The sequence below is a fragment of the Lissotriton helveticus genome, chromosome 4_2 (assembly GCF_964261635.1).
Source record: "Lissotriton helveticus chromosome 4_2, aLisHel1.1, whole genome shotgun sequence".
NCBI classification, from domain to species: Eukaryota; Metazoa; Chordata; class Amphibia; order Caudata; family Salamandridae; genus Lissotriton; species Lissotriton helveticus.
Genome location: NC_136064.1, coordinates 39,218,644 through 39,507,001, shown reverse-complemented (window position 1 = coordinate 39,507,001; position 288,358 = coordinate 39,218,644).

The window sequence follows — 288,358 nt, the reverse complement described above, 5'->3', positions numbered from 1 at the left end:
CCAGAAAGGAGACAAGCTTCCGGGGACCGGTTTCTGGCATTTCAGCCATCGTCGGCCCGGCTTGCTTGAATCCTGATGGAGCAGTGAGCAAGGGACTCATGTCTGAGTATACCCTGCCACACCTATAGTGGCCAAAAACGATTCAGAAAAGGGGGTGTTGATGAACAGAGTGTCTGAATTAAGCAGACCACTCTTACCCAGTCCAAAGATCAGGGCTTGATCCATCACCGTTATTTAGCTCACTGCCCCATCCCAGCTCAGAACCTGGCTATATGCAAATTAGTCTGTCCCTGGCCCAGTGCATCATGGGAACAGGGCAGACCAAACTACCAAGCCAATTCTTCACCAGAAAGGAGACAAGCTTCCGGGGACCGGTTTCTGGCATTTCAGCCGTCGTCGGCCCGGCTTGCTTGAATCCTGATGGAGCAGTGAGCAAGGGACTCATGTCTGAGTATACCCTGCCACACCTATAGTGGCCAAAAACGATTCAGAAAAGGGGGTGGTGATGAACAGAGTGTCTGAATTAAGCAGACCACTCTTACCCAGTCCAAAGATCAGGGCTTGATCCATCACCGTTATTTAGCTCACTGCCCCATCCCAGCTCAGAACCTGGCTATATGCAAATTAGTCTGTCCCTGGCCCAGTGCATCATTGGAACAGGGCAGACCAAACTACCAAGCCAATTCTTCACCAGAAAGGAGACAAGCTTCCGGGGACCGGTTTCTGGCATTTCAGCCGTCGTCGGCCCGGCTTGCTTGAATCCTGATGGAGCAGTGAGCAAGGGACTCATGTCTGAGTATACCCTGCCACACCTATAGTGGCCAGAAACGATTCAGAAAAGGTTGCAAGCATAACACAACTCCAGCAATGCTCTCGGGGCCCTATGCTCACAATGCTGTATCAATCCTTACAACTGCTTCAAGCATGTGCAAGGTTTTGACGCAGCATAAGCTTAAAAGTGACTGAATGAAATGTCATACATTTCACTCAGTCACTTTTAGGAGGCGTTGCTGTAGCCCCTCCTGCACAGGAAAGCCTCCTTCTGGCTCAGGGCTTTACAATGTAATGCACCCTCCAGATGCATCACATCCTTAATAGCATACACCATGGCACATCTTTTGCACCACCGCGGTGTCACAAAAGTGACGCAAAGGCTGTGTAAAAGAGGCACAAGGGGATTGTAAATCCGGCCCTAACACATACAAATTCACCTAGGCAGTTTCACCAGCAGCGCAAATTGAAGCATAGCCTTGTAACATATTTATGTACATATGTTACATTCAAGTGCTTCGGACATACTACAGTATACTATAGGTAAACACCTTATAGATTTATGCTGTAGCTCTTCCTTATAGTTCTGCACTTTCACATTCTCTATACACTAGTAATATATTCATTCATTCATTTATGAACTACACATTCATTCTGACAAACTTTTACACACTAACATAGTAATATAGTTCTTTCTTTGACCACTGAAGGTAGTTCTAAAAAGAAATGTTTTTTTCTGTTTTTACTTTTCAATTTTTTGTGTGTTTTGTCAACAAGTTTTTTTTAAACCCAAAAAATGGAAATGTAACCCATAAAGTATCAAACAGGAACAAAAGAATGAAAAAAAAAAACTAATTTTGAGGACTGCGATGCTCCTGCATCCTGCGTTATATCAGATCAATAGACTGTTCCCTATAACACAAAAGTTTATCGCTATTAATGCATACAATTTTAACGTCAGCAAAATCAGGATCAGTTTGTGGATGTGGACTGCTTGCTGAAAATTCTGCTGCAGTAGTTGGATGTGCTTGGTGCAGAAGCAGGTGGGTTCTATCGCAACCTCCGTGTTGCAGATCGAGCAAAGTTATTGGGGTGCAAGTTCTTCACATGTCTCACCATATTTGCTGTGCCAAAGGAGTATTTTTTAGATGGATCACCCCTTGAAAGAGTTGTTTGGCAAATTTTACAGGTTACTTTTGGAGCATTAACCTTTTTTTGCCCTTCTGGAAAAGTAAACAAATTCCAAATTAGAGCTTCTTTCCTCTTCTTTGGAAGTTCTTCAGGAATGAAACCTCCCTCTGTAGAACTTCTGGAAGATGAGTCCATTGCTCTTATTATGATGATCTTCCTTCTATTTGAGAAAATTCTCAGAAGAAATGCTTCTTCTTAGAAAGTCAAAGTCGAATGATTATAATGGGACGGAACTTTCAACAGTTGCAATAGGAAAAGTTATGAACCAATCAAATCTCTCCTTTTAAAGTCACATGACTTTGCGTACGCTTATGATGCACTTACGCAGCTGTTTTGATACCAGTACGCATGATGTTCTACTGCGATTTGTGTAATTGTTTTTAAAAGTAATATTTGATTGTTAAAACTGTTAAAAAAAAATTCATAGTTATCCAAAATAATATCTTCCCTTAGTATGTACATTAAATACATAAATATATGTTTTTAACCATGTAGAAACATTGGCGCCTTTCGCGTACAGGGCGCCGTACATGACGTCACACGGAAGCATTGATGTGACGCGTAACGTCAAACCATATTCGTACTGTATGCGCGGGTACACGCTGAGTATGATTAGCAGTACAAAGTATATTGCGATCACCGTCTCAGTGACAAATCAGAGCTCAGGGTGTGCTAAGGAGAATGATTAGAAGTGATCACTCATTGGAGATCCGATTCTGGGCCTGCCTCTGCGCACATGATAACACCGCCCCATCTCTCTCTGTTGTTAATTGTTGGTGCACACACTCACACTTGCACATGCGTGGTGCATGCCCGCCCACACTCCCCACATGCCACCACCTAGCATGCTTGCTATCACTAAGCCTGGAAACAAATACATTAGCCAATGGGATGTCCCCCAAGGCAAGCATTCTTATAGACCGCGAAAACGCTCCCAATGATGGCCCTGGGCTTGGTTTGCTCAGCCCCCGCGGTTCCCATATAATCCGAGCACTGACGTGAGCACGCTCTCTTTTGCCTGCCTGTGCTGCGGTGACAGACAGAGTGTCGTCATCGATTTTACTACAAACTCATAGCTCTAGCAGAGGAGGACTCCTGACACTCGACGTGGTGTGACTACTGCTGCCGCCCAGCCACAATACCATAGGCGCGGATGCAGCGGCACCCGCACCCAAAACATCCCAGACCCAGCGAAACCGCAGCCTTTGAAGACACGACAAAAGACGACAGATGCAAAGGTAAGAGAAGCCGTCACAACATCAGCCTCCGCTGTAAATTGTATATGCATGATGCTATTTTTTTTCTCCATCATATGGCTCTCCTACCCCTCAATGGTTTTAAATTGTATGCACATAGTATAAAAGTTTCTTTCTGCATCACGAGATCCAATACACCTCTAATATTATAAATTATGCGTGCATACATTTCTGGATCATATTTCTGTAGTATGCCACGTGCTTAGGCCTCTATCGTTATTAATTGTGCGTCAATGATGATATTTTTTTTTCTGCGTCACGAGGCGTCCCAGTAAGGCCTGGACTGGCCGTTGCAGGCACTGGGCAATCCCCCGGTGTGCCGCAATGGTGGGGGCCGGTTTTGGGCCCCTGGGGGCCGATTTTGTTACAGGGCCGTTTTTGCATCCTAGCTGCAAAATCGGCCCTGTAACAAAATCGGACAAAAACCGGCTCCGGCTAAGAGCTCGGTCGCACCCCCAACCCTCTTCGTCCCGGGGGAGTGGGTTGGTGGGGCAGCCGAGCACTTTGCCAGGGCCGGTTTTGGTTCCCAGTCCGGCCCTGGTCCCAGGCCTCCATTCTTATTGATCTTCCTTCGTTGATCCTAATATTTTCTTCTGTCATACGGAGCACTCCCACGCCTTTGTTTATAAATTGAGCTTCCATGAAATTCTGTTTCGTATTTTTTTAAGTGTGTCATGTGCTTTACAATGTGTTCTTTTTATTGTATGTTCATGATGGTATTCTTTTCTGCATCACGTGCCCCTCCTACCCCTCAATGCTTTTAAATTGTATGTACATAGTAAAAATGTTTCTTTCTATGTCACAAAGTCCTCCAGACCAGTTTTTTTTACAAATTCTGCGTTCATAAATTTCGGTTTCGTATTTTTTAACTGTCACGTGCTTTAGCCTGTATTCTTATACATTGTGCGTTCATAATACTAATATTTTTTTAATTCATCACGTGGCTCTGTTTTGCTTTATTTTTCTGCAATATATGCTTTCTGGTTCATCGTATTTCCTCCTTCCTAATTCTCCCATTAGTTTTAATATTTATTACTGCGTCACGTGACACTCCCAAGCCTGTATTCGTTTTCGAATACTTGTAAGTCTAAACGAATGTAATTGGCAGCCACGGCTCGTGCAGGGCGTTACGCTGGGCGGTGGAGTCAGCAGCCACGGCTCGTGCGGGACGTTATGCCGGGCGGTGACGTCAGGTAGAGGAGGGGCAGGGTGGGGGGATTGTAAAATGCGGGATATAGACGATGTCAGGTACGTACCGGCGTAACGCCCATGCACAAGCCGTGGCTGCTTAAATGCAATTGCAATTTAAGGAATCTCAATTTAGAGATTCCTTAATTGCGATTTTGACGTGGATTTTGACGTGGTATAGACGATGTCAGGTAAGTGCCGGAAAAAAAAAATCATTTCCCGCGCTGCATCACATTTGGCGATGCAGCGCGGGTAACAAAATGTGTTTTTTTTTTTTCGGTGCTTACCTGACATCGTCCATATGCCGCATTTTACAACCCTTTTATAATCAAAGAGATTCTATCAAAAAAAGTGAAAAAGGTGATGATATTTATATTCATTTTGATTTTTCTAACGAACGTGCTAGGCTCTCTCTTAAAGGTGGAAAGACCAGAGCGCAATGTGCTTTTTAAAATACCCCTCACACACTAAAAAAATCCAATAGTGTCATGCTTCATCATAGGGGTCTTCCCGCCCCTATAACGGGACGGGCGTGCTACAACCAAGCGAATACGCGGGAGCACTTATATTGTGACAATGGCTATGTGTGAGTGCACAGGTGTCAGTGAAAGTGTAGGGACCTCAAAAAAGTGGTTTATAAAAAGTTTAAAAATTCCCTGGCATAGTAGAAAAAATGTTTTATTCACTTCTCTAGCTGGGAACATTAAGAAGGGGTTGTGAGGTAGAGCAATAGCTAACTACCTAGTCGACATGTTTCGTAAGCAGTCCCCTACTGCTTACTCATCAGGACCAAAAAACGATCCCTACTAGAATATACTCAGTTCTACAGAGATATGCCTACTGTCCTACAAACAGCACAGCAAAAATAAGCTGACTGTTTGCGCTTCGGGGCATGAGTTGGCCCAGTGAAGCAAAAATAATACAAATAGTACCAAAAAAGGACCTATTATGGTCTCTGTGGAGAAAAAGGAAAAAGAGAGAAAAGCAACACATATGCGTAAGTTTACATCGCAATCCAATGATAAGTACAGACAATTAGTTGTGTACCAGCATGCCTTATATGTCAAAAGGCAATGATGCCCCTAAATGCATTGAAATGGGGAAGAATATTGCATTAGTTGAAACCAGCATTCTGTAGCTGGTTATGAACAGGGACCTCAAACTGCTCGGTTCCACTGTCATCTCATGATACACACACACAATCACGACTCAATGCATTACCAATAAACAAGCAATTTAAAGGAAGGAAGGGACCTCCTTCACCTTTGGTTTCTTAGAGAATGAATACAAGAAAACGCTAGCCGTTTTTTGAAACTTTGTTAATACTACGATACGTACACTTTTCAGTTAATTTCAATGCCCCATGAGCTTGCAGGCGAGGGGTGTTCTCCGCGGTTACTGTAAAAACAAAACCGCACCTTGGTTTACTAACTGGGCAAAATCCAAAAATTGTCGTTCGCCCCCGTGACCCGTTTATTAAAGACTCGAGGTCAGAGTCTATTACTCACAAGTCCGGCGACGAAAAGAAACATTATTCCCACCCCCGTGCTGCTCCGAGGAATGCCGGGCTTGTGTGTCTCGTGTTGCTTAAGACGCATTCATTTCCGCATTGTCACTCAGCAAACTTCTGTTGACTAGAGCGCAAACCTCCCAAAATGGCCGCCACCTTTTGGGACGATGTGAGGAGAGGGACGGAAGTCTTTCTACCCTTTCCTTTCTTTTAATCGGGGGGGCGCGCAGTAATTCGGAATCTACTCGCACACAATGTGTAATAGTATATTTGGTGCCTGGCAAATTCCTTATTAATAAGTATGGTCGTGATTTGACATTTTTTGGTTATTTGTACAGAGACTATGCTCATTTCATGTCTCATTACATTCGTTATGTCTATGTTAGAGGAACACGAATGAAAATGAAACCAAGGATTCACGGGGCTGGTGTTTTGGTCCATGCTCTATGTAGTAACTGTAGTGACACAGTCAGAGGGGTGCACATCTTTAATTACCACTTGCGTTGTCAAACATGGCATTTCATTAGATGAAATAGGGAAAGTTTACTGGGATAGTGAGTAGGTCTGCTCCCAAGGGGGTACATTATAGTTGAGCCCATGGGATATCATCGTTAAGCCCAATCTTATGTGACTGAATACGAAACACCCATCTTTGTTCCTTCTCTAAGAGGGTTTTCTCGTTGCTGACTGTTTCAATCACTGTCCATTGAATTTCTTCTGGTTTATGGCTCATTTCAAGGAAATGGTTGGTGAGTTTTGTACTAGATTTCCTGCATTTTATTGTACTTTTGTGTTCGCCTATCCTGATCTTTACTGCCCTGCTCGTCATCCCCACATATTCAAGTTTGCATGGACAGGTGATTAGGTATACGACGTTCACACTGTTGCAGTTACTGAAACTCCTTTGTTCCCAGTTAGTTCCATTATTGAATGTTATCTTTTTGCTCTTCTGGGTAAGGCTACAAACCTTGCACCCTCCACAGGGATAGTGACCTTGGACAAAGTTCGGGTTCCTTTGTGCGTTGTTATTGTTCGATTTTGGTCTTGTGTGGACCAAGACGTCTCTTAAACTCTGAGCTTTCTTGTGGGCAAACATAGGTTTGGGTATCTGCAAGCCTCCACTGTTCAGGATCTTCCAATTTTTATTGATGATTTTAGTCACCAGATTGGAGCTGGTATTGTATGTGGTTACACAAATGGGTCGTTTCTCTTCAACCTTTGGTATCTTTGGCTCCAGTAGGTTTTCACGGCAGTTGTTCTTTGCTCTTATGTATGCCTGGTTGATGATGCGGTCTGGGTACATTCGTGCTTTTAATTTCTTTTTCAGGTCCTCCGATTGTTTTTTGAAATTGTCAATCTCTGTGCAGTTCCTGCGTAGACGCAGGAACTGACCGTACGGGAGGTTGTCCCGCAGGTGTCTGGGATGAAAGCTATTATACATTCGAAGACAATTCTTTGAGGTGCCTTTAAAGTGGGTTGTGGTCATCAATCTCCCATTCTTCGGAAAGATGTTTAGGTCAAGGAAAACTAAGTTGCTCCTAGAGGTTGTGCTGGTGAATCTCAGGAAGTCGTCCTGTAAGTTCAACCATGTCAGAAACTGTTCAGAGTTCTTTTCATCTCCATCCCAGATGATGAGGATATCATCGATGTATCCTCATCATCTGGGATGGAGATTAAAAGAACTCTGAACAGTTTCTGACATGGTTGAACTTACAGGACGACTTCCTGAGATTCACCAGCACAACCTCTAGGAGCAACTTAGTTTTCCTTGACCTAAACATCTTTCCGAAGAATGGGAGATTGATGACCACAACCCACTTTAAAGGCACCTCAAAGAATTGTCTTCTCATGTATAATAGCTTTCATCCCAGACACCTGCGGGACAACCTCCCGTACGGTCAGTTCCTGCGTCTACGCAGGAACTGCACAGAGATTGACAATTTCAAAAAACAATCGGAGGACCTGAAAAAGAAATTAAAAGCACGAATGTACCCAGACCGCATCATCAACCAGGCATACACAAGAGCAAAGAACAACTGCCGTGAAAACCTACTGGAGCCAAAGATACCAAAGGTTGAAGAGAAACGACCCATTTGTGTAACCACATACAATACCAGCTCCAATCTGGTGACTAAAATCATCAATAAAAATTGGAAGATCCTGAACAGTGGAGGCTTGCAGATACCCAAATCTATGTTTGCCCACAAGAAAGCTCAGAGTTTAAGAGACGTCTTGGTCCACACAAGACCAAAATCGAACAATAACAACGCACAAAGGAACCCGAACTTTGTCCAAGGTCACTATCCCTGTGGAGGGTGCAAGGTTTGTACCCTTACCCAGAAGAGCAAAAAGATTACATTCAATAATGGAACTAACTGGGAACAAAGGAGTTTCAGTAACTGCAACAGTGTGAACGTCGTATACCTAATCACCTGTCCATGCAAACTTGAATATGTGGGGATGACGAGCAGGGCAGTAAAGATCAGGATAGGCGAACACAAAAGTACAATAAAATGCAGGAAATCTAGTACAAAACTCACCAACCATTTCCTTGAAATGAGCCATAAACCAGAAGAAATTCAATGGACAGTGATTGAAACAGTCAGCAACGAGAAAACCCTCTTAGAGAAGGAACAAAGATGGGTGTTTCGTATTCAGTCACATAAGATTGGGCTTAACGATGATATCACATGGGCTCAACTATAATGTACCCCCTTGGGAGCAGACCTACTCACTATCCCAGTAAACTTTCCCTATTTCATCTAATGAAATGCCATGTTTGACAACGCAAGTGGTAATTAAAGATGTGCACCCCTCTGACTGTGTCACTACAGTTACTACATAGAGCATGGACCAAAACACCAGCCCCGTGAATCCTTGGTTTCATTTTCATTTGTGTTCCTCTAACATAGACATAACGAATGTAATGAGACATGGAATGAGCATAGTCTCTGTACAAATAACCAAAAAATGTCAAATCACGACCATACTTATTAATAAGGAATTTGCCAGGCACCAAATATACTATTACACATTGTGTGCGAGTAGATTCCGAATTACTGCGCGCCCCCCCGATTAAAAGAAAGGAAAGGGTAGAAAGACTTCCGTCCCTCTCCTCACATCGTCCCAAAAGGTGGCGGCCATTTTGGGAGGTTTGCGCTCTAGTCAACAGAAGTTTGCCGAGTGACAATGCGGAAATGAATGCGTCTTAAGCAACACGAGACACACAAGCCCGGCATTCCTCGGAGCAGCACGGGGGTGGGAATAATGTTTCTTTTCCTCGCCGGACATGTGAGTAATAGACTCTGACCTCGAGTCTTTAATAAACGGGTCACGGGGGCGAACGACAATTTTTGGATTTTGCCCAGTTAGTAAACCAAGGTGCGGTTTTGTTTTTACAGTAACCGCGGAGAACACCCCTCGCCTGCAAGCTCATGGGGCATTGAAATTAACTGAAAAGTGTACGTATCGTAGTATTAACAAAGTTTCAAAAAACGGCTAGCGTTTTCTTGTATTCATTCTCTAAGAAACCAAAGGTGAAGGAGGTCCCTTCCTTCCTTTAAATTGCTTGTTTATTGGTAATGCATTGAGTCGTGATTGTGTGTGTGTATGATGAGATGACAGTGGAACCGAGCAGTTTGAGGTCCCTGTTCATAACCAGCTACAGAATGCTGGTTTCAACTAATGCAATATTCTTCCCCATTTCAATGCATTTAGGGGCATCATTGCCTTTTGACATATAAGGCATGCTGGTACACAACTAATTGTCTGTACTTATCATTGGATTGCGATGTAAACTTACGCATATGTGTTGCTTTTCTCTCTTTTTCCTTTTTCTCCACAGAGACCATAATAGGTCCTTTTTTGGTACTATTTGTATTATTTTTGCTTCACTGGGCCAACTCATGCCCCGAAGCGCAAACAGTCAGCTTATTTTTGCTGTGCTGTTTGTAGGACAGTAATTAACAACAAGGGGTGGTGATGGACAGAGTCTCTGAATTAAGCAGCAAACTCTCACCCAGTCAAGAGATCAGGGCTAGATCCAACACCGTTTTTTAGCTCACTGCATCATCCCAGTTTCAGAACCTGGCTGTAATCAAATTAGTCTGTTCCTGTCCCAGTGCATGATGGGAACAGGGCAAACCAAACTACAAAGCCAATTCTTACACTGGAAAGGAAACAAGCTGCCGGGGACCGGTTTCTGGGATTTCAGCCTCTTCGGCCCGGCTTGCTTGAATCCTGATGGTGCAGTGAGCAAGGGACTCATGTCTGAGCATACCCTTCCACGCTTAGGGTGGACAAAATAATTAACAACAAGGGGTGGTGATGGACAGAGTCTCTGAATTAAGCAGCAAACTCTCACCCAGTCAAGAGATCAGGGCTAGATCCAACACCGTTTTTTAGCTCACTGCATCATCCCAGTTTCAGAACCTGGCTGTATGCAAATTAGTCTGTTCCTGTCCCAGTGCATGATGGGAACAGGGCAAACCAAACTACAAAGCCAATTCTTACACTGGAAAGGAAACAAGCTGCCGGGGACCGGTTTCTGGCATTTCAGCCTCTTCGGCCCGGCTTGCTTGAATCCTGATGGTGCAGTGAGCAAGGGACTCATGTCTGAGCATACCCTTCCACGCTTAGGGTGGACAAAATAATTAACAACAAGGGGTGGTGATGGACAGAGTCTGAATTAAGCAGCAAACTCTAGTCTGGTCTGCCCTGTTCCCATGATGCACTGGGCCAGGGACAGGCTAATTTGCATACAGCCAGGTTCTGAAACTGGGATGGTGCAATGAGCTAAAAAACGGTGTTGGATCTAGCCCTGATCTCTTGACTGGGTGAGAGTACTCTGCTTAATTCAGAGACTCTGTCCATCACCACCCCTTGTTGTAAATAATTTTGTCCACCCTAAGCGTGGAAGGGTATACTCAGATGTGAGTCCCTTGCTCATTGCACTATCAGGATTCAAGCAAGCCGGGCCGAAGACGCCTGAAATGGCAGAAACCGATCCCCAGAAGCTTGTTTCCTTCCCAGTGTAAGAATTGGCTGTTGTAGTCTGGTCTGCCCTGTTCCCATGATGCACTGGGCCAGGGACAGACTAATTTGCATACAGCCAGGTTCTGAAACTGGGATGGTGCAATGAGCTAAAAAACGGTGTTGGATCTAGCCCTGATCTCTTGACTGGGTGAGAGTACTCTGCTTAATTCAGAGACTCTGTCCATCACCACCCCTTGTTGTAAATAAGTTTGTAGGACAGTAGGCATATCTCTGTAGAACTGAGTATATTCTAGTAGGGATCGTTTTTTGGTCCTGATGAGTAAGCAGTAGGGGACTGCTTACGAAACATGTCGACTAGGTAGTTAGCTATTGCTCTACCTCACAACCCCTTCTTAATGTTCCCAGCTAGAGAAGTGAATAAAACATTTTTTTCTACTATGCCAGGGAATTTTTAAACTTTTTATAAACCACTTTTTTGAGGTCCCTACACTTTCACTGACACCTGTGCACTCACACATAGCCATTGTCACAATATAAGTGCTCCCGCGTATTCGCTTGGTTGTAGCACGCCCCGTCCCGTTATAGGGGCGGGAAGACCCCTATGATGAAGCATGACACTATTGGATTTTTTTAGTGTGTGAGGGGTATTTTAAAAAGCACATTGCGCTCTGGTCTTTCCACCTTTAAGAGAGAGCCTAGCACGTTCGTTAGAAAAATCAAAATTAATATAAATATCATCACCTTTTTCACTTTTTTTGATAGAATCTCTTTGATTATAAAAGTTCCGCCAGGAGGGTGACTCTATCAGTACCTCTATACTCCTCTTTTGTTTTGGCATTTTACAACCCCCCACCCTGCCCCTCTTATGCCTGACGTCACCGCCCGGCGTAACGCCCTGCACAAGCCGTGGCTGCTTAAATGCAATTGCAATTTAAGGAATCTCAATTTAGAGATTCCTTAATTGCGATTTTGACGTGGATTTTGACGTGGTATAGACGATGTCAGGTAAGTGCCGGAAAAAAAAAATCATTTCCTGCGCTGCATCACATTTGGCGATGCAGCGCGGGTAACAAAATGTTTTTTTTCTTTTTTTTCGGTGCTTACCTGACATCTTCCATATGCCGCATTTTACAACCCCCCACCCTGCCCCTCTTATGCCTGACGTCACCGCCCGGCGTAACGCCCTGCACAAGCCGTGGCTGCTTAAATGCAATTGCAATTTAAGGAATCTCAATTTAGAGATTCCTTAATTGCGATTTTTGCATTTGGGGTGATGCATCCCAAATGCAAAAATACAGGTCACAAAGGGGCAGATTCTGAGAATCTGCCCGTTTGCAACCGTTTTTTTGCTTGATGCAACTTCTTTAAAATACTCGTAAACACCAAAGAGGGTTTTCAAGGATAACATTCATGAACGTCGAGCAAACGAATCTATAGTTCCCGTTGGAAGGATCTTGCTATTTGCATATCATTTTGTCTCACCACTACTATGGTTCTAACACAGTTGCTCTGAAACCTATGATTGGTTTTCAACCCAAATCCTAATACAAACAATTACTATTCTTTTGAATAGGTGTGACAGCCCCATTGCTTACATTTTAAAACAATTGCAACATGTACAATAATTTACAAACTAACTTTTCAAAGGTTAGCATTGCTATTATGATGGGCTAATATACATCTTTTTTTACATTTACAGTCCATTGAAAAGTATTTTGGTGTCTGCAACCAAAAAGCTTCCGCAACTTATACAGAAAACTTTATGGTAAGGATCTTTTCTGAGTTGCGTCCACTATGTTGGAAAGCTGACTATGCACCGTCAGGGATGTGGAATTCCTGTAGCCCGACGCACAGGACATATTGTTTGGGGTCAAGGGCAACAAGTTTTCATGTGTATTGTGTCCTTGGCACAAGTAGGCCCAACTCGCAGCAGCACAAACCCTATGGCTGCCAGTTAGCAGTGAACATAAAACCCTTGAAACCAAGGGTCAAGAGCCTGGCTCCGCTTCCCTGTCAATGCAGTGGATAGCTTGCGTGTCTGCAGCCTTTCTAATTTTTCACCTCTTTTATCTTCCACTCAATCAACACATCATCTACACGTAACACACACCAACTTGCTACCTTTTTTGGCTCCAGTTATCAAATATTTTTTAATTTCATCTTCTGATTCAAACTCGTGGCCCTTTATTGAACCTTTTTGTTGTAGATACTACCCCAGTCAAAGGCACTGGCAAATTTGGACACTTACTGCCTTTCTTGACTGGGATTATCAATTATGGTTCAATTTCATATTCTGAATCAAAGTCAAGGCCCTTTATCAAGACTTTTTCATATAGATGCTGCACTGGCAGAAGGCAGTGGGAAATGTGTACACTTGCTGCATTTCTTCGCAGGGGTTATGAACTATTGTTCAATTTCATATTCCTATTCAAACTGCAGTTCCTTTATCAAGCCATTTTTATTATTTCAACTACCCCGGCTGAAGGCAGTGGGAAATTTGAACACTTGCTGCCTTTCTTGGCTGGGGTTATCAATTATCCTTCTTGTAATACAAATTCAAAGTGCAAGCCCTTTATTGAGCCTTCTTGGTAACTATTACTCATGAAAGGCAGTGGGTAATTTGCGCACTTCCTGCCGTTCATGTATGAAAAAAAGCTTAACAAAAGTCTACCAATATTCAAAAAGAGCCAGTATAATCTTCTGTTTGTTATTGTAATTCAAAGTACAGGCCCTTTATTGAGCCTTCTTGGTAACTACTACCCGTGAATGGCAGTAGGTAATTTGCACACTTGCAGCCTTTCCTATTTTTTACATTATTCATCTAACACTTAATCAACACATCATTTACACGTACACACACCTACTTACTGCCTTTTTTGGCTCCAGTTATGAATTATTTTTCAATTTCATATTCTGATTGAAACTTGTGGCCCTTTATTGAGCCTTTTTGTTGTACCTATTACCCCTGTCGAAGGTAGTGGCATATTTGGACACTTACTGCCTTTCTAGACTGGGATTATCAATTATTGTTCAATTCCATATTCTGATTCAAAGTCAAGACCCGTTATCAAGCCTTTTTCATATAGATACTGCACTGGCAGAAGGCAGTGGGAAATTTGTACACTTGCTACCTTTCTTGGCTGGGGTTATCAATTGTTTGTGAATTCCATATTCTGATAAAAACTCGTGGCCCTTTATTTAGGTTTTTTGTTGTACCTACGACTCCGGCCGAAGGCAGTGAAAATGTGCACACTAACTGCCTTTCTTGGCTAGGGGTTATCAATTATTGTTCAATTTCATTTTCTTATTCAAAGTCAAGGACCTTTATCGAACCTTTTTATTGGACCTAATACCCCAGCCGAACGAAGTAGGATATTTTCACACTTGCTGCTTTTCTTCACTGGGATTGTCAATAATTTTAAAAGTACCTACAAGCGTAGCAACAATATTTTCTTTTGGAAACAAATTTCAAACTAATCGTCTCTGTAAAACTTCTTTGACAGGTTCAGTCATTTCTCCAATTCCTATTTCTTGTAGAATAGCTCAATATTCAGCATAATTTCCCTATTGCATATTTGTAATAACTTCCTTATATTAAATATATAACCAAATGTTAACATTACCAATGCTACATTATATCATTTACTTATACTACCTATGGAACATAACAACAAATTACAATACCACAAGATATCTGGAAAAGCTTGCTGTGAAGACTCTTGAAGAAAATGAAAATTCTCATTATTGATGACATAAGCATGGTATCAAACTTAATGCTTGCCTTTGTGCATTTAAGTATGCTGCAAACTCTTAAAACAGAGTACCACATATTAGTCTCAATTTATTTAGGGCACAGACAATTGTACTATGTCCTCAGATTCTGTTAACTGTACAAAATAACATTTATCAATGTTTGTGTCGAGTAGCACCTTCAATATACATTGCAGACATCAGGGTTCACAACTTCAATTTAGCTTTCCTTCTACATTAATGACAGCATTGAATCCAGCCTTGCTTTACTTAAGGCAGAGACAATTTTACTCTGTCATCACATTCTGTTAACTGTACAAAATAGCATTCATCAATGTTTGTGTCAATTAGTACCTTCGATCTACACTGTGGACAGCCGAGTTCACAACTTGAATTCAACTTTCCTTCTACATTAAGGACAGCATTGTATTCAGCCTTGCTTTCCTTAAGGCAGAGACAATTGTACTGTATCCTCACATTCTGTTAACTGTGACAAAATAGCATTCATCAATCTTTCTGTCAACAACTACCTTCAATCTACACTGCGGACAGCTGGGTTCATAACTTGCATTGACATATCTTTCTGTCAACAACTATCTTCAATCTACACTGTGGACAGCCGAGTTCACAACTTGAATTCAACTTTCCTTCTACATTAAGGACAGCATTGCATTTAGCCTTGCTTTCTTTAAGGCACACACAATTATACTGTATCCTGAGATTCTATTATCTGTGACTAAATGGCATTCATCGACCTTTGTGTAAACAACTGCCTTCAATCTACACTACGGACAGCTCAGTTCACAACTTCAATTTAGCTTTCCTTCTACATTAAGGACAGTATTGTTTCCAGCCTTGCTTTCCTTATGACAGAGACAATGATACTGTGTCCTCAGATACTGTTAACTATGACAAAATAGTATTTATCAATCTTTGTGTCAACAACTGCTTTCAATCTACACTGCGGACACCTGCATTCACAACTTCAATTCAGCTTTCCTTCTACATTGAGGACAGCATTGTATTTTTCCTTGCTTTCCTTAAGGCAGAGACAATTATACTATGTCCTCAGATTCTGTTATCTATGACTAAATAACATTCATCCATCTTTGTGTCAACAACTGCCTTCAATCTACACTGGGGACAGCTGTATTCACAACTTCAATTCAGCTTTCCTTCTACATTAAGGACAACATTGCAATCAGCCTTGCTTTCCTTAAGGCAGAGACAATTATACTGTGTCCTCAGATTCACTTAACTGTGACAAAATAGCATTCATCGATCTTTGTGTCAACAACTGCCTTCAATCTACACTGCGGACAGCTAGGATCACAACTTGCATTGACCAATCTTTCTGGCAGCAATTACCTTCAATATACACTGGGGACAGCTGGGTTCACGACTTCAATTCAGCTTTCCTTCTACATTAAGGACACCATTGTATTGAGCTTTACTTTCCTTAAGACATACACAATTATACTGCATCCTCAGATAGCGTTAACTTTCACAAAATAGCATTCATCAATCTTTGTGTCAACAACTGCCCTCAATCTACTTTGCAGACAGCTCACTTCACAACTACAAATCAGCTTTCCTTCTAGATTAAGAACAGCATTATATTCAGCCTTGCTTTCCTTAATGCAGAGACAAGTATACTGTGTCCTCAGACTCTGTTAACTAAGATAAAATAGCATTCATCGATCTTTGTGTCAACAACTGTGTTCAATCTACACTAGGGACAGCTGTATTCACAACTTAAATTCAGCTTTCCTTCTACATTAAGGACAGCATTTCAATCAGCCTTGCTTTCCTTAAGGCAGAGACAATTATACTGTGTCCTCCGATTCTCTCAATTGTGACAAAATAGCATTCATCAATCTTTGTGTCAACAACTGCCTTCAATCTACACTGCGGAAAGCTGGGTTCACAACTTGCATTGACCAATCTTTCTGTCAACAACTACCTTCAATCTATACTGCGGACAGCTAGGTTCACAACTTCAATTCAGCTTTCCTTCTACATTAAGGACAGCATTACATTAAACATTGTTTTCCTTAACGCACATACAATTCTACTCTGTCCTAAGATTCTGTCAACTGTACAAAATACAATTCATCAATCTTTCTATCGATTAGTACCTTCGATCTACATGACAGACAGCAGGGTTCACAACTTCAATTCAGTTTTCCATGTACATTTCTCTTCACTATGTGTGCTGAGAAGTGCCTTCAATCAATTCTGCGCTCAGTAGAGTTCACAACTAGATACCAAGAGCGCCAGCACTACAGAAAACATTCAATACAATCTTGATGTACTTAAAACACAGACAATTGCACAATATCCTCACATTTTCCTAAACTTTGAACACTAGGGGCCAGATGTAGGAGAATCGTATTTACCGATTCATAAATACCGAATTTTACCGATTCGGTATTTATGAATCGGTAAATATGAAGGAGGGAGATGTAGGAAGAATCGGTAATTGAATTACCGATTCTTTAAAATTCGGTATTTACCGATTCGGTAAATACCGAATCGGTATTTCCTATTGATTCCTATGGGCTGTGAAGCCCATAGGAATCAATGGGAAATACCGATTCGGTAATTACCGAATCGGTAAATACCGATTCCTGCAAGGGTGCACGGGGTGTCACTTTGACACCCTCTAGCACCCCAAAAATAGGCATGTGCGCCATGTAGCACACAGACATGCCCTTAGGGCATGTCTGTCTGTCACATGGGATAGGTGTGCATGCACAGATGTGCATGCACACCTGAATTCGGTATTTTACCACACAATAGAAGAGTACTCTGCTTAATTCAGAGACTCTGTCCATCACCACCCCTTGTTGTAAATAAGTTTGTAGGACAGTAGGCATATCTCTGTAGAACTGAGTATATTCTAGTAGGGATCGTTTTTTGGTCCTGATGAGTAAGCAGTAGGGGACTGCTTACGAAACATGTCGACTAGGTAGTTAGCTATTGCTCTACCTCACAACCCCTTCTTAATGTTCCCAGCTAGAGAAGTGAATCAAACATTTTTTTCTACTATGCCAGGGAATTTTTAAACTTTTTATAAACCACTTTTTTGAGGTCCCTACACTTTCACTGACACCTGTGCACTCACACATAGCCATTGTCACAATATAAGTGCTCCCGCGTATTCGCTTGGTTGTAGCACGCCCCGTCCCGTTATAGGGGCGGGAAGACCCCTATGATGAAGCATGACACTATTGGATTTTTTTAGTGTGTGAGGGGTATTTTAAAAAGCACATTGCGCTCTGGTCTTTCCACCTTTAAGAGAGAGCCTAGCACGTTCGTTAGAAAAATCAAAATTAATATAAATATCATCACCTTTTTCACTTTTTTTGATAGAATCTCTTTGATTATAAAAGTTCCGCCAGGAGGGTGACTCTATCAGTACCTCTATACTCCTCTTTTGTTTTGGCATTTTACAACCCCCCACCCTGCCCCTCTTATGCCTGACATCACCGCCCGGCGTAACGCCCTGCACAAGCCGTGGCTGCTTAAATGCAATTGCAATTTAAGGAATCTCAATTTAGAGATTCCTTAATTGCGATTTTGACGTGGATTTTGACGTGGTATAGACGATGTCAGGTAAGTGCCGGAAAAAAAAAAATCATTTCCTGCGCTGCATCACATTTGGCGATGCAGCGCGGGTAACAAAATGTTTTTTTTCTTTTTTTTCGGTGCTTACCTGACATCTTCCATATGCCGCATTTTACAACCCCCCACCCTGCCCCTCTTATGCCTGACGTCACCGCCCGGCGTAACGCCCTGCACAAGCCGTGGCTGCTTAAATGCAATTGCAATTTAAGGAATCTCAATTTAGAGATTCCTTAATTGCGATTTTTGCATTTGGGGTGATGCATCCCAAATGCAAAAATACCGGTCACAAAGGGGCAGATTCTGAGAATCTGCCCGTTTGCAACCGTTTTTTTGCTTGATGCAACTTCTTTAAAATACTCGTAAACACCAAAGAGGGTTTTCAAGGATAACATTCATGAACGTCGACCAAACGAATCTATAGTTCCCGTTGGAAGGATCTTGCTATTTGCATATCATTTTGTCTCACCACTACTATGGTTCTAACACAGTTGCTCTGAAACCTATGATTGGTTTTCAACCCAAATCCTAATACAAACAATTACTATTCTTTTGAATAGGTGTGACAGCCCCATTGCTTACATTTTAAAACAATTGCAACATGTACAATAATTTACAAACTAACTTTTCAAAGGTTAGCATTGCTATTATGATGGGGTAATATACATCTTTTTTTACATTTACAGTCCATTGAAAAGTATTTTGGTGTCTGCAACCAAAAAGCTTCCGCAACTTATACAGAAAACTTTATGGTAAGGATCTTTTCTGAGTTGCGTCCACTATGTTGGAAAGCTGACTATGCACCGTCAGGGATGTGGAATTCCTGTAGCCCGACGCACAGGACATATTGTTTGGGGTCAAGGGCAACAAGTTTTCATGTGTATTGTGTCCTTGGCACAAGTAGGCCCAACTCGCAGCAGCACAAACCCTATGGCTGCCAGTTAGCAGTGAACATAAAACCCTTGAAACCAAGGGTCAAGAGCCTGGCTCCGCTTCCCTGTCAATGCAGTGGATAGCTTGCGTGTCTGCAGCCTTTCTAATTTTTCACCTCTTTTATCTTCCACTCAATCAACACATCATCTACACGTAACACACACCAACTTGCTACCTTTTTTGGCTCCAGTTATCAAATATTTTTTAATTTCATCTTCTGATTCAAACTCGTGGCCCTTTATTGAACCTTTTTGTTGTAGATACTACCCCAGTCAAAGGCACTGGCAAATTTGGACACTTACTGCCTTTCTTGACTGGGATTATCAATTATGGTTCAATTTCATATTCTGAATCAAAGTCAAGGCCCTTTATCAAGACTTTTTCATATAGATGCTGCACTGGCAGAAGGCAGTGGGAAATGTGTACACTTGCTGCATTTCTTCGCAGGGGTTATGAACTATTGTTCAATTTCATATTCCTATTCAAACTGCAGTTCCTTTATCAAGCCATTTTTATTATTTCAACTACCCCGGCTGAAGGCAGTGGGAAATTTGAACACTTGCTGCCTTTCTTGGCTGGGGTTATCAATTATCCTTCTTGTAATACAAATTCAAAGTGCAAGCCCTTTATTGAGCCTTCTTGGTAACTATTACTCATGAAAGGCAGTGGGTAATTTGCGCACTTCCTGCCGTTCATGTATGAAAAAAAGCTTAACAAAAGTCTACCAATATTCAAAAAGAGCCAGTATAATCTTCTGTTTGTTATTGTAATTCAAAGTACAGGCCCTTTATTGAGCCTTCTTGGTAACTACTACCCGTGAATGGCAGTAGGTAATTTGCACACTTGCAACCTTTCCTATTTTTTACATTATTCATCTAACACTTAATCAACACATCATTTACACGTACACACACCTACTTACTGCCTTTTTTGGCTCCAGTTATGAATTATTTTTCAATTTCATATTCTGATTGAAACTTGTGGCCCTTTATTGAGCCTTTTTGTTGTACCTATTACCCCTGTCGAAGGTAGTGGCATATTTGGACACTTACTGCCTTTCTAGACTGGGATTATCAATTATTGTTCAATTCCATATTCTGATTCAAAGTCAAGACCCGTTATCAAGCCTTTTTCATATTGATACTGCACTGGCAGAAGGCAGTGGGAAATTTGTACACTTGCTACCTTTCTTGGCTGGGGTTATCAATTGTTTGTGAATTCCATATTCTGATAAAAACTCGTGGCCCTTTATTTAGGTTTTTTGTTGTACCTACGACTCCGGCCAAAGGCAGTGAAAATGTGCACACTAACTGCCTTTCTTGGCTAGGGGTTATCAATTATTGTTCAATTTCATTTTCTTATTCAAAGTCAAGGACCTTTATCGAACCTTTTTATTGGACCTAATACCCCAGCCGAACGAAGTAGGATATTTTCACACTTGCTGCTTTTCTTCACTGGGATTGTCAATAATTTTAAAAGTACCTACAAGCGTAGCAACAATATTTTCTTTTGGAAACAAATTTCAAACTAATCGTCTCTGTAAAACTTCTTTGACAGGTTCAGTCATTTCTCCAATTCCTATTTCTTGTAGAATAGCTCAATATTCAGCATAATTTCCCTATTGCATATTTGTAATAACTTCCTTATATTAAATATATAACCAAATGTTAACATTACCAATGCTACATTATATCATTTACTTATACTACCTATGGAACATAACAACAAATTACAATACCACAAGATATCTGGAAAAGCTTGCTGTGAAGACTCTTGAAGAAAATGAAAATTCTCATTATTGATGACATAAGCATGGTATCAAACTTAATGCTTGCCTTTGTGCATTTAAGTATGCTGCAAACTCTTAAAACAGAGTACCACATATTAGTCTCAATTTATTTAGGGCACAGACAATTGTACTATGTCCTCAGATTCTGTTAACTGTACAAAATAACATTTATCAATGTTTGTGTCGAGTAGCACCTTCAATATACATTGCAGACATCAGGGTTCACAACTTCAATTTAGCTTTCCTTCTACATTAATGACAGCATTGAATCCAGCCTTGCTTTACTTAAGGCAGAGACAATTTTACTCTGTCATCACATTCTGTTAACTGTACAAAATAGCATTCATCAATGTTTGTGTCAATTAGTACCTTCGATCTACACTGTGGACAGCCGAGTTCACAACTTGAATTCAACTTTCCTTCTACATTAAGGACAGCATTGTTTCCAGCCTTGCTTTCCTTATGACAGAGACAATGATACTGTGTCCTCAGATACTGTTAACTATGACAAAATAGTATTTATCAATCTTTGTGTCAACAACTGCTTTCAATCTACACTGCGGACACCTGCATTCACAACTTCAATTCAGCTTTCCTTCTACATTGAGGACAGCATTGTATTTTTCCTTGCTTTCCTTAAGGCAGAGACAATTATACTATGTCCTCAGATTCTGTTATCTATGACTAAATAACATTCATCCATCTTTGTGTCAACAACTGCCTTCAATCTACACTGGGGACAGCTGTATTCACAACTTCAATTCAGCTTTCCTTCTACATTAAGGACAACATTGCAATCAGCCTTGCTTTCCTTAAGGCAGAGACAATTATACTGTGTCCTCAGATTCACTTAACTGTGACAAAATAGCATTCATCGATCTTTGTGTCAACAACTGCCTTCAATCTACACTGCGGACAGCTAGGATCACAACTTGCATTGACCAATCTTTCTGGCAGCAATTACCTTCAATATACACTGGGGACAGCTGGGTTCACAACTTCAATTCAGCTTTCCTTCTACATTAAGGACACCATTGTATTGAGCTTTACTTTCCTTAAGACATACACAATTATACTGCATCCTCAGATAGTGTTAACTTTCACAAAATAGCATTCATCAATCTTTGTGTCAACAACTGCCCTCAATCTACTTTGCAGACAGCTCACTTCACAACTACAAATCAGCTTTCCTTCTAGATTAAGAACAGCATTATATTCAGCCTTGCTTTCCTTAATGCAGAGACAAGTATACTGTGTCCTCAGACTCTGTTAACTAAGATAAAATAGCATTCATCGATCTTTGTGTCAACAACTGTGTTCAATCTACACTAGGGACAGCTGTATTCACAACTTAAATTCAGCTTTCCTTCTACATTAAGGACAGCATTTCAATCAGCCTTGCTTTCCTTAAGGCAGAGACAATTATACTGTGTCCTCCGATTCTCTCAATTGTGACAAAATAGCATTCATCAATCTTTGTGTCAACAACTGCCTTCAATCTACACTGCGGAAAGCTGGGTTCACAACTTGCATTGACCAATCTTTCTGTCAACAACTACCTTCAATCTATACTGCGGACAGCTAGGTTCACAACTTCAATTCAGCTTTCCTTCTACATTAAGGACAGCATTACATTAAACATTGTTTTCCTTAACGCACATACAATTCTACTCTGTCCTAAGATTCTGTCAACTGTACAAAATACAATTCATCAATCTTTCTATCGATTAGTACCTTCGATCTACATGACAGACAGCAGGGTTCACAACTTCAATTCAGTTTTCCATGTACATTTCTCTTCACTATGTGTGCTGAGAAGTGCCTTCAATCAATTCTGCGCTCAGTAGAGTTCACAACTAGATACCAAGAGCGCCAGCACTACAGAAAACATTCAATACAATCTTGATGTACTTAAAACACAGACAATTGCACAATATCCTCACATTTTCCTAAACTTTGAACACTAGGGGCCAGATGTAGGAGAATCGTATTTACCGATTCATAAATACCGAATTTTACCGATTCGGTATTTATGAATCGGTAAATATGAAGGAGGGAGATGTAGGAAGAATCGGTAATTGAATTACCGATTCTTTAAAATTCGGTATTTACCGATTCGGTAAATACCGAATCGGTATTTCCTATTGATTCCTATGGGCTATGAAGCCCATAGGAATCAATGGGAAATACCGATTCGGTAATTACCGAATCGGTAAATACCGATTCCTGCAAGGGTGCACGGGGTGTCACTTTGACACCCTCTAGCACCCCAAAAATAGGCATGTGCGCCATGTAGCACACAGACATGCCCTTAGGGCATGTCTGTCTGTCACATGGGATAGGTGTGCATGCACAGATGTGCATGCACACCTGAATTCGGTATTTTACCACACAATAGGATTGTGTGGTAAAATACCGAATTCTGAAGGCCTGTAGCACTGTACACAGTGCTACCTACATCATGTTTTCCCGAATCGGTAAAATTACCGATTCGGTATTTTACAGATTCGGTAAATTTACAGATTCGGTAAATTTACCGAATCTGTAAAATGATGCCCCTACATCACAAATACCCATTTACCGGTCGGTAACGGCCGAAATCGGCCGTTACCGGTCGGTAAATGGCCTCCTACATCTGGCCCTTGGAAATTCAGCCTTCATTTATTTAATGCAGACAAAATTCTACTATTTGTTTCACATTTTGATTAAAGAGGTGATAAAAACCATTTGTCTATGTCTGTTAACAACTACCTTCAATCTACACTGCACAGGGAACATACAAGCTCACCGCCAAAGATACTACTTACTCAGCGCACCATAAATAATCACAAACAAGAGTAAACACTTTTATGTCACAGTGAGACATACTGTCCCTTTTAAATGGAATTGATGCAGAATTCAATCAACAAAAGACATTACTTCAATTACTGTACCTCCCCCCGACCACACATCATCACAGGATACGTTCAAGCTCAGCGCCAAAGGTATTACTCACTCAGTGCACCACAAATCATCACCATGCGACCGTATTCAATGAGATGACTTATTTAGAAAAAAATACATTATACTTTTTTAAGATGTACTTCAACTTACTTCTGTGAATGGACAACCAATATATATTAGAAAACATGATTTTAAAGATTTTGCTACCAATGCGTCCTGCTTGGACCACACATCATCACACACTCCACAGAACTTTGTTGCTTTAGATGCACACTTGCTGCCTTTCTTGACTTATCAATTATTCTTCTTGTAATACAAATTCAAAGTACAGGCCCTTTATTCAACCTTCTTGATAACTACTTCCCGTGAATAGCAATGGGTAATTTCCACACTTGCATCCTTTCTTCCAACGCACAGTCTGTGTAATGAGCTGGGAATCCAATGATCTGCTTCCCTGATAAGACAGTGGTTACTTTGCACGTTTGCACCCTTTCGTACTTTTTACCTTATTCATATTCCATTCAATAAACACATCATCCACACATACACACACTTACTTGCTGCCTTTCGTGGCTGAAGTTATCAATTACTCTTCAATTTCATATTCTGATTCAAAGTCAAGACCCTTTAACAAGCCTTTTTCATGTACATACTACCCCGGCAGAAGACAGTTGAAAATGTTGCACTTGCTGCCTTTTTTCCCAGGGGTTATCAATTGTTCTTTAATTTCATATTCTGATTCAAAGTCAACGCCCTTTACCAAGCCTTTTTGTTGTACCTACTACCTCGCCTAAAGGCAGTAGGTAATTTCCACACTTGGAGCCTTTCTTAATTTTTACATTATTCATCTTCCAACCAATCAACACATCATCTAAACATACACACACCTACTTGCTGCCTTTCTTGGCTGTGGGTATTAACTATTGTTCTATATCATATCCGTATTCAAAGTGCAAGCCCTTTATCAAGCCTTTTTGTTGTAACAACTAGCACTAGTCAACAGCACAGAGAAATTTACAGACTTGCTACCTTTCTTAGCTGGGATTATCAATTCTTCTTTAATTTCATATTCTGATTCAAAGTCAAGGCCCTTTATCAAGCCTTTTTGTTGTATCTACACCCCCGGCCGAAAGCAGTACAAAATTTGCACAATGGCTGCCTTTCTTGGCTGCGATTATCAATTCTTCTTGTAATACAAATTCAAAGTGCAGACCCTTTATTGAGCCTTCTTGGTAACTACTACCGATGAATGACAGTGCATAATTTGTACACTTACGTCCTTTATTGTGCCCTTTCTACCGCACAGTGTATGTAATTTAAACAGTTGCTTCCCTCCTTAGATGTACTGACAGTTTCTCAGGGTCCCACTATGGAATTCGACTCATAGTCTATAATGGCCTGAAAAACAAAACACCCACTTCTTTTACAAGGCAGTGCATAGTTTCAACGTCTGCTGCCTTTCTCAATTTTCACCTTTTTCATCTTCCACTCAATCAACACATCATCCACAAATATACACACCTACTTGCTGCCTTTTTTGAATGGAGTTATTAATTATTCCTGAATTTCATATTTTGATTCAAAGTCAATGCCCTTTATAAAGCCTTATTATTATAGCTACTACCTCAGCCAAACACAACACAACTGTGATAGTTTCTCAAATCAAAACACTATCCACTTTATAATGTTCTCTGATTTTTATACTGAAATTAGGAAGAAGACTTTAATTCCGTTTTTGAGGGGCAAGGGCTTTCTTCAGGTTAGACCAGCACTAATGTACCTTCAATTGTTACACAATACCTGGAACATTTTTAACATTGCTCGTTTTCTTATTGCTGCTGTTCGCCTTAGGAAACAAAGATTCCCACTGATGATTGAACTGTGTATTCCTCCTAAATTTTTAAATACCATGAATTTCTTTTAATTGATATATCTTTCTAGTTTTAAATCATGTATATATATCTGTGTACTAATCATCTACAGTTTTATATCGCCTATATGTATTGAATTGTCTTGTGTTTTGTATTTGTACTATTATGATTTTTAATAATCAAATAAAGTGGTTTGAAGACTGAAGAATATAACCTCTCATAACTGAATAGAGCTTCTAAAATAATTTCATCATGTATTTCATATTTCTCATTATCAATTTCAAAACTCATATCATCATACTCAATGTCATCTAATGCGTCCGCAAAATCAGCTGATATCTACTGCATTTATATCTTCCTCTTCATTCTCCCTACTTATAAAAATTATGTTTAGCTCTTCTATGACACTGTTACTAATTTCAAAACCGCCTTCCAAATTGTTTTATTGATTTTCCATACTGAATTTCTTATGTTGTAGGTCCTTGTACAAAAACATAAACCCTTAATTTTATCTTCACTGTAATATCAGCATATGTGGTGATTCATATGAACTATCTTAAATTATTTATTTATTTATACTACCTACTATTTTGCAAACTTAAAACAATGACAACAGCACTGCCTTAGTTTGACTCACCCCATTACGTTCTCAATTAGGGTTGAGGAGGCAAAGGAAAGGAGTAAACTACATGTCTACATATGTACTCCTATATTTAGAACACTGGATGAAGCACTCAATAAATAAAGTTAGATACAAAAAAACATACACAAAAAAGGCTGCATAAAAGATACACAAAGGAAAGCAACACAAATAGGTCACCGAATCTTCAACACAAACTGGTAAGTCACCAAAAGAACAAAAAGGCTAAGAACACTGCAACGGACTCTACGCTGTGGAACACATTGTAAAGAAAGGTAGAAACATACTGCAAATAAAGCGGAATTCAAATAAAGAATAAGTAAAAAGATACATGGATGACAAAGTCACTGGAGTAATACTCTGTTCCTCAACACAAAAAAAGATTTTGCAGAAGTTATATGTATGAATGTTTAAGGAGCTGCAAAGGGACCCAATCCCCCGGGACTCAAAAAATAACATTGGGGACCGTGGGGAGATCGCCAATGCCCCCACGATCCCAGCCGGCTCCCCGCATCCTTCGAGAGCCGGCATTGTTTTCTCAGAGAGAGCAGCTTACTTGCTGCTCTCTCTAATGAAAAGCAATCTGCTTTTCTACTTGAAAGAGACAGCAGATTAACTTGCTCTCTCTTTCAAATAGTAAACTGGTTTGCTGTGCTAAAGTGGGAGCCGTGGCGCTCCCGCCCTACCATAGCAAACAGCAGTGTCCCGGGAATAAGCACCCAGAGACACTGCAAGAGCCGGCCCAGAGAAATGATGGTCCCCAGGGCCATCAAGGGTTCCAGTAAGAAAGCTGCGCGACCCCCTCCGAACATTAAAAAGTCCCGAGAAGTGGAAGTCCCGGAGCTGGGAAATCCGTGCCATCACGGACCCCCCTATTTTAAATATTACTGTCCCACGAAGGTGGCGGTCCCCGAAGAATGTAGGAGAGCCGTGAGCCCTCCGCATACTTCAAAATAAATTATGGCTGCCAACACTTCCTGGTTTGGAGTGCTGACAGACAGTTGACAGCCAATCAGCACGCAGCTCGTGCTCCTAATTGTTCAGATTTCCGTACGCACACGCCGCGATTTTTCTAAAAAAAATAATATATATATATATTACCTACTGGCGGTCGCCAGTAGGTATATATAGTTAGGATTTTTTCTCTATGGGTTTTTTGAAAATTCTATGTCTAATAACTTTGGCGTTTGTGGACGGAATCGGCTGAAATTTTCAGGAAAATGGCACATTTTGTTTCTGAGCAGCCCTTGAAAATTTGGGGGGGGTTCGTCCAGTGGGGGCCGAGAAAAAAGGGGGGTCCCAAAACGTGTTTTTAACATTGAGTTTTCCATAGGGCGGTTGGCCTCACTTTTAGCCCGAACGGCTGAATGGATTTGCACGAAACTTGGCAAAATTGTAGGGACTGGTAGCCCGATGTGCCTTTTGTAGGTCTCAATATATGTGCTCCAGTGGATTTTGAGAAATTAACGTTTAAAAAAAGATATATATCTGTAACAGCGGACCGGTTAGCGCTCTGGTTCGCGGACTTTTCGCGCAACGGAGCTTTGTGAAGCGAAGCTGATTGGTTCTCCGGCGTCTGTCAACATTCCAAACAGTCCGTAGCGGCCGCCATCTTGTCTCTCGGTAGGATCGAGAGACAAGAGGAGGTCAAAACAAAGGGGGAAATAACTATAAGGGGGCATAGTAGATCCTCGCTGACCCCCTAGGTTTGATGTGGAGGTTTTAAAAGGGCCCCGCGGGGCAAAAAAAAATAATAAAAATAATAATCGAACGGCTGAATGGATTTGCACGAAACTTGGCAAAATATTAGGGACTGGTAGCCCGATGTGCCTTTGCTAGGTCTCAATATATGTGCTCCAGTGGATTTTGAGAAATTAACGTTCAAAAAAAGATATATATCTGTAACAGCGCTCCGCTTCGCGTAACGGAGGTTTGCGAAGCTGATTGGTCATTCTGTCACTGGGCTATAGTTGGGCTACATCTGGCTGATATTTGGGCTACATTTGTTTTTTTGTGTGTCTGGCGGCCATCTTTGGGCTACATTGGGCTACATTGGGCTTCATTGGGCTACATTCGGCTAATTAGCAAATAGCTCATCGCAAACTAGGAATGGTAAAGAATCGCTATTTATTCCTTAAAGTTCGCTATTTAGGAAATGCAAATAACTTTGATGATACATATGGCGGTTCATCTCTAACAAGATAAGAAGCATAGGGATAGATTTATGATGACTGGCGCATCACCAGGGATGTGTTAGTCATTCTGTGCCGCTGTTCCGTCACCTATGGTGTGCTGCATTTACAATGCGGCGCATCACGGGGCAAAAACAGCACAGATGCGTGATGTATCTGTGCCGTAAAGGTGGCGCATTGCTGGAGTTGTATCGCAAGTGTGATGAAGCTCCAGCAAGGGTCGGGGGTGCCCCTGTCGCAGGGTTTCTGTTCTCACACAGAACTGTGGACAGAGGATTGGAACCTCGGCGAATTAGGGTGTCCCAAAACTCACGTTAGTAATCAAAAACTATTTAGCAAGCTAGGTACAGTGTCACATTGGATATAACAAACTCTCAATGTTTAGACAATCCAGAATATGAACTTATAGTACCTCAGGATACGTGGAACTCATGAACAGTCGGTCGTTATATATTTCTTAGAAACCAGAACATGGAGTTAAGAAGAACACATGTGTATTTGAAATGTTTATTTACTAATGCCGTCTTCTCAGGCGTAGTACCTTAGATAATAAAAGTACACATATTATCAGTAGCAAAATTACCAGCATAGTTACTAGTACATAAAAAGTGAATGGTGATAGTATGTTAACATGCTGTAAATGAATAAGAGTTAGCAACACTTATAAGCAGCCGCGGGCCGTGGAGGGAGTTACGGTGAGGCAGGGAGGCGGGGAGGGGGAGAAGCAGGGTGGAGAATACAAGTACACATATTATCAGTAGCAAAATTACCAGCATAGTTACTAGTACATAAAAAGCGAATGGTGACAGTATGTTAACATGCTGTAAATGAATAAGAGTTAGCAACACTTATAAGCAGCCGCGGGCCGTGGAGGGAGTTACGGTGGGGCAGGGAGGCGGGGAGGGGGAGGGGCAAGGTAGAGAGGGCTCCACCCTGCTTCTCCCCCTCCCCGCCTCCCTGCCTCACCGTAACTCCCTCCACGGCCCGCGGCTGCTTATATCTCACCCTCCCTAATACACATATTATATTATTTGCTAAGAAGGTCTCTTTGTGTTGGTTTAGGGCGTGCCCATACTTTAGTGTCTTAGATTTGAAGGAATCACATCAGCATACACCAGCTCTCTCTTCATGTGAACCGCATCAACTGTTGTGTATGTGTGTTCGGCAAAGCAATATAAAACCCGCCTCATGCCCAGAATTGGCAGAAGTTGCACTTATGTTATGAGTATGAAGTCGTGGAGATCAGACCTCATAACAATTCTGTATCGTGTTGTTCTTGAAACTTTAGCACTCGCTGTACAGATATAGTTTAACAAGTAAAGCAGATAGTAGACCAATAACATATTATTCTCATGTAAACCACGATGAACTACTAGGTGGAAAGCTAAAGCAACAACTAAATGTCGTGTGCAGAAGTTGCAAAAAAGGAAAAATGGCGTTTAAACCGGTAATGAGCCCATGCTAACTTAACACGGTGTAAAGATATCCAGGACCTAGATGACACCTCCCCATGATCCGGAAACGAACTGAATAAGATAATAGAAGTGCCATCTCATGAGAGCAGATTGCAAGTTTATATGTGGACGGTCCGCAAGGTAAAGCATTAAAAACTAGGAAAATTCAATGCTAAAGAAAAATAAAACAGCCAAGTACTTTATCGAGTCTTAAGCCAATAGGCAAGGTAAATAATAAAAACTTGACAATTAAGTCAATGAATTGTCAATGAAATGCTAGTACTCAGCATATGAAACATGAAAAAGGTCTATGACATAAGTGTGTATGCAAAATAAGCTGCAACAGCCTCCAACAGGAAGTCACCGTCTTCATCCGAAAACAGTTCAGCCATCCAATTTAAAAGCGGAAAAGAACATACGTGCTCTCCCAGCACCGGATCCTCTATCACCATCAGAGGACAGCTCGGTGGGTTTTCAAGAAAGCTGTGTTCCAAGAAAGACTGTGCTGCCGCCAGTAAATTCCAGGGACCAAGTAGTCCATGCATCAATGCCACAGCCATAATCCTTTCGCCAGGACAAACCAACTCGTGAGTAATGATAGGAGTCATCAGCTGATTAAAGTCGACGTCAGGAGAAACCGGTCCGCAGAGACACAAATCAATGGCCCAATCGAAATCACAGGTCAGGCAGTGAAATACAGGCTGGACACAGGTGAAGTAGGAGAACCGAAAAGATAATCCATATGCCGTGCTTAATATCGCCAACGGCATTGTGCCATAATATTCTAGCATGCGATTGCGGAACAGTGTCAGCAGCTGCAGGGTCGGAGGTTGCATAGGAGGGACATCCATATTTAAAAATGTAAAAAAGCACAAGAGCGTCCGCTGGTAATGCAAGTAAAAATGCAATCCACGAACCAGAGTGGAGAAAATGGAATGAAAGGGAGCAGGGATGACTCCAAAGATTTTCTCAAATGAAGTCACGAGACCACTGGTAACAACTTTAAAAAAGTGTGCCAGGGATTTTGTGGAGGATGCGTTAAAGATAGTCGGAAACATGTTGCTGAAATTGAAAGGCAAAGCTGTGTACGGGTGTTCGCTATGTGAAGTACGAAAGTTTCACGGGCCGAACTCAAGGCCACCTCTCTCTGAGACAAAAGAGCTCTTATTCTTGTCATGCCGTTGAAACGTGTCCCAAGGTTGGTATTTGTGGCCAGATTGAAAACTCCCTATGTTCATGTGTGGGAGGAAATAGAACATTTCTGCAGCAAATAACCCGTTCACTTACTGTTACGATAAAAGGAATACTTTTAATTAACTCAGAACAATCTTCATTATTGAGCATCAAATAACTACCATTTTCCAACAACTTGAACGTGGGGATGATAGCAGGAACTGGCGTGCCTTGCAACACGCAAGCCATATTTGGTCGGTGTTTGTTGCATGAATCGTGTAACTGTATGTGCCTACACATTAGTGAATGATCTGGCGTCTCAGTGCATTCCTCTCCATTCAGATAAACTTCTTGATCATCTTTGAAACATCTGTATGTGTATGGAAGCGACCAGACCTCATGAACAAAAGCACTACCTAAAGGTTCATAAAGACCTATTGGTATATATTTCATACAATTTGAAAACTTATATAAAGCAAAAGGCAGCGTTATTAAACCGTGGATAAGGCATGTTGCCAAAAAACCCGCAATCCTCTGCTGATGATGTCACTGAGCATGTCATGAATGATGTAATATGTGACATCATCAGTAGTGGATTATGGGTAATAGTATCTCTAGTTTACTCCCCTATAGCTGTCTTTCTTTTAACATAAGTGTGTGTTTCCTTCCCTTATACTTACTGTTTTTGGTTCGCTTCCAGTTCGCGTACCAGCGAGCGAACTAGGAAGCGAACTAAGAGAAATAGAGGTTGGCACAGTTCCAAATATTGTACCAATTTTTTAATAACGGGGAGGTAGTTCTGAAAAGAACTTTTTTTTTTATTTTTCTGAACATTTTTTTAATGTTTTTGAATTTTTCGGAACAGTTTTATATTTTTTTGGGTTTTTCTTGGAGGGGGCAATGAAAACGATTCATTGTAAAGGGCTCAACAGGAGCAACAAAACAAAAAAAAGAAGTATTTATTATTTTGGGCGTTTCGGACAAACTTGCATATGATAGTCAATAGCTCTGTTGATCAGAGTGATGCTTCTTTCTCCGTAGGAAATGAATCCATCGCAAAATACGCAGGTGTGTTTTACTTCACCAAATCTCATTTGTATATTTGGCACCATCTCCCTGCCCTCTGGTCCCGTTACTTCCGGTACAACAGATCTTCTGGCCATAATAGGGAGATTATCTAGGTCGTTCCGAAACTGTGCAGCACTGTAGTTGTTAGGATGCCACCTAGTCATATGGCGATGCATTGTGTAGTTTCCGAAACTGTATTTTTTGTCGGTCCCTCTGGACAGTCTATCTTGACATATAAGGCAAGTTACGTATCTTGCATTTACTTTTTTCTGACCTTTGGGAATTTTAAAAAATTGCCAAATGAAGTTTTCTTTCCGGTGAGACGTCTTGGGCTGCTCAGGCAAAAACTGCCTCTCTTCGTGCTCGTCCTCCTGTTCCTCTTCTTCTTCTTCTTGTTGAATTACAACTTGAGCAGGTGGTCCTCTCTTCCTTGGAGGTGGTGGAGGTGGTGGGGAAGCACCAGCTGAAGCTACTAAAGAAGCCATTGCTCAGTGATCACAAAGGGTCTTTCTCTCACAATGATGAAAGTCAGAGTGAGGAAAGAAGGAGGGATTTTCATCATTTGGGAAAAACAAGAGTTCTCAACCAATCAAAAGTGTTCATTTTAGATTATATGACCTAGTCTTACATCATTAGGAAACCAAAAGTGAAATGAACCAATGAAAAGTGTTATTACCAAGTCACATGACTTGCTGTGTTTACGTTAAGCGCTTTGCAGGGCCTCCCGGTTTGCTTCCAGAAACCTGCGCTTTGGCACTCGCTTCGCGTACCAGTTCGCTAACGTAGCACGTCATATGACGTATCACGCGACAACGTGGAACGTCATGCGGACGGGAGGCGTCACGATGTTGTTTTCTAACGCGGCACTTGCGGTAAAGAAACGTTTACCGGCTCGCGGTCTATTTCGCGGCATCAAGGTCAGCTAACGGGAAGCTTCCCGATTCGCGAAGCGGGAACGAAGAAAAAAAAATATTTAAAAAAAAAATTATTCATAAACATATAAAATATATTTTTGGATTTAAAGAAGAATACATTTTACAGCTACAGATATTAGCTGTTAAAAAACCAATGAAATTCACAGAAAAAACCATAGGTTATAGACCATATATAGTTAGGAATTAGCATTTACAAAACCTTGAAAATTCACTGAAAAAACCATAGGTTATAGACCATATATAGTTAGGAATTAGCATTTAGAAAACCTTATTTTACTCACACAAAACCATTGAAATTCCATATATAGTTAGTTGCACTAACTATATATCGCGCACCCGCAATCCACTGCTGATGATGTCACATATTACATCATTCATGACATGGTCAGTGACATCACTGATGACATCACTGATGACATCTCAAATGACATCACTGATGACAACATCCAGTGACTGTATGTTTCTGTAAAGTTAAAATATGTCTTAGATATTGAAGAATGAGTGGATGTATAAGTGTCTGGATGAAGGATTTAGTAGGTGCGTGACTGACTGTATGAGTGAGTGATTAAATGTGTCTCACTGAATGCATGGGTTAGTGACTAAACTGTCTTAATTTGTGCATCATTATGTCTGTTGTGATGTAAACTGCTGCATGTGTTGATCATTAGCTATACGAGAGGCTATATGTGTTATTAATTGGTTGCCCAAGTATTTCTATGGGAGATTGAGTTTGTGTGGGGGTGGCTGGGAGGTGTGTGACTCTGTGCATAGATGTGTGAGCAGTTGATTCACTAGGTGTATGAGTTCAAGAGTGCATGTGGAAAAAGCTACATGGGCGGTTGACTGTGTGCATGAGTGTATTGATGAGTGAATGGATATCTCAATGCTACATGTCATAGTAAGTACATATGTAAAACACAGTACATGTGAGAGTTGGCATATATAAATAACTGTGCATGAGAGCCACTGAATGTGTGAGTGGCTGTATGGATCATTGTGAACTTGTATCAGGGATTGTATAAGAGAGTAAATATGTGTTAGTATATGTTTGAATAAGTAAGGTGTGTATAACTGTATAGTTGAGGAAATGGAGGTGAGATTGTTTCTTTGCATGACTGACTAGGTGTGTGAGTAACTCCATGGATGAGTGACAGTGTGTGAGTGTCTGTATACACTGAGTGTATCTAAGGTTATATTAGAGTCTGAAGAGGTTTATCGTATTAGCACAAGAATGATGTCAAATGAGATGTCATCAGTGATGTCATCAGTGATGTCATTTGAGATGTCATCAGTGATGTCATCAGTGATGTCACTGACCATGTCATGAATGATGTAATATGTGACATCATCAGCAGTGGATTGCGGGTGCGCGATATATAGTTAGTGCAACTAACTATATATGGAATTTCAATGGTTTTGTGTGAGTAAAATAAGGTTTTCTAAATGCTAATTCCTAACTATATATGGTCTATAACCTATGGTTTTTTCAGTGAATTTTCAAGGTTTTGTAAATGCTAATTCCTAACTATATATGGTCTATAACCTATGGTTTTTTCTGTGAATATATATATATATATATATATATATCGCTCAAAATCTCCTCCCCAGCCGGGAAAGAAAAAGCAGCACTCACGGGGTGTTTGTCAGTCTTCCAAAATATTTAATAGTCCTTACAGACGCGTTTCGGGTCCAGCCCTTTCTCAATTACACATTGAGAAAGGGCTGGACCCGAAACGCGTCTGTAAGGACTATTAAATATTTTGGAAGACTGACAAACACCCCGTGAGTGCTGCTTTTTCTTTCCCGGCTGGGGAGGAGATTTTGAGCGATACATGTTACACGGTGTACCACCGTGTTAGCGGCACCCACCACGAGTGCCCCGCTGTTTGTGGTACAAACTTGAGCGTGATATATATATATATATACACATATATATATATATAGCCTAAACATCCATGTACGACCCCCTGAGCAAGCCTATAGAGTCAGAATGTTTGTACCCAGCCCCCTTTCCTTATTTCTCAACTTTGTTTTACTGTTTTCTTGTGACTCGGTTCTAGCAACAAACAAGATGGCTGCCAATACTTCCTGGTTTGGAGTGCTGACAGACAGTTGACAGCCAATCAGCATGCAGCTCGTGCTCGTAATTGTACAGATTTCCGTACACATACGCCGCAATTTTACTTTAAAAAAAAAAGAGCCTAAACATCCATGTACGACCCCCTGAGCAAGCCTAGAAGGTCAGAATGTTTCTAGCCTGCCCCTTCCCTTATTTCTCAACTTTGACCGTAACACCCTGCATACTTCAAAATAAAACCAGACGAGTGGCGTTCCCCAGTGCTCAGGGCACCTTACAAGCCCCCATCATGGAAAGAAAATGCCCCCGTAATTTCCCCCCGGGACCTAATGAATAAAACGGACTTCTAGTTTTTTTTCACCTTTTCCCCCGCATACTAGTACTGCTCGAGTACCCCGCAATTTTTGATTTAAAAAAAAAATTAAAATTGAGCCTAAAGATCCATTTACCACCCCCTGAGCAGAATGTTTCTAACCTGCTTCATTTCCTAATTTCTCAACTTTGTTTTACTGTTTTCTTGTGACTTGGTTCTCGCGATAAACAAGATGGCTGCCAACACTTCCTGGTTTGGAGTTTTGACAGCCAATCAGCATGCAGCTCGTGCTCATAATTGTACGGATTTCCGTACGCGTACGCCGCGATTTTTCTTTAAAAAAAAAAAAAGCAAGCCTAGAGAGTCAGAATGTTTCTAGCCTGCCCCTTCCCTTATTTCTCAACTTTGTTTACCTGTTTTCTTGTGACTCGGGTCTACCGAGGCACAACAAGGCCGCCCACACTTTCTGTTTTCGAGTGTTGACAGACACTTGACAGCCAATCAGGATGCCGCTCGCGCTCGTATTTGAACGGATCTCAGTCCGCGTGTAGAACTCTGTCTCTAGATATCGCTATGATTTTACTTGTAATTTTCTCAGAAACTACTGAACTGATTTACACCATTTAACAGAAAGCACAATCTGTGAACCGAACTCTACCTCTCTGCCAAATTTGGTGTAATTCCGTTCAGCCGTTCGGGCTGTAGCCCTGGCTAAAGGTCCCTATGGAAAATTGCATGGGGAAAACATGTTTTGGGACCCCCCTGTTTTCTCCGCCCCCACTTGCCGAATCACCCCCAAATTTTCAGGGAAGGACCGGAACCAATCAGGCCATTTTCTAGGAGAAATTCACAAAGATTTGTCCACCGGCGCCAAAGTTATTTCAAATAGAATGTTGTGGATGTCCTATGGAAAGTAGGTCCTAACTGTAACTACCTACTGGTGACCAGGGACGACGTATAGGAATGGGAAGCTGCAGGCCTTTTGAATAAAAAAAGTGGAATCTTTCCTGTCATGGTGTGCGGTCCTAAGACTGGGAAACCTTGAGAGAAAACATATAAGCGGGCGTTTTCAGGCCGCGTGGAACGACCCACCGCCGGAGGAAAAAACCGCCGAACCCGCAAGAGCAAAACCTTGCTTCCTGCACAGGCATGAAAGGATCATTATTGCAGGCATGCAAAGTCTCATTCTAAAGCCTAATGGAGGGCGATGCATTGGTCCCAAAATCACATGCAGCATCCACACCCACTGGAGGGTTGCAATATAGACAAGCCGTTTGTGAATTAAAACACGCTTTGCAAACTCGAAGTGGCCCGGATTTCTTTCTTTTACACGTAAGAGAGTGTTTGGCTGTAACATTTGGGATTCGCTACCCCGTCCGAGGCCCGCCACTGGAAGCGGCAGGGATCCGAAGCGAACTTGTTTTGGTTGTATATATATATATATATGTATATATATTTCCAAAAACACTCCTTTTGACAACATTAATGACGCTGTTATTCAATCCGCTTTTCACTCCATATTTATTTCTAGCAAAACCAGCACCCCAACGCGTTTCAAGGGGAAAACGAACAAACACCATTAGCGGCCATACCATTATGTATCCACCCTCAATGACATAATTTCCTTTAGATCTGCCGCTAAGCATTCTGGTCATGGTAGTGTTAAAACAATTTTATATAAAACAAACTTATTTCATTTATAATAATCCTAATCAAATCATCACATTTCACATGGTGCATTTCATTCTTGTCACTGTGAATTCATCACAATTATAAATATCGGCTTTTATGTCAATATATTCAATCAACGGTTACCGGTTGATATATATTTCATATTTTTTCCTAACAGGATAACAGATCTAGCCCTCCAGAGGACCCAAAATAGAGCATCTTGTCAATCTTTGTACTGATACAGAAACTCATAATATCAATCTCATTTCATAACGCCCTCCGGTGGGCAATAGTTTCTTCAGGACTCAATTCTACTTGCCATTATTCTATTTTCTTCATAATTGTCTCAATATTTATACAATTATGCACCTTAAGTGATAAGATAATCACAAATCATAATATAATCATATAGAAAACTAAATTAAAAAAGAACTAGTCTTAATTTGGGAGAGCATTTTAGAACTCATTTCATTTTGTTTTAGGTTATATCTAACATTTCAGCTTAAAGTGATAATTACTTAGATTAATTTACACTTTTTTTTATCCAAGAGCAGTCTTTCTATAATAATATCTGGAATCTGAAACCAAAAAAAGAAGAAAAAAAAAGGAGATGATTTCATAAATGATAATGCAATTCTTCATCCTGATTCAATCCCATCGGGTCAGTGTTTTGAACTTCAAGATATGTTTTGATTCCTTCTGTCTTAATATTTTTTCTCGATCACCGCCCCTTATGTTCATTAGGACTTGTTCCACAGCATAAAATTTCAAACCCTGCCAACTGCTTGTATGATGCTTCTCCATGTGTTTTGCAATGGCGTTAATCCTGTCATTATTTGTTGTTGCTCTGACGTGTTCTAGAATGCGCTTTTTTAACTTGCAAATAGTACTGCCAACATATTTCAAGGCACATGGGCATTCCACAATATAAATTACATACTGACTTTTGCATGTAATTAATTGATGTATTTTCCATTTTTTGTTGTTTGCCATTTCAATTTCTTTCCTGTTTTTTGCGATTGCGCAGACTTTACATTTTGAACATTTTACAAATCCAACAGTTTTCAACCATGTTTTTGGAGGTGTATTAATAAAGTGACTGTGAACTAGTAGGTCCTTTAAATTCAATGCTCCTCTGTATATTATTTTAGGGGGAGTTCCCACAATTTCAGCCACTGTTGAGTCCAATTGTAATATGTTCCAATGTTTATTAAAAAAAATGTTGATCTGTTTATTTTCTGTAGAGAAGGTTGTTATCGAACAGATTTCCTTATCTTCAATGATTTTATTATTCTTTTGTTCCAATAGCTCAGTTCTTATGATTTTTTCCATTTTTTGGTGGCTTGTACATATCACTTTAGTATTATATTTCCGCTTTTTGAATCTAGCACACATAGCTTTGCTGTTCCTATTCCATTCTGTTTCTTCTGAGAAAATTCTTCTGACCCTAAGTAATTTCTTATATGGCATGCTTTTAATCATACTTAGCTGATGGAAACTATCCGCATGAAGAATTGCATTTGTAGCCGTAGTTTTACTGTGCAGCGTTGAGTGGACCTGATTTTCATGTATATAAATGTCCATGTCCAGGAATATTGTTCGATCCTCACTTATGGTATAAGTGAATCTCAAATTGCAATCTGTGTTATTTAGCACATTGAAAAACTCTGCGAATTCCTCCTGACTTCCATCCCAAATGATGAATAAATCATCAATGTAGCGGTCGCCAGTAGGTAGATATAGTTAGGACCTGTTTTCCATAGGAAATCCGCAACATTCTATTTGGAATAACTTTGGCGCCGGTTGACGAATCTTCTTGAAATTTTCAAAAAAACTAATGGCCAGGTCCGCTCTGCTCCTATCCTGAAAGTCTCGGGGTGATTCATGGAGCGGGGGCTGAGACAAAAGGGGGGGTCCCAAAACGTGTTTTCCCCATGCAATTTTTCATAGGGACCTTTAGCCGCAGCTACAGCCCGAACTGCTGAACGGAATTACACCAAATTTGGCAAAGAGGTAGTCCTCAGTTCAGACTCATGCCTTTTGCTTAAATGGTGTCAATTTGTTCAGTAGTTTTTTAGATATTAACGGAAAAAAGTATATATATATCTGGGCAGAGCCCAAACGAGAAATCTCATGTGAGATCTGATTGGCTGTCAGCACTTTGTCCAAGAAGTGTTGGCAGCCATCTTGGGACCTATTTTCATGATAGCACCTCATTAAAAAGCATTGCAGTTAATAGAAGGTTTTAAGATTCTAGTTACATTTGTAAATCATTTGTTGATACCATACTCATGTTAGGAATTGTGGTGTGTTCTAAGGAGATTTTACCATGTGAAAAAGCTGAAGGGATATCATGAATGATGTTTGACAGAAAAATATTTTCTCGTGCTTGTCTCATAGAGGTTTGGAAGGTGCTCCAGAAGCTAAAATGAGAGCATATTTTTTGTAAATTCACATTATCTTTCTCAGTCATGTGAGAATGAAGTCTGACATTCTCAGTAAAACATGTACATTTGTAGTGTAGTTCCTATATTCCCAATAGGCTCTGCGCATTGGAATAATATATTCAGTAGTGTAGACGTAGGACTGAGGTTATCTAGGTCTTTACTGACTATATTAGACTTAAGTTTTTGCCAGCTAGCTCAGAGTTCACTAGAAACTTTCTCGAATAACCGAGGAGGAGTTTAACCTCCCTGGATAGACAAGAAGGGATTTAGTTTCTGACAACCATAGAACATGACAACTTTGCTCTCCCTGATTAAGAGTATATCTCTAGAGTTGTGTGAAAACAAAAGACACCTATTTTACTCAGTCAAAAGTGCGTACTTAGTTTCACCAGATTTGCAGAGAAAAAGAGAGACGGGCGTTTTCAATAAAAGGTGTTATTTATTGAGCAGTCTCTTTCCTCATACAAGAGAAATGAATTGCTACAATTGCAATACTTATAGTTAAGTAAAGTGCATACAGTAAAAGCAGGATTATGAAATAATACTGTAAAAGCATTGATATGGTTTCTTAGCCATATGATACTTTAAAATGGATAAAATAGATACATACATATATACATTGACTAATCGTACTCAACTGGTGCTTCTAACTACGCCTACCCCGGTGTACCTGACCTAAACCTAATACATGGGAGGGAGTAAGTAAATAGCAGTTTAAGTTAAGTTTGGTTTGCCAAGAATCTGACTCAAGAATTCTCTGTAAGGGTTTAGTCAGTTCAGTACCTGGGTATTAGAAGTCAGGAGGGCTGGTATCTCTCTCTCAGGACTCGGTATCCCAGTCACCCGCAAGGGTGGTCTGGAAGCGCCGGAGGCTGGATTTCTCGGCAAGAGAAAAGGCAGCGTCTTTCTCAGCGCGTCGAAAGGGAGGGGCAGCGTCCGTGGGCTCTCGCATCAGCTGGGCTCTCGGGCAAGTAGTCGCTGCTCCAGATTCAACACCACCGTGTGTTTGCTTAAGGCGGCCTTGGTATATTTATACCTGAAAGGAGCCGGGTTTGACGTAAGGATGGACATAAGACGTCAATAAAGATGTCACTAAGGACTGGTCGTTCTTACAGTGCTTAACAGGAGTTCTCTGATGAAATCAAAACAATAGCAGCGGGGATTTCCCAGGTTGCTGGAGGCTTGGATTTGTTTAAGAACTCGTGTGCTTTCTAGGGGGCTGGAGGAATAGGCTTGCTTAATGTGACAGCATGCGCTATGACCGAATTATGAAAAGGGTTTCTGTTGCCGTTGCAGGGATATTATTGATTTATAACCGGACAAGGGCAAAGAATAGAATATTGATTCAGGTACCTAGATAAAACACACTACACATTCAAAAAGGGCAGAGACTGTCAGTTGATTCCTTTGTGTTCTACTCAGTGGTGCCAGACTTTTAGACCCATCCCAAGCCCAAATCCGCTCAAATATAAGCCCAAAATAAGCCCAATCAGACCAGTTTAAGCCCAATACCCACCGCATAAATTAGCAAATCTCAAATCATGCACAAACTGTCATCAGAAACAATTTTAAGGATTAATATACATTCTATTCAATATAGAGAAAGTGGGAGAGAGTTAACTGGGCACCTGCCTTAATGCTACTCATTTTTAAGACCAGTCCTCACTGTGACTTTGTCATGTGAACCGTAGACCCATCTTAGGTTCTACTAATTGGATTTTGTCATTTTATTAATTCAAATTCGCTCCATTTTGTAAATTGATTTGGAATTGGAATTGTGTTTCACTTTATTACTGCTGCATAATTATTTTACACATTGCTTTCAAGTTAAGCCTGGTGGCTTTTATGCCAATCTACCAGTGGGATAATCACAAATATATTTATTGCCTTTTGTGGCTCACCCTGACAAGGATTGTGTTTATTATTTGAGTGGGGCTTTCACTGCTCTCAACCAATAACGCCATTTCTTACACTTTACAATATTATTTATGAAGTTTATTTGCCCCTAGAGACAGTAGTGTATGTTTACCAAAACATAAAAATATGCATACTCTGGATATCTAAGAAGAAACTGATAATCGTTTAAAACATATTTTGACACTGTTCCAGAAAAATATGCATCTCTACCAAAATCTGGGGCTAACTGACATTGAACAATATCAAAGAGCTTAATGTGTTCAGTTTGTCCAACTGCTGGTGTGAGTGATTCAGACAGCAGATTCTATTAGTACTGTATTTTTAAGTTTCCATTTTGATCTTGTAATTACATTACAAAAACTGTATTCCTAAGAGCAAACAACAAATAGATTGTCCACCATCATATTGCCCCTTGCAAGTGGACAGAAACCGTGAAAACAAGAAAAATGAAAATACCACACCTTGGCATGCATTCTGTAAGCACAGCAGTGCCAGACATAGGCATACATAAACCTGCCACTTATGTGTATGGAACAATAAATCAGCAGTACATCACAAGACTTCCAATATTTGCTAAAAGGTGCGATGCTCACCCCAGGCTCACTTGAACAACTCAATACCTGGCTGAAGAGCCCTAACTAGGTCGAGACTCCTCCTAGGTTGCTTGGGTTCCGGTTCAGGGAGGAACTGGCCAGACAGTTTCAGCTGGACTGTTCCCATGAGGATCAGTGTGAAACATGGATTTGCATATGGCCGGGTCAAAACTGAGGTGGCACAGTGAGCAAAAAAACGAGTGACTGGATTATTTCAAGCATTTCATTCATCACTTTGTGGACCATTTCAAGCATGGATCAACACTAGAACTAACAAACAGTAGGGGACGTTGGAAGAGGAGGATGAATCTTGGCGAAGGGACTCTAGCAATTGACAGAGTGCGAGGAAGTGAGATGCTTAAGTAAGGGTCTCTTTGGCAGGGATCTGAGAGGCATCTGACAGGGTATCTATGGTAAGGGATTGTAATTGTATTTATCTAGCGCTTACTACCCCTGACGAGGCGTCAAATCGCTTTTTCGGCAGGTAGCACGCTAGTCTGGGACCCACAGAGGTTGAATTAGTTTAGTTAAACATGCAAGTACATTTTAAGTGGTGGATAGGTTAGTTAGTTATTTGGATTCGGAAGGATAGCAGAAGGACAGAGGAGGGGAAAAGGTTTGTAGTTATATAGCACTTGTTACCCCTGATGGGGTGTTGAAGCACGCTAATCCTGGAAGCCCAGAAAGGATTAGAGGTGAATTAATATGGTGAAAGTGAAAGTAATTTCAGTGGTGGATATTAGTCAGTTATTTGGAGTGAGAAGGATAGCGGCGGGAAAAAGGGGAAGAAAGGTTTGCATTCATATAGCATTTGTTACCCCTGATGGGTTTAACGCATTGGAGCCAGAACCATAACTGAACTTTTAACTGTGAGTTTTTAAGTCATCTTGCATAGATACTCTAATGCTTAAAAGAATTAGTAATGTGTTTGTCAATTTTTATATAGCAAAGCACCACAAGTTATATATGGAACAATTAAGTATACAGTGAACAATATCATCATCCTGGGATAGATTAATATGGTGACCAGTTTTTATCAATGAACTCAATGAAAAGGACAATTTCTGAATCTGAAAGAAATAATCAACTGGCAGGTATTCATTGGAGGTGAAGAGTAGAGCCCCAAGTATTAGAATTTGGCAGTGAACGGCTGATATCCTTAGACAAACATTAGATTTTGTGTGTTTTTGGAAGGATGCTGGAGTGGGTTTTACTCTCAGGTCTGCTGTTAGCAAGTTTCAAAACATTGAGGCAGCACCGGAGAAGTCTGTGTTGGAGTCCTGAGAACCAGTTGGGAAATCGTCCTGTGACAACTAGATGTGCAGCAAGGACGTACCAGTGGGAATCTGGAACTCACTTCCGCCTCAGCTCCGGACCACCACCTCCCCCCAGACCTTCAAAACTGACCTCAAAGTTCTCCTCCTTCAAAGACACTTCCAAATTTAATTCACACCCTCTCTATTATCTGAAGGAAGACCTTCCATTATGGAAAACTCTACTCTCCATGAATATGGAAGTGCCTTCCCAGTGTGTTCTTGTGGTTTGCGTGTCTGCCATTTATTGCAGTATTATCCTTCTACCTGTGTTTGGTAATCTTTTGTAACAATCACACGTCACTTTTCTCTTGTAACACAATGTTTGCTACCTTTTACATTTTGTTTGCTTTAGATACTTGCACAAGTGCCACCATTGCCTACGTAACGTTTGTTCTTGAGTTTGAGTGTCTGCCATTTATTGCAGTGTTATACCTCTACTTGTACTTTGTATGCTTTTGTAACCTGCACACATGTCACCTTTTTCTCCTGTAATGTATTGTTTGCTACATCTTCTATTTTGTTTGCTCACAATTGTCACTTTAGCCTCATGTAACTTAACGTTTGCTTTTGTAATTTGTTCACTTGTAATTTTCTCCTCATGTATAATTACTGTTCCTATTGTGATGCGCTCTGACACCTTCGGGTAAAGTCTGCGCTATATAAAAACGCATAAAATAAAAAAAGTAGAGCACCGCCCAGCGTTGTTATGATGAGCTCTTACCTGCGCTGTTCCAGACTGAAGCCTCGCTCCTCTGGTACACGCTCCACCTGAACATCCACGGAAAGAGATAGCGCGCCGCGCGCAGGGCTGTCAATCATTGGTATCGCTTTTGTGCGTGACAAGATTGACAGCCCTGGGGAGTGGGGACTCGCAATGATACTACAAAGCAAGGTGTGTTTTCTTGGCTGCAGCTTGCACTTCACAATTCACTCGAGTGTGGGTGGTCTTGGGTCCTCCGCCAATGAATAGCATTGTGCTGCTCTGATGTCAGCGCACGCTGCGTGCTCATTTGTCTACGGACCTTCTGCGCCACTGTGATAGGCGCATGCTACGGCCTCATCGTGGTCGGCACCTGCCCAAACTAGAAAAAAGCGCACACACGCTTAATACCAGCCCAAGAAGAAGCCCCCCGCCAGGCATGGGTTTTTCCCCGCACAATTAGAAAAAATGTCCCCCAATTGTTCGGGAAATAGCCCAATCTGGCAACACTGGTTCTATTGCAGCTTCCCAGAGTGTTCTAAAGAACAACTAGAGCGCTAACAGCCTTACTATTGACAAAATTATGGCACACCTGAAGCCATCTTGATTGGAATAAACTGGTAAAACTTAAAATATTTAATTTAAAAAGGAACAAAATAAGGGGGTTTATTTTGTCCTAGGAATTATGGTTAGTGCTGTAGGAAGAAAAATTAGTTTTAAGTGAGATCTCAAATATCTTACTGTTATATTTCAACAGGAGCAGCCTGTCAGTTGATTGCTTTGTGTTCTACTGCAGCTTCCCAGAGTGTTATAAAGAACAACTAGAGCGCTAACAGCCTTACTAATGACAAAAGAAGGGCACACCAGAAGCCATCTTGATTGGAATAAACTGGTAACACTTAAAACATTTAATTTAAAAAGGAATAAAGTGAGGGGGTTCATTTTGTCCTAGGAATTATGGTTAGTGCTGTAGGAAGAAAAAATAGAACATGTTTTAAGTGAGATCTCAAATATCTTACTGTTATATTTCAACAGAAGCAGCCTGGCAGTTGATTCCTTTGTGTTCTACTGCAGCTACCCAGAGTGTTCTAAAGAACAACTAGAGCGCTAACAGTCTTACTTATCACACAATTGTGGCACACCTGAAGCCATCTTGATTGAAATAAACTGGTAACACTTAAAACATTACATTTTAAAAGGAATAAAATGAGGGGGTTCATTTTGTCCTAGAAATTATGGTTAGTGCTGTAGGAAGGAAAATTAGGACATGTTTTAAGTGAGATCTCATATATCTTCCTGTTATATTTCAACAGGAGCAGGCTGTCAGTTGTTGCTTTGTGTTTTACTGCTGCTTTCCAGAGTGTTATAAAGAACAACTAGAACGCTAACAGCCTTACTAATGACAAAAGTATGGCACACCTGAAGCCATCTTGATTGGAATAAACTGGTAACCCTTAAAAATTTAATTTAAAAAGGAATAAAATGAGGAGGTTAATTTTGTCTTAGAAATTATGGTTAGTGCTGTAGAAAGAAAAATTAGGCCATGTGTTAAGTGCGATCTCAAATATCTTCCCTGTTATATTTCAAAGGGAGCAGCCTGGCAGTTGATTCCTTTGTGTTGTACTGCAGCTACCCAGAGTGTTCTAAAGAACAACTAGAGTGCTAATAGTCTTACTTATGACAACATTATGGCACACCTGAAGCCATTTTGCTTGGAATAAACTGGTAACACTTAAAACATTTCATTTAAAAAGGAATAAAATGAGGGGGTTCATTTTGTCATTGAAATCATGGTTAGTGTTGTAGAAAGAAAAATTAGGGCATGTTTTAAGAGAGATCTCAAATCCTCTTCTATTTAATTTGAAAATTCTGACATGCAGATTGAACAATCACTTTCAATACCAGCAGTAGACTTCCAGTTAACTCCCTGGTGAGCACTAGCCCCTACACTACTCAAACACCACTGCACTACCCTAACCCCTAAAACACTACCCCCAGCACGAGCCCCTACACTACATAAACACCACTGCACTACCCTAAACCCTAAAACACTACCCCCTACAGTATACAAACAGCACTGCACTTCCCTGAACCCTAAAACACTACCCCCAGCATGACCCCCTACACTACCCAAACACCACTGCATACCCTAAACCCTTGATCTACCCCCAGCATGACCCCCTACACTACCCAAACACCACTGCGCTACACTAAACCCTAAAACACTACCCCTACATTACACAAACACCACTGCACTACCCTTAATCCTAAAACACTACCCCAGCGCAAACCCCTACACTACACAAACACCACTGCACTACACTAAACCCTAAAACGCTACCCCCTAAACTACACAATTACCACTGCACTACCCTAAACCCTAAAACACTATTCCCAGCATGAACCCCTACACTACACAAACACCCCTGTACTACCCTAAACCCTAAAACACTACCCCCAGCACAAACCCACAAACACTACACAGACACCACTGCACTATCCTAAACCCTACATCTACCCCCATCATGACCCCTACACTATCCACACACCATTGCACTACCCTAAACTCTACCCTAAAACACTACCCCATCTCGACCCCCTACACTACACAAACACCACTGCACCACCCTAAACTCTAAATCTACCCTACACTACACAAACACCACTGCACTACCCTAAACCCTAACTGTACCCCCAGCATGACCCCCCTACACTACACAAACACCGCTGCACTACCCTAAACCCTAAAACACTACCCCCAGCACGACCCCTACATTACACAAACACCACTGCATGACCCTAAAACACTACCCCCAGAACGACCCCCTACACTACCCAAACACCACTGCGCTACCCTAAATCTACCCCCAGCACGAACCCCTACACTACCAAAACACCACTGCACTACCATAAACCCCAAACACTACCCCATACACTACACAAACATCACTGCACTACCCGAAACCCTAAAACACTACCACCAGCACGACCACCTACACTACACAAACGCCATTGCACTTCCCTAAACCCTAATTCTACTCCCAGCTCGACCCCCTACACTACCCATTCATGACTGCACTACCCTAAACCCTAAAAAACTACCCTCGTTCGACCCTCTACATGACCCAAACACCATTGCACTACCCTAAACCTTAAATCAACCCCAGCAAGACCCCCTACACTACCCAAACACCACTGCACTACCCAAAAACACTACCCCAGCACAACCCCTACACTACACAAACACCACTGCACTACCCTAAAGTCTAAATCTACCCCAGCATGACCCCCTACACTACATAAACACCACATGCACTACCCTAAAACCTGAATCTACGGCCAGCACGAGCCCCTACACTACACAAACACCATTGCACTACCCTAAACCCTAAAACACTACCCCCTGCACGACCCCTACACTACCAAAACAGCACTGTACAAACCTAAACCCTAAAACACCACCCTCTGCATGACCTCTACACTACCAAAACAGCACTGTACTAACCTAAACCCTAAAACACCACCCCCAGCACGACCCCCTACACTACACAAACAACACTGTACTACCCTAAACCCTAAAACACTACCCCAGCACGAACTCGCAAACACTACACAAACACCACTGCACTACCCTAAACCCTAAATTAACCCCCAGCACGACCCCCTACCTTACTCAAACACCACTGCACTACCCTAAACACTAAGTCAACCCCCAGCACGAACCCCTACACTACCCAAACACCACTGCACTACCCTAAACCCTAAAATACTACCCCAAGCATGACCCACTACACTACACAAACACCACTGCACTACCCTAAACCCTAAATCTACCCCCAGCATGACCCCCTACACTACCCATTCATCACTGCACTACCCTAAATCCTAAAACACTACCCCAGCATGACCCCTTACACTACCCAAACACCACTGTACTGCCCTAAAAGAATACCTCAGCATGACCCCCTACACTACACAAATACCACTGCACTACCCTAAACTCAAAATCTACCCCCAGTAGGACCCCCTACACTACACAAACACCAATGCACTACCCTAAACCCTAAAACACAACCCCCAGCACAACCCCTACATTACACAAACACCACTGCACTTCCCAAAACCCTACAACTCTACCCCCAGCACGACCCCCTACACTACCCAAACACCACTGCAATACCCTAAACCATAAAACACTACCCCCATCACCACCCCATACACTACACAACCACCACTGCACTATCCAAAACCCTAAATCTACCCCCAGCATGACCCCCTACACTACCCAAACACCACTGCACTACCTTAAACCCTACAACACTACCCCCTGCACGACCCCTACACTACCAAAACAGCACTGTACTAACCTAAACCCTAAAACACCACCCCCTGCATGACCTCTACACTACCAAAACAGCACTGTACTAACCTAAACCCTAAAACACCACCCCCAGCACGACCCCCTACACTACACAAACAACACTGTACTACCCTAAACCCTAAAACACTACCCCAGCACGAACTCGCAAACACTACACAAACACCACTGCACTACCCTAAACCCTAAATTAACCCCCAGCACGACCCCCTACCTTACTCAAACACCACTGCACTACCCTAAACCCTAAGTCAACCCCCAGCACGAACCCCTACACTACCCAAACACCACTGCACTACCCTAAACCCTAAAACACTACCCCAAGCATGACCCACTACACTACACAAACACCACTGCACTACCCTAAACCCTAAATCTACCCCCAGCACGACCCCCTACACTACCCATTCATCACTGCACTACCCTAAACCCTAAAACACTACCCCAGCATGACCCCTTACATTACCCAAACACCACTGTACTGCCCTAAAAGAATACCTCAGCATGACCCCCTACACTACACAAATACCACTGCACTACCCTAAACTCAAAATCTACCCCCAGCAGGACCCCCTACACTACACAAACACCATTGCACTACCCTAAACCCTAAAACACAACCCCCAGCACAACCCCTACATTACACAAACACCACTGCACTTCCCAAAACCCTACAACTCTACCCCCAGCACGACCCCCTACACTACCCAAACACCACTGCAATACCCTAAACCATAAAAGACTACCCCCATCACCACCCCGTACACTACACAACCACCACTGCACAATCCAAAACCCTAAATCTACCCCCAGCATGACCCCCTACACTACCCAAACACCACTGGCCTACCCTAAACCCTAAAACACTACCCCCGGCAAAACCCCCTAGATTACCCAAACACTACTGCTCTACTCTAAACCGTAAAACACTACCCCCGGCATGACACCCTACACTACTCAAACACCACTGCGTTAACCTAAACCCTAAAACACTACCCCGGCACAACCCCCTACACTACCAAAACACCACTGCCCTGTGGTGCGTTTTAAGTTCAGGAATTAATTCCTCTTCAATCTTGAGGGAGATGCGTTGCAGAGAGGTGTTCTGAGGCCACAGCCCTTTTTACACCTCTCTGCAACGCAGCTCTGTGGAGCTTACTGGAGGTAGCTGGTGGGCTAGTTGCACCTCAGGGACCCTCAATAATCAAGGGGAGTTCATCCCCCAACTTAAAACGCACCATAGGTCGCGTTTGCACAGTGGTAAAGGGAGGGGGCGGGGCCTGAGTTCACACCCTGTGGTGCGGTTTAAGTTGGGGAATTAATTCCTTGTCAATCCTGAGGGTACCTGGGGGCCAACTAACCCAACTAGCCCACCAGGTACCTCCAGTAAGCGCTACGGAGCTGCGTTGCTGAGTGTTGTAAAAAGGAGTGTGTCCTCTGAACACCTCTCCGCAACGTAGCCTCTTGGCACATACTGGAAGTACCTGGTGGGAATTCATTCTCTAACTTAAAATCTGCAACAGGGCGTGTTTGCAGACATACCACCGCAGGCCACGCCCCCTTCATTCACCACTGTGCAAATGCGCCCGGTGGCGCGTTTTAAGTTGGGGTGTTAGATCTGGGGTCTCTAGTTGGCAGAAGTGGGTACCAATGTCTGAATAGGGACCCTTGCTTCTAGTCAGGGTAAGGGGGATACACTCTTTAGATAACCCCTTCTCACCCCCTTGGTAGCTTGGCATGAGCAGACAGGCATATCAAAGGCGATGTGTAAAGTATTTGTACGAACACTCACAGTAACACAGTGAAAACACCACAAAAGGACTCCACACCAGTTTAGGAAAATTAACGTATTTACTCTAAACTAAACAAGACCAAAACGACAAAAATCCAACATACACAGTTCAAGATTATGGTTCCAAAAGAGTTCTTAAGGTTGCGTTCAAATAATCCACAGTTGCGTCACGTTTTAGCCAAAAGTACCTTTAGATGCGACAAAAGTTCCAAGTGGAAGCTGCAGCGTTGAAAAATAGGCAATGCGTCACTCCTGAGACCCTGGGGAAGCGATGCGACAGCCCCACTGGACACAGCGAGCGTGTTGCGATGAATCCGGTCTGTATGGGGAGGGAGGCGATACCTTGTATGGATTCCGGTGCGCAGGTTCCGTAGGAAGCGTCTCGCAAAGGTACAAAACGACGATCTTCGGGACGGCGACGATCTCAGCTGCGGCGGTGATGCACAGCGCAGCGTAGCGTCGATCTTCTCCTCTCGCGGCCCCTTGATGCGATGGCTCTGTGACGACTCTCACAGCGACGTGATGCGGTCCGCAAGCAAGCGGTGTGACGATCTCACCCAGCAACAACAGGCTCTGCCACTATACTCGCAGCGATGGTAATCTTCCCGCACCAGACTGGTGCGTTCCGCAAGCGAAGGAAGCGTCGGTTCTTGCAGGGGCAACAGGTGCTGCGACGATCTCGATCTTCGCGGCGGCGGGAATTTCCTCGCACTGTCGGGGATATGCTACGCAAGCGAGCAAAGCGTGACATTTTGCAGATAGTGTTTAGTATCTTCTTTTCCAGCTTCCCAACAACAGGTTCAACTTCCAGAGGCACCACAACTGGCCCAAGCACTCTAGGAAGGACAAAACTCTCTCAGTAGAGTTCAGGGAAGCTGGGGGGTGAAGTCCTTTTGTTCCTGGGACTTCTTAACAGGGAGAAGTGCTAGTACATAAGACAAAAAATGTGTCCTAGTTCTGAGACAAAAAGAATCCATGTAACATTACATCTAAACCCACGTAAGTACAGTGTTTATTTGATCTTATAGCACCTTAGGGGGAGACAACACATGTCTTAATACTACCCTCACACACTTTGCAGTGTCATGCTTCATCATTGGGCCTTGAGGTTAAATTGATAACAAGGGAACCAGAGAAGTCTTAGTCCCTTGTCGCTCCTGGTGTGTTTTTCATAGTTAGTACGGCCGCTGAGCCGCAGAGACTTGAATGGGAAGTACCCAATAACCTTCCACAGCAGAAGAAGTCTAGACATTGGACTCAAGGTGGAAGAGCAGGGTCTCTCCTATGAGGGTTGAGGCCGCAGCCAGAATTTTAGCATGTCCTTCACTTTTGGGTGACGCCACATTCACACAAGCACAGACACAAGTAGAGGGATGGGATTCCCTCACCGAATTGAAGAGGACTAATACAGCCCGAAGAGGACTCCTAGTGGTCAATGAACCCTTAATCTTTTTAGAAGATGCTACTTTTAGAAAAAATTGGTCTTTGATTGCTTGGAGATGCTCGAGAGATTGGCTCATTTTAATTAGAGACACTGCCAAAAAAATCTCTGATGAGTTGTTAATTCAAATCCAAACCAGTGAAGACCATTTGAAAACGCAGATAAAAATCTCGGTCTTCAAAAAGAAATTGGAGGAAACCAATAAAGTTGTAAATGAATATTTGGTGAACTCCAAAGTACAAAAACTACAAAAAGATTTGAAAATGTTTTCCAAGGAGAAGGCTTATCCTTACATTAATGATGAATTTATAAAGGCAAAAGAACACCAGCAACAGAACACACAGAAAAAATCTACACGCCAGAACACAGACACTTCTAGCTCAGGGAGTGAGAGTAGCAATAGGGACTATCGACCCAGGTATAGAGGAAGAGGATGGACAAGAGGCTTCATGTGCCCTTGCCAGCACACCCCCCATACTGGATATGGGTGACCCCCTATGTACCCTCCAATGGGCACGCCCCATTTTTACAGAAATGATTACCCGCCTTTTTTAGTGAGGTCAGGGGAGAGAGAGAGGCAGGCAGAGAACTCGGAGAATCCTGAGGGTGCAGTGGGAGGATATGAACCAGAGGATAACCCACAGTATGAAAAGGGGAGGGGAGGGGAGGCGAGTACCAGCAGGGAACACACCTAGTCATGAATCTAAGTAGCAAGAGACTCACACATGTACAAGAGAGGGTACTATCCAAAGGCCTAGGTTTTGTTCCTACCAATCAACTAGATCCCTTTAAACTGAAATGTGAATTGGCTGGCTTCTTTCGGAGTGTACGTCTTAAAATCTTCTTTGAAGGGAAAGACAAAAATGAGAGAGAAGATGACACCGGACTCAGTTTAAAGTCTACCTTCGTGCCATCATTGGGGCAACTTCCCCAGAAGTCCAAGTATTTGAACAGTCAGTTCTAAGGGAAATAGACCAGTTGTCAGCACAAAATAAGGATAAACCGTTCTTCAATCTATCTAAAGAGGAGACCAAAGCCCTTGAAGATCTGAGAGGAGATGAGTCGGTGGTTATCAAGCCCGCCGATCAAGGCGGAGCTATTGTGATACTTGATCAGAGCACATATAATGAAGAATGCTTGCGCCTACTGGGAGAAAGATGGAATTATGAAATGCTTAATTCAGATCCTACGGAGGAGCTAAGGATACAAATTGCATCACTGGTCAAAGAGGCTATCACGAACGACTGGATCAGTCAAAAAGAAGCCCTGTTTTTGTACAATTTAGACCCTGTAACTCATTATTTTTACACACTGCCAAAAGTGTACAAAGCTGCACGGCCGCCCCCAGGACGCCCAATCATTTCGGGGATCAATTCCATCTTGAAACCATTGTCCACGTTTTGTGACAGTTACCTACGTCCTATCGTACAAAGGAAGACTGCGTATGTGAAGGACACTGGTGAAGTATTAAATCTTATTAAAGATCTAGAATTTGATGTGAACAGTGACTATATGATCGGGCTCGACATAGAGTCACTGTACACAAACATACCACAAAGGGAGACCTTAAGGGTGATTGAGAACATTTTATTCTCGGAAGAATGGAATTTTCAGACCCCCGCACTTTTATTCTGTGACTGTTGAAATTGGCATTAACAAGGAATTTTTTCAAATTTGAAAACAAAGCCTATTTGCAAACCCATGGAACCTCCATTTTTTTTTTATATTTAAAGACCTTTATTGCACAAGATTTCAGTTACACAGCTTTTGTAGCCTACAACCCACGGGGGCCGGCAGCATAGGGTGGCAATTAGGTGAAATGCGATTAAGATAACACAGCCTTTCGGCCGGCAACCCTGGGGTCCGGCGGCGTAGTATAATATATGCATGCAGGCATCTCATGGTAAGCAGTATGTCTAGTAAACAGGCCTGTGTTTTTTTTTTTTTTTTTTAATTTGTGTGTGCTGCTGTAGATGTTTCGATGTGTCTCCGGTATCTGTGCTATATGAGTAGGAGTCCATGTCCATCACATGGGTCAGTTAAGAGTTATCTCTGTCAGTCACTGCGTGAACTGGTGCTAGGGGAACTGACAATCGTTCTTCCGGGATATCGTTATAGTCGTTACAGGCATTTGACGGTATAGCTCACTATGGCAAGAAAGTGATCATATGAGGTCGGCGGTGTCTAGGAGGGACTGCCGTTTCCAAGGTCGGTGTGTCTAGTGATCTGCCGTGTGTGGAGTCCCCCAGTAACAGCTATATAGGCGTGGGTATTGATGGTAAGAAGCATTGCCTCGGTTCAGGCATTGAAGTCCGAAAGGATGCCCATCCCAGTCATGTCCCGCAGCCCGTATGTGGTGGGGGTTGCGTTATGTCGCTACAGCGAGATTAGTAATGGTAGCTGGTATTTAGTGTCCAGCAGTTTAATGATAGCATGTGGACTGTTGTAGTCTATAGCAATAGAAGGCCTGGTCTGGGAACTCAGCCAGTGGGGTAACAAATATATGAACCATAACAGTGGGAGGGGACAGCAACAGGGAAAGAGAGGGAAAACAGTAAGCGTCAGTCAGTGGGTTAGGGGGGATGTCGCAGCTGTGGCGGAAGGGGTCAACGGGTCCTAGGTGGAGTGTGGCAGGACAGCGGCTTGAGTGTGTGGGGGTCTTAGCCGGTGCCTAGGGTCAGCTTCTCCAGGGCGCAGCCAGGTCGAGGACCGTAATCCGGCAGTGTGTCCCGCGCTCCGCGCTTGGAAAGTGTAACATGTCTGAGAGAGGGGGATCAATCTGCCCTTGGCAGCTAAGCATGTGGTGTGGGCTATAGGGCTAATAGCGTGAGTGCGGGGGCAAGGTGATTCCAGCATGTGTAGCTTCACGGGACGGTAGGAGCTCCAGTGGTGGCTTGGGTACAGTGTTGTCTAGCAGAAGGTGGGGGGGTGGAGGAAATAATTAGTATGGTGGTGTCTCGCAGTGCCCTGTGCCCATGAGGAGGTTTGGGGTGAGTCAGCTCAGGTTATCCCCTGCTCCAGACAGGCTTGTTGGAAGGATTTAAGGAAATTGTCCCAGAGTTGTACTATGGGGAATTTCCGGAGGCCCGCTGTTTCCTCTCGGAGAAGCACTGTGCTCTCTGCCCGCGCCCAATTAGTGAAGGACGTATACCCGTGTCGGATATGTGGGGGGGTGCTGGCTTTCCAGTGTTTAGTAAGTAAGCGCTTAGCTGTGATCAGGCCCATATCCCAGAACCGTGTTGGTACTTTATTCAGCTTCGTGCGTTTGTAGAGTCCCAGGATGCAGGCCTCCCATGTTTGCGGTACGTGTTCGTCAGTACTTTGTGTGAGTAGTGACGTGACCTCATCCCAGTATGATTGGACACTAGGACATTGTCAAAGCATGTTAAGGATATCTGCTCCTATCAGGGAACACCTCTGACAGGCAGTGTCAGCGATTGCGAAGTATCTGTTGATCTTGTCTGGTGTGAGATAGGCTCGGTGTAAGATGTAAAATTGGATGATTTTGAAACGGGGGTTCCATGGGATATTAGTTGGTCCGGCCAATACCATCGCCCACTCCTTGTCGGTCCAGTCCCATCCTCTATCGGCTGCCCATTTATCTCGTAGTTGCGAGGTGGAGGGTTGCGTATGGATCAGTAGGGCCTGCACCAGCCAATGTACTATGTGGGAGCCGTTGCCCATGACATGCAGATATTGCATGAAGTGGTGCATCGGCAACTCCTCAGTTATATCGCCCCATGTGGTGGACAGCGTGTGTATGAGGGATGCATGTAATAAGAATTGCCCGGCCGGTAGATTTGTGCCTGCGGTGAGATCTGCAAAAGAAAGCAGAGCCCCGTCCTCGTAGAGGTCTCCCAGTGTTTCCACTCCTGCGTGTGTCCAGCTGGCTAGCAGGGCCTCTGTCAGTACTCCTTTTCTCATGGGAGTGCCCAGTAGGGGGACTATTGGAGCTTATGGCTTCATTGCTGGGGTGAGTCGCAGACATCGAAGAAAGCACTTGCGCGCTACTGCTAGGTGCAGTTGAGAAGGGCAGGCGGAGTGGGACAGTGGAAGGAACAATGCGCAAACCTGTGTTTGTGTCCAAGTGGTGGTGTCCATGGCCGTGTCGCCTAGGTTTTTGCCGCAAAGCCATCCCGACACCCATTGCATCTGCGCCGCTAGGAAATACAATTCCATTTTAGGAACTGCCAGGCCGCCCGATTCAGTGGTCATGTATAGTTTGGCCAGTGCCAAGCAGGGCCGGCCCGAGTTCCAGACGAGACCACAAAGTAGGGCCTCCAGGTCCCGAAAGACTTTGTTGGGGGCATACACCGGAATGTTAGCGAAATAGTACAATAGCCTTGGCAGGACTATGATCTTGGCTAGTGCCACTCGGCTAGGGACATTCAGGGGTAGAGTCTTCCAGAAGCCGATCTGGGCACGAATAGAGGCGATTGCCCGCATCAGATTCCCCTCCAGGACATCTGTTGGGTTTCGATAGATGTGGATCCCCAAATAGCGGAATGTGGTGGAGTACCATTGCAGCCTCTCACCGTCAAGACGTATATCGCCTTCAGGCATTTCCGGATGGAAGGAGTAGGCTCCTGACTTGGACCAGTTGACTCGCAGTCCCGACATGCTCTCGAAGGTTCGGAAAATATCAGCTATAGATCCAGGGATGTTGGTCAAATCCTTGACATGTAGTAGCATGGGATGTATGACGTTACAACGCATACTTTTACCACGCCTACCATTACCACGCATTTTTTACAACGCAGGATCCATTACAACGCATACCATTACAACGCATGTATTTACAACGCAGGTACCTTTACAACGCATACCATTACAACGTAAGTATTGGTAAGTATATAATATTTTTTAAAATGTAATTTAATTAAAATTAATATAATGTAATTTAATTTATTTAATTAATTTAATTTAATTTAATTAATGTAATTTAATTTAATTTAATCAATTTAATTTAATGTAATTTAAATTTAATTATATTTACTTTTTAACCTGTACCCCTTTACCCAAAAACCCAAAACTGACCCTGAACCCTAAAAATACCCCTTTACTCAAAAACCCAAAACTGACCCTAAACCCTAAAAATACCCCTTTACCCAAAAACCCCAAACTGACCCTGAACCCTAAAAATACCCCTTTACCCAATAAACCCAAAACTGACCCTAAACCCTAAAAATACCCCTTTACCCAAAAACCCAAAACTGACCCTGAACCCTAAAAATACCCCTGTACCCCAAAAACCCAAAACTAACCCTGAACCCTAAAAATACCCCTTTACCCAAAAACTGAAAACTGACCCTGAACCCTAAATATACCCCTTTACCCAAAAACTGAAAACTGACCCTGAACCCTAAAAATACCCCTTTACCCAAAAACTGAAAACTGACCCTGAACCCTAAAAATACCCCTTTACCCAAAAACTAAAAACTGACCCTGAACCCTAAAAATACCCCTTTACCCAAAAACTGAAAACTGACCCTGAACCCTAAAAATACCCTTTTACCTAAAAACTGAAAACTGACCCTGAACCCTAAAAATACCCCTTTACCCAAAAACTGAAAACTGACCCTGAACCCTAAAAATACCCTTTTACCCAAAAACTGAAAACTGACCCTGAACCCTAAAAATACCCCTTTACCCAAACTGAAAACTGACCCTGAACCTTAAAAATACGCTTTTATCCAAAAACTGAAAACTGACCCTGAACCCTAAAAATACCCCTTTACCCAAAAAACTGAAAACTGACCCTGAACCTTAAAAAAACCCCTTTACCCAAAAACCCAAATAATATTTTTAATAAAATAATATACTTACCAATACTTACGTTGTAATGGTATGCGTTGTAAAAGTACCTGCGTTGTAAATACATGCGTGGTAATGGTATGCGTTGTAATGGATCCTGCGTTGTAAAAAATGCGTGGTAATGGTAGGTCGTGGTAAAAGTTGCGTTGTAAAGGTTGTATACCAGTAGCATGTCATCTGCGTACAGTGAGATCGTATGAATGCCATCGGCCATCGGGATTCCCCACTCGTCTCCTCGCGTCCAAAGAATTGTGGCCAGAGGCTCCATGGCCAAGGAGAACAGCAGGGGGAATAGGGGGCAGCCTTGTCTGGTGCTCCTCCGTACACGGATAGCGTCAGAATGCAGTTTGCCGGTGCGGACCCGTACCATAGGTCTTTGATAGAGTAGGTCCACCGTGCTCTCATAATCGCCTCCCAGTTCGAATTTGTCCATCACCGCTCTCAGGTACGGCCACTCCACAGAATCAAATGCTTTCTCGAGGTCCAACACTAAACACACCGCACGTGGCCAGCGTTGGACGGCATATTCCTGCAAACGGAACAGGCGACGGATGTTATAAGAGGTGTGCCGTGCTGGGACGAAGCCGTTCTGATCGTGATGTACTAGAAGTGGGACCAGAGGGGCCAGTCTCCGGGCCAGTGTGGATGCGAGTATTTTGTAGTCCGTGTTCAGGAGGGCCAGGGGGCGATAGGAGCCCACTCGCGTGCCATCCCTGCCAGGTATAGGAATGGATATTAAGTTGGCTTCATTAAGCGTGGGAGGGAGGGAGGAGTCTTCCTCAGCCGCAGCGTACATCTTCAGGAGCTCTGGAATAAGAATGTCCGAGCCAGCCTTATAAAATTCAGCCGGTAACCCGTCAGGGCCAGGGGCCTTGCCATTGGACAGCTGAAAGATGGCCTCGCGGAGCTCTTCCGGCATAAGCGGGGCTCCAAGCTCGACTTGTTGTGCAGCAGTCAGATGCGGCATCGGAAGGGGGGAAAGGTATCCCGCTATGTCAGGGAGTGGGTCGCGGAGTCGAGAGTAATATAGGACCTCATAGTGGGCCGTTAACGCTTCATGGATGTGGCGTTGCGAGTATTGTAGTCCCCTCTCGTCTACCTGTATCGCCGCCACTGGGGCTGCGCGGTCTTCTTGCGATATCAGCCAGGCCAATAATTTTCCTGGCCTATCGCTCAGGTGGTGTATGCATGCTGAGTGGGCGGCATAATTGATATTGCGCAGCCGTTCTAGGAGGCGCGTGTGTTCTGCCTGAGCTTCCGCAAGTGGGCTACCCGCACCATTAATCGCGTCCTGTTTCCGACTAAGTAGGCCGGCCTCTAGTCGTGTTAGGTCACCCTCTAATTGTTTCCGCATGTGTCCCTGCGTGCCCAGGCAATATCCGTGAATCACGGCCTTAAAGGCGTCCCATTCTATCTGGGGGGAGGATGCCGTATCAGAATTTTCCTCAAAGTATTGAGCTGTTTGTCTGAGAAGTGAGTCACGGAAAGCCGCGTCTAGCAACAGCGCTGGTTGGAGCCGCCAGGTGGGGTTGGGGGGTGAGGTCGTTCCCAAGCAATGGTCAGGAAATGTGGGTTATGATCCGAATGTGTGCGGCCCATGTATCGTGTGTCTGTGACAAGCGGGAGGAGTTCAGTGGTCACCATAAATCTGTCCAGCCACACATGCAGGTCATGCGCGCCTGAGTAATAGGAATATTCCTTTGTCGTGGGGTTGTGAGTCCGCCAAGCATCATGTAGATTCCACTGCGCAGCCCAGCTGAGTAATGCCTTCATGGTGCTGTGTGTCGATACGCCAACCTGGGGTGGAGAGCAGCGGTCTAATGTCGCATCTAGTATGTAATAATAATCACCCCCCAATATCCACGGGATTGCATGCCAGGTCGCCATTGTCGTGGAGAGGTGTGTGAGGAAACCACCCTGGTCAGTGTTTGGGGAATATATGGAAGCCAATACCACTTGTTGTCCATCTAGTCTACCCTGAGCCACCACATACCTGCCTTCTGGGTCTATTTGTGTGTCCGTGGCCGCCCAGGGGGTCCCAGGACGGACCACAGGAGAGCACCGCGCGCAAAGTAAGAGTATTCTGTGGCATATAGCTGCCCGCGCCATTTGCGATGTAATGCGCGCACCTCTGCCTTGTTCAGATGTGTTTCCTGGATTAGTGCTATATGTATCTTGTGACATTTCAGGTAGGAGTAAATCTGGTATCGTCTTGCCGGTGTATGCATGCCCCTGACATTCCAGGTACAGATCTGGATTTCAGCCATGTTTATTGTCTGTGTGCAACCCACTCTTGCCAGCCATGTCCAGTCCAGCAAGTGGAGTTCTCCCCTGGCATTCCGATCCCATCCCCGCCTCCCGACCATCTCCAGCTGCTAACATTATATACATTGACCTCTCTGGGTGTACTTGGGTAGGGAAAAAAGGGGGTACATAAAGCCTAAAAAGGGCAACACAGTAGGAAATACCAAAAGGTCGGTTGCGCAACATGCCTCCGTCCAAACACTCAAGTGAGCTAAAGTGAACTATACAGTTCTAGGGGGTTTTAATTGGTTGGTACTGCTAAATTCAGGTTGACAATATTGTTCATGAAGTGAGTGTCTCCTCACCCGGGCCAGTGAGGAGAAGCTGTGGCTGACAGGCGGGTGTAGGTGGCCGCCCGCCCAAAACATTGGAAAAAGGGTCTGTCCAATGCCAGATGTTGAGTAGATAGTCCGCAAGGGGACCCTGCTTGCAGCGGGACCAGTACTTCAGGGTTCAAGGGCATGGGGCCCCACCAGTGCAGATGTTAGGGTGGTGTATACATAGCAAAATGTTACTCACTGCGTCTCGCCATCGCTCGAGTCCTCGGGGCAGGGGGTACCTGCACAACAGTCAGGTCTGTAAATCGCTCACCTCACAGCGAGCCAGAGTCCTATCCCCATGGTCGCACTGATTCTGTGTCATGAGGATGAGAGCCCGGGGAACCTCTCAGCCAAGAAGGTCCACTGTTTGCGGTGTGACACTCGGGGGGTCCATAGACTGCTGGGAGTCCGGTATCCCATAATTTGCCTCGTCATCACTCGGGAATGCGGCCGGGCTGGCATTAGGGGCAAAGGATAGAGTCAGGGAGTTGCTGATTTCAGTAACTTTGCGTAGCGCGTCACGTTGCTCCTGTAGGATCTGGTCCGCCGGTGGAGATTGAGTCGGCGTCTCCTGCGTGCGAGAAGGTGTGGGTGTCCTGCTCCTACGGCGCCGCCTCGACCCCCTTGCGCGTGATGTTGTGGTGGATCCCTGTGCCCTTCCACGCGTCCTAGCCATTCCTCCATCTAGCTAGGACTCGACTTCCTCGGGGTTAGTGAAGAAGTGCGTCTTATCCTGCGCTACTACGCTTAGTTTGGCAGGGAAAAGTAGCGAGTACTTGAGGTCCGCCTGTCGTAGTCGCCTCTTCACCTCTAGGAAGGAGTGCCGTTGTCTTTGTACCTGTACTGTATAATCGGGGAAAAACATCACTGTGACATTGTCTATCTGGATGTCGCCAAGTTTCCTGGATTCCCGTAGAATCGTGTCGCGATCTCTGTAGTTGAGGACACGTAGGATTAGAGGTCTGGGGTTGGAGCCAGGAGGGAGGGGTCTCGTGGGCACTCGGGGTGCACGTTCCACTACGAAGTGAGGCGACAACGCGCTCTCCGGAAGCAGGTCTCGTAGCCAGTCTTCCACTCGTCGAATGGGGTCCGCCCCTTCCCATTTTTCCGGGATGCCTACCAGACGGATGTTGTTTCTTCATGCCCGTCCTTCCGCATCCTCAGCACGTTCCTCTAAAAACTCCACCCGGTTAAGCAGGTCTCAGATGTGTTTGTCTGCTTGGCTCACCGTGGGCTCCAGCGTTGCCACCGCTCCCTCCAAGGTCGCAGTGCGATCTTGTAGCTTCTTGTGATCGGCCTTGAGATGGGTCAAGTCAATTGCCACACTGTCGATCTTGGTTTCCAGGGAGGTGCGAGTCTGTTGAAGAGATTCTTCCAGTCGTTCCATGACGGCCAGTACATTGTCCAGTTTTGATGTCACCTGCTCCGCATCCATCCTGGTCGTATATTTGGGCAGTTTCCCCTTCGTCGACGCGCCTCCGGTTCCGGTCCGTGTTTTCACTCCCCCAGACATGGGCCAGTCGAGGCAGTTATACAGGTTCTGTGCATAGGAGGGGCAGCTTCAAACTCGGCACCAGGGTGCGGATGTGTGGTCTTCCGAAAGCTTTGTGTTCACGAGCACAGCTCTGGCCTTAAAGAAGTTGCAACATCCGTGACAGCACTCCACCTGTGTGGTTCTGTGGCCGCAGGGCCAGCCGGGCTATAGGCGCCTCAATACGCACACCTTCCGTCAGGCGCGCTGTGCTTATCTCTCAAGGGGGTTTGTCTCACCGTGCCAGTTCTCCCCGAGATCCTCGGCTACTGTCGGAGTGTAATGATTGCAATGGGGTATCAGCCACTGGGAGGGGGCTTTGCCAACCGTCAAGCATGCGGAGTTCCTCTCTCCAGGTCAGGATATGGTTCAGGACAGGGCGTATCCTGGTGCATCACAGGGGTCGTCGTCCCCCCAATAGTCAATCATCTAGGACCTCGATGCTGTTAGTGGTGAGGGGTCCGCTCCCGCATGTCGTCGCTTAGCAGAGTGTAACTCTAAACGCGCGGTGCCTCCGCTGCCAGGGGCCAGTGGTGAATCTGCACAACTCTGGAGCCAGCAGGTGCTGGAGCCACTGCTGGCCCCGCTGGTATGTTGGAAGTGGCGTAGCGGCACGCCCGGTCTGATGTGTAGCCCAGCCGTCGATGTAAGAGTCTAATGCAGCCCACCGTGCCCCTTGCTCCTGCAGTTCCCTCTGAGCGCGGCCTCTCATTGCCCCTGCCTGGCGGTCAGAGTCTTCTTGTCGCCACAGCGCTGCAGCAGCCCTTCACGATGTCAGGGCACGGCAGCTGCTCAGTGTCTTATGGTGTCCGACGCTATGGCACTGCTCCGGGGGGGAGGGGGAGTCACCCTGTCCGTCTCATCGGACGGCGCGGGCTCCGGCGGTGTATTATGCAGACCGCAGCTCGAGGCCTGGTATACAGGTGAAAGCCGCGGTCTCGCGCAGGCTGGTACTGCGGGGCAGCGGTGAGCAGAGCGGTTGCAGCCTCCAAGGTGGTGTGCCTTCCTCCTGTCACAAAGTTTGTCAAGCGGCAGCAGCGACGATCTGCACTCCGGCGCGTCTGGGCACTCTTACTGCGCAGCCGGCGGTGCAGCGCTTGAGCGCAGCTCATTTCCTCCCTCCGTGACCGTGGCCGCCACAGGGCCTGGCGCCATCCGTTGGTCGGGTCCGCCTCGTCTCGCCAGTCCCCCGGCAGGGCCTCACAGGGGTGCGGTTGAGCTGGGGTGCAGATGCATGGGGGGCAGTCTCAGTAATACAGTCTGTGGGCGGGGGGGAGCATCCCGATTTACCGCCTCAGCCGCTGTAGGTCTCAGTAGGGTGCCGTGCAGGTCGCCAGTTCAGGCCTAGTTATCCGGCTGAAGCTGCGGTCTCGCGTAGGCAGGCCTGCCGGGACAGCAGCGTCCGGGGCGGCCGCAATCTCCTCGGTAGTGCCGGTGCGGAGCTCAACAGTCGATCAGCCCCAAAATTGGATGTCGGGTGGGTGAGCTTCTCCTCCGGTTCCGCCTGCAGTTCCAGCCTAATTAGGATGTCTGGGTCAGAGAATCGGCCCGGGCAAGGGGAGCTCGGATCGGAGCTCTACCCTGTCACGGCTGCCTCCATTGCGCGCCAAACCTCGCCCCACTGCAAACCCATGGAACCTCCATGGGCAATTCCTGTGCCCCAAGCGTGGCCTGCCTTTACGTCTCACAATTTGAAGAAGACACAATTTTTACACCAGCCAACCCTTTCTGTAACCAGATTGGGGATTGGCTGCGGTATATAGATGATGTGTTTATAATTTGGAGAGGGAGTAGAGAATCTGTGGAAACCTTCCTGACTTGGCTCAATGAGAGGAATCTTTTTCTATTCTTTACAGGCACGGTGACGAATGACTCTCTGCCATTCTTGGACCTAAATATTAAAGCAGAGGGAGGAGCACTTGTTAGCAATGTCTATCATAAACCTACAGACAGAAATAATCTGCTATCATTCAAGAGTTTCCACCCCCGTTCCTTGCGAGAGAACCTGCCTATGGGCAATTTCTGCGCTTGCGCAGGAATTGCTCAACAGTAACAGAGTATAAGAAAGAAGCGGACTTTTGTGCAAAAAACTGAGTGAAAGACATTATCCGGACCAAGTCATCCATTGTAGTGTAGTTCCTATTCTCCCAATAGGCTCTGCGCATTGGAATAATACCTACAGCAGTAAAGGCCTAGGCCAGACGTTAACTAGGTCTACTACTGTCGATACTAGACTTAATTTTTGGGTTTGCCAGCTAAGCTCAGAGTTCGCTAGAAACTTTCTCGAATGTTCAGGAAAGAATTAACTCCCCTGATTAGACAAGAAGGGATTTAGTTTCTGACAACCATAGAACATGACAACTTTGCTCTCCCCTAATCAAGAGTCAATCTCGAGAGTCGTGTGAGCACAAGGCAATTATTTTACTCAGTCAGTACGTGCATTCTTAGTCTCATCAGAATGTAGAGAAAATGGAAAGAGACGGGCGTGTTCAATAAAAAGATGTTATTTATTGATCAGTCTCTTTTCTCGTACAAGAGAAATGGATCGATATTATTGCGATACTTATAGTTAAGTAAAGTGCATACATTAGAAGCAATAGTATAAAATAATACTGTAAAAACATTGATATGGTTTCTGAGCCATATGATGTTTAAAATGATTAAAATATATTTACATACACATGTACATTTGACTAAACGTACTCAACTGGTGTTTCTAAATACGCCTACCCCGTGTACCTGACCTAAGTCTAATGCGTGGGCGGGAATAGAAAGTTACAGTTTAAGTTAAGTTTTGTTTTTGCCAAGTGAATAACTAAAGAATTCTCTGTGAGGGGTTATTCAGTTCTGTACCTGGAAGTTAGGATGAATGAGGAATGGTATCTCTTTCTCTGCTCTCGATATTCCAGGCTGCCTGCGAGGGCTGCCCGAAAGCGCCGGTGCTGGGTCTCTCGGCAGGAGATAGCAGCGCGTCTCTCAGCGCGTCAGGAAGGCGGGGCTGCGCCAGCGGGGTCTGCTTCTGCTCTCGGCTTCGGCAAGTATGGCTGCTCCGTCTTGTCACCACGCGTGTGTTTGCATAGGGCAAGATCGGCAATATTTATACCTTAAAGGTGCCGAGATTGACGTAAGGATGGACATAGATACGTCAATAAAGATGTCATACGACTTGCTCGTTAGCACATTCTTTTACTGAAGTTCTCTGTGAAATCAAAACAATGGGCGCACGGATTTTCCAGGTTGTCATAGGTTTGATTTGTTATGAGAACGTCGTATGCCTTATCAGGGGCTGGAGGAATGTCGCTTGTCTAATTAGATCTCAAGCGTTATGAACTAATCAGATAACACGTTCCTGTGCCGTAGTGTGACTGCGTCAGATAACGGTATCTGCATCATGGGGGTTTTCTTGCCTCATGGGCTGACTGTTAGTTAACTTGATAGTTAGTTTAACCAGAATAGGGTCAGGAATAGGGGGATCGATTCAGAACCTATAGGAATACATGACACCCACTCCACGCTAACTATGGTCATATTTACTAATCTATGCATAGTATAACATAGTACAACATACTATAGAGTATAGTGTATACCTTACCACCCCAAAATACATAAATGCATTTTGAAATTTTCAAATATACTGAAAAATTGCAGTCACATATATTGTATGCACTTAAGCCATGAATTAAATGCAAAAGTAAACACGCATTTGTATGCATTATTGCTTATTTGGTATATTAGAAATACACATGAAATGGCTCTTAATATGGCTATACAGAAAGGAAGTTCGAGACCATCTCATCACATAATAAAATATTTGTGAACATCCCAGCGGGCAACTAAAGTCTATAAAGTATCTAAAAATAGAAATCTTAGTTCTCTAGGAATAGTTTCTTACTTTAAGCAGAAGATAAGTGTCCCGAAAATTTTGTAAGAAAAATTGGGGCTGCTAAAAAATTGTTGTCCGTGAACTGGTGGGAAAAATTGTTCATGTGACTTTATTTTTAAAGTTGAAGGCCGAATTCAGGGAACGCCGTGTGCGAGCTTGCTCAAAAGTCTCTATTTCAGTTCTGGAGAGAACATCATATCATTAAGGCTTTCGAAGAAACTGTCAACAGCTTCATGGGAAAGTTCCACTAAGTCGGAAATAGGTGCAACCATGCATTCGTGCTCATGATTGTCTCCATTGACATTCTGATTCGCATTGCTGACAGAAGGTCGTACCTGTTCAATGCTGCTTTCATCTTGAACTTCACTACTCTTCAATCGCAGTGGTGAAGATTCCAGGAATGCCGTCATCAGGATTGGCAGCCTTTGAGGGCAGCACAAAGCATGAACCTTGGTAGGAACCAACAGTGTATCTGCATCCACTGGCGCATCCGATTGTAGCGTCAGACAGGTGTCTAACACGCATTCTTCTCCGCATAGCAGACATCTCAATACAGGTAAAACACACCTTTGCCACATTGGTCGAAATGATAGAAACCAAGTCATGTTCAGGTCTCTAAGCCGGGATAGTCCCAGGATTTTTGATATCCGGTCCCGGTATCCAATGGCTAGGATCGTATCTTCCATTGTCGCGAGAGTTTGATCTGTGACATGGGTTGCCATAACGAAAAATAAGGACTAAGAATAGGATTCCTGCAATTAGTCCCAGTATCAGGGGAAGTCCGCCAAAAATCGAATGGACGAAATCTGGAAAAATACCCAGTATGGCTTTGAATGGTGTTAATGCCATCGAAAATACTGTCTTAAATACCCCTGAGATCCCATTGGTATCAGAAATATTTAAGATTTCACTTAGGATTTCCGCGAAATGTACGGGGGAATTAGTTGATAATAATGTATGTATCTCTGCAGTCGTCCTTGCGACTTGTAGATCATACGTTTCTTTTGATGACGTGAGCCTTGTAGGCGTCTGAAGAAGCACTGTTTTCATTCTGCTTAAAGTATCTATTCGAATAGAAGTAATTTTCAAACTGGGCCATGCCCTTGCCTCCCTGTCTGGAAAGGAGCTGGGGAACAAAGAGCGTCCACAGCACTTGACCTTCGCCGTCGTAGTGACTAGATAAGGAGTCCCGGGCATAAGACTACAACATTTGCGGTCTACAATAAGAATGTAACTCCCATTATAGAGTCTTTGAAAGAATGGTTCTATTTCAGTTGCAGGTGCGCCTTGCTGGTGACATGAAAGGTTGTATGAATTCCCTTCACAGGCTCCGTGCAAACTAATGCCGTTACACAGAAGCGTGCCGCTTAGTGACATAGCACAATTGTTGCCACTAAGAAACACTTTCTGTCCTTTATTACTGACACATGCATGTGAATAGGGCAGGTTCCAAGTTGTTTTAAGGTACCCCTTTCCCAATTTCTCGTACATGCCAGCCTGTATATATTTTTAGCAGTATTGAAACCTGAAGGTTGAGATTGGAATATTTATGATTCCGTGGATTATCCATTCACTGACAGGTCGTTCTGACATTGTCATTGGTAATCTTTCTAGTTTTTCAATGCTCAAGATTGTATAATCAGCACCCTTTTGCGCCATACCGATTTGTCTATCAGTAAGGTTAAAGATTTGGAATAGTGACGTTGTGTTGATTAAACGCCAACGCACATAGCCTGAACGCAGATTTTGTAACGTCCAGCCAAGCTGTACAATAGAACGCAATTGTGACTGACCATGTTGTAATAACAGTAAGTCTTGCGATAATATATCGATTGCTGAAGACACAATGCTGTCCAATGAAAAAATTCTGGAGGACAGAGTCATTAACCCATTGTCCACTACAGAAAGTGATTTTCCCAAATTAATACGGTCAATTTCCGATATTCTCTCTGCTGTTTCAATTTGAGTAACCTTCCAGGCCTCATTGTATGCTGCATATACAGAGGCTGCTATGAAACGCTTTTGACGCTGTTTGCGTGGTCCCATTATGAAATCACGCAAGTCAGCACCATCAGTAAGTAAAGTTAGGTGTTGTTTAATTTCAGGCAGTGTGGAAGTTTGTAGCCACTGAAGGCATAATTTGCCCACACTGTAGGTTGTTATTATCCCTGGGTGATGTCTTTGGGGATATCTAGGGTCTGGCCTGGTCATTTTGAAACCCTGTGTTTTATTCAGGAATCTATCTTGACAGTTATTTGTATCTGTGGGCCAGATCAACCATTGTTTCCAATCAGGATGTGTTCTGTTTTGGTTTAATATATGGTTTACGTCTATCTCTTCATCTGTATCAGAGTTATTGCTAAACATTATTGGCTTTGGAATAGACGGTTTATTTAAATCTTTGATTTTGGCTAAGCCAAGACAGGTGGTTTGTTGAACAGTGTCATTTAAAAATATCATTTGTTCTGGGATCATGCAGGCTCTAAACAAAGCTTCTAAACCCTGTACTTGCCATTCTTTTGTACCCCAAACACTTTTCAAATCAACATTTTTGTCCCAATAATCAAATCCAAAAGTATTCATTTCTTCGAAGAATGAATCTGAATATATCAACTTTGTGTTGGTTATCATGGTTTTCATCCCTGTCTTGTTTGACAATTTAAAATAGAATGTTTCAGCATTACTTGTGTTAAAACCTGAAAAATATGAATATTTGTCATATACGGTTCTTGAACTCCCTTTTGGAGGTGTAGCACAATGTTCCCATTGATTATAAGTTAAAACATTTCTAGGTTGTGCAGATTTATGTAAAAAATGGTTACCATAGTGGTTGTAGCAATACATACTATCATAATTTGTAGAACCTTGCAAATAATCATGTTTTGTAAATTTAGCAGACATTACTAAGTCAGACATCATGTTGTTAATGCTTTCGAAGTCCCAATCATCAGCAAATGAGTTTGGTTTTGCAAAGTCACTCAAGGAGATCTTGATTTGGTGTGGATATTTCAGGATCTCGACCGGACCATAAATTTCATAGTCAGTGTTGTCCCAGGCTACCCCACCAGGTATAGGATTGGCTGTGAAGTTGGCTGAAGAAAGTTCTGGAGAAAGTTCTCTTTTCTCGACTTATGAAGATGTGTGTGGTTTGAGGACCAAGTTGATGTTCTGGCTTGCTGTGTCCATTTTAGCATATTTTCCCTCAATGAAGCGTCCCAAAGTTAATACCATGATGAGCCAAAGTATGAGGATAAATGCACCAAAACCCACCCAAAATTCAATCCATGGAGAAATCAGATATGTTTCTTTCAGTTGGTTCAAAAGTTCCTTAGCTTTGTCTTTAAAGGATTTTGATGATGGCTGTGTCTTTGATTCACTGAAGCCGTCAGAGGAATCATCGAAGTTGATGAAGTAACCGGATGCAGTTCTGTCAATTGTTCCAATTGGTTCAGGATTTTTGTTTCTTGCATTGTCACTTGGTACTTCAGTATAGATTGGTGTGTCTCTGCTAAATGTCTTTATTTGGGTTTTCAGAGGTCTGAGTTCTATTGCATTGTTGCATAGTCCTTTTTGTTCTTCTTTAGGCGTTTCGAATGTGATGAGCCTCTTTGTTAGGACCTCTGTACTGGTAGCAAACCTTGGTGTTCTGCTACTTATTGGGAGTCCACTTGGCCTACTGTTTGTTATCGGCCACATGTTGTGGTTTTACCAGGTCGATGGATACAACTCGGTTCTCCTTTTTTCCAGCAAGTGGCGGTAGTACAACTGATCTTGTTCCGTTGACAGACAAGACAGGAACTGCTTTTCTGTAAGAAGGCCCAAATTCCTTCTTTACCGCGATCTTCTCCCTGACTAGATCCCCGACTTTTGGAATCCAGACAGGTCTTGCTGGGGCAGGTGGTGATTCTTCAGTGGTCGTTGGCTGTTGTTTCAACTGTATGTTGCTCAGGTCTTTTCTTGTTTTGTTTAAGTCCTGCAAAATAGCCAAACGGTCTTTGACATCAAAGCTTTTTTCTTTAACCACTGAAGTCTGACTATCAAGGTCAGAGATCAACATCCTAGTTCCGAATAATAATTCGTACGGACTGAATCCCTTCAGAGAATTTCTTGGCAAGTTATTTAGACTACGTTGGACACTTATTAGATGTTTGACCCACCCAGCTCCCGAACCTAATATCCTTTCTATTATAGATTGCTTTCTGCCTTGGTTTTTTCTTTACACCATCCCGTACCCTCAGGAAGGAAGTGAGAAGATTCCCGCTGGACTGTGCTCATTTGGCCATGTTTCCCCCCAGGCTGGTATGCCTGAATGAAAACAATGGTCAAACGTAACATGCTCTTAGCGTATATGCCATTTAGACTTGCAAATCTTGTATAATAGTCCGGACGTCAGCCGAGTGCTGGTGATCTACATTATAAGTGGAAACTAGCCTGTGTATGTTAATCGCAAGCCCTGCTTTTTATTGGTCATATTATCTGCCTTGATACGACGAGGTATTAAACTGTTTCTCTCCCCACTGCGATCTCTGTTGCAGTTTGGGCAGTTTTTTACAAACATGGTGTGATGCAGGCTCATGCCTGGCCACCAGTACCGTGATTGTAATTCTTCCAGAGAATCTTTCAGTTTAAGGTGTCTAAGACCCTCGCCCATATGTGCATCTGCGATTAACAAGCTTCTCCTGTCCATGTTTGGAATCACTCTATCCCCCACTCCAGGGATTCGAGCAAAAGGGACGGAGTTTGCATCGATTATGTATGTATAATTGAGTGGAAAGTTGATCGGTAACGCTGAGCAGTCGCCTTTTGATGACGTTTTCACTGCCAGCACTGTTTCACCGTCAATGTATTTTAATGTGTGCTTTTTTCGATCTACGGGAGCCGGTTTAGTGGCTGCCGCTGTGGCTGTCTCAGCCAATGAATTCCCTACAACGTGAACGCCATCACGCTGATGACTCAGTGAGTGTGTCACGTGAGTCTTTGGTAGTTCTTTTTTCAAAAGAGCTACTTGTTCCCAGAGCAGTCTCTGCTTTATTGGTGCATCTGTGTCATCTTTGTAACCGTTCTGAATCCATGTCTGCAAATCCTTGTTATATGCTTTGACGCAGTAATATGAATCTGACACTATAAGTGTTGGGAATTCGCAATCCGCATTATCTAGCGCCATTTTCAAAGCTATTATTTCAGTTTGTAGTTCTGAATTAGTTTCTACTGAGTGTGATTTTGTTAATAGAGCTCTTAGTTTACCTCCGCGCCACACTTCTTTTGTAATCTCACATGTGGGATTGTATGCATGTTCTCCCCAAACGGAGGGTTGAGCATGTCCGTCTGTATAGATTACACAGGCGTAATGTCGTAGAGGAAGAATGTCGATTGGCAGAGGATACGTTTTTTCATATTTTAGATTTTTTAATTCTTCAATTTCTTAGAAAATTGTCATCCATGCTATACTTGATAATTCATATCCTACGTACAGGACTTTCAGATGGGCAATTCTGGACTTTTTGAAGTTAAATTTGTAACCCTCTGCAGCGAACCCAAGTATTATGGTGTTCACTCTTTTCAAGTGAGTCTCCAAGTCATCATCTGTTAAGTAAATGTCATCGACATAAGATAATGCTTCATCATCATATAGTTGTAGTAATTCTGTTACTCTCGCTGAGAATACCCCCGGGCTATTCTTGTACCCCTGGGCTAACCGACAGAATTGCTTTTGAGTGCCATTTACTGAGAATGCAGTTAAATATCTGCTCTCTGGTGCTATGTTTTGACAAAAGAATCCATTGGAGATGTCCAAGGTTGTTTTGTATTTTTTGCGCACTATGTTATTCATTAGTGCAGCACTGTGTGAGTTTTGCAATGCAAAGGTTTTGCAACATGTGTTAAGGTGTCGGTAATCCAAAACTAAACGATATGAATTGTCTGGTTTGGAGACCGGAAACAAAGGATTGTTCATTTGTGAGGTGCAAGTTTCAATCACCCCCTGGTATTCTAGCTGATCTAGTATTTCATTTACCTGTTTTTTAGCTTCTTGCTTAATTGGGTACTGCCTTTGTGCAGTAGGTTGTGATTTTAACTGGATTTTGTGAGGAGGAGAATCCTCATCCCATCCTACATGATTTTTATATAAAGCAGGTGCTAAGGCCACTGCCCACTTTCTAGCAAGTGTGTATTTTTTATGAATCGGGATTTGATTCGAGAAGGCAGGCATAATTACTTCTTCGCCATGAGGGCACTCCCTGACAAACTCTGGTGGCCAGTCTTTTTCAGCTAGAAGGATGTCATAACCCTTGGAGAGGTTATCCCAAAATAGTCCCCTTATTTTCCTAGTCTTATCTCCCTCTATACGTAATGTTATCTCGTATATCTTGTGGGGCTTGCTAACTCTGGTGTCTGCAGTTTCCACCTGAAGGTATTCATTCGTGTCCACTGTCTCCAGATGATTCATAAGGACTTTGCGAGCTATGCTCACCTCTGCTGCGCTGTCTAGCATTGTCTGAGCCCACTCTCCGTTTTTCAGTTATGTCCTCAGTATTCTCGGCATTGTTAACTACCTTGATACTGGCTACCTTCTTTTTTGGAAATTGTAATTTCTTTTTTAGCTGAGCAGGTTCCTTGTCTTTTGACTTGGCGTGCTCTTCTGATCGTCCTCTTCTTTCCGATTTCTGCGAGGAAGTCTGAAAAGATTGAGAGGGACGTGTATCAATGTCTTGATATCTATCAGGTTTTTTAATATTATCCCTATTTCTATGGTAATATCTATTCCCAGTGGGGTCACTCTGCGGTGACCTTTGTCTTTGGTTTGGAGATTTCTCTCTTCGCCTAGGAGACCTTCCTCGGGACTGGAAATTCTTTTCTTTAGGATTGGATTGTTTGTTTCCATCCCAGTTCTTTTTTGGTGAATTATTATTAAAAAATATTTTTTTCTGGACTTGTAGTCAGTTGCGGTTTTACTGGTATTCCACCTAGACTATCTCTGCCTAGTTCTTCATAGGATTTTTCTATGATTCTGGCAATTTCAGCTGGTTGGTCTGCTATATCTGTCTCTTTTAACCTCTGGCGGATCGCCACGTTTGCTGCTTCACCTTTTATATTGGCTAATAATATAGCCGAGACCTGCTTGAAGTCTTTCAGTAATTTCATACCAAGAGTTAAAGCTGGTTCTGGACCGTATTCATCTTGAATTTGTTTTAGCACATCTGGTATTACCGAAATGGATGGAACACCGTGCGTTTTTGTATAGATTGAAGCAAAGACTGTACCCCAAGTGTCACAGTCCTCAATGTGTGGTGCGATTCCCATTGGGAGACATATAGTCAGAATCCTGTGTTTTTCTAGCGGGGTGGTGTCAGGAAACACCGCCTCTATTTGGGTAATTTTCTGTGCCAACCAGAATGGTATTTGTTCCCGTTTAGCTGGAACTTTACCTAGGCAGGATTGGATGTTCTGTGGTGTAATTTTATTTGTGTTCCCCTGGTGAGGGGTCAGCTGTGGAAGTTTAATCGCTGGCTGAATTGTTGAAGTCCGCATTACATACTGAACTAATTGTCTATGAATTTTTAGTAATTGTTTTAGCTGTATTAACAGCTCAGCTGCAGGCATCCTATCGATTTCTGGATGTGGTGTGTATCCGGCTAAGACCGGCCACGTTGCTCCTGGTCTACCTAAAGGACCGAGCCTGGTGATGTGATTATTATGTATTATGGCGCCATCAAATAAGAGCAAATGCTCTTGGAATTTGAGTGGTAATTCCACCTCCTCGAAAGGAGTGTACTCATTAGGAGGTTCCTCTATTTTGTAATAGTGGAAGTACTTTGTTACAGCATTTGCTGCTGGAAAATGTATCCATGAATAGTATACCTCTGTCTGCCGATATTCGTGTGCCTCAATTACGAATATGACTGTGCCACCTCTAGGTGTCAGTCCATTTTCTATAAGTTTTATGGTTATAGATTTTCTTTTGATGACCGGGATGAGTATTATATCCTGGTCTGCTGCTTGCATGGTAGCATCAGCATCTGCGAGTTCAGTTGCTAATCTAACTGCCTCTCTTTCTTCATCACTGTCTCCCATTTTACAGACAGGATGGTATTATGTTTGTTTGCAGATCAGGTTTCTTATGGAAACAGAGATTAGATGTACAATATTTTGGAACTGTTTATCCTTCAACGTTGACTGTACCAAGAACCATACATAGGAGTTCCCTCCTGTGAGGTCTTGGAGGATATTACCTTTCACCCACTCCAGACGTCTTTGGAGTATTTGGGAAAAGGGGTCTGAGTGAGAAAGCACGACTGAGTTACTCTAAAAGTCTTACGTTAGTTTTATCGCCCTTTCCAAACGCGTTGGGCGCCATGTAGTGTAGTTCCTATTCTCCCAATAGGCTCTGCGCATTGGAATAATACCTACAGCAGTAAAGGCCTAGGCCAGACGTTAACTAGGTCTACTACTGTCGATACTAGACTTAATTTTTGGTTTTGCCAGCTAAGCTCAGAGTTCGCTAGAAACTTTCTCGAATGTTCAGGAAAGAATTAACTCCCCTGATTAGACAAGAAGGGATTTAGTTTCTGACAACCATAGAACATGACAACTTTGCTCTCCCCTAATCAAGAGTCAATCTCGAGAGTCGTGTGAGCACAAGGCAATTATTTTACTCAGTCAGTACGTGCATTCTTAGTCTCATCAGAATGTAGAGAAAAGGGAAAGAGACGGGCGTGTTCAATAAAAAGATGTTATTTATTGATCAGTCTCTTTTCTCGTACAAGAGAAATGGATCGATATTATTGCGATACTTATAGTTAAGTAAAGTGCATACATTAGAAGCAATAGTATAAAATAATACTGTAAAAACATTGATATGGTTTCTGAGCCATATGATGTTTAAAATGATTAAAATATATTTACATACACATGTACATTTGACTAAACGTACTCAACTGGTGTTTCTAAATACGCCTACCCCGTGTACCTGACCTAAGTCTAATGCGTGGGCGGGAATAGAAAGTTACAGTTTAAGTTAAGTTTTGTTTTTGCCAAGTGAATAACTAAAGAATTCTCTGTGAGGGGTTATTCAGTTCTGTACCTGGAAGTTAGGATGAATGAGGAATGGTATCTCTTTCTCTGCTCTCGATATTCCAGGCTGCCTGCGAGGGCTGCCCGAAAGCGCCGGTGCTGGGTCTCTCGGCAGGAGATAGCAGCGCGTCTCTCAGCGCGTCAGGAAGGCGGGGCTGCGCCAGCGGGGTCTGCTTCTGCTCTCGGCTTCGGCAAGTATGGCTGCTCCGTCTTGTCACCACGCGTGTGTTTGCATAGGGCAAGATCGGCAATATTTATACCTTAAAGGTGCCGAGATTGACGTAAGGATGGACATAGATAAGTCAATAAAGATGTCATACGACTTGCTCGTTAGCACATTCTTTTACTGAAGTTCTCTGTGAAATCAAAACAATGGCCGCACGGATTTTCCAGGTTGTCATAGGTTTGATTTGTTATGAGAACGTCGTATGCCTTATCAGGGGCTGGAGGAATGTCGCTTGTCTAATTAGATCTCAAGCGTTATGAACTAATCAGATAACACGTTCCTGTGCCGTAGTGTGACTGCGTCAGATAACGGTATCTGCATCATGGGGGTTTTCTTGCCTCATGGGCTGACTGTTAGTTAACTTGATAGTTAGTTTAACCAGAATAGGGTCAGGAATAGGGGGATCGATTCAGAACCTATAGGAATACATGACACCATAAAGCTAACAAGAGAGAAAGAAACTGCAACAGGGAGACACTATTGGAAACACAGCAGAGAGAAATGGTAGACAGCAGTATCTGCGTAACAACATTCAACACAGCTTCTAATCAGATAAAAAAGATTGTACAAAAGAACTGGAAAATCTTAAATGCGAATGGACTAGAGCAATAGATGCCCCTGTTCTCTTTAAAAAAAAGCGCCAGTATTAAGGACATGATTTTTCACACACGCCCTAGGGCAGTGAGGAACAACTGTAATACTCTGGGTGGAAATTCCACTCTAATCCACTCTAATGCCGGTCATGGGCCACTATTCCTGTGGATCCTGTAGAGCGTATTCCTTATCATTGAATGGAAAATCTGTAGACGTTGGTCTCAGTACCCCGTGGGAACTGAGAAAACATACTACATGCAACACTGATAATGTAATTTATCTGTTGAAATGTCCGTGCAAGTTGCAGTACGTGGGCATGACGACCCGAAAAATGAAGACCCGCATCTTAGAACAAATGAGTACTATAAGGTGTGGTAAAAACAATACGAAGTTGACATCGCATTTCCAGGAACACAGACACAATGAATCAGACCTGAGATGGAGAGTGCTGGATAAACCATTTATTCCACTCAACATTGACAATGTGGCAGAGTTCCTCCTAATCAGTGAGCAACGCTGGGTAGAGAGGGTAAAGAGCAGCACCCTAGTTCTTAATGATTGCATCCCCTGGTTTCAGATAAATGGCATTATGAGAAGGGTAACTAGACAAAAAATCAAGTTAAAAATATCGACTTACATAAATATCGACTTCAAAATATAGAATGGACAGAATATCGAATAGACAGAATATAGTCAACAAAAAAATCGAATTTAAGGTAAGTAATTTAATATCGAATTTCATAAATATAGAAAGTCAAAATATCGAAGTATATAATATAGGTATTAAATATATTGAATTTTTAATAATATCGAATTTTTTAAAGTGTTTTGTATGTTAGTATATGTGTGAAAAGTGTATATTAATTTTATAATATATTTTAAGTAATGAATTTTATGTTATTTAATTTTTGCGTAATTTAATTCTGTAGCGGGTTGTGGGTTTATATGGGAATAGGGTGGCAAGTAATTTAATTAAAATTAATTAAATATTTAAATTTATTTATTGGTATTTATTTTTAGTTAATTGTTAATTCATTTTTATTTGGTAATTAATGAAATTTTAATTGGCAATTAATTTTACTTAATTGATTAATTGATAATTATGTTAATTTTACTAATTTATTTTCCGTAGCGGGTTGTGGGTTTATAGGGGAATAGTGTGGGAAGTAATTATAATTAATTAAATATTTAATTTATTTATTGGTATTTATCTTGAATTAATTGTTAATTATTTTTTAATTGGTAATTAATTACATTTTAATTGGTAATTTATTTTTATTAATTGATTAATTGATTCGGATTCGTCTTGTGGCATAGAGTCCGTGAGGGAAAGGACCCTTGAGACTAACCCTTACCGAGCGTCACCTTCAGCTCCCTGCTTCACTTTCCGCCGGACCCGCTTCGCGGGTCCCGCTTCATCTGTGTTGGACGGGGCGTGGCAAGTCTGACGGGGCTGCGAGCGCAGTGCAGGGACTCCAGTGACCAGGAGCCCCTGCGTGGTCAGATTGAGACCACCTGACCCGCTCTCCCCGGAAGCGCCGCCCGCACACACAGTGCTAGCACAAAAGGCCTTTCCCTTGAACGCGCTAGCGGGACGCGCGCGGGTCGAAGGCCGGTGCGAAGACCGGGCAAAGGGCGGGCCCTCTACGGCCCTCATCGGCCAGAAGAGGCTGGGCTGGGCCCGAGATTCTGGACCTTTGTCTGAGTAAGTAGTGATCCATCTACCACCATAGCCCCACCATTGTTACCTCTGCATGATGGCCACAGCTGCTATTAGCCCTGCTATTACTGGATTGGACAAAAATGGGGGCATGTTAAACCGAACCCTGGATGACTATTTTCTTAAAATTGCTTCTGAGGGCAATAAAGAAGTGCTGCTAGCTGAGCGGCGGGCAGATCGTCGCCGTTCAATTGAACGTATTAAAAACAGGACCCTGTCCGAACCCATCATGTTTGCTACCTTGGACGATGATTTGAACACCTTACTGACAGGCAATATATCACCAACTGCTAGTGTGCCCCAAATTACTTAAAGAATGTTTAGCCCCTGCTGTGTCACCCACGCAAACCCAACCAGACCCACTAACTGTGACACATGATCTCCCTAGTACACCTAAAACTTTTAACATTATGATCTCACCCACTATTAGGCCAGGCAAGGTAGTAAGAGGTAAAAACTTGAGGCCATTGCCACATAAAATACACGGGCCTCCACCTGCCAAAAGGAGACGGAAAAAAACTGATACAAACAAGCCTAAATTAGGTCATACCGAATTTGGTAAGAAGGTGAACCCTGTTACTACCATGATTATGGGAGAACCTGCTACTAAGCAAGCAATAGCGCCTGCTTCAACTACCCCATCACTCGTGATACCATCCTCCCAAGCAGCCATAGAGCCTGATATCATCCATATTCCAATGGAAGAAGGACCGCAACCAGCCTCCCCTAAGTCTCTCTTGGACAATATAGAACTGATTGTGCAAAGTTATATGCTTGCCTTAGCTGAAAGATTTAGGGGAATGGAATTAAGGTTGGGGAAAATAGAGGGGGATCTGACAACACTTGGGAATTCTGTTAGGTCATTAGGGCCCCTGAAAGTGTCACACCCTCAAAATACCTTAACACCACAGCCCACCCTCCCAAAAGATGCTGTGGTTGCAATACCCTCTACCTCCAATAGTGGTAATAATCAGACAGCAGCTATTCCAGCTGCTTCTAACCATTTGCTTACAGGTGTATTAACATCTGTTAGCAAATTTTCTAATAAACCCAAGTCAAAACAGCTAACTACATCTATGGGTAGATCAAATACAACTTCAATCAGTAATACTGATACCCCAGCCAATACACAGGTAAGGGAACCAAGTATCCCCTCAAACAGACTCCCAAGACCAGAAGTGAACGAGATTAGCCATGCAAGAGGGGGACAGGACAGGAGACCACCTATGGAACTCCCGCCGGATGCTCTACCATATGTGGTTGTACTTACCGGGGTCCCTGAACTGTCAAGCGGTAAACGGGAAGGTTATTCTCAATTAAAAAACAAAATAATTCACTGGCTATCATTATATAGACCCAAAACTAACCAGGTAAATGGCGAAATAGTCCATGTTCGTCGCTTGTCTTGGCTGGGTGGAAGAACAAAGGATATAGGGGGTGATATTGTAGTTGTAAATTTCAGGGATAGAAAAGCAGTTCAATACATTCTGAATTGGCCTTTTGGCAATGAAAATAATTGTATTGTACCCCGTCCCTTGACCTATTTCTACCCAAGATCCACAGTATTTCCCCCTCAACATTTAACCAATAACATCCACTTCACCAACCACTTTCTTAACATGGAGACTGCCAGGAACCCTGCATACATGCACCAACTAGCTCCAACCCCTGCGATGCACGGGTGGAACACTATACCGATAAGTCGTAATACAGGAGAAAATGGAAACATGACTCATTTGATGCCATTTACTCCCCTAGAGTTATCAAATAGGTTTGAGGCATTTAGTGGTTTGGAGGAATGTGATTGATGCTTAAAGAGCACAGAGGAGGTTGGGGGGGATTGAAAATGTCCTATGCTCCATGGGGTTTTACGAAGAAAAAGGAATTAGTCGTTTTAAGATAGGGCTATGTACAGTTGTAAGATGTGATGATGCGAATAGTAGTCTGCCTGTTGTTTCACCCGCAGTATCTCCTGGGATAAAAGAGGGATCCCCATTGCGTACACCAGCCATAAGGCTAGAAAGTAGAGATGTCGTCAGGGGAAATGAAAATGTTTCATGTATAGTGAGATATAATGAAGGAAAAGGGACTAGTGGTTCCATGATGGGCTCATGCGCTGTTGTTTCAGGCAATGATGAAGTCAATAGTAGGTTGTCTGTTGTCTCACCTGTAGCGTTTCCTGGTTCCAACGAGGGACCACCCTTGCTTACACTTGTTTCATGGAATATGGCAGGCGTGCGCGCGAAATTATGTGATCCCGATTGGAACGAATACATGAACACTTTTGATATCGGTGTGTTACAGGAAACATGGGCCACAGTACAGATGCATAGGGTTGGCTATAAAACTTATCAAATAGAGGCTGTGCCTTCAATAAGAGGTCGCGCATCTGGAGGTCTGCTAATATGGATTAGTGTTTCCATCAAAATAGGCATACAAATGCTTAACACTGATTCTCCAGACATTCTTGGTCTGGAAGTAACTACAGCGGACAATAGGGTGATTTACCTTTTTAATGTGTACAACAGCCCCCAGTCTTCCCACAAGGAATCATCATGCATAGGGAAGCTAGAGTCACTTATGGATTCATTAAAAATAGGCGCAAGCATTATCTTATGCGGGGATTTGAACTGTAATTTCGAACCAATCACAGACATAGTCCATCTGTTTGAAGACGAGGACACCGCCAATGGAATACCAGCCCTGAATGAAAATAGAACGGTGGCTGGTACTGCATTGGCTTTGTAAATCACAAGGTTGCTGACTTCTCATGGGTTGAGAGCATGTAACGGGCGTATGCCATCTGACAGCCCGAAAGCCCCTACTTTTAAGAGACGTGAGTATGAAAGCAAACTAGATTATGTTATAGTCTCTCTAGACCTATGGCCATTTACAGAAGACTTAAAAGTCAAAGAGAGATATGAAAGTGACCACTTCCCTCTGGAAACGAGCTTCCAACATAGCATGTTAAAGGGGTTGGGAGCCACGGAGGGAGGCCATAGCCAAGCATCCTCATTTATAAAAGATAACATTGTTCTTAGTAACAATCGCAGGGCGGGTAAATGGGCCTATGTATTGGACAAAGAGGATTTATTGGCCAATATATACTGTACCTTCGCAGACACCCTAAACTCATACTGTCCCTATAGCTGCGACCCCAAAGAATTTATTAAATTGCATAAATCCCTTTTCAGCAAACTATTAGAACTTCTCACAAAAATTCCAAAAAAAGGTGCAGGTATGACTAAGGCAAAAGCTACAGGTAAACCTTGGTATAACAGGGAATGCCGTCTTGCCAAAACTGCCCTGATTAATGCTGTTAAAAGGGAAGGTCCACTAGAAATTAGAGTTAAAAGAAAGGCTTATAACAAAATAATAGTAAGAGCGAAATCCTCCTGGGATGAGGAAATATGGCTCAGTATGCTAACAGCCGCTAAAAACAAGGACCAGAGACAATTTTGGGAATTAGCAGCTAAGGAAAACAATCGCGAGACAGGTACTAGGGAGGTCTATTTAGATGAGGATACTTGGGTCAAACATTTCACATTACTATATGCAGCCAAAATACCAATTGATGTTGCTGCAACAGACGTACTCACTGTCACAATACCAGCTAACGCCCACCCGGTAGTGTTTAATATACATGAAACAGAGACAGCGATTGCCACGGTAAAGAAAGGGAAGGCGCCTGGCCTAGATAAAATTCCGGGGGACCTCTATTTGTCTAACGTTGATGTTTGGGCACCCTACCTGAACCACCTATTTAACATAGTTGCGGCTACCGACCATATTCCGGACACATGGAATGGCGCAGAAATTATTACTATTTTTAAAAAAGGGGATCGTGGCGACCCAGCCAATTACCGCCCCATTAGTCTTTTGGACATAACACAGAAGATCTATGCTAGACACATTTTAAATCGGATAAATTCATGGCTGGAGGACGAGTCAGTTTTATCCAAATATCAGGCGGGGTTTAGGAATAAAACAGGTACTATAGACCAGGTATTTAGGCTATGCTGCTTGTATTGGAAATACGTTATTATCCGCAAAGGTCACTTGTATGTGACCTTCGTAGATCTGCGAGCAGCATTTGACCTAATTCCTCGCGATCTACTTTGGAAAACCCTGAATAGGCAAGGGCTGCCAGGCGAATTGTTAAAACTTGTGATGGGCTTGCACCAGGAGAATTATGCCAAGGTTAGGTGGGGCCCAAATGGGGAACTTACAGACCCAATCCCCATAAAACGGGGAGTACGACAGGGATGCGTACTGGCCCCCACACTTTTCTTCCTCTATGTAAACGATATTGCAGCCTATATGGAAAATTGTGATAATGATTCGCCCCGATTGGGAGGGGAACGTGTTGCGTCCCTCCTTTTCGCGGATGACAGAATTTTAATCTCGCAAACACCACGCGGCCTACAGACCCTTTTAGACAAGTTCCAACAGTACTGCACCTTAAAAGGACTAGAAATTAATATTAAAAAAACAAAATATATGGCATTAAACCCGCACAAAACTTTTAAAAGGAATCTAATGTTAAACGGACAAAAATTAGATTACGAACACAGTTTTACATATCTGGGAGTGCTGATAGATTCTTTAATGGGATGGGGCCCACAACTAGAGAAATTAAAACTGGTGTTCAAACAAAACTGTTTCCCAATATTGCAGAGACACAACAAAAGTGTGAATAAGGCGGTCACCCCAGCAGTAGAGCTTTTTATATACAAGGTTCAATCAGCCTCACTGTATGGGGCAGAAATTTGGGGGCCAGTGTGTAAGAGAACCTTTGAAGCACTCGAGAACAAATTTATTAGGGGCCTTTTAAAAGTTCCCATCAATACCCCACTGATACCCTTATATCTTGATCTAAATATCAAACACACAGACCATCATGCAATATTGAGACCAGTATTGTTGTGGGTTAGACTATGGACAACTATTGAACTATCTGACTACAAAAACGGCTTGAAGGAAGTCCTTGAGCTCGATAGCGACAGGAAATTTTTTTGGTTTAAGCATGTTAAAACCTGGTTAATGAAGCTCGGATTAACACACTTTTGGAACGAGCCTGGATCTTTAAACTCAGTTTCTAAGAAAATACTAAAACTGTCTTTTTGGTCATATGTGAGCCACGATTCCGTGTATACAAGAACACACGGTCCTCTTACAGAAAAATTCCTTATGGTAAAAAATGAGGCATCTTTCGAACAATTTCTTGATGAAATCGAGCCACCATTGGCCAAATCTCTGTATATAAAATTCAGATATGGAACGTTGAGGTCCAAGGCAACAGAGAAAAGATGGGGGAAAACAGATAATGACTATTGCAGTTTATGCACCAATAATCAAAGGGAGGATATTTATCATATATTGTTTTTCTGCCCTAGCTATGTTAAGGCAAGGAAAAGATGGATAGTCCCCTTGTGCTGTAATATTGGTTCTACCTCCCACAGGGAAGCTGGTAGGATCCTAAGTACGGACACCAGCCAAGTATTTGTGTTCGGAATCAGTAAATTTTTTATTGGCCGTTCATTATATTAGACGGAAACTAAACCTTTCATTTTAAATAAGGAAAAACTGCCATCCTGAAATCTTACAAATTGTGAAATGTGTCTAGTTATTTGTGTCTTCTCAAATTTCCGGTTGTTATAATTACTTTAACGTTTTTAATTTGATTTTCAAACATTTTAACATATTTATTCATTCTCTGTGCCAAACATAATCTCGTAATCTTGTGTGTCCAAATATGATGAAATGTAAATTTTATAATAGGGTACTCATCCAAAATGAATTGTAAGTTCTATATGTGGTGAATTTATCATGTCTTGTCATATTTTATTGTATCTTTTATGTTGCAAGTCAACGAAATAAAGATTAAACTTGAACTTGAACTTGAACTTGATTAATTGATAAATATGTTAATTTTATAAATATATTTCCCGTAGCGGGTTGTGGGTTTATAGGGCAATAGGGTGGGAAGTAATTTAATTGTCATTAATTAATTATTTTAATTTATTTATTGGTATTTATTTTGAATTAATTGTTAATTAATTTGTAATTGCTAATTAATTAATTGGTAATTAATTTGTATTAATAGGTAATACATTTTAATAATTAATTTGTATTTACATTTTTAATTGATTAATTATTATATTATATTAAATTGGTAATTACTTTTAATAAATTTTTTACTGGTATTAATATATATATCTTTTTTTATAATATATGAAGTATTTACTTTCCCTACTGTTGCACTCACTGGACTGGGAATAGTAATTTTTACCCCTACCCTATCCAACGCTTTCCCTACTTTGCACTCACTGGAGTGGGAATAGTAATTTCTACCCCTACGCTATCCAACGCTTCCCCTACTGTTGCACTCTCTGGAGTGGGAATAGTAATGTTTACCCCTACACTATCCAACGCTTTCCCTACTGTTGCACTCACTGGAGTGGGAATAGTAATTTTTACCCCTACGCTATCCAACGCTTTCCCTACTGTTGCACTCACTGGAGTGGGAATAGTAATTGTTACCCCTACGCTATCCTACGGTAAAAATATTGTATGTTTTTTATTAATATCATGTGAATATATTGATATTATTTCAGTGATCCATGAGAAGATAAAACATCTAAAGCGTTAGGAACCTAAGGACATCTTCTATTGCCTGCAAAGAGAAGCTGAAGGGAATAGAGTACTGGGGGGAACTGATGTAAACACTGACAGGCTCTCACAGTGACAACTGGGTGTATCAATAAAGTTCTCACCAAAAACGGTCAATCTGATGACGAGTGAATTCGAGTTCTGTGGAGATATACCATGGCGTGTAATTAATCTGATAGTCAGGAGAATTTTTTTTTAAAAGTGCGGTCAATATCCACATGTATTAACATTAAGGAAGAATAGCTGGAGACTGGAAGAATAGAATTAGTTTTTGAGTATGATTGAGGATCCACTAAGAGAATTTTTCTATTTTTCTATTGTAAAGTCATCACTAATTCATAATGAAAACAGATTAAATTGAGTCCCTGAGTGACCCCCGTTTTTACAGATTTATATAGTAACCAGACCTCGAAATACGGTTTCAAAATACTCCAATATGGCAGCGAATATGGAAAGAGCAGTAGTCCTGCCACTGTGTTTATGATCTCCAGAGAGACCTGAGATGGGAGATCATGTGACACGGAAGCAGGTCTTAGATAATGGCGTCCACGCACCGTTTAGTTCATCAGCAGAGGGCGACTGGTGGGGGCAGAACTCCTAGTACTGCTCATGACCACTAAGTACTGAGGGCGGAATAGGGGAATTATTGAATACCCTAGTGGAGTGCATGTAGATATGCCGCTTGATAGTAGCAAACACTACCGGAAAGTTACACTCTGCATGTTTTATAACAGCGTGTTGTCTTGGGGAGAATACTAAGCTATACGAGAGGCACAGGGGGCTATATTTTAATACCCTACGCACACGGACCCATAGGAAGAGAGGACAGTGACTATATGCGTGTGTCGGTTCTGTTTTACATAAAAAATATTTTGTCCAAGTTTACAAGTGATCAAAAAACACTGACGAGGAATAGTTCCCGTAATAAGAAAGGAACATTCACCATGGTGGTAGAATCTTAAGAAGAACCTAGAATATAGTATAAGAGAAAAATAACATATAGAAAATAGATGGTAACACTAAGGGGTCGATTAGGATGGCCGACGGACAAAGTCCGTCCACCATCCTGTCTGGGGCAGGGACCGTCCGCCACAAGGGCGGAGGTACCGTGCCCCCAATTAGGATGCACCCGCCACAGTGGCGGGTGCATCCCGCATTTATAACATTGCTGCTGATGGTGCTGAAAGCACCGTCCGCCGCAATGTCAAAAATGCATGTTGTGCGATTCACAGCAGAACATGACAGGCACCACGCGGTGCCTGCCATGTTGTACTGTGAAACGCAGGGGGGTACCATAGGTACCCCCCATGTGCACCCCCCAACCCCCCTTCACCCTGGGGTCCCACAACAGGCCCCCAAAGCAAGAACCGTAAGCCTTTTCGTGGTGGCATTGCCGCCACGGGAAGGCATTACCCTCAGCCCATCCTAATATGGCTGGCGGTGTCTGATAGATACCGCCACCATATTAGACCTTTTCCGCTGTGGTCACGGCGGAAAAGCGGCGGATGGTATTCCCATCCGCCACGGTCCCCCCCGCCATTGTATTGTAGCGGGGGGGGCAAGGATGGTGGATGGATCGCCAGGCGGTGGCGATCTGTCCGCCATCCTAATCGGCCCCTAGGTCTGGTGAGAAATAGCTAGCAACATTACAGACAATGAAATAGAATGAGTTAATTTATCTCCTCTACAGTGTGATGGTGAGAGCACGGCCCCACAGAGTCACTTGTTCAGAGAATTTTATATGAACTCGTGTAAGTACATATGGGAAATTTTGGACATTATGTGAGATTGGGTGCTAATTAGAATGTGAGAGTGTGGCGCTCTCTAGAAAACAGGACAAATGGCCACATGATAGTCTAAGTGTGGGCATCTTTTAACATGGCTGTTTTTAATCGCTTGTTTGAAATAGGGAGATGTTACATACATGTTTGAAACTGCTGCGAAAAGAAAAGATACACAGAGAGGGGGAACTGGTTTACTACTATGTTCCCTGCTTTTTATATGTGTTTTATTTACATACTTTCTCTTTCATAGGAAGTGGTTCCCTCACAGAAATCCTGGAGAGACCCCAGTGTAAGAATAATTACCTACAGACCAAAAGGTAACACAAACCCAATTAGGGTAAGGATTACAACGAAGGGACCAACACCCTGATGAAAGCCAGTGCCACCCATGTGGGGGTTTAGAGTTGGCAGAAACATGTTGGTATCTGCAGTGGGAATATAGGAACTGTTACTTTCCCTGTATACCCGTTTCCTTAGAGATTTTAATCCTTCCAGGGGCCCACAGCCAGAATAAAAATATATATGTTGACCCCTAGGTTGTTTTAAACTTAAGAAAACTGCACTATATTGGTCCCGCTACAGAGGGGATGCAAAAATCCAGCCCTCTGGCCTTGTTGCTTGTCTAGTATGTCACGTTATTATTTTTTCATGTTGTATGTGTTTCATCACACTTTCTTACTTCCTTTAATCTCATCACTATTCTTCATCTAAAAAAACTTGCGCTCCATCCAGTGTGTTGGTCTGGACCTGGGTGTATGATGCGGCCCAATGATGAAGCATGACACTGCAAAGTGTGTGAGGGCAGTATTAAGACATGTGTTGTCTCCCCCTAAGGTGCTATAAGATCAAATAAACACTGTACTTTTGTGGGTTTAGATGTAATGTTACATGGATTCTTTTTGTCTCAGAACTAGGACTAATTTTTTGTCTTATGTACTAGCACTTCTCTGTTGTGTGAGTTTAAATTGATAACAAGGGAACCAGAGAAGTCTTAGTCCCTTGTCTCTGCTGGTGTGTTTTTCACTTCTTAACAGGGAGCCAGCTCTATTCAGGCCCTTGGAGATCTTTTCAAGCAAGGGGACACAGCACAAAGCAAAGTCCTTCCCCTCTCCTTGGCAGCAAAGCAACTGCAGGTCAGTCCACAAACATACAGCAGGACAGTCCTTCCTCTTCAGTCCTCCAGCTTTCTCCTTGGCAGAGTTTCCTTCTTGATTCCAGGATGATTCCAGGATGATCTAATTTTCTGTGGTCTGGGGTCCTATACTTAAACCCCAAAAAGTCTTTGTTCCCTTTGTGCAGGAGGGCTCTGAGCCCGGTCTGAACCAGTTCTGGGTGTTCCTTGAGCACTTTGTTTTCCTGGCTTCTCTTTTCCTTTCAGAGAGAGGTGCAGTGTCGTCAGCCGCCCAGCTGGAAGTAGAGCCAGCATTTTGGTAGGCAGGCACAGTCCTATTCAGGCTCAGGTACTACCCCCTCCCACCACTCTAGATGCAGATTGAGCTATTCAGCCCAGGGATGGCCCACTAAGCCTCTGGGAGCCACCCAGCCCCTGCCACTCATAAACCAGACAGTCAATTCACAAACAGGCCAAGGCACACAGAAAGGTCAGACAATAGACCAGCCACTTTCTTAAAGTGCTGTTCTCAAACCCAGGATTTAAAAAACACCTTTCCTAAAAGATATGTTATTACATTCTGAGTTCTGGGATACCTGACGTTTATGTCCTATCTTGCTCCTATGGAAAGATATGCAGGTAACCATTGTAGCCAGCATTTCCCAGGATAGCATATGGGCAAGATAGCCTTACAATAGTGAAAAACGAAAATTGCTGTAATTCACTACCAGAGCATGTCACCTGCACTAGTACATGTCCTACCTTTCACATACACTGCACCCTGCCCAAGAGGGTACCTTGGGCCTTCCATAGGGGTGTCCAATGTTTACAGAAAGGGAAGGGTTAGGCCTGGTCAGTGGGTACACTGGCCAGGTTGACATGGAAGTTCACAGACTGCACACAGGCACTGCGGTGGCAGGACTGAGACACCATTTTAGGGATACTCATGTGGGTGGCACAATCAGTGCTGCAGTCCCACTAGTAGCATTTGAATCACCAGCCCTGGCAACTCAGTGCACTTTACTAGGGACTTCTTGGTAATACAAATATGGCAATCATGAATAACCAATTACAATAACAATTTACACAGAGAGCATATGCACTTTAGCACTGATCAGCAGTGGTAAAGTGCCCAGAGTCCTATTGCCAACAACCAGAGGTAAAAAAAAGAAAAACAAGGGAGGAAGAAGCAAAACGTTTGGGAATAACCCTGCAAAAAGGGCAATTTCCAACATGGGGAATTAATTATTTTTCAATACTGAGGGTCACTGAGGGCCAAATAGCCCAATAGGTATCTCGAGTATGCGCCAGGGAGCTGTGTTGCAGACAGGTGTTCGGAGGCCACGCCCCTTTTTACAACTCTCTGCAACACAGCTCTGTGGTACTTACTGGAGGTACCTAGTGGGCTAGTTTGACCCTAGGGACCCTTAGAATTGAAGGGGACTTAATCTCTCAACTTAGAACGGTGACAGGGTGTGTTTACACAATGGTGAAGGGAGGGGACGGGGCCTGACGTGATGTGTGCAAACACGCCCCGTGACGCGTTTTAAATTGGGGAAAAAATTCCACTTCAAACCTGAGGGACTGAGGGGTCCAAGTAGCCCACCAGGTGCTTCCAGGAAGCACCACTGCACTTCTTTGCAGAGAGGTGGTGCAGGCCGTGCCCCTTTTACATCTCTCTGCTACTCAGCTCTGTGGCGCTTACTGGATGTACTACGAATTCCAATTTACTTACCTGTTATCAGGAGAGAACCCAGTCCTGCATCTTTTAGCCCAGCACTGCACCTGAAAAGTAATTCTAACCATACTTACCAGTAACTTGTATTTCCTTCCATAGGAATCGATTTACTGGTTTTCACCAGAAAAGTTTCTAAGTGTTGATTTTCACAAAGTACAAATATTCCTTAAAAACCGCCTGTATGATTTAAACGCATTCTTTCAACTGTTTATAGGAGATGCATCAGTGCTGGATCCAGGATTAAATATACTCGTGCACCTACATTGACATTACACACCAGCACACATCATATTGACTTATGCAGTCATCCTATTCACTTATGCAAATAATTGATCATACTTACATTTACTCAGCTATACACTTATACAAACACCACTTTAATTATTCATATAGTAACTCATACTTAGGGGCCGATTCCGATTCGGGAAAAACCGCTCCGAATAGCCGTTCGGAGCGTTTTTCCCATACGAATCATACCCTGCAACGTCCCCCGTACGTACGACGAAGTACGATTCGTACCAGGAGCCGTACTCCGTACGAGTCATACAGAGACCGTACAACTCTAATCTCCGTATGATTCTCCCACGGAACCTGCTGTACGCGACATCTGTACGGTTCGCAGCTGGTTTTCATTACCCAGCAAGTACGATACGTGTCGGGTACGCACCGTACGACCCTTTTTCTACGGGAGCTGAAAACAGCCGTAAAAGCAGAGTGTGTGCCGAAACAGGTACGGAACGGCCCCCACTGGGTACGGTGCATAGCCTCCATGATCGCAGGGGTACACACCGTACCCCTGCCATCATGGGGTGTACGAGCCATACCCCATGTACGATGGGTGTACGAGCCGTACCCCGTACATGGGGTATGGCTCGTACACCCATCGTACATGGGGTACAGCTTGTACACCCCATGATCGCAGGGGTACGGTGCATACCCCTGCGATCATGGGGGGTACGGACCATACGGTGTGTATGTGTGTGCTTTTCCGCACGACTCTCCCTTACCTGACGTGGACTGTACGAATCGAATCCTCATACCCCGGTCCGGATCGTACTCGTCTGGTCGTACGGCATGTGTACGAGTCGTACGGCATGTGTACGAGTCATACGGTTCATGGTTTCAGCCTTGCAATATGAACGGATCGCGACGATTCGGACGGATTCAAGGGATACGGATCGTACTATGCGACTCGGATGGACGGGTACGATTCGTACGTAGAGGGCTCCGGATACAAATCATACGGACAGTTTTTTTCCCGTATCGGAATAGACCCCTTAGTGTGTTATAAGATCACTATTGCATGTATAAAGTTTTCGATACAGTCACTCATACAATCACTGAGTCTTATGTATACTTATTTATATACAACTGTCACATACACTCCCTTTTATATTTCTAGTTTGAGGACATGTATCATTGAGAAATATATCTACTCATCACCACACCCAAAAAGACATTCCTCATCCAAACAACTGTTTCCACATACAGTCTTAACCTCAATTTACCTACTAAATCAACTATTTACACATCTTTGGACAGTCACACACCTCCCACCCAACCACACACACATTTACTATCCCATACAAATACTCACTTAACTAATTAATAAGTAATATAGACTTTCAAATAGCTGGTAACCAACGTATGTAGTAGAGATAGAGTGATATAGATATTCACACTGTTTAATCACTATTCCATATATATAGAGAAACACTTTAAACTAGTCACTAAGACAGTCAATCACAGTGCTACTAAATTCTCCATCCAGACACTTTTACATCCACTCCTTCTTCAATGCACATTGCTATATATATAATACTTATTTAAATATCAAACCAAACCACATTCATTGGATGATGTCATCAGTGATGTCAATTGAGATGTCATCAATGACGTCACTGACCATGTCATGAATGATGTAATATGTGACATCATCAGCAGTGGATTGCGGGCGCGCGAGTTACAGTTAGTACAACTAACTATACCAGAGGAATTTCAATGGTTTTGTACGAGTGAAATGTCCAGCTAACTATAAAACACTCTCAAAAATGTTTTTTTCTGTGAATTTCAAAGGTTTCTGCTAATTCCTAACTATATATAAATATATGTAACCTCGATGTAACCTCGATTGTTTTCTTAGACTTGGAACTATTTGTTTCCGACAGCAAGATTCAAACGAGTACCCATCGAAAGTCGACTTCCGGCAACACTATCTTGCATGCCGGAAGCTTTCACCCTCCCAGCCTGATTACCAGCATCCCCTACGCAGAGTGCCTCAGAATGAAGCGCAACTGCAGCACACAAGATAGCTTTGAAACATATAAAGAACAGTTGTTCAAAAGATTGTGCTCCCGAGGCTACTCTGAGAAGATTCTTAAAACTGCAGAGACCAAGAGCATGACTAAGAGTAGAGAGAATCTTTTACTCAAAAATACTATATCTGGATCATCTAATAAAAAAATTGAGACACCACGAATCATTACAGGGTACAATGCCTATCTCACACATGTACGAAGAATTTTGTATAGGCATTGGCCCGTAGTACGCAACGATCCCACACTAGGAACATCATGTGCCAAGTGGCCGCAGATAACATACAGAAGGGCCAAGTCGATGAAGCAGGAACTGGTATCTAACATTCCGAGCCAAATGAGTAACATCAACTGGCTTCAAAGCAAAAAGGGATTTTTCAAGTGCACAAAGTGCTAAGCATGTCAACATGATATAAACACCAGCAAAGTACAGCTCCCACTTAGGAAGACACCATTGAAAGTAAGAGGGAACTTCAATTGTAAAACAGATTATGCTATTTATGTTTTACAATGTACATGTAAGAAGCGTTATGTTGGCAGTACATTGCATCCAGTACATGTAAGGATCTTACAGCATTTAAGAGCTGTAGTCAACGATGATCAAAGCTACCCTGTGGCACGCCACATTAATGCTTTTCATGGAGGGAGAGTAGAAGACCTGCAATACTTTGTCATTGACAGTATCTGTAAGAACATAAGAGGAGGTAACAGACTCCTAGCACTTAGAAGATTGGAGTCGAGATATATTATCTTGCTCGACACCAAGACTCCTAACGGCTTAAACTCTGACGAAGCTTTGAGCGTGCACTTATAACCCAATACACAAATATAAGTCCTGTATCTGCAATATTACTAATATTTTGCTCCATGTGATTCTGTAAATCCCACTCCTCTGAAGACTTCGTGGTAAGAGTGCTTTTATAATTACTATAGCACCACACAACTTGACTTAATTTAATTTTCACAATATGATATTTCACTATTTGGAGCACATTGAGTAATTTACATTTTCACAAAAATTTACATTTAGAAATCATAGTAGTCACAGTACTGAGAGATTCAATATCAGGCATAGAGAATTATTGGATGAAGATAATTTTTACCATATATGAATAAGAGCATAGTAATAGTCCACAGTCGGTTCAAAAGCCCACTTGGGCTGAACACACAATGTAATAATGGCAGCAAATGGTCTATTAAAATTGATAAATGGTTGTAATATGAAACCCACAATGCAATTCAGTACTGTGATAGGTCACGTTATTCTTAAATCTTATTTGTTAGTTTTTTACCATTTAAAAGTAATTCTTTCTTTGCACAAAATGAAATGGTTGCGTATAGGTTTATCATTGTTGCATTCCCATGATAAATGTAATGGTTGCGTATAGGTTTATCATTGTTGCATTCCCATGGTAAAACAATTACTTCACAGTAGTAATGCCCATGGCAGTTGGACAGTGGCTGACATGGATTTTATCCAAGAAATGGCGGAACTGGATAACGATGGAGTAAATGAGGGACATGTTTGGAACACTGATATGGCAGCACAACACGCCGGTATTAACATCCATGAGTCCTTCAAGACACCATTTAGACCTAAATCCACCTTTTGTCCATTAATGCCAAAAGTTAATTTAGACATTTTTTCGGACAAAGTGATCAAAGACCTGAAACAATTGTCTCTGGAGAGTAGCAATAACTTTGTGAAAACAAGAAGCAATGAGAGAGTCGAATATGACAAGGTAATGGAAAAAATTAAGAAGAGAAAGGACATCATGGTACGAATGTCAGACAAGGGAGGAAATGTAGTACTGTGGCCCCAGGAAATGTATAACAAAGAAGCCTTAATGCAGTTATCTGACAGGGACTGTTATGTCAGAATCAGTGCAACAAATGTAACAAACATACAGGAAATATACCATCAAAGTTTTACACATCTGGAGGTCCACAGGGTTGATCACTAAGTATGAATTTGAGTATTTAAAGAACAATTAACCAGTGACACCACATCTCTACCTCATCCCTAAAATTCACAGAAATGAACTCTGTCCCCCAGGAAGGCACATTATATCGGCAATTGGGGGACTCTTTGAAAATACCAGCAAGTTCAATGAATAATTTTTGCCACCCTACGTACAGAAATTGCCTTCTTACATCAAGGACATGTGGTTCCGTGGATTCTGGACCCATGTCATAAACATGTTCGTAGCATGACGAATTTGGTATCAGCAGACCGAAAATGACGAGTATACTATATACGCGTATTTCCAGCGTGTTCGAGTGACAAGATCACCCTGAAATCAGAGATTCCGTCCTGAACCCTCGGGTTCCTTTTTGTGCATGGCAGCCATTTTATGGTTGCCCTCACATAGGCCGATGACTAAGGCCAAAACGAGTCTTAGGGACACGTACACCTTTGCTGACTTTTGTGTGACCTGGGCAAGCTGACTCCACTGCCCGAAGCCAAACCTGTTCGACCAGTTCCTTTCCCAGTGGCCGATCGAGATTAGGGATCAAACCACAACATGCCATAAACCCTTCATTGCACACAACTATGTCTAATCTTACTCACACCTGTCTTTGTTCTTTCTTTATGACCTGCTTTACGATGAGGAGGTGCCCGTTTTTATTAGGGGTCCGTCCGATATCTGATGAAAAATGTTGGACCTTGCCGGGTAATTGATTGTGGGCTGTACAAACTGAACTATGGACTTGTCATCATGATTCTGCTTTTTTCTTTGTCATGAAAATATGTGAATGGTCAACTGTAAATAAGGAATGTTTGCCTGAAGCATAATATTCTGTATAAAAGGGATGACCAGCTTTGTAAAGTTGAGCAGTCTCCTGAGAATATAAACCGTGTTGTACTTCTAGGATACCTGTTACTGGCTGCAGCCAATAAATTCGATCTTTGACTTCACCAAGAAGACTCTGTGTTTCTGTAGTCTGAGACAGGAGAACTCGAAGTCTTTGGGTGTGTCCCCTGGCACCGCTGGGTTCTTAAAAACCCAGTACTTCATTTGGCGCCCAACGTGGGGCGATTTCAGCGGTACCGGTCCAAGCCTGAGGTTAGTGAGGAGCTTCGTGTGAAATTCTGGAGGAAGGTCAACCACTTCATCGACCCCTGTATGTCGTCGTGGTCTGAAAGTCTTTGCTGCGAGGTTCCCCGCTTTCCAACGGCTACGAAGGACTGCTGCCCTGACTATTGCCCTGTCTTGGACCCTTTGATGATTTGTAGAGCGAGACGATAGACGAGTCTTCTGGTGACGTCATCGATACCTCAGTTAAGTATGAGTGGAGCGTCTCCCAGTCCTTAGTTTTGGTTCTTAGTTTTTGGGTATCCCCTTGGGATCTTTGATTTGGAACTTGCAAGTACCAAAGCCGAGGGATTTGTGTATTCACGAGACTATTGTATTCGATAATCCTTTGAAGTTTGAAGCTAGACTAGAGAGCGAAGATGCCTGGTCTTAGCAGACTTGGAAATTTGTTTTGTCTTGGTTGTAATAGGGATTCCCGATTGGAGTACTCGTGCCCGGTTCCTCCGATTGGAACTCCAACCTATGAGCTTTATGTGGAGCATGGCATAGGTCCCATCACATATAATGATGTATGGATCCGATACACCAGGAAGGATGGTGTTCTAAAGTGGCCCCAATATGGTAGTTTTGACACGGAGATTTTAGATAATCTAGAGGTTAGACTCTTTAAGAAGAAAGCCCGGCCGGCGATGTTTGACTCTTTCCGCCTATGGCGAAAGGAAGCCAAACAGAAAGAAATTAAATTAGCAAAGAGGAATAAAAGAGAAAAGGGTATTTCGATAATGCAAGTTGCTATACAGTTTAAAGACAACGAAGAAAAACAAGCAAGTGAGCAGTTGCACAGGCAACGTAAAATGGCGATTGACAAATGTTATCCAGTTTTGCCGCCTCTCCAGCAAGATGTAGCAAAAGAACTTGAGAAAGACCCTTTAATGTCTCATTTACTGAGTTCGCCACCCCCCTATGCACAGAGTGCTACAGCACCTCCGCAACCTTTAGTTGTGCAACCTCCAGTTGTTTTGCCTCAGGTTCTTCCACAGCCGCCAGCTCCTCTTCAGTTGGCTCCTACTCTTCTGGCGCAGCCTCCTCAAGGGCCGCCGACTTTGCCATCTGCTTCGCCTTTACTTCCTACGACTTTGCCTACTATATCGACTACCATTCCCGGTGTTCCTTCTGATACTGCCTCTGCGTCTGCCTTGCCTCACTCTGCTTTTCCTCCTGTCCTTTCATCAACTTCTCCCTCTGTTCGCCAGGGAATGACTGATACTGTTACTAGTCTTCTATATCCTCTCTTCGGAGCAGCAAGTATGACCCCTGTTTCAACGCGCAAACAGTTGCGTAGTCAACTGCCTGACTCTAGGGAGCAGGAAACATTGGAATATTTGGCGCATAAATGGATTACTGACCCCACAAGGTATGAGCTAGAGTCTGTTATGGATGTCTTCCATCAATGGGAATCACTGAATCAGATATATGTTTTTGAGAAAATGTGTGGTTTTCTTTGTGAAGAATTGGAGGACAATGATTTGGAATCCAATCCGCCTGATTTGTGCCGTGTACGATTGGAATTTGAGAAAGGCACGATTGTGGGTTCCAATGTTGAGAAAGCAGTTGCGACATTGTTGTCATTTCGGAATGAGGGTATTTCTCGATCGTTGTTTGAGCCTGATCCATCTGTTAGGAGGAAAGCGAGACAATATCCAATGAGAGAAGTTCCTCCGGTGTGGAAGGAGGCAGTTCAAGCTGATGCTGGTCTTAATATTGTAGCTGTACCAGCTCATTTTCAGCGTGTTTGGGTACATGTTCCTTGGAAGCGAGCTGAAGTTTTGGCCCTTAAACAGACACTACCCGATCCCCGTAAAAACCCTGCAGGGTACTATAAGGAGTTATCTCAGACTTCAGACTCATGTGTTATGAATCTAGCTGATATAGACATGTTGTTTGGGAATGTTGTTCCGCAGCCTTTATGGGGTTTGATTCGCCATACAGATCATGCGCAACAGTTAGGCGACACATGGACTAATATTAGTGCTGCAGATGCGCTACAAGTTGGTGGTGCTAAACCTGAGCTTTTAGTAGCAGAACTCCCTGGTAAGATCGTTAATTATGTGAAAACTTTAATGCCTGCTATGCGAGTGAATTGGGATAAATTGTCTGCATGTAAGCAGAAGAAAGAGGAAACTGTATCTGATTTCTTCACTAGGTTTAAAGAGACGTTTATCGACCACAGTGGTCAAGATATGAGTACAGAAGGTGGTCAACGGTTGTTCGTTGACAAGTTTGTGCACAATTTGCTTCCTGAGCTGCGTAAGAAATTAAAAGATTCAGAGAGTTCTTGGGCCGTTTCCTCTTCAGCACAGATATTGGCTACGGCACAGTATTATGAAAATAGAGATAAGGATGAGAAGGATAGAGCAGACAAGAAAACTAAAGAATTGAAGACTAAGGTTCTTTTACAGCAGGCGTATCCGCCTCGTGGTAGCCAGCGTGACTATCAGCAACCTCAGCAATTTCAGAGAAGCTCGCAAAGGTTCGAGTTTTCTCAACCACGTTCTCCTGTAGGCCCTAATCAGTGTGCATATTGGAAAGAGGAGGGTCATTTTAAAAGTAGCTGTCCTGTCTTGTTACAACGTATGAATGGTGTTCCTAGCGCAAGAGGTCGAGGTGCTCCACAAGCTCCTAGAGGTAGAGGACGTGGAAATTTTCCCCAGAACGCGCGTCCCTTTCCGCCTCAAAATTCAATGAATAGTTTTGATCAGCAGAATAACGCGTCTGGTAGGACGACTCAGTACTATGCTGATGACTACTATGCATAAGTTGAGAACATGGAATGTGATGATTGCTAGGACAGCCATAGACAAAGAGAGGGAGTTGTTTCAGTTCCAGTAGATCAGAGTGGACCTTATGTTGAGGTAATTACATCAGGTGTGTCAGAGCCTTTTCTGTTGGATACTGGTGCTACGAAGAGTTCTATTATGCACTCTAAACTCCCTGGCGCACCTTTGTCTGGCGAGACGAATGTTTCAGTAGGTTTTTCTGGCGCCCCGGTTAGGAACCCGATTTCTAGTCCTATGTCCCTTTCAGTTGGACCTTGTGAATTCGAAACACCCCTTATTCTGACGACAGGTTGTGGTGAGAACTTGCAGCGCTGGGTTCTTAAAAACCCAATACTTCAGACAGTGGGGATTTTTTAACAAAAATGTATGATGTCAACTGGCAGTCAGATTTTTTCTTTGTCACCTTAGGTGTACAGAGTTTGTACACCAGTATTCGACACCGTGAAGGGTTGCATGCCATCAAATACTATCTTGGCACCAGGGACATTGAATTGCATCAGCACAATGCCATGCTACTACAAATGATAGAATGGTGTCTCAAGAATAACACGTTCATGTACAATAAACTTCTCTACAGGCAAATACAGGGGACTGCCATGGGTACCTGCTTCGCCCCCAGTTATGCTAATTTGCATATGGGCTGGTGGGAGGAGCAAGTACTCATGGCAGATTTCAGCACACAAATGACAACAAATGTGATGCAATACAGTCGTTATATAGATGACATTGTTTTACTATGGAAGGGCAGTGAGGAAAGTGTAAGGGAATTTGCTGACGAACTGAATGAGAACTCTTTGAATTTGAATTTAAAGTTTATATGTAATACCAACAAAACCTCGATTGTTTTCTTAGACTTGGAACTATTTGTTTCCGACAACAAGATTCAAACGAGGACCCATCGAAAGCCGACTTCCGGCAACACTATCTTGCATGCCGGAAGCTTTCACCCTCCCAGCCTGATTACCAGCATCCCCTACGCAGAGTGCCTCAGAATGAAGCGCAACTGCAGCACGCAAGATAGCTTTGAAACTTCTAAATAACAGCTGTTCAAAAGATTGCGCTCCAGAGGCTACTCTGAGAAGATTCTTAAAACTGCAGAGACCAAGAGCATGACTAAGAGTAGAGAGAATCTTTTACTCAAAAATACTATATCTGGAACATCTAATAAAAAAATTGAGACACCACGAATCATTACAGGGTACAATGCCTATCACACACATGTACGAAGAATTTTGTATAGGCACTGGCCCGTAGTACGCAACGATCCCACACTAGGAACATCATGTGCCAAGTTGCCGCAGATAACATACAGAAGGGCCAAGTCGATGAAGCAGGAACTGGTATCTAACATTCCAAGCCAAACGAGTAACATCAACTGGCTTCAAAGCAAAAAGGGATTTTTCAAGTGCACAAAGTGCAAAGCATGTCAACATGGTATAAACACCAGCAAAGTACAGCTCCCACTTAGGAAGACACCATTGGAAGTAAGAGGGAACGTCAATTGTAAAACAGATGATGCTATTTATGTTTTACAATGTACATGTAAGAAGCGTTACGTTGGCAGTACATTGCATCCAGTACATATAAGGATCTTACAGCATTTAAGAGCTGTAGCCAACAATGATCAAAGCTACCCTGTGGCACGCCACATTAATGCTTTTCATGGAGGGAGAGTAGAAGACCTGCAATACTTTGTCATTGACAGTATCTGTAAGAACATAAGAGGAGGTAACAGACTCCTAGCACTAAGAAGATTGGAGTCGAGATATATTATCTTGCTCGACACCAAGACTCCTAACGGCTTAAACTCTGACGAAACTTTGAGCGTGCACTTGTAACCCAATACACAAATATAAGTCCTGTATCTGCAATATTACTAATATTTTGCTCCATGTGATTCTGTAAATCCCACTCCTCTGAAGACTTTGTGGTAAGAGTGCTTCTATAAGTACTATAGCACCACACAACTTGACTTAATTTAATTTTCACAATATGATATTTCACTATTCGGAGCACATTGAGTAAATTACATTTTCACAAAAATTTACATTTAGAAATCATAGTAGTCACAGTACTGAAAGATTCAATATCAGGCATAGAGAATTATTGGATGAAGATAATTTTTACCATATATGAATAAGAGCATAGTAATAGTCCACAGTCGGTTGAAAAGCCCACTTGGGCTGAACACACAATGTAATAATGGCGGCAAATGGTCTATTAAAATTGATAAATGGTTGTAATATGAAACCCACAATGCAATTCAGTACTGCGATAGGTCACGTTATTCTTAAATCTTATTTGTTAGTTTTTTACCATTTAAAAATAATTCTTTCTTTGCACAAAATGTAATGATTGCGTATAGGTTTATCATTGTTGCATTCCCATGGTAAAACAAATACTTCACAGAAGATCAATTATTAACAGCTTTAATTGCAAAGTACGATTTCAAACAAGATCTGTATAAAATGTTATTTTAAAACAAATTGAAACAATCATGTGAACACGGTCCTACATGAATTGCCGTTGTTTGTAGTAGATTGAATTTGAAAGAAAGATTACATGCATTGTAACGAATTTCTTGCCTGAATGCAACATACCTCTTTCATGTTTATGATAATGACGAGGGGAACCATAGCAGCCGATGTACGTCACCAGCAAGCTCTGAAAGTGTTGTGTGTATATATTTCTGTAGCACTCACTGTGAAGCCGTTGTGAACAAGGCGGGTTTCCGCCGAAACGCGTAAAGCCATTTTCGTTGGGTGAATAAAGAATTCCTCTTTGTTAAGAATTCCACGGAGTCAGCGCCTTTTTTTGCATCAGGAAACGAAGGACTGGATGACATATATATATATATATATATATATTACCTTCTGGCGGTCGCCAGTAGGTAGTTATAGTTAGGACCTACTTTCCATAGGAAATGCACAACATTCTATTTGGAATAACTTTGGCGCTAGTGGACGAACCTTCGTGAATTTCTCCCAGAAAATGGCCTGCTTGATTCCGCTTCTTCTCTGAAAGTTTGGGGGTTATTCGTGAAGTGGGAGCCGAGAAAAAAGGGGGGTCCCAAAATGTGTTTTTCCCATGCAATTTTCCATAGGGACCTTTAGCCAGGGCTACAGCTCGAACAGCTGAACGGAATTACACCAGATTTGGCAGAGAAGTAGAGTTCGGTTCACAGATTGTGCTTTTTGTTAAATGATGTAAATCCGTTCAGTAGTTTCGGAGAAAATTACAAGTAAAATCATAGCGATATCTAGAGACAGAGTTCTACATGCTGACTGAGATCCGTTCAATAACGAGCGCGAGCTGCATGCTGATTGGCTGTCAAGTGTCAGTCAACACTCGAAACCAGGAAGTGTGGGTGGCCATCTTGTGCCTCGGTAGAACCGAGTCACAAGAAAACAGTTAAACAAAGTTGAGAAATAAGGGAAGGGGCAGGCTAGAAACATTCTGACTCTCTAGGCTTGCTTTTTTTTTTTTTTTAAAGAAAAATCGCGGCGTACGCGTACGGAAATCCGTACAATTATGAGCACGAGCTGCATGCTGATTGGCTGTCAAAACTCCAAACCAGGAAGTGTTGGCAGCCATCTTGTTTATCGCAAGAACCAAGTCACAAGAAAACAGTAAAACAAAGTTAAGAAATTAGGAAATGGGGCAGGTTAGAAACATTCTGCTCAGGGGGTGGTACATGGATCTTTAGGCTCAATTTTAATTTTTTTTTTAAATCAAAAATTGCGGGGTACTCGAGCAGTACTAGTATGCGGGGGAAAAGGTGAAAAATAACTAGAAGTCCGTTTTATTCATTAGGTCCCGGGGGGCAAATTACGGGGGCATTTTCTTTCCATAATGGGGGCTTGTAAGGTGCCCTGAGCACTGGGGAACGCCACTCGTCTGGTTTTATTTTGAAGTATGCGGGGTGTTACGTTCCTACTCCCCGCAGTCTCGGGGAGCGGCACCCCTCGGGGCTTTTTAAAAAAAATATGTTTTGAGCTCTCCCTCCCTCTCTCCCCGTACACGTGGCGGGGAACGCCACCTTTCTGGGGCAGTAATATGTAAAATGACCTTCCAGCTCCGGGTACCTGCACTGTCTGTTTTTTTTTTATTAATGTTGGGAGGGCATCACCCGGTCCCCTTACTGGAACCCTTGATTGTCCTGGGGAGCACCATTTCTCAGGGCCGGCTCTTGCAGTGTGTCGGAGTGCGTACTCCCGGGACACTGCTGTTGGTATGGTAGGGCGGTACCGTCACTGCTCCCACTTTACCACAGCAAACCGTTTTTCTATTTGAAAGAGGGAGCAAGTTAATCTGCTCTCTCTTTCAAGTAGGAAAGGAGATTGGTAGGACGTGGGGAGCCATCGGGGATCGTGGGGGCATTGGGGCTAAAAGAAAAAAAAAAGAGGGCTATAATATCAAGCAAGGGCGATACATTATCGCCACTTTTATGGGCAGGAAATTGCTGCTTTAACGGCGATAATGGGCTTGATAATATGGCCTTGTGAATTCCCATAGAAGCCCAGGTTAACACCATAACCTGGGCTTCTATGGGAATTCACAAGGGCATATTATCAACCCCATTATCGCCGCTTTATCAGCAGTTTCCTACCAATAAAAGCGGCGATAATGTATCGGCTTTGCTTGATAATATGGCTCATGGTTCTTTTTGAGAACTAGGGGGCATATCATCAAGGACCGGTGATAAAATTATCGCCGTTTTATCGACATGAAACTGCAGATAAAACGGCGATAATGGGCTTGATAATACGTCCTTGTTAATTCCCATAGAAGCTCGTGTTCTGGTGTTAACATGGGCTTCTATGGGAAATAACAAGGCCGTTTTATCAAGCTCATTATCGCCGTTTTTTCGGCAGTTTTCTGCCGATAAAATGGAGATAATTTTAACACCGGTCCTTGATAATATGCACCTACGTTTACTGGTCAAAAAAAGTGGTATATTTCTATGATAGTATGTAAAACTTTCCGGGTTTTTTTGTGCAGCAGTTGTACTCTCTACGCTTGGGCAGCCTCGTTTCGAAGCCCACGTTTTTTTCTTTTTCTTCAAGTTCAACAAGCAAACCTTTCTTTATTTCAGGTATTAAATTTGCTGCTTTCTTTTCCAAGTTCGTGTGTGTCATCCGCTGCTGTACTTTTGTAATATATTAATAATCATACCTTATCTATATTTATTTGAAACGTAGTGCCGAGGCACCAAACGTTGATTATGTACTCCGTCCACTGCCATTTTAGTAGTTTTTCAACGGTATCTTTGTTATATCTGTTTCCTATTTTCTCTGTGATCGATGAGATTTCCTGCCACAGACACTGCCACAGACACCACGGTGTTTGTCCTTGGCCTCTGATGTTATACTCCGTCCACCGCCATTTTCGTAGTTTTTCTCCATTTTTTTTATTATATCTGTTACTTTCATTTTACCGTCCTCCTATTTTCTCTGTGATCGATGAGATTTCCTGCCACAGACACCACGGTGTTTGTCCTTGGCCTCTGATGTTATCAGACTTGGTCACACGTATACCTAAAAACTAATCTGAAGGACGTAAGCCACAGCAATTACAACACGTGTTCGTCAACAGAAAGACATTATTAAGTTTATGGGGCCCATTAGGATGTCGGGCGGTGGCACCACCACGGCGGTGGTGGGGCAGAAAAACAGCTTTTTTCACCCGCGAACAGCGGAACTCACGTCCGCCACAGTAGGATAGCAAAACATAGGTCATTTCCCGTCCGCAGAGGAGCGCCGCACACCGCCATCAAAGTGCGCCCGCCACCGTGGCGGTGGAAGCCAATCGAGACTCTCTGCCGTGCGGAATGACGTCCGCCCGCTCTACAAATTAGGATGGCCCAAACAAGTCGACGCACCGCAGCGGAGACACCGCCCAGTTTAAGCAGGCGGAAACTCAACAGCGGAGCGAGATAGCCAAGACCTGGACCTGAACGCCATGAACCCAGCCCTCCAAATGCACCCGGTGATGTTCCTCCTACAACACTATCGTCAGATGGGCCGCCGCGGACGCCACCGCAGGTACGCAACTACACAAATGCAACACACAGCACACAGGTCGACACAGGGTCCAAACACCACACAGACACCCTGCTGGGGGTCACAACACATCCACAAGGGCACCTACACATCACCCACCTGACAACATGCCACCCCTCAGCATCCAGGACACACATCGTCCGCCAACCAGCAGCAACGTCCTGCTACCGGTCACGTCACCACCGCGGTCGACACATGAGTACTATGCAGAAGGCAGGGACACTCCAAGGCATGGGCAGGGCACAGACACCACAGGGCCACACCACCACAAACCACACTGCAACACACCCCATCAAGTCACAGGCCAGCTGCCCATCCTGTGCACTCCCATGCACACCAACAAGCACTGCAACAAGCAAGCACAACACACAACCAGGGAGACAGCCACTGCAGCAGTGGCTGGAAAGGAACACACAACACCAGTGCCACACACACTGAAGGCTCACAATCCGTGCCAGCACATACACAAACAAACAAACAAACACACACCCTGGGTGCAGCCACAAACACAAGACACACACAGGGATGCCTCAACAAATGCCTGCACAAGAACAACACACAAACACTACAGGAACACATACTGAACTCCAACAGAAACAGACATATCCGGTATTTCCAATTAGGGAAAAGCAAAGGGAGCACAGACACAACAGGAGTGCATGCTCAACAAGCAGTGAGTGCAGAACAAGCACAACAGCCACACATACACATGATCAACACAACCACATCACACACACCACAATTCAGCATTGCACAAATACTACAGCACACCCAGGAACTGAACCAATACCACATCCAACACCAACACATCTAACACAACAACTACACATGCACCACTCCGGGACACAAGAGCCAATTCATCCCCACCAGAGCACTGGGCAGCACACACCGCTGAAGTGCACATGACCACCACAGAATGACTAATAGCACCAGGACAGCACACATACACCATTGTGGCAATGTCCAGAGTGGAACAACACTTATGGCCCAAGAACTGCACCACAAAGCACAAGCTCACCAATGAAGAGATGGGGAGGCATGCACACATGGAAACCAGGGTGACAGCTGACATCAAAGTGAAATACCCTGCATGTCAGTAGCAGACATGTAATGGGTGTCCCACACACAAATAGAGGGAGGGAAGACACACAATGGCAATGCACAAGTGGCACACATAGAGGATGGCGTAACACCACACACACCATGCCATACAGGAGGAGAAAAACCACCATGTGCCTGTAATGCATCACAAACACAAACACAATGCCAGTGTGGAGCAGCAGGGCCACACAGTCTACACAAACACACCCAAGACACATTGAGAATCACTCAAACACAACACTGATGTGCAACTCACACACTTTGCACACTTCAAACTTACAAAAACAACTAGGAGGAGTCACACACAACTGCATCGACACACCAACACACAGCACAGTGCACTACAAACAGCTCACACAAGTGCATACAATCTTCTACACAGGGCAAGACAAAACAAACAACAGGCATACAACTCCTGGATGACACGTGTGTGTCTCTCACAATACAGGGGCACACATACATGTTATGTTATGTTATGTTATAAACTATTTTGTAACGCGCTCAATTACTACCGGAGTATCCTGGTGCGATATACCGCTGGGGAACCCGTCCTGGCTTTCCCTGTGGGATGATCCCTACTGGGAGTCCCCAAGGTGAAGCAAGGCATCCCCAGCGTTGATGGGGCCGTTGTGGGGATTAGGCAAACTAATGCCCAGAGTTGCCGAGTGGGACCCCTGGTTAGAGTAGGCACCAAGGCGAGAATTATCGAGTCCGCTGACCCTGGTCCACGACCCCGCCGCGTCGGGAATTGAACCCTGGTCCCGGGACGACTCCTGCTTACGGTTGTGCCGCCTCTAACCAGTGAGCCACACCACTCCACACTACATCCACTACAAACTTACACCCTTCACACTGCACACCACTGCTACACCCAAGACCACGCATCTCATGTAGGCCATGGTAAAAGGACTAAGGGCCAACACAAGATGACCATACACATACACAGCTGGGCACACAGAAAGGAATCCACACACATACATCATGACATATCCCAACCTGCTCCAAAACCTTAGCACAGCATCACACCCTGTGCTGGCAGTGTCCTACAACCTGGCATGTGAACAGTGTATCCAACAATAGCAAATCACTAAGAAGATCACTGCATGGCAGGTAAAATAGCCATCACAGATTACACAATTATCAGGGTCAGAATGGACTGAAGGCCCTGTCACCCCTGTCTAAAAATCTGATGTCTGCAAAGAGCCTTGCAATGTTGTAGTGATACATAGAGCATGGGGCACAGCCAATCAAATGCAAACACAAAAATAACTTTAATCAGCAAGGACACTGACAAAACACACAACACAAGTAACTGTATTTATTCACATATTGCACAGATGTAGCAGTAGAACAATCGTAGAAAACAGCAAGGCACAAAATGATGTACACAGTCAAGATAATATGCACAGGTGAAACACAAACAGGAAGGCCAGTGTCCATAGCACAGGTGAGAGGCCAACTCAGCAGAGCAACAGGGCCAGTGTCCATGGCAGGTGAGAGAACAACACAGCAGAGCAACAGGGCCAGTGTCCATGGCAGGTGAGAGGACCACACAGCAGAGCAACAGTGCCAGTGTCCATGACAGGGGAGAGGACAACACAGCAGAGCAACAGGGCCAGTGTCCATGGCAGGTGAGAGGACAACACAGCAGAGCAACCGGGCCAGTGTCCATGGCAGGGGAGAGGACAACACAGCAGAGCAACAGGGCCAGTGTCCGTGGCAGGTGAGAGTACAGCACAGCAGAGCAACAGGGCCAGTGTCAATGGCAGGTGAGAGGACAACACAGCAGAACAACAGGGCCAGTGTCCATGGCAGGGGAGAGGACAACACAGTAGAACAACAGGGCCAGTGTCCATGACAGGTGAGCCAAGAAGTACAGGAGAGGCTGCATGGAGGAGAGTACAGCACAGCAGAGCTACAGGGCCAGTGTCCATGGCAGGTGAGAGGACAACACAGCAGAGCAACAGGGCCAGTGTCCATGGCACAGGGGAGACAGCAAGTACATGAGAGGCTGCACGGGGGAGAGTACAGCACAGCAGAGCAACAGGGCCAGTGTCCATGGCAGGTGAGCCAGCAAGTACATGAGGGGCTGCACGGGGGAGAGTACAGCACAGCAGAGCAACAGGGCCAGTGTCCATGGCAGGTGAGAGGACAACACAGCAGAGCAACAGGGCCAGTGTCCACGGCACTGGTGAGACAGCAAGTAGATGAGAGGCTGCACGGGGGAGAGTACAGCACAGCAGAGCAATAGGGCCAGTGTCCATGGCAGGTGAGCCAGCAAGTACATGAGGGGCTGCACGGGGAGAGTACAGCACAGCAGAGCAACCGGGCCAGTGTCCATGGCAGGTGAGAGGACAACACAGCAGACCAACAGGGCCAGTGTCCATGGCAGGTGAGAGGACAACACAGCAGAGCAACAGGGCCAGTGTCCATGGCAGGGGAGAGGACAACACAGCAGAGCAACAGGGCCAGTGTAAATGGCAGGTGAGCCAGCAAGTATATGAGAGGCTGCATGGGGGAGAGTACAGCACAGCAGAGCAATAGGGCCAGTGTCCATGGCAGGTGAGTGGACAACACAGCAGAGCAACAGGGCCAGTGTCCATGGCACTGGTGAGACAGCAAGTAGATGAGAGGCTGCACGGGGGAGAGTACAGCACAGCAGAGCAACAGGGCCAGTGTCCATGGCAGGGGAGAGGACAGCACAGCAGAGCAACAGGGCCAGCAACACACCCATATACCAAACAATGTTGAGGACTAGCACACCTGTATGAGGCACAGGCGTATGAGGGAGATGTCAACTCACTCCTGGCTGTCATGCGGACTTGTACCTGGCTGTGTGTTGGGGATAGCAGGCCCACTTGACTGTGTTGACAGAGCCCCAGGTGATGTGGTGCTAACAGTGACTTTGCAAGCTGGAGGGCTGTGTGGACCAGGTGGCATAGTGGCATGTGGAGGTGGAGTCATGCAGACCTCTGACACAGTGTGGGTGGGAGAGGTGGGAGGGGTGCCCTTCCACTTTTGGGGAATATGAAATGGCTTCCCTGTCTTGGGGTTGATCGGAAGTGGTGATGACACAACTGGCACACACCCCAACTGTCCCACTGCAGGTGCTGATACTGTCACCACCTCTGGAGATGTGCTGGATCCTGCGGAACGCTTGGTCTGGCTACGCCTCTAGACCACCTTCACCTCTTTGCCAGGTGTACCCCCTACAGTGCCCACCTTCGACTTCTTGCCAAGGCTGGTCACTACAGTGCCCTCCTTTGCCTTCTTACTAGTTGTATCCCCTACAGTGCCCTCCTTCAACTTCTTGCCAGGGCTGGTCACTACAGTGCCCTCCATTGTGTTCTTGCTAGGTGTATCCCCTACAGTGCCCTCCTTTGCCTTCTTGCTAGGTGTATCCCCTACAGGGACCTTCTTTGATTTCTTGCCAGGGGTGGTCTCCACAGTGCCCTCTTCCACCTGCAGCAATGGTCGTGGAATTGGGGTAGATGTGGTGGATGGATGTGTCCCTGTGCTCTTCCTAGGTGTACCCCTGATATGCAAGACTTCCTCAGTGGGCACAGACGCTGCATGGGTAGGTTTGTGTGAAGTTTTAGTGACAGGAGAGTCTATTGCTGGTGCTGGCTCTGCGGCATGTGAGCCTGATGTCTGCCTGATTGCTCTTTTGGCCTTGCTCTTCCCTGACTGGCTCTTGTCTGTGCATTCTGGGGTGGACATGCTCTTCAGTGGGGATGGTGTCTGTGGGCGGGAGAGTTTGGCTTGTGTCTGTTGTGTGCTCCTTGTGCTGTACCTTTTCGTTGACGCAGGCGAACCGTGGTCACTGTCATCTGATGTGGCCACTGACTGGGGGGTGGACAAAGGCACCTGAGCTGCAATGGGAGCATGTGCCTGTTGAAGGGCTGACGTGACTGTGGATGACAACGCCTGGACTGTACGGTGTATTCCACCCACGTCAGAGTGTATGCCCTCCATTGAAAGCAATCACCTGGCCTAATTTCTTGTCATGGTCACTGAAGGCATTGAGCAGGGTGGTCTGGCCCACACAAAGCTAGCGCAGGAGCTCAACACACTCTGCACTGAATGCAGCAGGGGGGACATGTGCAGGGGCAGCGGTGCCAGGTGTGAATGTGACTCGTCCCCTCTTAGTGACACGGATACAGGCAGCCCCAGAGGAAGTGGATAGGAGGCTGGGCACTGGCCACTGGGTGGTAGAAGATGATGCAGACTCCCCATCCCCTGTGCCTGCCAACGTGGATGCATCCCCGCTGCCATCAGATGATGTGCTACTCTGTCTCTGCATACTTCTGTCCCCCTCAGATGCGCTGGTGGGCTCTGTGTCACTTGCCTCCACTGCAGCTGTAGTGCTACTCTCGCCACCACTGGTTTCTGGCTCATGTTCCTTCGTGGTCTCTTGTGAATCTGCATGAGAGAGAGATACAGGGTTGTGTAAGTGTCATCATCTGGTCATACGAATTCCAATCAATGCAGTACAGGAGAGGCCCAAATCTACATGGTAACCACCACACCCTGTAATCACTGTGCAGCAACACACAACATAGACCACAACAGTGCCTGTAATGTAGAATAACTGCCAGGAGTGAGGCATGTTGATGCCACACAGCACTACACCCTTGCCGTAGATGGAGTGCCATGCCCCAACTTGACCTGCCCTAGGGACATGATGTGGGTACAACACTATTTACCACTGACAGACCTTCAGGAACAAGATGGGACAACACACATACACCTATTATGACATTACATGCCACAATGCCAAGTAGAGTATAATGGGGGTTTTACCCAATTAGAGTCCCTGGGACCTGGGTTAACTAAGTGTTATGAGGAAGGGGTCCCATAAGGATAAGAAACACAAATTATAACAAAAATGCAAAAAGCAATCAAATAGACATTGAATCAAACCACCATGTTTTAATCACAATGGGGATGAATAACGAATAAAGACAATAGTCGCGTGTTAGAAATGGACAGGTGGAGCAATGCCCCGGGGAGGGGGGAAAAAGTGCGTGATGGAGTGAGGATACTGTGATAAGGAAGGGTTGAAGTGACAGATTAATCAAAACTTTAAACCACAATAGTTTTGATGGTTACATACAATGTACAAGAAAAAAACAACTTGGATTTCAAATCAAACTGTATCATACTCCACACAGTACAATATATGAACAGGTTGGGCCGTGGAGTTGACATTTAAAAGAGACAAAATGGTTGTCGACGTTTCGACCCTCTCAAAATTGCAGGACCTATTATATCCTTGCGGCGGGGTCTTCTTCAGGACAAGGGAGTTGGGGCAGACCACCTATATCGATATATAATGTCTAGTAGTATTATACGAATCGGACTAGAGCAAATGAATTACATTGACTTCGGTGAGAGAAAAGCACACGGTTCAACTTGAGACAGACGGGAACATCCACCAACGTGGACTCGCATTGTGACCCCCGGATTGTGGGATGCCAAAAATCGGGTGTGCGTATTACCGTGAATCGTGGTATATATTGCAAACATGAAAGCGTGAATTGCTAATTGTGCATCACGTGTCGTGACCCCCTGACTGACGGGTGTCATTAATTAGTTATTACACCGTGAATGGTAAAATTATGCGCGGGAAAATAGTGGTCCGCAACCAGGTGGAGTATAGCCAGCATGGCAGATCCGGACCCGTGTACAAAGGAATATCAGTCATTACCTTGCTAGGATCGATATGAATTCTGACGTCGACAACCATTTTGTCTCTTTTAAATGTCAACTCCACGGCCCAACCTGTTCATATATTGTACTGTGTGGAGTATGATACAGTTTGATTTGAAATCCAAGTTGTTTTTTTCTTGTACATTGTATGTAACCATCAAAACTATTGTGGTTTAAAGTTTTGATTAATCTGTCACTACAACCCTTCCTTATCACAGTATCCTCACTCCATCACGCACTTTTTCCCCCCTCCCCGGGGCATTGCTCCACCTGTCCATTTCTAACACGCGACTATTGTCTTTATTCGTTATTCATCCCCATTGTGATTAAAACATGGTGGTTTGATTCAATGTCTATTTGATTGCTTTTTGCATTTTTTTTATAATTTGTGTTTCTTATCCTTATGGGACCCCTTCCTCATAACACAATGCCAAGTAGGCCATAGCAAGCACCATGTGGTAATCTCGGTCACATTGTTGTCAGATGTGTGGGCCTCAACAATCATGGTGCATGCAGAGTAGACATACATGAAGTCACACTCATAAAGTTGACACTGCAGTTCACCACAATATAGATTCCCCACACTATCCCAAGGATGAATGACCATGTGGAGCCTAACACATATGGCAATGCAAAAGAACAGCAGGGTGGATCAGCTCAGTAAGGCCAGGTTGGGTGAATGCCTCATACAGGCACACATCACAGTAGCCACTCACATCACACAGCACAGCATAGCAACACATGCACATCACATGGGTCACCGCTGCCACAGACCCTGTACACATGCATCCACTCCCAGCTAAAGTCACCCTCCCCAGATACTCACCACCCCTGCCTTGCTGCTGATGCTCCTTCAGATGTGTATCCAGGTCTGGATGAGTCACTGCCAGTATGCGGCCCATCAGTAGAGTCATGCTGCGCCATGCCAATTGCCCTGTGTGTGGTAGCATCCCCAAGGTCATCTCTGCCACTTGCTTTGCCAACCGGCTGATGTCGTCCCACCTCTTGTGACAGTGGGTGCGTCATCTGTTGGAAACCCCCAGGGCTCACACCTTTACTGCAATGGCCCTCCATAGGGCCTTACGCTGGTGTACTTTGAGCTGCAGGTATGAGAGAAAAGAAGGGTAAACGAACAGTTACACAATGTCAGATAACAACATTTATCAGTACAGTGGCAAGACACAGAATCAGGACTCATTGTAACCTCCCTCCCTCCAAAACTGGGCAATCCCTCACAATGGCACTCTGCATGGCCCAAACATTTGTGATTGCAGGCATGCATTTGGACGTATAGGCTCCATGATAATCTCACAAATGCAAGATGCCTCAACACAATATGCATCGACAGAAGTGTTTAAGTCTGAAATTATACAGGGCACAGATGGGGTATATCTACTATTCAGTGTGAAGGAACAGGAGCATGTGAGTCTGGTGATGTTTTATCGTTTGGGTGGGCAGCCACTGAACCTACTCTTTGGGTCACACTGACTCAGACTACAGGGGCACACTGAAACATTCACACAAGCAATTACTGTCCTGGCACCTACATGGCTAACATCCGTTGGCTCTGTATGGCTGACAATGTACCACACCCCACTCACACATACAAGTGCAGGCATCGAAAAGAGTGACATTGGGACACACACACACTCCCTCGCCCAGGAGACAGCTTGTTTGTCGCTGTCGTACACAATACCACACCCTCAGGCATATACTGCAGCTGCACAACTACACGTCTGACACCCCCCTACCCTACAGCTACCTTCATGGAGACTTACCACTACATTGGGACCACCAAACAGCCTTGGGTACTGTGCCAGCACCTCGTCCACAAGGACCTCCAGCTCTTCACTTGTACATGGACTGGCACGGATCTTCTCTGTCCTTGCCATCCATGTGAACATGGAACACCTGTGGTGGAAGTGAGTGGTGAGGGGTCCCAGGCAGCATACTCTTAAGGCAGCAGCAGGAGAGGGTTGCAGGCAGCAGGCTCTTCAGGCAGCAGCAGGAGAGGGTCCCAGGCAGCAGGCTCTTGAAGGAAGAGGCAGAAGAGGGTCCCATGCTGCAGGCTCTTGAGGCAGCAGCAGGAGAGGGTCCCAGCTAGCAGGCTCTTGAGGCAGCAGCAGCAGAGGGTCCCAGGCAGCAGGCTCTTGAGGCAGCAGCACGAGTGGGTCCCAGGCAGCAGGCTCTGTGAGCAGTGGAAATGTGAGGTTCACTCCCACAGATTTATAGCCCCCTGGGGTCGTTTGGAAGCTGGAAAGCTACTACAATTGGTTGTCCAGGTCTGCCTCTTTCAAAAGCATCCAATGACCGCCTCCGCAGTGGCGGTGCACACCTTCTGCAATTTTCAAATCTGCATCATGCCATCGCGATCATCGCTGCCATTGGCTGTAGGCAATGCTCCATGGCGGAGACGCACCGCTGGTGCCCGGGGTGCGCTACCGCGATGCTGCATCATTCAAATGTATCCAATGACTGCCTCTGCGGTGGTGGAGCATGCCCACCGCCATCTACACATGTCTCCATGCCAAGGGCTACCGCACTTGTGAAGGGGGTGGTGCTGGTGTCACACCGCCGTGGCCAGGTGGTAGCTACCGCGATTCATGCGGCGGAGCATGCCCACCGCCATCTCACATGTCTCCATGCCAATGGCTACCGCACTTGTGAAGGGGGTGGTACTGGTGTCACACCGCCGGGGCCAGGTGGTAGCTACCGCAATTCATGCGGCCGAGCATGCCCACCGCCATCTACACATGTCTCCATGCCAATGGCTATCACACTTGTGAAGGGGGTGGTGCTGGTCTTACACCGCCGGGGCCAGGCGGTAGATACCACCATTTTCGTTACTTTAAATCACTATGTGGGGCACCAGACCAAGCCGCATATCTGCCTTGAGGGGAACGGCATCGGAAGCTCCGCACCTCACCTCCTGATACCCGCCATGAGGGGAACGGCTTGTGCATTCACCGCCATCCACCCGGTGCTGCAGCAGCTGGGGAACTACATTACCCAGCTGCCCCGGGGCTGGATGCGGCGCGGCTGGGCACGGCGGGACTGACGCCTCACACGTGCCCGGAGGTGCCTTATCAACAGGGAGCGCCGAAGCGCTCAGGGGGCACCAGACCAAGCCGCATATCTGCCGTGAGGTGAACGGCATCGGAAGCTCCGCACCTCACCTCCTGATACCCGCCGTGAGGGGAACGGCTTGTGCATTCACCGACATCCACCCGGTGGTGCAGCAGCTGGGGAACTACATCACCCACCTGCTCCGGGGCTGGACGCAGCGGGACTGACGCCTCACACGTGCCCGGAGGCGCCTTATCAACAGGGAGCGCCGAAGCGCTCAGGGGGCACCAGGCCAAGCTGCATATCTGCCGTGAGGGGAACGGCATCGGAAGCTCCGCACCTCACCTCCTAATACCCGCCGTGAGGGGAACGGCTTGTGCATTCACCGCCATCTACCTGGTGCTGCAGCAGCTGGGGAACTACATCACCCAGCTGCCCCGGGGCTGGACGTGGCGGGACTGATGCCTCACACGCGCCCGGAGGCACCTTATCAACAGGGAGCGCCGAAGCGCTCAGGGGGCACCAGACCAAGCCGCATATCTGCCGTGAGGGGAACGGCATCGGAAGCTCCGCACCTCACCTCCTGATACCCGCCGTGAGGGGAACGGCTTTTGCATTCATCACCATCCACCCGGTGCTGCAGCAGCTGGGGAACTACATCACCCAGCTGCCCCGGGGCTGGACACGGTGGGACTGACACCTCACACGCGCCTTATCAACAGGGAACACCTCTCGCCCCGCGAGTCGCACGCGGAAGCGACCGGGAGAAGCCCGGGACAAGGGCGGGACAGTCTGTGGCAGTCTGGGGCAAGCCGAGGCTGGGCTGGGGCACAGACATTGGTCTTGTTACTGAGCCTATTCTTCCCCCCTCAAGTGAGACTTTAATTTTATTGACTGTGGACTTTGTCCAGTTTTATTTACTATACCTGGTCTCAGGCTTGTGTGCCGATCCTGGTACTATTATATTTGAACATTCATGTTAGTCTTTGTTCTTTTAAATGTATTCAAACATTTAAGGGTTTGTCGCTAGATTTGATAATGTCTAAACAGAAACTTGATAAAACCACACCTGTGTTAGCTACTTTAGATAACTACCTAGTGAAAGTCGTTAATAAAATCAACAATGACCGGAGAGCATCGCTAGGACGAGGGAGTCCTCCGGCCATACACTCAGCCTCTCCCTCTCCTCCGGCTGCACCAGTAAATGATAACAGTATAGAACTAGACAATAGGTTAGTCGTCACGACTGAAGCTCATGTTCACTCTGATCCTCATCCGGAAATCCTGGATGTATCGACTGAGGCAACTGAGCAATGCCCACCGGCCACCAGAGCAGTGAGGGCATGTAGGAAGCTGCATATTAAACGTGGGGGAAACCGTACCAAAAAAAGAGTAGAAACACCCCCTAAAAGCCTCCTGGATGTTCCCGAATTATCGGAAAGAAAAAGCGCTGATATAATTAATTCTGAGCAACTTGACCTTCTAGTTAGAGTTATTGAAACCAAGTTGGAAGAGATTATTAAACCCCTAGTGCTTAAATTGGATACTATCTCCCTAGAAGTCAAAAGATTAGAGGGTCTTATGGAAACACATCTGGCCGCGGCTGAAAGATCTAAGGCCGCTGCCATGGGCCCAGTTGAAGAGGGCAATGGAACCAGTAAAAGCATACCTAATCCATCTAGAGGGAGAATTAGTGCAATCCAAACTGCAATGCCTGACCTAACACCAACTAATTGTCGGAGTAAACAGGATATAGCATCATCAGAGAGCAAACTGGGCTTTAGTGAAGTAAAGAAAAGTCGCTTTATTAATCTCCCCCCTGACTGTGCACCCTATGTGGTCGTTTTGAACAATGTTCCGCCTAATGATCCCCATGCCACCCAGCCCCACCAGGAATCTCATTAATCACTTAAAAATAAAACAGTCTCATGGCTAAATAAGCATTGTGGCTTTCCAATTGCCTATTCCGACCAAATATTATCTACCAGAAGGGTAAATTGGATTGGCCCGTCTAGAAAGATCTGTAGGGGTGAATGCGTTATCATTAATGTCAAACACCCCCAACACGTTGCTACAGCCGTGTTAAGAGCAGCCTCCCTAGTATATGATGTGAATAGTGTATATGTGCGCCCACTTGGCTATTTCTATAGTCATTCCACTGCAGTATCTCCCGTTACCAGCAGAAGTAGAGTCCTTTTACCTAGTGTTTGCCCTGTCTTTGAACTAACTATGCAGAACAGGTTCCAAGCTCTAAGTCCTTTGGATACTAACGATTGACATCTACAGGGTTGTGGGTCACCTGTAAGGGTGAATATACATAGTCAGGCAACTGAAACGATTGCCCTGCACATAGTCCCAGAGCAAATCTTGACGGGTGGTCTAATAGCAAATAATGATTGTGGGGATGCTTTAAATGTCAACTCAAAGGCGGGGGACGATACACATACTATTGTTGCATCAGATGCTAAAAGTATTACACATGTTAATGGTATTTCAATTGTTAGTTGGAATATCGCTGGACTAAAATCTAAGGGGAATGTTCTGGGCTGGAAAGATTTTATTAATAGTCATGATATTCTATGCTTCCAGGAAACTTGGTGTAGGGAAGATGTAAATTATGAGGGGTTTGTTTCTTATAGTTTGGTGGCGCAAGGTTCAACCTCAGGGAGAGCTAAAGGTGGCCTTCTGATCTTGGTCTCGATTAAACGGCAGATTGTAGTAAAAAGGTACTTGACCGCGGATACACATGTTCAGCTTTTGTGGCTTATCGCGGACCAAGGGCGCAATATATTATTTGTTAATTACTACAATAATGTGTTTGATAACTCTAGGATGACAGTAGTCAACGATATAGCGAGTGAAATTGATAATTTTTGCACTGAATCAAAAGTTTTATTTGATTTCATTTGGGTGGGTGATTTTAACTTACCGCTGTGTGAACTGTCAACCCAAAAGGTCTGTGGGGTTATCAATAATGTTGGTACAGATGACTTGCATTTCAAACATAACAGCTACGGTGATTCTTTACACAAGCTTAAGCGAAATCTTAGAGTTCGCTAAAGATGATCTGGGTCAGATTATTCCTACCTTCAAGAATAAGCAAAGCAGTTCAGTAATTGACCATGTGATTGTTTCATCGAATATTACCCTATACTTTGCCCCCCCCCCAGGATTGAGGTCTCATCTTTAAGTGACCATAACTGTATAATTTTGGAATGTACTCTGTGGGGGGAAAGTACTGTGGAAGCAGGTACCACAATTACTAACGTGGAGCCACACAGACTCAATGGTGTAAGAATAAGATGGGTTGGGGAGAAGGCTAAAGATTTGTTAAGTTCTATTGTTAAAGAAAGTCTGACTGACATTACCCTTATTCTTGACACTGATACAGATCACAGGCGGGTTTTAACTGCTTTTAACGATATCAATAAATCCATTGATGCCAGGTTCACTAGACCTACAAAAACACAATGTAGAAATGGACCGGGTTGGTTTGACCATATGTGTACCAGCTTGTTAACTAAGCTAAAACGCGCTCTTGCAAAAAAGCCTAGGGCTCATGGTGAAATTGTTATTTAAGATTAGAGTACAAGCAAGCACTAAAGAAGAGGAAGGGTGAGATGCAGCAGCAGGCCTGGGATTCACTTAATGAAGCTGCAGAATTATCTAATAATACTCTGTTTTGGGCAACAGTTAACTCCGCTTTTCTTAAGGAGGAAAACACACCTGAACTAGCCTCCAACGTATCTAGCGATGACTGGGTCTCGCATTTCTCCCATATATTTGGTGTGTCTAACTTTGTCGATAACAACCCTAGTAGATGGCCCAATATTCCATTGGACATAAGTGCAAAAGAGGTCGAGCTTGGCATTGGTGCTAGTAAAGGGGGCAAAACCCAGGGACCTGATGGGGTCCCTATAGATGCTTATAAAGCAGCCCCAGAATTGTGGAGCCCTCTTTTGGCCATTGTTTTTAATGCTGCTGTATGTACTGTGGCACCAAAAACCTGGGGGGGAATCCAACATAATCCTGATTCACAAAAAGGGCAATAGATCTGATGGAAGAAATTATCGGCCCATCTCTCTTCTCAAGTCAAGTCAAGTCAAATAGGCTTTATTTCGACATAAAAAATATCTTAAAAAGCATACATACATGATAAATTCAGTTAAAACATTACTAGATAAAAAGCATTAAAAAAAAACCCTTAAAAATAGGCCAGAAACAGACCACAAGTTAAGATCATGATTAAACAATTTGCCTAAGTCTTTTTGACCGTATTCGCCATGCCCAACCTAGGAACTTCGAGGTGGCGCATGCGAAGAATGAACGAGTGTCTGTAAGTAATATTCGTAGTGCCACGTTACAATGTCTGGTGCCCAAGGTGAGACACATTGGTTTAATCCATTTCATACGAGGAACCTTGTAGGCAGGGCACTCGAATAACAGATGAGGGACAGATTCACGGCACTGAGGGCAGAATGGACACCATGGCGCAGTCTGGTATGGAATTTTCCAATGGCATGTGAGCTCCATTACAGGGAGAAGACCTACTCTAAATTTAAAATACAGGGATCTTTCCCATGGGGCAGAAATAATATCCAGATACAATTCTCTAATGGGGACATCTTTGAACTCCACAAAGTTTCTGGTCGACTTGCAGGTCGTTGGGGAAGAGTTTCTTTTGTTTGCCACCCATGACCAATAGAGTTGTTTTAACATGGATTTAGGCGGGGCTGACTGTTGGTGCCATGCTTCTTCCAGCCCCAAATTTGCAAGTAGAGCCTTAATGTCCCTTAGCCATTTTACTTTTGCCCAGCCTGTGGAATTAATTATCTCCCGTAGGCCATCCGCATAGCTTGAGAGCTCTGGCACTCTCCAGATGCGGGCCCACAGTAGCAGGGGGCGTAATTTTGCTTGATCTTCAATCGCCCGGCAGCCCATGTCCAGTTGCAAGGGTAGAATAGGGACAGAAGGGCCGAGAGGCATTAGGCTTCTCAGAAAGGCATTCTCGGCTCGGGTTAGCTCTTTCATGTTTGACATCCCCCAGAGCTCTGCCCCATAAAGAGCTGCGCTCACTCCTCTGGCCGAGTAAATGTCCATTACTGCCGCTATTGGTCTTGTAGATGCTGCTCTCTGCTCTTGGATTCGACTGCGGGCGTAGGCGGAGGCGACTCGAGAAGGGGACGAGGAACATCATCTTTAAGAGACACATTCCGACGTTTCTAATGTGATCTAAGAATAATATGATGTGATGTACATTCCTTACGTACGAAGAAAAGATCATTTTTAAAATGTGGTGTCCCCTCCACATGTTTTTTGGAAAATCAGACCAAGCAAAGAGCTTCTAGATGAGTCGTTCACGTGTTCCCGCTCTACGTTTTGTATATATTATGACAGGAGAAAAAAATTCCACGTAGCACTTTGAAGAAGTATAGAGAAAAATAGTAGATGTATGCCATATTGAGTAGAAACCTTCAGTAGACAACGCTGAGGTCTCAACTTAGGGATATCACGAAGATTTTTATAAACAAAGATCACTAATAAGATTTGAACTCCAGGTATAGAGATCCTCTATTGAATTGTCTCTGTGTGGTCCTGAGGAAGGTGGTCCCTACAACGGTTTCCCACCGAAACGCGTCGACCAATCTGTGATCAATACCCTTCATTGTTTAGAATTAATGAGTTTGGACAACAGTTACAGTACTATAGGATGTCTATGGTTGTTGTGAAAAGGAATGCATGTTGAGTGTGTATGTAAGTGGATGTGTGGTTGGTTCTCTACCTGGTCTTTTGAATTTCTGTATATTGAGTGAAACTGTACAATTAATGACAAACAACTACGGATTGATTATATTGAAAGAAATCCTTTTGTGAATAATGATGAATTTTACAATCACTGTTTTTATATACAAAAAAACAAAAAAAGTGATAAAAAAGTTTTGATATGAAAAAATGAAATAAAATAACTCAAAATTTACATACAATTGTATTTTTTATATGCCCTGTGTTTCTTTGAGGTATCAGCCGTGTTAAAAGCATTTATAGGTCATGAGGGAGCATTCTGGTTTTTTGTAGGCTCTCTGCTCTTTCAGCAGGGCCCCAGTCACTCTTTTCAGGCTCAACAACATTTTAGTCAAATGACAGTCCCATTTCATAGAGTCCACCAAGCGGATGCCCAGATAGTCAAACATCTTAGTTCTTTCCAGTGCAACGGACCCCAATGTTGGAGGGGGACCGAGCTTTTGTGGGGGGTTCAAAATGAGATACTTAGTTTTGTCTGTATTAATACAGAGACCTCTCTGCTTGCAAAAATTGTCAAATCCGGAGAGGAGCTGCTGGAGGCCCATTGGAGATTTTGACAAAAGTAAAGTATCGTCAGCAAAAAGCATGGTAGGGATTAAACGACCTGCCAGACGGGGTGCATCTGCTGGTGTCTGGGTCAAGAAGTCCACCACCCTATTTACATATAGGGAGAATAGGGTTGGGGCAAGTACGCAGCCTTGCCGCACACCTCTATTCACCTCTATTCTTGAGGTCTTTTGTCCATTTGGCCCCCAGCGTATTTGGGCGTAGTTATTTTCGTGGAACCTCATAATCAGATGGAGCAAGTAGGGTGGCATGCCGAGATCACACAGCACCTTCCACAAGTTGTTTCTAGGCACCAAATCAAAAGCCGTCCGGAGGTCGATGAAGGCCAGATATAAGGTACCCTTCCCAATCGTAACGACCTTCCAGTGGATCATGAGCAGCCTTAGCGTTTGTTCTATTGTTCCTGTACCGGCTCTGAACCCGGCCTGAAAGTCCGAAAGTATCTTATTTTCGTCTGCCCACTGCTGAACCCTAGATAAGAGGACCTTACCCGCCACTTTTTGGGAGCAATCTATTAAGCTAATCGGTCTATAATTAGCTGGGTCGTCTCTTGAGCCTTTCTTGTACAGAGGGACCACCTCGGCAGCCATCCAAGAAGCAGGGAGGGGGGCGCCTGCCATAGCTGCGTTTAGTAGCGATGCAATCAGCGTACCCCATTCGCCTGTGTCCATGCGGAGGAGGTCGCCAGGAAGGCCATCGGGTCCAGCTGCTTTGCGGGGGACCAAGGATTTTATGGCAGTTTCAGCCTCTTTCCTGGAGAATAAGCTCTCCTCATAACTGCCATCACCTCGATGGATCTGTGGTAGTGGAAAGTCCATCGTTTCTACAGCAGGTGCTGTATACAGTTTTGAAAAGTGTGAATACCACAGATCTTCGGTTATATTGCATGTAATGACAGTGTCCAAAGGTCTGTGTTTCTTTCGTAACAGGTCCCAAAAACCTTTTGCATTTTTTTCTGTGCTAGCTACACGAAGTTCCTGCCAGAAGGCATCTTCCCAGTCTCTCCTGGCTGCCTTTAATACAAATTTGTAGGACTTGCGTTTGGTAGCTATTGCTGATGCATCACCACTCTTTACTGCCAAAATTAGGGCTCTCTTTCCAGCACGGCACGCCGAAGAGTACCAGCCTAATTTACCCTGTCGTTTATCATGGTTTTTGTTTCCCTTGGTGTTTAGTTTAACCATGAACAAGTCCCCTATCGATGTCGAAACCTCGCTAAACATAGCTGAAATCTTGTGCGGGCTGGGAGGATGACTTTCCAGAATTTCAGAAGCTGCAGCAATAACGGCTCTGATGCAGGATAGTTTTTCTTCGTCAATAGCCACTTTGTCCCATTTTAAACGTCTGAGGCAATTTGAGGGGACCACCCCCCGATGACCTCTGCTCAGATGCGTCAGGAGCTCCAAGGAATGAGCCGCTGTCCCTCCACCAATGTATTAAGGATAATGAAAGTGCATTATGATCGCTTTCCAAGGAGGGCAGAACTATCATGTCCTCCATGTGGGCCCACAAAGGAAAGTTTAAAAGGATATAATCTATCCTAGATGAGTGACCCACCCTATTGTACGTGTGTGCCCCCTGTAGGTCTGACCGTGTTCTCCCATTGGCTGCTCTCAAGCCATACTCTAGTGTAAGGGAATTCAATTGGACGATTTTAGAAGTCCATCTTTTGACAATTGGAAGATCAAGGGACGGAACGCCTCTCCTTGAATCTTCGTCATACAGGTCCAAGGATTCATCGGCCATCAAGGGCTCGAATGTGCAGTTGAAGTCCCCCATCACCAAAATTAGAGAGTCTCCACGGCACTCCCCCAGGGCTGCTTCCAGAGCCATGAGGGTTGGTGACGAGGCCCTACCTGAAACCCCTCGTGTGTAAATGTTAAAAATCTCCAGCTTCTCAACTTTATTTGGGCATTTTACTGTGAGCCACATCAAATCTGGTGATTTTTGGGGATGATGGAATACTCCCCATCCTAGTGATATATCGACCCAGACTAGGAGACCTCCAAATGGACGTCCTCTTCCTGATACTGGGATACCTGCCGGGACAGAGAAGGTAGCATATCCTACTCTGTGCCTTGGTTCCACACACCACGTTTCTTGGAATGCGCAGACTGCGTGGGGCTCAGTGAGTGCCACCCAATCCGGGGCATCCAACTTATTATTTAAGCCTGCCACATTCCAGCTGATAGCCTTCAGGGTAGGGCGAATCGGAGACCCAGCACATCCAGCTTCCCCACCCGGGGCCCCCGAGATTTCTACTCCTTCCATGGACTCAGTAAACTCAGTCCAACAACCTAAGGGAGAGGGGGTGAGGGAGGAGGGCGTGGGTTGGGGCACAAGGGGGTTAACTAATATCGGGGAAACCCTCCCAGCTGTACATGGTACAATAACCTTAGGTGGGGGGGCGTTTAATACCACTTGATCGCCAAGTCACCAACCCCATCCCTGGGGTGGGGCCGCTTGGGTCGGCGTCCATGCCCTAGCTCCAACATCCAAGGTTGGGCAATGGGGGTACCATGCGCCTCTACCCCCATCCGGAAAAAACTTCTTAAACCCAGATGACGGGGGGGGAGGATAAAAGTACCCCAGGTCCCTAGTTTGTATGTCGCAGAAGTTATAATGCGACTGCTGGCTGCAGATCATACCTGTTGCTCTAGGATCGCTGAAATTGATCAGCACACAGTCCCCAGTTAAATCCTTGTGTCTATTGCCAATCCACCCCACACGACGAACATAGGCTATTCTGCCATCAATATGCCCTGGGAGGGGTCTATTTGCTTTAAGCCAGGAGAGGGTCTTGTGTTTGAGGTCAGAGTACACCTCACAAGAACCCTCTTCAAGCTCCGGGACCCCCGTGAGGATTACCACATACGGTTTACACCCAGGGGGGAGGCTAGGATTGGGTGTGTAAGTTTTTGCCCTGCCTGATGATATTTTAGCTGGAGATTTGGCTAAGGGTTTGGGCGCAGCCTGACTGCCAGAAGTGCGAATGGATGAAGTTATATTTCCATTCGGCGTGGTTGGCGCATTTCCTGCTACTTTAGAGGTTGACGCTATAGGCTCTGGATTAGGAGCAAAGTTAACCTTGGGGGCCTTTAGCACTTGGGTATTGGGTTTTTTCCTTTGGGGGCCCGAACTGGGTCTAAGGATAGGGGTTTGTGGGGCAGGGCTGGTTCCAGTGTTAGGTTGTAGTGCCTGTAGGGCCTCCCCAAGTACAGGCACTTTTTGACGAGACGTTGACTCCGAGGGTACTAAGGTAACAGCACCGCTCCTTGACCCTCCAATGTCTTCGCCCTGCATCTTGGAGTGAAATTTAACCAGTGATTTCACAGCGTAAAAATTATCCAACATTGATTGCTCAAGGGTGGCTAATTTTCGTGTGAGACTGTCGATCTTATCTGCAAGGGTCATCACCACAGACCTGATTATACTCTCAACATCCAAGGGTGGGGTGGCGATCTCAGTATGCACAGCCTGGGGAACTGAGGTGGTGCTAAGAGACGCTGACGGGCCTGATATGCCTAGCGGGCGAGCAGGACCCTTGGGTAGAGTAACTCTAGTATGGATGGTAGTGGTTTTTGGGTGTAGGATGTGGTTTGAGGAGGTACCCCCTTTGGGCACATTGTGCCTACTTACTTTACTGTATGGTTTTTGGGAGCCCCCCCTGCGAGGACTAACAGGACGCTTTCTCTTCCTGTGTACAGCTAGTCCTGGTGCTGGTTTCCCTGATGGAGTATTTTCTGAAGCCACTTCTAGGGAGGTACTAGCTTCAATAGGTGCGGCTATGGGGAGAGGGTTTGGAGCTTCGTTGGGCGTAACAGAAGGACTTTGGACATTGTTGATCTCACGGTCAAGTTCGTAATTTTGGGCCCCCAGCAAAGGATCAATAGGATCAGGTAAATTTGGGTGTGTTGAGTCGTGAGCAATGTCTAGTGCAACGGTCGTTATCCTATCTAGGCTTGCCCTGATCCGACTCACCCTCTCGTCAATGTCCGGAGTGTCAGTTACCACCAATGGTGTAGTTGGTGCATTTACAGGACTAGGGGCTAGGGCAAGAGCGCCCAGGGATGAGCGCTTGTGTGGTAGGCCCTTGGAGTCCCGGGAAAGTCTTCGTTCGGCTATAATTATCTCCTTTTCTACAATGGAGACAGCCCGAGTTATAAATTGATCCATTGTACCTATGACTACGTCTCCCGCAGCTTTCCTAGATTTGCTTGCTCTGGTGCCTGTGGCCATGCTCCCGCTGCTCCCGTGACCGCTTAGCTGAGCCAAGAGATGTGGCCCGGCCCGGCCTCTTCTGGCCCCTGATGGCCAAAGATGGTCCCGCCCTTGTCCCGGGCTTCTCCCGGGATGCTCCCGCGTGCTCCCGCACAGCGGGGAAGGGGCGTCCCTTTATGGGGGCGTGAAGCGTGGGGTGGGAGGGGCAACAGGTCAGCAGGTGTGCCGGGAAGCAGGGGCTCCTGGTTAGGAGAGTCCCTGCAGCGGCGCTGATGGTGCGAGCTGGATCCCTGCTCCCTCAAGTCCTCCAGTAGGCTGTGAGCAAACGTGCTCCCAACAGCCACTCAAGCCCAGAACTGCGACGCGGCACCCGCGGAGCGGGTGCGGCTAGTTGTTGCAAAAAGCGGCTACAACGGTAGCAGCAGCGACCACAGGATAACGCCGGTAAGCCCTCGGCGTGTTAGTGTCCCACTGGAGTGAGGAGTTCCGCTGCTTTTCACCCTCTGAGCGTGGGGTGGGAGGGGCAACAGGTCAGCAGGTGTGCCAGGAAGCAGGGGCTCCTGGTTAGGAGAGTCCCTGCAGCGGCGCTGATGGTGCGAGCTGGATCCCTGCTCCCTCAAGTCCTCCAGTAGGCTGTGAGCAAACGTGCTCCCAACAGCCACTCAAGCCCAGAACTGCGACGCGGCACCCGCGGAGCGGGTGCGGCTAGTTGTTGCAAAAAGCGGCTACAACGGTAGCAGCAGCGACCACAGGATAACGCCGGTAAGCCCTCGGCGTGTTAGTGTCCCACTGGAGTGAGGAGTTCCGCTGCTTTTCACCCTCTGAGCGTGGGGTGGGAGGGGCAACAGGTCAGCAGGTGTGCCGGGAAGCAGGGGCTCCTGGTTAGGAGAGTCCCTGCAGCGGCGCTGATGGTGCGAGCTGGATCCCTGCTCCCTCAAGTCCTCCAGTAGGCTGTGAGCAAACGTGCTCCCAACAGCCACTCAAGCCCAGAACTGCGACGCGGCACCCGCGGAGCGGGTGCGGCTAGTTGTTGCAAAAAGCGGCTACAACGGTAGCAGCAGCGACCACAGGATAACGCCGGTAAGCCCTCGGCGTGTTAGTGTCCCACTGGAGTGAGGAGTTCCGCTGCTTTTCACCCTCTGAGCGTGGGGTGGGAGGGGCAACAGGTCAGCAGGTGTGCCGGGAAGCAGGGGCTCCTGGTTAGGAGAGTCCATGCAGCGGCGCTGATGGTGCGAGCTGGATCCCTGCTCCCTCAAGTCCTCCAGTAGGCTGTAAGCAAACGTGCTCCCAACAGCCACTCAAGCCCAGAACTGCGACGCGGCACCCGCGGAGCGGGTGCGGCTAGTTGTTGCAAAAAGCAGCTACAACGGTAGCAGCAGCGACCACAGGATAACGCCGGTAAGCCCTCGGCGTATTAGTGTCCCACTGGAGTGAGGAGTTCCGCTGCTTTTCACCCTCTGAGCGTGGGGTGGGAGGGGCAACAGGTCAGCAGGTGTGCCGGGAAGCAGGGGCTCCTGGTTAGGAGAGTCCCTGCAGCGGCGCTGATGGTGCGAGCTGGATCCCTGCTCCCTCAAGTCCTCCAGTAGGCTGTGAGCAAACGTGCTCCCAACAGCCACTCAAGCCCAGAACTGCGACGCGGCACCCGCGGAGCGGGTGCGGCTAGTTGTTGCAAAAAGCGGCTACAACGGTAGCAGCAGCGACCACAGGATAACGCCGGTAAGCCCTCGGCGTGTTAGTGTCCCTCTTCTAGACTCCTCAGTTAAAATCATGAGTAGAGTTATGTTGGTTAGACTAGAAGAGTGGGTCGAACAAGAGGACATCCTGGCTGACAGCCAGTTCGGGTTTAGGAAGGGTCGGGGGACACTCGACCAGTGTATTAACCTTGATTTATTGATAGGCAAATATACTGAAGCCAAACAGGGCCTATTATACCTCTGCTTTGCAGACCTCAGTAGTGCCTTCGATATGGTCGACTACTCCGTATTGTGGCTGACCCTGTTACAGCTAGGAGCACCAGAGGGAATAATTTTCTTCCTCGCCAGATTATACGAAAAGTTAGAAACCTGTGTGCGCTATGCCACCAAAGGTGAATGCACCCCGAAATTCAGGGTAAAACGAGGGATTAGGCAGGGCTGAGTATTAGCCCCCCTACTTTTTATATTGTTTATTAATGAAATTGACTCCATTTTAAAAGAAGTAAATGCTGATGCCCCTAAAATTAAAGACGTCTCTGTACCAGTGTTTTTGCATGCTGATGACGCTGTCCTGCTCTCAAGAACGCCCGGCGGATTACAGCGTCTGATCGATAGATTTTCTAACTTTATTAAGGATAGAAAACTGTCTATTAACAAGAGGAAAACACATACAATGACTTATGGAGCTAGAATAAAAACCTCTAATGCCTTTTTTATTGAGGGTGAAACGGTGCTAGAAGTTGATAAATTCTGTTATCTCGGCATAACCTTCTCGAAAAACAAAAAGTGGACTAATGAATTCAATAATATTAGTAACAAAATGGCGAAAAATGCACATGGTGTTTTTAGATTTGCGGCAAAAGTTGGTGACAGACGCACAAGGGAAATGCTCCACATTTATCAAGCCAGATGTGTCACCATTGCGATGTACGGTGCCAGGGTATGGGGACTTACGCGCTCCCATAATCTGCAATTGGAGGAAAACTCTTTCTTAAAAAAACTCTTATGCTTACCTTCCTCCGCCCTGACTGAGTTGATCCATCGGGAATTGGATATCCATTTTTTAGATGATCTACTATTAATGAGGCCATTAATGCTATGGCGGTCGATATGGCTTCAGGAAGAAAAAGCTTTTAATAGATCTATTATAGAGGATTGTTTATCAATGGATAAATCCCGCAATATCCCGTGGTTAAAATATGTTTCCGACTGTTATTTAGAAATATTTAATATTAATGTATTGACTGACCCTAGTGCCACATCCAAAGCAGAGCTGAGAACTACATTCCTGGCCCAAAAAGCAAGGAAACGGGTCTCAGCCTATGGATCTATGTCGACAGTAATGTTCTACAGTAAATACAACATGAATTAAGGTTTTCCAGGCTACTTATAATGGTGACTAGGCCATCCCATAACTTTGTACTAACTAGGCTGAGGTTTGGCGTAGTACATCACTTAGTGGCCCTGCCAAACCTTAAGAAACATCCAGTTGGGCCTTGCCTGTGTGATGGCGTTACCAAACAAAGCACATTGCACTTTTTATTGATTTGTAAACTGTACATGAATTTTCGATTAGTTTATCTGAAACCCATGTTTGTTAAATATGGTGCATGTACTGTTAATCAGGCAATGAATTTGCTATTTAACATGGAGTCTGCTGATATCTGCTTTTTTACTGCCACCTTTTTAAATTGTTCTATTAAGGCACGTAAAAGTATGCTATTTTAGGAACACTGTCTGTATTTTAGGCTATCCTTTTAATGTTTTGTATTCTGTAATACTGATATTATATATATTTTGTGCTTTTATGGTCATTTTTTTATGTGCCAAATAAAGCTTCATGAATTGAATTGACTATGTCCATCATGAACACTGTATCAGTACCCAGCAGCAACATGGTGAAGGGCACATCATAGTACACACAATGCCATTCTTCCATGTCATCCACAGGTGGACGCACGTTCTGTGTGACACACTTTGGTCTGTGTTGCCTGCCATGTTAGTTATGCATTCGATGGTTGATGATGCTTGACACTCTTGTGCTGGTGTCAATGATGTTGAAGAAATCAATGTGTTGTGGGTCAGTGCTGACCTTGACAAGGCTTGTGTCACTGTATGGTTTCGTACCAGACTGGTGCTTTCACATCAGCTCATGCACACAATAAGTGTTCCTGCTACTGTGATGAATGTGTGAATGCATGTGTGCAGACTTTACATGAGGTATTGTGGTGTGACAGGTACAGCATATGGGTATGATACAGTCATGGTAGTTTCAGACACATTAACGGATGTCACAGCACCTGGCGTGCACAAGTGACATGTGTGGTTCAGTATGTGTGCATTCACATTCACATTCACCAATGTGTTTGTGGCACTCGTGTATTGTTAGTGGAGAGGTGTGCTCTCTGTGTGTATCAAAAGGCCACCCATGTAACCTGGTGTGCTATGCATCTCTCAGGCAGTCTTTGTATTTCCATGACATCGTTGATGGTATGTGCTGTGGCCATCTCATGATGGTTGTCACTGACCTTTTCTAATTTACATCTCAACTAGGAGGAGGCCAAATCTCCTACGTCACATGACAGTGCTGGAGGACATGGAGAATGTTGCAATAATTCGGAAATTCCGCCTGGACAGACCAACACTGAAGATCCTGTGTGATCTTTTGGAGCCCCACCTGCAGCCTCGCCGTCACTATCCAACTGCATTCACACTCACATACAAGGTGATGGCAGCCCTCCACTTTTTTGCAACTGGTTCCTTCCAGGAGACTGTGGCCAGCGCTGGAGGGATGTCACAGCCCATGTTCAGCCAGGTGCTGAGGGATGTTCTTGCAGCCATGATGCCCTATAGGAATCGCTACTTTAATTTTCCTAGGGGAGCGAATTGGCCGGTGTGAAGGGTGACTTCTATCCCCTTGGGCGCATCCCACATGTTGTTGGTGCCATCAATTGCACCCATGTAGGTCTGGTGCCACCACAGACAACAGAGCACATTTATAGAAACCGTAAACATTATCATTCTATCAATGTGCAGGTGGTGTGACCATTTCCCATGTGTGTGCAAGATTTCCTGGCTCTGCACATGATTCATACGTCATGAGGAACAGCATGGTGCCCCGGATGATGGAAAATCTGCATCCCGAGTGTGCTTGGATTGTGGGTGAGTATGTCTACTGATGTTGCGTGCTGTGTGTTACCTGCTGCACTCTGGCTGTGCAACATTGCAATGGGTGTTTGTCATTCACTTATACTCTGCATATCTCAGTAGGCCATGGCTGTTGAGCCCGCTAAGGAATCCCAGGACCCCGGCTGACATCCGGTACAATGAGGCCCATGGCAGGACCCGACGTGTAATTGAGCGGACTTTTGGCGTGCTGAAGTCAAGATTCCGCTGCCTTGACAGGACTGGAGGCGCACTGGCATACTCGCCTGGGAAGGTATGCAAGATCATTTTGGCATGCTGTATGCTGCACAACCTGGCCATCCACAAGGGGATCCCCCTGCTCCTGGACGATGATGAGGAACCAAGGGCACCACCTGCTCAAGGACCTGAGTCCAGTGATGAGGACAGTGGAGAGGAGGAAGGAGTTGACCTGCGCCAACAGCTCATCGACTGCTACTTCACTTGAAGGTGGGTGACGACGTACAACATGTACATTGTCTGGTGTGGTTGCTGTTGTTGTGAATGGCTACGTGCAGATGTAACAGACAGGCACACGTACAGTCACCTGTGTGTGGTTAATGTGACATTGATGTTCCATGTGGGGACATATGCTGGCCTCTATTTGTTCACACCTGCAGCCCATTGTCTTGTATGCCAGTAGTGTCTTGTGTATGTTTTGTGTAGTGTTCTTTCTGTGATGCCACAATGACACCAGCGACTGTGGTTCTGTTGTGTCTCCTTAGGTGCTTCAGAATAATCCTGCCCTACATACAGTACATCATTTGGACACTTCATCGACATTGTCAGCACTGAAAATGTTGTACTAAAAAAGATACTGCACAAAATCTGGTGGATCAGGTATTTTATTAGTAAAGTAGACATGTGATTTGTGTGTGAATATTTACATGAAGTTGGGGACTGAGCAGTGAGTTGACAGTCATGGTCGATGAGATGCATGAGTAGACACCACATGGATGTGGTGACCCAGTCCAACAGACAAGTGCCATTACCAAGGAAATATGGGGAAAGACAGTCCAAACAGTCAATGCAGTGGGGAAAATGGTTGACATCAGGGCTGGCTCCGTGACTGGCGTGTGGCAGGTGCTTTGCCTCCGGAGACTGCCAGGCTCTTCTTTGGACGCCCCCTTGATCTTTTTGGCAGTGGGGGGGTCTGCTGACTGGCCAGCGGCGTCAGGGGACTCGTCTCTCTCTGTTGGCGCAGGGGAGGATGGTGCACTGTCATCCTGCGGCACAAAAGGAGGGGGCTGTGGTGTTGTTTGGGACACAGGCCTGTCCCTCTGCAATGCCACTTGCTGGCCCATGAGGTCCACCATCTGTCCAAGGCGGTTGTCGATGGACCTCATCAGCAGGATGAGCTCCCTTAAAAGTTCATCAGACCGGCCACTTTGTCCCTGGACCTCTTGGTATGCCTCCACAACTCTGGTGAATTGATCCAGGGATGGTGTCCACTCCTCCCGAGGTCTGGTGGTGACTCTGGCCCTCCCACCTGCCCTGCTGCCACGGTCCTGTTGCCTCACCACTCTGGGTCCACGCACACTCTCCCTGCCCTCCACAGTTGCTGGTGTGGCCTGGTCATCCCCTGGGACAGGGTGGGTGCTGCAGGTGGTACTGGTAGTACTGGTGGTGGTGGCGGTGGTAGCGGTGGTGGAGGCAGAGGCCATGACTGCAGGGGTCTGCTGAGCTGTTGTTGGTGCAGCAGAGGTGGTGGTGGGGAGAATGGGGTCCTGGGACCTCTGGGTCTGTGGCACACCAGATGGGCCAGGCTGGAGCTCATCGTCCAAACTGTCCTAGGAGTCAACATCTGAGAGTCCATGTACCGGGGGTGGAGAATGGCTCTGCTGGTCGATGTTCTGGTCCTCAGCAGTGAGCTCTTCATCACCTGTGGATTAGATGGGGAATGGTCAGTGTTGTGCACTGTGCAAGTATTGTATCATCTTTGTTTCATTGACTTTCTGTACACTACACAATTATGAAGTGTCCACTAGTATTATTGATGGCAACACTGTGTGTAATTTCATAGTGCAGAGGATCATCATATACTCATACATGTCAGGTGTCGATGCATTGCATGAAATTGTTGCTTTGTGTAGGGATGCAGAACTCACACACACACATTAGGAAAAGTTAAGATGGATACCTACCTGTAAGTCTGTTTGTTGAACAGTGCAATGGCTGACACATGCTCCTGTGTGGGGGAGGCCCCCATGCTGCTGGAGTGTGGGACAGGGGGCATTCTGGGAGTAGTGATACAGGCCTCCCACCCCCAAACAGTGCTCCAATACAAGATGGCTACCTACCTGTGAGTCTGTTTGTTGAACAGTGCAATGGCTGACACATTCTCCTGGGTGGGGGAGGCCTCCATGCTGCTGAAGTGTGGGACAGGGGGCATGCTGGGAGTAGTGATACTGGCCTCCCACCCCCAAACAGTGCTCCAATACAAGATGGCTACCTAGCTGTTAGCTGCGGGAGAACAGTGCAATGGCTGACAAATGCTCCTGGGTGGGGGAGGCCTCCATGCTGCTGGAGTGTGGGACAGGGGGCATGCTGTGAGTAGTGATACAGGCCTCCCACCCCCAAACAGTCCTCTCATGCAAGAAGGCTACCTACCTGTAAGTCTGTTTGTTGAACAGTGCAATGGCTGACACATGCTCCTGGGTGGGGGAGGCCTCCATGCTGCTGGAGTGTGGGACAGGGGGCATGCTGGGAGTAGTGATACAGGCCTCCCACCCCCAAACAGTGCTCCAATACAAGATGGCTACCTACCTGTGAGTCTGTTTGTTGAACAGTGCAATGGCTGACACATGCTCCTGGGTGGGGGAGGCCTCCATACTGCTGGAGTGTGGGACAGGGGGCATGCTGGGAGTAGTGATACTGGCCTCCCACCCCCAAAGAGTGCTCCAATACAAGATGGCTACCTAGCTGTTAGCTGAGGGAGAACAGTGCGATGGCTGACACATGCTCCTGGGTGGGGGAGGCCTCCATGCTGCTGGAATGTGTGACAGGGGGCATGCTGCGAGTAGTGATACAGGCATCCCACCCCCAAACAGTGCTCTCATGCAAGAAGGCTACTGAAGTAATCGGAAAGAAGCTGGAACTTCCTTGTTGATTAAGCCAGTTACTTTATTGAATTAAGATGATAAATAATAAGTTATAATGTTAACCCCATCAGGAGCAGCTGTCCTGCTGCTCAGCCCTCACCCAACTGACATTCATAACACACTAACATTCCATACATCCAACATTCCACATCTCATGCATTCAAGCTGAGCAGCAGGAAGATACAAGATACAACATATCTCCCTTCGTTGGGAAATTTAAAAGAATCAAATAAAACATTGACAACATGTCAAGTACAATTGGTCAGTAGATATACTAAATTTATACACAGCACAAGTAAGATAAAATGTGCAATACAATCAACAAACGATAGGTACCCACAAACCTCACATCACAACCAATGACAAAATTATCAAACTGACGCAAGAAGACACATCCTGTCCCTTACCATACTGACACACACACACGACAGTATGAACCAGCATCACATGCATGACATTACTTCCTGAAACAAACAACAAACCTACATCCTACATCCATATGCCACAAATCATACTAGTTGGCCAGACCAGTACAACAAGAAAGACACACAGAAACAATCCATAACACCATATATAAGCATCAGGAAATAACATACACACCTCAGACCAAGAACAAGCACACCAAACTCGTTCATCCCAACCGCAACCCTGACGTGCGATACAACAAACATCCCCATCGCAACCCTGACATGCGAGGTATCAGACAACTCCACTGCAACCCTGACGTGCGAGACAACAAACATCCCCATCGCAACCCTGACGTGCGAGATAACAAACATCCCACCCGCAACCCTGATGTGCGAGACAACAAACATCCCCATCGCAACCCTGACGTGCGAGGTAACAGACATCCACATCACAACCTTGATGTGCAAGGCAACAGACATACCACATCGCAACCCTGACGTGCGAGGTAACAGACATTCCCATCACAACCCTGACGTGCGAGGCAACAGACATACCACATCGCAACCCTGACGTGCGAGGTAACAAACATACCACATCGCAACCCTGACGTGCGAGGTAACAGACACTCCCAACACAAACACACCGCTCATGCACAACACACACAGTGGGACAGCTCTTGGTGACTTTATCACCCACAACCAAACAACACACAAAAAAAAACAATGCGAATTGTCCAAAACGTAGGCTCTTTGACCCCGTAATCTGACTTCTAATTGATGTAACACCTGGACGTTGTGCCCACATGGTCTCTCAGACCCACTTCCACTGCTGGGTCGTTTATCATGTTACAGCTTCAACTGAACGCACAGATGCCCATCCATTACTAGTTCCATCGCCTTCGTAATAGCTTTCTCTGGATCCACACCCAACTTCCATGAATGTAAATTAACCCAAACGCAGCACGAACAGTGCTTTTATATATCGAACATTTTCCTTTTTCAGTCATTTCTGGGCTCACAGGTCCACTACAATACAACTTCTTCTTTATTCACAGACTCGCTGCTGTTTTGACTTTTCAAAACGGTTTTGATCAGTGCACCTAGCCATTTAAAAAGATTTTTTTTCCATTAGCACTGTTGCCGTTGTGTTTATGTTGTCAACCCTCTTGTAATCCCATTACCAACACATGCTAAACTGAAAACGATGACAGTACCTGTTTCTCCACAAACACGGAAAGATTAGCGCTAAATGTCAACATCTCGACTTGATGATGTATGCCTAGACATACAACTAACAAAAATGGAGGCACGCAGATTGATGTAGAGCCAGCTGGTTCTCGGCCATAACAAGCACCAAATCAAGATGTGCCATGCCAGCAGCAGACATGAAGTGCTGTTTCGTCACAGAGGCCACCGGTGAGGTAAACCTTTAGAAAAGTAAACAGTCTCGTCTCATGCTGAATTTTGAATGAAAACAGCAACCGTTATATAAAACCATCGGAAGACAAAAGTACATATTTCCCTTTTATTTTCCTGTTGCTTTGCACTCCTGGTATCATTCAAAAATCACAGCGTCGTCTCAACACTTTCCTATCACATAGGCTCACATATACATGGTATTCTTTAACTCTCCTCGCCGAGGTTCGATTTCTGCCTTCGGACACAAACAAACCAGGCAACAGCTCGGTACTTCAAACTCCGAGGCCCGATTTTACATCAGAACCATACAGCAGTTGACAATCTACATGGAGGCTCGATTTTGCCTTGCTCCCGTACAACAAAGAAATTTCACATGAACCGGTAGCTTGATCACGCTAGATCCCACAGTCAGATTATGGTTATTTGTCATCAAACACTTCACTGAGGCTCGATTTTATGCCCCCGAACAACAACCAAACTAAACCACAGCTGGTAACACAAATGTATCTGGCAAACTTGGGCTTCAGGGCGACCGATGACCGGGTCACTGATGGGGTTTAATTGCCAGACAGCATTCAGACACCGTTTAAATACCATTAAAAGTCAAATACCTTGGGATTTCACAGCTTCAGATTTTCTGTACCTTTCAAAATTTCCTTTCCCAACAAGCTTTGACTTTTCTTTTCCTTTTGAGTCAAGTCTCTATTTTGTTTCAATTTTCCTTGAATTTGCACGCACGGGTTCTTCATCAAAATGTCGCCAAATGAAGTAATCGGAAAGAAGCTGGAACTTCCTTGTTGATTAAGCAAGTTACTTCATTGAATTAAGATGATAAATAATAACTTATAATGTTAACCCCATCAGGAGCAGCTGTCCTGCTGCTCAGCCCTCACCCAACTGCCATTCATAACACACTAACATTCCATACATCCAACATTCCACATCTAATGCATTCAAGCTGAGCAGCAGGAAGATACAAGATACAACAGCTACCTACCTGTAAGTCTGTTTGTTGAAACTATCAAGGCCTAAGTGTGCAAAATCCCACCTATGGTAGGTACTCTGAGGCTCTTGCAGACAAAAAAAGGCAATGTAAGTTATTGGTGCGCATTTGGAGACGATCATATGATCATGTGGCTAAAACCAACTTTAGATCTGCCACTAAAGAATATCATAAATTTATTAAATCCTCTAAAGCGAAGTACTACTCCGACCTGATCAACTCCAGTGCCAACCGCCCCAAAACAATCTTTGCCTTAGTGAAGGATCTGACCAAGGCTCCGGAAGGTCCAAGTAATCTGATAGCATCTGATGCACAGTGCGAAGAGCTATCTTGTTTCTTCCTGGACGAAATAAAAGGGATTTATAACTCTCTACACTCGGATGGTCATACTACGGCCCCTGGCCCCACCATAGGTCCTATTGCCTCTTTGAGCCCGCTACAAATCTTACCATCTATCGAGCTGATAGAGATGGAATCTCGGGCTTCCAGGGTTAAGTCGGGCTCCCCGGAAGACCCGGTAAAACCTGACCTGTTTAGAACTTTCCAGGAGTCCATCTTGCGGGAGGGGCTAACGCTGATTAACAACTCTCTTCAGTCAGCAGCTGTCCCTAAATCCTGGAAACATGCTAAGGTGGTCCCCCTCCTAAAGAAGCCAACGTTAGACCCCGCTAGGCCGGATAGTTACCGACCGATTTCCCTACTCCCATACCTTGCTAAGATCACGGAAGCTCATGTGAATTCCATTCTGACCACTCACCTGGAATCCAACGGAATTCTGGATGAGTCTCAGAATGGTTTCCGTGCCAAACACAGTACGGAATCGGCCCTACTGTCGGTCACGGAACATCTAAGGGAAGTGCAGGACCAGAGCAAGACCTCGTTTGTGATTCTGCTGGACTTGAGTGCGGCCTTTGACACGGTCTCCCACAGGATCTTGTTGGAGCGACTGTGGGAGATCGGAGTCAGAGGGAGTGCCTTGGATTGGTTCGCGTCTTTTCTATCAGACCGTTCATTCCAGGTGCATGCCCCGCCTTACTCGTCCAGCAGGCACTCTGTGGAGTGTGGGGTCCCGCAGGGCACTGCGCTTAGCCCCACATTGTTTAATGTGTATGTCCGCCCCCTGGCAGTGCTGGCACGAGATCGTGGAATCAGGCTGGTATCGTATGCTGACGATACTCAGCTCGTTTTCACTATCTCTAAGGACATTGAGTCAGATCAAATCAAATTCCAGGAAGACATCTTGGCCATCTCTAACTGGCTGTCCCAGAACGGTCTTCAGTTAAACTCCTCCAAAACAGTGGTCCTTGTCATAGGCAAGGAAACCCAGAGTTGGAACCATCATTGGTGGCCCTCCATATTAGGACCTCCACCTATTCCTAAGGAGGTAGTAAAAAATCTGGGTGTGATGTTGGACAACTCACTCTCTTTAGAGTCACATGCCAAAAAAGTGGCGGGCCCCTGCTACGGCCGCCTGCGTGCTCTTAAACCAATTCTTGGCTTCTATGAGCCTCCCACTCGTCAGGTTATAGCCCAGGCGATAGTCTTATCACATCTAGACTACTGCAATGCTCTCATGCTGGGCTCTAACCTGACAGTGATTAATAGACTTCAGAGAGCTCAGAATGCGGCCGCCCGTACTTTGTTTGCCTTGCCTAAAACCTGCCACATCTCCCCGATTCTTAGACGCTTGCACTGGTTGCCTATAAAACAACGCATCGAATTTAAAACTCTTTGCATTACTCATAGAATCTTGTATGGCTCTGGTCCATGAATTCTTCAGGGACTTTGTACCCTCTATGTCCCCACGCGCACCCTCCGCTGAGCGGATCTATCCCTTGCTAGCACAATCAAAATTCGGAGAAATAGAGCTGGTGGCCGTTCCTTCAGGTACCTAGCCCTGAAGCTATGGAATTCGATCCCCCTAAAGGCTCGGGCCACCACGAACCATATGCTCTTCAGAAAACAGATTAAAACATGGCTGTTCTCCTCTATCTAGCTTTCTCTCATTGGCCGCGTTTCTGCATTTCCTGCTATGTCCATAAGCACTGGGACGCCCCATTGCTGGGGTAGCCATGCGCTATAAAAAAAAAAACGAAACGAAACGAACAGTGCAATGGCTGACACAAGCTCCTGGGTGGGGGAGGCCTCCATGCTGCTGGAGTGTGGGACAGGGGGCATGCTGGGAATAGTGATACAGGCCTCCCACCCCCAAACAGTGCTATCATGCAAGAAGGCTACCTACATGTAAGTCTGTTTGTTGAACAGTGCAATGGCTGACACAAGCTCCTGGGTGGGGGAGGCCTCCATGCTGCTGGAGTGTGGGACAGGGGGCATGCTGGGAGTAGTGATACAGGCCTCCTACCCCCAGACAGTGCTCCAATACAAGATGGCTACCTACCTGTGAGTCTGTTTGTTGAACAGTGCAATGGCTGATACATGCTTCTCGGTGGTGTTGGGGGGTTATACATCTTGGTAAGCTGTGGCGGCATAGGGGGTATGGTGTGAGTTGTTGTACAAATCTCCCTCCCCCATACAGGCCTCCTATGCAAGATGGCTAGCTACCTGTTGGGTGTGGGTGGATGGTGTAATGGGGTTAGGGCTGTGCAAGGGAGTAGTTCTCAGTGTGTTGGTTGCCATTTGTTTGTACTTACCAGCCTCTTTTCCCCCGGCTACTCCTGTGAGACTCTCAGAGTGCAGTATGGCAAGCACCTTCTCCTCCCATGGTGTGAATGTTTTCGGTGGGATGGGAGGGCCACTGCCAGTCACGTTCGCCAGATTCCAGTTCTTGCTCCTCTTCTCTTTGACCACCCTCTTGAGATCATGCCACCGCTTCATGATCTCCTTCTTGGATCTTGGGGTGGTCCCTACCGCATTGACCCTTTGGACTATCCTTTCCCATATTTGTGTCCTCGTGGCTAATGGTGTCTGTTGGACCAGGCTACCAAACAGTTGTGGCTCTACTCTCACTATCTCATTGACCATGACTGTTAACTCACTCTCTGTGAATTTGGGCATTTTCTGTGACGTGACGGTGTGTGGTGGTTGAAGTATTTGTCGGTGCAGGTGTGTGGGTGGGGGTTGTGGTGTTGGTGTGTGAGGTGTGTTGTGTGCAGGGGGAAAGTTGGTGCTGGTGTGATGGTGGTAGTGATAGTGGTGGTGGATGTGTGTGTGTGCTGTGTTCTTTTGTCTCTCCTGTCAGATGTGGTGTATGGCCTTCTCTTCTGGAGTGTTGCAAAGGATTGTGGTCAGTGAAGGTGGTGGTTTTATATTCAGCTGTGTGGGTGTGTCCAAGTAGAATTTGGCTGTCAGGTGTGTTGTGGGACTAGTCCTGTGCTTTTATATTTTTATTTGCATTATTTATTTTTATTTGTATGTGTTTTTGGGGGGGGCATGGCTACTTTGATTTGTGCAATGTTTGGCATCACTGCGGTGTTTTGGAATAGTCCGCCATTTTTTTCATGTTCAGTCCACTGCGGTGGCTATGCTGCCGCTCTTCCGCTATCTCTCCCATTCACTCCTGTGTGCGACCGCAGCGGTCGGGAACATCGGTTCCGACCGCGGGACCCTCGGGGATATCCTAATTTCCCGTGCGGTGTCTTCGCTTTCCTTGCGGTGGGTTGTTGCTTTTCCGCTGCTTTTCTGTCCGCCGCGGTCGGTATTTTAGACCTCACCGTCCGCGTCGGGCTTTTTTGGTATGGCCGCTACCGCCGCGGTCGGTCTTTTGTGGCGGTTCATCCTAATTTGACCGACAGTTTATCCGCGGTCCTGGCGGGCGGTTGTTTTCTGCCTCCATGGCGGTCGGGGTGATTTTCTGACCGCTATCCTAATGAGGCCCTATGTGTTTATCATGCGTGGTAAATGCATACTAGTTGTAAAAGCATGCGTGGTAAAGGCATGTGAGGTTAAGCTATATGCTTGCTAATGTCTTCGTGGTGACGATCAGCCGTGCTTATGACCGCATTGTAATGGCTGTTTCCCCCAGGAAACTTCAGCTACCAGGTCTGGGCGTTGTGGACTCCAGGGCAGTAGGCGTAGGGCACGCAGCTCCTCATACAATATAGAAATCTTTGTGGGGTGATTGTTTCCGTGGTTTGAGGAGCGTGATTGAGGTCCACACATTTAATTTTGTAGGGGGATAGGTTTGTTTTCAATCCTAGTCTTGAACATCTTACTATAGTATTTCAACATTATTTTTAGTCTGGACAGTCATACCCCCCCCCCCCACAAAATAAAAGAAGTATGTAGTTTTTTTTATTAACTTTTTATTAAAACAATAACTGTAAACAAAACTTAATTATAACTATATGAGAAGCAACTAGAAAAATAATTTAAAAAAAGAACAATATTATAAACAAATTGTGAAATGGACTCCAAAAGATGTCCGCATGGTAATCTGCAAAACAAAAAAGAAAGTTAGAGTTTAGAATTATGTAGATGTGAGTAAATGAGCTGAAGCATTACAAGTCAAGGTAACTACGGTTTTACGTGTGCAGTGTGCCTGGTATATTTCACTTCTGTTATAGTGCCGCGTTCAAGTGGTGTCTATATGGAAGTGCCTACTGCGTTACTGACACAAAAGTGGCACAACGGGATTGTAAATATGCAGACTCATTTCTAACCCCTTCCATGCTCATGATGAGCTCAGCTCGTCATGAGGCACAGTGGAGCTGTGCTCAAGACGAGCTGAGCTCGTCATGACCACACCCATTAACATTGACCTTCAGCACAGGAGAAGATCCACTCAAGCAGCCAACGTGTAAATGCATTGTTATGAAGGCTTTGTAGATCTAGGCTTCTGTGCTTACCGTTGTATAAACACTGCGGCCAAACACTTTAGACAGTGGAATTCACAAATTCAGTTGGGCTGTTCTTCTGATGTCGAAGTGGACAGCAGTGTCTATTACTTTAATAGAGAAAGAGAAATGATGTCACGGAGAGTGAGAGAGAGAAAGAGAGAGAAAAGAACATTAAAACTGTCTCGCAGAGTCTGGAGTTGAAATATTTTCTTGAAAAGTCAGACGTAGATTTACAATCTCCTTGCGTCACTTTACCCATGTTAAAAGTGACTCAAAAGTGGTGTAATAAGCTTGTAGATCTGTTTGTCAGACTATTGTAACCTATCTGTTGCCACTGCTAGGAGGTAATTATAGGTTTTACACAGAGAAGCTGATGTACACTACGCATTCTCTCCTTTCACAAATAAAGGTAACACTACGGTTTTACGAGTGCAGTGTGCCTGGTACATTTCACTTGTTATAGTGCTACGTTCAAGTGCTGTCTATATGGAAGAGCCTACTGCGTTACTGATGCAAAAGTGGCACAACGGGATTGTAAATATGCCGACTTATTTCTAATGCATTGCTATGAAGGCATTGTATATGTAGAGTGCTGTGCTTACCTTGTATAAACACTGCGGCCACCGGAGTTCACAACTTGAGTTGAACTCTGCTTCTATACGTCAAAGTATATTCAATACGTTGCAGACAATTCCATTGCTGTTGCTCGATAGGCCGTGATTGCTTCTGAAGGATGTTTGGTGAAGGAAATAAAAGGACATTTTGATTAATCATCGTAAACTGAGTTGCGAAACTACTGTCAAAAGTTAATTTTAATGTGGGTTCTTAATATTCCGTACTTATACTGTTGCAGCCCATTGAGTCGTAGAGTTTGTAGTTGAGAGTTTTTTTTGAAAAGTCAGACGCAGATTTACAAGCTCCTCATGTTAAAAGTGACAGAAAAGTGGCATAATAAGCTTGTAGATCTGTTTGTCAGACTGTTGTAACCTATCTCTTGTCACTGCTCGGAGGTAATTATACATTTCTAGACAGTGAAGCTGCTGCAGACTACCTAGTCTTATCTTTCACAAATAATTTGTTGTTGTTTCGGAAAGAAAGGGCCATATTATCAAGCAAGGGTGATACATTATCGCCGCTTTTATCGGCAGGAAACTGCAGATAAATCGGCGATAATGGGCTTGGTCGTATACCCTTGTGAATTCCCATAGCAGCCCAAGTTAACACAAGAACCTGGGGTGCTATGGGAATTTACAAGGGCATATTATCAAGCCCATTATCACTGCTTTATCGGCAGTTTCCCGATAAAAGCGGCGATAATGTATCATTCTTGCTTGATAATATGGCCCTCAATTCTTTGTCCCCTAGTGCCATCGGGGTGATTGAAAGATGGTGCTCTACGTGTGGAAGAAGTATGTACTGTAATCAAGACAGTTAACTACTTCAATTTAGATAAGGTTGTATACAACAGAGTTGAGATAGTAGTGTCCTAAAATTTAAAAAAGAAAGAGAAACGATATGAGAGAATAGAGTAAGAAAGAGAAAGAGAAATAAAGGACATTAAAACGTGGGAGACACACGTGACGGGGGGTGTACGTGAAGCTAGAGGCGCAACCACAGTCAAAATTTTCGGGGGGGCTTAAGTTCAAGCAAAAAGAAGAGTGGAGCTGCAGGGGCTGTAGGCGGGGGGGACATCAAAGCCTCATTAACAAGCAAAATGTGTTTAAAAGACCTGTGACATAGTCGGGTGCGAGTGTGTTTGGGCGCAGGAAGGTATGTCATCCTAGCTGAAGCCTTGTTAGCCCAATGTGTGTTTTGCGCGCCTGCTGCATACTAAAGATTCTCTTCTTTTACAGATAACTTGTTGTTTCAGAAACAAGCTTCTTTGCTCACCTTGTGCTATTGCCGTCGTCCTTGTTACATAATCCATCGTGAAGTTGTACATCTAAAAGGAATTAAAAGAAAGATGTTATGATTGATAATTGTTGCTATATTAATTTGGAGTTAGATAACATCGCGCTTTTATAGACGTTCATTGTCATACTTGTATGTACCAGGGGGCATATTATCAAGGACCGGTGATAAAATTATCGCCGTTTTATCGGCAGGAAACTGCCGATAAAACAGTGATAATGGGCTTGATAATTGGCCCTTTTTAATTGCCATAGAGCTCATGTTCTGGTGTTAACATGGGCTTCTATAGGAAATAATAAGGCCGTATTATCGAGCCAATTATCGCAGTTTTATCTGCAGTTTCCTGCCGATAAAACGACGATAATCTTAACACCGGTCCTTGATAATATGTTACTGCTATTGGGTCGCATTTTTGTATGTAGTCAGCTACAACCCTTTGACTCCTTCTGATGCGTACTCAAGTGTCACTGCTTACCTTTTGTGGAAACAACAGTTTCTTCATGATGTAGTCACGATCTCCAACAAAGGAGTCTCATATATGGTGTTGAGTCTTAATATCTGTATGGCTAACGACATACTCGTTCTCCCATCATCATCATCGCAAGTTCTTCACCCGCTCAGTGCTTCGGGCACCACTAACTCAGTGACCAAAGAGGCCACACATGTAGTAGTGGGCCCCTTGTTTGGTGCTTTGGGAACAACTCTAAAATGGCATACAACACATGCGCTCCGTCTTTTTTATAGATAGGGTCACGTCTGTAGTGACGAATGCCCTGGATGGGTGTGGTGTGGATGTATACCAGCCATGAGGGAGTGTGTGTGTGATCTGACAACTAGACCTGCAACTAAGAAATCACTACAATGGAAGTTTGGGGCTTGTACTTTTGTTGTGTTTTCCTAGTAGCGTAAGAGTGGCCTTCTTTTATCTATGTGACGTTATAGAGTTAGCATGTATGTAGCCTATTTTGTGACGCATTTTATTGTACAATGCGTTTCAAAAACTAGTTGTGGTAGGGTGCTTTTAAATTAAACTGTGTACTCTGCTTACGAGTTTGTTGAGTGTAGAAGTATATATATGTTTTTCTATTTTGTATTCTATCATAATTGTGCTGACTTTTCTGCTTTAGCATGAAGTACTATATTATTTTATAAATAAGAAACTGTTGAAATCATGTTTGAAAATAAAATGTAAGCATGTAAGCTGCTCTCTGTGAGGGATGCAGTGAAGAAAGAGGGGTCCCAGTAACAGTTAAAAATGTAAACACAACCATGTAAAATAATCAAAGAAACATAACTTGAATCCACACTGTTTTACTTCACAATGGGAATACGCATTTAAATATGCAATTAGTATATACAATAACAAATCTGTAATTTACATGGTGCCCCAAAAGCGGGAGGGGAGGGACGTGGTGGTGGTTGTGGGGAAATGGTGAAGGAAGAAGTGAGATTTCAAAATAGACAGTAAAATCAACAATTGTCAATCATTTAGTAATGTTACAAACACTGTACATTGAAATGAGACAAAAAAGTTCATGGGTTATTCAAAAGAAGCCATCCTCCAAAAAGTTCAATTAATGAGAGTAGTAGGGAGTGGAGTTGGCGATGGAAGGTAGACGTATGTCGACGTTTCGACCCTTTCGAAGGTGCAGACATCAATGTTTGTCTTGCCGGAGGGTCTTCATCAGGACAGGAGGGGCACACACCCTATTTGGTATATAAATATATTTGGTAAGTACGGGACATTAGCCCCTGTAAGTGAATAAGTAAGCAAAAGCACATCACCCCAAACAAGAAGGGGTAGAGATCAAGGCACTCATTCAAGTCCTATGGGATATATTGGGACTATGAATACACTGAATTACAAGCATGTCAGTTGAATTGAAGATTGGTTAGTAATTGGCGTGAGGAGACAAGCCGTAGCGAACACGGTGGGCGGGTACGCACCACTTCTTACCAGTGATACCGCGTGGGTTGCGGGTGTACCGTGGTCTGAATGACCACACAGGTAGGTAAATGGTATATAAATAATGACCAAATGGGTTCAGTGGAATGAAAGTGATTGTTAAAAAATAGAATAAATAAAAATAAATAATGATTGGAGTGAACCACTGAATGGCTGACACTACCTAGGTGGATGGTAATACTAGTAAAGGCAAAACTCACCGTGTGAGCAACAATCGATGTCAGGGCGTTAGTGGTAGGGGTCCAGGTGAACCGTAGACAAGTAAGGTAAAATCTACAAAAATATACAAAAATAGAATGCAGAGTAGTTTACGTTAGCCGAGGGGAAGGCGGGTCTAATGAGCAAGCCGGAGGGATATAGACTCACCAGATTGCCGTGATGAAAGAACGTCCGGCTGGGGAACAGTCCGTGACGGTTTAGGATATATCCACAATAATTGAATCTAAACAATAAATAGAAGTGGCACATGTTGGGACAAACTTAAGCGGCTGATGAGTGCAGACACGGGCACGCAAGTAGGCAGAGAAGCCACTTACCCGAAAGAAGCCGTGCGGATGCGTCCGGCTTAGAGACGAGTCCGTCGGGATCAGGCAGAGCCGTGCTCGGGCTGGGATCTGGGGATGGTGAATCATAGACATTCAATTGAGCTAAATGGAACGGTGGGGTGGTTACAAGATAAGGATTCACGGGAGTAGCCCACAGATCGGCTTACCGTTCGCGGAGTGAATCCGTATGAGATCGAGGCCGGCTGTCAACGAGGGAGAGCCTAGTTCCGGGTGTCGTGATGTAACCCTGGAAACCAGGACACGTGACAGATAGGGCGGAGATTGGGAGAGGCAATTGGTTGCATAGCGAAATGGACGCCATAGACATAGTAAAAATACTAATCCTGCCAAGGTGGTCGGAGAAGTAGACTGCCAATAAGCCCACGCAATTGCACGCGTGAGCATATCCAGATGTTAGACCCTTCAAGTGGCAGTAAAGTCTGACGTAGAGTAAATTAGCGCAAGGGGAGACCAAGGGGCGGTCAGCATCCTGCGTGTCAAATATATTAGCTAGGAGTAAAAGGAGACTCACATGGCATTGTAAAAGGTGAAGTACGGTTGACAGCAGAGGGAACACCAATCGGTACCTATTCTGGGTAACCAGTGAACTAGCTGAGGGCATTCGCAGAATCAAGTGGATCATTGATTGGAATTGAATAGCATATACATTCGGAGGCCAACAAAATGAGGATTAAATAGCAACACTTGTTCAGATGCAGAGGTGCCTCATACAAAACCAGTCTATTACAGCATATTTACAAGAGTACACCAAAGTGAGATCAAGTACATAGTTGGAGGAGACCAGTGTGCTTAGTTGCATATAGCATATAAATGGAATGATGTACAATTTGACCATAAGGGGCACAGACATGGTAAACTGATGGCCGATGACAGCCCACATATGATCATGGCCATTACGGGCGTACCTCACACATGCGGGTATAGGCCCTTGGCACTAGCAGTAAAATATCTAGGAGTGTTCGGGGCGTACCTCACGCATGACAGCCCACATATGATCATGGCCATTACGGGCGTACCTCACACATGCGGGTATAGGCCCTTGGCACTAGCAGTAAGATATCTAGGAGTGTTCGGGGCGTACCTCACGCATGTGGGTAAAGGCCACTGAACAATAAATAGAGATACTGCTCTAGTCAAGGTAGCTAATTGTGAGAAAGACTGTGATACTGCTCAAGTCAAGGTAGCTAATTGTGAGAAGGAACTGTCCTGCTCGTTGAGCCCTGAATCAATGGAGTCAAAAGTGAACATCCACTTGAGTTCACGAATGTTGAGGATGCTGGAGATGTTGCCACCCCGGGGTCCCAAGGATGCTTTCTCAATGATAACCCACTTTAAACTCTCTGGTGAGTGACTTGCGGAGGAAAAATGGGCAACCAATGGTGCGGTTAGTACTTGGCAGCGAATTCTGCTCATGTGCTGAAGTATCCTTGTTTTAGCTTTCTGCTGAGTCTGTCCTATGTAGATCAAGTTGCATGGACAGACAATGGCATAAATTACGTTGGCCGTATTACAATTGGTTTGACTCTTTAGCTGAATTTTGTGGTGGCGATAAGTGAACTGCTTAGTCTGTATTGTGCTGTCACAGGCTTTACAACCGCCACATCGGGAGTGTCCCAGAATAGGAGGGAGGTTCCACATAGTTCTGATGGTGGGTACCTCTGGTGTCTTAAAGAGGGAGCGGACAACATGGTCTTTAATACTCCTTGCTTTCTTGAAAGCATGTAATGGCGGGTCTTTATGTTGGATGTCATCAGATATCAATTCCCAATGTTTGTTTATGATCCGTTTAATTTCATTGCTTCTAGTATTGAAGGTTGTGACACATACTATTCTGTGTTCTGTTTCATCTTTGTTGTTTTTAGGAGTGAGCAACTCCTCACGTGGATAAAACCAGGCCCTCTTCCTTGCTCGTTTGACCAATTGTTTGGGATAACCACGGCTCAGGAGTCTCTGTTTGAGTTCTTCAGATTCAATGAAGTATTGGTCCTTCATCGAGCAATTGCGGCGTAGGCGTAAAAATTGCCCAAAGGGCAAATTATCACGCAATGCTCGGGGGTGGTGACTACCGTAATGTAGCAAAGAATTTCTTTCGGCTGGTTTGCGGTATAATTTGGTCAACAGATGGCCAGCGCTTTCAAAAATGGTAAGGTCCAAGAAATTGATTTGATGTTTATCAGACTGGATTGTAAATTTTAGGAACTGGGATTGAACATTCAACCAATCAAAAAACAAACTCAATTCTTCAGAATTACCATGCCATTACTGAACCCATTTGGTCATTATTTATATACCATTTACCTACCTGTGTGGTCATTCAGACCACGGTACACCCGCAACCCACGCGGTATCACTGGTAAGAAGTGGTGCGTACCCGCCCACCGTGTTCGCTACGGCTTGTCTCCTCACGCCAATTACTAACCAATCTTCAATTCAACTGACATGCTTGTAATTCAGTGTATTCATAGTCCCAATATATCCCATAGGACTTGAATGAGTGCCTTGATCTCTACCCCTTCTTGTTTGGGGTGATGTGCTTTTGCTTACTTATTCACTTACAGGGGCTAATGTCCCGTACTTACCAAATATATTTATATACCAAATAGGGTGTGTGCCCCTCCTGTCCTGATGAAGACCCTCCGGCAAGACAAACATTGATGTCTGCACCTTCGAAAGGGTCGAAACGTCGACATACGTCTACCTTCCATCGCCAACTCCACTCCCTACTACTCTCATTAATTGAACTTTTTGGAGGATGGCTTCTTTTGAATAACCCATGAACTTTTTTGTCTCATTTCAATGTACAGTGTTTGTAACATTACTAAATGATTGACAATTGTTGATTTTACTGTCTATTTTGAAATCTCACTTCTTCCTTCACCATTTCCCCACAACCACCACCACGTCCCTCCCCTCCCGCTTTTGGGGCACCATGTAAATTACAGATTTGTTATTGTATATACTAATTGCATATTTAAATGCGTATTCCCATTGTGAAGTAAAACAGTGTGGATTCAAGTTATGTTTCTTTGATTATTTTACATGGTTGTGTTTACATTTTTCACTGTTACTGGGACCCCTCTTTCTTCACTGCATAGCCAACCCAGGTCCCCGTAACGTTAACTGGGTCAACCCCCCTACTTATAATCCTCTGTGAGGGATAGCAATGCCGGCTCCCGCAGGAAGTGGGGAGCCGGCTGGGATCGTGTTTGGCCTTGGGGCTGTTTCCATGGTCTGCAAAGTTAGATTTGAGCGCCGGGGATGGGGTCCTCTGGAATTATAGAAAATTTGTGATAAAGGCTATTTTTTTATATGGTAGATTTATCGAACGCGTACCAAGCACGTATGGACGACGTGCAGCTGGAATATTGGAAGTCGTCCAGTAAGCGTACGTAAGCAAGAAAAAGAAAAATAATTTTAGATATTTATGAAGTGTATTTCTTTATGTGTTGTGTGGCTCTAAAAAGAGCCCTTGTGTTTATTGGGAGATTTTAGTACCTACAAGTAAGTACTGATGCAGATTCTTAAGTTCATGAGGAAGACTCTGTTCCCCTCATCTGTAAAATGTACACCGTCTCTCCTATAGATGTAATGCATATTGCATATTGCATCTTATTGCAAATTATCGCCGTTTTATCGGCAGGCAACTGCCGATAAAACGGTGATAATGGGCTTGATAATTGGCCCTTTTTAATTGCCATAGAAGCTCATGTTCTGGTGTTAACATGGGCTTCTATAGGAAATAATAAGGCCGTATTATCGAGCCCATTATCGCAGTTTTATCGGCAGTTTCCTGCCGATAAAACGGCGATAATCTTAACACCGGTCCTTGATAATATGTCCCTGTTTGTAATGTAAATATATTCTGGACTTTTCAGCAATTATAATAACGTTACTGCTATTGGGTCGCATTTTTGTATGTAGTCAGCTACAACCCTTTGACTCCTTCTAATGCGTACTCAAGTGTCACTGCTTACCTTTTGTGGAAACAACAGTTTCTTCATGATGTAGTCAAGATCTCCAACAAAGGAGTCTCATATATGGTGTTGAGTCTTGATATCTGTATGGCTAACGACATACTCGTTCTCCCATCATCATCATCATCGCAAGTTCTTCACCCGCTCAGTGCTTCGGGCACCACTAACTCAGTGACCAAAGAGGCCACACATGTAGTAGTGGGCCCCTTGTTTGGTGCTTTGGGAACAACTTTAAAATGGCGTACAACACGTTCGCTCCGTCTTTTTTATAGATAGGGTCACGTGTGTATTGACAAATGCGCTGGATGGGTGTGGTGTGGATGTATACCAGCCATTAGGGAGTGTGTGTGTGTGATCTGACAACTAGACCTGCAACTAAGAAATCACTACAATGGAAGTTTGGGGCTTGTACTTTTGTTGTGTTTTCCTAGTAGCGTAAGAGTGGCCTTCTTTTTTCTATGTGACGTTATAGAGTTAGCATGTATATAGCCAATTTTGTGACGCATTTTATTGTACAATGCATTTCAAAAACTAGTTTTGGTAGGGTGCTTTTAAATTAAACTGTGTACTCTGCTTACGAGTTTGTTGAGTGTAGAAGTATATATATTTTTTTCTATTTTGTATTCTATCATAATTGTGCTGACTTTTCTGTTTTAGCATGCAGTACTATATTATTTTATAAATAAGAAACTGTTGAAATCATGTTTGAAATTAGAATGTAAGCATGTAAGCTGCTCTCTGTGATGAACAGCAATGCCGGCTCCCGCAGGAAGTGGGGAGCCGGCTGGGATCGTGTTTGGCCTTGGGGCTGTTTCCACGGTCCGCAAAGTTAGATTTGAGCCCCGGGGATGGGGTCCTCTGGAATTATAGAAAATTAGTGATAAAGGCTATTTTTTTATATGGTAGATTTATCGAACGCGGACCAAGCATGTATGGACGACGTGCAGCTGGAATATTGGAAGTCGTCCAGTAAGCGTACGTAAGCAAGAAAAAGAAAAATAATTTTAGATATTTATGAAGTATATTTCTTTATGTGTTGTGTGGCTCTAAAAAGAGCCCTTGTGTTTATTGGGAGATTTTAGTACCTATAAGTAAGTACTGATGCAGAGTCTTAAGTTCATGAGGAAGACTCTGTTCCCCTCATCTGTAAAATGTACACCGTCTCTCCTATAGATATAATGCATATTGGAACGCAGATTGTTTTGGTAGATGGACCCCATTCGATAGTCTCAGAGAAAGGCAGAAACAGATTTATTCACATGTTTCCTAGCTTTTTCAATCTGTTGACAATAGTGGTTGGACCAGTTCCATTTCTGCCTTTGGCATATATTAGAATAGACAAAGGCAGTTTGGGGGAAAAGTGCTATCAATTCTCTAAAGGTGTCCTTCATAAGCATTTCCAGACCTACCCCAGTCAAAGTGCCTAGATCATTGCCACCACAGTGCACAATTATGAGGTCAGGGTGTTGGAGATGCATAAAGGATTTCACCAATGGCATGAATTGGTACCACTTTAAACCTCTCTGTCCAATCCATTTGATTTCCACATTTGGTAAGCGTAGGTCTTTGTGAATTCTTTTCTGTTGTGCGTACCTTTGACTCCATAAAATATAGCTGTGTCCCACAATCCACACTGTAAGCATTTTGAAGAAGAGAGGTCTGGATGCACTCTGATGGTCTCTGTAAATGAAATGGCAGTTTGAAAAGTAAAATTTTTCTAAAATGGTGGAGAACATGCAGTTTTGAAAAAAGAAAATAAATGATTGGTTCTTTCAAAACATTTTACAGAAAACTAGAGTGCGTGTTTCTGTTTTTTAAAAGCCTTATTTTAATTGGTTAAGAAAAACTGATAGAACAGAACGTTACATAAGATAAGCTGGTATATTCTCAAGTCAAGCATACTTGCTGTTTTAATTTGCAACAATGTATTATGAACTTTTCACCTGTGTGCTGAGTAAGGTGTTCCCTGAAGTGTTCTATGGTAACTGGCAGATTGTGGAATGGGGGAAGGGTTGAAAGTTTTGTCATTTGGAAAGAGTGCAAAAGTTCAAGCAATATAAAAGTGTGTTTCTTTTTTAATTTAATGTGGGAATAAATGTGATTTTTTATTTATTTGTATATGTGTGTAGATTGAGTGTGTAGATTGATTGGAAAAGTTTGCTATTTGCTATAGGACTTCCTGATGCCGTAGGAGTGCTTAGGGGGATTTACAATGATCCCCAAGGTCAAAATATTTGATGGCCTTTTTTGAGCCTTTGATGCAGGGCACGGAATGAAATTTGTTTTATTAATTGAATTGTTTACTTACCTGCAATCATCCAGATTCCGTTGTTTATCTCCCCCCACCCTGCCCCTCCCCGGCCCCGCCTGCCTGCCCCACCGCAACTCCTTCCACGGGCCGCGGCTGAAAGACGCGGTAGAGATCTAGTCATTTACCACAGACTTGTGGGGAATCCTTGGTGAGGCGCACGCTAACTAACGAGTGCGCACTTCACCGAAGACGTTCCGGAGTTCAGACTTGTTTTCAATTGCTCCTTAGACATTCCTGAAGAGAAAGTGCAAATATATCTGAGGAAGTTAAAGAACGTTGTATTGAATGTATTCAGTCAATGTATTTTCTATAACTTAAAACAAGAAACGATAACATTCGTGTTAAGCAAGGTCTTAAGGGAAAAGAGCACATTGAGTAAGGAATACTAGACAGACTTTTGAATTAAGAAGGAACATTAGTGAAAAACACAAGATATTCAAGGATTGATAGAATAGATAACAAGCAACTGCATCAAGAACGGTTAGTAGAAGAACACAAGGAAACTAATAGTATAAAATTTAGACAATAAACTGAGAGGGCTAGGTTAATGAATGTTAGGTAATTATAGATTATACGCAGTGAAAAAAATAAAGAACCGCAAGCTACAAGGTTGCAGATAAATACGAGAGGGGAGGCTAGTTCGAAAGTCGAAGAGGTAGGTAATTAGTAGGGTTAGACTAAGTTATGGATGAGGAATAGAGATAGAGTAAACCCATGAAGTATTCACAAAGTAGTGTGATAATGATGTCTAAATATACACAGATACACAGTGTTATTCTGGACAATGAATAGTATCTTCTGCATTTTAGTAAAACATATTTAGTATTTTGGAATGGGTAAGGTGAATAGACATCTTCTACATTTTTTAGTCGTGTATTTTACTATAACAGACTGAGTCATAAGGAGTGACTTGTTTCAAAATTTAAGAAAGACTAAGAACAGGATATTCTTATAAGTAATTATATTTATATAACTTTGCAAAGGACTAAAACTCTACTAATGGAACGTTATTAGATAATAGTATTTATATAGTATTTTTTTGGGGCCAAAATAGGTGAAAATGGTAGTTTTGTATTATGTATTACAAAAAGTGAAAAATTAACTGTTTATTTTTTTATACAAGGAGCAAGAACATAAAGGAAAAATTATGGAAAGAGAACAGCCTCATACTCAGGAGATTTTGGATATTATCTTGAGTATAATTGAAGAAGTAATCGTATCGGTCACAGGCAATGACAGTGAAAAAGGGGAAATTAGTGCTGCAGACGTGAGGTGTGATTTTGAAGATGAAAGCTTTGATGGAGATTTTCTGGAAGAATTAGATTATGTTGAAAGTTTAGAACAAATTAATTCAGAAACTGCTAACGAGGGAATTGATCTGAATGACATATCTGATGAACTTCGATTGGAATGTTTGTTAAATTATGTGATGTTAATAGAATACATTTATTGTTTAAAAATAATAAAAGTTTGAGCATTATCTACTAATGTATTTATTGCACTAAAAGTGAAGTACTTATATATTCAGTTATATATTCTTTAAATGTTTGTATTGATTTAAAATATGCAAAGTGTGTCTGAGGGTATGGATTGCTTAAAATCCGTATGGAGTGTACATGCAGTCTTGTATGCACCCGCAAAGTTGTTTTTTATGCCTTCAATTCCCCAGTCTGTATCCTTAGATTTCCTCCAAACACTCTGACACTGCTGTTTTAGTATTGTAGTGAGCCAGTCAGCAGTATGTTCTTTTCCATTGTACCGTGGTAAACTGAAGCTGTAATAAATTTAGTGAGGAACTTTCTTTGTAGAAGTGTAATGATCCAGTTAGTATCTACTCATGGATTAAAAGAGGCTTTAGTCCATAGGTTGTTTCAAACCTCTATAGACTGTGCATGCGCTGTTCTATGCACCAGGAAACTTATGTTTTATATGTTCAATTCCTCAATGTGTATCCTTATACTTGCAGCAAACATTCTCACACTACTGTTTGAATATTGTAGTGAGCCATTCAGCAGTATGTGTTTATCTGCATACTGTGGTAAAACTGAGGCTGTTATAAAGTTAATCAGGTTCTTTCCTTGCAGAACTGTAATCCTCCACTCACTACCTAAGTACTCATGCATTAAAATAGGCCTTAGGGCATAGACTGCTTCAAACTCTTATAGACAATGTATGCAGTCTTCTATGTACTTGCAAATTTGTCTTTTATATGTTCAATTTTCAAGTTTGTATCCTTACACTTCCACCAATCAATCTGTCACTGTTGTTTTAGTTTTGTAGTGTACGGTTTCAAGACACTCCTCAAGATCAGGAAGATGCTATAAGGGTTCCACTCCCAGATCGTTCCAAACTCAGAATTAACAACAATGAGTTCAAGTCAGATCAGGCGGGGGAAAAGGTTGGGTATGGACTGCAAGGACAAAGGATCTATAATACAAAAGCAGACACCATGAACATACACAGACAACCACAATGTCCACTCTCAATAGGTCTCACTAAACCCTGGTTACCTTAGCAGCAGACCCCTGTGCTGATATACATCAGATATCCAAAACACTTCGCCATCCGGCGGCAACCTTGTTGTCTGTATACCGCAAAATAAAGGTCAAAACCAAACATAGAAACCAGGCATAAAAGTTCGGCTGGTAGCAATGCGCTAAGGAAGTCTCGTAGTTACTACACTAACCTGCTTCTCATGAAATAAGCATGTCTATAAATCACTACTGGCGTGGCTTCAACGGTGTCTAGAAACCGCCGCCCTAATTAGAAGTAAATTATCAGTGCTCCTCCTCACGGGGGATCAACACGCTGTCCCAGTAATTAGGCTTTCAAACAAAACGAACTCCTTAACAGTCACGGTTTCTCTCCATCCGGAGGAATTACCATTAAGGTACTATGGTGCCTTCTTTACTATCTTTACTACTTAAAAGAGAAGGTAAAAATAAATATACCTAACAAATCCAAATTGAGTTTGATTTGTTGCTAATGATTTAGAGCAAAATCAAACAGAGTGGGTTGGCATATATATATTTTTCATATTCTTTACTATCAGAGCAGAAGGGCTGGTTCCCCCTGTCATGCTCAGTTGATGGTTTTCTCCAAAACACGATAGGCGAGAGACAGAGCCGCGACCCGACTCTGACCCTCCCTACCTTTCAGCTGATGAAGTCCGGAATCCTCCGTTCCACTTCGGGGGGCTTCCTCGCAGGACAGCTTGACTCGACAACTATCCAGCTCCCGCAGTCTTCGCCGGCCGTTTCGAGATCTCGCCAATGAATACTGAAATCCCAAGAATTACGCACGCGCTGAAGTGCGTCTTTGCTCCTTTTGACCGTGCCTCCTACCGCTAGGCTTTCTGGGACTTGTAGTCCTAAAACCTCGGCAGGCGCATCTGCTTAGTTCCTGACATGTAGTCACTCATTCATCGGTATGTAGTAATCTATTCACTATATTAAAACACTAATGGGAACATATACAATAACTGGCATATCCCCAGGAATATGTCACTTATTGTGCTCCGTGACACACACCACCACCATGGATGTGCCGTATTTACAATGCGGTGTACCATGTGGTGTACCATGGGACAAAAATGGTACATATATGTGATGTATCTGTGCTGTAAAGGTGGTGCATTGTTTGAGTTATGTTGCAAGTGCAATGCATCTGCAGCAATGCTCTGGGGGCCCTATGCTCAGACTGTTGTGTCAATCCTTACAGCTGCTTCAAGGTAGTGCAGGGTTTTGACACAGCATGAGCCCAAAAGTGACAAAGTGAAATCTTGCAGATTTCAGTCAGCCACTTTTAGGAGGTGTTCCTGCACCGGAACGCCCCTCCGCTACCAACCACCTCCCCTATGTAGGAATGTCTTCTTCTGGTACAGGGATTTACAATGTGACGCACCTCCCAGATACGTCACATTCTAAATACCACAAACCATGGCGCATCTTTTGCACTACCGCTTCATCAGAAAAGTGATGCAACGGCATTCTAAAAGAGGCACAAGGGTGTTTTAAATCTGTTATGTTATGTTATGTTATGTTACACTGCATTTCTAAAGCGCACAGCTACTCAGAGTATCCCGGCGCTGCTACCCTGAGCCCCCACCACTAGCTGAACAGAAAGAGCCTCTAAAAGAATGGACTCAGAACAAAAGTGTTTTTAGATTCTTTTTAAAGATAACCGGATCAGAAATCCTCCTGAGGGCGACAGGAAGCTCATTCCAGGATATGCCAGCCTTACGGGTGAAAGAGCAGCCACCTCTGCCTCTAACAAACATTTAGAAATTCAACCAGGCAGTTTCACTGGCAGTACATTCTTTTTTATTTTACTGTTGTTATTATTTTACATTAAAAATATGAAATGTAATGTATGTATAATAAAAATGTAGGAAATTACTATAAAAAGAAAGAAATATAATAATTAGTACATTTTAAAATTATCATTTACAAAACCTTAGAAATTCACTGAAAAAAACATAGGTTTCAGACACGTTATAGTTAGGAAATAGCATTTAAAAACCCTAGAAATTCACTCAAAAAACCATAAGTTCCAGGCATGTTATAGTTAGGAATTAGCATTTAAAAAACCTTAGAAATTCACTGAAAAAACCGTAGGTTTCAGCCATGTTATAGTTAGGAATTAGCATTTAAAAAACCTTAGAAATTCACTGAAAAAACCATAGGTTTCACACATGTTATAGTTAGCTGGACATTTCTCTCATACAAAACCATTGAAATTCCTCCATTATAGTTAGTTCAGCTAACTATAACTGGCGCCCCCCCGCAAAGCACTACTGATGACGTCACATATTACATCACTCATGACATGGTCAATGATACCACTCATGACATCACTGATGACATCTCACTTGACATATATAGTAGGTAGTTATAGTTAAAACCTAGTTTCCATAGGAAAAGCGTTTCTTTGAATTGCCAATAACTTTAGCGCTGTTTGACAAATCTTCACAACATTTTTAAAACAAATTGTTCTCTCAGGTCAGCTCTTGTCTGAAAAGTGTTGGGATGAATCGTCAAGCGGGGGCCGAGAAAAAAGGGAGAGAGATAGCTCTTGGTCCAGAGAGCACACTGTTTGTTAAATGATGTGAATCCATTCAGTAGTTTTTGAGATGTTCAAAGATTTACAGATATCGATATTTGAGAATTGTGAGATCTGATTGGGTGAGCCCTACCGAGCACAAGCTTGCCTCTGATTGGCTGCCAACACTTCAACAAGGAGGTGTTGGCAGCCATCTTGTGACTCGGTAGGAGAAGGAAAAAGGTAAGGGAAACATTAAAAAAGAAGAAAAGGGGGCAGGGTAAAAACACTGTGACCCCCTAGGCCTTGTCAGGGAATTCAACAGAGACTCCCCAGGACCCCAAAAACATAATTTTGGGCTGTTTTTGAGCACCTGGCATGACTATGGCTGAAAACGTTTTTAAAAACAAAGCGCTTCGTTGTTTAAAGCCCTGGGAAGGGTCAGGCCCCGGGGGCATTGCTGTTTAATGTAGCGGGGGCCAAAGGGGGCCCGCAGCACCTGGGACCGCCACCTCCCTGGGGCTTTATTGTTTATGTGCGTGGGGCTTGTGGTTCGGCGACATCCGAGAGAATGGGTTTTGTATTGATGCTAGAAACAGTATGCATTAGAAAAATGCCAACTTTAAAGGCGTGACTTCAGTGTGGAGCTTGCAAATGTAACCTATGTATGATTTACTTCAGGAATTGTATGATCAGAGTGAAAAAAACAGACGGTTTACCCGTATATGCACTTGGGCACATGCCCATCCTAGCTCTCCCTATATATCGTTATTAAAGTGTGTTCTAAATGATGCAATTGAAGTACCGGGTTATTTAGATCCCAGCGGTGCCAGGGAACACACCCAAGGACTTCGAGTTCTCCTGTCTCAGACTACAGAAACACAGAGTCTTCTTGATGAAGTCAAAGATCGGATTTATTGGCTGCAACCAGTAACAGGTATCCTAGAAGTACAACACGATGTATGTTCCCAGGAGACTGCTCAACTTTACAAAGCTAGTCAACCCTTTTTATACAAAATATTATGCTTCAGGCAAACATTCCTTATTTTACAGTTGATCATTCACATATTTTCACGACAAAGAAAAAGCAGAGTCATGATGACAAGCCCATATTTCAGTTTGTCCAGCCCACAATCAATTATCCGGCAAGGCCCAACATTTTCCATCAGATAATCGGACGGACCCTAATAAAAACGGGCACCTCCTCCTCGTAAAGCAGGTCATAAAGAAAGGAACAGAGAAAGGGATGTGTAAGATTAGACATGGTTGTGTGCAATAAAGGGTTTATGACATGTTGTGGCTTGATCCCTAATCTCGATCGGCCTCTGGGAAAGGAACTGGTCGAACAGGTTTGGCTTTGGGCAGTGGAGTCAGCTTGCCCAGGTCACACAAAAGTCAGCTGAAGGTGTACGTGTCCCAAAGGACTCGTTCGGCCCTAAACATCGGCCTATGTGAGGGAAACCACAAAATGGCTACCATACACAAAATGGAACCCGAGGGTTCAGAACGGAATCCCTGATTTTATGGTGATCTCGTTGTTTGTCCACGCCGAAAATACTCGTATATAGTATACTCGTCATTCTCGGTCTGCTGATACCAAAATCGTTATGATACGACGATGTTTATGACACGGGTCCAGAATTTCAGTACCACAGACCCTCTTTTTGCCCTTACATAGGCAATAACCTACACTCACGCTAATCTGAGTCCAGGTCTATATTCATAAAATCATTAAGATGTTGCTGTTGCATCATCCTATTACTTAGCTCGTCTCTCGATACAGGTTTCCTTACACACGATGTAGCACAGAGGCCACATATAGTAGGAGCACACTGTACACAAAGACAGAACAGGAAAAGAATGGCTAGGATCATCCCAATGATCATTAGGCGGATAACAGCTCCCAAAACCATCCCACCAGTGACCAATCTCCTTTATCCACGTGTATAGATTCGGAGATCTTATGCAGTTTGGAAATGGCCTGGTACACTGTTGGAGCATTGTCTGGAATGAAAACACAACAACTTGATTGGATCACTTTACATACCCCACCTCGATCTGCAAGTATGACGTCTAACGCAACCCTGTTCTGAAGAGTAATCAGACGATCCGACTGGAGCTCAGCAGTCAAGTTACTAAGGGCACCGGCAGTTTCAACTACGGTGGACTCCACCACTCTCGTCAATTGCCGAATGTTCCTGCTGTTCATCATAGGTCCCCAAAACGGCAGAAAATCCTTCAATAAATCTCCCAATTCTTGTCCTGCAGTATCTTCTTTACTGAAGACACTTCTAACTACCCTTGTCTTGTGGTAATCTGCCGCAGCGGTGTAGGTGGGAGGCAACAGGAACTAAACAAAACATGTGCCCGAGAAATCAGGGGGCAACCATGTGTATGCTCTATCATGACAGATGAAATAGGTACCCTTAGCTGCTAAGAATGATGGGGAAGTCTGGGACGCAAAGACATATGTCTCATTATAGGTACTCTTCCCTAGCTGAGCTCTTGGAGTATTGCCATTACCCTGCAAGCAGTAGTGACCCTGATGGGGTACAACCCAAATCGGGGAGGATCTTTTCGTTCGCTGATTCTCACTCAGACTAACTCCATATCCGGTTACGTTTCATCCAATATATGCTAGTGTCTCATCTCTCGGGATAGTCTCATAGGAAGTAGTTCCTCTAATCATATCTACTATACCCTTAACCAGAGCACTATTCTTTGGATTATCTTTTACATAACGTAGGGGATGGACTTCACGAGCATAGATGAACATTGTTCTGTATGCCCACACAGAACCATTGTAGCTGAATGGCAGGACCAGATAAGAGATACCTTTATCAGTAGTATGAGGCATAAGACCACACACCCAACAGTTAGTCATGTTCACTACTAGTTGGTGTTGGTGCAAAAGCTGAACGAAGGAGTTATTGATTAACTCTAATCTTCTAATGGACTCATGTTCAGGTAGAGGGTGAAAAGAATGCGAGGAAACAGTAGAAGGAGGTATGGGCTGTATAGTGGGTGCAAATGTCACTTGAAAATAAAATAAAACATATCCTATTAAAAACATCATTACTGTAGCGATCACACAAGCCAGCACGAGGAAGAACAAGTGTATTTACATCGCGCTTCCCAAATGGAAGAACTACTGGTACCAGAGGGCAATGCGGAGCCAGGAATCAGAGAAGTGGGCGGACGCTATATAAGGTCCTCCCTTTTACCGGACCAGTGCTTGTCAATGTTATCCAGAGCTGCTCCGTTTCCTTTCCCGTGGATGCCTGTGTTTGATAGAGTCGATGAAGAGAACTGCGAGGTTCGCGTTCATGTGGCTGCCAGCGCCGACGAAGAGCCAGCGCGGTCAGTTTCCGAGGGTGTTCCAGAGCCGACGAAGAGCCAGCGAGGTCAGAGTTTGAAAGGTTGCCAGCGCCGACGAAGAGCCAGCGCGGTCAGCCTCCGAGGGTGTTCCAGAGCCGACGAAGAGCCAGCGCGGTCAGCCTCCGAGGGTGTTCCAGAGCCGACGAAGAGCCAGCGCGGTCAGAGCCTTCACACGCGCCTCGTCGGAAAAGAGCCTGCCAGTTTCCTGTCAACGCGAAGGCGGTGCACAAGCCAGAATCTACTCACTGCAAGTATTTAGAGGAGCGCGGGATCGCCTCCTCATTTCTGTTGTTTGCAAATCGTTGCACTTCTGAAATTCAGTTCTCTATATGAACCGCTGTAGCACAACGTGCGTGGGGGGATTGCCTGTTTTCCTTGATACCTCCCGACGCCCGAATTAAGACGAAAGATTAACCATTTTGTTTCCTGCTATTTCCACAAGACGTATTGTGGTGCTGCCTAGACGTGCTGTTAACGTCTAAACGTTTTGTGATAGTTGCTATCTATCTACATAAAGATTGAGGTGAATGTTACAATTGAGAAGTGACGTAACTTCCAATACACTTTGGGCCATTAAAACTGCTTCTGATTCTCCTGTGCATTCAACAGACAGAAGAAGTAAATCACTTGGTGAGTTAAGCGCTAAGGGGGACATTGGGAAGGGCAACAACAGTCGAGGTACTAAAAGCCTGTTGTTTGTCTTTTTCCTCCAATTGCAGTACTGTCAATCCCCAAGCCTACCTTGATAGCCTTGACCTGAGGAAGGTGAGGAACCAAAGAAGTCCTCTTATCATTCACCTCGTGGCCTCCCTCCAGATTCCCTCACACAGTGGTGAATTACCCAGTGTTGAGAGTCATATGGGGAGAGGCTTTGAGGACTATCGTCGTATCGTCTCTGCTGGCCCTGGACGCAAGGTTAGTGGCGCATGCGTGTTCTTGCGCTGCTTGCAATCCCGTCAGTTCACGACAGATTGACAAGCCCAAGAATACTATCCAGCCTAGACGATGGATACGAATGCGGTCCTTACCTCCTTACTGGAAAGTTTTTCAAACCTACAACAAGAAGTCCAGACATCTAGAGCAGAGAATCAAGCTCTGTATAAGGAAGTGGCGGATTTGCGAAAAGACGTGTCTGATCTTGCACAAAGAGACCCGGTTGTTAAACCATTGTTACGACCAGCCACTTTGCCCCCACCTACTTCTTTCCCGTCAGGGGGTTCCTTTGTGGCTCCTTCCACCTCTACCGAGACTCCTCCTACCGTTCACATCATACAGAACCAGGGGATACCTCTCGCTCCACCTGAAAGGTTCTATGGAGACCCCAGAAAATTTGAAACATTCTTGAACCAATGTCGTCTTCATTTTTTATGTAAACCCATGGTTTTCCAGGATGAGGCGTCTAAAACAGCATTCCTGATGTCTTATATGGGAGGGAATGCGTCCAGCTGGACGATTCCTTTACTAGAACGGAATGATCCTGTACTTCGGAATTTCTCTGACTTTTGCCTAGAGTTGCGAAAGTTGTTTGACAGAAAGTCTCATATGATGTCCTTGGATCGGGAATTAATGACCTTGCGACAAGGGTCGCAAGACCTCCTGTCTTATATCACGACGTTTAATCGCCTTATAGTGGAGACGGATTGGCCTGTTCAAAAAAGGATATCTCTGTTTTATCAGGGACTGAGAAGTGAACTAAAGGACGTATTGGCACAAGTGGTGCAATTACCGTCCACCTGTGAGGAACTTATTGATCTAACGGTCCAACTTGATCACCGATTGTTGGAGCGAAAGGGTGATCGAAGTAGGGGTGACTACAGGTTTTCATACCCCCTGGTTAGAAACCGACAAGGGGGCGAAGAAAAGGCCAAGGTACCTGATAGTTCTGAACCGATGCAGATCGGTGGAATCCGTGGTCCACTTACCAAAGAAGAGAAGGACAGGCGAAGAAGACTCAAACTTTGCCTCTAGTGCGGTAAAAGTGGACATTTCGTAAACGATTGCCGAGCTAGAAATTACGTTCCGGGAAAAGCCCCTCTTCCCAGAGTACAGGCCACCTCGAGAATGGAAGAGCCGACGGAAAACTAAAGGTCTCGGATCAGTCAGAGACCTCTGATTCGAGACACCCGTCTACCACGGTCTCCCCTTATGTAGCGAATACCCTTCATCCGGCGGTCGCCCATATGAATATCAGTGTCTCCTTATGGATCACGACTCAGGAACCTTTACTAGTAGATGCCCTGTTGGATTCTGGGGCTACAGGGAATTATATCGATCAAGAATACGCCCTTCGAATGGGCATTCCCTGCGAAAAGAAACAAAAACCTGAAACCGTCAAAGCAGTGGACGGAACGGTCCTTTCTTCAGGACCTGTCATATCGCATACCCTTCCATTACGGATGGACTTTGGGAAGGAACACAGTGAAAACATCCAGTTCGATCTAATTGATGCACCGCAATTTCGTCTGATTCTGGGAATGCCCTGGCTCACCTTACACGATCCTGTGGTGAGTTGGTCTTCTAGAACCGTCAGTATGACGTCTGATTATTGCAGGGAGCATTGTCAGTGTCAGGCTACCTGTAGCTATGCACCCAACCCATCGCCTGCTACGTACTTAGCAAACTCTTGTACGATTGATCAGTTCTGTTGTGCCACGTCCTTGCCAGAAGAGTACCTAGAGTATAGTGCTCTGTTTGACAAACAAAAGGCCACCCAATTGCCTCCCCACCGGGCATACGACTGCCGTGTAGACCTTGTCCCTGGAGCAGACATTCCTTGCAGTCGAGTGTATGCCTTAACTGAGAAAGAGACACAATATCTGAAGACTTACATTGATGAAAACCTGGCTACTGGTTTCATAAGACATTCTACTTCCCCGGCATCCTCACCCATGTTCTTCATTCCGAAGAAGGACTGTGATGAATTGAGACCTTGTATCGACTATAGGGCCATAAATAAAGTGACGATCAAGAATCGATACCCTCTCCCCCTGATACCGGTCTTAATGGACCAGTTGAAAGGTGCTCGATACTTCACCAAACTTGATCTCCGCGGAGCATATCATCTAGTGCGCGTGAAACAGGGGGATGAGTGGAAAACCGCGTTCAGAACCAAATTTGGCCTTTACGAGTATAGGGTGATGCCGTTCGGTCTCTGCAACGCCCCCGCTGCCTTCCAGTACTTCATGGATGAGGTTTTGAGGGGGTGTTTAGAAACCTTTTGCATCGTGTACATCGATGATATTTTGGTGTATTCCTTGTCATATTCTGAACACATCTCACATGTAAAGACCGTATTGGACAGATTGCAACAGAATTCCCTGTATGCTAAATTAGAGAAATGCTTGTTTCATGTACAGGAGGTGGCTTTTTTGGGATACGTCATTAACGCCCAAGGGTTCAAGATGGACATGAATAAGGTTGAAGCCATTCTATCATGGAAGACGCCCCGAAACGTAAAATCAGTGCAGAGCTTCCTTGGCTTTGCCAATTACTACCGGAGATTCGTGCAGGATTTCTCCAAGACCATACAACCTATCACGGTCCTCCTGCGAAAAAACGCTCCATTCATATGGGGAGAAGAAGCAGAAAGTTCCTTTCAGCTTCTTAAAAAGAAGTTCACACAAGCCCCTGTTCTACGGCATCCAGATCCCCAACTGCCGTTCATTCTGGAAACCGACGCTTCGCAGTATGCTCTTGGGGGAGTGCTGTCACAAAGACATCCTACCACAGGACAGCTTCACCCTGTGGCATATTACTCGAAAAAACTCACTCCATGTGAAGTGAATTACACCATTACGGATAAAGAACTTCTTGCCATCAAACGAGCATGTGAAGAGTGGAGACATTATCTTCTAGGGGCCTTGCATACAGTGGAAATCATTACGGATCATCGTAATTTATTGTTCCTAAAGACAGCAAAAGCATTGACCCCTCGCCAGTTAAGGTGGACTCTCTTCTTTTCCGACTTTGATTTTGTGATTAAGTTCAAACCTGGAACACGCAACGGGAAAGCAGATGCTCTATCGAGGCTAGAAGATGAGGAGGTAACTGCCCCCACTGATCCACCAACCATCCTTAAGGAGACACACATACGGGAGGAAACAGTAGCCTTAATCACCTCCAAGGATTTTCTGGAGGATTGCAAAGTTGCCCTGGCTGCTTTGGATGTTCCGTCCTGGATACAAGAAGATCCAGCGCATCGCTGTGAGAAAGATCAACTTGCATACCATTACCATGCATTGTACATACCCCAAAGCGTTTTACAACTACAGGTGTTACAATGGGCTCATGACTCAGTATTAGGCGGACACATGGGCATACACAAAACCATTGCCGCAGTGGAACGATCGTTTTGGTGGCCTGGTCTTAGAGCCGACGTGAAAGAATACGTTAAGAATTGCGCTGTTTGCGCCCAAGGGAAGTCTAGTCATGCTAAACCTTCGGGTCTACTACAACCTTTGCCGATACCACCCAAACCCTGGCATACCGTGTCTATGGACTTTATTGTGGAGATGCCCCCATGTGAAGGCCATACAGTTATATTGGTGGTGGTTGATCATCTCACGAAAATGGGACATTTCATATCCTTGCCCGGTCTACCCTCCTCATTTGAATTGGCTAGGGTGTTCCTACAACATGTCGTGCGGTTGCATGGCTTGCCTAGTGTGTTGATCACCGATCGTGGAACACAATTCACTTCACATTTCTGGAAGGCTCTATGTACATTGCTCCAAATCGATGCACGCCTCTCCTCTAGTTACCATCCGCAAACGGACGGAAAAACGGAAAGATTAAATCAAACACTTGAACAATACCTCCGTTGTTTTACCTTGCAAAGCACCGCTGACTGGACCACCCTTTTGTGGTTGGCGGAGTTCGCCTATAATAACGCTGAGCATTCCACCTTGGGATGCTCTCCATTCTTTTGCTTGAATGGGTTCCATCCTACCGTGCTTCCCTTTGAGTGGCCTGCCACCTCATCGGTACCAACCGTTCAGGAACATCATGCCCATCTTCGGGCTATCTTGATTGATGCTAGACATTGCTTAGAAACCGCCCAAAAAGCCCAGAAGCGTTATGCAGATACCAATCGCTCCCTAGAGCCTGCGTATAAAAAGGGGGACAAGGTGTGGCTGTCTACACGGAACCTGCATTTGAAAGGAATCAGTAAACTAAAGCCAAAGTTTATCGGTCCCTATAGTATCAGTAAGGTGATAAATCCGGTGGCCATGAAGCTTTCTCTTCCTGTGTCATGGTCGATACATCCTGTGTTTCACGTGTCACTTCTTCGCCCGTGCCTTCCTGACGTCCGGGTGCCAGACCGCCCTCTTCCTCTGGAGATCGAGGGACAGGATGAGTACGAGGTCGCATCTATCTTAGACTCTCGGATGGTGCGAGGTAGAATCCAATACTTGGTTGATTGGAAAGGGTTTGGCCCTGAGGACCGTACCTGGGAACCTATTACCAATCTACATTGTCCTGACTTATTGGCGCAGTTTCATGACAAATACCCCGGGAAGCCTGGTCGTCTGCCGGGACGGCGGTCCTCGAGAGGGGGTACTGTAGCGATCACACAAGCCAGCACGAGGAAGAACAAGTGTATTTACATCGCGCTTCCCAAATGGAAGAACTACTGGTACCAGAGGGCAATGCGGAGCCAGGAAGTCAGAGAAGTGGGCGGACGCTATATAAGGTCCTCCCTTTTACCGGACCAGTGCTTGTCAATGTTATCCAGAGCTGCTCCGTTTCCTTTCCCGTGGATGCCTGTGTTTGATAGAGTCGACGAAGAGAACTGCGAGGTTCGCGTTCATGTGGCTGCCAGCGCCGATGAAGAGCCAGCGCGGTCAGTTTCCGAGGGTGTTCCAGAGCCGACGAAGAGCCAGCGAGGTCAGAGTTTGAAAGGTTGCCAGCGCCGACGAAGAGCCAGCGCGGTCAGCCTCCGAGGGTGTTCCAGAGCCGACGAAGAGCCAGCGCGGTCAGCCTCCGAGGGTGTTCCAGAGCCGACGAAGAGCCAGCGCGGTCAGAGCCTTCACACGCGCCTCGTCGGAAAAGAGCCTGCCAGTTTCCTGTCAACGCGAAGGCGGTGCACAAGCCAGAATCTACTCACTGCAAGTATTTAGAGGAGCGCAGGATCGCCTCCTCATTTCTGTTGTTTGCAAATCGTTGCACTTCTGAAATTCAGTTCTCTATATGAACCGCTGTAGCACAACGTGCGTGGGGGGATTGCCTGTTTTCCTTGATACCTCCCGACGCCCGAATTAAGACGAAAGATTAACCATTTTGTTTCCTGCTATTTCCACAAGACGTATTGTGGTGCTGCCTAGACGTGCTGTTAACGTCTAAACGGTTTGTGATAGTTGCTATCTATCTACATAAAGATTGAGGTGAATGTTACAATTGAGAAGTGACGTAACTTCCAATACACTTTGGGCCATTAAAACTGCTTCTGATTCTCCTGTGCATTCAACAGACAGAAGAAGTAAATCACTTGGTGAGTTAAGCGCTAAGGGGGACATTGGGAAGGGCAACAACAGTCGAGGTACTAAAAGCCTGTTGTTTGTCTTTTTCCTCCAATTGCAGTACTGTCAATCCCCAAGCCTACCTTGATAGCCTTGACCTGAGGAAGGTGAGGAACCAAAGAAGTCCTCTTATCATTCACCTCGTGGCCTCCCTCCAGATTCCCTCACACAGTGGTGAATTACCCAGTGTTGAGAGTCATATGGGGAGAGGCTTTGAGGACTATCGTCGTATCGTCTCTGCTGGCCCTGGACGCAAGGTTAGTGGCGCATGCGTGTTCTTGCGCTGCTTGCAATCCCGTCAGTTCACGACAATTACACAAAGCAACATGAAAATGCATAATATCAGAAAACGTTTACTAGCCATTACCATACACATTTTGGCTTTAAAGTTCATCTCTTTGGCAGGTCTCTCCATCTCGAAAAACTCCATCCTCTAACCTTGCTGCTCGCGGAGGTAGGGTGTTCCGTGCTAAGGAATGCGCCTGTCAGTCCAAGGGAAACGCCCAAGGACCAACCAGAACCGTCGACCTTGTGTCTTCGGCTTGCACTCCAAAGACTTGTCGCCCGCGACCCTACAGCTGAACCCGGATGGTGGTTCGAAAAACAAAAATGAAAAAGTTTCTCAGATGAGAGAGCTGCACTTTCAAAAATAGCAAAGAAAAGGAATGTATTTGTCCATAGTTCTCGGCCTCAGATTATAACGGCTTTTTCCAGATAATGTCTGGTCTTGGAACAAAAGTTCAGGCTCTGTAGTGTCCAATCGAATTGACGGTGGCACAGCTTCTTGCAAAAGATTGTCACTTTCACGTTCAGAATTTGTTCCTTTTACACGTGCATCGCTGAAAGGCAGAAAACGAGGCACGGTCTCAGTCTCAGAGTCAGCAATACCTTCCTGGACCCACCGGTCGTACGGCAGAGGCAAAGGGACCCTCTTACAATGTACGCCGTGGATCCAGTTCTTTTTTCCTTCCACTCGCACTGCGGATCTCGTTGACAAAAGGACTAGGTAGGGGCCGGTCCAACGGGGCTGATCACTCTTTGTCCGCTGGAAGTTTTTAACTAGGACCCACGATCCAGGATCGATGATGTGACCTGGATCTTCAGATGTCTGAGGCAAAGTATCATGAACCTGTTGGTGTAAAACACACAATTTAGCCGTCAAATCATACAAGTAATCGAGCAGTACAGGGTGTTCAATCTCGCAGAATTTTGTCGGCCTTGGCACTCCCCATTGTTAGCCGGGCGACCGAACACAATTTCATAGGGACTAAGTCCCACTCGTGAATGCACAGTCATTCTTGTCGATAGGAGTGCTAGGGGTAAAGCATCAGGCCATTTAAGACCAGAGCTCGCTTGTATCTTGGCCAGTTTTAACATGCCATTATAGCACTCGACTAGTCCAGCTGATTGGGGGTGATTTGCAGCGTGAAATTTTTGGCGTATACCTAGCCCTTCACATACTCTCTTCATCACTCGACCCACAAATTCACTCCCATTATCACTCCAGACCATTCTCGGCAAACCAAATCTAGGGAAAAATTATCTGACAAGGGCTTTAGCTGTGGATAAGGCAGTGTTGTCTTTCAGGGGGTATGCTTCTACCCATCTTGAAAAGGCACAAACAACAACGAGTACGTATTTCAAATTGTTGCACCTCTCCATGTGGATGAAATCTAGCTGCAAAACCTCGAAATGATACGTCGGAGGCGCAAAATGACCAGCTGGAGTTGGGGTTCCCCTACCAGGATTGTATTTCAGACACACCATGCAATTCTTGACCACATTCTCTGCACATTTAGGAATTCCAGCATTTTGCCATACTGGAGCCAACAACTTACAGATCCCTTTCACAGTGATATGAGCCATTCCATGCGCCATTGTAACCCCTGCAAGCACGTACGCATCGGGTAACAACCATCGTTGATGCTCTGACAATTCAACCCAACAACCATTTGCATCTAATTTACCCGTGTTCTCTCTCCACACACTCAGTTCTTTCTCTGTAGCTTCAGCTTGAATAGACTTCACACTCTCTATCGTATCTTCACACATTCCAACGTCACCAATCCATCTTGCAGGGCCCGCCACATACATTCGACTCATCACGTCTCTTGCTGTTTCTTTCGCCACTTCATCAGCAAACGCATTACCGCGACCAACGTCGTCAGTTACCTTCTAATGTGCACTGCATTTCACAATCTCAACTTGCAATGGCAAGGTAAGTGACTCAAGAAGCTCATTCACCAACTGACCATGCTGTATCTTGGCTCCATGCGAAGTCAGAAACCCAGGTTCTTTCCACAATCGTCCAAAACTATGAGCCACACCAAATGCGTACTGACTGTCGGTATTTATGGTCACTTTCATTCCTTTCGACAACACACATGCTCTCGTAAGTGCAATCAACTCTGCTGCTTGACCTGAATTATGTGGGATACGTGCAGCTTCAACAATCGTATGCAAAGTCGTAACAGCATATGCCGCAGTCGTATCACCATTCGGGAGCTTGAAGCATGAACCATCCACCCATAAGGTACCATCACACTTCACAAGAGGAGTGTCCTTAAGATCTATTCTCCCTTTTGTTTCCTCTTCTGTCCTAAGAAAGCAATCATGCTGTTCAGTAACACCTGTCTCTGCTACAATTGGCAACAACGTAGCTGGATTCAACGTGTTGCATCTCTTTATGCGCACATGACTCGCTAAAAGTGTCAACTCATAACCTGACAATCGAGCACTAGTTAAGTGCTGTGTCTTGGTCCTGTTCAACAAAGTGTCCACTACATGTGGAACCATTACAATCAATGTATTATTCATCACCAAACCAGCAGACTGTCGAATAGAAACAGCTGCTGCTGCCGTGGCTCTCAAACAACTCGGCAACGCTCTAGCTACCGGATCCAAAGTTGACGAAAAATACGCACATGGACGCTGCTTGTCCCCAAAAGGCTGTGTCAATACTGACAACGCACATCCTTCTTTCTCATGGACATACAGTGTAAAGGGCTTACTGTAGTCGGGGGTACCCAACACAGGAGCCGAACATAATGCATCACGCAATTCAGAAAAACTTTTCTGACAATCTTCAGACCACGGAAGGGGGTTTGGTGTATCTTTACAAGTCAATGCCACCAAAGGTTTGGCCAGCAGGGAAAAATTCGGTATCCATTGTCTGCAATATGACGTGATACCCAAGAAAGCGCGTACTTCTCTCTGTGTCCTTGGCACACTCAATTTTGCAATCGCTTGAATTCATTCTGGGGTCAATCTTCTTCCCTCCTTCGATAAGAGATGACCTAAGTACGTCACTTCTTGTCGACAATACTGTAATTTCGAAAGAGACACTTTATGATGCAAATCAGACAAATGACGTAACAACGACAAGGTGGCTTCTTTAAAAATCTCCTCAGTATCTGCAGCGATTAGTAAATCGTCGATGTACTGAATAAGAGCAGCACCATCTGGTAAAACAATCGTATCAAGCTGTGTTTTCAAAGCCTGACTATATATTGATGGACTCTCACAATAGCCTTGGGGAGCGCGTTTGAAGCGGAAGCTTCGACCTCCTAAACAGAGGCCGAAAATATCCCTGCTCTCTTCGGCAATCAGGATGCTGTAGAAAGCATTGTTCAAGTCAATCACCGAGAACCAAGTGGCTGAAGCTGGAATCATGGTCAGTAGGGCAGTGATATCAGGAACAACTGGAAACTGTGGCACAACTATCTTATTCACCTCTCTAAGATCAATCACAAACCTGTAAACAGGTGGCTGAGAAGGGTCAGTTCGTTTCAGAACAGGCAAAACAGGACAATTGCAAACGTTACCTCTTGTTTCTTCAATTACGTCTTTCTCAATCAAGTCATGAATAATCGCCAGCAACGCCCTTTCACCTTCACCAGAGATCTTGTATTGGGCAACGCATGGCATTTTAACATTTTTCTTTAACGTCACAACATATGGCGGTATTTCCAAAAGACCCACATCGTTAGGACCAGTAGCCCAAAGAATATCAGGGAGGGATGACAATTCTATCGGGAGTTTATCCTTTGACAAATACATCGAGGAGACCACCTTCTTACCCAGTGTAAGTCGTACTCCTGAAGGAGAACAATACAATGTTGCGTACAATCTTTTCAACAGATCCAATCCCAACAGGTTCTCACCACAACCTGTCATCAAAATAAGGGGTGCTTCGAATTCACAAGGTCCAACAGAAAGAGACATAGGACTAGAAATCGGGTTCCTAACTGGGGCGCCAGAAAAACCTACTGAAACGTTCATTTCGCCAGACAAAGGTGCGCCAGGGAGTTTAGAGTGCATAATAGAACTCTTTGTAGCACCAGTATCCAACAGAAAAGGCTCTGACACACCTGATGTAATCACCTCAATATAAGGTCCACTCTGATCTACTGGAACTGAAACAACTCCCTCTCTTTGTCTATGGCTGTCCTAGCAATCATCACCTTCCATATTCTCACTTTCTGCATAGTAGTCATCGGCATAGTACTGAGTCGTCCTACCAGACGCGTTATTCTGCTGATCAAAACTATTCATTGAATTTTGTGGAGGAAAGGAACGTGCGTTCGGGGGGAACCCTCCACGTCTTCTACCTCTAGGTGCTTGTGGAACACCTCGGCCTCTTGTGCTAGAAACACCATTCATACGCTGCAACAAAACAGGGCAGTTACCTTTGAAGTGACCTTCCTCTTTGCAATATGCACATTGATTAGGGCCTACAGGAAAACGTGGTTGAGAAAACTCAACCCTTTGCGAGTTTCTCTGAAACTGCTGAGGTTGCTATTAGTCACGCTGACCACCACAAGGCGGATACGTCTGCTGTAAAAGAACCTTCGTCTTAAATTCTTTAGTTTTCTTGTCTGCCCTATCCTTCTCATCCTTATCTCTATTTTCGTAGTATTGTGCAGTAGCCAATATATGTGCTGATGAGGAAACGGCCCAAGAACTCTCTGAATCTTTCAGTTTCTTACACAACTCTGGAAGTAAATTGTGCACAAACTTGTCAACGAACAACCGTTGACCACCTTCCGTACTCATGTCTTGACCACTGTGGTCGATAAACGTCTCTTCAAACCTAGTGAAGAAATCAGATACAGTTTCCTCTTTCTTCTGCTTACATGCAGATAATTTATCCCAATTCACTCGCATAGCAGGCATTAAAGTTTTCATGTAAGTAACGATCTTACCAGGGAGTTCTGCTACTAAAGGCTCAGGTTTAGCACCACAAACTTGTCGGCCATCTGCAGCAGCAATATTAACCCAGGTATCACCTAACTCCTGTGCATGATCCGTGTGACGAATCAATCCCCATAAAGGCTGTGGAACCACATTTCCAAACAACATGTCTATATCAGCTAGATTCATAACACATGAGTCTGCGGTCTGTGATAATTCCTTATAATACCCTGCAGGATTTTTACAGGGGTTAGGTAAGGTCTGCTTAAGAGCCAAAACTTCAGTGCGTTTCCATGGAACATGTACCCAAACACGCTGAAAATGTGCTGGCACAGCATCGACGTGATTAGCGACATCAGCTGCAACGGCATCCTTCCATACCGGAGGAACCTCTCTCATTGGATATTGTCGCGCTTTTCTCCTAACAGACGAATCAGGTTCAAACAACGACCGAGAGATAGCCTCACTCCTAAACGACAACAATGTCGCAACTGCTCTTTCAACATCAGAACCCACAATCGTGCCCTTTGCAAACTCGAACCGTACACGGCACAACTCAGGTGGATTGGATTGCAAATCATTATCCTCCAATTCCTCACAAAGAAAAACACACATTTTATCAAAAACATATCTCTGCTTCTGTGCTTCCCATTGACGGAAGACATCCATAACAGACTCTAACTCATATCTTGCGGGGTCGGTAACCCATTTATGCGCCAAATGATCCAGTACTCCCTTCTCTCTAGAATCAGGCAGTTGGCTACGCAGTTGTTTATGCTCCGAAACGGGAGTCGTAGTTAATGAAAGGAGACAAAAGACTAGTAACAGTGTCCGTCCTTCTCTGTCGGACAGAAGGAGAAGTTGACAGGACAGGAGATAAAGCAGACTGAGAATAAGCTAATGCAGGAGCAGTAGCAGATGAGGTAGCAAGAACAGGTGAAAAAGTCGTAGGAATTAAAGACGGAGCAGGTAGCAAAGTCGGCAGCCCTTGAGGAGGCTGCGTCATAGCAGTAGGAGCCAACTGAAGAGGAGCTGGCGGCTGTGGATGAACCTGAGGCAAAACAACCGGAGGTTGTACAACTAAAGGTTGCGGAGGTGCTGTAGCACTCTGCGCATAGGGGGGTGGTGAACTCAACAAATGCGACATTAAAGGATCTTTCTCAAGTTCTTTTGCTGCAACTTGCTGAAGAGATGGCAAAACTGGATAGCACTTATCGATCGCCATTTTACATTGCCTGTGCAACTGCTCACTCGCTTGTTCTTCTTCATTATCTTTATACTGCATAGCAGCTTGCATTATTGAGATACCCTTTTCTCTTTTATTTCTCTTTGTTAACTTGATTTCTTTCTGCTTGGCTTCCTTTCGCCATAGGCGGAAAGAGTCAAAATCGCCGGCCGGGCTTTCTTCTTAAAAAGTCTAACCTCTAGATTATCTAAAATTTCCGTGTCAAAACTGCCATATCGGGGTCATTGTAGGACACCGTCCTTTTTTGTGTAACAAATCCAAACTTTGTTATATGCGATGGGGCCCACGCCATGCTTCACATACAGTTCATAGGTTGGAGTTCCAGGGGTCGACGAAGTGGTTGGCCTTCCTCCAGAATTTTCACACGAAGCTCCTCACGAACCTCTGACTTGGACCGGTACCGCTGAAATCGCCCCACGTTGGGCGCCAAATGAAGTACCGGGTTATTTAGAACCCAGCGGTGCCAGGGAACACACCCAAGGACTTCGAGTTCCCCTTTCTCAGACTACAGAAACACAGAGTCTTCTTGGTGAAGTTCAAGATCGGATTTATTGGCTGCAACCAGTAACAGGTATCCTAGAAGTACAACACGGTGTATGTTCTCAGGAGACTGCTCAACCTTACAAAGCTAGTCAACACTTTTTATACAAAATATTATGCTTCAGGCAAACATTCCTTATTTTACAGTTGATCATTCACATATTTTCACGACAAAGAAAAAGCAGAGTCATGATGACAAGCCCATATTTCAGTTTGTCCAGCCCACAATCAATTACCCGGCAAGGCCCAACATTTTCCATCAGATAATCGGATGGACCCTAATAAAAACGGGCACCTCCTCCTCGTAAAGCAGGCCATAAAGAAAGGAACAGAGACAGGGATGTGTAAGATTAGACATGGTTGTGTGCAATAAAGGGTTTATGACATGTTGTGGCTTGATCCCTAATTTCGATCGGCCACTGGGAAAGGAACTGGTCGAACAGGTTTGGCTTTGGGCAGTGGAGTCAGCTTGCCCAGGTCACACAAAAGTCAGCTGAAGGTGTACGTGTCCCAAAGGACTCGTTCGGCCCTAAACATCGGCCTTTGTGAGGGCAACCACAAAATGGCTGCCGTACACAAAATGGAACCCGAGGGTTCAGAACGGAATCCCTGATTTTATGGTGATCTCGTTGTTTGTCCACGCCGAAAATACTCGTATATAGTATACTCGTCATTCTCGGTCTGCTGATACCAAAATCGTTATGATACGACGATGTTTATGACACGGGTCCAGAATTTCAGTACCACCCAATGCCAACAACACAATAGTAATGGCTGCGACTGTGATGTGTTATGCTCTAAATGCATATGTCATCATCATCAAAGCTTTATTTCGATATAAATATATCTTAAAAGCATTTTACAGATTATATAAAAAAGCACCATTTATAATAATTGCACAAAGAAATCAGATTAAAAATCTTGAAAGACATCTCTCAAAGGATGCAAATTACTTTACAGAACAATGGAATACCTATTCTAAATTTAGGACAATTTGTAAGTTACATTCCTGAGAAATTCATTTGACATAAACATTCCATCAATAAATAACAGCTCAAAAGGATAAAAACCCACAAGGGAAGTTAAAAGTGAATTAAACTATCTCAGCTTTGATGGAGCTTAAAAACAAAATTTTTAAGAATCTTCAGCCTGGTCATAGCGCTTTTAATCTTCCCACCCAGGCCCAGCTAAGGAATTTGGCCACACCGCAAGCAAAAGTTGTATTGGTTTCTGCTCGCAAAATTCTAAGTGCTTTGTGGTGGTTCCTGGTTCCTAATTGCCAACAAATGGGTTTTAACCATCTAGTTCTTGGTTTATAATAAGCTGGGCATGCAAACAGGAGATGTGGGACGCTTTCAACTACTCCTTCACAGTGCGGACAAGTTGGGACTGTTTGATGGGGAGGCTGCCATTTATTTGTATATTCACGAATGGGAAGCGTACCCAATCTAAACTGAATGAAAAGGGCCCTATCCCTGGGGTTCTGAATAAAATCTAAGTAGGGCTCCAAACGGGTCATCTGCTTGTGCTGTCGAAACTCGTCGGTCAGTCTGCCTGGTCTGGGATTTCTATTTTCCTGGCTCTCGACCCATGCCCAGTAAGCTCCCTTGATAGTGCATATGTTCCTTTCTAGATTACAGATGCAGTTGCTGTTGTACCTGTGCACACCTGTGCGCACTGCGTTAGCGCTTCTGAGAGGTAATGTCTCGGTGCAGCCTGCTTGTGCTAGCCTCGGATGGCCCCTCTGGGTTCCGGTGACCCATGGCACACCTAGCTTGCTTTCAGTAGTCTCAGCTGCCTCTTTCATACCCCGGTACACCTCAGCACATTTTAAAGTGTCTGTGCAGCTTGCTTTTCTTAGTCTCAGCTCCCCCTCTGGGCTCCGGTGATCCTCGGCTCACAACCCTTCTTACTCACATGCAGCAGCCTCGGGTCGTAGATGTCCCAGGTCAGCTTCATCCTATAAGAGCAGATGCAGTCCTGGTCATTGAAAGGCTCTCCGGGGGGCCTAGACATGGTGAGGGCAGGGGGGTCTCTGCCCCCAGGAGATGTGAGGTGTGCTCAGATAGGAGCTGTGACCGCTGGAGGGGGTGGCACGGAAGCCTTCGGTGTTAAGTCAGACTAGGGTTGGGATGCCAGGGAGGAGAGGGAGTGAAGCCCTGTGCCCTGGAGCCTGCCGCAGTGACCCGCTTCCTTCCTCTAGCTGACAGTGTGCGTGCACCCGTCCGGAGTAGGAAACCTGCAATGTCTTTAATAGTACTTCCTCCCTCCCCTCCCACCTCTACCTGACATGACATGTCTGTGCCAATGAAGCAGCTTTTGGATTCACCTTCTTGTGTGATGCACAGGTATGCATTCACGTCTAACACCCGAATACAACCTGATTCCCCGTGCTTGTCAGACCTATGCACGGGGAGACAGCGGTGTGCCTGAGATCACACAACACCGGCCCACACAGAAGTCAGTTATTCGAACCGATGTCTCTGGACTGCAGTCAGATCTCGCCCTTAGGTGTGTGGGCACCGGGTGTAAACCCATTTGTGTGGTCTCTGCATCCTCACCTGTGGCTGGGGAACAGACAACTTTAAAAATGTATGCGCACTGATGCACAGTAGGATCAATATAAAGGATTGAATCACTTGCTATTGTGGGAGCCATCTGGTATCTGGTGCCAGGGAACTGCTCAGATGGTGGCGTTTTCAAAATAAGCATCTTCGGGGACACAGGAAATAGTCAACCCCCATTGACTGTTCCCTCAAGGATTAAAGAAAAGAGCCCACAAAATGCAGGCATGGTCTGTTCGATCAGCATCTGGTGTATGCAAAGGAAAACGCACCATTTGTCAAACGTGAGCTGGCATGACCCATTCTCTGTTTTCCCTTGGCTGGCACTGCATGGGTACCCAGGGTGAGAAGAGAGTTCAGCTTTGCAGTCGGGCAGCCACCTGCATGCCACCATGCAGACTCTTCTCGACCATCCCACTGGCGAATGCCGCCCCGTGGCTCTCTGCATCCATAACATGGGTTTAACATAGCTCTTCTGCCCATGCTAGGCGCTGTAGTACCAAATATCTGTTAGCCACTTTAATCCTGCTCAATGTGCAGACAGTGGAAGCCTGGAGGGCAGCTGTGTGCTCGAATTCGATCCTGTGGCTAGAAGATCACTAGAGAGATCAGTGGCACTGATGCCACCAACACAGCCATCTTGCAGCATGATTGTGAAAAACATCTCTTCTTAAACCCTTAGTGTGATTGTGAACTCTCTCCACTGCCTCCCCGTGTCCCATTAGTGCACACTTCTTCATACAAAAGAGGGCACCACAAAGCACACACAATGTGGGCACAGCTCAGCCTGAGAGCAGGTCTGGAGCCAGGGGGTCTCACTTATTGCAAAGAACTACAAAAGAAATACAAGTATGACGAACTATGAACATAACTCGGCAGTGCTAAATATAAAGACCCCGTTATGAGCAATGACAAACCATAGGTTTCAGGGGCGTTATCGTTAGACATTAGCATTTAAAAAAGGTTAGAAATTTACTGAAAAAAACACAGGTTTCAGCAACTTTCTATTTAGTTGGACATTTCACTCATACAAAACCAGAGAAATGTGGCTGTTGTAGTTAGTTGAGCTACTTATAACACGCGCCCCCGCAATGCACTGCTGATGACATCACATATTACATCATTCATGACATGGTCAGTGTAAAAAAGGAAATAGGAAAATCTGGGTAGCTACTACGTTTTAGGTGGGGCAGCTCCTTTATATGGAACACTCAACAGCCCCACTGACACTCTAAAACTGCTCAACTCAAATGTTACACAGACACTTGGAGCTACCCAGAGTTACCTACTTTCCTTCTTTTTGTATGGTATTGATTCATAGAACATTTTATGGAAAAGGCTATAAATAAAGTGTCTGGGGGACAGACTTCATCATTATAAGCCAAATAGATGACTGAGATTTTCGAACATGCCATTGTTAAAAATGACCAAAATGTATTGGACCTTAAAAGGAGGCTCAATCCCATATCCTGCCTCCAAACTCAGGAATGAACCACCACTCCATATTAGAACCTGCCCTTCTGAACCAAGCGTTAAGAAACAGCTGAAAATGTTGTTGTTTCAGGATGTTTAAGACTGTCTGACATTGCTTTCCCTATTTAGCACCCCCGGGGCACTCCTTATGGTGTAAAAGCTGTTGTTTCATTCATAAAATATGTGTGCGTCCCAGGTATAGCAGTTCAGTGCGGAAGTTTGTTTGTGCTGAGTTAAGGACACCATGCTGGTGGGGGGATGCTCATCTTACGATTTAGAGGGTCATTTAGACCCTAGCGGGTGGCCTTCTAGCCTGCCAGCAGATTACATAATTTTGCCCTGCTAGGCACTTCGTTTTAGTTTACCACAAACCAGCTCCCAAATTGGGAGTTATTTTGTGTAAATAACCAATGGCCCTGACTTGCAGGAAGTTTTCCACTTCCCCTTCTCTTTGGAGCTTTAGGTGGGTTTCCCTGCCTGAGACCACCATGCATCACATGGAAAACTAGTAATAGTGACCCCAGAGAAAGGCTTTCAAAAAATAAGATGCCATTCATCTGGGTGAGTTTTTACCTCCTAATCTAATCACCATCTTGGTCAGCTTTATCTGCATCACCATTAATAGGTTGATTGAACGGTAGTTTCAAGTATATCTATCCGTTTTTCATTGTTCCTAGAATTAACTTGATGGGGCCATGACTACGCAGACCTAAGCCCATTTGTCCAACTACCCAGGATTCCCTTTGGTATTCTTAGGTGAGTCACTGCCAAATCCTTTGGTGGTTTTAACACATTTAAATAGAACACGGCTAATTCACATTCTGTCTAAATCCGCAGGCTGTCATCCCTCCTTAACCCCCATTGTCCTAATGAAGACCCGCAATGACTACTCAATAGTGCATAGATTGGGTTGAAACGTCAATGCTACTTCTTGGTCCAGATCAAGACCTTGCGCGCAAAAATTAAAATTGGATTTGCAGCAGAGCCATTGTTTTCATTCGAGCCCTCCCTTCTCTAGTACATATTTTAATCACCTTGTACATAATACGCACTAAACTGTATCACTAAGCACAATGTCATTTGATCACTTTTCACCTTACAACTTCACCTTGTTGAGAGCTTTTTATTGAAGTATGGGTATATAAAAATGATGCAATTTATATAAAACAACTTTTTTCCCATCAACCTGTGTTTTTTCGTATGTTCCTATTGGATAAAACATTTGGTGTTACCTTCTGAGGATTTTAGATAATAAATAAGATAATTGATAGCTGGGGTGTCACACTCTCAGACCGGAGACAGAGTGCGACACTCCAGCTATCAGCATAGCGACTGAGGGCTGATTTTATCACCCGGTTTTCCATCTGTGCATGCAGTGCTGTTCTGGGGTGTGAATGTACTGAGTGCAAGAGATATTATTGTTGAGTTGAGAGAGGTGTGAATGTATGTGGGGATGTGTTGAATTAATCTGTTATCATTTAATTGAATGTGATCTTAAAAGTACTGAAATTACGTGTATTGAATGTACAGCATTATTTGACAAATGATGACAGTCATCATGTTGTAATGAAAAAAAATATTTATATATACAAAAAAATGTTTTTAAGATGTCAAATACTAAAAGTAAAAAAAGAAAAAAAATTAATGAAACATGTGATAACAAATAACAATTATGTGTGGAGAACTATGTCCATTATGCCCCGTGTTTGATCTTTGAGAAGCCGTTATTTAAAGAAATTGAGGTCTTGAGGGAACACTACTTTGGTAGTTTTGCTTGGTTCCTTTGCCCCCTGTTCCTAGACCTGTCAAGGTATTTTTCTAGCGGGGTTGACTTGATAATTCAGGGTTAAAGGATGTGAAACTCAAATGCAGTATGTCTCACTTGCTAATCTCAATATCCAGCTAAAATATAATTTTTAAAAGGTCTTGATTAAGAGGCACAGGTTATAGATTGAAATCTTAATAATGAGCCCCTAGACTCAGCCACCAACAGACTTCTTCCGGTGAATTCCACCCCTAAAGTGGATCCTCCCATGCAGCGTGTGCTGCAAAGTGATAATGGCAAGCTGGACATCCTATATAGACGAGGCTACCACAGTTTTCAAATCAACCCCAGGGCATCCATCAATCTGTCCTCTAACTAGTGCATGCTGCTGTTATACTTAGTGATCTAGCCTTTGACATCATTTAGGTTTCCAGAGGGGAAGAAACAACTTACCTCTGCTCTGTGTTGTACAGTCTTTTTTCTAGCTGGTACACAGCGTTCTCTGCCTTTCAGTCACCATGGGTCACAATTCAAAAGCATCTCACTGGTAACTGCCATAGATGCTACGAAGGATTTGGATATGTAAACCGTGCCTCTTTCTAATGGAAGGTTTCTAGCTAAAGGGGATTTGGATATGGTTCTCTTGTGCATAAGTTTAGGACTGCCCTAGGAACCAGAATAGGATCAGGTTAACAGTTTTTCCCTGTTTTCCCCATTCCAATGACTGCCTCCTAGACCCCTCCCTCTTATTCCTGTGGTTAAGGATGCTACTGTGCAAGTGTGGGAAGAAATAGAGAAAACATCTGTTCCTTGCTTCCTAGCTAGGATGTATCCTGTGGAAGATACAGACATTCCCTTGTCTGTGGTGGGGAAATCTGCCATGGTTATTAAAGATTCTACTCTGTCAGATGTTATAGAGCGAGAGGTGACTGGGTTTCTCTGTAAATCCCATTCAGGTCTTAACCTATGTATGAGGGCTTCTACCTGTTACTCGTAAAAATCACAAAAGAATAGATTAATTTCTTCCTTTGCCTCCTCATCACATGTTCCTGCGATTTGCTATCCAGACAATGAAACAGAATCTTTATTTGCAGTTTGAGATTCTTCCTTTTATATCTGAATTTGGCCCTGTGAGACTTTTCCAAGTTACTTGCCGCGGTGGTGACCTGCTTGCACAACAAGAGCATAGTTGTACATCTGTATATGGGTGACTAGCTAATTCATGCACCGCCAAATATAAATCTAAGGCAGATGTTGAGTAGGTCTGAAAACTCTTGGGCTTCTGATCAATCTTATAAAAGCTATACTGAATTAGGGGTGGGCGGAATTTGCGAAATTCCCTTTCGCAAACTATTGCGAAAATGTCAAAATCTCTGCAAACAACATATAGCTGACATCATTAATACCATAAAATAAGGATCAGTTACCGACCCATGTCCTCATAAAGTGTTGCTCCCGGTTATCAACTCAATCGCGCCAGTGATAACTCAAATTTGTAATTCCATGTTCATGGCGGGGATCTATCCAGACAGGTTAAAAAACACCTTCCTTAAACCACTCCTAAAAAAACCTCATTTGGATCCGGAGGAACTGAAAAACTATAGACCCATAGCCAGCCTACCTTTTCTGGCTAAGGTGGCAGAGAGAGCGATGAACACGCAACTCTTCGAATTTATTGAGGAATATCATCTGTTGGATGATGCACAGTTCGGGTTCCGTAAGCTTCATGGGACCAAAACTGTCCTCATTAAAGCCACCGAAGATATAAAACTCATCAGAGACCAGGGAGGCACATCCGTGCTAATATTGCTGGATCTATCAGCGGCATTCGACACGGTCGATCATTCCATCCTGATCGACCATGTCTCGGCTATGGGCATTCAATCCAGAGCAAAACATCTGCTCGCCTCCTTCCTGTCAAATAGAATGCAGGCAGTCACCTTGGGACCCTTTCAGTCTACTGAGTTAACTTTACCATGTGGAGTTCCTCAAGGCTCATCCCTAAGTCCAAAAATGTTTAACATCTATGTGTCGGACCTAGCCAGAGTTATAAAAGCTTACGGTATGGGCCTTACTTCTTACGCAGACGACACTCAGCTGGTGTTGGCAATAAACAATCATGGAGAGAAGGTGGCTGAATGCTTTCAGGGAGGCATGCTGGCCATCAGGGACTGGATGGCCTGCAATTGCCTCAAACTGAATTCCGAGAAGACGGAAGTTGTTATCTTTGGAAACCTATCTCCTGCTTGGTCAAGTTCCTGGTGGCCACCTTCACTGGGACCTCTGCATAACCCAGTCTCAAGGTTCAGGAACCAAGGAATTATGTTCGATGAAAACCTGAACTTCGTTTCCGATGCCAACCAAGTAGTGTCAACGGCCTTCTATAAACTCCGATTGATAAAGAAAATAATCCCTTATGTACCAGAAAATGCAGGAAAAACATTGGTTAGCACACTAGTAATGTCATCACTGGATTATTGTAATGGGCTGTTTGCTAATGCACAATGCAGGGTCATCAAAAAAATGCAAACGGTCCAAAATGCGGCCGCCAGAATGCTTTCAGGGACTCCCAAATTCAAACCTATCTCACAGGTCATCCGAAATTATCATTGGCTGGAGATTGAGAACCGTATAAAATTTAAAGCTCTCTGTCTCACTTTCAAAGCCGTACATAAACAAGGCCCCCAGTTTTTACTATCTATCTACTGCCCCAGCAGACAACTTAGATCTGCTACTGCGCATCAGTTGATGGTACCACGTACAAAGACGGTGTCTTGGGGAGACAGACGTTTTATGGTGACAGCAGCCAGGCTCTGGAACGCTTTACCATTACAGATTCGCTCATGTCAATCCCTATTCCAGTTCCGTAAGATGATAAAAACATGGCTGTTTAATCAGTAAAATCAGTCTTGGATCCTGCACTGATTCTATAGCGCTGCGACGCCCAAGGGCATTTGTTTGCACTTTATAAATGTCAAAAATAAATAAATAAACAAATATAAATCTAAGGCAGATGTTGAGTAGGTCTGAAAACTCTTGGGCTTCTGATCAATCTTATAAAAGCTATACTGAATTAGGGGTGGGCAGAATTTGCGAAATTCCCTTTCGCAAACTATTGCGAAAATGTCAAAAATCTCTGCAAACAATCGGAAATATAGTGAAGACGCAGAAGTTTTTTTTCCCCGCCTGTTGACGATATTTTCTGCGTGATCGCGTTGAAAAATGTCTCGCCAATTTGCCCATGTGGTTGCCATCTTGTTTTTACTTGTCCCGCCCGCTCGCGATGCTTATTTCCTGTTCGGGGTCTTGATTGACGTGTTCGCCATCGCAAACTCATGCGGGATAGCACGACCGGCTACAAACAATCCAACATAGGAAAACTCGTTGGTGAACGCAGGGACCCGTCCGCGCGCACGAGTACGCATTTTTAAAGTGCGAGCAAGAAAAAACTTCAATTTTGCTGCAGATTGCGAAAGTTTTGACATTTTCGCACTCTCTGCGGAACGCGAAAATGTCAAATTATCGCAATTTCCGCGAGCAGAACGAAATTCACCGCCCAGGCCTATACTGAATCCAATGATGGGCCTTCAGTTTACTGGCACTCATTTCTGGACAGATGTGGGAATGGTGTCTTTGTGTAAAGTCGAGTCGGACTCTTGACTTGCTTTAAGTGTAGTTTATTTATAGGAACACCGGTACAGCAAAGCAATGCCTCTGCTCCATTCTCAGCTCTAACATCCACTGATCAGCACTCCAGAACTCATGCTAACGTGGTATCGCAGAGCGAGACACGGAACGAAACAAAGGAATTTAAGATAACACAAAGCATAACATAACACATCTTCCCCCCTTAAACCAAAAACATACCAAATTAAGATAAATCGTCACAAACAAAGTCGTCCATCTACTTTGGCTTTGAGCAAATGCGTTTGTCACAGAGTGGTAAATTAACATTTACATTCCGTTCTTCATCATCAGAAACAACAACATTATTATTTTCAATGGGAAAAGCAGAATCCCCACTGGCACAACCAGTATCAGAGATGGACACCGCAGGAGTGATGTTGCAGTTTTCGTCAGAATTGGTTGGAACTGTTTGCTCTGCAATAATATCCCACTTTGCATGGGTATCAGCAGAGTGAGGGGTTGCATGAGAAAGTAGATTCTTAGAGCAGCTGAGACTAGGGTGAAAAATGGCCACTCTTTTGAAGTTCCAAACCTTGCCGTCAGATAATTGTGCAGCATTCCTCAGGACCTTGGCAACTCTTAATGGTTAAAAGTATTGACTTTCACCTTTACTAGCTTTCACAGTTTTTTTTACCTTGACCCAACAACCAACCTTGATGCAAACATTTTTGGAATTATGCTTCTTGTCATACATCTCCTTGTATTTGTCACGTTTGTTGACAATTCTTGACCTGATAACATCAACAGGTACAGTACTGGTAGCAGTTTCCAATAACCATTCAGGATTGCGCGTAGTCCCAGCACTACATCCTCTCATAACCTCAAAAGGGGAGACTTTTAAAGCATCATGAGGGGGGGTTCTATACATCCACATAGTTTTAAAGATTTGTACTTCCCAATCGCACCCATTTGGACAGCCATTTGAATAGAGTTCTTTAACACTCTATTAAATCTTTCAATCATGCCATTACCTGAAGGGTTGTAAAGGGAAGTAGTTCTGTGTTTAATCCCAGTTCTCTTGAAATATTCCTGAGTAGTGTTAGACATGAATTGGACACCGTTATCAGAAATAACTTGAGAAGGTAAACCTTCCTCGATAAAGGTCTAAAGGGGATGAGGCCCAGCGACCGTAATGGCTGCTTGGAGCATAAGCTCCGTTCAAGCCCCGTGCTCAACAACCAAGCGCGGTGCTTAGCTGCACCAAATCCAGCTAAAAGAAAGTGATTCCGGCATTGGAACATCTGGAGCGTCTGCTGCCGTGAGCGACGATCTCCTGTGCTGCTGTGGAGCCAAGTAATCGGACGAAAACTCACCCATCGATCGTGCTGCAAAATGGCACCTGGGGCGTGACTGACTTGCCTAAAGGGTTAGCAGAGAGGGAGCTGCGTAGCCAGGAGCGGGCTCCCAGGGGTTAATGACAGAGAGAGGGTGAGTGCCGGAATTGCCCCCTCCTTGTCCCTGGTGTGTACCGCAATGGGGAAAACCACTGCTGCGGCCAACAACACAGCGTTGCATGCTGATAGCCCTGCGGCGGCTGCTGCCTGTGGAGCACACCCGATCTCATAAACCAGCATGCCCCTGACTGGTTGTGACCCCTTGCAGCACATATGAGACGCCGCAGGTCGAGAGGGAGGCACCCTTGATCATTTATAAGGCCTGATTCCAGCACTAATCATTAAAATAGCGAAGTTTGTGGGCTCTTTTTTATTCAAACTCCAAAGGGCTCCAGTAGGGAAGAAAGAGTGGATTGGAGCTCCCCAAGATGGCCGCCTCATCCTATTCTGGGATCGGTGGCCGGGAGTCCCTTCCCCTGCACTACTTTGGACCTACCGAGCACGCTGCAGGCACTCGGCTTCAGGGGCTGCCTGAATCCAAAATGGCACCCGAGAGCTGTGAGATCGATGCAGCTGCAGAGTTGGGACGGAGACTAACAACTGGAACTCCGCAGCAGCCACGAGAAGTTAGGCTATGGATTCCCACTGAACCGACAGTTGCCGCTGGAGGGGCTCACACATTGACCTATAGGGATGACCCAGATTTACTCCCTGATTATGTGAGAATGACTCTGGAGGCGCCCTGCCTTGACCTGCTAATGGCCGCTACCTCTCCCACTGGTGGTTTTACTCACCATCACTCACCCCCTCTGAAGACATGCTGACACTGGCCCTGTCCTCCCGCCACATCACTGCATAGATTTCACCCCCTTTGCTTTTGAGTCATTGAAAATTTTTGGGAGCGACGGAACTTAACACCAAGGTCATAACCCACTTGCCTGACCTCTAGATGGCCACCTCAGTTTGTCTCTCCACGATGCTCTACCACTCCTGGACAATAGAACTGGCTATCGACCTGATCTTAATCACATCCCTCACCTGGCCTTGATCCTGTTCTCCCTCCAGGACATGTACTCTTTGAACTTTCCCTCGACCGTGAAGACCCTGCTATTTGACTAAGGCTGGGTGGAGCTACCTGTTAGCTGAAGAGGAGATGGGCTGTGGATTCCCCCTCAGCCGTCATCTACCCAGCTGGACTTTGGGCAGACATTTCTTTGTCTCTCTGTCGTATCCCCCTCCTTCCTCTTCACCCTACCCCCTTCTTCCTCTAAGCTCCCTTCTTCCCTTCGTCTATCCCTTTAATGTTTTCTGTTGGGACCTAGCTATTTGACCGAAGCCTGGTGGAGCAACCTGATAGCTGAAGCGGAGATGAGCTGCGGATTACCCCTCAGCCTTCACCTACCCAGCCGGACCTTGGGCACACTTTCCTTTTGTCTCTCCGTCGCATCTATACCCTACCCCCTTTTCCCTTTCCTCCCTTTCCCTTCCTCACTCCATTTTACTTTTCTTCCATGCTCCTTAAAATGTTTTAATGGTATCTTTGGAAAGTTGTAACTGATGTAAGTTTGCAACTATGTGGAACCTTCTATAAAGCTCTCTGATACCTTCGGGTCTAGCCAGGGCTATATAAAACTCTTTAAATAAATAAATAAATGAATAAATAAATAAATAAAGGTCCTGTCTAGAAACTTCAACACTTCTTCAGAAATGATCTTACTGACAATTTTTATAACGGGCCACCTTGAAAAAATGTCAATGAGAGATATTACAAACTTCTTCTCTAAACCAATGGGTCCCATGATATCGATAGCAATGGTATGCCACAGTTTGGTTGGAACAAAAGACTCCCCCATTTTTGGTCTCAATGTGACCAAGGACTTATCAGAATTACGGCACAGCAAACAATCACGTACAATTCTTTATATAAGGACATCAATACCAGGCCACTAGAACCATTGTTTGACTCTGCTTGGTTTTGAAAATTCCGCTATGTTCCTCATGACAAAGTGTAACAAATTTCACTCTTAAAGAAGAAGGAGGAATAACTTAATCACCTCTGAAAATAGATCCATTTGCAACTGAGAGTTCATCTCTAATTTCCCAAAACGGTTTAAGTACTTCAAGAAGTTTGGTTTTACACGGCCAACCAGTGTTGATAAACCCAGACAGCTTTTGTAAATCAGAATCAAGACTATAACCATCTGACCATTCTTTCTCACCAAAATTTGACAATCCTTGGTTATGAATCAAAGCAATCTGTTCAGGATCCAGACCAGAATGATCACACTCGTGCATCTCAACGGGTAGTCTGGACAAGAAATCAGCAATGACATTTTTCTTGCCAGGGACATACACAATATTGTAGATATAATCTTGTAAGCGCAAAGCTAATCTAGCAATTCTAGCAGAAGCATTCAAGATTCCTTCAGTAGTGAGTAATTTGAGGTCAGATCATATTACACATGACTTCCCCCACACAAAAGATCGAAAATGTTCCATGGCCCATGCACATGCAAGAGTTTCTTTTTCCATCACGGAAAACTTCTCCTATGTGGGAGATAAAGCACAGGAAGCATAGCCTACAATGTTTTCCTTTCCATCAGCCCAAATTTGAGATAAAACACCACCCAGACCCTTGTTGCTGGTTTCCACGATGACAATATTATCCAAATCTGGATCGAATCCCTTAAGAGCAGGGGCTTTCACAATTGCACACCTGATATTGTCAAATTCCAATTGGCATTCCTTATCCCACAAAAATGTAACCCTATTCTTAAGCAATTTTCTAATGTGGAACATCTTGGGAGAGAAATTACTCACAAATCTAAAGTAAAACTCTACTAGTCCTAGAAAAGACCGAACCTCCACTCTATTCTCGGGGCTACGAGCATCACAAATGGCATTAATTAAGAAAGATTTAGGAGAAACACCTTCTCTGCTGAAAATATGACCTAAATACATGATGGATTTGACTGTAAACTTACATTTGGAATGTTCAACTGTTAACCCTTTGGTTTCCAGAATGGCAAGAACATCATTTAAAATCCTATCATGCTCCAACCTATTTGCGCCAAAGACAAGAATATCATCTTGGAAACACCTGACGTTTGTAATTTTGCCAAATAAATGGTACATCAGTCTTTGAAAGATAGCAGCAGCTGAGGCTAAACCAAAGGGAAGTCTTTTATACTGAAAACACCCAAAAGCGGAGATAAAAGCAGTAAACTGCTTACTTTCTTCGGCAAGAGAAATCTGATGGTAAGCAGCAGAAATATCAATTGACGAAAACCACTCAGCATTTTTCACAAGGGATAGCATTTCAGAAATCTTTGGAAAAGGGAATTTGTCCTCTACAATATTGTTATTTAAGTGCCTAAGATCAATACACAACCTCAGCTTGCTATTGGTACGTCTGGCTACTACAATTGGAGAAATCCACTCAGAGGATTCAATTGGCTCAATGATGTCAACTGTAACTAATTTTTCTAGTTCTTTTTCAACATCGAGCCATCTAGCCTCCTATTTCCATGAGAAAACTAAATCCATCCAAGACACCTTCTCTTTGTTGCATAGGACTAAGGGTGAAACTCAAGCTTTTTTTACCCCACCTACACAACCAAGGGGTTTGCTACTCACACAGTTCTCCCCTATATCTTTATGCAACTCATTGGAAATTATGAAGGCCCTTAAATCTGTCTCGCCATCCGACCCCTGCCCGGCCAAGACACTGGTGTCACTAGCTGAGGTGACCCTGCGCTAAATCGAATTCTGAATACATCTTTGGAGACCGGGCTTGTCCCAGATAGGTGGAAGAATGCCAAAATACTCTCTCTTCTGAAAAAAACAAGAGCAGAACCAGAGTTAGCCTCTAATTATAGGCCAATATCCCTGCTCCCTTTTTTCTCTAAGGTGTTGTAAAAATACGTTTATGGTGTCATCACCAAATATGCTGAATCTAATCAAGTATTCCAGCAGAGTCGGTCCGGTTTCAGATCAAATTTCAGTACAGAAACCACGCTTCTAGAGGTCTCAGAGGCCATCAAGGAGACCTTAGACCAGGGAGGGAAGGCCTTGCTGACTCTCTTGGACCTATCAGCGGCCTTCAATACCGCGCCCCATGATCAGCTCCTTCTGAGACTTCAAGAGTGTGGCTGCGGGGGGGGGGTGATTCTCTGATGGTTTGCCTAGTTTCTGGATAATCGCCAGCAAACGGTTTGGTCTCCTCCTTTTGCATCGCCCATCCCCTCCCTAAAGGTGGGGGTCCCGCAAGGCTCAATCCTTAGTCCCACACTTTTTAACCTTTATATGACCCTTTGGCAAATCTGGCTTAAGCCCATGGAGCGAAAATCGTATTGTATGCAGATGATACGCAAGTGCACTTATTCATTATTTATTTATTAAGGAGTTTTACATAGCGCTAGCCGGACCCGAGGGTATCGGAGCACTTCATACCAGTTTTTGAGCAGGATTCATAGAATAAAGCAGTATTCTACATATAGGTTCGGAAGTCCAAGTGTGCTGAGAAGCATTGAGGTAGTACGTGATTCCTGAGACAACCTCCTATAGTGCACAGTGTATTGGGGTTGATACAATAAAGCAGCCTGCTACATATAGGTTCGGAAGTCCAAGTGTGCAGAGCAGCATTGAGGTAGTCCGTGAGTCCTGAGATAACCTCATAGAGTGCACCTTGTCTTAAAGTTGAACCACTTGGGTGGGGGGGGGAGAGCAGTAAGGGGTCAAATAGCAGGGAAGGGGTAAATATTTGAGCTACGATGTCTGGGAGAGACGGTGAGCAGGGACTTGCGTTTAGATGGCCGCAATCCATTCGGGAGGGAGCAGTTGAGGAAAAGGACTTTTAGGTGTTTGTTAAATTATGTGAAGGACGAGATAGTCCTGATACCGACAGAGATGGCGTTCCAGATTTTGGGTGCGTTTCCGGCAAAGGACCGTTCGAACGTTATTTATTTGCGTGTTTTTATAGGGATGAATAGTTGGGTGCTGGAGCTCTTAAGGTTCCTTGTCTGACCAGCCCTTTTGAGTTTAGCAGCCAAATACTCCGGTTTTCCTGTGTGCAGAGCTTTGTGTATGAGGCAGGCAGTTCTGAAACTGGCACGCAGTTCGATTGGGAGCCATTTTAGTTCTATGAGTGCTGGTGAGATGTGGTTGTATTTCCTGATTCCAGTGACCATTCTAGCTGCTGCGTTGAAAGTAGTTTTGAGGGGAGCTAGGTGAGATTTTGTTGTACCAGTGAGGGTGGCATTTCCATAGTCAAGTCTGGATAACACCAGTGATTGGGTGGCTTGTTTGAGGTCATTGGTTGGGATGAATCATTTTATTTTGTTAAGTAGCTTCAGGTTGATGAAGGCACTCTTTGCGGAGTTCTTGATGTGTTTGTCCATGTCTAGTATTGAGTATAGGGTGATTCCTAATAGTTTAACGGAGTGGGTCAGAGTGTGATTGCCTATTGGAGCATCCAAAGCTTTCAGTCATTCTGAGATGTGAGGGTTCTCTTCTTTGTTGGAGATGAGAAGTATTTCGATTTTGGCTTGGTTTTAAGTTCTTAAGCGACAGCCAATGTTGGATTTCTTTTAGAGTGACATTTAGTCTGTGAATGTCATCAATGGAGGACGTTTCTAGATAGATCTGGGTGTCATCTGCTTGGAGGTGGAAAGGGAAGTTAGCATTTTTGAGAAGGGTGGTGAGAGGTTTCATGTATATGTTGAATAGTTTGGGTGAGAGTACTGAATCTTGGGGACGCCCCTGTTGACGGGGTGTAGGTTGGAGGACAAGTTTTTTTTTTTTTACCCTTTGTGAGCGGCTGTGTAAGAAAGAGGAAAACCAGCGTAGGACACCTCATTGGCTCCTACCCTTTCTTGGAAAGCCTTGATGAGAAGTTGTGATCAACCGTGTCAAAGGCTGCCAACAGGTCTAGGAGAATGAGGAGGCAACATTGGTCGGTATCGAGGGATTTGCGGATGCCATCTGAGATGTTAAGGATCGCAGTCTCTGTGCTATAGCCTTTTCTGAAACCTGATTGGTGGGGGTCAAGCAGGTTGATCCTATCCATGTGCTGAGTCAGTTGTTGGTGGACGTTCTTCACCTGGGACAAGAAGTCAGACTTCAGAGGAGAAGTGATAAATGCCTGCCTCTCATAGGTGTTCTCCTGGTTTCACCTCCATCAACTTGAGTGTAATCCCGATAAATCGGAAATTATCCTCATTGGTCTCCCAGTAGACAATGAGTGGCAGAATTGGTGGCCACATGACAAGTCTCCCCCCAGCGGTCAAGACTGTCAAAAACTTTGGATTTAGAATGGAGTACACGCTGTAGTGGGCTCATGTTTTGGAGTGCTTAAAATGCTTAGGCAATTCTTACCCCTTCTGTCGGTAACACATAGAAAAACTGTGGTCCAGGCGCTAGTTCTATCCAGGCTGGACTACGTCAACAGCCTTTACTTGGGAATCCCTGAATACCTATTGACACACCTACAGGTAGTCCAGAATGCAGCAGCCAGGGCAATCAATTCTTATGCTCGGGCCCAGAGCACAGATGTCTAATCACCTGAAAGCCAAGCACTGGCTACTGATCCGCAAGAGGATTATATTCAAAGCCATGGTTCTGACCTTTAAATCTCTCCATGGGATGGGGTCCCGTACCTCAGGAAGAGAGTCCAATTCTATTATCCACAACACGCTTTGATGTCTGCTGCACTTCAGTTAGCCTGCATCCCTAAATCTTTCCATGCTCAAATTGGGGGTCGCTCCTTCCAGGTACAAGCAGAGCAAGTCTGGAACAGTCTCCATCTGGCACTCAGACAGATGCAGGATCTTCTTCCTTTTAGGAAGTGTTTGAAAACCTGGCTATTCCAGCAATAGTGTGAAATCAGCAAGCTTAGTGCTCACTGTTAGCCCCACCCAGAATTTGTAGCGCCATTGACACTCAATTGAGTAGCCATGCACTTTATAAGTCCCTAGTAACATAACATAATATAACATCATCTCTGAGTAAAATGGGAATGTGTCTGACCTTATGTACCTTTGGACATGCATCAATTTTTAACACGATATGGTGTTCAAAATCGTTGAGGTTGCCAATACTTCCATTAAAAACTGTAGGAAATTTCTTCAAAATCTCCTCGCAAAATAAATCACTCTCATTAAGGACCATGACAGGATCAGGACTATTAGGGTTAAGGATTATATGCAATTTACCTTGGTCCTTCTAGCTTGAAATAGCAAGTCCCTTTCTAGCAACATACAATTTGCTGATGGTCTCTTTACTTTTAAATTTAAAAAACAAAGACCTGTACCCAATCACGTCAATTTTATCTCCAGAAAATCCTTCTGGATGGATATCAGACTCACAAAGACTATCTCCCAAAAGTACCGCAAATAGAGATTTCCACGTTTTCTCATCAATTATTGCGTACGGAGATCGAGAATTTGCATACATTTGCACCAAAACACCTCCAATAGACATGGTGCATAACAGTTTCTTCAAACATACATTGTTAATATAATTAACATTCCAAATGAATATTTTTTTAGGATCCGTATCTTGAGAACTAGAATCATGAATAGTAAGTTTCTTAATATTGCATTCACATTCGCTTGAATCAGTCAGCTACAGCTTCATCAAAACACTTTACCTTCCTACCACCCTTCCTCCTGCAAGCTTTAGCAGAGTGTCCCATAATGCCACAGTTGGAACACCTTTGCTTGATGGCAGGAAAAGATCTGCTAGATGCAATGTGTGTGGGACTACCACAGCAGTAACATCTGAAATTACCATACGGATTCAAATTCTAATTTTTAGTAACTTCAACTTTATGTTTTGTTGCAACATTAGTTTTGGTAACGGTCACTTTAGCTTTGATTTTACTAACCACTTCTGCAGAGGTTTCAGAGGCTCTCTAAAGAAAAGAGAGGGGTCCAACACTCCAAAGTGACAGGACACCAAAAAGACGGTTAGGTCTAACAACAACTCCCTTTGGGGTATTATATTAGCATACCATTCATAGACTCACACCTCGCATCCCATTCCAAATCAATTCGGGTCTGTATCTTAGTTACCAGTAAGTCAGTTCCCACTCAAGATTTAGAAAAAATATATAAAACTTTATAAATAAATAAGTAAATAAATAAATAAATAACCATTTATAATTTTATTCAGTTTGGTCAAATGACTGTATACTCATAAACACATCTGTATTACATTATAAATAATACATCAGGATGCAAGTTTTTAAAAAAAACAGAAAGTATAAAAAAAAATCAATTTTTCTTATTACATTTCATTAGTAACCCTAGGTTACAAGTTCATTTACTTGAAGACACAATAACATACAAAAATAGCTTCAGTAATATATTCTTAAATTCTATCAGTTGACATGACCACAACATAAATTCATAGGCCAAGAAAAAAGCAACGCTTTTCGGAGGGTTTACAAAGGTCAAACGTCCTTCTACAGGCTTCTCAACACTTGGTTATGTCAGCAGTATCTATATAAAATAAAACTATTTTACACATGCTGCAATTTATAACAGGTGCATATATAAAACATAGACCAGCCAGCTGTTATCATCCTAAATACAACCAGTAAAATCCATGCTAATTATAACAATCTTGAGTGGCTATCTAAAAAAGCTCATAAGTCTAAACCATTGAGTTGCTGGTACTGGACACTCCTAAAGACCCTTCAGACAGCCAGTTAGGGAAGGCTATGTTATATAAGTCCGCAAACCCACTCCACATGACTACCAACCATACTTTCATTCATTCATTCAGCCCCAACCACTATCACAGGAAGGGCTAATTATGCTCCATCCTAAATTGTTGGATGTTCAATAATTCAAATGTGGGATCTACATAGCCCAGCATCCATGTACCTAAAGTACCAGTGTAATATTATTCCATAATATAAGATAGTGAAAGGAGCCCCAGCTCCTCTTCCCCTTGCATGCTTTGAACATAACATTACCAAGACGGGCTAATTACGCTCCATCTTAACAGCCATATCATGTCTTTATACAGAGCGGGCATAGCCTTACACCTCTAGCTGTAAAAGGTGCTATACTTAAAATACGATCGATTCTGTTAGAGTATAGTTTGTTACTTCTTCCCTCTCTTTACTTATTCAAGACAACAGGTACCCCTGTATATATATAGCAAGAAACCATTTATATATAGGTTTGACATTAGGGGAATGTCTAATAACATATAAATACCCACCAGATAGGAACTCTTACGTCAGGTTCTCTAAATCACTTTGGTCCATTCATTTTCCTTCCAGGTATTTATTAAAATCAGCTAGAGGACTGCTGCTAGTGCCGATTAATTTCATGGGATTCTTGAGTCCATACTCTATATACCCGACAATAAAAGAGGCTCCATCAATTCTTTCAAATATTCCATTCACTTATGATTGCATCATTGTCTAAAGCCGCTTATCTGCTCCAGTTTAGACCATACCATTAATATTTGTAATTGCTATACTTCCAATTACAACCTACCATCAGAGTTGACATTTGGTGCGTATAGGCGAAGGGAGATCCTTCTAATTAAAAGGCCTAATACATCTGCAGGATATCGATCCTGCAAGTTGAAGGGCAGTTCACCTATCAATATTTGACTTATAATGTGGCAAAAACTTTTTTACGTTTAAATCCTAACAGATTTAAAGTACATCACATACCTTTTTCATGTATAGAAATTGTTCAAATTCTACTGTCCTGTTATGCTGATAGTAGTATAAAAACAATTTGAGTGCCCTGTTTATCAAAAAAAAAAAATATGTCAGAATAACCAAAGCATCATGCTGTCCCCAATGCATATAAATAGTTGTACATCGTGGAAAAGTGTGCCAACAAACACCATGAACTTGCCCTCATAGAGCCATGAATATAAATAGGCTCAGGAATATGAGCGCCAGCACTTAATCGCGCTTTCACACTAGGTTCACTCTAAATGTGTGAAAGACCTCGCCATCAATGTGTAACGTCGTATGCTTACTTAAACGCCAGCATACGGTACATGTTAACTTGAGCGCCAGCACTAAATCACGCTCGCAAGCTTTTAGCAACGAGAACTCCATACTGAATCCACAATCTAAGAAGGCAAGTTATTGGGGGATCTGCAGGTCTTATTAAAGAGCCTACAAGATTAACACTAACAAAAATATCAATGAGGGTCCTAGCACATGTAGCAAAAACACGTTAATAGCGGTTGATGCGCGTTAATAATAATAAAAATTAGGTAATAGAAGGAAATTTATAATTAACTAGATAAATTGATAGTAGAACACATCAGTAGGACTATCTCCCATATTGGGAGTAACAGTGACATTAATTATATTTTTTCGGTGTGGGATTTAAACTGCATAAACTACAAGAGGTCAACCCCCAAGATCTATATGCTGATAGACGCAGCAGAAGAAGGTCTACGGTTGCAGCGATTCCTCTACCCTTCTAATGGTAAGTGGTGTGCCCCACGATCATGTTCATTGAATAAAAATAGAGGGTAGAGAGATTTACTAACTCCGCTGATTACCCTGTTTCAGAAATACAATTGAGAAGTATTTCCCAAAGACCGGTGGCTCCCCTGGACAGTGTATAGACCTTCCATATTTTCGTTATAAGGTAAAGGTTGAATTTTAACTATTGTTCCAAGACATACGGGAGGTTTTCAACCAAACTAGTATTTCATTAAAAATTATTCTTTTCCTGTCCAACAGTCATTCAAATACGTATCCACAATAAGTACTAAACGTCCCGAGATCCACATATTTACAAAGGGATCCAGAGGCAGAATAAACTCCAGTATACAACGGAGTATAAAAAATCTTGAAATTTGGTTTTATGTTCGAGGTCCGTGATAGTTCTTGAATACTTAAACTTATTAGAATGTGGTTTTGGAACTTCATAGATAGGAAACCAAACCAAATGTGGGTGGGTAGAAGGTGAGCCCACTAGATATAGGGAGAGGTAATAGAGTTTATCGATGCAACGCTAATCAACTGTATTAATTGGTATATCCAGTAAATAAAATAATTGCTTATACATTATTGCGTACACTTGATTACAATGAGGGTTTGTAAACTGAAGAGTGCTTAATGGATTGGGTCAAAGCTGTACCCATGTGATATAATAAAATACTGTGCCTATCATTGTTTGGTAATTTTGTGTTTTTTAAAATTTAGAATCTGTCCTGAAGAAGGTGTTTGTATTTGTAAAAAAACGAAACGCCACGTCAACTTTCTTAGATTCTTGTTTTATAAATTTTATAAATTGTGTATTGATTGTTCAACTACTGTGAATTGTGTCTATCCATGATTTTAATGTATTAAAAATACCAAACTGTCTACACAGCTGTATGAAATAAAAATATGTATATGCTTTTATAACCTAACTCTTGATGATAGCCTCTTATTTGCATTATATAAACTGTATTGGCCTTGCATAAACTCTTTTCATTTAGTAATACCAGTATTATTTGTCTCTCCCATAACTGGCCTAATGATAGTAGGTCTATATGCCTAAAATTCATGATACCTCTATATTAGAAGGATTGTGATTCTGAACACATAGGATAGCTCATTTGCTTGTATTGTGGGACATCCTTTGCTTTTCTTCTTGTTTCCCCTGGTCCCAGACTAACCTAGAAAGGGGGCCTCCTTATATTTTTTAGCTTGTTAGCTGAGGAGGCATTCGCTGTTTCTGTTCACAATAGTGGAGTAGATCATTGTATCTTAAATACCACACAATCTGAGACTAGGATGGAAGGAATAAAAACCTATAGTTACTCAGAAGACCAGTTCAATAAAATAATTAATGGGTCATCGAAGAATATAACATCAGTGAGACTGGATAAAACAGATGAGGAGCAATGGCGCACTCTCTGGAACTTGAAAAAGAAACAAATTAGGGCAGAACTACATGCCGATTTCCTTGTAGAATACTGCAAGAATGGCATAATACCAAAAGGCCTACAAGTAAACAACGAGCCGGGTATTTTTATTGTCAACAGAAAATTCATAGAAAACTGGACCCTGGTGACTAATCGCTGTAGCCGAGATTGGATGCTGCTTATCATAGAAACGGCATATGAAGTCTTGGTGATTGAACGTAAAGACATTGAAGACTTAGAATCAAAATTAATGGATAATAGAGCTTTAGAAGAAGCCAAGCAGAAGCTTGATGAAATACAAACAGACATAGCAGGGTACAATGAATATCTAGTAAACAAAAAAAGTAATAAATTAAGGAAGGATATTACGAACTACAATCCGGAGTTTGTATACCCTTACTTACAAAAGGATTTTTATGAGAGACCAAAAGAACCCTTTCAACCGCGGAAACAATGGCAACAACAGCCCCGCAATTTACCCAAAAAGAAAGTAAGATGTTTCGATACATCTTACACAAGCTCTGACTCTGAAGGGGACATACAGAATGAGAGTAGGAACACGAAAGAGAGAGATATTACAACTGGTCCCACTAGAGAAGGGCTTTCTTTTTTGGAGCAACGCCACCAGAACTTTGGACAACCAAGGGGCAGGGGGAGAGGGAGGGGCAACTTCAACTCCCAACCCTAATTCCTTCAACGTCCATGGACAAGGAGTCAGAAGAATTGGGATTAATTAAGACACAAAAAGATGCAATAATCAATCTCTCAGAACGTACCCTATCCCCAGTTGAAACAAAATTACTAGAAAAAGGCTTAGGCTTTGCAATATGTGCACCTATTGACAGATATTCATTGGAAAGAGACCTACAGAGCTTTTTCCGCAAAATAAGATTAAATATTTTCTTTGAAGGCAAGGAGAGACAACTGAGGCGCAACAAATTCGGCCTTAAGAATAAATCATCCTAGACACCTAATTTAAATATGGTGCATAAAAACAATAAAGCTTTTGAATGCATAGTTGACAAAAATGTTGATGACCTTTTAAAACAGAAAAATTGGATCAGCTATAATCTAAATAAAGATGAGGCAGCTGCCTTAAGAAACCTAGAACAGAGTGCTGAATTAGTAATAAAACTGGCAGATAAAGGCGGAAGTATAGTCCTCATGGAGACCACAGACTATAATAAAAAGATGCATCTTCTATTAGATAATAAAGAACATTACAGGGAATCAAACAGAAATGAATGGTCAGATATAAAAGAAAAGATCACCAGACTACTTAACCAGGCCAAAGAGGATGAGGTTATTTGCGAGGAAGAGTTTGTTTTTTTATCGAATACTGACCCTATTATGCCAGCACTATATGGTCTCCCAAAAATCCATAAGGATATGTTAAATCCACCTATGAGACCAATCGTATCAAGCATTGGTTCTCTAACGGAACCCTTAAGTAAATACGCAGATGTGTTCCTACAGCCCTTAGTAATTAAACAAAATGCATACATCAAGGACACTACGGCCATTATCAAGAAAGTAGAGTGCCTCAGATTTAACCCCAGAACACAAATCCTTGTCACACTAGATATAGAGACACTCTATACTAATATTCCCCAGGATAATACGATTGACATGATCAAAACCCTTCTTAGGTTTGAAGGCAGAGACCTTACAGCCCATCAAACCTTCATAGTAGATTGTATAACGCTGGTTCTCAAAAACAATATTTTTTTTGTTTAATAAATACCTCTACAGACAGGTCAAGGGGACAAATATGGGAGCCACCTGCACTTCTAGCCTGGCCTGTCTGTATGTCTCTCAATTTGAGGATAAACATATATTTAATCAATCCGAGCCTTTTTATGAAAATATATCGGAATGGTCAAGATACATTGACGATGTCTTTTTTATATGGACAGGAACCTCTTATACTCTGACAGAATTCATTGAGTAGCTTAACCTGGGAGATAAAAATGTGAAATTTACCTCGCACAGAGATCGCGAGAAATGCGAGTTTTTAGATATCATAATCAAACATATAGAGGGATCTCTGAGTGTCGAACTTTACACCAAACCGACAGACAGAAATACCATGCTTCATTTCAATAGTAATCATCCACCTTGCCAAAAGAAAAATATCCCATTTGAGCAATTCTTAATACTTAAAAGGAATTGCACCACTTTACAAGATTATGAAAGACATGCTCAGGTCTTAAAGCAGAAATTCATAGAGAGAGGATATCCGAGGCATATGGTTCCGAATGCCTACAAACGAGCGAAATACTTTAACGGAGAGAACTTTTTTAACAAAAAAGAGATATCCACAACCGAACTGCAACAAATATTTTTTGTCACAAATTATAATCAAGTCAGTAACAAAATAAAAAACATCATCAATAGAAATTGCCACTTAGTGACAAACAACCGACAAGAGAAACTGCCCAAACCCATGTTCTCATTTAGAAGGAAACGCACTATTAGAAACAGCTTGGTGCATACATATAGAGAGAGCAGAAACGTGACACAACCATGCATCAACAATGCACCCTTGCCTTCCGGTACATTTCCATGTACAGGTTGTGTGAATTGTGCAAACATAATAAAAGGAAACAGTATCACTAACAGTAATTTTGAGATCAAGATCAAGAGCTTCATGAACTGTCGAACAAAAAATGTGATCTATTTAATACAATGCCCTTGTCAATATAGCTATGTCGGCGAGACTTTGAGGGAGGTCCGTATCCGTCTCAATGAACACAGGTCTGCAATTAGAAATAATAAAAAGGGCGCTCCACTAACTGAACACTGGAAGACAGCAGGCCACAGCATTGAAGATCTCAAATGGTGCTGTTTAGAGACAGTTGAGATTAATGCAAGAGGTGGTAACATGAACACTAAAAGAAAAAAACGGGAGCAATTTTACATGTCCCGACTGAATAGCGTCAGATGCGGTCTTCATAGCAGAGAGGATTGTGAACGCATTGTACAGTAAGGCGATAATCACAGCCCGCCGAACCTTTTCTTAAGTCCTGTTCCCAATGATTGTTTTCACTACACAAACCAAGATACTATGTATGGTTAAGGTGTGTGTCTAGTATGACACAGATTTATCCTGGTGAGTTTTGGCTAGATCACATGCAGTACTCCCTACTGATAGAGAGTCACATGTCCTATTTGTACTCAGACTTCTGAGTTCAATTAACAATATTGATATCAAATGCAGTCCTGTTATGGCTGGATCTGAATTAAGCAGATCTATTATGGCCACGTTCGAAAAATGGGGGTAATGCTAAGATGCACAACTGCATACAGTTAGCCCTACTTTAAATAGACTCTATCCAATTATATGTATTTCAATAATTTGGGCTGTTTTCTATTGCGGTATGAAAACTAGAGATATTGCGCATAGGTATTTAACCGTAATATAATTGGGTTACTGGTAGTTGTGCTTATCTGTCGGTTTCCAGGAAATAAATGTAAATCCAATGTTGCAAAATTAGGAAGTGTGTTGACATTATGCTCGCACATTTTTGTAACTGATAAACACCAATACCTCCTTGTAAGACGGCAAAACTGAGAACTAAAGAGACAGATAGTGCATCTCCGTTTCCATGGAGACGCTTACGTGATTGGCTGAAGGGCAGCCAATGACGGTGTAGCAACATAATTTGATGACGAGATGTTTTATGTATTAGTCTGCCTTCACACATTCAAATCCAAAGATGCCCAATCAGTAAGTGCAGTGATATTAAGCCCACGCATTTCATTTACTGGTATAAGTAATACTTCTGGCAATACGGGAAAACAGAAATCGAAAGAATCAGAGAGTGCGTTTCCGTTCCCATGGAGACGCGTCTATGATTGGCTAAAGGGCAGCCAACGACGGTGCAGTTTAGATTCGCCCAATGAGAATTCAGCTGATAATTAAACCGAGAACTTTGCAAAGTGAGGACTCTACCTTTCCATAACGAAAGGACGAACTGGTGACACTGTCTGGAGAGGAGCAGGGAGGCCGAGCAACTTTTAAAAGGTAAAGACAAATGACAGTCTGGTTACTTGCATACAAACTCTTGCGCTATACTCAAGGGAGGCAAGGGTTCTGTTCCCAACGGGGATTTAGGGTCTAGAGGTGCCCTTCAGTTTGTTTTTTGCCTCTGCTCAAAATACAGAATGATCTATGCGTTCGAACTTCGCGGGCTCTTCCTAAAACATGGAGGTAGCGATGCGCATTGAACTCAATGCATGCCCGGCGATGTAGCTGCTCGAACCATATGACAAGGGGGTGAAGGAAATGAATGCGCACCCCATCATTGCCTATGACCGTGAGAGATACTAAATCTATTCTCCCGGCCACATTAAGAATAATTACGTATTCTCCACTTGCTCCTTAAGTAAAAAGCCCACACGTAAGATCATTTCTGGGAGTGCTAGCTTACGAATGAATAGACGCCACAGGAGAAGTATGTACATATTGCTCCACTAGCACATTAACGAAGCACTGTGAGAGAGACAGATGAGTATTGGGAGTAAGGTAACACATGCTTAGCCCTAGAGAAGAAATCGCAAGCTTTTAGCAACTAGAACTCCATACTGAATCCACAATCTGAGAAGTCAAGTTATTGGGGGATCTGCAGGTCTTATTAAAGAGCCTACAAGATTAACACTAACAAAAATATCAATGAGGGTCCTAGCACATGTAGCAAAAACACGTTAATAGCGGTTGATGCGCGTTAATAACAATAAAAATTAGGTAATAGAAGGAAATTTATAAATAACTAGATAAATTGATAGTACAACACATCAATAGGACTATCTCCCATATTGGGAGTAACAGTGACATTAGTTATATTTTTTCAGTGTGGGACTTAAACTGCATAAACTACGGGAGGTCAACCCCCAAGATCTATGTGCTGATAGACGCAACAGAAGAAGGTCTACGGTTGCAGCGATTCCCCTACCCTTCTAATGGTGAGTGGTGTGCCCCACGATCATGTTCATTGAATAAAAATAGAGGGTAGAGAGATTTACTAACTCCGCTGATTACCCTGTTTCAGAAATACAATTAAGAAGTATTTCCCAAAGACCGGTGGCTCCCCTGGACAGTGTATAGACCTTCCATATTTTCGTTATAAGGAAAAGGTTGAATTTTAACTATTGTTCCAAGACATATGGGAGGTTTTTAACCAAACTAGTATTTCACTCAAAATTATTCTTTTCCTGTCCAACAGTCATTCAAATACCTATCCACAATAAGTTCTAAACGTCCGCAGATCCACATATTTACAAAGGGATCCGCAGGCAGAATAAACTCCAGTATGCAACGGAGTATAAAAAATGTTGAAATTTTGGTTTTATGTTCGAGGTACGTGATAGTTCTTGAACGCTTAAACTTATTAGTATGTGGTTTTGGGACTTCATAGATAGGAAACCAAACCAAATGTCGGTGGGTAGAAAGTGAGCCCACTAGATATAGGGAGAGGTAATAGAGTTTATCGATGCAACGCTATTCAACTGTATTAATTGGTATATCCAGTAAATAATTGCTTATACATTATTGCGTACACTTGATTACAATGAGGGTTTGTAAACTGAAGAGTGCTTAATCGATTGGGTCAAAGCTGTAACCATGTGATATAATGAAATACTGTGCCTATCATTGTTTGGTAATTTTGTGTTTTTTAAAATTTAGAATCTGTCCTGAAGAAGGTGTTTGTATTTGGAAAAAAACAAAACGCCGCTTCGACTTTCTTTGATTCTTGTTTTATTAATTTTATAAATTGTGTATTGATTGTTCAACTACTGTGAATTGTGTTTATCCATGATTTTGATATATTAAAAACACCAAACTGTCTACACAGCTGTATGAAATGTATATGCTTTTATAACCTAACGCTTAATAATATAAAAACTGTATTGGCCTTGCATAAACTCTTTTCATTTAGTAATACCAGTATTATTTGCCTCTCCCATAACTGGCCTAATGATATTAGGTCTATATGCCTAAAATTCATGAAACCTCTGTATTAGAAGTATTGTGACTCTGATCACATAGGATAGCTCATTGCTTGTATTGTGGAACATCCTTTGCTTTTCTTCTTGTTTCCCCTGGTCCCAGACTAACCTAGAAAGGGGGCCTCCTCATATTATTTTTTTCTAAATCACGCTCGCACATTGGGTTATATCCAAAACATCTAACGTCATATGCTTACTTTAACGCCAGCATACGTTACATGTTGACTTGAGCGCCAGCCTTTGATTGCGCTCGCACATAGGGTTATATCCAACCATTATCAAACTCGCCACCAATTTCTAACAACGTATGCCGTTCGGGTCCCTTCCACATACACAAGCTATCTGGCTCTCATCTCCTATTTTCGTCAGCATACCCCATAAAACCTTAACGGTGTCCGAGGACAAAAATCTTTTCCAGGTCACACAACGTAATCCAAATATTAGCATTGGTTACTCCTCGCAAAATGAAACATATGTGTAACTTGCTACCATGCCCGATCTGTCACTACATGTTACCATAAACCAACATGAACTTGTGTCCATAATTAGTGACCCATATACGAATTACCACCGGCTTGCTAAACAAACTTACCCGGATCAAAAAATCTCATGCGTGCACTCAGCCGACATCGGTTCATCTAAGCATCTCCCCCGCTTTCTTTTATTTGCTGGATACTTAAGCTGAAAAGGCGCCAACCCACGTATTTCCTTAAGAGTAATCAAGGTAGGACTGGGATCGTCATACACACAGCCTCATCTATGCTATCGATACAAAGGACAGACTACATGCTCAGGAGATAAGACGCCATCTTAGTGTAGTTTGACAATGTGTCCCAAGATGCCCTTATATACGTGAAAACATCATTTTAAGTTGCTATTCATAACTTGATATGGAGTTAGTTAAATGAATGCGTACTTCTACAATAAAACCTCAAATATTTTAGTGCTAAAATTCCACCAATATCTTACTTGCAGACAAACAGAAAACTATGTCGTCATTCCGAAATAGATTTCCAAAACTGCAGTCATTATAGGCCAGTAAATGTAAAAAAACGGCTCCACTGGCTCAAATGGCTCAAATCACTCTAGTGTCGCGAATGCCACAATAGAGGGTAGATCTGCTGATAACATATCAGCCACCCTTTATAGATCTATTGGGATTGCTCGATCTATTTCTATCATTTGATCAGATTTTCCCACTTTTCCCTTGAATTCAAACCTTGCCAGACTTACCTTCTCTAGAATGAACCACTCAAATTAATTTTCTTTGTGTCCCTGTTCTAAGAAATGGGATACTAAGGGAGCATTACGTTTTTTTGTCCGGATGGCTGACTTATGTTCAACCAATCGAGTCCTTAGTTCACGACCTGTCTCTCCTATATATGCCGAGCAACACGGGCAACGCAAAAAATATATAACATTTTTGCTTCGACAGTTGTTCAATGTGTTCACCTCCACAGTGCTTCCGTTATGCTGTAGTATTTTAGTGGACAGGAATTTATCACAAACAGAGCATTTACCACACGCAACATTCCCTTTGCGATATTGTTATCTAAAGTTCTCTGTTTCTCTTTGGGGACATTTCTGTAAGTATGTACCAACTGACTACGTAGGTTTCTCTTTTTTTTAAAAGCAAACAATGGTCTTTCCAGTCTCACCTCTTCTTCATCATTCAGAATATTCCAGTGCCTATTTACTGCGTTCTTTATTTTGTTACTGATAAAGCTAAATTGGCTAACAAAAACAATTCTTTGCTGTCCCTGTTGTTTCTTGGAACCCCTAAGCATCGCCTCACGGTCATGAAATCTGGCTTGTTTAAAGGAGTGTGATATTAACCTCTTCAGGTATCCTCTATCTCTCAGCTTAGTTTTAAGTACATCAGAATGATTATAAAAATCTTGCAAATCCGTAACATTTCTCCTTAAGCGTAAGAACTGACTGAATGGTATATTATCTTTCTGCGATTTCGGGTGAAAACTCGAATAATGCAAAAGTGGGTTCTTAGCCATTGGTTTGGTGAATAGTTCGACTGCCAGTTTACCTTCCACCTCCTTAATCATAATGTCTAGATAATCTACGCTATTTGGGCTGGAATGTACTGTGAATTGAAGATTCCTATCCCCCAGATTTAGCCAGGCAAGAAACTCAGAAAGAAGCTCAATAGGGCCATCCCAAATGAAAAAAAACATCGTCAATAAAACAATGCCATTCACGGACGTTCTCATAAAATGGCGTGAGCTCATTGTAGATGTGCCGATTCTCAAATTCGCCTATGTAAAGGCATGCCAGGCTGGGGGCACAAGTGGCCCCCATACTGGTCCCCTTCTTCTGGCGATATAATTGGTCTTTGAAAAGAAAGATATTGTTTTTCAAGACCATTTCCGTGCATTGAAGTATAAATTCTTTACTCACACCTTCCAGGATTATTTTGTCCAAAATATTCTTAATCACTTCCACTGTGGTTTGCTGGGGAATATTTGTGTAGAGAGACTCAATGTCCAGTGTAACTAGACACTGAGTCTCTCTCACAAAGGGCTTGCCCTCAACCATGCCAATAATATGGGAGGAATCCCTCACATAGGACCTCAACTTAGGTAGCAATGGACTAAGAAACAAATCAACGTATTTACTTAAAGGCTCCAAAAGTGACCCCAGGCAACTAACAATGGGTCGCATGGGGGGTTCTATGTCGTCCTTATTTACTTTCGGGAGCCCATAAAGGGCAGGAATCTTTGGATTCTGGTTGTTAATATCCAATTCTTCTCCCTAGCTTCAGACAATAAATCATTGCATCTCTTAGTTAAGGTTGTAAGTTCATTGTTCTGAACTTTCTCATAATGCTCCTGCACTTCCAATAGGTTCAACATTTTTCGATCATAGTCAGACGTATTAAAAATTACCACTCCCCGCCTTTATTGGCTGGTTTTATGGTTATATATACATCTTGTTTCAAAGTGCTGATAGCTATCCTTTGTGTCTTATCAAGGTTAAAATCAGACACCCTTTCTTTCTTAATAATATTCTGGATCTCTAACTCCATCACACGTTCAAAAGTCTCTATATTCTTGCCTACCTGTGAGATCGAGGGGGTGAACAAACATTTCGGTTTAAAACCTGTAACATTATTGGATTCACTATGAGGCCTATCTTCAAAAAATCTCCTAAGTCTAATTTTTCTAATAAACATTCTAAGATCTCTCTCTAGTTGAAACCTTATTATCTTTGTTGTAGGAACAAAACTAAAGCCTCTTCCTAGTATCTCTGTTTCATCTTTAGTTAGAGCTCTATTGGGCATATTAATAATAGGAATTTTATCTAACGCCAATAGTTCTGTTTCCTGGTCCGAATGTATTCCTGGGGTGATTGATTTCGAATTGGTTGGGTTCTCATCTGATTTCCATTGTACCACCCCCTTCCGTTCCTTTGTTCTAAAAAATCACTGTGATTTTAATTAGAACCTCTGTTGGATTGTTCAACTCTCTGTATGTGTTCCTCATCTCCACTAGACCCAGAGGTATCAGAGAACGTCACTCCTTATCTCCCTCCTCTCGTATACCTTGGTCGTCTAAAAGAGTTGCTGTCCCATCCCTGGTCTTGTTTTTGTTCATAATAGTGTTCTTTTAGGTAAGGATATGCCATCTCTGAACTGAACCTACTTATGTCATTTTTCAATTTATTTGTTGTCCTACTTATTAGATATTCCCTATACCCATCAATATCTTTGTTGATCTCCTCCAATTTTAATTTAGCCTCATCCAGAGCTTGTTTAATATTGAGTTCTGCTTCCAACTTCTCTATTGCTTCCCTTTCAAGAATAATTACTTCCTGTGCAGTCCAACACTCCAAAGGGACAGGACACCAAAAAGACGGTTAGGTCTAACAACAACTCCCTTTGGGGTATTATATTAGCATACCATTCATACATTCACACCTCGTATCCCATTCAATATCAACTCGGTCCGTATCTTAGTTACCAGTAAGTCAGTTCCCACTCAAGATTTAGAAAAAATATTTAACCATTTATAATTGTATTTAATTTGGTCAAATGACTGTATACTCATAAGAACATCTGTATTACATTAGAAATAATACATTATGATGCAAGTTTAAAAACAAAACAGAAAAGCATAAAAAATTAAAAACAGAATTTTTTTACATTTTATTAGTAACCCTAGGTTACAAGTTCATTTACTTGAAGACACGATAACATACAAAAATAGCTTCAGTAATATATTCTTAAATTCTATCAGTTGACATGAACACAACATAAATTCATAGGCCAAGAAAAAAGTGACATGTTTCGGAGGGTTTACAAAGGTCCAACCTCCTTCTTCAGGCTTCTCAACACTTGGTTATGTCAGCAGTATCTCTATACAAAAAACAATTTTACACATGCTGCAATTCATAACAGGTGCATATATAAAACATAGACCAGCCATCTGTTATCGTCCTAAATACAGCCAGTATAATCATTGTGAATTATAACACTCTTGAGTGATTATCTAAATAAAGCTCAGAAGTCTAAACCATTGAGTTACTGGTACTGGACACTCCTAAAGACCCTTCAGACAGCCAGTTAGAGAAGGCTATATTATATGAGTCCGCAAACCCACTCCACATGACTACCAACCATACTTTCATTTATTCATTCAGCCCAAACCACTATCACAGGATGGGCTAATTATGCTCCATCCTAACTTGTTGGATGTTCAATAATTCAAATATGGGATCTACATAGCCCAGCATCCATGTACCTAAAGTACCAGTGTAATAAAATTCCATATTATAAGGTAGAGAAAGGGGCCCCAGCTCCTCTTCCCCTTGCATGCTCTGAACATAACATTACCAAGACAAGCTAATTACGCTCCATCTTAACAGCCATATCATGTCTTTATACAGAGCAATAAAGGCGGGGGAGTGGTAATTTTTAATACGTCTGACTATGATCGAAAAATGTTGAACCTATTGGAAGTACATGAGCATTATGAGAAAGTTCAGAACAATGAACCTACAACCTTAACTAAGAGATGAAATGAATTATTGTCTGAAGCTAGGGAGAAGAATTGGATCTGTGAGGCTGAGTGGAGATTCCTTAACAACCAGAATCCGAAGATTCTTGCCCTTTATGGGCTCCCGAAAGTACATAAGGATGACAAAGACCCCCCCATGCGACCCATGTTTAGTTGCCTGGGGTCAGTTTTGGAGCCTTAAGTAAATACGTAGATTTTTTTCTTAGTCCATTGGGATCTAACTAGAGGTCCTATGTGAGGGATTCCTCCCATATTATTGGCATGGTTGAGGGCAAGCCCTTTGTGAGAGAGACTCAGTGTCTAGCTACACTTGACATTGAGTCTCTCTACACAAATATTCCCCAGCAAACCACAGTAGAAGTGATTGAGAATATTTTGGACAACATAACCCTGGAAGGTGTGAGTATAGAATGTATACTTCAATGCACGGAAATGTTCTTGAAAAACAATATCTTTCTTTTCAAAGACCAATTATATCGCCAAAAGAAGGGGACCAGTATGGGCGCCACTTGTGCCCCCAGCCTGGCATGCCTTTACGTAGGCAAATTTGAGAATCGGCACATCTACAATAAGCTTGCGCCATTTTATGGGAACGTCCGTGAATGGCATTGTTTTATTGACAATGTTTTTTTCATTTGGGATGGCCCTATTGAGCTTCTTTCTGGTATTCTTGCCTGGCTAAATCTGGGGGATAGGAATCTTAAATTCACAGCACATTCCAGCCCAAATAGCGTAGATTATCTAGACATTACGATTAAGGAGGTGGAAGGTAAACTGGCAGTAGAACTATTCACCAAACCAATGGCTAAGAACACACTTTTGCATTATTCGAGTTTTCACCCCAAATCGCAGACAGATAATATACCATTCAGTCAGTTCTTACGCTTAAGGAGAAATTGTACGGATTTGCAAGATTTTTATAATCATTCTGATGTACTTAAACTAAGCAGAGAGATAGAGGATACCCGAGGAGGTTAATATCACACTCCTTTAAACGAGCCAGATTTTATGACCGTGAGGCGATGCTTAGGGGTTCCAAGAAACAACAGGGACAGCAAAGAATTGTTTTTGTTAGCCAATTTAGCTTTATCAGTAACAAAATAAAGAATGCAGTAAATAGGCACTGGAATATTCTGAATGACGAAGAATCGGTGAGACTGGAAAGACCTTTGTTTGCTTTTAAAAAAAAACAGAAACCTACGTAGTCAGCTGGTACATACTTACAGAAATGTCCCCAAAGAGAAACAGAGAACTTTAGATAACACCATCGCAAAGGGGAATGTTGCGTGTGGTACAGGCTCTGCTTGTGATCAATGCCTGTCCACTAAAATACTACAGCATAACAGAAGCACTGTGGAGGCGCACACATTGAACAACTGTCGAAACAAAAATGTTATATATTTTTTTGCGTTGCCCATGTGGCTCAGCATATATAGGAGAGACAGGTCGTAAACTAAGGACTCGATTGGTTGAACATAAGTCAGCCATCCGGACAAAAAAACGTAATGCTCCCTTAGTATCCCATTTCTTAGAACAGGGACACAAAGAAAATGAATTTGAGTGGTTCATTCTAGAGAAGGTAAGTCTAGACAAAAGAGGCGGAAATCTGGAAGAGAAACGAAAAATTAGGGAAAAATTGTATATTTCTATATTTAATACAGTCAGGCAAGGTTTGAATTCAAGGGAAGAGTGGGAAAATCTGATCAAATGATAGAAATAGATCAAGCAATCTCAATAGATCTATAAAGGGTGTCTGATAGGTTACCAACAGATCTACCCTCTATTGTGGAATTCGCGACACTAGAGTGATTTGAGCTATTTGAGCCAGTGGAGCCAGTTTTTTACATTTACTGGCCTATAATGACTGCCGTTTTGTAAATCTATTTCGGAATGATGATCTAGTTATCTGTTTGTCTGCAAGTAAGATATTGGTGGAACTTTAGCACTATAATATTTGAGATTTTATTGTAGAAGTATGCATTCATTTAACTAACTCCATATCAAGTAATGAATAGCAACTTAAAATGTTGTTTTCACATATATAACTGCATCTTGGGACACTTTGTCGAACTACACTAAGATGGCTTCTTATCTCCTGAGCATGTAGTCTGTCCTTTGTATCGATCGCATAGATGACGCTGTGTGTATGACGATCCCAGTCCTACCTTGATGTCTCTTAAGGAAATACGTGGGTTGGCGCCTTTTCAGCTTAAGTATCCCGCAAATAAAAGGAAGCGTTGGAGATGCTTAGATTAACCGATTTCGGCTGATTGCACATATGAGATTTTTTAAACAGGGTCAGTTTGTTTAGCACGCCGGTGGTAATTGGTATATGGGTCACTAATTATGGGCACGAGTTCGTGTTGGTTTATGGTAACATTTAGTGACAGATCGTGCATGGTAGCAGGTTACACATATGTTTCATTTTTGCGAGGAGTAACCGATGGTAATATCTGGATTACGTCGTGTGACCTGGAAAAGATTTTTGTCCTCGGACACCGTTAAGGTTCTATGGGGTATGCTGACGAAAATATGAGATGAGAGCTAGATAGCTTGTGTATGTGGAAGGGACCCGAACGGCATACGTTGTTAGATATTGGTGGCAAGTTTGATTAATGGTTGGATACAACCCTATGTGCGAGCGCAATCAAGGGCTGGCGCTCAAGTCAACATGTAACGTATGCTGGCGTTAAAGTAAGCATATGATGTTAGATGTTTTGGATATAACCCAATGTGCGAGCGTGATTTAGTGCTGCCGCTCAAGTTAACATGTAATGTGTGCTGGCGTTTAAGTAAGTATACAACGTTAGACATTGATGGCAAGGTCTTTCACAAATTTGGAGTGAACCTTGTGTGAAAGCGCGATTAAGTGCTGGTGCTCATAGTCCGGAGTCTATTTATATTCATGGCTCTATGAGTGCAAGTTAATGGTGTTTGTTGGCACACTTTTCCACGATGTACAACTATTTATTTGCATTGGGGACAGCATGATGTTGTGGTTTTTCTGACATGTTATGTTTTTTCTGATAAACAGGGCACTTGAATTATTTTTATACTACTATCAGCATAACAGGACAGTAGAATTTGAACATTTTCTGTACATGAAAAAGGTATGTAATGTACTTTAAATCTGTTAGGATTTAAACGTAAAACGTTTTTGCCACATTGTAAGTCAAATATTGATATGTGAAATGCCCTTCAACTTGCAGGATCGATATCCTGCAGATGTATGAGGCCTTTTAATTAGAAGGATCTCCCTCCTTCGCCTGTACGCACCAAATGTCAACTCTGATAGTAAGTTGTAATTGGAAGTATAGCAATTACAGATATGTATGGTATTGTCTAAACTGGAGCAGATACACGGCTTTAGACAATGATGCAATCATAAGTGAATGGAATATTTTAAAGAATTGATGGAGCCTCTTTCATTGTAGGGTATATAGAGTATGGACTCAAGAATCCCATGAAATTAATCGGCACTAGCAGCAATCCTCTAGCTGATTTTAATAAATACCTGGAAGGAAAATAAATGGACCAGAGTGATTTAGAGAACCTGACGTAAGAGTTCCTATCTGGTGGGTATTGATATGTTATTAGGCATTCCCCTAATGTCAAACCTATATATAAATGGTTTCTTGCTATATACAGGGGTACCTGTTGTCTTGAATAAGTAAAGAGAGGGAAGAAGTAACAGACTATACTGTAACAGAATCAATGGTATTTTAAGTATAGCGCCTTTTACAGCTAGAGGTGTAAGGATATGCCCGCTCTGTATGGCTGTTAAGATGGAGCGTAATTAGCCTGTCTTGGTAATGTTATGTTCAGAGCATGCAAGGGGAAGAGGAGCTGGGGCCCCTTTCTCTATCTCATATTATGGAATAATAGTAATGTTATGCCAGCTCAATCGCACAAGCAGCAAATGGGACAAAAGCGCTTTTTAAAATCATTAAGGCGCTGTCCGCCCCTACATGTATGGATAATAAAGTGGCAGCATCTCAAAAATTATGAGACGAGATCTCTCTATATTTCCTGGATCACAAAGATCGTGGACACTCTCCATGTTAACAACAAAGTTGAACAACTTAATCCTGGACAGCTGGGAGTTGAAGATCGACAACAGTTGGTATCTTTGGACAACTTCCAAATTCTAACAAAAGCTGCATTTGATAGTTTGGTGGATAGCATTTCCTCAGGTTCCCCTTTTGACCCCTTCCCCTCCAAAATATGGAAGTCATCTAGCCGAGACACTCTTCCCTGGCTGAGACAGATATGCAACCAGTCCCTGGAAGAAGGAGTGGTCCCGGAAGGCTGGAAATTGGCGGTGGTGACTGATCAAAAAGCCTTCCCTGGACCCAAATTTTTGGCCTATTTCTCTCCTACCCTACCCGGTGAAAATCTTAGAAAAAACAGTCAGTAGGGAATTACAAAGACCAGTTTGGTTTTCGCCCAGGTCACGGGATGGAGACGGCTCTGGTCACAATGCTGGATAACCTGCGTATGCGTGCTGACAACGGGAATGACACTGTTCTAGTGCTTCTCGGTATGTCAGCCGCATTCGACACGGTGAACCATCTCATCCTATTGGAAAGACTTAAGAAGATAGAAGTGAAAGGTCGGGCACTGCAATGGTTACAATCTTACCCAGAAGGACGACATCAGGTGGTAACACTAGCTCCATTCTCTTCTAGTAAATCACCAGTCATCCATGGGGTGCCGCAGGGTTTTGCGATTAGTCCTATTCTATTTAATGTTTATCTGCAGCCCCTGCTCCCCATTATAAAGTCCTCCGAAGTCTTCCTAGTCAACTATGACAATGACACGCAATTGGCATTTTCTTTAAAGGGTGACAATGCATTATCCTTGGACCTGTTCCAGCAATGCATGCGGCGGACAACTGACTAACTTAGAAGGAATTCCTTACAATTTAACGCTGGAAAGACCGAGGTGGTATACTGCTCCTCTTGTAGGATGCCTAGACAATTTCCTTCTGAATTTAGGATCACCCCAGAGGAGGAACCACTAATCCCGGTCAGTAAGGTACGCAATCTGGGGGTGCTGATTGATGATGATCTCCAGATGGAATCACAGGTAAGTAAGACCGCCAGTGTCTGTTTTGCCTTAATACATATGCTGCGTAAAATACTCCCTTTACTACCTAAAAAGTTGCGATCACTGGTGGTAAGCAGTACAGTGAGAAGCAGGCTCGACTATTGTAACTCCCTGTATTTGGGGGCCCCATTATACATTCTTCAGGGGCTTCAAAGAATCCAGTCTGCAGCAGCTAAATTGGCTCTTGGCAGGCAACGTGGCTCCTCTACAACATTGGCTTTGAGAGAGCTACTGTGGCTGACCGTAATGGAAAGGGTTCATTTTAAATCCCTCTGCCTGGTTTTTAAAGCAATGCTCGAGTTAGGTCCTGTTCCTATGCAGGAAAGGTTTTCATGGTATCGACGGACAAGGCAGCTCCGCTCCTCTAGTGCCGGTCTATTGACGGTCCCTAGATTTAAACGGTCTAGGTTAGGAGGAAGGGCAATTAGTGTGGCTGGTGCCCGTTTGTGGAATAAACTCCCCCAGAGCCTTAGACAGATCAGCTCCCTGCTAGAGTTTCGCAGGAACCTAAAAACCTGGCTCTTTCCCAAGTTTAGTCCCCAGTCCCTTCTTTCTGCTCTTTCTATTGTGACCTGTTTCCACCCTGGTCTTGTTTATTAGTCTGAAGCGCCAGGATACCCGTGGGGTGACAGTACGCGTTATATAAGTTTCAAAATCAATCAATCATTACACTGGTACTTTAGGTACATGGATGCTGGGCTATGTAGATCCCACATTTGAATTATTGACCATAGAACAAGTTAGGATGGAGCATAATTAGCCCATCCTGTGATAGTGGTTTGGGCTGAATGAATGAATGAAAGTATGGTTGGTAGTCATGTGGAGTGGGTTTGCGGACTCATATATCATAGCCTTCCCTAACTGGCTGTCTGAGGGGTCTTTAGGAGTGTCCAGTACCAGTAACTCAATTGTTTAGACCAGTGTTTCCCAAACTGGGTTCCGCGGACCCACAGGGGTCCGTGACACATTCCCATGGGGTCCGTAGGCAACAGTTTTAAAAGTTTAACAGCACAGAAAAGTTTCTTGAATAATTAGTAGCTTTCCAGCAACAATAAAAGTGTCAAGATAATGCCAGTGATTGATGTACCTGTTGGAGCGTGTGGAGAGTGTGTTCAGTGGCAGCTTTGACTTAACTAGTGTAGCGCAGAGGGTTAATGTGCCTACTGCAAAGAATGTGTAACATGCATTTTAAAAAGCAGTATTTTATGTGCATAGGTTCGTGGTTACTGCTTTTGTCAGAGAGATTCTTTTGTTACTGTGCACTTTATAAGTGACAATCGTAATGTAGCAGAGGGACCTATAAACTGTCATCAAACTGCATGGTACCAGTTAGTAACTTATGTTTTTTCCCCGTTATTCATTATCCTGATGCTGCTAAAAATATGTATTTGGTCTGAGTTTGTGCTTTTCCAGACCAAGCATAAACATTTTATATACACACTGATTTACATGAATGATTCAATGTCTCTATATGTGTGTGATGTAAAGTGCTCTGACATCCTACAATGGTATGAGAAATGCTATGAAACAAATGAAATACATGTGACAGAGGGGCTATTACTTCAATATAAAATATTAAGGGCCAGATGTACGATCCGTTTTTATATGCGCAAAAGGGTTTGCGAACCCGTTTGCGCATGCAAAAAACCTATTGAGCCATGTACATTGCCTATTTTGCGAGTCGCAATTTTTTTGCGACTTGCTAAATAGGTTTTGCAACTTGCTATTTGGAAGGGGCATTCCCTTCCAAATAGCGAGTCTCAAAACCATGTACAAATGTTTTGTGGTCGCAAAACACTAGCAATTATCACCTACTTCAAGTAGATGGTAATGCATTCGCAAGGAGGAAGGGGTCCCCAGGGGATCCCTTCCCCTTGGTAAATGCATGTAAAATAATTTTTTAAGGGCAGGCAGTGGCCCAGGGACCTCTGCCTGTCCTTAGAAAATGAAACGAAAACGTTTCATTTTCTTTTTTTTTAAATGCATTGTAAACGGGCTGCATTTATTTTTTTAACTGCTTTATTTAAAAGTAGTCCCAGACATGGTGGCCTGCAGAGCCCAGCAGGCCACCATACCAGGAAGGGCTGGCATTCCCAATGGGCTCGCAAATTGCGAGAGGCTCATTAATATTAATGAACCTCGCAATTTGCGACCCCATTGGGAATCCCAAACAGTGTTAAAGATACTGTTGTACATTTCATTTAGCGACTCGCAATTTGCCACTCGCGATGTGTCGCCAATTGCGAGGTGCTAAATGAAATGGTCGAACATCTGGCCCCAAATCCTTAGAACTTTGAGTATTTGTTTTGTGTGTACAGGTGTGCATTTTTTTCGAATTACTGTTTTAATATTTGAAATTTAACTCATACAATTTTCAAAAGTTTGGGAACCACTGGTTTAGACTTATGAGCTTTTTTAGATAACCACTCAAGATTGTTATAATTCGCAGTGATTATACTGGTTGTATTTAGGACGATAACAGATGGCTGGTCTATGTTTTATATATGCACCTGTTATAATTTTGCAGTATGCGTAAAATAGTTTTTTTGTATAGAGATACTGCTGACAAAACCAAGTGTTGAGAAGCCTGAAGAAGGAGGTTGGACCTTTGTAAACCCTCCGAAACGCGTCGCTTTTTTCTTGGCCTATGAATTTATGATGGGTTCATGTCAACTGATAGAATTTAAGAATATATTACTGAAGCTATTTTTGTATGTTATTGTGTCTTCAAGTAAATGAACTTGTAACCTAGGGTTACTAATGAAATAAAAAAAAATCTTTTTTTATTTTTTTATTTTTTCTATTTTGTTTTTAAACTTGCATCATGATGTATTATTTCTAATGTAATACAGATGTTTTTATGAGTACACAGTCATTTGATCAAACCGAATAAAATTATAAATGGTTATGTATTTTTCCTAAATCTTGAGTGGGAACTGACTTACTGGTAACTAAGATACGGACCCGAGTTGATTTTGAATGGGATGCGAGGTGTGAATGTATGAATGGTATGCTAATATAATACCCCAGAGGGAGTTGTTGTTAGACCTAACAAAGGTTTCAGAGACACCAGCATCCTACTTAAGTAATTTTGCACTATGACTAGACATTTCAGCTTTTGTAACAATACTTAAAATGTCTTTTAACTCTGCAGCCCCATGAATCCATAATCTTTCTTGTATTGCAGGATCTTTGGCATGCATGACTACTTAATCCCTGATGAACTGATCAACTAAGTGATCAAACATACAATCTGCTTAGAGTTTCCTTGAAGCGGAAACATTTTCATCAACAGTTTCGTTGGCTTCTTGTTTCCTATCGAAAAAATGTAATCTAACAATACCAATGCAAACTCTGGGTGCAAATAAAGTGTCAAAGTCATTATAATAGCATCAAACACATTAGCGTCTCCACCACCTAAAGCTTTAGACATTTCTTCATATGCCTTAAGCCCTACTGGGCCAACTGAATGCAACAAATTCTTATTTTTCCTTTCTGGAGTCATCTCCCCATCTTCATCAATGATATCAATGAAGTTGAGGAAATATGATTTCTATTCTGACCATTTTCATGCATGGATTACAACCAGCAGGCCAAAATGCTTGGGGAGGATGAAGTGAAGAATTCTGGCTAGTCATAGTATTTATAATTAAAATAGCAGAGTAAATACTCTAAAAATGTGCCCCCAACCTAATATACTTGAGAAGAAGAGAGAAAAAAAGAAATTATTCACAAAATATGAAGGTGTGCACGACACCGAGCTGAAACAAAGGTGAGTAATAGCACCCTTTATTGGTTTTTTAATTGAAAGGTGTGCGCATCAACACATTAACACAGGAAAGGCACTGTAAAACACACATGAAGTTGAACAAAATGTCTGTGTTGTGTGTATCACCGCATGAAGAAGGTACACTGATGCACTTCAGAAATGCAGAGATTGATTTCCAGATTAAAGGTGTATTACCACCAATGACCATATGATGGCAGTGAAACACCAAGGAATGTCTAAATTCAAGTGAATACACTCTAACGCACATGTGCTTTATAATAGAGTAATTCAGGTGTGCGCATAACTCTTCTTTCAAAAACGGCACTTCATATGTAAAACGTAACACTAATTGATTGTTAAGGTGTGCGCGTCACCGCGCAGTAAAACCATTCAAGTTGGTGCCTGACAAGATAGCGGCACGTAAGGTTAAGTTGCGTGATCCCAAACGTGCTTACGTTGGATGGAGCACGGAGTGGCTGCAGCATAGAACAGAACTGTAGAGAGGAGAAGACGAACATCAATGGAAGTTCTAAATTCGACAAAGCATACACGGTAAGAAAGAACGTTTGTGATGGAGACAGTTACATTTTCAAAATTAAACACATCTCAGAAGAGTAGCGTAAGTACTTGAAATTTTGGAAATATGCTTATACGATCTGTAGAAGTAGGTCAAAGACATCAACCGAAGCAGGAAACAAACGAGAATACAGGCAAGGTTAAAAAGGTTCAAAGCAGAAATCCTTGAGGAAAGTTACACCGTTAGGCAGCAAAACCGGTGGTTGAAGCGTGGGTCTAACCGGTGTTGTGTAATATAAGGTATTCCCTTGGGATCATGTATCCCCCGGCTTTCGGCAACCTCCGGAGGTCCTGACTATTGGACACCTCGGACGAACCCAGGGAAACCGCTGGAGAGGCGAGCCTCGCTCGGCTTTAGCAGGCAGAAGGAGCAGCATGCCGAGCCAAGCTGCTGTTGGGACTGCACCTTTCTGCTCTAAAGCCGAGGAGCCATCTCATTCATACAAGGTTAAGACGTCGTATGTGGATTCCCTCATGGCAATTGTAAAAGGAAACTACCAGTTTACAATTTAACAGAAATCGTATGATTGGAAGTGGCAGTCCGTAAACAGGATAATTAAAACAGTGCACATGACCTGAAAGGCTTGGTGGCATGTTAGTATTATTTTTACAATGAGCCCTTGTTGTACAAGTTGTTTTACCTCTATCTCGTATTTAGGAGACGCTTTCACTCATTTAAAAGCAACAGAGGAAATGTGGCATTACTAGTACAGTGAAATGCGTGTACTTTGCTCCAATTTTGAAACTCTCTGCCAGACATTAGTTTTTTAATTAATAGAGGGGTTTACATCTGTGTAAGCACAGCGCTATGTTGTATATTGTCATATGTAGAATGATCATTTTTTAGTTTATTGTAATAATAAGGGCTTTGGTAAAGCGCTACTAGACACAAGATCCCTGCCCCAGTGCGCTTTGGGGGGCTGATTCGTCAAGCAAAAAGCAGAGGCGAGCTGCAGGGGCTCTAAGAAGGGGTGAAAAACATTAAAGCCTCATTAACAAGCAAGAGGTATTTTAAAGACCTGTGAAGTACTCGGGTGCAGCTCTGTTTGTGCCCGAGAAGCTGTCTCATCCCCGGCTGACACACACGACAGGGGGGGGGGTTGTGGGGGGTTTGAAGCCCTTTGAGTCCAATGGGCGTTGCCCGCCTGGGCACAACAAGACCCGAACTTCGGGAGGCGGGGTTGGTTGGCTAACACTCCCAGCCAGGGCTGGTCCTAGCACTGGTTGCACACAGTGTAACTGCCCCATTTCCTCCTTCTTCATGAATTCCTTCACTACCACTCACCAACAATGCACCTCATCTCACTGTAACACCTTTCTCACAAAAATTTCATTTTTTATAGTGCTACTTATAGTTTACTTACTCAGTTCTGTGATCTGCATGGTACATTTTCTTGGTAGCAGGCACATTAATCCTCTGCGCTGTGCGGGTGGCAAGAGTGCCCATGTGAGTGCACTGTGAGCGATGCAATAGTGTGAGAGTAGGATGAGTGAGGTGAATATGAATTTGGGTGCGCATGTTAGTGCAGAGTGGGACTAATTAATGCATGGTTAGTGATGGGCTTGCTTGAGTGAGATTGCAAAGTGAGCATTGAGGTTGACAGGTGAGTAAAGTGTCAGGTGAGTAAAGTGACACATAAGTGCAGGGTGACTAGTGTGCTCGTGTGACTGCAGGGTGAGGTACAGGGTGAACAGCGCAAGTGCATTATGAGTGCAGAGTGATCACTGTGAGTTGGTGAATGGTGTGAGTGCATGGTGATCAGTGTGAGTGCATTGTGGTCACTATGAGTGCTGGGTGAGCATGAAAGTGAAGGTACGAGAACGAGGAGTGAGTTGTCAGAATGCAGGGTGCATTCCCAGACACTTGGAGTAACTCAGCATGTTATTGACAGTGGCGTAGGGTTTCAGATAAAAGTTAAACTATTGCTAATATGCAGGGCTTTGAGTGAGATAAAAAAAAAGGGGGGTCTCTCAAAGGGGCGTGGATGATATAATGAAAACATTTATGCTAAAAATCTGTGCTCAGCATAATGTACCGCCCAACTGGTATTTCGCTGCTTCTGTTATTGCCTCCAAACAATGCACCTACAACGAACCAGGACTATTGGCTTTGTCAAAGGTTGTTAGTTGCATAAGATAAATACACTATATGCATACATACAACTATGGCTTTGTGGTATATTATAATAGAAAATGATTTAGTTCTTACTCAAGCGGTTATGGCGTAATGGCTAGAGCTGTCAACTTTGGTGCTGAGTAAGCAGGTTTGAGTCTCAACGTCGGCCAACATCCTGTGTTATAAAGGAAAATCACTTAATCGTACGTGCCTACCAAAAAATAAATTAAGACATCCTTGTTGGTGTTGATGTAAAGCACTTTGAGTTTGGCAATACAGAACAGCAAAAAATAAAAGTTACATCAAAACAGTGAACTGCTGCAGAGTTAAGATTTTCATTCTGAGTATGAAGGTGAAAATGTAGAGCCATATAGACACCCATCTAGGCACCTGCTTTTAAGAACTGCAGTGCTGAGCACCGACAGGTCCTGGCCCACTTAAAACCCTGCTATTATGGCATTAATCAGGGACTAAGGGAGGAGGAAATAAATAATGTGATGATCCTTCAACAAACTTCCAGTCTTATGATTAAGGTTGCCAGCTCATTATTTTGATGTCCCAAACGGTACAAAAACATAAAGCTGTATTTTCAGCATTTATCTGTGCATACTGCACACATCAAATATATATAGAAAGCACTTTTAATTGTGTTCTAGTGCTGCCTGAATGATCCATGACTGATAATTAAAGGGAACAAAGACAGAGAAGTCACATTACAAATGAATACATACTTTTTTATTTATAACCCTATTTAGGGTCAAGACAAGGTCTTTGCAGGCTCTTTAAACAACACATGGCTGGCATTTTTCTTTTGGCAACCCTACATTGCATTCCTTTTCATGAAATGCATTCTTACACTACAACAGTAAATTTAAAATACCAATGTAAGGGGGTCCAGGGGGTACTAATACCAGAAAATAAACAAAGCATCAGTGACCAGTTTACAAAGGTATGTAAATATGCAAATGCTCTTTAAAGACCTGTGAGAAACTCGGGTGTGCCGGACACTCCAGACACTGCCTAGCCTAGCCTACAGCAGCTCGAGCTGCAGCAGCATGGGCTGAGACACACAACGGGAAGGGCTGAAGCCCTTTCAGCCCTATGGGCGCTGCGCGCCTGGCATGTACAAAATAAGCGGTCCTAAGGCCGAGCACTTCCAGGAGACACAGGTAGACTATGGGTAAGGGATTCTCAAGGAAGATAACATTCCAAAGCCATGAAGAACCACGCCCCTGATGCTTATTTGAAGACAGCAAGTCAAAATGCTGCCAGTACTTTAGAACCATTTTTCCTTTACAAAGGTATGAAGATTTAAAAAAACTAGAGTGGTGGGTCTAAGGTGCGCAGTGTGTATCTGTCTATCTATCTGTCTGTCTGTCTGTTTGTCTATCTAGTCATCATGGCACAGAACACTGTATCGAGCTCGGAAGGATGGGAGGCTCATCAGGCCCATCGTGCCGGTACTTTGAGGCACAATGTATCAAGCTCGGAAGGATGGGAGGCTAGCTAGTCTGCAGACAATCTGGCTGTTGTAAGCATGCAGAAGATTTCCAGAACACCCATGGAAACAGTGATGTCCGCCAGAGGCAAAGTCGTGCGGATGGAGGGGCTGGTATGGAGGGTCCAATGCTGAGTAGCGATTCAGAAGGCTTGTGGCAGCCGGGGTATTCGGCGTCTGATTAAATCAAGACGCAGGGGCGACTATCATGAAGGGCAGCTTCTTGCAATGAAGGCAGGAGCTTAGCGTTTCCCTCGACAACCCAGTCCTGATGACGATCCGGACTGACGGGGATCGAAACGCCGTCGACCACACAGCTTAACCTCATGGCGCCCTATTTGTTTTGTACTCCTAAAAATTGACTTATTCTTGTTTTAAGTGATTACAACTTGATCCTTGGAGCCATTACTCGGTATAATTTTCACCTATTGTCACAACGCGCCGACCACGCTGTTTCACCCCAGCACTTGCACTACCATCACTATTCACTGTATATATTTATGTATATATCACCTTCACCAAGTGCCACCGGGTTGTCACCCCATTTGATGTGTACAGTGTTGTTTAACTGTATAACTCTGCAACAGACCCGCCTTGCTCTTATAGTGGTGAATAATACCCGCTTTTTTCAAAAAATGCAGTGACTCCTTATTTCTTCGTTTTGTAATGCATATTGCATACACCTGTTGAAATTGTCTTCCAATTGATACCTGTTGGGAATTGTTCTTATTTACAACTTCTAGAAGTGGCACTTCCACACTAGACATAATCATGCCGCATATATCATTGCGCAGCATTCAATCTCACGAGTTCGCACATACCAAACTCGACCCTGCACTCCCCACACATCAGGAACTACCATGGTCACACATATTCCCCATGCATTCCTATGGGAGGGCAGGTCACTCACCACACATACACAGAGAGCTCACGCACTTTACACTGTACCACAGTGAAAAAGTGCACAGAGGCCTAAAATCACTAACACCAGGTCACAGAAACAGGCTAGGCAAAAGCAAAAAGTTTCGGGGTGAACCTGCCAAAGAGTGCCAGGTCCAACAAGAAAGCACTCAAAACTTTATCACCATAAACCGCAACCAAAGAATGGAATATAACAACTTAATTGCAAAAATCAAAGCCAGATCAGATATCGTGGTAAGATGGTCTGATAAAGGAGGGAACATAGTTCTGTGACCTCTGACTATGAACTAAGTGTTGGCTGAAAATCCGTTCCGCTTGCGGAATTTGCGAATTTTGGGCAATTTTGCTGTCCGCGAATCACGTGAAATTGTCAAAAAATTTGCAATTTGCAAGCTGGCGTATTTTTTTGCTTGGTCGCGCTTCAAAAATATTATCTTGCGCGCGCGGCGTTGACTTACCGTGATTCTGAGTTCGCCGAGTTGTTTTTCCTCCCTGTTTGCAAGCGCGGTGCCATTTTGGATCTGGCTGCGTGATCGCGCGAGACTTTTTGACAGCGAGTACGTCATAGCGGCCCGCCATCTTGCACTGCGAGAGTTGCTGAACGCGAATACGTCATAAGGGCCCGCGATCACGAACCGAGATTTGAACAGCTCGCTTTCCCAAAATTGCAAAAATTGCAATTCTGCACAAGAAATCTACCGCAGGCAGCATAAACCTTCTGAAATTGATGATTTGGATCAGAATAACTCCTCAGATTGACATTTGGCTGCACTTTTTTGGGCAAGGAGTCCATTTTAGGGGGGGGTGGGAGGAAGGAAGTGCCCCAGAGTCTCCAACTTCCTGTTCCTGTCCAGCAGGCTCCTCCCAGTGCTTTATCCATGTCCTGGTCACTTTTCCTTTTCGATCTGGAGCTGGAAGGATTACTTTTTGTGGCTGCTGCGGGATATTTGTATTAGAGGACTTGTTGTTTACATCACTTTTGCAGTACTTTTGGAATTTTAGATTTTACAAGTAAGTTGGTGTTGTTTGTTTGGGGCATTGCAGTTTCTCCAACTACAATTTTTAAACTTTTTCACAACTAAAAAAAAACATATTGTGGGTAGGCATAGTATCCAGTAGGCCCAGGGTTAGTCATGGGTGCATGATACAACTGTTTCTGTGAGTTTTGTTCAACTTAAATATCATTTATGTCATGGAATTGAATAGCTCACTGTTATATGTGGAATTTTATTTTTTATTTTCGGGTGCGTGTAAAGTCACACTAGCCAGTAGGCCCAGGGGTACTCAGTGGTGCATGGACCAAGGCTTTCTGTGGGGTCTCTTGAATATTTTAAACATCATTTAGGGCATGGATGGCATTTGATTGTGGTGTTTTTTCGATTTTGGGGGTGGTGTTGGGGCCTGGCCATGTGGGTGGGGACCATTTTGAGGCCTGGTCCAGGCAGGGTCATGTGGGTGGGGGTCAAGGGGCCATTTTGAAGCCAGGCAGGGTGCTTTGTGCCATAGGCCTGCACCCAGTCTGCCCTACTTTCATCCATTATGCCCATGGGTACTCAGTGGTGCATGGACCAAGTCTTTCTGTGGGGTGTCTTGAATTTAAACATCATTTAGGGCATGGATGGCATTGGATTGTAGTGTTTTTGTGTGTTTTTTGATTTTTGGGTTGGTGACGTCACTTGTGGTCACAGACCACTCTGCAACTCGTGCCACTGCGGCCTGCTGTTCTTCTGACATCTTAAGAAGATGGGCCCAAAGAAAGGTGGCCGTAGCTCCTCTACCAAGAAAGTTGCCAGTGCCACTGCCAGTAAGAAGGAGCAGAAGAAGCAAGTGGCGCCACTTACCAAGGAGACTGGTGTGCCCACAGACACATTTTTTGCGGAAAAAAACTACGTCTGCAGCAGTGGTGTCCACCGGGGACCAAGCTGGGAGCAGCACCTCAGCTTCATTGGTCTCAGTGCCACCATGCCAAGTTAGGCCCAAGGCCATGAGTGCCGCAGAGGCAGCCACTTTAATTGCTCAATCATCATCGACCAGTGATGTTAGCGTTGACTCATCGCAAGAAAGTAGCATCCAATCAACACAGGGTGTAACTCATCTGACGAGTGTTCAACCACAGCTGCAACAACAACCACAGGTGCAACAAGGGGAGGCGCAAGGAGAGGCGCAAGTAGAGGCGCAAGTAGAGGCGCAAGTAGAGGCGCAAGTAGAGGCGCAAGTAGAGGCGCATGGAGAGGCGCATGGAGAGGTACAACTGCCCACAATGCTTGTTCCTCCAGAAGTAGGGGCACATCAGGAAATCGGGATTCAAGCAGAGGTATCATCTGAGCAAGCCACTCCTACTGATGATCCATTGTCTTCCAGATCGTCAGCAAGAAAAAGGTCAAGGAGGGCTAGTACAAGTTCTTCTTCAAGCCCCGTTCCTTCTGGTGATCTTGATCTTGTTTGGAACCCACCAATGCAGTCTGAGAGGGAGGCACGCCATGAGCCGACAAAGGTAGCTAAGCCTAAAAGGAAGGTTCCCGCAAGGCTTTCACTTATGGGTGATGACGACGAACAAGAAGTGGAAGAAGTGGTGTATTCTGCTGCTGATGAACAGTCTGACGATGATTACCCAGTCATCACAGTCGTCACTCCAGCCCCAGTGGGCATGCAGCAGACAGACATTTTTACCCTATCCCGAATTGCTGCTGAGCGGGATGTCGGCGGCATGGCACTGGTACCACCACCAACACAGGTAGCTACTACACTAACACGACCTACAGCTGCCATATTTTCTCTTCAGAAGGGCCGGCAGGGACCTCCATCCAGCTCGACCTCTGTTATCTCAAGTAGTGGTGCTGTAACTGTAAGTGTACAACAGAGTCAAGTTCGGCCATGCCCATCCTCCACTTCATCTGGCATTGAAAGTAGCACCTCCACCATACATCTCAACTCCCCAGTTTGGGACTTCTTTAGTGTTTGCAAAAAAGGTAGAAAACGTAGTTATTTGTTCGATTTGTAAAACTGTAGTTAGTCGGCGTAAGCTTGGTACCAACTATGGTACCAGGGGACAGAGAGGTCATCTCCAAAAACACCACACTATCCAGTGGGAGGCGCACCTAAGTAAGATACGGGAAGCCAAAAGCACAACTCTAAATGTAGACATTGATATTGCATCTGATGATGAAGAGGACCTGATCGTGCAGGGGGAGGTGAACAACCGAGAGACATTTTTTCTGGTATACACAGAACCCTCTGACAGCAGCACTGCAGTGGTAGCTCCCACACCCTCCTCTACCCCAACAACATCAAGGAGGCACAGTAGTCTGGTAGAGACACCAATGCGAAAAAAAGGACATCCATGAGCCTAACTGGGTTGAAGAGGGCTGCATCCTCATCACATATGAAAATGGTCCAGACCACCATTAAAAGCATGTTTTGTTCGGAGGCGCCATTGGAACGCAACCACTAAACAGCACGTCTTTATAATGCAATGCTGGCTAAAAATGTTAGCGCTGGACCTTCTCCCTTTTTCTTTCGTGGAAGGGGTGGGTTTTCGAAAATTTGTGGCAACAGTCTGCCCTAAATGGAAAGTTCCTAGCCCGTCCTATTTTGCCAGAGTTGCGGTTCCAGCACTACATCAAGATGTGCTGAAGGTGATTGGGGCAGCTTTGCAGAAGAGTGCTGTTCACACTATCTACCTGACTACAGACATGTGGACCAGTTGCCAAGCCCTTGATTACATGTGCATCAGTGCACCCTAGGTCTCTTTTGCAAGGGTTAGAGAAAAGACGTCTGCAGGTGTTGACCCTGCCACAATTTTTCAAGCTAGTCGGAAACCTGCAACAGTAGCCATGTTTGCCATGGAGAAATCTCATACTGCAGTAAACATTTTGGAGAAGTTTAAGAGTAAGGTCTTTGAATGGCTGCATCCAAGAAAGCGCATGATTGGTTATGTTTCCACGGATAATGGCAGTAATATAGTTAGGGCCATGAATGATGATGGCTATTTCAGAGTGCCGTGTTTGGCACACAGTATTAACATTGTTGTTCAAGATTTCTTGAAAAAAGAAAACACAGTCAGCAAGTTACTGACCACCTGCCGAAGAATCTGCACACATTTCAGCCATTCTTTTAAGGCCCAGAAGCAGCTGAGGAAACTTCAACATGAACGTAGAGTGCCAGTCAGAGGACTCATCCAGGAGGTGGTAACATGTTGGAACTCAACCTTCTACACGCTTGAGCGTCTGTCTGAGCAGTGCTTGGTAATCAATGAGTATGTCTTTGCACTGGGTTCTTCTATGAAAGACATGAGGCTAAAGTTGGAGGAATGGGACCTAGTGAAAAGCCTGACAGACATGCTTCGTCCTTTTGAGTTCTTCACGCGTGAAGTCAGCAGGGAGGACTGTACTTTGGGCAAAGCTATCCCATTGTTGCACATGCTAGAGCACCAACTGAAGTCGGTGTCTTCAACGTTCAAAGATGATACTGACAAGCAAGACGCATATCCGTTGGTGGAGAGCTTATTAACCCGCCTAGTTGACAATGAAAGGCTTAAAAAAAGACATACAGAACATTATTACATTTGTGCCACTATTCTGGATCCACGGTACAAAAAGGCACTGGCCAGCAAAGCATTCATTCCTTTTACTGAAGCAGATGTTTCAAAGTACAAACATTCGCTAGCTCTGTCAGCCACTCAGTTCGAAAAAGAGCTGCAGGAAATTGAAGGAACCGGCTAAAGTACTACTGAATCAGCAGGTCATCCGGCGTCAAGGTCCACTTCTGTGGCCGAAGGCAGCCACTTTCTCTCACAGCTTTTACCTACACCAGCAACCGTATCCTCATCCTCACCTGCACCAGGCCCAGCCATAATGTTTTCGGAAGCAGATTGGATAACTCCTCAAAGGTTTGCTCGTTCCAGTGCTGATGCAAAGGCCACAGATGGTACGCAAAGTGGAGCAGCCCTGGATGACCTTGAGTGGATGGTGCAGGCCTATCTGGATGACCCAACAGAGGTCTACATTGATCACTACCCATTGGTGTATTGGTATGGGAAAAGGCCTCACTGGCCTCTGATCACCAAGCTGGCTCTAAATTATTTGTCTTGCCCTCTCAAGCGTGTCTTCTGAACCTGTTTTCAGTGCTGCTGGTGCCATTGTAACTTCAAAAAGGACCCGCCTCTCGCCCAAAAATGTGGAGAAGTTAACAATGATCAAGATGAATCAGCACTTTATACCACCAGATTACAAAATACGTGAATCCATGCAGGAAGAAGAGGACACCGACTTAGGTGATGGAAGTTCTTCTCTGTTAGCTGACCTACTCCCGTCTCAATTCACAGAGTTTGAGGACGAGCTCTACTTCCCTGACACCTAGGCCTGAAACTGACTTCCTTTTCTTCGTCCTTATTCACTTTTATTCCTGTGTGTCTTTCTTTGTTTTGCAACTTTTACCACAACAAAACTCTAATCACAACAAGTTCATCAGCAGCACTGTCTTCGTCTTATTATTGAAGGTGCCGCTGTCTGCAATCCTAAAGTTCACAAGTTCACAACTCAATCATGCTCCTCTATCCTCCTCCTCCAGACTCCCCCTATCCATTTCCCTCAAGGCAGTTGGCTGGATTACGCAGAATAAAGAAACTGTTGCTTTGTAGACGAGTCCCCTCAAAAGAAGTGGGACTCAAATTACTGACTATATGCTGATTGCTGACAGTTACTTCTGAAATTGACAAGAGAGGCTGCCCTGTGGGCCTACACTTTAAGAACAAGATGCGGACAAAAAGTGGAACAGGAAATGAATAATGAGATGGCATGCAGTGGACAGCACTGGCTGTCTGTCTCTGATCAAAGCAATTGCTGTTTGTTTGGTGTGCATGAAATGAATCATATGTCTTCTGTTATTATTTAATCTTTTACACACTAAATGTAACTCAAGTCTACTCTGCTTTTTTATCTTGTTTAATTCAAATTGTACTTCTACTGCAGGGGCCACTACGTTGCATTTTTTAATATGCAAAATGTCCTTGGACTCACTGTGTGTGTAGACTGCGTCTGCTTGAACAACATTGAGTTTGCCAATATATCATGATGATGATGAGTCTTGATGATCAAAGTTACATAATATCTTTTTTCTTTAGTCACTCACTGGGATGGATGGATCATCATCGTCGGTTTACGGAAGAACTATGGCCATTTCGTGTGTGGCAAACAGGTAAACCAATCAACAACAACTACAGCAGAACTACATGTCTGTCTAGTCGTGGGATGGCGTGGTCGAGACAGTGTAGTGGTGCTTGTTATGCCAGAGTCCAGAGAGCAGTTCATGTAAAATTGCGGCTATGTGGCTTGCTGCATACAATTAGATATGCTTTGTCTGTCTGTGTCAAAGAGGTATGCTACATCAGGTTGCTTCACTCAGTGGTGCCTGCCTTGACCGTCTGCATGGCCCTGGCCTCCTGTGTGCGAATTACTATCCTTGAAAAGGAGACTCAGAGTACGCACTTTAGAAATGATGCTTATGTAATACTGTTGCCTCTGAAACTGAAAGTGTTATTTTTGCACTACACACCGTACCTTATATTTTTTTCTCTGTGGTGTTTTAATATCACTCCCTGTTTTTCCATCAACAATTACAGGCCGGCTTTTACCCTGTGCGATGGGAAAAACGATTAACTCAGGCTTACCATTAGCGATCCGCAATTCCGCATCCGCCAGGAAGGCTGTGGACAGTGTGTCTGGTCACCAAGATTGATCGACGTAGTGTCAGATGGAATGGAGGAGTACCGCGAATAAGAGGAATGGCTGGGTGCATGCAACTTCCCAAATTGAACAGGACAACTACATACAGTTACAGTATCCTCTTCACTTCTTCTTATCTTTTAAATAATGTTATTGTTGTGAACTTCTTGAGTGTGACTCTGTGCGTTTGTTTGCTCTCTGCTTCAAATTCATCCCTCCAGCTATTTGATAAGTTTCTTTGCTATTTTTAAAACTAATTTAATGTACTAATAAGTGTTTATTCTCTCTGAAGACAGATAGGCAAGTGAAATTGCGTCATTACTGCAGCCCTGTACTGTCAAATTGTTTTTTCATAGTTAGTAAGTTGTTGTAAGTACTACTTTTCAGTAACCTAACCATACATTTAGCAAACAACTTCATGCATGCAGTAGTGCACTTTCTTTATGTCCCTTAAAAGATTTATGGATATCTCTGTATCCAAAGATTTGTTTTTCTTCATTTGTTGTTTTTCCATCCTGTGTTTTTTTTTTCCTCTCTCCACAAACTTTCCCAAAAATCCCCATTCCCATCCATTTTTTAAACCCTATCCCTCTTCCCCCGGGCTGTGTGGTTTTCATTGAGGTGTGACTAAATGACAACAATAATCCCACACTTGCTGGGGAGGATAAGGTCAAAGCAACAGAAAATCAACTTCAAGGCTGGTGAAGGAATCCGAGGATATATTCTTACTGTGTACTGTACTATCTATCATACTGTTCTAATGCTATGCTCAGGCCACTCAATGTTTCATTTCCTTTTTTTTCATATGCTGCTACTGCCCGTGTGTACCGCTACTACTACTACCACCACAACGATGACATTTCATCTGTCCAGGATTCCATAGCTAACCTTAATCGCCATTTGCCATGCAGCCAGCCCTGTGCCTAGCCCTATTCTCAAACACGAATCACCGGTAAGATAAGCATTTTGGGGGAGGAAGAATAATGGAGTAGGAGGAGAGGAGAGACTGACGGTAGTACTAGTAAAGTAGTAGGACAATTGAATTCACTAACTCAGTCAGTGGCACTTTTGTACAAATTTGGACGATTTAGACAATTTGAATCAACCAGCCATTTAAGTTTCAGGAAAACAAACGTACAGTTAACCCTCCCCCACCAAACAGTACAAAAAACGCGTAAGTTATGTTTAAGTAGAAATAAATAATTATTGGAGTCCTAACAAAAATAAACTATCCCACAAGAAGACCTGACCCACCCTCTCCCTAACCCCAACGAATGTCCATGAAACCAAAGTCAACAAAGTCCAAAAACCCCAAAAGTCTTTAAAAAAGGGGCAAGGGACAGTCTCTCCTCTACTTCCGCCAGCGGTGCCCTTTGGCCAGGTGGTCGCGATGCTCTCCGCGGAGGTCCTTGAGCAGGGTTTTCAGCCTCGCCACCTCCTGCTCAAGGTTGGACACTCTGAGGGTCAAGCTGTGCAGACGAGCCTTGCACCTGCTGTGGGGGGCAGCTGATTTTTTTGCTGCTTGCTTAGGCGGGTGGCTGCGGGACCACGGCTCCGTACCGCTGAAAGCTTGCACTGACTGGATGACCCAGGGTGGGCGGAGGAGGATGCAGCTGTCGTGGATGTTGATGTCGACTGCGACTGCGTGTCTTCCTCCTCCTGGGCCACCAGCCACCGATATTCGGCGACAATTGCCTCCAGCTTCCGTTGCCGGGCCCGTCTAGCCAACTCCTTCCTTGTTAGTTTGGAAGGAGCATCTATATGAAGAAAGAAAAACATACTGTTACCAATGCACTTTAAGATTAACACAAAATAATTCAGCAGAAAGTTGTCACAGTAGCACTAACAACTTGCAAGCACAGTACATAACATTTGTGGCACGTATCTATCTAACCTCCCACTTTTTCGCCCTCTGCTCTAACATTAGTTGGAGTTTCAGGAATTCTACTAGCACTATATGGACTCACTACATTAGACTCAGACAGTACACCAGTCTTCTTCTTCTTCTTCTCTCTTGTTTAGCGAAATTGGTACGTAAACTTGTGGAAGCCGGCATAATGCCAGCGCAGTCAACTTGCACCAGAGAAAAACAGACGCAAGCCATGATGACACATACTTGCATTACTGTACCAGTCCAGTACATGCAGGTGGTGAAGCTCTTACTTTTCTATTATGGGTGGCACTGGCCATACTCTTTTAAAAGGGCTACTGCTTATTTAATTTAACTTTCACCCTGCACTGCCCCTGACTACTACAAAAGGAAAAGGAAGAAGATAAATAATATGATCATCTATCCCTTCACAGGATATTTGCTTACATATGGGATGACTTTAGGTGCTTTGTTTTTTATTGAGTGAACACCGATAGGCCACACATGAATGACAAGAGTTGTAATAAAATTATTAACAGAGGTAGTGAGTGGTCCCGTAATCGGCGGATATATGCTGTGCTTGCAAACTACTGTTACTAGTCATGGTAGTATTCTGAAAAATTACAACTTCTTTTCCTTGGCTTTGCTACTCTGTCATGGACGTGCGGTGTTACATGCTTTTCAAAGTAACACTTCATCCAGTGACTGTCTACTCTGTCTACATACACCTATGCTATCTATGAGGAAGATAGTACCATGATCCAGGCAAACATCCATTCAAAGTAAATGTCAATCATTCTTCTTAATGTCTCAACTGGACAAACCTTACTTTTTCTCACGGAAAAACAACCTTTTTATTTTATTTTGGAAACCGCCAGCCATGCATCCGTGCTTGACTTGTATTTGAATTTGAACCTAAGGATATATTGCACACACATACAGTTTCTGTTTCACCCACCCAGGCAGTCCTCTTTCCTTTCTCCTTCCACCCATCCCTGCATCAGCCTTCAACCGGCATTGCAACATATTCCCAGCCACCTCGGGCAGCATTCAAAAACACGTATTATTCTTTGCCAGTCATTAATTTTAACTCGCTCGTCCTTCCTTAGACCCTTCTTTCTCTTTTCGTTCATCCCATCCATCAAGTTCATCTCTGATCTGACTTGGCTTCTTGATAAAACTTTCACAGCTGAATTGAAGTCCAATTTAGAGGAGGCCATTAGTTACTCGTCAACTTGCGCTGCTAATGCTATTGCTAATGCAAAGTCAAGGGTGACTGTCTTCTACCTGGTTGACAAAAACAGTAAAGTGTACTTGTACTGTACAACATATACACCGCTGCAGAGAGCCCACTCTGCAGTCTCAATAAGTAAGGAATATAATAGCTTACCACTGCCCGCCAATACTGTGGCCTCCCCCACAGCAGTTCCTGTTGGCTGTGGTAACGCATCCGCCCCTTGAGTGCCCACCTCTGGCTGTGCCGATGGTGTTACGCCTAGAAAAGACATTTAATATTTTTAGATGCTATATACACCTCTCCCTATTTTGTCATGGAATGAAAAAATGTTACTAGTACTACATAAACATATTTAATAATATGTGACTCTCTAGTCTAAACTACAAATTTCCCGTCCTTCAGGGAAGGGTGTTTTTTTATTTATGCTTAGCCATGACATGTGATACTACACTTTTTGGCACAACTGATGAATGCTTGCTTTTTAACACGCACCATTTTTCTCATAACAGACAGAAGCTTCCCTTCTACGAACAAGAGCAAGATCATTATCATATCATGTTGGTCGGAGTCGTCAACGATTTATCCCCACCAATACTTTAACCAGATGAGGGCTCTCCCACAATTAATGTGTGAAATCAGCCACTTTTCAGTCATTCACTGTTTGTTATATGACATTGATTTTAATAAATGTTTTTATATAATGCACAACGGAATGTGATACACAGAGTACACACAGAGCTAGTTGTTTTACTTTTAATAAAGCTTTAAAACTTACATAGACTCTGTGGTTTTCAGTCATGAGTGAGTGAGCGAAAGGGTTTACAATTTGCAAGCATGAGTCCGTGGCTCTGAGAGGTCGGGACTCTGACTCCCTAGTCTTATGTTCTGTATAATCATTGGGGATCATTGCTGCATTCGGGAGCTAAATAATGACTCTGACACACTAGGTAGTCAGTAAGGAGATTGGGGGTTCAACTTCTGTTATGACTGAGGTATGTGAAAAGTCTAACTGCGCCTATTATAATTTATAACCAATGCCCATTTTCTTGTCCATAGTTCTGTTTGTGCAGAATAGTCCCTGCAACACTAGTAGTATGGATTGTCCTCCTATCTAATCAAAAAGTAAACTAGTATCTTATTCTTGGTGGCCATTGACATTTTATTGTTTGGAATTGTCAAAGCATAAACATTTAGAAGACTTCGATAGACATTATGGATAACCCAGAGGACTGCACTCCGTGCATAGAGCTATTGCTGAATAGAATAGGAGTTTTGTTTAACACCTTTTGCCAACTGTGCACGCTTAGCTAGCTACTCACACAGACTAATAATAATCTAGTAGTACCACAGAGAGTCATAGTAGAGGCAGGATAAGAATTTAGAAACAGTCTACAAGAAGATCAAAGACGATTTAGGAAAAAAGAGAATTATGAGGAGAGGTTTGGAAAAAATAGGTGCTGTAAAAGATAGGGAAGTATAATTATTAATAACAGGAAAACTTACTAGGGCCAGCAGAGGAGCCCTCGGCGGACCTATCCTGGCCTTCCTGTTGTTGTTCCTGTTCCGCCGGCGCCGCTACCTCCTCCTGTGTCCTCTTGCCCCTGGGGGAAGCTGATGTACAACATGAAAGAAAGACACAAACCTGGATGATTGTTGTCAACCAAATCAAACATTTCAAAACAACAAGAACAAATTATTTCGGGGAAATAGACAACAATTGCACTAAATTTATTGACCTATCTGATGTGGTGTACTAGGATATTAGTATTGCTGGATTCGCGGTCCGTCTACTTGGAAAGTTATGTAACTCACTAAACCAACTACAAAAAGGTTCTACTAGGACTGGCAGGCAGTACTCCGCAGTACGCGAAGTGACAGACACAGTCCTTCATGATTGCAGACCACTAAAAAGTTTCCTACTAAATAACCAGTCATAATATACTCCACTATCAATCCACCACCACTATCTCTTCTTAGTGGCAGGAGTGCAATGGAAGGACAGGACTTGAGTCTCTAGTGTCTAGCATTACGCAGTTTTGTAGAGTACACTGATACATAATCATCACCCAGGCCAAATGAGCACAACATTGAAAACAAGTAAGCATAGTAGAACCGCCAGTGAGCAGGCGAGCACCTGCAATCACAGAAGCTTTAGAAACATAATTTACCTGCAATGTAATCTCTAGTGTCTAGCATTATGCAGTTCTGTAAAGTACACTGATACATAATCATCACCCAGGCCAAATGAGCACAAAATTGAAACATAATTTACTTGCAATGTAATCGGCAGCATTCTTGCTCTTCGGAAAAAACAAATTGCAATATCATAACACAGAGCAGGAGAAAACAAAGTAGTGATTAAATACTAGCTACTACTATTCACCAAGGCCCGGGATCTTGACTCCAAGCAGGTCGAGCAGGTCTTGTTCCTGGTCCAGGATGTCGGACCACCGGTGCGTCGCCTGGTTGTAGGTGCGCTGGACCCCAGACTCCCGATACATTGCCCGGCACACCTTCCCCGATAGCTGGCGACGCTCCCGGAGCATGTACCCGGCACCAGGCATGCCGCCTGCCGCAATGGCCTCGGGAAGGTAGCGCTGTACAAAGAAGACCAGTGCGGCCACCTCCACCACGCTAACGATCTCCCGGGCTACTACTGCCTCTCCCCATAAGCGCCTGCAAGGGAGCCGAGTACAGGGTGCGGGACCCTTCCCCTTGATTTTCTTCCCGGCTCCCTTTGCCATGGTCCTGGACAGGAAAGGAAAATAAAATAGGAAATAAAGAATAGGGAAAAAGTAAATAAAAGAAAATAGTTTAAAAAAGTAGTTTTAATTAACCAAAAGTAGAAAAAAACAAAAAATATAGATGTAGAAAAATAAAGAGATAGATAATGAGTAAAAAAATAAAACAAAGTTCAAAGAAACAAAGGATTGCAAAGATTAAGGGAGGATTTAAAAAGCATGCCCAGAACCATAGCTATGAATGAAAAACAAGATGGCCGCACCCATTCCGACCGCGTGGGTAAGTTTGCGCGATATTTCCCCTGCGAGCACGCAAAAAAGGACGCGAACACGTAATTGCGGCCCGTACGTAGGAAATGCACAACAGGAGCATGAAACTGGCACCCGGAAACATAAAAATACGCAACGCGAACACTGAAAACAAGATGGCCGCGCCCATGTATGACTGCATGGGTAACTTCGCAGGCACTGCGCTGAAAAAAAACCCAACGAACACGCAAAGCGCCCCGCAAACACGCAAACATAAAAAAATCTGCAAATTCGCACAAATTCGCAAATTTTGCCCATACTTACTACAATGAAGAAGCACAATCTCAACTACAGGACCAAAATTGCTATAATCGCATTAGCCCTACCAACATCGCAGGGATAAAGGAAAGATACCACAATGAACTATACAAATGGAGAGGAACGGGGTTAATTAGTACACCTGAGTTTGACTTTTTGATAAAAGACTACCCCATCATCCCGCAACTGTATCTAATACCAAAGGTGTACAAAAACGCACAACAGCCCCCAGGTAGACCAATAATCTCTGCAACAGGGAGCCTTTTTGAAAATACCAGTATTTTTATTGACTCTTTCCTACAACCCTATGTTCGAGAACTACCTGCTTTTATTAAGGATACAGGAGATTTTCTGAAAATATATAACTATGAATGGAGTGATAATTATGTTTTTATGACCCTTGATGTCCAATCGTTATACACAAGTATCAGACACAGGGATGGTCTACGGGCCGTACAACATTACTTAGGGAACAGACCTGTATCACTACATCAACACACATGCCTGCTGTTGGAGATGACAGAATGGTGTCTCACAAACAACACATTTATCTTCAACAGATTACACTATAAACAAATACAAGGTTTGGCCATGGGTACTTGCTTCTCCCCCAGTTATGCTAATCTACACATGGGATGGTGGGAGGAGCAAGCACTCAGGGTGACACAAGAACAGGCAATGACAGAGAATGTAGTAATATACAAGAGATTTGTTGACGACATCTTTATTTTATGGAGAGGGTCCAGTGAAAGTGCTTTAACTTTTGCCACTGAAATTAACAACAACAGTTTGTACCTCACCTTTACAAGCACAATCAGTGACACTACTATCCAGTTTCTAGACCTAGAACAAAATACAGACTCCCACATTCAGAAAGCCCACAGCAGGTAACGCGATATTGCATGCCCACAGCTTCCACCCAACAAAGCTCAAACAGTCTATACCATACGCCGATGCCTTAGGATGACCCGTAATAGTAGCAGGAAAGTGGATTTGAAAGAGTCTAAAGAGGAACTCTTTATGAGACTGAGAAACAGGGGGTATGACGACCGCACATTAGCCAGGGCAGAGAAGAAGTATGCTGATAAGAACAGGAAAGACTTCCTTTTTCCCAAAAAGGATACACACATAAACCCAACAAAGGCAGCCTCTAAAAACAACCCCAGACTCATTACAGGGTACAACAACTATCACGCCAACTTACGCAAGATACTCAATAGGCACTGGCCATTGGTACGAAATGATCTCGTTTTGGGTCCAACATGTGATAGACACCCAGCAGTCACATTTAGAAAGGCCAAATCAATGAGGAATGAACTTGTGTGAAATGCACCCACCAATATCAAAGGGCCCACATGGCTGCAATCCCAAAGGGGATTCCGGAAGTGTATCAAATGCAAGCGCTGCAGACATGGAGTAAACATGAGTTCAGTTAAGTTACCATTTAGACACACACCATACACCATCAGAGGCAGTTACACATGCAAGACAGAGTACGCTGTCTATGTGCTTGAATGCACATGTGGAAGCAGATACGTGGGCAGCACCATACACCAGGCACACGCGAGAATACTACAGCACCTCAGGGCAATTATTAATAATGACCAGGCTTAGCGTGTGGCAAGACACATCAATGCTCACCACGCAGGAAATGCAAATGATCTGAATTTTTTTTCGTAATAGACCGTGTTCCCAAAAACATTAGGGGTGGAAACCGACAACTGGCTTTGAGAAGACTTGAGTCAAGATATATCATCTTGCTTGACTCAAAAATCCCTAACGGGTTAAATACGGACGAGGCGTTTAATGTGCACCTCTAGACCTCTGCCGATTGGCCTGCACTCTTTAATCCCCTCTAATAACAACTAGATCTAACCTACAATAGTTTTTTAAGTTAAGTTTATTTTAATATTTTAATTATTTAGTTAATTTATTTATTTTGGGATGACACTGGTACTTGATGAGTCTCCCCACACACCACACCAAACACTGTACAGACATACCACTCTTGTCAAAACTTGAGGCATCTCTAGGCCAGGCACATACCTATTCACGATCTGGAGCCTCCCAAAGCGCAACCAGTATTAAGTTTCCATTGCCCACTTGGGCACAATCAAAGCAAACACTCACAATGGCAAAGTGACTGGCTACCAGTACTGATGCGCACGCATTCCTTAACCGCACTCCCCGCACTGGTATAATTAAGCACCAGCTGGGGACTAGATCAACCAGATACATGAAGGGGGGGGAGATAACGCGCTCACCATAACAATGCAGACATAGGATACAACAGTGTCACATGGTGCGGACATGCTCCTTGACCGGTACTTTTGACAACCCAATAACAAAACAGATTGACAAGGGGTTGAAACTGTATATTGCAGCAGGAAATATATCCATTACAGTGACAAGAGGTACACATTAGCGGAATGTTGTGTTTGTAAATAGCAATTCACACATTTCACGCACACGGTGTCAAAATGGATAACTTTCACTTATTGTATGTAATCCCACAAATATGATGGGCAGCAGATTAATATGTGAAGTAACATATTTTACGATGCTTGTATTACACATTTACTGAAATGTACTGTATCGTGGCAATTGCATTGACGCACCCTGGGGAAACCGACATGTATTACGTAAAGAAGAACTCTTCTATGTTGTTTGAAGTGGTGTCACAAGGTTGCCATGACAACCAACCAGTTCGAATGTGTCAACCTTGAAAGTACATTAGTTGGCACATTTTGAGATCAGATTGTAGTGAGCAAGGCGGGGCAATCCACCGAAACGCATCTGAGCTGTTGCGCTTGGAATAAAAGGAATATACTTTGGAAAGTACTCACTGAGTCAGCGCCTTCTCTGTATAGAAAGTTTGAACTGGTGTTCTATATATATATATATATATATATATATATATATATATATATAGATAGATATGTATGTGTATATATATATTCACTGAAAAACCCATAGGTTATAACCATATATAGTTAAGAATTAGCATTTACAAAACCTTGAAAATTCACTGAAAAAACCATAGGTTATAGACCATATATAGTTAGGAATTAGCATTTACAAAACCTTATTTTACTCACACAAAACCATTGAAATTTGCATATATAGTTAGTTGCACTAACTATATATTGCGCACCCGCAGTCCACTGCTGATCATGTCACATATTACATCATTCATGACATGGTCAGTGACATCACTGATGACATCTCAGATGACATCACTGATGACATCTCAAATGACATCACTGATGACATCACTGATGACATCTCAAATGACATCACTGATGACATCACTGATGACATCTCAAATGACATCACTGATGACATCACTGATGACATCTCATTTGACATTACTGATCACATCACTGATGACATCATTCATGTGATAATACGATGAACCTCTTCAGACTCTAATATAACCTTAGATACACTCAGTGTAAACAGACACTCACAGACTGTCACTCATCCATGGAGTTACTCACACACCTAGTCAGTCATGCAAAGAATCAATCACACCTCCATTTCCTCAACCATACAGTTATACACACCTTACTTATTCAAACATATACTAACACATATTTACTCTCTTATACAATCCCTGATACAAGTTCACAATGATCCATACAGCCACTCACACATTCACTGGCTTTTATGCACAGTTATTTATATATGCCAACTCTCACATGTACTGTGTTTTACATATGTACTTACTTTGACATGTAGCACTGAGATATCCATTCACTCACCAATACACTCATGCACACAGTCAACCGCCCATACAGCTGTTTCCACATGCACTTTTGAACCCATACATCTAGTGAATCAACTGCTCACACATCTATGCACAGAGTCATACACCTCCGAGCCACCCACACACACACTCAGTCTCCCATACAAATACTTGGGCAACCAATCAATAACCCATATAGTTACTCATATAGCTACTGATCAACACATGCAGCAGTTTACAGAACAACAGACATAATGATGCACAAATTAAGACAGTTTAGTCACTAACCCATGCACTCATTGAGACACATTTAATCACTCACTCATACAGTCAGTCATGCACCTACTAAATCCTTCATCCAGACACTTATACATCCACTCATTCTTCAATATGTAAGACATATTTTAACTTTACAGAAACATACAGTCACTGGATGTTGTCATCAGTGATGTCATCAGTGATGTCATTTGAGATGTCATCAGTGATGTCATCAGTGATGTCACTGACCATGTCATGAATGATGTAATATGTGACATGATCATCAGTGGATTGCGGGTGCGCAATATATAGTTAGTGCAACTAACTATATTTGCGAATTTCAATGGTTTTGTGTGAGTAAAATAAGGTTTTGTAAATGCTAATTCCTAACTATATATGGTCTATAACCTATGGTTTTTTCAGTGAATTTTCAAGGTTTTGTGAATGCTAATTCCTAACTATATATGGTCTATAACCTATGGTTTTTTCAGTGAATTTCAATGGTTTTTTAATAGCAAATATCAAAAGCTGTAAAATGTATTCTTCTTTTTAAAGGAAAAATATATTTTATATGTATTTAATATAATTTTTTTATTTATATAAATTTTTTGAGGGAACAAATTTATCAACTATCATGCTGAAGAAGAGTGTGGGGAAAAAAAAACAAAGAGGAGGACTAAGAGGAAAGAACAATCAGTTCAAAAATACAATTGCTTTAAAGCATGAAGTGCTTTTCCACACATTTACATTTAAATAACCCATATTAGAACATACAAAATATCTACAGAGGAGACGGTGTACATTGAATTTTAGACTCTTCATTGGTACCTACATGTTGGTACTTACATCACCCACACAACACAACAGCTCTATTCACAGCTACCCTACCTCAAAGCACTCTAAAATATTATTTTAATATTTCCCTTGGTTTTCCCCTTGTTACGCTTTCCGGAACGCTACCCGTTTTTACATATATGGGCCTCCTCAGCCACCCTCAGAAAACCTAGGGGGTCAGGATATGTCTCCCGTGCCCCCTTATACCCATTCCCAACATTGTTTATCCTCCATCATGTGACTAAATTCGTCCGAAACACAAGATGGCGGACTCCCGTTCCGCTACCGGTGAGCTACCCGGTTCGCGTACCGGGTAGCGCTTCCAACGCGAAAAATCGAAAAAAAATGTATTTCTTTTTTGCCCCGCGGGGCCCTTTAATAGCCCCCACATCAATCCTAGGGGGTCAGGAGGGGTCTACCTTGCCCCCTTTCATTCATTTCCCCCTTCGTTTATTTCCACCTCTTGTCTCTCGATCCTACCGAGAGACAAGATGGCGGCCGATCCGGACTGTTTAGAATGTTGACAGTCACCGGAGAGCCAATCCGCTTCTCCTCGCGAAGTTCTGTTACGCGTCTGGTACGCGAACCGGGGCGCTAACCGGGACGCTGTCACAGATATATATATTTTTTTGAATGTTAATTTCTCAAAATCCACTGGAGCACATATCTTGAGACCTAGCAAAGGCACATCGGGCAAACAGTCTCTACAATTTTGCCAAGTTTCATAGAAATCCATTCAGCCGTTCGAGCTAAAAGTGAGTCCAACCGCCTTATGGAAAACTCAATGTTAAAAACACGTTTTGGGACCCCCCTTTTTTCTCGGCCCCTGCTTGACGAAACCCCCCCCAAACTTTCAGGGGACGCTCCAGAAACAAAATATGCCATTTTCCTTAAAATTTCAGCCAATTCCGTCCATCAACGCCAAAGGTATTCAACATAGAATTTTCAGAAATCCCTATTCAAAAAAATCCTAACTATATATACCTACTGGCGACCGCCAGTAGGTAATATATATATATATATATATATATATATATAACATTTCTATGGCAAAATGAAACCCCTCATTTTGTTCCTTTTCAAATTAAATGTATTAAGTGTTACCACTTTATTCCAATCAAGATGACTTCAGGTGTGCCATACTTTTGTCATAAGTAAGACTGTTAGCGTTCTAGTTGTTCTTTAGAACACTCTGGGACATTCTGTCATTAGGCTATAGTTGGGTTACATCTGGCTGATATTTGGGCTACATTTGGGCTCTTTTGTCTCTGGTGGCCATCTTGGGAGACTGCATATCAGAATTTTTTTAATGAAATATAAGAGGATTTGAGAAGTCACTCAAAATGTGCCCTAATTTTTCTTTCTTCAGCACTAATCATAATTTCTATGGCAAAATGAACCCCCTCATTTTGTTCCTTTGCAAATTAAATGTTTTAAGTGTTAACACTTTATTCCAATCAAGATGACTTCAGGTGTGCCATACTTTTGTCATAAGTAAGACTGTTAGTGCTCTAGTTGTTCTTTAGAACACTCTGGGACATTCTGTCACTGGGCTATAGTTGGGCTACATCTGGCTGATATTTGGGCTACATTTGTTTTTTTTTGTCTCTGGTGGCCATCTTTGGGCTACATTGGGCTACATTGGGCTACATTTGGGCTCTAACATATATATATATATAGCCCAATGTAGCCCAATATATATTTTTCAAAGTTAATTTTCGTAAAAACCACTGGAGCATATATCTTGAGACATAGCAAAGGCACATCGGGCTATCAGTCCCTACAATTTTGCCAAGTTTTGTGGAAATCCATTCAGCCGTTCGAGCTAAAAGTGAGTCCAACCGCCCTATGAAAAACTCAATGTTAAAAACATGTTTTGGGACCCCTCTTTTTTGTCGGCCCCCGCTTGACGAAACCCCCCCCAAACTTTCAGGGGACGCTCAGAAAAAAAATTTGCCATTTTCCTGAGAATTTCAGCCAATTCCGTCCATCAACGCCAAAGTTATTCAACATAGAATTTTCAGAAATCCCTATTCAAAAAAATCCTAACTATATATACCTACTGGCCACTGCCAGTAGGTAATATCTATATATCTATATATTACCTACTGGCGGTCGCCAGTAGGTATATATAGTTAGGATTTTTTCCCTATGGGATTTTTGAAAATTCTATGTCTAATAACTTTGGCGTTTGTGGATGGAATTGGCTGAAATTTTCTGGAAAATGGAACATTTTGTTTCTGAGCAGCCCCTGGAAATTTGGGGGGGGTTCGTCCAGGGGGGGCCGAGAAAAAAGGGGGGTCCCAAAACGTGTTTTTAACATTGAGTTTTCCATAGGGCGGTCTGTCGCATTTTTAGCCCGAACGGCTGAATGGATTTGCACGAAACTTGGCAAAATTGTAGGGACTGGTAGCCCGATGTGCCTTTTGTAGGTCTCAATATATGTGCTCCAGTGGATTTTGAGAAATTAACATTTAAAAAAAGATATATATCTGTAACAGCGGACTGGGCAGCTCCCGGTTCGCGGACCGGGGAGCGTACCAAAACTTCGCGTAGCGAAGCTGATTGGCTCTCCGGCGTCTGTAAACATTCCAAACAGTCCGGAGCGGCCGCCATCTTGTCTCTCGGTAGGATCGAGAGACAAGAGGAGGCCAAAGCGAAGGGGCAAATGACCATAAGGGGGCATAGTAGATCCTCCCTGACCCCCTAGGTTTAATGTGGAGGCTTTAAAAGGGCCCCGCGGGGCAAAAAAAAAAAAAAAAAAATGTTTTGTTTTTTTGCGTGGGTAGCGCCCGGTACGCGAACCGGGAAGCGTTCTGGGCAGCGTACTGCAATGAAAAATGAATGATAGACTTTTCAAATGCTGTATGTTAATTGATTGTTGTTTTTGTTTATTTTTTTTTTTTATTTTTTTTTAAGCAATTATTATTGTGTTTCATATTTTATTAAACTTTCTAACATTTCATTGTCAGAAATTTCAAAATTATCATGGAATATACATTGTAGTCTCTGAGGTTGTAAAATGTCCTCATTTGCAAGGAGGTTATCTACTGCTTGTACACATTGCAGTAGTTCTTGGTCCCAAGTTTCATCCATAAATTCAATCTCATTTGGATCAATGATTTCTGTGTTGGACTCTGGAAGGACAATTTCAAATGAAATTTTTTGTTCGCTTTCCATTTTCCCTGAAATTTGCATAAAAAAATATATATATTAGTAGAGGTAGGGCAATGTTGGGATTAATTTTAGATAGGCAGTTTTTAACAGTGAATTTATCTTTGGGCAGTGTATAGTATCAGAGTGATTGTATCTAAATTTATAAGTACTACAGAGGGATAGTATATAACTAACAGAAAAAGTTTGCCATATTAACTTAAAGTGCACAATATACTTCAGTTTTAAAAATAACAACTTACCTTTAAAAATAAGTTGAAGTTATTAATGAAAATCCTATTGAAATGTACACCAGGAAGTAGTAGTCAAAATGGCTGTGTTTCCTTCTCTTCCTTTATATATATTCGGGTACATAACCAATCAAATGTCAGGTAAAAAAAGTAGAAAATGAAAGTAACATTTTAATTGGTTGTGAATTCCAACACTTCAGATGTGTTTTGTGAAGTAATTTACCTCACGGTATTTAGAGAGGTCTACAGGCTAAATGGCTAAATGGAATTCCAATCAAATTTGTGAAAATGGTAGGGATTGGTATGTAGTATGAGCTAATCTATATTTGGTGAAATTATCTCAAGTGGCTTTTGTGTGAACTACTTTCCCACCTTTTTTGATGGTGCGCTTCCCAGGGAGCGACCCGGTACGCGAACCGTTGAGCGCCCCGGTTCGCGGACCTTAAGCGTAACGGGAGTCCACCATTTTGTGTTTCGGTCGAATTAAGATACAAGATGGAGGGCAAATAATGTTCAGAATGGGTAGAAGGGGGCACGGTAGAGTTATCTTGACCCCCTAGGTTTTCTGAGGGTGGCTGAGGAGGCTTATATGTGCGAAAAAAAAAAATTTCAAAAAAAATTTCGCGAGGTTAGCTCCCGGTTCGCGTACCGGGTAGCGGCCCCGTTAGCGTATTTTGTTGAAAATTAGTGAAAAATGTTAGAGTTAAATAATAATTGTGAGTGATCAGATGTAGGGTAGCTCTGAGAAGAGCTTTTGGGTTTATGGTACATTTAGGTACTTATAAGTAGGTACCAATGCACATTCTTAAATTCAGAGTGAAAATTCTGTTGCCCTCATCTGAGAAGTGAACTCCATCTCCTCTGTAGATATCTTGCATGTAGTAACGCAAGTTATTGTTGTACAGGGAGCCCATTCCATGGTCTCTCATGTAAGCTGAAACAGACTTGTTTACATGCTTCCTCGATTTCTCAATTTGTGGACAAAATTGGTTTGACCACCTCCATTTCTGTCTTTGGCATATATTTGAATATACCAAGGCAGTCTGAGGAAAAAGTGCCATCAATTGCTCAAAGGTGTCCTTTAAAAGCATTTCCAGACCTACCCCAGTCAAAGTGCCCAAGTCATTACCTCCACAGTGCACAATTAACAGGTCAGGTTTGGGCAAATGCATAAAGGTTTTCACCAATGGTATCAATTGGTGACATTTTAATCCTCTGTGGCCAAACCACTTAATTTCCACATCTTGTAAATTGAGGTTAGGTAAATTCCTGCTTTCAACGTACCTTTGAGCCCAGTGAATATAACTATGACCAACAATCCAGACAGAAAACATGGTGAGAGAAGGTTCTCCTGCAGTCAGATGAAGTGTGGCAATGAAATGGCAGTTGAAAAAATGAGTTTGAAATGAAAAAAACTATGGAGTTTCTGTGTTCATGAAGCAGTAACAGTGATTGGTGGATTTTGATTGATGAAAACAGAAAGTTAGGGTGTACAGATGTGTTGTTTGAGAGATGTATTTTGAGTGGTCAATAAAAAATCCTTAAATGAAAGAAAGCACTGGATATGCAGGTGCACTGAGAGTTCAGAGTTCAATTGCAACATTGTTGTGTGAACTTGCAAACACCAGAGTTTCTCCAAGAGGTGGTTGCTATGGAAAATAGCCAGAAATGGCAGAGGGGGGAAGGGTTTTCATTTGAAAAAAAGTGAGGGAAGAGTTTTGATTGGGTGACATGAGAAATATGTGTGAAGAATTACAGCATTTCTGTGCTTTTGATAGCTGCAGACTCTGGAGTGTATACCTTTTGCTCTGCTGAAGACAAATTGGTGTGTTTCTTAGACTGTTTTCAAACTAAAAGTATTTGCTAAGGTGAGAAAATATTTCTTTATTTTAGATAGAGAATAGTGTGCTTTAAGGAGAAAATTATGATTTATGTTGCGCAAATTGCTTGTAAATATGCTCTCACATGTGCATGGAAAAATTTGATTTTGAATGTTAGTGTTATATAGCCATGTTAAAAGTGACTCAACCATGCTGGAAAGTCAATCAAAAAATGATTTCATGTGTTTTAATGACATTTTAAGTCATTTTCTCATGTGCAGTGTTTAGAAATTATGATTTGAAAATCGTTTTTGTGGAAAAGGAATTTTTTTTAAATTCATGACAAGGATATAATGGTGTATGGTTCTTTATAAGGCAATTGACTGTCCCTGATGTTATTTTTCTCATTTTAGTGTAAGACCTTTCTCTGTGGCGCAAATTGCTTGTAAATATGCTCTCACATGTGCATGGAAAATTTAGATTTTGAATGTTTGTGTTAAATAGCCATGTTAAAAGTGACCCAACCATGCTGGGAAGGCAATCAAAAAACGCTTTCATGTGTTTTAATGACATTTTAAGTCATTTTCCCATGTGCAGTGTTTAGAAATTATGATTTGAAAATCGTTTTTGGGGAAAAGGAATTGTTTATAAAATCATGACAAGGACATAATGGTGTATGGTTCTTTATAAGGCAATTGATTGTCCCTGATGTTATTTTTCTCATTTTAGTGTAAGACCTTTCTCTGTGGCGCAAATTGTGTGTAAATATGCTCTCACATGTGCATGGAAAGTTTTAATTTTGAATGTTTGTGTTACATAGCCATGTTAAAAGTGACCCAACCATGCAGGAAAGCCAATCAAAAAACGCTTTCATGTGTTTCAATGACATTTCAAGTCATTTTCTCATGTGCAGTGTTTAGAAATTATGATTTGAAAATCGTTTTTGGGAAAAAGGAATTGTTTTTAAATTCATGAGAAGGACATAATGGTGTATGGTTCTTTATAAGGCAATTAACTGTCCCTGATGTTATTTTTCTCATTTTAGTGTAAGACCTTTCTCTGTGGCGCAAATTGCTTGTAAATATGCTCCCACCTGTGCATGGAAAATTTAGATTTTGAATGTTTGTGTTACATAGCCATGTTAAAAGTGACCCAACCATGCAGGAAAGGCAATCAAAAAACGCTTTTATGTGTCTTAAGGACGTGATGAGCAAATTGTTAATCGCAAATTGCACCTTCATTTATATGAGCCTCCTAGCCCATGGAAATGAATGGGTAATTTGCAATTAGCAATTTTCTCATCGCAAATTTGGAATGGTAAAGAATCGCTATTTATTCCTTAAAATTCGCTATTTTGGAAATGCAAAATAGTTATATGATACATATGGCGGTTGATGTCTAACAAGATAAGAAGCTTAGGTATACATTTATGATGACTGGCGCAATGAAGTAGAAATCACTTACTTCATTGGTAGGCCTTTACATGAATTATCTCCTCTGTATTCTTCATCAAGCGTAACTTTAATCTGCAATCCTGAGTAGGCCTCACCTTAAACAAACCTCTGGATAGGCCACATCCTATTGTCATCCTGAATTAATCATTTAAAATGCTAGGGACAGATTTATGATAGGTGTATACCTCTTTTGTGCCACTTAGAAAACATTGTCCATGGGGAAATGACTTAAAATGTCCTTAAGACACATGAATGTGTTATTTTAAAACATTTGCAATTTTTTTGGGTCACTTTCAACATGGCTATGTGACTGAAACAGTCAAAATCTAAATTTGCAATGCACAGGTGGGAGCATATTTACAAGGAATGTGCTTCATGGGGAAAGGTCTTATAATGTAATATGGGAAAAATGACATTAGAGACACTGAAATGCCTTATAGAGAAGCATACACCATTATGTCCTTGTCATAAATTTGCAAACCATTACTTTTCCCCAAAAACGATTTTCAAATTATATTTTGAAAACACTGCACATGTGGAAATTACTTAAAATGTCAATAATTCAAAATTTGCGATTCCTTAAATGCAATGTATCAAAAAAAAAAATGTAAAAAATGATATTAAGGATTTGGAAACTACCACCAACTTCTAGTTTGTGGTAATTTGCGAATTCTTTTCAAAAAGCATTTTTTTCAACAAAAAAATAAAGGTCCCATATGACGCCCATACATGCCATTAGGGCATGTAGGTGTGCCATGTGCTCTCAAATTTCTTTTTCAGGGGTGCAGCAGGGTGTTCTTGAGATACCCCTGCACGCTTGAAAAAAATCCTATTTTGTGATGAGCTAATTGCTAATCACAAATTGCAACCTTAATTCCTATGAGCCTCCTAGCCCATGGAAATGAATGGGTAATTTGCAATTAGCAATTTGGTCATTGCAAATTAGGAATAGTAAAGAATTGCTATTTATTCCTTAAAATTTGCTATTTAGGAAATGGAAAATAGTTTGATGGTACATATGGTGGTTCATCTGTAACAAGATAAGAAGCTTAAGGATACATTTATGATGACTGGTGCAATAAAGTGCACATTACTTACTTCATTGGTAGTCCTTTATATGTATTATCTCCTCTGTATTCTTCATCAAGCGTAACTTTGATCTGCAATCCTGAGTAGGCCTCACCTTAAACAAACCTCTGGATAGGACACACTTTATTGTCATTCTGGATTAATCATTTAAAATGCTAAGGATAGATTTATGATAGGTGTATGCCTTTTTTCTGCCACTGTGCGTCACTTTTATGATGCAGCGGTGGTGCAAAATATTTGCTATGAGGTGACAACATTAAAAATTGATGCATTTAGGCAGATATGTCATGATGTAAAAAAAAAACGTACCACATAAAACCCAATCAGCAGTAATGCAAAAGATGCACCATGTCGCAAGACAGGCCTCACTTGGGGCCATATGTATCAAGCTAATTAGCATTTGCAAAGATCAAAATTCTATGAATTTCGGCCTTTGCGAATGTTAATTAGACAAATGGTATGTATCAAACAACTTTGATGCAAAATAAGGAGTAGCAAAATTTGCTATTCCTTATTTTGCGATTGCACTGAAGCATTTGTAAATTTTGTGACTACTTAAATGCAATGTATCAAACAAAAACTATGTAAAAAATGACATTAAGGATTTGGAAACTATTGTGGTAAATTAGTGGTAATTTGTGAATTCTTTTCAAAAAGCTTTTTTTCAAAAAAACAAAAGGTGCCATATGACGCCAACACATGCCCTTAGGGCATGTATGTGTGCCATATGCCCCCAAATTTGTTTTTCAGGGGTGCAGCAGGTGTTCTTGAGACACCCCTGCACCCTTGGAAAAATTCCTAGTTTGTGATGAGCAAATTGCTAATCGCAAATTAAACCTTCATTCATATTAGCCTCCTAGGCCATGGAAATGAATGGGTAACTTGCAATTAGCAATTTGCTCATCGCAAATTAGGAATGGTAAAGAATCGCTATTTATTCCTTAAAATTCGCTATTTAGAAAATGTGAAATATTTTGATGATACATATGGCAGTTCATCTGTAACAAGATAAGAAGCTTAGGGATAGATTTATGATGACTGGCGCATCACCAGGGATGTGACAGTCATCCTGCGCCACTGTTCCGCCACCCATGTTGTGCTGCATTTACAATGCGGCGCAGCATGGGGCAAAAACGGCACAGATGCGTGACGCATCTGTGCCGTAAAGGTGGCGCATTGCTGGAGTTGTATCGCAAGTGCGATGCAGCTCCAGCAAGGCTCAGGGGTGCCCCATCTCCACAATGCTGCATCAAGACCTATGCCAGCTTCAATCAGGCGCAGGGTTTTGACGCAGCTTTCTCCTATCTGATTGTAAATGCGGCACACCATGGGTGGTAAAGCAGTGGTGCACATTAACTGGTGCATGCCTGGGGATGTGCCATTTAATATAAATCTGCACTTTAACATTTGAGTATGTGCAGGGGACACAGAGTCGTTGAGGCTTATCCAAGGTTAAGAAGAGATGAGTCCTGTTCAGTGAAAAATTAGACATAGGCTTCACCTGCTCAGCATTGCTGGACATGGCTAAATAATAGCTGCAAAATGTTAATCTTGTTAAACAATTTTACTATTATAATCTCTGAGATTTGTTTCTTACTCTGCAACATCTCATTGTTGTTATCTTTCTTTAAAGATAAAGACAACATCAACATGAGCGACAATCAGCAATCAGTTGATTTTGACCTCATCATTGAACTCGTAATTGAAACATCAGTGGATGTTGATCCCTTGGATGATTTAAATCCTGAGGATGAAGAAGAGCGTGATGAGGATGCAGATTTGTCCGAATTATATGATATAGGATGGGAAGCTGATCTGCTTGAGCCTTTGGAATTATAAACATTTATTTTTAAAATTTATAATCAATAAAAAGTAAAAAGGTAAACCGTTTAATTTAAAAATAAAGACACCTTCAAAAACAGGTTATGTGTAGTGTCTTCAATAAAATATTAAAATATGCTCATAAAAGTAGATCAGATTCACATATAAAATAGCATAGGTAACATAAATATAAATGTCATTTCTTTTCTGGTATTTCTGTATTGTAAAAATGGCAATGACTAAAAAATCTTCAAATTAAAATGTCAAGTAGTGTGTTATGTTTTTGATCACTATTACTGATTTACTGTTTGATAATAATGTTTATTAACATTTTTTATTATATTTTTCCTCAGATTCAACTGCAGATCATTTCAAGAATTTAATATGCCTACAACAGAACGACAGATAAAGGCTGCAAAACGTCAAAGACAGCAGGAGAAAAAAAAAATGCAGCAGTCCTCTAACAAAAAGATTTCTCAAGCCACGAAGAAAGCACCGGGTAAGATCTCTAAATATTTCATAAGAAAAATTTGTAATAAAAAAAATATTACTACAGAAAATGTTTCAGTCCATAACACGAGCAGTAAATCAAATGGAAAGAAAAGTACAATGGAAAATGTTACTGCTAGAGCAAGAGATAAATCTGTGCATGATAGTAGAAGGAAACAACAGTTTAGGGAGATTCGTAAACGAATGTTCCGCAACAGGATAATTGGCAATTTGTTAAAAAATATTAAGAAAGGTCAACAGAAACTAGTTTTTTATAAGAGAAAAAAAAAAGTTGAGAAAGTTATTGATCAGGCATTTGAAATTAAACGTAAGTTATTTATTTTGATAATCAATAGAATTAGGAAACTAAACAAGGCAATTTTTGATTTCAAAAGAAATAGTAGATGGAAGAGAATAGTTAATCGTAGTAATTTTTGTGAAGTTTTTTCTGGAGAATGGATGCATAGTTCAAGCTGTGAGGCATTTTTTAATGAAGAGAGTTATTTCCAGGATAATGATTTGGTGCATGCAGTTGACATCAGTGGTCGTGCTTATGAAGTGAAAGATGGTTGTCCAGTTGAAAAAGAAAAACTTGTGACAACAGAGGCAGAAGAGTTGTTAGGTAATGAGGTTTTAGGAAGACGTGCTAAGGGTCCTGTGTACACCTGGAAGTGTAGTAGTATTTGCAGTGTGCGACAGGATTCCATCAATTTGCTTTGTGATTTTGTACGGTCATTTAACAAAAAAAGTTTGAAGCAGAAAATGAGGTTGTTGCAAGAATTAGATCCTTGCAGAGTAAGAGAAGTGACAGGTTTGCATGGTCATTCACTGGCTTGTCTTTCCAGGAGAGTATGCCAGAGTGTTTTTCATCATTTCAGGATGCTAGCAGTGCATCATAACAAAGTGAGGAAATTAGTTAGAATGTTGTATTATGCTAAGAGTCCAGCAATTATGCTGAAACAATTATGCGCTGCTCTTTTGCATGGTTCTGAAATAGATGTGAAGAATATATGTGAAGAAATTGAGTTTTGTTACTTTGGAAGTAAAGAGGAGAATGTTGAAATTGAGCAAGAAGTAGAGGGTCATTTGGAAGATAGTGTACATGTTTCCAGTACAGATAATTTCCAGAGGGAAATTGCGACGTTTGACATGAAATCAAGTGAGAGGCCTAATTTCACTTGTGTGTGTTGTAGACGCACTTATTATAAGAATCAGACTAAGTTAGTGGATTTATATGCAAAAAGTGAAAGGGAAAATAATAGTGAATGGAAGGATTTTGCAACATACTTGATGGTAGAAAATTGTTTTGATTTGGGATTGGATCAACGTGTGTGTACTTATTGTTGTAACAAATTAAAACAAAACCAGATGCCTGCTAGAGCAGTTCATAATAATCTGGAATTGGTTGAGATTCCTTCTGAATTGAAGGACTTAAATACTTATGAATCTATTTTGATTCAAAGTATCCATCCCTTTCAGGCTATTGTAAGAATGGAGCCAAAGACAGGGAAATTGCCTCCATCAGATTTACAGAGAGGATTAAAGGGAAGAGTTGTTTATTTGCCTCTAGATTTGAAGAAAAACATTAACACAATTGGAGTAGAAAAAGTGGAAGAGGAACCTCTGGTTATCTTAGTTAATGGGGTTCCGACAAAGAATAAGAAAATATGGCAAGATTTAGTAGATGTTAGGAAAGTTAAAAAGGCAACATTGTATTTGAAAAAAAATAATAAATACTATAAGAATGTATATGTTGCAGAAGAGGAAGTAAGTGAGGAAGAGGATAGCGATTTGTGTGCTGGTCAAATTGAGAAAGTAGAACCCTCTACTAGTGAGGAAATATATGAACATTATAGTGTTCATCCTTTGCATTCCAAGGAAGTCATGGGGAATGCTATTGAGTTGTTTCAAATGAAACAAGCCAAAGGGAGTCCCATTAGTGTTTGGGAGGAAAGTTTGGAAGCTCGGTGTTTCCCACAGCTTTTTCCAACAGGTCAGGGAGGAAGATATGATGAGCGACCTCATCAAATTCCTGCTTCTGAATACCGGACTTTGCGATTGTATGCAGGAGATGCTAGGTTTCGACAATGCATTCCTTATTTGTTTCATCTCCTGTTTGAAAGCGATCTGTCTGGACTGTCATATGCAGTGAACCACATCTTGAAAAGTGGTATACACATGCAAAACATCTCGGCAAGTGATTTTATGGATAAAGTGAATGTCCAAGATAGTATTTTGGATTCTCACCTGATTAATCTCATGGCGTGTCAGCGTGGTACTAATGAGTACTGGTACCGTCGTCATGGTGATTTAAAATGTATGCTGAGGAACTTAGGTACTCCCACATGGTTCCTCACTCTGAGTTGTGCCGAGTATGGCTGGGAAGACTTACTTCAATTTCTACGAGAGGCAAATGCTAACGTAGATAACATTGAATTCAAGACACCCGGAGAACTGTGCTCTTTGGATCCAGTCAATGTATGTAGGTACTTCAATCATAGATTTGAAGCTATGATGTCTTTCATCATGAATAAGAAGAATCCACCTCTTGGAGAGGTGTTGGATTTCTTCTGGAGAAAGGAGTACCAAGCAAGAGGTGCTCCTCATATACATATGTTGTTGTGGATCAAGGATGCACCTAAATTTGGAACGGATCCAGAAGACTCAGTGATGAGTTTCATCCAACAGTATTCTACGTGTGCTGTTCCAAACGCAAAGGAGAAGAAAAGCCTAAGAGAAAAAGTTCTGCGTTTCCAAAGCCATCGATGTGGAAAGTACTGCCGTCGTAAATTCCGAAACAAGGACAAGTTCTACACCAAATGTCGTTTCGGCTTTCCACGACCGGTGATTTCTAAAGGAAGAGTAAACAGTTTGATGTCTTCGCTGAGACATAATGTCATGAAGAAATCACCTAAAAACACATACAATTTGAAGAGGAACGAAGAGTCCAAGTACATCAACGACTACAACCCGGTGATTTTGTCCATGTGGAATGCTAACATGGATATACAGTTTGTGGCTGATAACTGTATGGCTGTGGCTCGGTATGTGACGTCTTACATCACCAAAAAAGAGAAGACAGAATTGAAGGATATGTGGGAGGACATTTCCCATGAAAAGAGCCTCAGCAAAAAGTTGTACAGTTTCAGTCTGAAGATGTTGTCGCATCGAGAAATCGGAGCGTACGAATGTTCTGACCGGTTGTCTTCAGCAAGTCTCTATGCCAAGTCCAGGAGTATCGTTTGGGCGAGTCTTGGTCTTGCTGCAACGCGTAATCGAGTTCTCAAACCTGTGCGGGAAATTGAGTATTTGGCGGAAAAGGAGCCAAACAGTACCGACATTTTGAAGACAAACATGTTGGATACATATTATCCAAATCGAAGCAGTCACCTCGAGAATGTTTGTCTCTATGAGGTTCTGCAAAATTACATATTCAAGAGGAACATTAAAGAAGATACTGAGAAAGGAGTGTATGCTGTCATAGGAAGTGAGGGATGTCTGGTCAAGCAAAGAAAATGCCACTTGATAAACCATCGAAAATTGAGTGGCGAATCTCCTGAAAAAAAGGAGTTTTTCTATTTAGCACTTTTGCAACTTTTCAAGCCTTGGCGTGCAGAAGAGGAACTGCTTGGAGATTTCCTCTGTTACGAAGACTCTTTCAATGCCGCCAAGGAGACCATAGAATGTCCTGCTTTTCCCAAATATGTAGAAATGTTGAATGCGGAAATTGAGCAGGAAGCAACGATTGCAGCCGAGATTGCCAGAGACAGTTCTCAGGACAGTCAGAGTTCTGCTTCATTGAGTCAGGATCCACTAGGAGGACCTCTTATTGAAAATGAAGCTGCCACTGCTATGAATGAAGTGGAAAGAGCCATGGCACATGCTCAAGAGGATGCGGTTAACTTAGAAGAGTTGGAAAGGCAACTCAACGTTGAGCAGAGGAAAATATATGACGAAGTTACCATGCAAATTGATCATGGATTAAGTCATGATAAGAAAGAGTGCTCATGTACGTCGTTGAAGCCTGTCCGACTGTACGTGAGTGGAGAAGCGGGAACTGGAAAAAGTTTCCTCATTAAAGCAATTTCATGCTATTTGCAGGAAAGGACAGAGTCATCGCTGTCTTGTGTTGTCACTGCTCCAACTGGACTGGCAGCACATAATATTAAAGGGATTACTTTACATCGTTTACTGATGCTGCCAGTGGAGCATGATAACAAATTAGAATATCACAAGCTATCTGGAGATGCTTTTTTGAAGTTTCAAGAATCTTGAGGAAAATGAAACTTCTTATCATTGACGAAGTAAGCATGGTTTCAAATGTCATGCTTGCCTTTGTGCATTTGAGGATGCAAGAAGTTCTCAAAACAGAGTATGATGTGTTATTTGGTGGCAAACACATCATTGTTTTCGGAGATCTTCTGCAGCTGACACCAGTGAAAGGGCAACCTGTGTTCAAAATGCTCACGCATGAAGATACCAGGAAGTGCCTAGGCAGCATTGGCAACGTCAATATATGGTTAAACTTCAATTATGCTGAACTGCATGAAAATATGCGTCAGGCGAAGGATGAAGTTTACAAGACTATTCTACAAGATGTTAGAATTGGAAAAGTGACCGAGCATGGGAAAGAAGCTTTACATGCACGATTACTGTCAAATTTATATCCAGAACAAGATGTTGTGCCTGAGAATATTTTTCAGAAAATTACTGAAAAGAAATCTGGAATATGTTTGATGCCAACTCTTGCAGAATGTGCCAAATTTAACAACAAAATGTTGCATTTAGAAAAGCAAGAGATTGTGAAACTGGAAGCTATTGATAGAGTAGAGCATATGGGATCAACAATTATTTTGTCTGAGAATCTGAAAACTAAATTGGATTCATTAGAGAAGAGTATATCTAAAACTGCAGGTTTTGAAAAGACTCTGAATGTGTGCTTGAACTGCCGTATAATTTTAAGAAGGAATTTACATGTTGAAAGAGGTCTGGTAAATGGATCAATGGGTAATGTTGTTGATTTTGTGAAATACAGAAATAGAGATGGAATTGAATTTTTAAAAATTAAATTTGATGGCATTGAGGAAGTACAGCTAATTGCTCGTTGTTCTGCTAGATTTTTGCTTGTAAAAGACTTATATGTGCGCCGTAAGCAGTTCCCGGTTTGCTTGGCATATGCGGTGACAATCCATAAATCGCAAGGTTTAAGTGTAGACAGTGCATTGGTGAATATTGGCAGTTCTGTGTTCAAGGAGGGTATGGCATATGTGGCATTGTCACGAGTTAGAACTTTATCGGGATTGTACTTGATTGAGTGTGATGTCACAAACATTTGTGCAGATCTAGATTGTGTTAAGGAGTACAATAGGTTAAGAAGAGAGTATGCGCCACATTTGCCTCAGTTTCCTTTGTTTGAGAAACGTCTGGTAGGCCGGAAACGAAGAAATGAGAACAATACTGGGGAGGTTGTAGCAAAAAGACAAAAAGTGAATGAACCTAAAATTACAAGCAGAAACAAAGAGGATTCTGTTGAAGATGTTGTTGGTTTTCAGTTTGAAAACAGTTCTGGTGTCAACTGCTATGCTAATGTAGTAATTAATGTTTTGTTTTCTCTAAAAAATGTAAAAGAAGAGATTGTGGTCAATTCTGATCAAAGATTTAGCAGTTTGTTAAATTCTGTGTTAGAGAAATGTACCACTGATAGAAGAAACATAGAAAGTGTGTCTGAAATTCGAAATCTGTTAGATAGATGTTCAGGCCAAACACAATTCTCTCAAAATATTCAGCAAGATTGTCAGGAGTTTTTAATGTATATGCTTGATGTATTACATGCTGAAGGTGTAGATGTAGATCAGCTGTTTGGGCTTTCTTATCAATGGCAGCATGACTGCGAGAACTGTATGGTATCAAGTACTACTAGTGTAGACTCAGAAAGATTTATATATTTAACTTTGCCAGACAGTAAATCAGTCTCCTTTAATAAGCTAGTAAAAGCTGCTAATCACAACATGGAGTGTAGCCAATGTAAATCTGAAATGATGTCCACATTATTTATACGAACATATGGCCAGTACGTCATTTTAATGTTCCAACGATGTAGGACTGATGGAACAAAATTGACAACTTTAATAAAAAATTTTGTAGCTTCGCAGTTGTCAATATCAGGAAGGACTTTTGTAACTACAGCAATTATATATCATGACGGCCCTTCAATAACATCAGGACATTACACAGCTTATTTAAAGTCTAGAAATGGCTGGTCATTCTGCAATGATTCTGTTTTAGTTTTCAAAAAAAAATTACCTTATGACCTTAAAAACTCTTACCTGGTGTTTTTAAAACCAAAATTTTAGGGAAATAATCTCGGGATGTGCTCTGTGGAATTTCAAGAAGTTCTAATGGCTCCTACACAATTTGGCCTTGAGGATAAGTGTAGTTCAGAGACATAACTTCTAATCATAGGACTGGACATCATGGAGATATATGTGCACTTTGAATGAGTTCAGAAAAACTGTTTCTTTTTATAAGCTAATTGAAGCAGCCAATCAAAACATGGAGTAGAGGGAATGTAAGTCTGCAATGCTGTCTACTGTTTTACATTGCTTTGTGATTAAAAGTGATGTAGAGAATTAAATAATTGTAGTACTCATAGAGGTAGTGTAAGTCTGCTTCATATTAAGCAGTATCAGTGTCATAGGAAATGTAGAACATGACTGAGCAAGAAGGAGAAGATATTACTATTCCAGGATTGTGAAAATGATCTTCAACATTTTAATTTTGAAAGTTGCGGAAATGCCAAATGATGGGATTGGCTTACAAGAAATCGAAGAGTTATAAATAGCTCTGACTAGATTTGGCCTTGTGGAAAATAGTGGTAGAGAGCAAGAAGTCATTTATTGCATGTAACGTGTTTTTAAAAACGATGGAGGTTTTCTTTCAGAAAGTGGCGGGCTGAAAGTAATAACAGCACAAAAGAGTGTAAGCTGTTCATAGGACATCCTTGGACGTCATGGAAAGTAAGTTAACTTTAAGGGGTTCTGAATTTTGATTGCTGATGTTGTATGGGTTTTTTAAACACAATCATTTTGATTGTGTTTTTTTTTCCCCGCTGTTACATGATGAATACCTTCAAGTCACTGTTTTTAGTGAATTTTGATACATTCTGAGAACAGCAAAAATAAACCATTTAACATGTATAATTAATTCTGTACTGTTTGCATTTATGATGTATATGTAGAACTGTGTAGGAGGCATGGAGAAGGTGAGTTTTCTGTAAGTGTTAAATTTATTGCATGTAGTGCTGCACTTCTACGTATTCTTTCATATGCTGGACTACATCTGCACAATGAGATACCTAAGCAAAGGAAACACAAGTGATGTGATTGTGAAATGAGCAAAATAAATTGCACGTATTTCAATTACATCACCTGTGTTTCCTATCATTATGAATCACATTGTGCAGATCAAGTTTAGGTCTGTCCAGGGAAACATAGGAGGTTTCTACTTTGTTGAAGAGTGCAGTGGACATGACTCACTTCATTGGTAGACCTTCACATGTATTATGTCTTCTATTCTCTTCAACAACTCGAAATTTGATCTGCAACCCTGAGTAGGCCTCACCTGAAACAAAACTCTGGATAGTAGACATCTTATTGGCATCCTGAAGCAATTATTTTAAATTTTAGTGTCTAGCGACACTTTTCTGAGACAACAGCAATGCAAAAGATGCACCATGTTTTAAGATAGGCCTCACTTCATCTGCATCAAGATAGTGTTAGTTTAAAATGTATATCTTTAGGACTGTGTAGCTTCTGTAAGTGTCAAAGTTATTGAAAAACTGTTTGTCCTTCAATCTTTGCCCTTGTCTTTTGTAATTTTTTAATACATGTTTTTATATTTTTCAAATGTTTGTTCTCTCTTTCACAGATTAAAAGTATAAAAATAAAAAGTGAGGAATTTAACGACAATTATAAGGTAAGTATTTTGTACTCTTTTCGTTACATTTCTATCACATTGAACTACTATTAGTTCCACTGCTTCATTTCTTTAACCCTCAGTTTCCTGCCTTTGCTACTTCCCTCATTCCTTTATCTATTAACTACTTACTCAACTCCTTCCACTCTTTTTCTCAGTCCCTCTCTTCTCATAGTTCCTCACTCTTGTTCACTCACTCCGTCTCTATTACTCTTAGTGTCTTTGACTGATCACTGTATCACTATTTGTTCATAATGCTTTCTCTGTGTAGTTGAAGCACACTAAGGGGCATATTATGAATGCAGCCAATAAAATTATTGCTCTTTTTATTGACAGAAAACTGGTGCAAAAGTGGCTTTAGCGGCAGTTTTCTGCCGCAAAAGCAGCTTTAGCGACACATTTCTGCCGATAAAAGCTGCAAAACTTTTATTGCCTATGTTGATAATATGCCCCTATGTTATTTACATTAGGGCTATATTGTCCAGTATAACAATCAAAATTGCTCTCCAAAGACACCAGGCAAAGCAGACGCTCCCTCAAACAGATCACCAAGCGCAATTTACCCTACTTACAATCTAGCCTGTTCTCTGTCGAGACTTTAGCAATCTTTAGAGCACAAGATAAGATTTTTTTACATGGAAGAGCCATACGTATTGCAATTCTACTTAAGAAACAAGCATTGGCATAGACAATAGGTCTCGCCTTTGGGACTCTATACGTGTTTAGCCATGCAACAGTTGATGTTGCTGCACCAAGGATATTATGCTGCATAACTAAAGACTTAGAAGGTCCCAAAGTCGATACCTATTGGCTATGCCAATGCTTGTTTTTCTTTCACTTCGTTATCTATTTTGTTTTTCACAATTATACCCTCTTCTGTCTGTTCTTTGTTAAATAGATCTATTAAATAGTATCTCTTCTTTACTCCCTATAGCTGTCTTTCTTGAAACATCACTCTCTGTTTACTTTCCTTATACTTACTCTTTTTTTTAAAAAAAAATTTTTTTTTGGTTAGCTCCCGGTACACGTACCGGGAAGCTAAACCGGAAGCGAACCAAAAGAAATAGAGCTTGCCAGAGTGCTAAACATTCTAGCAATTTTTTTGGAAAGGGAAGGTAGTTCTGAAAAGAACTTTTTTTTTTATATTTTTGTTGTTTTATATTTTTTTTTGTATTTTTTGAACATTTTTTGTTTTTTTTGTATTTTTTGAACGATTTTATATTTTTTTTGGTTTTTTTGGGGGGGGGGGAAACAACAAAAAACAGGCGTTGAAAAGGGCTCAACAGGAGCAAAAAAAAATTACTGGGGGCGGTTAGGGCAATCATGGTGTTCATACGCCAGGTTTATAGCGTTTATGCTCATGTTGCCACAAGCTAATAATCCACGACAGCGCATACATAAGTGTATCATGTTCCCAAAATTGGGCTGGATATTTGGCACAGTTTCCCGTGCCTCCTCTGGTGATAAAGAAACCGATGTTGCTGGTCTCGTCACAGGAGTTGGTCGAGGATTGTCCATCATATCCCTTAATTCCGCCCGGCTGTAATTTAAGGGATGTTTCCTCGTCATATGCCTATGCATGGTATGATTACCGTAGCTGTATTTTTTGTCCGTCCCTCTGGACAATTGTTCCTTGCATATGAGGCATGTTGCATACCTGGCATTGACCTTTTTTTGGCCACGAGGGATGGAAAAAAACTGCCAGATGAAACTGGGTTTCTTTCTTGAAACCCGGGGCAACTCTTCAAGAAATTGTGGTTGTTCTTCCTCCTCATCCATCTCTTCATCTTCCTCCTCAGTGTTGATAACTACCTGGGGAGGTGGTCCTCTCTTCCCATGAGGAGGTGGAGGTGGTGGTGGGGGTCCACCAGCTGAAGCAACCAATGAAGCCATTTTTATAGAATCAAAATAGGTCTTCCAAGAAGCAAAATAGGTCTTCCTCTCACAATAATGAAAGTCAGAGTGAGGAAAGAAGGAGTGGTTTTCATCATTTGGAAAAAACAATACTTCTCAACCAATGAAAAGTGTTATTTTTAGGTCACCTGACCTAGCCTTCCATAATTATGAAACTAAAAGTGAAATGAACCAATGAAAAGCTTTATTAACAAGTCACATGACCTCTAACTTTCATGTTACGCGCTGCGGAACGCTCCCCGGTTAGCTTCCGGTTCGCTGCGCTTCGCGCCTCGGTCCGCGCCCCGGGACACTTCCGGGTGCGCTAACGCAGTACGTCACAAGACGCATTTCGCGGCAACGCGATACGTCGCGCTTTCGCGCCGCGGATCGCTTCCGGGGAGTTGCGTTTCGCGCCTCGGTCCGCGCCCCGGGGCACTTCCGGGTGCGCTAACGCAGTACGTCATAAGACGCATTACGCGGCAACGCAATACCGTCACTATGTTGATTTGTTACCGGTTCGCAGACGGGATCGCGGAATCAAATTGAGCTAACTGGAAGCTTCCCGGTTAGCGGACCGGGAGCGAAACAAAAAAAATATTTTAAAAAAAATTATTAATAAACATATAAAATATATTTTTGGATTTAAAGAATAATACATTTTACAGCTATAGATATTAGCTTTTAAAAAACCAATGAAATTCACTGAAAAAACCATAGGTTATAGACCATATATAGTTAGGAATTAGCATTTACAAAACCTTGAAAATTCACTGAAAAAACCATAGGTTATAGACCATATATAGTTAGGAATTAGCATTTACAAAACCTTGAAAATTCACTGAAAAAACCATAGGTTATAGACCATATATAGTTAGGAATTAGCATTTACAAAACCTTGAAAATTCACTGAAAAAACCATAGGTTATAGACCATATATAGTTAGGAATTAGCATTTAAAAAACCTTATTTTACTCACACAAAACCATTGAAATTCCATATATAGTTAGTTGTACTAACTATATATCGCGCACCCGCAATCCACTGCTGATGATGTCACATATTACATCATTCATGACATGGTCAGTGACATCACTGATGACATCACTGATGACATCTCAAATGACATCACTGATGACATCACTGATGACATCTCAAATGACATCACTGATGACATCACTGATAACATCTCATTTGACATTACTGATCACATCACTGATTACATCATTCATGTGATAATACGATGAACCTCTTCAGACTCTAATATAACCTTAGATACACTCAGTGTAAACAGACACTCATAGACTGTCACTCATCTATGGAGTTACTCAGACACTTAGTCAGTCATGCAAAGAATCAATCACACCTCCATTTCCTCAACTATACAGTTATACACACCTTACTTATTCAAACATATACTAAAACATATTTACTGACTTATAAAATCCTGGATACAAGTTCACAATGATCCATACAGCCACTCACACATTCACTGGCTCTTATGCACAGTTATTTATATATGTCAACTCTCACATGTACTGTATTTTACATATGTACTTACTTTGACATGTAGCACTGAGATATCCATTCACTCACCAATACACTCATGCACACAGTCAACCGCCCATACAGCTGTTTCCACATGCACTTTTGAACCCATACATCTAGTCAATCAACTGCTCACACATCTATGCAAAGAGTCATACACCTCCCAGCCACCCACACACACACTCAGTCTCCCATACAAATGCTTGGGCAACCAATCAATAACCCATATACTTACTCATATAGCTACTGATCAACACATGCAGCAGTTTACAGAACAACAGACATAATGATGCACAAATTAAGACAGTTTAGTCACTAACCCATGCACTCAGTGAGACACATTTAATCAGTCACTCATACAGTCAGTCATGCCCCTACTAAATCCTTCATCAAGACACTTATACATCCACTCATTCTTCAATATGTAAGACATATTTTAACTTTACAGAATTATACAGTCACTGAATGTAGTCATCAGTGATGTCATCAGTGATGTCATTTGAGATGTCATCAGTGATGTCATCAGTTATGTCATTTGAGATGTCATCAGTGATGTCATCAGTGATGTCACTGACCATGTCATGAATGATGTAATATGTGACATCATCAGCAGTGGATTGCGGGTGCGCGATATATAGTTAGTACAACTAACTATATATGGAATTTCAATGGTTTTGTGTGAGTAAAATAAGGTTTTTTAAATGCTAATTCCTAACTATATATGGTCTATAACCTATGGTTTTTTCAGTGAATTTTCAAGGTTTTGTAAATGCTAATTCCTAACTATATATGGTCTATAACCTATGGTTTTTTCAGTGAATTTTCAAGGTTTTGTAAATGCTAATTCCTAACTATATATGGTCTATAACCTATGGTTTTTTCAGTGAATTTTCAAGGTTTTGTAAATGCTAATTCCTAACTATATATGGTCTATAACCTATGGTTTTTTCAGTGAATATATATATATATATATATCACCTACTGGCGGTCGCCAGTAGGTAGTTATAGTTAGGACCTAGTTTCCATAGGAAATCCGCAACATTCTATTTGGAATTACTTTGGCGCCGGTCGACGAATCTTTGTGAAATTCTCCAAGAAGATGGCCCGCTCCACTCCTTACCTGAAAGTTTTGGGGTGATTCGTGAAGCGGGGGTCGAGAAAAAAGGGGTCCCAAAACGTGTTTTCCCCATCCAATTGTCCATAGGGTCCTTTAAGTGAGGCTACAGCCCGAACTACTGAACTGAATTATTCCAAATTTGGCAAAAAGGTACAGTTTGGTACGCAGATTATGCTTTTTTTAAATGGTGTAAATCCATTCAGTGGTTCCTGAGAAAATCAAATGTAAAATCATAGGTATATCTATAGACGAAATACCGTACGCGTACTGTCCGAAGATAGTACGCGTACCATTACGAGCAAGAACTGCATGCTAATTGGCTGTCAACTGTCTTTCAACACTCCAAACCAGGAAGTGTTGGCAGCCATCTTGTGCCTCGGTAGAACCGAGCCACAAGAATCCAGAAAAACAAGTGCGCAAAAGGCACAAAGGGGGCAGGGTAGAAACACCCTGACCACCTAGGCCTGCTCAGGGGGTCCCACGAGGACCCCCAAGGCCCCCCAATTTTTTTGGGGGGAAAAATCACGGGATACGCGTAGGGTAAAAAATGAAGGCACCACTCTGCAAACACGCCCCCTGGCGGGTTTGCAGAGGGGGAAATAATTCCCCTTGAATACTGGCACCCTGGAGCATACTGGAGGTTTTTGGAGGGCTAGTTGGCCCCCATGGAGCCCCAGTATTCAAGGGGAATTAGTTCCCCCTCTGCAAACGCGCCAGGGGGCTGCGTTGCAGAGAGGTGTAATGAGGCCACGCCCCTTTTTACACCTCTCTGCAACGCAGCCCCCTGGCGCATACCGGAGGTTCCTGGTGGGCTAGTTGGCCCCCAGGGACCCCAGCATTCGAAGGGAATTAGTTCCCCCTCTGCAAATGCGCCAGGGGGCAGCGTTGCAGAGAGGTGCTATGAGGCCACGCCCCTTTTTACACCTCTATGCAACACAACCCCCTGGCGCATACTGGAGGTTCCTGGTGGGCTAGTTGGCCCCCAGGGACCCCCAGTATTCAAGGGGACTTAATCCCCCAACTAAGAACACGCTACAGGGTGCGCTTGCACACTGGTGAAGGTAGGGGGCGGGGCTTGAGGTGATATGTGTGCAAACATGCCCTGTGGCACGTTTTAAGTTAGGGAATTAATTCCTCTTCAATCCAGAGGTCCCCTAAGGGCCAACTAGCCCACCAGGTACCTCCAGTAAGCGCCATAGAGCTGCATTGCAGAGTGTTGTAAAAATGGGGCGTGGCCTCTGAACAGCTCTCTGCAACGCAGCTCCCTGGTGCATACTGGAGGTACCTGGTGGGCTAGTTGGCACACAGGGGACCTCAGGAATGAAGAGGAATGAATTCCCCAACTTAAAACAAGCTACAGGGCGTGTTTGCACACATTTCACCTCAGGCCCCGCCCCCTTCCTTCAATATTGAGCAAAATATTACTCTAAAATCAGGCGAACTAAGAATTCCAATTTCTTCACCTGGTATCAGGAGAGACCTCAGAGCTGCATCTTTCAGCCCACTACTGATCCTGAAAAGTAATTCTAACCATACTTATAGTAACTTGAATTTCCTTCAATAGGGTAACATAGACTGGTTTCACTTGGAAATTCTTCTAAGTGTGGAGTTTTGGAACTTTAAAAAAATCCTCTAAAATCAGCCGAACTACGAATTCCGATTTACTCACCTATCAGGAGAGACATCAATGCTGCATCTTTCAGCCCAGTACTGATTCTGAAAAGTAATTCTAACCATACTTACCAGTAACTTGAATTTCCTTCCATTGATATCATTGCCTGCTATATAAAATATATATAAATTAAAAAGTATATAAAATAAAATAAAAAAATTACAATTTTAATATTTTTAAACGTATTTTTTCAATTTATATAAAAAATATGTAATGTAATTTAAACAAAAATATCTAAAAATAAATAGTTTAAAACAATGTAGTAAATCAGTATAAAAAATAACAATTAATACATTTATACATTTAAAAATTATCATTTACAAAACCTTTGAAATTCACTGAAAAAACCATAGGTTTCAGCCACGTTATAGTTAGGAATTAGCATTTAAAAAACCTTAGAAATTCACTGAAAAAACCATAGGTTTCACACATGTTATAGTTAGCTGGACATTTCACTCATACAAAACTATTGAAATATCCCCGTTATAGTTAGTTCAGCTTATATAACTCGTGCGCCCGCAATGCACTGCTGATGACGTCACATATTACTTCAGTCATGACATGGTCAGTGACATCACTGATGACATCTCAAATGACATTCCTGCCTCGTGCCGCGGGCTATTGGGAAAGTGTCGAAGGAGCGGCCATTCACCCGCACCAAAAACAGTCGTCCATCCCAAACAGACACTTCCAATATACTCGGTCGAATGCTTTTTCAGCATCAACCTATAGCACCACACGTTCCTCTTTCTGGTGTTCAGCTTTGGCGAGAAGGTGAAGTAGCCTCCATCTGTTGTCACTGCACTGTCTGGTGGCCAAAAAGCCGGCATCATTGGACCTAGCCTGGCCGCCAATATCCCTGTAAAGAGCTTTAAATCAGTGATTAAAATGGATATCGGTCTGTAAGAGGCACAGAGTCGAACATCCTTGCCAGGTTTTGGAATCACTACAACCGAGGCCATTAGCATCGTGGGGGAGAATGTCCGAGGTATCACCTACCTCGTTGAAAATCTTGGTGAGAATTGGCATCAATGTTGTGCAAAAGGTCTTGTAGAAGATGACGGAGAACCCATCAGGGCCCGGGTACTTAAGAGGCTATAGCTGTTATCACCTCCTCTATGCGAATAGGGCTCTCCATGCTGGGTGCCTGATCCGGTATTAATCTGGGGAAAATTGCCCCCTTTGTGTAGGTGAGAGAATCTTGTTCTGAAAGGTGTTGGGCTGTGTATAGATTTGCATTAAAATCATGGAATGCTCGCGTTATGGCTGTGTCATCTGGGGACTCATTGCCAGACTCATTGAATACTGTATGCACAATGGCCACTCTGCGTTGGGCGCAGAGCTCATTAGCCAAAAGGTGTCCGCATCTATCTCCCCCATGTAGAAAGAATGTCGCAGCCTAAGGGCTGAAAACTCTGCCTTATCCAAATCTGCCTCTAATTGTCACCATACCCAGGGGGCCCGGTTCATTTATGAATGTGTTCTAGCTCCTGCTCTTGCCTGTTGAGGCCCTCTCTTTTGTCCTGTCTAATTTGATTGTCCTCTGTGGATATAGCAATGAGTTCCCCTCTAGCGAATACTTTGAGTGTTTCCCAAGGCATATTGATGGAGGTGCCAGGGATATCATTAAAAATCAGGAATTCCTTCAGTGCCTTATCGAGGCGTGTGATCACCCCTGGACATGTAAAAGTGTGTCGGGCAGCTGCCATGTGTATGATGGTCTGTCTGGGGAGGGAATTGAAAGCGTAAGTGTTAATGCAGCTTGGTCAGAGTGGGAACGAGGTTCAATATCTGAGGTCAGCGTGTGCTGAAGTAGCAAACTGGACCTGATAAATTAATCCATTCTGGCATAGTTTTTATGTGCTAGCAAGAAGAATGTGTAATCTGTCACCTGGGCATATATAGTGTACCAGATGTCCAATAGTCCTAGATCCCGCAGACACTCCTGCCCCGTCTGTGAGAGAGTCCCGGCCTACCCATGTTGTTGCACTGAATGGTCTAACTGATTGTCGAACATTGAGTTAATATCTCCCCGTAGTATAAGATGCCGGTCTGGTGAAGCTGATAGTTCCATCACGGCCCGTCTAGGAATGCCTCCTGCCCCTCCTGCGCATTTATGGTAAACAAGAGGGCCAGGAGCCTCCCCTTAATTTCAGCCTGTTTCGTGCCTATTTTGCCCCTAAACATGCATGAGACGAGGATAGCAACTCCGGCTGGTTTAGCAGAGTGTGAAGAGAAATATTGTTGAGGGAAAGCCCTCAATCTAAGTCTGTGCTTGTCCCTGGCTATGAGGTGAGTTTCGTGTAATGAGCATATTTGTGGGCCTCAAGGATGTAAGTAAGTTAGAATAGTTTTCCGCTTTATCGGATTATTCAGCCCTTTTACATTTAGCGTGAGAATTTTCATGTTCTCCAGCATGTAACTATAATATCAATTAAAAACCCATGCAGGACGCCAGTGTCCTCCCAGCGCCCCCCCTGTGAGCCTTCCCTTGAGATCTAGGAGTCTCACCCTGTGGGAAGCAGTGCCTATAGGTAAGGATAGAGATTCGTGGGTCAAAGAAAGTAAAATAAAAAGGAGCATAATGAACCCCAACAATTGAACCCATGAGGCAAATGTCTAGCATCATGGAGTGAACCTCAGTCTGGAGCAGTGTTCTCCAAAGAAGAAACAATGAACGGGTACTTTTGAACAGTTTCACCCTGCCCCCGCCTGAACCCAGCCCCAACAGCCATAAAATCAGGATCAGGAGGAGATCTCTGCAGAATGCCCACTATTTCCTCCCGCTTACGCCAGCCTTCATTCAATGGAGGGGTCCTCTGCGAGTGTTGCCAGTACTGCTTGCCATTCCTTGGCCATGGTGACTGGGTCTGGGGGGCAGTTTGCTTGCTGGGGCTTTAATTGTAGTCCATCCATGACTGCTATGTTGGTTTCTGTTTGTCTTGCTTCGTTGAGGTTCTTTCTCCCACTGGACCTCGATACGCAGGAGTGTGATCTAAATTGATGGCCTCAGGAGTAAGAGATGCCAGCTGATCTGAGATCCATGGTAACGGGCCTGAAAGCTTTGCGTTTCAGCAGGGTTGAGGCAGCCAGGTCTTGGTATAGAGCAGGTTTCTGGCCCTTGTATTTAAATGTTGGATCGTCTCTAGCAGCACGTAAGATCTGCTCTTTATTGCTGCAAATTGTGTACAAGTTAGGATATGGGCCGGGAGGGGGTGGGCGTGCCTCCAAGGACCGACTCTATGTGTACGATCAAGTTTAATGTGGAAGCCCTTTGGCTTCCAGAGAAGCATGTGGAAAGGTCTGTCACCTTGGGCTCGATGGTTGTATCCTCCGTCCCGGACGCGATACCTCTGCTATGTATGTTGTTTAACCGGGACCTATTTTCGAGGTCCTATGTGTGTGCCTGGAGGTCAAGGTTTGGTTCTCACAGGTGAAGAACCTCTTGTTACAGGCCCTCTAACTCCTTAACCCTGCTGGATTCATTATCTTACAGGGAGTTGACTCTCTCTCCTAGTGAATCTAAGTCCCGGCGCCCCTCCCTGAGGTCTGCTGATAAGTCACGCTACATAGAGGTGAGGTCTTCTTGAAAGGAAGCAAAAAGGGATTCTAGAAAGGGGTGGCTGACCGGGTCTCCGCGTCCTCAGCTGCCTCCACTTATGTTGCGGGTTACAGGGGAGGGTGATTCTCAGATTGCGTTGGGTCATCTTGCGAAGCATTTCGTTTACTGATCTATCCTTCTTTACTCTACTGGAGGCCATGTCCAGGTTCACACCCGTCTTGCAGGCTGTAGTCCACCTCATCTTGGAATGCGTGTAGTTAGAAGATTGGCCAAACCACAGGTTCCTTGGTAGCTCATAGCACTCTGCATGTTAGATAGATTGCCCTGGGGGTCGAGGAGCTTGAGTTAGGGGTACAAAAGAGGGTGGTGATTTATGGAGCAACTGAACCAATCAAATACTCGCACCCAGTCAAAAGATCTGGGTTTAATTCATCACCGTTATTTAGCCCACTCTGCCACCCCAGTTCAGACATGGACATATGCAAATCAGTCTGATCCTGTGCCTCATGGGAACAGTCCAGACCGAACTGCCAAGCCATGCCTTCCCTGGACCGGAAACAAGCTTCTGAGGACCGGTTTCTGGCATTTCAGCCGTCTTCAGCCCGGCTTGCTTGAATCCAGTGGCAAAGTGAGCAAGGGACTCGCGTCTGAGCTTACCCTGCCAACTTATGGCGAACAAAGCGGTACAGAAGAGGGTGGTGATTGACGAAGCATCTGAACCAATCAAATACTCACACCCAGTCAACAGATCTGGGTTTAATCCATCACCGTTCTTTAGGCCACTCTGCCACCCCAGTTCAGACATGGCCATTTGCAAATCAGTCTGACCCTGTGCCTCATGGGAATAGTCCAGCCGGAACTGCCAAGCCATGCCTTCCCTGGACCTGAAACAAGCTTCCGAGTACCGGTTTCTGGCATTTCAGCCGTCTTCAGCCCGGCTTGCTTGAATCCAGTGGCAAAGTGAGCAAGGGACTCACGTCTGAGCATACCCTGCCAACTTATGGCAAACAAAGCGATACAAACGAGGGTGGTGATTGACGGAACATCTGAACCAATCAAATACTCACACCCAGTCAACAGATCTGGGTTTAATCCATCACCGTTCTTTAGCCCACTCTGCCACCCCAGTTCAGACATGGCCATATGCAAATCAGTCTGACCCTGTGCCTCATGGGAACAATCCAGCCCGAACTGCCAAGTCATGCCTTTCCTGGACCGGAAACAAGCTTCCGAAGACCGGTTTCTGACATTTCAGCCATCTTCAGCCCGGCTTGCTTGAATCCAGTGGCAAAGTGAGCAAGGGACTCACGTCTGAGCATACCCTGCCAACTTATGGCGAACAAAGCGGTACAAAAGAGGGTGGTGATTGACGGAGCATCTGAACCAATCAAATTCTCACACCCAGTCAACAGATCTGGGTTTAATCCATCACCGTTCTTTAGCCCACTCTGCCACCCCAGTTCAGACATGGCCATATGCAAATCAGTCTGACCCTGTGACTCATGGGAACAGTCCAGCCCGAACTGCCAATCCATGAGTTAGGGGAGCAGCAATGTCCTTTCCAGGGCTTCGGCTCAGTGGGGAATTGGCAGTAATCAAGGGGCCCTTAGGGGGGACAAGGCGGTCCTCTCGACCATGCAGTGGGGTCCAGGCCTGGGTCTGTCCTCCTTCGGCTGCCTCCGCTCTCCCCTATGGCACTCTGAACTCGTTGCGCACACCTGTGTCACGGCCTCCCTTGTTATGGTGGGGGATCCCAGCCCCGCAAGGTTCCCTTGAGTGGAACTTGTCCATGGAAGGACTTCACTTTGAGTTGGGTTGGGGAGTGGCATTGCCATTGCGCTGCAAAGCTTTTCAGTCCAGGGCCATCTCTGTGCTCCTTATTTCAGCCCACCACAGCTCCTCACCTCCTTGGCCTTGTGCTCCCTGCTTCTCCCGGAATTCACGGAACGAGGCCTCAGCCATTCCACCGCTCCCCTCAACCACCACAGTCCCCTGCACCATCTGCATTCCTCTTCGTCTGTAGGCCCTGTTTTACCCCTGCCCTTTGGCTCAAGGTTTTGTGGCCATCAGCTCAGCCCGGATGCTGGCAGAGTTCCTCCCTAGGCAATGGTGGCACTGCCCGCAGCCTGTGGTGCTCCTCATCGCTGTGATTGTCCCGTTGTGGGTGCTCATTGGCCCTGGCCTCATTGCCGGACAGCACCAAGGTTTCAGCGACCCGGCACCGCCAAAACCCCTGCACCGACTCTCCTGGCACAGCTTCTCTTCCACAGCTGCCTGTGCACCAGGCTCACTGGAGGCCGCAGCCCTCAGACTCAGCACGGCTCTTCCTTCTGCGGTCTGTGTTGCTCAATAGCTGGTGCGGCATTATACGGGGCCTCTCTCAGTCATGCTGCCGCTTCCCCGGTCCCTCGTGGACTAGTTCTCGGGGCCACACAGTATCTTTAACGCCGGGTCCTCACCATCGGTTTCTCGCCACGGCAGGCTGCCTCCACTGACGCCACAGGCACCCATGCGGCCACCTTTCACCACATGCCTGCCTGTATCTTACAGGGCTGAGTGATCCGGAAGGCTCTCACTTGCTTTCCCAGCACTCAGGAAGCATATTGCTGGGGGAAGCAATCTTTAAAGGTCCCCCTTCCGCCGTCAAAAGTTGAGGCTGAGTCGTGCAGGAGTGAAGAGACTGAGAGACACGACCTAGCGAGTGCCATCTTGGCCCGCCCCCAAAAAAGGTGTTTTTTAAAGTAAATTCAAAGCTTGATCTGTTCTACGTTACATTAAGATCAGAATTTCATCCAGTTGGCATTGAGACTCTAACCAAATTTTTTTGTGAGAATTAAATCTGGTCCTCTGCTAAACCTTTGCCCTTCCACATTGAGAAAGCAAGTATGGTCAGCCGTCTAATGACTTCACTAAAGTCCTCTCTTAATCAAGGTACCTGTTGGACATGGCCCTCTTTGTAGGGTCACTCCTAAACCTTTTTGCTATTATCTCTTCTGTTTCTTAATTAGTTTTTGTTGGTGTTAGGACTCCCAACTTTACTACTTCCAACCAATGTTTAAATGCTTGTGAATTCTCCCTAAAACATGATACATCTGAGTGGTACATTTCATTGAGTTTTGAAAAGTCCCTAGTATATGCACTGCTGGACTGGGAACCAAAACCGGCCTTTGCAACTAGCTCTGCTGGCATACCAGGGAGGAGGGGGGTGGAGGAGCTGTTTGTCAGGGTCAGTTTTGGCCACTTTTGTTACTGGGGACCGATATTGCAGCTTTGCTGCAAAACTGGCCGCCGGTAACAAAAATGCCCCCCCCCCGGGGTCCAAATCCGGCCCCCATCCTGGTGGCCCATTGGGGGACAGCCTGGTGCCCTCTAAGGCCAGCCTGGCCCTTATTTATTTATTTTATTTATTTATTGTATTTCTAAAGCGCACTATCACCTAACAGGCATCTTGGCACTCGTAACTCAGTCTGACCATCTCCGCAGGGACTTACTATAACTTGGCTCTAATTCTTAGGAAATAACCATGTTTTTAAGTTCCTTCTGAACGGCAGGAGTTCATTGATTTGTCTCAGCTCAAGAGGTAAGTTGTTTCAGAGCTTTGCAGCAGCGATCCCAAATGATCTACCTCCCGCTCTGACTTTTTTAAAACAGGGGATTTTTATTAGTTTTGCCCCGGATGAACGCAAAGTTCGGCCAGGGAAATACCATTCAAATTTGCGTTGGAGGGAAATAGGACCCCTTCCGTGCAAAGCTTTAAAGACTAGGCAAAGTGATTTAAACTTAATTCTTTGTATCACAGGGAGCCAGTGCAACTCCGCCAGGGCCCCAGAGGTGGAGGACCGTCTCGACCAGCCTAATACCAACTTAGCTGCAGTTGATTGCATCCTCTGCATCCTATCCAATAAATATTTTGGAGACTCAAGGAGCAAAGCATTGCAGTAATCAACTCAACTGAGTATGGTGCTCCGTGCTATCAAGTAGCGCGCCTGATGTGGTAGTAGAGGGAAGATAGGCCCTGACTATATGGTACTACATGTACCAATGACCTGTAAATTAAGGGACATATTTATCAAAGGTTTTGAGTCATTCTAGAGCCACGCAAGGGGACACAGTGTTGCAAATCTAGACTGAGATTTAAGAGGCCAAGCAAGGTCAGCTTACATGAGCCTGAGTGACTTGGTAAATCTGTAGTAACACAAAGCAGCGCAAGTCGCTGTCTGGCATTACTCTGTCCCAGGAAGGAATTCCATGGGGGAAGCATGGGTGTTCCTCCAAACCCACCCATGAATTTGGGTGCCTTCCCAGATTTACCATGAGTGGTAGGCCTGGGAATGCGTCAAAATCCAGGGGAGGCATAATAAAGAGAAATATCTATATTTCCACTTGTTTGTTCCTCTATTAATGTGTGCTGCAGAATGCAGCACACTTAGAAAGAGGGACAAGCCTCACAGTATTGTATTTCTGCAGGAAGATGTCTCCTCCTGCACAAAAATAATCTTGCTTTCCTCGCAGGCCCATTTGCACCATGGTACAAGGGTATCTGCGTTTGCGGTAGGCATACACAAGTGCACCAACGCAAGCATAGAACAGGAATGCGCAATGTAATGGTAAATACGGTGCATTCATACTTTCTACCTGTCACGCAGCACTGCAAGGTGTCTTGCTCTACTGTGTTGCATACCATTTTGAGAAATCTGACCTGAGATGCTGTCAGTGGGCTTGCAACATTGATTTTGCAACCCACTAAAGTAACACAACTCAAACCTGCTATGGCAGTTTTAAACTGCCAATCCGAACTGGTGAAATAACTTTTTGCCAGGCCGAAACCTTCTTTTTTAATACATATGCCATTCCTTGTTTAGGCCCTAAAAAGCTCACAGGGCGTGGTGCATTGTAAATACAAAGTAGGGCATGTGTTTTTAAGTTTGCATGTCCTGGTCGTGAAAAAACTCTTACATTAATTTTTCACTACTGTTAGGACTGTCTCGCCCATTTGTGTTACTGTAGTACATTTAAAATGTGCTTGCTTTTTGATGAGGAACAGGTAAGGATGTCAAATTTGGACTCAAATGAATTGCAACTTAAAATCCTCTTTAATGGTAAAGTTTGATTTTTAGTTAAAATTCAGAGACTGCCACTTTTAGAAAGATGACTTTTTCTTGGCCTGGCCATTTGGTGCCTTCTGCCAGTGCTCTGGGTCACAAGACTTTGAGAAATGTAGCTGTTTGGCTTTGTATATTACTCCAAGTGAGACACAAGGGGATTAGGTGTTGGCAGGTTGTGCCATGCTGCCGGGATAGCTGGGGTGGAGCTGTTCCCTGCCACACCTACGCTTCAAAAGGGCTGCCTTTAGCATACACACCCAATCAAACCTGGCAATAGTCTTTTTCACCTGCAAAAACAACAATTGATGGACAGAATGCAGAACAATGCCATACATTCACCCCAGTACAGAGATCTGGGCCTTAATCCATTGTTTTTTTGCACTCCACACCACCCCAGGCCAGACACGGCCATATGTAAATCAGCCTTGACCCTGTGCCTCATGGGAACAGTCCAGCCCGAACTGCCAAGCCATGTCTTTCCTGGACCGGAATCAAGCATCCAAGGACCGGTTTCTGGCTATCAGCCGTCATCAGCCTGGATAGCTTGACTCCAGTGGTGTGGAGAGCATGGGACTCACGTCTGAGCATACCCATCCCACTCGGAGTGACAAATGCAAAAACAACAATTGATGGACAGAATGCAGAACAATGCCATACATTCACCCCAGTACAGAGATCTGGGCCTAAATCCATCGTTTATTTGCACTCCACACCACCCCAGGTCAGACACGGCCATATGCAAATCAGCCTTGACCCTGTGCCTCATGGGAACAGTCCAGCCCGAACTGCCAAGCCATGTCTTTTCTGGACCGGAATCAAGCATCCAAGGACCGGTTTCTGGCTATCATCCGTCATCAGACTGGATAGCTTGACTCCAGTGGTGTGGAGAGCATGGGACTCACGTCTGAGCATACCCATCCCACTCGGGGTGACAAATGCAAAAACAACAATGATGGACAGAATGCAGAACAATGCCATACATTCACCCCAGTACAGAGAACTGGGCCTAAGTCCATTGTTTTTTTTCACTCCACACCACCCCAGGTCAGACACGGCCATATGCAAATCAGCCTTGACCCTGTGCCTCATGGGAACAGTCCAGCCCGAACTGCCAAGCCATGTCTTTCCTGGACCGGAATCAAGCATCCAAGGACCGGTTTCTGGCTATCAGCCGTCATCAGCCTGGATAGCTTGACTCCAGTGGTGTGGAGAGCATGGGACTCACGTCTGAGCATACCCATCCCACTCGGGGTGACCAATGCAAAAACAACAATTGATGGACAGAATGCAGAACAATGCCATACATTCACCCCAGTACAGAGATCTGGGCCTAAATCCATCGTTTTTTTGCACTCCACACCACCCCAGGTCAGACACGGCCATTTGCAAATCAGCCTTGACCCTGTGCCTCATGGGAACAGTCCAGCCTGAACTGCCAGGCCATGTCTTTCCTGGACCGGAATCAAGCATCCAAGGACCGGTTTCTGGCTATCAGCCGTCATCAGCCTGGATAGCTTGACTCCAGTGGTGTGGAGAGCATGGGACTCGCGTCTGAGCATACCCATCCCACTCGGGGTGACAAATGCAAAAACAACAATTGATGGACAGAATGCAGAACAATGCCATACATTCACCCCAGTACAGAGATCTGGGCCTAAATCCATCGTTTTTTTTCACTCCACACCACCCCAGGTCAGACACGGCCATATGCAAATCAGCCTTGACCCTGTGCCTCATGGGAACAGTCCAGCCTGAACTGCCAGGCCATGTCTTTCCTGGACCGGAATCAAGCATCCAAGGACCGGTTTCTGGCTATCAGCCGTCATCAGCCTGGATAGCTTGACTCCAGTGGTGTGGAGAGCATGGGACTCGCGTCTGAGCATACCCATCCCACTCGGGGTGACAAATGCAAAAACAACAATTGATGGACAGAATGCAGAACAATGCCATACATTCACCCAGTACAGAGATCTGGGCCTAAATCCATCGTTTTTTTGCACTCCACACCACCCCATGTCAGACACGGCCATATGCAAATCAGCCTTGACCCTGTGCCTCATGGGAACAGTCCAGCCCGAACTGCCAAGCCCAGAATTCTTAGAGCCTTAGAACCAGATGTGGGGGTAGCATAAGAAATGCCTCCACTTCATAGGCCGTCGCCAGGTATAACTATTGGAACCTAGAATCATCTTTTTAGTATGTTTCTGAACCTCGGGAAGACTTTAGAAGGATTTCATGGACCGCCAGATTACTGCCCCGCTGCTTGAGGCCTGCCATGCTGATACCAAAATACCGCACTGCTGGTTGAAACCCACCTTGCTTCTCAGAAGATTGCCCTGCTTCTAGAGCCCAACCTCTCTGCTAGAAGAGAACTGCACCATCTCCTTGAAAGCAGGACAGCTAGATGTGACTCCATGGTTTAATTGGGCCTCCTGTGTGAGCTACAGGAGCATAACATGCTCCAGAGACTGTGAACCCACACCTGGTCACTCTGCTAGAGTTAGTCCTTACAGCCTCTAAATGCTGCCCCTTCCCCATTCTTCACCTTGAGAAGTGGTGTTAGAGATGGTAGAAGAACCAGCAGAAGACTGGAACCTACCTGCCAATCGAGCCACCCAAGGTGCATTGCTAGTTGGTTTGACTTTGCAGTAGCTCCAGCTAATTTCTTCACCACTGCAGCAAATCCTGTTCACCGGGATTTCTCAGTGATGGCATCTGGCCTTGTGGAGCTCTCTTTGGCTACATCTTGTAACTTTGTCTCCCTGGAGGTTTTCAACTCCCAAAAAGTTGCCAAAGCTGAAAGGAAATAGTCTTCACCGGGCTCAATGTCGATCAGCTCTCCATCAACAATGCCAAACTCCTCAGCCTTGAAATTCAGCTTTTTCTGCTCAGAGCTTTTTCCTGCCATTGTCATTTGCTTCACCAATACTTTGTCCAGCATGCCCCAGCGATGACGAATCCTCTTTGGACCCAGCCTGCTGCCTTTCCCCATTGAACCTCACCTTTTCCTTCTTTTCTTCAAACTTTCTTCTCAGTCCAAAGGTAAGCCAAGACCAGATCTAATCCACCTTATGTATCTGACTTGTGCTCCATTGCAGTAAACCCTAACTTTTGACTTTATACCGGTCTTGCGCAACCAAATACCCGTGGTTGGCACTTTGATCTTTTAGGCTCTAGATTTTACTGAAAACCTTTAAAAATCATAACTTCAGTTGTACTGATTGGATTTGTTTTGGTGTAATTACATTTATTAAAATGTATCTAATTTTTCTACATTGGATTGGGATTTTTCTTGTATTGTGTTTCACTTTATTACTGTTTATATGCTGCATAAATTCTTTACACTTTGCCTCTAAGTTAAGCCTGACTGCTTTTTTGCAAAGCTACCAGAAGGTTAAAGCAGATTAATTTAGTAACTTCTAAGGTTTTCTCTGACCGGCATTGTGACTGTTGCTTCAGAAGGGCTCATCTCCCTTCCCCTCAACCAACAACCCAATTTCCCACAACAACCTTATAACTTTCATTTTGTAGATACATGACACCAAGATCTGGGATGTGGCTGTGGCCAGTCTCACCATGAAAAGCGGAGTACCCTTTTTTACAACGCAGAGCAAAACTTCAGAGAAAGTAGTTCCCGGGAGAAGGGACAGAATAGAAAGAAGGCACTGATGAGAGGAGAGTGGCCAAGGAGAGTGAGGGAATAAGATAAGGCAATACTAAGAACAGAGCAGGCAGGGGGAGAGACAGTGAGAGAGCATGCACTGCTGCGCGGAGAGGGGGCCAAGGGAGGAAACACATTAGATTTGTAGGGAAGAATTATTAGAGGAATAGGGAGAGCAATGACTGCTGAGGAAAGAATGTCCAGGCCGAAAGGGAATGTAAAGAGTGAGAGCTAGCACTGCTGGGGAGCAAGGAACTAGAGAGAGGAAGACTGAGAAAGCAGGCATTGCTTGGGACAGACTGGAACTCAGTAAGGGCCTGACTCTCACACTGCGCTTTCCCTTCCCTATGCTTTTTCATCCTAAGGTATGAAAAGCGAGAGTCTTCAAACTGTTAAATATTAAACAGCTTTCACTATGTTTAATTGTTTTTTCTTTTCTGAGTTACAATGTGCAATTGGTACCACCTTTAATATACATTATTGCAACTTTCATTTGTTCTCACCAGGCATTTCAGAAAATAGATTCACCAAGTCCTCGAGTATTTCTTTCCTTAGTATTAGAACTAGTCACCTTCTGCGAGCAGTAGACTCACTAAAGATATCCAGGTGCTGCATGGCCCATCTCTCATCAACCAAGAAGCACTGTTGGTAAAACTGCCCATATTGTAGTTTAGAACCTTTATATTTGAGCAAAAACAAACCAACCTCCATAGAAAAAAATATGTACGTTTCTATGCAAATCATGTTTCTGAAAACTTCAGAATGCCAAAGTCAAAACGCATAAAACAAGAGACTTGAGATGATGCTCAGATATGAGAAACAACTGGTACCTAAGGGTATTCCAATGTATTTACTCTTATGTTACAGCCAGTCATCAATTACTGATATTGCACAGTTGTAAACAGCTTCCAAAGTCGTATTTAAAAAAAATGTATTCTGGCGTATTCATACAGCGTAAACTCTGCCCAAAGACACACAAGTCCTTCATATGAGCACTAGTTGTATTACGCAATTAATTTTATTTTGGGGGGAGAGGTTGCACAGGGAGATTGAGATTTGCCGAGAATCACAGGATGGTGAGCCCTGATGCCGAGACTCACAGCTGATTCCCAGTTGCAAAGTCGGCGCTATGATGTAATGCCAGATCCCTTTGCTCTGATTTTTTTCATCAAACAGGAAATACAAAGGGATGAACACTCGCTACAAAATTTCAAATAATCCACATTATGACATAATTTCTGTCAGTAATAAGGTTAACACCACCTTCTTTGTAAGAGATCACCACAGTTTTAATCCTGAATTTTCACGTCAAATGTAACTCTATTTCAGCAAAGCCATAAAAGTTTGATGAAATACAAGAAATATTTAGGTAAAAGAAAAGTGTGACACATTATTACATTGTTAATGTGGAAGTTATCACAATGCCAAGTATCAATCAACATTGGAACCCACAAACTGTTAAAATAACATAACATTTAAAAATTGATAACACCAATACCAGTGCATCACTATCCTAAAATCATTATAAAAGACATAATCGTTTTATGACAGTTCTTCTCTTCGCCCACATCCACCCTAAAATTGTTGCTACTGCACAGGTATACAGTATCCGAAGGGTCCGATTTAAATAGCCTCAAACCAATGCAGTGGTTAGATGTGTCCAATTGTCTGCAAATGGGTCACAGCAGTGTAGAGTGTGACTGGATATAAGCTGGGCATGCAAACAGCACATGTAGCGAAAGACTCTTTTGATCAAGACAGAAAAGGTAATTCCGAGAGACAGATTCCAACCATTTTGCAGTGAATGATTTCAGATGGAGCATCCCTACTTTACATTGATTGTGTCTAAATGCCCCATAATTAAGTCGTAGTACTTCTCTAGGTAATACACCGATTTAAACATAAAAAATTCCCCCGGCAGTGAAGTGCCTGCAACATTTTGCTCTTCCCTCTGCAGTATAAATGACCAATACTGTTTTTTAGTGTCTCCTAGGAGGGTATTTGGGGTGCAGTAGGGGGGTGCCAAATATCCCTAAAGCCTAAAAAAACGGACAATTTTTTGGTTGCGGTCAACCAGAGAATGTTTTAAATTCTATATAACTTAATGATGACTTGTAAGGCAGAAGCATATTGAGCAAGCTCTGGGGTAGCCCATCATCTTCGTCAGAATAACATAGACCAAAGGGGGACATTAAGGGCTACCTTTTTATCTCCCATTTCCAAAAATAGAAGCTGCAATGGTGTACTACGTGGAAGGGAGATCAGTGATCTTAAAAAAAATTCTCCAATTGCTCCAAAACCGAGACGTCACCACAGCCCCACAGCTCAGCACCATATAGTGCTGAGCCAAGGGCCTTGGGCCTATACACCTGTGAAGATGGCAATATTGGCTTAGTGAAAGAAGCCTGGTGTTCTTTCAGGACAGCACCAATAGTCTGTCTGTGCTTCAAGCAAGCACTACTGGTATATGGACACCATGACATATTGGCTGACAATTTGATCCCTAGGTAATTAAACACATCAACCCTCTCTAGGGCCTTATCTCCTGGCATCAGCTTTTCCTTAACTTTTTTAAGGTTGCTAAACAGCATACATTTTGTTTTGTCTGCGTTGATTTCTAAGCCACAACTTGACAAAACACAGCAAATTTGAAGAATATTCAGGCCACTCAGAGTTTTCGATATTAAAAGAGTGTTAAATATAGGGATCTTGGTGTTAGCTATAACAGGGACATCCACTGGGCAGTCAGAAAGATAGTCGCCCAATCCATTTAGATACAAAGTAAAGAGAGTGGGAACTAATACACACCCTTGCCATCAGTTGGCCCTTTTACCCCCATCTGACACAGGCAAAGTTATTCTCATGTAGCTTAATCAGTATTGACGGAATATTGTGAGGCATACCCATCGCCTTCAAAACCTGCCACAGCCTCATGCATGGAACCAGGTCAAAGACACATTTTAGATTGACAGAAGCAACAAATAAGTTGCCCTTGCTGATCAGATCAATCTTCCAAAACAATTAGGATAAACCTACATTCCTGCTCAATCGTAGAGGTTTTGGCTCTGAATACCACTTGAAGTTGGCTTATAATATCCAAATCTGATATCCACGTTTGATTTCATACCAGAACCAAACGAAAATAGACTTTTTGAACACAACAATATGACTAATGAACTTATAATTCATATATACTGGTATAACTGCAGCGCCCTGCCAAGATTCTGCAATGGGATGGTTGTTCATAAATACTGGTATAACGTCGCCCTTCATATATATTGGTATGAAGTAAGGCACCCAGCCAAGATTCCGGAATAAATGTTTCCCAGAGCAATCACATTTGATAAAGCTCCTATATAGTCACCCCAGGCATCAGCATTATGAGCAAACAAATAAAGAGGAATGGCAACTGGGCCTGGAGCCCTTCTCGTCTTAAATGTAGACAGTGAGTCTAGAACTTCATCTCTAGTGAATGGGGGAAGAGGTAACATTCTGGAGGCTACTATATAACAGAGTAACTTTGGTGACAGGAACAAACTTCTCATAGTACAGGGCAGCAAAATGATTAACCTATTCTGAGGGTGGAACATGGTTTTGCGGTTCTTCTCCCGCTGAGATTTGTACCACTAGCAACCAAGTGAAGTGCAAACAGCCTCTGGGTTAACATGCTTCCGCTAACTCCTGCTATCCATTATTGTCACACTCCTTCTTTTCATTCAATATGCTAAGTATGTATTACTTTCAGATGGCTGCAATCATGGATGCCATTTTTAACTTGATCGCCCTAGCTAGAGTGCTCCTCAGGTGCCCACACTCCCTGTCAGACCATCCATTGTCTTTTATTTGGGGGCTTCTTCTTCAATCCTAAAATAAGCTGCAATCCTCACAAAAAATCTTTTTGCAACACACTAAAGTCTAGGTGGTCTTCTTCCTTTTCCATACTTTTTGCAATGGTACTCCGAGTTGCCTGAACATCTTTGTCGATGTTTGACAAGCTTTCTGGCTTTCCATAACCTGATGCCATTTGAGGCGACATCTCTCAGATTTATGTACAACTATTGTATACTTATCAAGCAAAGCAAGCAGCCTAAGACATAGAGGGTCATAGTCTCTCTCCACTCTTTCCTACCTGTACTGTGGTAAATAAATAATTAATTACCGGTACTATTTTTGAATACATTGAATAAAACAGATAGCTCAATAAATAAGAGACAGGATTCGAGGTATCTGAGTCTAACAGGCTTTAATCAGGCATAAGGGAAGGGACAGGAACGGGATAGCCTGCACGGAAATAGAATGGATGGCAGCTGCAACGTCTAAGTAACAGTACAAGGTATATATACATTACAATTACATTCAATACAGTAGGCGTAGCAGTAGGCGTAGCAGTCACGAAAGATAAGGACAAAAGGGTGTAACAAGAAGGCGTGTACAAGGCGTATACATGGACATGTGATGTAGACGTCACAGAAGTGTCATGAAGTGGGTGGATACATGGAGGGGGCTACCTGAGCAGCTGGAACCTTTAACCTAGTGGTGCGCGCAAACGGGCTATGACGTGTGACTAGGGAGAACTGGGGGCTATGACTTCTGCACTAGAAGAGGAGACTAAAGTCTGCAGTGTCAGGACGACATGTACCTATATCATATCTGGTATCTTGTGTTTGGAGAACGTGTTGCTTGATTCTAAAAGTTATCAGGGCAAAGGCTACTTGACACTAAGGCTGGTGCATGCATATATTCTACATGTATTGCGTGTGCTATGGATCTTCTATGGTTACTAATTCAGTAATTCACTTGCATGGAGACAGAAAGACTAGACTATAGCTGAAGTTGTTTATGCGGTTCAGTAGCTTAGGAATGTGAAGACAGAGAGCTGGGCTGATAACTGGAAGCATAACATACTCTTGGCAGACAGGCAGGCAGGCCAGGCCGGGCACCGCGCTGCACAGCAGAAAGTAAGCGAAGGGTCAGGGATGCAGGTGGGGGCTGTATCGCTCCTCGGAATGGTTCAGGAGACTGGAGCTTGAATCTGGTGTCCGGGCCCTTTGAGGCCTAGAAACGGGGACAATTCAATGAATTAACGTGTACACTGTAAATCGTGGCAACATAGGCCTAATACTCGTTGCTTTCACGAGAACTGAATTCTGGCATACTAGAGTTGGACACAACTATAAATGCGTCTTTAATCGATCATAAGGGGATATATGCATATCGATCATGCACATATAACATAGGATGGGGAACACGTAGGCACATATAACAAGGCAAAATATAATTTTCCTCATTCCCTCCTTGTGCCCTACGTTTCCATCAGGAAACATCAATATTCATGATACCATCTATCTGTTCATATAGCATCATTTGCTCGTCTCGAATTGTCTTGGAACGGGACTTAGGACTAGGAATACAGGATGTAGCACACAAGCCGCAAATCGCAGGGCCACATTGTAAACAGAGACAGCAACTGAATATGATCATTACTGCTATACCCAGGAATGACAATACTTTCCATCCCCAGGCAGATATAATACTCCAGAGCCAACCGGACCATGTCCAGGTGCCTGGATTCTGGTGTAACTAATGGGCAATTTTATGAAGTCTGGTTATAGCTGAATAAACAGACGGCGCGTTATTAGGAATGAAAATGCAGCAACTAGATCCGATGACTCTACAAGCTCCTCCCCTATCGGCCAGTATGACGTCAAGGACGAGACGATTTTGGAGCACGACAAATCTCATAGCAGATTGCTCTTCAGTTAAATTACCTAGAGCAGAAGTAGTCTCATTCACTACTGCTTCGAGGGTTCTGGTTAGCCTACGTATTAACTTACTATTCTGGACAGGACCTATGAAGAAAAAGAAACCTTTATTGAAGTCTTGATATTGTTCTAGAGCAGTTTCAGTTTGATCGACAATTGGGGACTCGACCTCCCTTCTATGTCTAACGTGTACTAGATGTGTGTTTCTGTGATAATCAGATGGGGCTAGAAAAACTGGTGGCAGTAGGAAGGCAATATAACATGTTCCATCCCAATCGAGGGGCAGACGTATATATGCGGTCTGACCACACACAAAATAAGAATGACGTGAGGCTTTGAAAATAGATTTCCCACTGTCACTATACTCGACCATAGTAGTACAATCACTATGTCCTACATGTGCGGAACCATTCATTCTGACACATAATTCGCCTTTAACTGGTAGAACTGAAATAGCAGGCAAATCTGGAGTAGTATCGGATTGAACATTCAAAACCATGAAATTCGAGGAATAATTACCTAAATCATATACTTCATTTTCTAGATCAGAACCTGTTCTGTGGGGAAGACCTTCCTTGTCTGGGAAACATGTTCGATTCAGAAGGGACATATCAGTGGAGGATGACGTTAACGTGGACCATGCTCCACACGAACCATTGTGTCAAAATGGATAAGGAAAGAGTGGCAGAACTCCCTTCGGTGTCTGGAAAGGGGGGAGTCGACCACACACCCAACAATTAGTGGCATTGCTGGTCTGGTGTGAATAGTGTAACATTCTGATAAATGTGTTATTACGCATAGCAAGACGATAGGATAACTCGTGAGGAGGCAGTTCACTAAATGTGTGCTCTACTGTAACATTAGAAAACATATGTACATGTGAAATAGGAAAACATAAATGAAAAGCATAACTTATGCAGGTAACCATAAGACTCAAAAATAATAGAAAGAACAGAGTAACTATACATCGACTGCAAAGATTCTTTTGATAACGTATTCTCTTAGAGTTTTGACTAACTCTCTCACTATGTGGGTCTATCTCATACATGTCAGGAACCTGTCTAACCGCTTCACCCGAGAGGGACTTAAACAATTAAACTGTCTGACTTACTAGACCTTAATTTTTCTTTATACTCCTGCTGCGGAGTTTTCTCTAACAGGGGAAGTTTAGAGTCTGTGTCTGGGCAGTCCTTAAGAACGGGGCAGTCTTTGACAAATGTCTTTGGTCGCAATCCATGGAATTTCTTGACGTGGCTGGTATGGACCCAGCCCTTCCGTCCTTCGAGCTTGACTGCGGTCCTTGTTGTTAATAACACCAACTTGGGCTCCCTCCAGCGGGGCTCCAGCGGACTTGAACGATCGAAGTTCCTCACCAAAACGAAGTCACCTGGAACGACTTCGTGCGGTTTTACTTGAGTGTTGTCTGGAAAAGCAGCGGCAACCTGTGAACGACAAGAGTGCAGGGCAGACATCAAGGAAGCTAGGTAATCTGTCAGCATATTACTGGAAACGTCTGTAATCTTTCGGGGCATAGGTGTACCCCACATATTTGGAGGACGGCCGAATACGACCTCGTACGGGGACAGACCTGATCTGGAGTGTGCAACCATTCTCATATAGAAAAGGGCAACTGGCAGTGCTACCAACCAATCTACACCTTTCTCGGCACATACTTTGGCGATGCGGATTTTCAGAGTCTGGTTATGTCTCTCTACGAGACCGGCTGCTTCAGGATGGCGTACACAATGGAACTTCCACTGGTACCCTAACAGTAGGGAAACTTGTTTCATGAGCTCGGATGAGAATGGCTGGCCGTTATCTGAATACACGACCCTTGGCAAACCATAGCGGGGGAAAAACTCACGAACCAACTGCCTCGCAGTGGTCGCGGCAGTGTAATCTGGAACTGGATATGCTTCTGTCCACCTGGACAAAGCACATACAACTACGAGGACATACTTGAAACCTCGACATCGCTCCATCTGGATATAATCCATCTGGAGGACTTCAAAAGGGTGGTCAGGAGGATGGAATCCACCTTGTTCCACCGGGACACTTTTACCTGGATTGAACTGACAACAGATCATGCAGGTACGCACTTTCTGCTTGTGCTGGACTATGTGCGGTGTTGATAATGACTTGAACCATAGAGTCGGGGAGAAACCATGTGGCTTTTCCCTTCGTCAACCATCCTTGATCTGTCTGGACCCCTCCTTGTTCGGACCATTTCTTGATTTCATCTGGGGTAGCATGTGACTGTATATCTAGTACGTCTTGTGTAGGGTCCTTAACTGTCATACAAGTAGTCTGATCTGGAATGTGTGTCGGTGTCGTGTTAACTGGAATGTCTGAAGTCTGAGCTGTAAGCTTGGCTGTTCGATCTGCTAGATCGTTACCCTGGGAAATGATGTCAGTAACTTTCGTATGTGCTTTGCACTTCATGATGGCGATAGCTGTCGGTAAATGTATTGCATCTAACAGAGCTTGAATGAGGAGACCATGCTGAATCTTGGTTCCATGAGAGGTCATAAAACCTCTTTCCTGCCAGAGCACTCCAAAGTCGTGTACGACTCCGAATGCATAACGTGAATCTGTGTATATGTTTACTGTCAGGTTCTTGGCTCGTATGCAGGCTCGGGTCAGAGCGACGAGCTCTGCTGCTTGAGCAGACAGGGTGTCAATACGGTGTGTTTCTATAACTTCAGTGTCAGTAGTCACTGCATACGCGGCTACTAGTTCTCCTGTACTAGTTCTCATACATGAACCATCCACATAAAGTGTCAGGTCGGGATCAGGTAATGCAATATCTGTCAAGTCTTGTCTTGGCTTTGTCATGGTGTTAACAACTTCCACACAGTCATGTGTGACAGAATTTGAAGTAACTGACGGTAATAATGTAGCTGGATTTAAAATGTTGCAGCGTCTGATTTCTATGTGTGGCTGAAACAATGTCAGTTCATATCCTGTTAAACGTGCAATTGTCAAGTGCTGAGTCTGAGTTCGATTTAAAAGAACTTCCACGGAGTGTGGAACTTGTACTGTCAGGGAGTGTCCTAACACTATGGAATCACTTTGTCTGATAGCTAGTGCTGTGGCTGCAACTGACTTGAGGCACGCAGGCAGAGCCTGGGCCACCGGATCTAATGTGCTAGAAAAATAAGCACAGGGCTTGTATTGTCCTGCTTGATCTTGTGTGAGAACAGACAATGCTGTACCATCACGTTCAGTAACAAAAAGTGTAAAAGGCTTACTGTAGTTTGGTGTTGCTAGAACAGGTGCTTGGCATAAAGCTTTCTTTAACTCATTGAAAACAAGTGTATGTTCTTGGGTCCAAGGGAGGACAGTCGATACGGCTGCCTCCTGTGTCGTTAACTGTATCAGTGGCTTGGCTAGATATGCGTACTGAGGAATCCATTGTCTACAGTAAGAAGTGAGGCCGATAAAAGCTCGTACCTCCTTCTGTGTCTTGGGCTGTGGAAGACGTGCTATTAACTGGATATGGTCAGGTGTCAACTGCCTACCCCTCTTGGACAGTAAGTGTCCTAAGTAGACCACTTGCTGGACACAGAACTGAAGCTTCGAAGGGGACACTTTGTGCCCCATCTCGGCCAGGAAATACAGAACTGTAAGTGACGCGCGTTCGCAGTCACGTTCAGAACGGGCTGTGATCAGTAGATCATCGACATACTGGAGCTGGGCAGTGTCAGTTGGCATGTGAATATTGTCTAGTTGTCTTTTAAGTGCTTGACTGTAAATGCTAGGACTTTCTGTGAAACCTTGAGGAGCTCGTGTGAATTTATAGCTTCTTCCGTTTAAACAGAATCCGAAAAGGAACTGCCTGTCTAGATGAATGGGGACACTAAAGAATGCGTTCTTGAGATCGATAACTGTAAAGAATGTAGCTTCAGAATCAATGGCTGTCAATAGTGAAGAAATATCTGGGACCACTGGGTACTGGGGTATGATACATTTATTAAGTTCTCGAAGGTCAATCACTAATCGATAAACTGGGGGTGCATTTGGATCAGTACGTTTCAGGACTGGAATGATAGGAGAATTACATACATTGGAGTCAGTTTCTACAACCACTCCTTGAACAATAAGCTCGTCAATAATTTTGGATAAGGCTGTTACAGCCTCAGGTGGCAATTTGTACTGTCTGATTCGTGGTAATACAACACCTTGTTTCAGAGTGACACGATAGGGTGTGATATGCATACAACCTACATCAGTTGGACCTTGCGCCCATAAATGCTGCGGTACATTCAATAATCTTGGATCAAAATCACGTAATACATAATGACCTTTAAAATCACGGAGAAACAAACGGACCCCTTCTGGGGAGCAGCATATTACTGCTCCTAATTCTTTCAGAGTTTTAATGCCTAACAGATTTTCTGGACAAGATTTCGTGAGTAACAAGTCTGTAGTTCGGGACAATGGACCGACTTCTAGAGTAACTGGTTTCGATATTTCATTAACAATAGGCTTTCCTGAAAATCCAAGGGAAACATTTCTAGAGCCTGAGAGTGGAGCCCCTGGAACCTCGTCATGACTGATAGTAGTCCTACTTGCCCCTGTATCAATCAGAAACTTTCTGTCTTTCCCCAATACTTGACTGTGTACATAGGGACCCTCTTGATCTACAGGAATCTCGATGAGAGGCAAGCCAACCTCCCTCTCTAGGCTGTTTCATGAATACGGCTGATAATCTGGATATTCTGACTGTGCATACTGGTACATCTGCTGTGTAACGTGTTGTGTTGCAGCTATAGGCTGCGGTACTGTAACTGACTGTTGTGCATTCTGTGGTGGCTGGGAAGTCTGTGAAACTTGTTCTTGTCTAGGCGGACGTGGTCTTTCTTTAGTCTTACCAGTAGCTATGTTGTGTTTCAGAACTGTACATTCGTTTATAAAATGACCTGGCTGTTTACAGTAATTGCATGTCCCTTTAACGGGAGCTGTAGGATCACTGGCTTGATTCGGACCCCTCTTCTGACTGTCTTGTGGAACAGATTGTGCAACTAATACTTTCATTTTCGTGTCTTTCATACGTCTCTTTTCGTGTTCCTGCTCTTCCCTGATTCTGTTTTGGTGATACTGGAGCATCTGGAGCATCTGTGACGGAGTATTAGCTTGCCAGGTACTTTCGACTTTCAGTACTCGATTTTTAACTTGTGGACTTGAATTCTCGACTAGTTTGGTAACAAAAAGATGAGGGTACGATTCACTACTCGTTTTCAGACCACTATTAATAATGAAACATTTCTCAAATCTAGAATAAAAATCACTAGTGTCTTCGTCTTGTTTCTGTTTACAGGCTGAGATGGCATCCCAGTCTTCCTTTTTCGTGGCTAGTAATATTGGCAAAACTTGTATTAACAGTTCGGGCAAAGCTTTAGCTTTTTCCCCAAGACCGGTACCTGGTACTCGTGATTTATCTTCAGCTTCTAGAGCTGTCCAATCTATCTTTTTCTCTCCCACCTCCCATTCTTTTTCTTTTAATTTTTCATATATGCCCGCAGGCAACAGGACTTTTAACATTTTAATGATATCAGGATACGTGTATTCTCCCATACGGAGCATGTCCTTTAATTCACGGTGAAACCCTGCTGGGTCTTTATCATGACAGGGAATTAACTTTTTCATTTCCAAGAGTTCTATTTTCGTGATAGGGGTGTAAACAAATACTCGTTCTAGACTACCATCTTCTCCCTTAACTGGATGCACTTCCCGTAACGGATTCTGTCTATCTATGTAGAATGACTTCCTTACTGGGGGTGGAACGGGAACAAAATGCGGAGTCAGGAACGTACTGTATTTGTGGCGCTGTTCTAGAATGATACTAATTAAATCGGTACCTAGACCTTTCCATCTGTATTGGAGTAACTCATTCAATACATCATGTAGAGGACCTGGATCAAAATGTTGTTCCTCATACAGAGTAATGAGGTGCTGGATCATATATGTGCCCACCAGACGCTGCTCGGCTGGGGGCAGTTTCAGAAACGTTTGGGCCACTATTTCGTCTGGAAACGTGGTAGAATCACTAGTCCATCGGACTGCTGATCGGGCTAGTTCTTGTTCATGCATTGTACTAAGCTCGCTATACCCTATTCGTGATTTCAGAATGTGATCGGTAGCTTGGAATACTTGCTCAAGAGAACACTGTTCTGGTGCTGGAGGAGGAAAGGCTTTCTTGTAATCTAGGCGTGAATGTCGGTCGGAAAGTCTAGTTCTACCTACATACGCTATTCTGGAGGGATTCTCGCTGTCTACCTCTTCACTAGAAGAGTCACTCTCTTTCTCGGTTGCTCTTTTTGCTTCTCGTTCCTTGTGTATACGTATTATTTCTTTACGAATTTTCTTATACATACTCTCTATACAACCTTGTGTCTTGTGTTTTCCATCGGCTATATTGTCACTCCACCTAGTCAGGACTTTCATCTCGTCTTGATCTTTTCCTGGATAATCTTGCTCTCTTATTAAACTATTAATCAGGAACTTTAAAATCATGAGCTGAGTCTCGACTTTTCTTTGAACCATGGCTTCGTGAATACTTCCTGGATTCTCTCCTGTACGGATAAAACGATATATTCTGTCTAGATGTTCCTTCATATCGGGCAGGGTGATCAAAAAGCTGGCCACTCGTCTTAAACGTACTGAATATAAGATCATGTGATCTTCGCCTGGAACTGGATCATATATACAGTCAGTAAGAAGTCGCTTGAGATCTGTGTATGTCGCCACTTTTGGCGTACGCTGTAACGCTACGTCATGTAGCGACAGACGTTTCGGTTGAGGCGGGGTGCGAGGAGAACCTCCCCCCGCGGCACCTAAACTAGAATCGTCGGTGAATACTGTACGTGCTGGTAAGGTAACTGGCAAAGCAGGTATATTTACTGGGGGCTGGTCCGGGGGTGCTGGAGCATGAACTTGACCCCCGGGAACAGTAGTCGGCGGAACAGGAATTACATTATTAACGGGAGCAGGCGGAACAGGCAGAACAGGATTCGCATAGGCTGGGACTGTGTCGTCCAAATAGGACGAAAGAAAAATTTCAGCTGCGGTCGGTTTGTGACGTAGCTTAATCGGGACTAATGGTGGCGGAAAATTACTGGATGCCTCCTGGGTTGCCTTCGGCAAGCCCTCGGCAAGAAGAGGATACATGCCCCTTATAAGAGCATTTCTCTGTCTGTCTGACTGTTCTGCTCTAATTCGTTCACCTTCTTCGATTAATTCCCTTTCTTGGGCTTTTTCTGCGGATTCCCTACTTAATTCTGTTTTTCTGTATTCTTTTTCGGTTCTTTTATGAGATTCTTTGCGCCATAACTCGATGGCATCTTTCTGGGACTGTCTGGCTTTCTTTTTCCATAACGCTTCTTCTACTCGCATGATGCACTCGGCATCCCATGTACCTGATACGGGCCATCTATATTTCTCTTCTAGTTCCTTGGTATAGTCCGCCCATAAGTCTAGATATATTATGGCATCTAAGCCATGCTTGTGATACATAAAATGTCCTGGACTGTCCCTAGGCGGGACAGGAACTGATTCTTCGAGTAACCCTTTCCGGGTTCCTATCTGACGTAACTTGGAAAACAGCGGCATTCTAGACTTGAATCTGAACACAGTACAATACACGATAAACACAGTAATGAATAGCAAAACAAATCACTCATACCACGACATTCAGAAAACACATTAATAACAGTTCGAACAGAAACATTACCTGATACATTGAGACAAAAATACTTGAACTTCTCGAGAACAGACTTACTAGAATTACTGGATGCACTGCTAAAACAGTACAGAACATACCGGTCCCATAAAGAGACACGTCGGACCCGTACCCACCTAGGTGAATACTTCGGACTGGATCTGCGTACCCAAACCCATCGGACCAGAGACAAATTAATGACCCTGTCTAGATACTACCCCAGCAACGGTACTCACCGGGCAGCAAGAACGGAAGGCCTCGGACTGGACTGGACTGCTACGACGTCGGACTACGAACTTCGGACTTCAGTTACAGGTGGGCCTCCGGATACCTTGGACCTTGTACTCTCGGCTTGGGCTCTGGTCGGGACTCGCCGCATTCCTCACCGCCTCGTCTGGATGCTGGACCGCAGTCTCCGTCTCCTCCGTGGGCCTGAGGGATACTTGAAGCAGAAATATCTGCACGTGCACGGTATGGTTCCGTCACGGCTGTAGAAGGGTCAGGGGGCCTGCGTTGCTTCGCCGGCGCGTGGGGAAAGGGCAAGTCCCTATTCGGGCGCCATTATGTGGTAAATAAATAATTAATTACCGGTACTATTTTTGAATACATTGAATAAAACAGATAGCTCAATAAATAAGAGACAGGATTCGAGGTATCTGAGTCTAACAGGCTTTAATCAGGCATAAGGGAAGGGACAGGAACGGGATAGCCTGCACGGAAATAGAATGGATGGCAGCTGCAACGTCTAAGTAACAGTACAAGGTATATATACATTACAATTACATTCAATACAGTAGGCGTAGCAGTAGGCGTAGCAGTCACGAAAGATAAGGACAAAAGGGTGTAACAAGAAGGCGTGTACAAGGCGTAT